The 241,499-nt window shown below is 38.2% G+C and overlaps 12 protein-coding genes and 1 long non-coding RNA gene across 30 annotated transcripts; 6 read left to right on the forward strand and 7 right to left on the reverse strand.

The window, feature by feature from the left end:
* Positions 1-26,163: 26,163 nt before the first annotated feature.
* Positions 26,164-38,796, forward strand: LOC108275177 (circadian-associated transcriptional repressor). The gene is made up of 6 exons (XM_017485805.3): positions 26,164-26,322; positions 28,622-29,069; positions 29,576-29,651; positions 32,236-32,314; positions 34,335-34,464; positions 37,194-38,796. The coding sequence occupies exons 2-6, from the start codon at positions 28,629-28,631 to the stop codon at positions 37,608-37,610; spliced, it is 1,143 nt and encodes a 380-aa protein (XP_017341294.1). The 5' UTR covers positions 26,164-26,322; positions 28,622-28,628; the 3' UTR covers positions 37,611-38,796.
* A 15,051-nt stretch (positions 38,797-53,847) lies between these two features.
* Positions 53,848-75,312, reverse strand: dapk2b (death-associated protein kinase 2b). 3 transcript variants are annotated; one of them, XM_017486078.3, is made up of 12 exons: positions 75,155-75,311; positions 72,776-72,940; positions 63,381-63,602; positions 62,306-62,444; positions 60,423-60,552; positions 60,177-60,225; positions 60,044-60,070; positions 59,532-59,684; positions 59,193-59,238; positions 55,940-56,029; positions 55,724-55,783; positions 53,848-55,415 (listed from the first exon to the last, which is right to left on the reverse strand). In XM_017486078.3, exons 2-12 carry the CDS (start codon positions 72,850-72,852, stop codon positions 55,302-55,304), a joined length of 1,107 nt encoding a protein of 368 aa, XP_017341567.1. In that variant the 5' UTR covers positions 72,853-72,940; positions 75,155-75,311; the 3' UTR covers positions 53,848-55,301. The 3 variants fall into 3 exon arrangements, with proteins under 3 accessions (XP_017341567.1, XP_017341565.1, XP_047016118.1); XM_017486076.2 differs by lacking the exons at positions 53,848-55,415; positions 55,724-55,783; positions 55,940-56,029 and adding an exon at positions 57,089-58,092 and having other exon boundaries at positions 75,155-75,312; XM_047160162.1 differs by lacking the exons at positions 53,848-55,415; positions 55,724-55,783; positions 55,940-56,029 and adding an exon at positions 57,089-58,143 and having other exon boundaries at positions 75,155-75,312.
* A 661-nt stretch (positions 75,313-75,973) lies between these two features.
* tbc1d2b (TBC1 domain family, member 2B) lies at positions 75,974-102,477 on the reverse strand. 2 transcript variants are annotated; one of them, XM_017485723.3, is made up of 14 exons: positions 101,961-102,477; positions 98,013-98,163; positions 97,153-97,306; positions 93,919-94,091; positions 93,481-93,707; positions 89,342-89,689; positions 87,822-87,932; positions 87,387-87,583; positions 86,038-86,532; positions 85,464-85,581; positions 82,706-82,891; positions 81,688-81,738; positions 79,464-79,585; positions 75,974-79,357 (listed from the first exon to the last, which is right to left on the reverse strand). In XM_017485723.3, the coding sequence occupies exons 1-14, from the start codon at positions 102,303-102,305 to the stop codon at positions 79,162-79,164; spliced, it is 2,874 nt and encodes a 957-aa protein (XP_017341212.1). In that variant the 5' UTR covers positions 102,306-102,477; the 3' UTR covers positions 75,974-79,161. The 2 variants fall into 2 exon arrangements, with proteins under 2 accessions (XP_017341212.1, XP_017341213.1); XM_017485724.3 differs by lacking the exon at positions 81,688-81,738 and having other exon boundaries at positions 101,961-102,476.
* sh2d7 (SH2 domain containing 7) lies at positions 101,546-111,561 on the forward strand. 5 transcript variants are annotated; one of them, XM_047160160.2, is made up of 11 exons: positions 101,941-102,077; positions 105,905-106,174; positions 106,872-106,978; positions 107,108-107,274; positions 107,630-107,766; positions 108,593-108,741; positions 109,221-109,310; positions 109,523-109,688; positions 109,849-110,010; positions 110,286-110,975; positions 111,253-111,561. In XM_047160160.2, the coding sequence occupies exons 4-11, from the start codon at positions 107,133-107,135 to the stop codon at positions 111,295-111,297; spliced, it is 1,581 nt and encodes a 526-aa protein (XP_047016116.1). In that variant the 5' UTR covers positions 101,941-102,077; positions 105,905-106,174; positions 106,872-106,978; positions 107,108-107,132; the 3' UTR covers positions 111,298-111,561. The 5 variants fall into 5 exon arrangements, with proteins under 5 accessions (XP_047016113.2, XP_047016114.1, XP_017341211.1 ...); XM_053685482.1 differs by having other exon boundaries at positions 107,205-107,274; XM_047160158.2 differs by lacking the exon at positions 105,905-106,174 and having other exon boundaries at positions 101,940-102,077.
* Positions 111,562-122,087: 10,526 nt separating this feature from the next.
* On the reverse strand, positions 122,088-145,670 carry cib2 (calcium and integrin binding family member 2). Its single transcript, XM_017485978.3, has 6 exons — positions 145,292-145,670; positions 142,383-142,417; positions 129,999-130,110; positions 126,527-126,674; positions 125,878-126,073; positions 122,088-123,114 (listed from the first exon to the last, which is right to left on the reverse strand). Exons 1-6 carry the CDS (start codon positions 145,340-145,342, stop codon positions 123,093-123,095), a joined length of 564 nt encoding a protein of 187 aa, XP_017341467.1. The 5' UTR covers positions 145,343-145,670; the 3' UTR covers positions 122,088-123,092.
* lrrc61 (leucine rich repeat containing 61) lies at positions 132,601-150,868 on the forward strand. Of its 7 annotated transcripts, none has more exons than XM_053685910.1 (10): positions 147,096-147,816; positions 147,908-148,304; positions 148,486-148,578; positions 148,692-148,838; positions 148,937-148,997; positions 149,085-149,170; positions 149,267-149,332; positions 149,438-149,506; positions 149,789-149,914; positions 150,093-150,868. In XM_053685910.1, the coding sequence occupies exons 2-10, from the start codon at positions 148,211-148,213 to the stop codon at positions 150,197-150,199; spliced, it is 849 nt and encodes a 282-aa protein (XP_053541885.1). In that variant the 5' UTR covers positions 147,096-147,816; positions 147,908-148,210; the 3' UTR covers positions 150,200-150,868. The 7 variants fall into 7 exon arrangements, with proteins under 7 accessions (XP_017341466.1, XP_017341463.1, XP_053541885.1 ...); XM_053685912.1 differs by lacking the exon at positions 147,908-148,304 and having other exon boundaries at positions 147,101-147,173; positions 147,272-147,430; XM_053685911.1 differs by having other exon boundaries at positions 147,105-147,173; positions 147,272-148,304.
* Positions 150,869-152,413: 1,545 nt separating this feature from the next.
* On the forward strand, positions 152,414-161,073 carry idh3a (isocitrate dehydrogenase (NAD(+)) 3 catalytic subunit alpha). Of its 2 annotated transcripts, none has more exon segments than NM_001200742.1 (11): positions 152,414-152,458; positions 156,482-156,541; positions 157,291-157,374; positions 157,633-157,747; positions 157,845-158,032; positions 159,177-159,310; positions 159,512-159,614; positions 159,856-159,920; positions 160,078-160,162; positions 160,298-160,450; positions 160,564-161,073. In NM_001200742.1, coding segments are annotated over 11 exon segments (1,098 nt in total). In that variant the 5' UTR covers positions 152,414-152,431; the 3' UTR covers positions 160,648-161,073.
* A 1,176-nt stretch (positions 161,074-162,249) lies between these two features.
* On the reverse strand, positions 162,250-167,952 carry acsbg1 (acyl-CoA synthetase bubblegum family member 1). The gene is given in 13 exon segments (XM_047160097.2): positions 162,250-163,079; positions 163,201-163,340; positions 163,472-163,689; positions 163,792-164,025; positions 164,133-164,302; positions 165,171-165,347; positions 166,398-166,507; positions 166,510-166,540; positions 166,625-166,705; positions 166,783-166,903; positions 166,984-167,072; positions 167,208-167,479; positions 167,671-167,952. Coding segments are annotated over 13 exon segments (2,088 nt in total). The 5' UTR covers positions 167,807-167,952; the 3' UTR covers positions 162,250-162,770.
* A 1,847-nt stretch (positions 167,953-169,799) lies between these two features.
* Positions 169,800-171,432, reverse strand: LOC108275109 (uncharacterized). Its single transcript, XR_001814630.2, has 2 exons — positions 171,291-171,432; positions 169,800-171,054 (listed from the first exon to the last, which is right to left on the reverse strand). It is a non-coding gene; the product is annotated as an uncharacterized LOC108275109 (long non-coding RNA).
* dnaja (DnaJ heat shock protein family (Hsp40) member A) lies at positions 171,413-174,916 on the forward strand. The gene is made up of 7 exons (XM_017485699.3): positions 171,413-171,547; positions 172,339-172,519; positions 172,726-172,830; positions 173,134-173,361; positions 173,554-173,784; positions 173,904-174,004; positions 174,129-174,916. The coding sequence occupies exons 1-7, from the start codon at positions 171,416-171,418 to the stop codon at positions 174,342-174,344; spliced, it is 1,194 nt and encodes a 397-aa protein (XP_017341188.1). The 5' UTR covers positions 171,413-171,415; the 3' UTR covers positions 174,345-174,916.
* A 149-nt stretch (positions 174,917-175,065) lies between these two features.
* Positions 175,066-176,931, reverse strand: rps27l (ribosomal protein S27 like). The gene is made up of 4 exons (XM_017485702.3): positions 176,765-176,931; positions 176,031-176,139; positions 175,400-175,510; positions 175,066-175,233 (listed from the first exon to the last, which is right to left on the reverse strand). The coding sequence occupies exons 1-4, from the start codon at positions 176,768-176,770 to the stop codon at positions 175,208-175,210; spliced, it is 252 nt and encodes an 83-aa protein (XP_017341191.1). The 5' UTR covers positions 176,771-176,931; the 3' UTR covers positions 175,066-175,207.
* A 2,763-nt stretch (positions 176,932-179,694) lies between these two features.
* Positions 179,695-190,296, forward strand: rab8b (RAB8B, member RAS oncogene family). 2 transcript variants are annotated; one of them, XM_017485701.3, is made up of 8 exons: positions 179,695-179,798; positions 180,978-181,256; positions 183,565-183,625; positions 186,741-186,801; positions 186,900-186,977; positions 187,318-187,407; positions 188,069-188,185; positions 188,304-190,296. In XM_017485701.3, exons 2-8 carry the CDS (start codon positions 181,133-181,135, stop codon positions 188,394-188,396), a joined length of 624 nt encoding a protein of 207 aa, XP_017341190.1. In that variant the 5' UTR covers positions 179,695-179,798; positions 180,978-181,132; the 3' UTR covers positions 188,397-190,296. The 2 variants fall into 2 exon arrangements, with proteins under 2 accessions (XP_017341190.1, XP_053541596.1); XM_053685621.1 differs by lacking the exon at positions 179,695-179,798 and having other exon boundaries at positions 180,949-181,256.
* On the reverse strand, positions 189,734-207,799 carry LOC108274564 (transient receptor potential cation channel subfamily M member 1). 3 transcript variants are annotated; one of them, XM_053685618.1, is made up of 25 exons: positions 207,666-207,799; positions 207,312-207,525; positions 207,113-207,237; positions 206,844-207,015; positions 205,719-205,887; positions 205,509-205,632; positions 201,434-201,506; positions 201,230-201,330; positions 200,964-201,128; positions 200,673-200,807; positions 200,443-200,493; positions 199,351-199,491; positions 199,242-199,271; positions 198,860-199,149; positions 197,836-198,064; positions 197,545-197,673; positions 196,478-196,609; positions 196,213-196,341; positions 194,922-195,173; positions 194,551-194,743; positions 193,432-193,452; positions 193,189-193,333; positions 192,867-193,069; positions 192,389-192,521; positions 189,734-192,221 (listed from the first exon to the last, which is right to left on the reverse strand). In XM_053685618.1, the coding sequence occupies exons 1-25, from the start codon at positions 207,666-207,668 to the stop codon at positions 191,027-191,029; spliced, it is 4,554 nt and encodes a 1,517-aa protein (XP_053541593.1). In that variant the 5' UTR covers positions 207,669-207,799; the 3' UTR covers positions 189,734-191,026. The 3 variants fall into 3 exon arrangements, with proteins under 3 accessions (XP_053541593.1, XP_053541594.1, XP_053541595.1); XM_053685619.1 differs by lacking the exons at positions 205,719-205,887; positions 206,844-207,015; positions 207,113-207,237; positions 207,312-207,525; positions 207,666-207,799 and adding an exon at positions 204,082-204,170 and having other exon boundaries at positions 205,509-205,628; XM_053685620.1 differs by lacking the exons at positions 189,734-192,221; positions 192,389-192,521; positions 192,867-193,069 and having other exon boundaries at positions 193,265-193,452; positions 205,719-205,893.
* Between the last annotated feature and the right edge of the window lie 33,700 nt (positions 207,800-241,499).

Consider the following 241,499-nt stretch of genomic DNA (forward strand, 5'->3'; position numbering starts at 1 on the left):
GGGTTTGGTCAAAATACCTACAATACTACAATCACAATGAAAATAAACAAGGGCTAGATATAAGTAATTCTGTCTTCGCAAATTGCATAGGAGTAATAAAACTTGCAGAGATGTGAACTGATCTACATTTCTACAGTGCCTCTTTTTAAAAAAATTATTGAGAGTATCACTATCAAGAATGCATTATACTAAGCCTGACCTTGGATCAACCCTGAATGTAGCAAAATGCATCACTCTCTAAAACCCATGCCATCAGAGTTATTTTAGTTCCTAGGACAGGTTAAAACTACTAGCCAAATTAAAGATACGTTTAAATGAATAACATATGGTCACAAGACAAACTAAAATTCCATAACCTTAACAACAGTTACTCAGTGTGTGTGTTTGCATTCTTTGCCTTTTATTTAAACTGTTTTGACAAGAACCTTATAAGTCCTTTCTTCTGTAGCCAATATCCTCAGGATGTTCTGTCAGTGGTGTGAGATCTGTTCCGTAGGGAATATTGTAGCTATGCAGAAGAGATGTGAGACTGAAATAAGAAAGGAATTAACATTTTTAAACTCTCTTGAAAAAAAAGGTAAACAAACATCATACATGTGATCTCAGTGGAAGGACACATCAGTAAGTGGTGATGTACAGTAATTCTGAAGGTTGTTGTTGAGCAATAGTTGGACTGTGATTTGGTTATGTAACAGTTGTTGGGAAATGCTTCAAGCAGCCACTGTGATACTCAGACACTTTGTATCCAGTGTTGTTGTAAAAGTTTAAACACTTTCTTGGATGCTTTTATTATTACTAAGAATTTCAAAGAACAATTGGATCATTACACTAAAGTTAATATACACTAAATTGCCTGAGCTCACAGCCAGATATTTATTTTGTTGTGCCAATTCACTTCTAGGAGTTACATAATCAACATTCTTTCATCATTCAACATTTTAAAAAATGTTTTAGTTTTTAGTTGAGAGAAATTACATGTTGACAGCCAGAGTGACAGTGATTCTCCAAACTGTCTCCTCATTGATTTCAGTACACGTGCTTCACTCATGACTTCACGTGAACCGTGTTTCAGGCATTTTTTGGTAGTTCTCCATGTTTTAATTCTACTTTATCTCAACATGCCTTCACTTTCCCAAAACAGTGAAAGTTAAAGTGACAGAGATAGCAGCCCTTGACCTTGAGATAGGAGACGATAGGGATGAATGATGGTGTGGTGGATCTTCTTTCACAATTTTATTACTGTTTCAATTTTTTTTCTGGATCTAGGGATAGCTAGAGCTTATGTGCATGTAGAACCTCATGGGAGTGTATTGTGTATAAAACTATTCATGGATAAGAATTATTAACAACTGGAGTATTTATAATTCATGATAGGAATTGTAAGGCCTCCATTATAGCTGTTTACTATTTAACTATTTAAAGATATTTAACCTAATTTTACCTTATTTGACTATTTAACCTTATATTTAACTAAAGATAGACTACAAGATAGCATTCTGACTTTAAATTCTCTAAGATTGTAGAAATGTACAGATTTCTCAGAAAGTCAGCATGTTAAATAGGGGATTTTAAAAGAACTTCTTAAAGCAAATTGCAAGTCACTAAGGTTTCTCCACTAGCAGAACTCTGAATTTCAGTTGGATAAACCTTTCTATTTTTCTGTAGTCCTTCTGAGTCCTTCGCATTTCACTGAATATATTCTTAACCACAGGCATGAGTATTTGCGTGTATCAACATGTGAGATTATGCACTTGGCTCCACCTCATATAGCCTTCCTGGTATCGAACTGGCATATGACTGAAAATGTGGGCGAGTCCTTGCTCCCTGAACATTTTTAGTATGTGATGTAAAGTTTCCATGTAGGCAAAGCATAGCACCACCCATACATTTTCTTAAGGGGTAACCACATGCATTCAAAATCTTCTTATTGCTTCTGTCCAGAGAAATGCTTCTGTTTTCATTTTATAGCTACAGCATTATAGCATCCATATGCAGCATGGATTCAATTCAGAAAACACCTCTCACAGTTTTTATATCTGGTAAGATAAATTGTGCATACAGAAAAGCTAATGAGTGAGTACATTTTATAAAGAGTGCACTACACAGCACACATTCTCATTTATATCTGCTTACAGACAACATACTGTGCATATATAAGTCTCCCCAGTCGTTTCTCTCTCTCTCTCAAAGGCAGCTGAGGTCACAAGCTGTTTTTTTCCAGAAATGTTGGCAGGAATTCATATTGTAGATAGCCTCACAGTCTGAGTTGAAGGGGTGTGTATGAGGCTGATTAATGTCATGTAGGAATCAATGCCCCCCCCCCCCCCCCCCATGCCCCCCCTTTTTTACACTCCTACAGCTATCTTCATTCTTCTGGCATCTCCCATGCCCTGAGCGTACTGCATATTTCACAAGGGCTTTCATTTATTCCAGTTTAGTGAGACACACAAACATGCCTTGGTTGTACCTGGGCACTATTCTGGATTAACAGTAATGTAGATGGGGTGTGTGTATGTGTTTGTGTTTAAGCTGACCTGAGGTAACCTTCACAGGACAGGTGAGAAGACAATATGTATACAGTCTTTACTGTTTGGTTGCAGAGAGATGATTTTGGAGTTATGCAGATTTTGATTTTGATAATGATTTCATTGGGGGGAAAACACTGAAAAAACACCATATCGTCATCGTGTATTTCAGAGTTCATGTTTCATCTAGTTCCTCTATTCTCAGTAGTATAATTTTGGAGTTATTAGAGGAATGTGTATGAAGTGTGGAGTGAAATTGTTTTCAGGGTTTTCAAATTACTCAAGGCTTCTATGAATCTCATATTTACTCAGTAATCTAACACTGTCATCTAATGCTGTTGTGCCAGTCGCAAACCCCCACTGACCGCCCACACCCCTCTGCTTTAGCTTTCGATTTCTTTTCTATTTAGGTATAACCACATTTCCTATAGGTGTTCTTGTGTACCTTTCAATTATTACCAAGTAATAATTACTTGTCAGTTTTAAACTCATTTATAGTAAACAAGCTGTACCAATATTCTAACTGTTTATTCTTACTGTGTAGAAAACTCATTTTCCTAGTTTTGTCTGTATGTCTTAAACTCCTGAATGTTCACTGTGTGAAATAGCACTACTGGCTCAGTGGTTATGCCCATCATTGCTCACTTTCAATGACTCATTTTCCACATCTGTGTCTTCATTTGAAAACCAAATCATGATGACACAAGCCTCAAGTTGATAGGAAATTATAAGCAATGTTATCAGTCTTAATCACTTGTTATGCAGTGTGCAGAAGAAATGCATACTGATTTAAATTCAAAGCCTGAGGTTGAGACAGGAGTTTGCTAGTGGAGCTGATAACCTTTTATATAAATTTCACTTTTGCTGCATATGCTTGCTATAGGCTTGCTCTAACTCAATATTAGATTTGTTTTTATGATACTCTCACCCATGTGATCATTTTTCTGTCTTCATATGGACTCTCAGATGATGTTATAGTTAGATCTCAGATAGTTATAAGAGAACATGAGAGAGCATAGAAAATAATAGTTTAACCAGAATAATACTACAAATGATAATACATTTGAATATATAATTAATCTTAGCTCTAAAATAAAATTTAAAAAATCAGTTTAATATACGAGAAAAAAAACAAGGGCTTTATAATATAAAACACATTTTAGCGTATCAAGTATATAATTATATATAGTTTGTGTAAACTATATTATTATTATTATTATTATTATTATTATTATTATTATACATTCTTTATCTGATGCATTTAAGGAAAGGTACATGCCGTAGTATCACAAATTACGCAACCGAACAAATAATCAATGTGTAGACTGGGAGCTCCTGATGACCTGCTTACATGTTGAGATTAAAGTTGTTAATGAGTTTGGTATGTGTGATTACATATCTGTCAGTTGTTAAGACCCGGTCTAGGTCGGGCCGCAATTTACAATAAAATAAAAAAAGAAAAGGGTTGGCGAGACCAAGATTGCATTTACTTTGTTTTATTCTCCAGACGGAGCACCTTTTATATATTTATATATATAAGTGGTTCACTCTTCAGAAGCCGGCCAGGCCAAAATAATAAACAAAAATACCCTCTACAAGAAAAGACAACAAAAATACACCGTCTTCCCTCACTCCTTAACTAACCCCAAACCAAATCAGGCATAGGGTCATACACAGGGGAAAATCACTTCTCCCTACACACAACGCAAAGGCAATGATCTGCCCTGGGATGGTGACTGACGAGGCTTAAGTACACTTCCGGAAACGTGCAGGCAACCAATCCTGTCGCACAAGGCCGGAGCAGGCGTGGACAAGACGTGATCATCCACTAGCAAGCCGGAACGTAACGCATGCAGCGGGCGGGGCCTTGAGAAGGGGGAGGAGACAAAAAGAAACCCATCCCACCACCGACAGACACACAAATAGCACATAGAACAAACAGGAATACATTGGATAATGTAGCACCCCCTCCCTTAAGAGTGAACGTCAGATTAACAACTGTCATTAAAATAACACCAAGATAGTGAGTCAGCCACAACATTTTCAGACCCTTTCTTATGCTGAATGGTTATGTTAAACCCTTGCACAATCAAGGACCACCGCATGAGCCGTTGGTTGCTGTTTGACATACGATATAAAAGCACTAGGCGGGTGTGGTCTGTAAAAACAGTAACAGGTCAGAGCTAGAAACAATATAAACTTAAAAATGTTGTAGCGCAAGCAAAAGGGCAAGGGCCTCCTTCTCAATAGTGCTGTAGTTCAACTAATGACGGTTAAACTTGAGAGAAAAGAAGCTAACTGGGTGATCTCATGCCCTGAGCATCTTCCTGAATCAAGACAGCACCGGCACCTGTACCACTGGCGTCTACTTCAAGTTTGAAGGGCTTCACAAAAGACGGAACAGAAAGAACAGGTGCACTAAATAACAACATCTTAACAGCCTCAAAAGCAGCCTTACAGCTAGAAGACCACACAAAAGAAACTTAGTTATGGAGGAGATTTGTGAGAGGCAACACAACATCCGAAAAATTCTTACAAAAAGTCCTATAGTACCCAGCCATCCCAAGAAAGCGTCGAAGATCTCTTTTTGTCTTAGGCGCAGGAAAAGTGGTAATGGACTCAACTTTAGCATCCAGTGCGAGAACAGTACCATATCCAACCTGTTTACCGAGGTAGGTTACGGTGGCATGACCAAACTCACATTTTGTGAGGTTCAGAGTAAGAGAAGCTGTCTGGAGACGAGCAAACACACGGGCTAACACACAAATATGACTATCCCAGGTGTCTGTAAAAACGACCACATCGTTGAGGTAGGCTTCATAGTTCTCTACATCTCCCAATACCTGTGCCATTAGCCACTGAAATGTAGCTGGAGCATTTTTCAGACCAAAAGCCATGACCGTATTTTGGAGGAACCTGTCTGGTGTAGCAAAAGCAGAAATCTCAGATGCACGTGGTGTGAGTGGAACCTGCCAGTAACCCTTTAGAAGGTCCAGTTTTGTGACAAATTTTGCATTTCTGATTCAGTCAACACAATCTTCCATTCTTGGGAGGGGAAACAAGTCTGCTTTGGTTAAAGCATTGACTTCTATAATCTGTGCAGAACCTATAGCTTTTGTCAGGCTTTGGAACTAGTAGGCAGGGCGAGCACCAGGGACTACAGCTAGGCACAGCAAGACCATTCTCAAGCAAGTAGTGAGTTTCTTCTGTCATAATGGCACGTTTAATGGGATTAACCCTATAAGATTTTTGTTTAACTGGCGCATTATTATTAACATCAATGTCATGTCTGAGGACCGTAGTACGAGAAGGGGTATCAGAAAAAAGCGATGGATATTTCTTTAAAAGACTTATTAAATCACTCTGGGCTGGCTCGGACATGTGTGCAAGTTTAGACTAGATATTTTCCATCCATTCAGAGTTTGGTAACTGAGCACAGGGAAAACATGCCCTACCTAAACTGAGACCATCCACCTCAGGAGAATACTCAGACGGTGGCACGCTCATAGAGGCAACAGCTACTGACATGACAACTGGAACTGAAGAGCCAACATCCATGGTAGCACGAGAGATATAAGGCTTGAGCATATTCACATGGCACACACGAGACTTTCGTGTCCAGTCAGGGGTTTTCACAACATAGTCTGTGTCACTCAACTTAGACTCAATAACATAAGGACCTGAGAACCTAGCCTGGAGAGCAGAGCCGGGTAATGGCAGTAAAACCAAAACTTTGTCACCCGCTTGGAATGTATGCACCACAGCCTTTTTTATCAAAACGAGCCTCCATACAGGCCTGAGAGGATGCCAGAGAACTTTTGGCTAACTCAAAAGCAGTATGTAGGTGCTCACGAAAGGAACTAACATAATCTAGGACATTCCTAGTTAGGGGTTTCACCGGACTTGGAGACAGGAACTCTTCCTGTAAAACCTTTAAAGGTCCACGAACAGAGTGCCCAAAGACTAACTCGGACGGACTGAAACCAAGTGACTCTTGTACAACATCACGGATAGCAAATAATAATGGGGAATCCCTTCCCTCTTCTCTTTTCTCTAAAAAGAGGAAACTCTGAGACAGAGCAGTTGGGTTGATGGGGGAAACAGATATTCAGAATCAAGGATACAGTCAAGGTAAATGTGCTATCTGATCCAAATGGTAATTTCAGAAGTCCACAGGGACAAGCTCATCCATACAGACTCTTTTTCCAGAGCGGGATGCAAAGAGAACATTATGGAGGATACAGAGCATGCAGAGTCATCGTAAGCCACATCTTGTATAAGTTAATAGACTTCTAAAATGTAATATTATCTAGAAAGGATTTGCAATTATATACCTTAGTAATAGATACATTTTTGTTCTGCTTTACTGGTGACAGATAGGTGTTTTGTGTACATGGTCAACTGTAGACTATTAAATGCTTTAAAAGTGGTTCAGTGGGTAGCGTGGCTACCTCACAGTTCCAGGATTACCAGTTCAGTCCTCAGCTCTGGTTACTGTGTGTGTGAAGTTTTTGCATCTTCTCATCATGCCTGCATAGGGTTCATTCAGGTTCTCTGGTTAGGCTACTCTTGTCCCCAGGTGTGAATGTATGCTCTGCGGTGGACTTGTGTTCCATCCATGGTGTATTTCCACCTTAAACCCAATATTTCTGGGATAGGCTCCAGATCCACCACAACCCTGACCAGGATAAAGCAGTTAGTGTTACTGAATAAAGCAATTAAACATAAAATAAAATAAACTGCACTGTAGGACATATACACTGAATCTTATTAAATGTACTGAATTTATTCAGTCAAATGAGTGAGTGAGGGATTTTCTCTTTGTGTTTTGTTGTTTGATTAACATTAATGACACAGACAGTCACTTTAAGACCTAATTCATAGATCCAATATACTGTATTGACACACCTCCTATTTTTTCCCAACTGTTTACATTCACTTAAGATATAGCCGACTGTGTTTGAATGCATACTCAGCCAGACCTGCATTTTAACATGGTGTGTGTGTAATTATTTGACTGTCCAAGCCACTTTAATAAGCCGCTAAAGAGAACTCAATTCATTACTTGCATGATGAGGCATGGAGACCTTAATTAATTTCTTATTATCTTAATTTTATGTTGTTATTTATTTTTTATCTTTCTTTTCATGTTACATATGGTGCGGACTCGACTGTACTCAGAAAAATTTCAGTGTCCAAAATTTCAGAGTCCGTTTCAAGTTTGAGTACAAAATTACCCAAGTACGTGACAAGTCTAAGTTCGTTCATAATTGGACTCGAGTTTGAGTCCGGGATCGAGTACCCCAGCTCTAAAAGCAGTTACTGAAAATGAATGTATGAATCCTTTGATTTGCATAAATTTGTTAATGTAATACATTGTTATCTATAATATGTTATTAGTATATTGTCTTATAATGATAATTTGGTTCTTTCGTAGACTGCTTACACTGTGTTTTTGTATTATCTGGTGTATCCCATATTTATATGTGTTGTACAGTCTTTATATCATATAAAACATATATTACATTTACACAGGTGTACACATTTTCTTCCCTCCTTGTGACTGTGTTATATCTTCTGGCAATTGTGCAGGTGCAGTGGGGGCTTTTAATGATGCACAGCAAGGCAGGTTTGAATCTGTTTGTACTTGCTGCTGATTATTGATCCTGTCAGTTTCCCACCCTAAGTCCAAGTTGTAGGCCAAGTCAGTAATCAGCAGGTCTGCCCGTCAAACACTTAATGGTGTAACACACTCTAATGCCAGTCTAGAAATTACTGTGAAAGCAGTGTTTTTGGCTGCAATGTTATTATTATTTTTTAATGTGAAGAACTTAATATACAACTTCTGGAAAAACCCTACTCGCATGTCCATAAGAGAATGACCGATAACAGATGCATTACATATGAATGAAGTCGATTTCGTTCCCATACTATCATTATCAAGGGCCTCAGAGAGGTATACACTCTGCTTTTGGTGAAACGTGTATCTCCTTAAAGAAGGATTGGCTCAAATTCTCAGTTGTTTATTTTTTAATCCTTTCATGGATACCCGAGACTCTACCCTCAGCTGATGTTATCCTCTCAAGTGAAGAAGACTGACTTTATAGGAGCAAGACATTAACTTGCCTGGCTCGCCTGGTCACATGGACCAGCTCTGAAGCGAGGATGTTTATGTGTGTGTGTGTGTGTGTGTGTGTGTGTGTGTGTGTGTGTGTGTGTGTGTGTATGTGAACATGAAGCTTTCCCAAGAACAGGGTAGCTGTGTTGTCTAGGGAGAGGTTGCCTGTCCACAAGAACACAACCTGCGTGCCAAAGTATCAGAGCAAGAACAGAAACAAAGAGTCACACAGAAAAACACACTCTCCTCCATCAATATAATGTGACACACTGGCAATTCAGCCTGTCTGTGATATGCACAGAACTAATGCGATGTGAATCTGGAGGACAAAATTATGTCTGTGAATGTCAGGCCACATTGAATGGTAAGAAATAGTAAGTTGACTGAAGACTTTATCATTCAGGGCTCCTAAGGATCATCCATAGAAAATTATTATGAGCTTTTTCTGCCAGCAATCACAGCTTCTGTCCTCCATTATCAGAAGCATCTGATGAACTGGAAGAGCTTAACAAGCTAAATATCATTATGGTGATTTAAAACTAGCTTTTCTATTTCATGTTATAGAGGAGCCTGAAAGATGTGATGATGTGCTGATCCTGGATCAGTCCAGGGCTCAGATGGTGGATATCTTAATCCCACTGCTGTCTGTGTCCTGCATAAGGAAGAGTGAAGGAATTCTTCCATCTCCTCCTTATCATTGCCAGGAACGTATTTTTTTTGCATCTCTAACAGTTTATATTGCCCTGTTAGATACTCTGTTAATATATATATATATATATATATATATATATATATATATATATATATATATATATATATATATATATATATATATAACAGGGAAATATTTTGTAAGGATTATACTAATATACACAAATATTTTGTAATATTTTCTTTTCATAATTAACATGAAATTAGAGCTGTCAAGCAGTACAATATTGACAGTATTAGAAAAGGGAAATTTCTAAGTGAAATCAGTTTATTTGAAAAAAAAAAAGTGTTATGAATGTGTCTCATCCTTGGGCTGTGTTGTGTGTGTGATAACTGATCATTTCAAATTTGATTTCCCAGCGGTTCTCCACTAACTTCCCCAGGGCACATGCAAAATGAGAGGCGAGTGTGTGGAGAAGCGGAGCTGTAGCTCTCCCGTGGGCCGGGGGACAGGTCTATTTGTGGCTCTGTTTCTCTCTTCTTTCTCTCTCTCTGTCTGTCACTGCATTTGTCACAGCTCATGCCAAGGCTTAGCTTCAAAAGCACACGAGAGGGACAGTAACTGGAGCAGTAACACAGAGAGAAGAATGAACACTTTTATAGTCCAGCTTTTTTTAAAGTCAATAACTGATTTTGTGAGCATTTCTGAAGAAAGACAGAAAATTCCAAGCATCACTTTGGCACTGAGATGTTTGCTCGGTGTCTGTCAGTTAAACAGAGCGTTTCAGTCACCTGTGGTGTTCCTGGGCAGCTGAGTTTTTCAGTCTGGGCTGGAAACAGGGTGGGTGGGGTAGTCTATGCACTCCATGACCGTTCCTCATCCTCGTCTGCACTCGTCTCAGACTAAAGGAAAGCAGAGAATATGAGAATACAATGTGGGAGGATGAGTAAAAGGCACACTTGACAGAGACAACACAAGCACAAGGGGGTTCCAATGTAATGATCATGAGAGCATTTTGGCACCATGCAGCTTCAAAAGGCTGGTCTCAGGACACTGAGTCAGAGATCACATGCGGACTTAGCATATAGTCACTCTATATGTGGTAAAGCCTAAGGATTTTTAATTCTTTTCTTTCCCCAGGCCCATATACAATCACCGTCTACATTATTAGGAACACCTGTACAACTGCACGTTTATGTGGTTATCTAATCAGCCACTCATGTGGCAGCAGTGCAATGTAAAAAATCATACAAGTACAGGTTAAGAGCTTCAGTTAATACTCACATCAACTATTGGAATGGGGAAAGTGTGATCTTTGTGAATTTAACGATGGCATGGATACTTGTACCAGATGGGCTGCTTTGAGTATTTCAAAAACTGCTGATCTCCTAAGATTTTCACACACAGCTGTCCAGTTTCAAGTGCCCACGATAGCCTCAGATTCCTGTTCTTGGCTGACAGGAGTGGAACCAGATGTGGTGTTCTGTTGCTGTAACTCATCCACCTCAAGGTTCGATGTTTTGTGCATGCTGAGATGCTTTTCTGCTCACCACGGTTGTACAGTATGATTATTTGAGTTACTATATCCTTCCTGGCAGCTTAAAAACATCTCTCGGAACTCTCTTATCAACAAGGCATTTTCAACGAAACTGTTACTTACTCAGTGTTTTTTGTTTCTCACACCATTCTATGTAAACACTAGACTGCTGTGTTAAAAGTCACAGATAAAACACTTTCTCTTCATTCTGATGTTTGATTGGACAATTAACTGACGCTCTTGAACTGTATCTGCATGATTTTTTTTATTGCGCTGCTGCCACATGATTGGCTGATTAGAGAACTACATGAATGTGCAGGCTGCTGATTAGCATTTCAATGTTAATAGTCATTTCTAGTGAAAAATTTGGAGATTTGAGTATCCAAGCATTACTCAAAGGAGACATGCAACAGAGGCAATGGTATGGAAATATAAAATGCATCAAATCTGTGTTTTAGTACAGCAGGTCAACACTCACTAAATGAAACCTCAAAAAACAAGCCATAATTTAAAGGGAGTCATACTACATTTAACTATTATTTATCTATCTATTTTAAAATAATAATAAATTAAATAATTATACTAGGATAAATCAGGTCGAGCAACATTTTAAAAAAATATTTGTGAAAAACAGTAGGAAGATCTGGTACTATAATTTGATGAAAATGTAAAGCATAGCCTGGGATAATAGTGATAATGTAATGTAATGATGATGTAATTTCACACAATTTCAGAATTGTAAAACATTGTAAATTCTGTAAATTAATTCTGCTTGTGCCATGTGTCTTAACTAGAAAGTAATTAAATAATTTAATGTCAATACCAAATCTGAAAAATAAATAATACTGAAATCTCTGTCTGGGCACTGAACTGTCATTAAATTATGATCTAAAGACAAAGAGATTTATTAAAGAGTTGTTCATATAATTACATATTGACATTGACAAGTATTCTATAATAACACAAATTGATTGACACTGCTCCCACATTATAGGCACTCATGAAAGAATAACATAATAATTATAATTCCCACCTTATAAATCCCTGAAGGTATGTTTCTCTGCTCTGTATGTGCAGTTATGTTACATAGTTACACAATGTTTAAGTGTAAATCATTTAACTAAAAATCAGTACTGGGTTTAACCGCTTCTTGCTGTGGATTGTTGCTGTGGTAAATGATTCAATACAAATGTGTAAATAATAATAAAAAAAATATCTTATTTATAATGTATTTTTTAAAGAAGTTATTACAAAACATCAGAGCCTGTTGTTTAAATGTGACCATGCTGCAATGTGATGTGTGGGAGAATGTGTGAGGTCTGGGCTCATGATGTCTGATCTCTCCTCATGTTGGGGGAAGGGTTGAGGCAGCACTCAGAAACTTGTTAAAATCAGCTGTAAGTGTGCTGTGAAGGATCCTGTGAGCCTTACAGGTTGTTTTAATAAATCATTTGTTAGTGAACAAATCTTTAAACTACAAGCACATGTAAAGAATACATCGCCTTTCAGTTGTAGACTCTTCACTAGATCCATAAGAGGGCTATAATGACAGGAAAGGAAATGATGAGACAGAGGAAGTGCATGGCTGACTTTATCACCATCTGACTAACACACCCACACAGACTGAGAGAGCTAGTGGACTGTGAAAACTTCGACCTTCCAATCGCCTCAGATCCTCAGTAATAACAGGTTCATCTGTGAGCCATTACCCAGAAGGCTGAATACTCTCTCAAAGGAGATGCTTTTATGGGTCAGGGACACATCTATGATTAAACTGTTTCTTGTTAGATCCTAGATAAAAGTGTCAAAAAGTACGGGCAGTTAGGTCAGTTGGAATTAAACTTGATATTAAAATGACTTTTTAGAATTATTTTTGGCACACAGAAAGGAGGTTAAGCACCTTGAAAATATTTTAAAGCTTGTTAGCATGAAGCCAGAGTGGAATACCTGAACCTAAGACAAATCTTTTCATTACACTGGACCTGCCAGCAGGACTGAGAGCTCTTGGCTAAGAACTGCAAGGTCTCTATGTAGTATGGGAATGTTCTTAATTACAAAGACTAAGCAAGACTGATATAAGGAGGGGAAAGAGAGGTGATGTGGACCTATCTAAACCAAAAGCATTATCTAACAAATATGGAACATTTTCTCTTAATCTCCCTCTGTTCAGAGCAGGTAAACTGATACTAAAATACCAATAGCATTGTTATTACTGATTATTAAAAAAAATATTTGTGACATTACCATCCTGAATGTAACTACACGTAGGAAGATTAAACAGAAGTTACTGTTAACATAAGGAGGAATAAAGAGAAAACAAAATGTTCTTGCATGTCAGAGCTTGAGCCTTGTATTGTGACCGTTGTCCCAAAAGAGTTTGTGTAGCATTTTCAGTTTAACTTTGTGATATTTGAATCATCTCATAGATTTGGTCCTAATTTCATAGTAGATGCAAATAATAATCATTTCAGTAAGCATTTTTGCCTCAATGTGTCTTTTTCGTACAGTCTATTTAGTTTAGTTAGTGATAGGAGGAACCATAACATAAGATTTTAAGATTTATTCAGTATTACATGGTTCATCTTGAATGCATCGGTCTTATAGTAAAGCAAATCATTCATTTTACCATATAATTATAGTCAGTGGATGCTTTTCTTTTTTTTCTGATGGGAACCATATAAAAACCATATATTCTTCACTGATTTGATACAGCAAAACAACACGTTGCACAACTGATCGGAAGGTCGAAAGTCTCAGCACTGTCAAGCTACCACTGCTGGGCCCTTCATCAATGCCCTTAACCCTCAACTGTACAGTTGTATAATTGAGATAAATGTAAGTCGCTCTGAATAAGGGCATCTGCCAAATGCAGTAAATGTAATGTAAATGTACTGTGTATGAGAGCAAACATTCTTGTGGATTTCTAGCATCTGAATACTGTGAGATTGTCTTTTGGTCAGGAAAACTGTTCTTTTACTGATTTACTTGTGCATAGCTACTCACTGCAATACTCTCTCAACACACACATGCACACATGCATGCATACACGCATACACACACACACGTGTGCTTTCGGCATGAATCCATTAACCTAACCCCCCCTAAAGGCATTTAGGCATTTCTTTACAGAGAAACATAATGTCTTTAGTTCTGGGACTTCCCCATACGAGGCCATAGACACTAGTGTAAACTCATTTGCCCTGCGAGACCAAAAACTCCTAATATCAACTTAAAACAGAAGCCACTACATGCCACCAGAAGAGCAATGCACAAAAGCATGAAGTCTGTTGTTGTTGTTTTGTTTTTTTTTTAGAGTAAACTTGTCCTAGAGGTTTCACAGGGTTTTGCAAGATTATGTAACACATAAATCTGTTTTTTGGCGGAAATGTTGCTCTATGAGTACAAAGACATTCACCAGATGTTTAAAAGATGTCTTTACTTATGTTGATGGGACATCTACTATTACCGATTTGTGCCAGGGTAAAATATTTAATATGTCATTTTAGATATTTAAAGGCCAAAATCAAATTAATTTGATCAGAATGGCCAAGTAACCAACTCTGGTCAGTTATTGACATATGCTACATTCTTACAAAATGCAGTATTTACTATAGGTCAACTAAATCAAGAAAGGTATGAAAATACATGAAGAAAAGAAAGAAAGAAAGAAAAAAGAAAGAAAAAACCATTGTATGACAGAAACGTTAAATGGTCATGATTTAGACAGAATGCTGTACATATATACATGCAAAGTGTTTTCAAGCTTTGTTAATGAGCATAAGCATAAAACTGCACAGCTGTAAAATCACATTCACATAATGCAGCACTCACAGGCCCAGCTCTGAGCAGGAGCAGAGACAGAGAGACAAAGAAGGAATGGAAAGAGTGAATAGATAATTATAATTGTGCAAATACAGTGGATCAGACACTTTGTATATTCATAGTAATCAAAACTGTCTTTATCTCAAAATTAACACAAATCTTACAAAATATATAGAAAAAAGTCATAAAGTTAGTCCATTTAAATGAGCACCTCTTTGCAGTACATTTCTTTAGATGACAAGCAGGGATATGTCAAGTTCTTTCTCTTCATTACACTGCAGTTGTATCTAGTTTTTAAATTGTAATAGCTGTTATTGTCCCATTTTATGGGACACATAGCTACTATCAGCATTAATTTTCTAAAGTACTCAACTTCCCGAATTCTGCTAAAATAAAGACTGCAAATAAATAAATAAATAATGTAATTAAAAAATACTAGTATAACCCTTAGATATAAAATAAGTGTGATATCAAAAATACAACATTACCACACAGCATGTACTGTGTTAGTAATGCTGCCATGGAAAATGCTGCTTCTGGAAATATCTGGTTAACACTGATGTGTTCTTCCTGTAGGAAATACATTACACACATGGATATGTATACAATAATCTGGAAATAGTTTCCATCAAGTAAAGAGTAAATATCTTACTATGTTTTTACATGTATCCTTTTCAGATACCAAATAATATGCATCAAGAAATGTGAAATAGCAATATTTCATTGGTCCTGAACAGAAAAATTAATTCTCTGCCCAGATGAATTTCCTACACACAGTGCTGACTTGTTTGAAGGGACTCTGGCACTCTGAAATGGTTGGCTAGGAGTGGTTGCTATGCCTGGCATGGATCTGTTAGCTCCAGGATGCACTCCTATGCTCAGGTGTTTGGCACACTGAACCCAATGACCCTACATGAGAGAAGGCCTCTCCAATAAAAGTGGCAAGTCCCACCATTTACTAGAGAGTGAGACAAAATGGCAAATTAAGTCAACTTCAGCTACAATGTGCAGCCATTTGACTTGGCCTTTTGACTTTTGCATCCATTATTACCATCTTATGCGAGCATCGTCTATAAATTCAGTCATCTGCACATTTTGATTTTTCAAAGAACATTACTAATGCAGCATTCAAATTATTCATATTTATTATTTACATTTGTGTAAATTTGTATATTTCTTATAATCAGATTAATCATTTGAATAATCCCCTTTCCACTGCCAGCTTTAATGTATGCTTTTTCTTGTAGCATGTCCTACCACTGAATTTACAAAATACTCATTTTACCTTGTTCTATTTTAATGGTTGATTTATTAAAACTCAATGCTGGAGCATGTGGGATGAAGAGAAGGGTGAGAGAGAGTGAAAGAGAGAGACAGAGAGAGAGAGCGAGAGAGAGAGAGAGAGAGAGAGAGAGAGAGAGAGAGAGAGATGAGGGTATCAGTAATGTGCCATAATTGAAAATGATTCAGACCTCACTAAGAACATGTTCCACTTGAAAGCAGGAAAGAACATGAGATTTCCGTGAAGATCATAGGCTCAAACAGGACCTATTTATTCTCATACATACTTTGTAAAAACTCTTCAGCCCCTCTGCACGTATGGTCATATTAAGGCTGGACAATTTTGCAGTCCATCTAAATGCCACCCAGTCATAATCTTTTCTGGAAATCCTAAACTCTGGAAATTATACATATATAACAAACATAACTAAAGCACCAGATATAAAATTGTGACATAAGACCAAAGACTGAAGCAGTTTGTAGTTTAACACACTAACCTCTAGTAAATCAAGCTTTCAGTCTGTGGGTAACTACAGTTGCAATCAAAATTATTCAATCCCCATTGCAAATCAGGTTTATTGTTAAGATTTGCAGACTTTCAGCTGTTTGCAATGAACAAATCAAACAAAAGCAATTGAAATAGTTCAACACAATGTATGCTTCAAGTGGTTTCCCCAAATTCAACGGAAAATGCCAGGATAAGGTTCCTGAGGAACCTTATCCCATTACTCATGAGAAATGGCCTCCAGTTCAGTAATATTCTTGGGTTTGCGTGCTGCAACCACCTTCTTCAATCCCACCAGTGTTGGTTGCCTCATTCAGTCCCAATCGTACAATTATCCTCACAAACACGTTTGCGTAAGTTCTTGAGCAGGGATTGTTGTAAACATAAATAAAAACCCAAGATTCTTCTGGTTTTTAAATAGGATCTGGAAATTTCCACAGGTAACACCGTCTCACAGCTTGTCCCAGTGTCTCTCCTCACATATAAACATGAAGTTGATTTGTGGAAGCATTTCTGTGTTGTTCCCAAAACAGTGGTGACCAATTCTAATGCATCCTAATGAATCCAAGAACAGACAGTTGCATATCACAAGGTGTGAATACCTGGAACAAAAGTTTACCTCTCACAGCCAGGACAGATTTTTAGCTGCTTTTTTATTTTAGGGTTTAATATTCAGTGTGTCTATTTCTTACATTGTATTACTGTATAAGAAAATAAGAATATGAATAGAAGATCAAAACTCATTTTAAAGTACAAATTGGTGACACTATACCGATAAAATCTAAAACTTTTCTAACTAATCTAATTTGGTGTCGCTAGCCAAGGAGAAGCTCAACTAAGCTATTATGGTATGGGTTTAGCTGTGGGTTTAACAGTGCCATACAAAGTACATTATCTGTCCTTAATGCTCTGCTCATATCATGTTCATGTAAACTGGAACTCATATAGACATTTACACACCTTGTTTTCCTGCTCGGCATCAGAGGATGTTACTGTTTCAGTTTCAACCCATTTACTGTTTAAAAAAAAATTCCCCACACTGTCTGACTGTGTGAGTGAGCTTTTAGTAGAATCAAGAGCTGTCAGCCAATAAGACACAAGTATTTCCATGTATTTTCCTGTAAACTCTGTCTGGTCGGTCTCACCTCTGTTCACTGAAGATATAAAATTACAACACCGCCGTCTTCTTTTACTGATGTTTAGTTACATAGTGACAAACTGCTCCAAGTGGAGAATTATTCAGGTCTAAACCAAAAATCTTCGGGTCTACAGCCCCAAATTCCCAGGCCAGGTTACGCCCCTGGCATCTGCCCAATGGTTTACATTTACATTTGCATTTATACATTTGCCAGACCCTTTTATCCAAAGTGAATTACAAATGAGAAAATACAAGCAAATTTATGTAAAAATGTATTTATTTATTTAGAAAATGCATTTTACTTAATATAATTTTCTTAACAATAATTTTGTAATGCAAGTTACATAATTTTATTGACATCAGTAACTGTAATCAAATTATATAAATTTTAAATGTTATACTGCGTGCATACTGTGATACTGCGTTATCAGAAAAAGCTATTAGAATTGAATAACGCATTAATTTGTAATGCATTATACACAACTCTGGTGGGAAGGATGGTGTAACTTTCTATTCACTGTTAGTAAGAGTGACACTAGCCAATCGTGGGCGTATGTAAGCTCATGTATGCATCAGAGGGCACTTTCCTCTGGGTGTGTTACGCTGCCCTGTGATGCAGCTCTAAAAACTGTTTTTTGAACAGTGATACAGTTTTTAAAAAATGCAATTGCCTGGCTTCATGTGTCTCAGAGGAAGCATGTCTTAGTCTTCACCCTTGGTTGATAGCTGTCGCATGATGGGGAGCGCTACCTAGTGCAGGGGTTCCCAAACTTTTCCTGGGCAAGGCCCCCCAAATGGCATTAACATTTGGCAAAACTGAATTGTATTTAGTTTATTTGAAGTTTATTTAGATATAGTTAATATATAATTAACTTTGAGATTTACAACAACTTCTTATAAGATATAAATGAAACAATGAGGAGTACAAATGATGGGATTTTTTTTGGAAATGTAGGTGTATAAGTATAAATTTTCAATTATATTTAAAGGACAATGCACAGATACTCTAAAATGATACTTAAATATAATAATGATATAATTCAAGATTTTGAAAATATGAGGTTCTATCTCTTGTGAGTTAATTTTATGAATATATTATATACATGTTATTTAATGCATTTACCTTTATGTTTACATTTATGTACACAGTATATGATTGAACATATTCCTAGCTGCAAAAGCAAAACTTACTCTCATTTCCGTTATATGGTCAGACATTTGAGTGTTTGCATGTGTGTACATGTGCATACATGCAGTCACATTAGTCACAGGAGGAAAGATAAGAAAGGAATAATATTAATTATGTGATGAGGAAGAGGAAGGAGTGTGATAGACAGGAAACAGAGAGCGAGAGTTAGGTGAGACAGAGAGAGATAAGCTCATAAACCTGCATGGCCGGCTGTGTATATAGTAGCATCAGTCCAAATTAGCAGGAGCAAGAGAGGCCCTCGGATCCTTCACATTCCCACCACATACAAGGTAGGCTCATGTAGCACTCCCACCTGTATCTCCTTCCTCTGCACCTTATCTAATCAGCACCACAGGAATCACAAAAATAGCCAGAGGTTAGACAAGTGTTTGTACCCAGATATCTTCACGCTACATTTGCATGCAGAATGATGTGAATATTCATGGCCTCAGTATGAGCTGCATATAAATTAAGAATGTCTGAGGTGTGAAGAGTCCTTAGGGCACCATAAAGGTTAAAGTACTATACTGCTTATAGAAGTGCCTGTACCATTCTTAAGCATTTGAAATTGTGTGTATCCAAGAAGCCTACTTGTTGGCCAGGAAGCCCCAGACTCTCAAGGCTATTCTGCAGAACTTCTGAAGAACAGGGTCAGAGCCAAACTGAACACTCGCAGCCCTAATGTGGGCTAAAATGTTACATAAGTGTATGAATGTAATGGCCTTACTAAGAAAAGCAGTTTAAAAAAACATATTGGAGATGGCAGTCCATCTGGGGCTTGTACTACCAATAGACATGACACTTTTTAGTCATTCATGACTCATAGTAGCTCATTTTTAGACTCATTCTAGAGAGGTCTGTGTGACTTTCTTGTCTTTCACTCTGTCATCAAATCAAATAAGCTCATACAAAGTGCGCTCTAAAAGCCTGATCTATGGTACACTGGGAACGTTCTTTAAGTAAGAAGAGATGCTAACTGCTTTCTGCCAGTCCTATGGGTCGACAGGTGGCCACTTGCTTTGTTATTTCTCACAAACACATGGTACAGTCCATGGTGCACAGGTCAATAGTGATTACAGCGTGACTGCCAAACTGACAGCTGATTAAACAGGATGCTTTTCTTTCGATCTTTCACCTGATATCCACCAACAAAAACATGAGTCTGTCCTTTCTTTGTGCTAAGAGATAATGAGATTTTGTATGAGTACTGAGACACCTACCTTGCATGATTTAGCTCAGGAAGTGTTGGATGGTTTATCATAAACCATTAATACCAGTATTCCGTATCTTCTTGATGACAGCAGGCACCAATTACTAATGTCATTTCACTTCAATGGTTAATGGGCCAGTCTGCTGGGGATGGTGTCTCTGTGATTGAATTAGATGATGCACTGTGGGGTGGCAGCTGATCCCTGTGTGGCACACTGATTCTAACTAATTCAGCTTTTCACCACTGAGACAGCAGGAGTCAAAGTGCAGTCAGGCACAAAATGCGCTAATTACCTCGGGCTCTGTTATAGGTTATACTTTTCACCCAGGGTCTCTTATTAAGATACTTCTGTTTGAAGGCAAAAAAAGCCTGACTGTAGATGTTATATGCATTTTTAATGTCTTTTTTAGTTTGAGAATCTGTCAAGGCATGATTGTCCCTCATTAAGGTTAAAAATTTAAACTTCCATGCTACAGAAAGCAAATGATTAGTCATAGTCAAAACCACAACACAATTAACTTAAGAGACAGAGAGGATAGCTCAATGCAAATGAATTTACATGTAGAATAAAATTTAGAATGCTTATGCAATGGGAGACTGAAGGGTGGTAAGAGAGTTCAGATTGCTCTGGGTCATATGGAGCTCTCCTCATGAGTGGAGCACAGGCGGGGCTAGTGCGCTTACATAATCCAGTTAAAATATGCCCTAGTCACATGGAGCATTCAGCTCTGGACAGTGAGAGATATCCCACTGCTGCTTGAGCTGTGTTGGCAGTCATTCACACACACACACACACACACAAACACACACATAGGCATGCACACACACGTGCACGCGCACACACACACACACACACACGCACACTGCCAAACTTTTGGTGCCATGCCTCCACGTGAACTGTCCATGGAAAAAGAAGGTTTCACAATTCACATGTAACTAATAGAAATCTTCACTCAGAAGGTTTATAGAACTCTCTCTCTCTCTCTCTCTCTCTCTCTCTCTCTCTGAGGGGTACAGGAAAAGAAGTGAACGTGGGCGAGCAAAGGGGAAAAATGCCCAGCCCCTCTAAGTCCCAGCACAAGTTTCCTGGAGGCCTGTTGGGTTTAATTTCTAGAGAGACTACATAACCTTTAACACACATTACCACGCATACACAAACACAGTCATTACTGCAACTGGCTTCCCACTGATGTCACAAGTTTTTTTTTTTCAGCTAAGTACTTGTGAAAGTTCAGCTAAAAGGTAGACATGGCTGGAACTCAATAAATGCACTCCATTTGCAGCCAGATCATGCAGAGCAGCAAAGACTGATCCCCTAAAAATGCTGAGTGAGCACCTGCTACATCTGGCTTTCATGCTCCAAGGAGAAGCAATCTGACCATCCGAATTTCAAACACCAGCTTGACATCTAGCTGCGGTCAGACATTTTACTGTATCAGGTTGCAGTGGTAATTCAGTAAGTGTTGATAATGTGGGCGTGTGAGTGGTAGAGTTTGGAGTCAGAGCTGAACATTTAAAAACCTTTTATGCACACATAACATACCTGGTTACATAATCTGTATCTACACTCCTCCCCTTGCCTCTCAGGGCAATGCCTCAATATATCAGCCTGCTTCTCAACAGTGACATAAAACACAGCAGAATGTGCAGTTGTGATAAAATCCTATGCATCTACAGCACTATTTCTCCTACACAAAGAAAAGACAGTGAGAAGCTTATTGGTTTAAACTGCTCAGAGCAGTGACCTATGTCTCTCTTTATCTTTCTGTGTGTGTTATGGAAAATATGTTATGTAAGAGCTTTTTCTTTGTAATGCTGTGCTCAACTATTCAGGTGTGACTCTTATTATTTTTCAGCCATATATAAAAGACATCACAAGGGCGAGATTAGTTGTACAGATGTACAGAGGCCCCCTCCTCCCTCTCTCTCTCTCTCTCTCTCTCTCTCTCTCTCTCTCTCTCTCTCTCTCTCTCTCTCTCTCTCTCTCTCTCTCTCTCTCTCTCTCTCTCTCTCTCTGTGCTTAATGTATTTATCACATTGCTGCTTGTTTGTATAATTCTCAGCTATTTGGGTGAGATTTATGTGTATTCACCCTCATATGGGTACACTGACATATATACACTCCTCCTCAGTACACTAAATAAATATGGCTTAGTGCAGATGGGGGCATTGTCGCTGAGTCAACTGAACCAATGAGGAGCCACATGCACCTCCCAAGCTGCAGATCCCACCCACTTCTCATCCATCACTCATTTCAGAAACTCTCTTCCAGGAAAGACACCAAAACCAAAGTGTTTCATTGCTAAGCTCATATATTGCTGCTGAGCCACAATCTTCGACTGATAATTCCCACTCACACTAGCTTTAACAACTGTCAGTATGCCACAAACAGGAAACCTAGATTTACTTTTTTTTTTAACCTGTGTCTTGTATAGTTATTCAATAAACTCAGTCAGAAATGTCATTGCATGTGTGTCTCTGTTAGCACAATACTCTTTTAAGTTGTTACCAAAATGGTAACGTCCTGTATGTGACGTACTGAATAGTTAAGCGTAATTGCACCTTTTTTAGGGGTTCAAACCTGGCATCTCTTTCACACTCTCATACACAGAAAGGGCACCTTTAATGTTCTGGACATCTAGGACATCTACAGTTTCTATGTCAGAAGAACAGATGAGCCTGGTCCAAAGTGTTCTCTGTGAATGAAAGTGAGAGGGAGAGCACAGCTGCAAGCCTCCTCTATTAGGCTTTGCATTACACAGTCTGTCTGACAGCACCTACAATTCACTGTGACTGCAATTCACTCTGACTCAGAGCCAATTCCTATCTCTGACTCAGACCTGACCCAAGGATCAACACCACTGTGAGTGTGTGTATGTCAGGAAGGTAGAGGAGGTGGAGCGCTGGAAAATGTCACATGCTCTGACCCCTGGTTTGTGAAAGAGTCATGACAGAGGTAAAAAAAAATTTGATTTATTAAGAGAAACTCAATTACAGGTTGTGTATTTGACTGAAATGAAGACCTACTGGAGGACCACGGTAGAGTGGGTAGGTATTAAGGCTATTAAAGTTCAATTCTCTGACCTGCTTTTTACAGTAAGGCTTGAATAAGAACCCTCATGTACATCTACAGTTAAATACACAGAGCCCATTATTATTGCAGAGCTTCACTGTAATCTTAAATATGGCATGATCTATTTTTTGCCTCTATACCTTTACACAAGAAATATAGTGTATATATACTATATAACATGATCTATAAAAAAAGTAATAATTGCACTGTAATTCTTTTCTGCAACTACTAGAAGGAGAAAAAAACAGAAATACTGTCAGGACATGGTTATGATGGTGATACAATCAGTTGTAAAGGTTTTAATGTCCTTATTGTTCTCTTCTTGTCAACTGGAAAACAATACCTAGCAAACACAATCCAGTTTGGATGCATTTTCTCACTAAGATATTTTTATATTGTTTATAATGTAAGACTGCAGAGTGCTTTGGACACTCACAGAGCATGTCCCAAACTCTATGCCAGTGTCTATGTCTCTGACAGACACAGGCAAACAGAGAAGTTAGCTTACTGGTTAGCACCCTTGGCTCGCACCTCCTAGGTTGGGGGTTTGATTCCTGCCTCCGCCCTGTGTCTGTGGAGTTTGCAAGTTCTCTCCGTGCTTTGGGGGTTTCCTGCAGCTACTCCAGTTTCCTCCCCAGTCCAAAGACATGCATTGTAGGCTGATTGGTATCTCTAAATTGTCCATATCGTGTGTGTGTGTGTGTGTGCAATTGTGCCCTGTGATGGGTTGGCACATTGTCTAGGGTGTCCCCCACCTTTTGCCCCAAGTCCCCTGGGATAGACTCCAAGTTCCCCATGACCTTGTGTAGGATAAGCGGTACAGAAAATGGATGGATGGCATAACAGATAGCAGAGGACCTGTGCATTACCAACTACATTAAAAGCCAGTTTACATCTAGTTTTATAACTACAAGGACTCATCAGTAAGACCAGACCCTTCAACCCTTTAGTCTCATTATAGATGTAGAATAACTGGTAGTACTTTCTAAATAATATATTAAAAAGGATAATAACTGATGACTTTAAGGGGTTAAACTGCCTAATGGTTTCTCTTTTTTCTTTTTCGTATCTTCAATTTTCCAGTATTTCATCAGTGTACGATAGTTGATGAAGTATGTGGGAGGGTGAGTGGAAGAAACATTTTGTCCTTCATTCTCTGTGACGATGGGCTGCTCTCTCTCCCACATGTTCAGCGTTCTCTACAAAAAAACGGTGACTCATGCCTCCAGGCCCTGTAGCTTCACCTGGTCTCTCATCAGATATCTCCTCTGAGGACACACACAGAGAGAGAGAGAGAGAGAGAGAGAGAGAGAGAGAGAGAGACAGAGACAGAGACAGAGAGACAGAGTGTGTGCACGTGTATATGAGTCACCAGTCACATTCTTTTGTCATAGTCATAGTTTACTTGAACTCGCCTTTTCTGATACAATAGCAATCAACCTTGAAATGCCCACGTGTTTTTTGGGGGTTTTTTTTTGTCACGTCATTCATTGTCAGATGGTGGCTGATGGAAGATCTGATGAGTGAGATACTTGTTAATGTTCCACTTCTCTGTCCATACAAAAACAGAAACATATACAGTGTCTGTCTGTCTCATTAGTGCACCATGAAGATTACTCAATAGCATTACGTAAGCATTATTAGGATTAATGTCAAATTAGGTGGGGAAAATAAATCCTCAGTGGTCAGTCTATCAGAATATAAAATTAATATATACTCTCTCACTCACTTTTAGTTTGTATATGTGTATGTAGTTAGTTAGTACTTATGTACCCCATCCATCAGTGAAAGGGACCAGCATAAAACCACCACCAACCATATCATTCACAGCCCAGCCTTGGTACAGACATGATTTGTGCGTGTGTGTGTGCGTGCGCGTGGCACTGGTACAAGTGCACAGAGTACAGTAGTATTACTAGAGTTTTAAAACAACACATTACTGCTGGGTTGAAAATAGCTCTACATGGAAGAGTGAAGCTATAAATAAAATCTCGGTAGTACGTGTACCTGATAACGTGGCCACTGAGTGAATATTTTCACGGTGTTCTGTGTTTTTTTCCCCATAAAAATGTTTAACTGATCATGTGGCATTTTATTATGTGTATAATAATTAGCATGTAAGCTGTTAAGTCACCACAAATGTACATTGCAATATTTAAAAGGCCATTCCCAGCAGTGAATGCCTATAAAATAATCATTAGATGACTTCAGGGGGTAGGCTGTATGCAGCACTGTTAGATGGCTTTCACACCCCGAGGCTGGTAATGATCTAGTGCAGGTTAAATATTGTTACGAAGTAGATGTATGTGCGTTTGGATAAGTGTGGCATGATCTGGTTTGGGGCGGTCCACCCCCACACACTGCAGTGTTTACGCTTTGACTGCGTAATGCGTCACGTGTTTAACCAAGAAGCCAAAAAAAAGAAAAGAGAAGAAAAGACATACACTGCGGTGCGTCACGTTCATCCTGTTTCATTCATTCATTCATTCCATCACTGCTAAAATCATTAACGTTAATTCGTTCGTTTACGAGAAGAGTCGCATGTGCACTTAACAACTTACAGGGAGGAGGAAGGGCGTGGCCAAAACCACCACGTGTGAAATCTATCTTGACGTGGTTCTGTATGTAAATATTTGCGGTCAGTATGCAATAGGGTGTCTATTTGCGGTTTTGAAATGAACAAACAATACGGATCAGAATGTAATTCCAGTGTGTCCTAGGACACAATGTGCTGTTATTTACGAGCACTAATGACATTTATAAACCTTCTATTTTGTTGTGGAGGTCGTTGAATGGACGGATTATATTCTATTTGAATACGGCGATCGGATAGCCGCTCTCTCATAGAGGCCATTCGTATCAGCCTCACTAATCTAATGAGGCTTAAATAAGTTTGCCACTGGGAGCAAACACAGAGCCGCCGAGTTGACAGTCCGTGCGGCTGTTGCTGGAGTGAAACCGATCCGCGTGTCCACGTGCTTTCTGCATTTCCATCTAATTTGCATATGCAAGCTCGGCTCGCCTATCGCCCACGGTCGCCTCTATACACGACTCTCATTGGTCAGCCCTGGATGCGGAGACGCGAATGGGAGAGCCCGGTGTGTTTGTGCCCGCCCACGCAGACACGTTGCCTGGTGAGCAGTTACACGGGCCGCACAGTTGCAGCTCCGCATCACGGAAAAGCACGAAGCTCGGCGACGCGCTGCCCATCGTGTCCTGGACTTACCTCTGAAACAAAGGAAAGCGCACCATTCCCTTATATCCTGAAAAAGGTACGAGCGCCTTCATAGTAATTAACCGAGTCTGCCTTGACATTTTTATCATCCCATTGGTTTTACCGCATGAATTTACACAATGCTTTATGTAAAGAGATGTAAAGAGAGTTTAGAGGAGTTGCCTCCAGATATGCAGTGAAACTGATTGTTGTTCAGATATGAAGTGTGTTAGTAGCTTAAACACAACCCATTCTGATTACTATATAGACCAAAACATGGCGCCTTTCTTTCTCTTTTTCTTTCCGAAACATCGATTATGAGCGCATATTTATTTATTTATTCTGGGGTTATAAGAAAGGCGGAACTATAGATACGTGAACGTTTATTCTGAACATCTTTTCTGTATAACCTGTGATTGACTCTCAGCCTATAATAACATGCTGTCTGGGCAGTTATATGAGTTCAGGCTGCGTTAAGGTGTTGTCTCCAGTGCCCCACCCTCTTTAATCCTACAGGTAATGAGCCATTGATGATGGATACATTTTGCGATTTTGTTTTATTTAAACACTTTAAAAAAAAAAAAAAACACTTTAGACGAGCTTCGACTGCTATGGCCACGTCCTACATCGCATTGTATAGGCTACTAAATAGTCTATGAAACTACTGGAGTATTATTCTGACCCAGGCTACTATTTAATACCATAGCATGCGGTTCTGGATGTAGATCTGAATGTTTATAATCTGAACTTTTCAAGTGTTTTTTTTTTTAGACTGTGTAGAAATGTTGATGTTAGAAGGGATTCATTTGTTCTGTTCAAGGCTAGTCTTTGTATCACTTCTGGGCTGTTCTCAGCATGATGGCGCCACTTTCCTGCTTTAAAAACGTTTGAAAGCTTAACAAAATTCACAAGATGGAAATGGTGCCATTAGTAATTCATCACCTTTCAGAGGCGCGTTTTTACCGTCGTGTCTCTGGCTCTCGGTTACATAACGTGCACTTTATTATTATTGGAGAGCACGTGTTCACAGAAAGAAAAAGAAAAAGTAGGCTAAACATATCCAGGTGTTAAGATACAAGTTGCACACGACCCAATTGTAATACTATAGATAAAGAGTGTTGTGCATGTTTTCTAGGTTATGTTTCCAGTTAAAATAAAATGGTTTTAGTTATAATTAGTTTTAGTGTATAAATAAACTAAAGCATGTTCTCTCTCTATTTTATTCAGGGATTTTGAAGTGAAATCCTTGTGTGAATTACTATGAAAAAGCTTTTCCCTGCTGACTTTATGCTTACTCTTTGTCCTCTGCTGTATAACCAGAAATAGTAACATTTTCAAATTCCAAATCAATCCCCCAATTAATTATTATGACTTCTGTAACATTCTCGTGAGTGAAAAGCTTGTTACGAATGCTGAAAGGCCTCAAGCTGGAAAAAAAGTGTCTTTTTCTGTCCTGGTACAACACCAGCGTTTGTGCTCATCAGCTCCAAATGCTTTTAAAATTCTGTTCCTAATTGGGACTCTCCTACTCATATTTTATGTTGTAAATGTCAGCGGTGCAGCTCCATTAAAATGGCTGTCGTCGAGGGACTATTGTTTCCATCTCATGGTGGCTGTCATGGCTGCTGTGATCCAGTCTTACTGAATGATCAGTTGAGGCTGTTCGTGTATGTTTTCAGCCACCTGGTTAGTCAAGGGGTCTTCATCCATGAAGGTTTCATAATGAGGAGAAAATACTTGCCAGTTATTTTTTCCTGCATAAATGCAGAAATCATCTATCCATAAGAAATTATTAATACACCCAAAATTGGTTGTACATATTCCTGCATGTAGATTGAAGATAGTTCTTGTTAGATTAGTACACCGCCTTAAGTACACAATGTATAGTCAGACTTCCAGGGAAGAATCAGTCACAGACAGCATGTTTAATTATTTAAAAGAATGGACTACATGGTGGATATTTCTGTGGTTGGGAAGTAGCTGTCAGTCTTCTATATGGACACTATTTATCCGCAGTGTGGAGACTCAGGTGTTGGGACTGGATGACTAATTGGTCTGTGCCTTACAGTGTTGGCACCTTACGCACATGCTTTGTCTGGCATCTTTCACTGTAAAGGCTTGCTTGGCTATTAATCTCTCTCTGATTGTGTCTGATAATTGACTGTGTTTAAAAGAATAAAAAGAAGGGAAAAAAATATATATCATATAAAATATTTTATTTATATATGGGAAGGAGAATGGTAAAGACTGTAATAAATAATGTTTTGTTCTCAATGTTCTGCCTGTACATGCCAAAATAAAGGGTTTTTCATTGTATTTATGTTGGACTTACAGTAACTCTCTTCCCTTCGCCACAGGCAAGTAATGAAGCGGCCGAGGATGTCGGCATCAGATTCGGACTGTTCCATCGACTGGCTGGCCAGTGATGATGATGAGGACAATGACAGTGAGCTGGAGACTGAATGTGATCGAGAGCAGGACACATTGCCCAATACGCCTGCAGCTCAGAACAGCTGTGGCCCTCAAACCTGCAGGAAAAGCAGTGACACCTCAGTGAAGGATAGGGAGGACAGGAGCTGCAGGAGCAGTCCCCCCTCCAGCCCAACCAGCTCTTTCAGCCCTGGAGACAGGGAGCCTTCACCATCGGGACAGGAAGACATGTCTGGCCACAGCTGCATCTCGGGAAGCCCTAAAGGCAAAAGCAGACAGGCGCAAAAGAGAGCACGGTGCCTGCCAGTGTCGGAGCAAAAAGAAAAGCAGCTCACAGCCAGCCCAACCGAGAAGGACAAGCTGTTTGCGTGCAAGGTAAGGCATGTTGTCTTTCAGGCACGTTCAGTGTAAGTGAAGTGGCAGTTTTACAGAGAAGGGCCTGTATCACCCACATGATCTAGATTCATACACAAGCAGTACAAATGTTAGAAATAAGCATAGTGGAACTATTTCTAAGAAAACTTTCTTCCTTCTATCTAGTTTTGTGACTCAACAGGTCTTCTTTCATTTGTAGGGCTACCATAAAACACCAGTACGGGTGTACAGTGGTCTATGAGGAAATATGAGGTCTATGAACACTATATGAATTTAATATATATATATATATATATATATATATATATATATATATGTATATATGTGTATGTTTAATAGAATTTTGAAAAAAAAATTAGATACAAGTTGCACACTGAAAATACATTCTTTTCAGAAACAAATCTATTTTGAAAACATCCTCAGAACACTTTCAACTGTACAGTTATTCTCTCAGATAATGACTAGAGTTAGAAAAGAGATGTTGAATGATGGTTTTTGTTCCACAGTGTGTGGAGTTGCAGTGCTATATTCACCCACTCTCCTCGATCCTGAATGGCCTCCGTTCTGGAAGATACAGAGAACGTGAGTAGCAGTTTCTCTAAAAAATTCTTCTTACATTGTTTACATTGTTCTCTAGCAAGGGTTTTCAGCTGCAGTCCTGGGCTTGCACAACCCTACACAGGGCTTTCCCTACTTCTCCTTACTACAGTCTCACCCGACTCCATGCCACCTTATTAGAGGTCTCCATCACCAAATTACTAACTCACCTCTGGTTCATTTAATTTCTCACCTGTAGCCCCTACTTCCATATTTACCTATAGCCTTTACACCCTGGTTTCCTTTAGCTGATTGTGAAGTCTTTCGTTCCCTTGGATAGCATTACTGAGTCTTATTTTTCTGGATGTGCGTGGTTTGTGCCTTGGATTGTTTTCTTGTCTTTGCCTTTTTGCCTAGCCTGTTGTATTTTTCTGACCTTTTCAATACAAGATATAGTCAATGAATTGGGAAAAATGTTTGTGAGCTTCTTAGGATCTCATTTATATAAATTATTCAGTTGTTTTTTATGATTGTCATTCGAGGGCCTCTCTTTGTGAAATCAGTCTGAAAGTGCACACTCACTCACTTATTCATTAAATACTATATAGACTGTTCTGTACAGAGCTCTGTATACAGTAGGGCAGCTGGAAGGGAGACAGTGGGCTGAATTAAAAGACTTACAAATTCACGAACACATCAAATATGTGTTACATAAATGTATAAAGAAGTGGACTGTCAACAAAAATCTTATGTTGACACAAGATGTCATAAAACAGTTTTACAAAGGTTTCTAACTGAAACCATGAAAATACCGGTAAATGTGTTTTTATGTAATAAATGTGCATATTAATTATATTATCCAGCTAACATTTTTAGGTTAGCAGAAAGTTTTCTGACTGACAATTCTAGGAGCCTTTTGGTTCTAAGAACATTCAATTTGTCATGTTTTCCGGGTGTCCTGAAAATATTTTACATAGTTTATAAATGCTCCTACAATTGATGACAACAATTTTAGTTGTCAAAACATTAGCAGTAATCTTTCCATAACTTCCCAATAAACCTTTCTGTTAAATGGGTAGCAACTGTCTGTCAGGGTTTAGTGGTTGTTAAATACTGTTATTGCTTGCATTTATATGCAAGGTTAGTCCACTGTTTCATGTAAAGTGATTTTTATGGATTGTGGTTTTTGTAAACAGTCCAGAATGACACTTGGAATAGTGCAGTATATGGTGAGTAGGGGATAAATTCATACACAGCTCCTTACTGCCCAGTCATATCTAGAAGACTGGCGTTTGAGACCGTTCCACTCATAAATAATTATTTATTATTATTTTGTGTGTTGGTAGTAAGGAAGATGCCAGATTCTTCAGAGAAATTCTGTTCTTTAGGAACCTCTTTTAAGCTAATTTGTGGATTTTATTGAAAGTATGACCATTTGATTGATAAGTGAATTTATTTCTTCAGTACAACAGACTAGGGCACATTTCCTAGGCATGACCTTTATTACCGAGGTCACTTCGATTGCTGCGATTACTGTTCTCAAAACTCTTTATTTTTATGGCTTGTCTTAATGTAATTGGCCAATTTTATGTAATAAAACATAGCGATCTGGAAATTCCTAAATAAATTCACATGTTAAAGGTGCATTTGAAGATTTCAGACGTACAGACGAGTGACAAGTTAAAGGAAAAACCAACAAAAGTGTTTTAGTAAGGTGTGTAGCCTTACTAAGCTGCAATTCTCATTGGCATATATTCTGTAAGTTTCTAGAACTATACTGGAGTGATGGACACTGTTCTGTCAAAGATATTGATTAGTATTTTGATTGTGGCGATGAAGAACTGTGTATCATTCAGTGAGCCCTCGTGCAATTGAATTGATGAAATTGTAATTGCACAAAATTGTTTTGCATGGTTTTTCACAGTGATTTGTTACAGTTTGTTGGTAAATGAGACCTTTTAGCTGTACATGTGTACAAAGCTGTATTTTGGCTGAATGTGCATTGTGATGTCACATGACACGTTCTGGCCCAAATCTGTAGTAATTTTGAAAAAATTGCAAGCTCCTCCAAATATTGCTTGATTTTTGTGTTAATTTGTGATCTGCAAACTGCAAAATCCTTTGTTTACTCCCATGAACATAAAAGGGCCACCGTTCTTTCTTTTAATTCGTCACATGTCTGTATGTAATGGTCTTTCTAAGGCTCACTAGGTGGAACAAAACACTTACTTGCAGTGTGTGTCTTTGCATATTAGCTGTGAAATTACATTGGACTGGATTAGGGTTAGGAGTGGTGAAACATAAACGAGTCAGACACACACACCACCACATGGGATTAAGCCCAATAGATGCTGAATGTTACATTTTGTTGGCTAGCTTTTAGCTCAGCATGGTTTGGTGGGCATGTAGGCAGGCTATGAGCCAGACGAGCATTCACGAGCAGTCGTACTGGGATCTCCGTCAAAGCCAGAGCTCCGCGTGACCCCAGACTTCCTGGCCACAGAGACAGAGAGTCTGCCCTCCCACTCACTTCACAATAACCCATCTGCTGTACAGGCACAGCCCAGCCTGTCAGAGACAAGGCTCTAAAACTGAGTGTTAAAAACAAAATAGTGGTTTCCTTTCACAGGGCTCAGCACTTTCCAGGAGAGTGTAGCCATGGATCGGATCCAGAGAATAATGGGGGTCCTTCAGAATCCTTGTATGGGGTAAGAGCTTTCCTCCTTGTCTTACATCCATCCATATATTCATTGATGGGTTTTCACCTATCTGTGTCAAAAGTGTCTATATATTTAGGGATATAACAAAATATGAATATATTATTTGGATTGAACAGATAATGTGTGTTAAACAAACACGCATACGAATAGCAAGTTCTCTGTTTTATTATTATTTTTAAACGTTTACCAGAATGCTTGAGACTAGATACCATGGGAATCTAGTAACAAAAATGTGATGTAGCTGAGAAACTGTCCAAGTTTAGGAGTTGAATAAAGTTATGTTCTGCAAATTATTATTTGTCAATATATTTTGTGAATGACTTCATTTTACATCATTAGAAAAAAAAAAAGTATAGACCATGCCCACTTCAATTTTAAAGTTTGTTTGTTTGTTTATCTATTTGTTTGTTTGCTTGCCCTGCACTTCCATTCTTGTGGATTCCCACAAACAACTGTTTATCAACATGTCTGAATGCTGTGAAGAGTAAGTCACATGATTTTTAGTTATTGCTCTGGAACTAGGGGGTTCCTGTTGGTGTTGTCGGTGTGTCCCAGCAGGCTTTGTTGTGTGCTGGAATCTAAAAGTGATACTGAATCAGGGAGAGCTGTGACACAGGCTATATGGCCACAACAGGAGAACCATTCAGCCCTGTTATGCCGGTCACTACGAGGTCCGTTCTGGAAATACCCTTACATCCAATCGATTAGCTGTCTTGTGGCGAGACCATGTAATGTTCTACAATGTAGCTGTCGGGAGGTGGAAAGTCTTTTGTTGCTTTATATGACATCCCAGTGTGAGTCAGAGCAGGCAATGGACACATCATTCTCAATTCTGAGAACAGTATTTGGCATAAAGCCTCTCTCTTTTCTTTGCTGCATTGTGCTGAACTGTAAAAAGACTATTCTTTTTGAATTGCATTTTAGTTCTTGGAATATCTTGAATGACAATGTAGTGTGGGTTAAGTCCAGTTATATTGCAGTGATCCAAATCACATGAAAAATTCTGATGAATTCGAATAAGAGAGGGGGATGTGGTTGGATTTAATAGATTTTTACACAAAGAAAGTGCAAAGATGAGGTAAGGTAATGTATAAGTGTAAACCCACCCTGACCCTAACATTGACCTTTTGTAACTTTTTTCCCCTTACTAATACAGATTTCACTTGAACTGATAAGAATTTGCAAGCTCCAGACCACGTTGCATGCAACCAACCCAATACATTGTTGGGACACTGCTGTCACTTGAAATGAATAGCCGGTGACTTTAAAGCACAGAACCCCCTGTTCTGTAGATCAGGGCATTGAGCCAACATGGCCCCAGCTGACCCAGCAGCTGCTAGAGAGAGAGACTAAACGGAAGAGAGGCCACCTCCCTGTGGGCACACGCAGAATGGGGTGGCAAAGAGAAGCCGTTGTTAACCCCTCCCTTGGGTTGAACAATTCTGCCAGCTGGCACGCACTCAGAGCAAGGCCTCGATGCTGGCAAGACGATCAAATTAACTTTCCTGGCAAGGGTCGTATTGGATAATGCATCATGTAAATTTAATAGGGCTAGGACCGGTAGAATCCGGTCCTATGATATACATTAATCTACCTTAAACATCTGCTGAATCCTGTTAGAAGTCAATGAACAGCAGCTTGTGTGTGGGTGGATATTGAAGTCTGTGTCACTTTTCCTCAGGGCAACTGTTCATCTTTGTATGCAGCGTGACTGCCAGTGTGTTGCTGTAGGCTTACACGCCTATTTTTAGAGGCGAGAGAAACGTTGTGCTCCGTGCCATGTGTAAGCATAAACATGTGCGAGCTGTATTTGCGGCAAGACATGTTTTTTCATCCAGTGCTACCAGTTAAGTTCAGCAAGAGAAACCAGAGTTTCACACTCACTCAGATCAGATAGTGTGTCTGTGTTGAATCAGATCATGCCTGTGGTCAGAACCCATGCCACATTCTTAATTCCAGTTATATGTGGGTCATCGTTGCTAAATTGAATTCATCCTGTGTCATGCAGTGAACGGTATATTGACATCATCCTGAAAATGGAGGAAATGTTGAAGACCTGGTTCCCTAACATAAAACCTAGCCACCAAACCACCACTGTGGAGCTGACACAAGAGACCACCCTGTTGAAAAAACCCAAGGTAATGTGTTTTGCTATTGCTGTTCTTGCGTGTACTGCATGTTTTGATACTGAACTCTTGGCAGAACATGCATATGTGGATTAATGTGTTAGATTAGGAGGGTGCCATGTGTAAAATGTGTGCATTTAGTGATTTAAGAGAGTGGGTGATGCACCAATGCCCAATTGAAACCAAAGGTAATTTCATTACAACATTCTTTACCAAAACAGGCTTGTAATGAACATGGCTAAGATAGACCAAGCACAGCCAGAAAAACACATTATTCTTTAATCATTGTCCTAGAGAAGAACAGGTCAGGCAGCTCGGGATTAAAACTTGTTTCTACAATTGTAAGGTACTATATGTATTTCTCATGTTGCCTAAGAAGAACAGCTGCACTCTACCCATAGACCTTACTTTTAAAAGGTGTAAAATATACACCTTTTTAAATGTAAGGTTTTTGTGTATTGGACCCGTTTTAATGTTTTTTGTTTGTTTGTTTGTTTGTTTTTTATTGTGTATTGGACCCGTTTTAAAATTTAAGTAATAATTTGAGCAGCTCTTTTAAATTAATCCCAGCTAAACTGTGCTATTGTCGACTAACACTACTAGATTATGTAACAATGTTGTGCTTCAGCCTTCCAAAGGTAAATTCAGTTGAACTAGTTTAATGTTCAAGGCTAATGGAATACAAAGGCACTGTGTCATGGTCCAAACCCTGGTCTCCTGATCGCAAGGAAATCACTTTACTACAACACTACTCAAGAACTAATACTTTTCATTTTCCATCAAAAATGAAAAAGGGAATTGTTGGCTTAGGTATACGTATTGTCCACTCTCTTTCTTTTTTTTTTTTTTTTTTTTTTTTTTTTTTTTTTTTTAAGTGAGTATTTTTTTGTTTTGTAGGCTCAAAGTTGTGTGTATTGGTTTGCTAGCTGCTTTCTAAAAAGATAATTGCTGAATTTTCAGTATAAATCAGTTGGTACGTTTGTGTCAGCAGGTATGATGGGGAATAAAATACTATTACTAATACTAATCGCAGGGTTGGCGGTTCGATTCCCGAAGTGTCCTTGGGCAAGACACTGAACCCAATGGCAGGCTAGTGCCTTACATGGCAACTCTGCTGTCATTGGTGTGTGAGTCTGTGTGTCAATGGATGAATGAGACACAGTATAAAGCCGCTAAGGTTAAAAGGTGCTATATAAGTGCAGACCATTTACCATAGGAGAGGTGTTATTTATTTTATTATTATTTTTGTTTGTTTGTTTTGGTCTTTTGCCACTAAATATTTTGGTTGACTTGACTCTGAGTGGATGCTACATTGTGCATTCAAATAGGATTTAAAAATGCATTTAGATAAATCCAGATTTTATTTTCATGAAAAAAATAAAAACTTTAACTTTGTTAAACTGTCTAATTTAAATAAATGTAACAAACCATAATTTTTATGAAGAATTTATGGTTTGTTTACCAATCATCCGTATCTATTATAAACATTTTCTAGAGCGTATACACACTTCTAATTCTCACTATTAGATTCTCAACCTTATAAAAGGTTGAGTATCAAATTTATCTCTTGAAGCTATGTCTAACTTCATTTATAATACAGCTTGGTTTTACCAAGAACATCCTTCATTTACTTTCTAATATTAAATACATTGATTTAAATGTTGGGGCAATGAGTTTTAAATTAGCACAGCTTTTGTAATATTCCAGGGCCTGACTGGGCACAGAGTTTATGAAATACTATCTGTAGAAGAGACTCCAGTCTCCTGTAATTCTTCAGAAAGAAATACAAGGTGGGGACCATAAACATACAATAGTGTGCCTCTAATGCAGGTGTATGCTCATACATCCTCATCTATTGTATATCCTTATGTCTTCTTTGTCCCTGGGGAGTAAATATGAGGTTGCATGCATATAAAATGCCTTTGTAATGTACAGAGTGTCCCAAAGGTCTCCATGCAGAGAGGAAATTAACACTTTCTAGCAAAAACTAACTTTATTTACAAAACATATTCTACATGATCACAAGTTCTTTGTAAACACACACAGTCATCTGTCCTGCTCATGATGAATTTGCGTGAACACATCTGGTGTTTTGCATGTAATTGCATGTCCTTCCCGATCCAGCCATGAGAATGATTTCAATACATTCTTTTGTCAAAGTCTTTCTTAAATGGAAATATATAGATATGATATAAAAGTATGAAAATTTTGGAAGACATTTTGCTAAAAAAAATTTTAGTTTCCCCTATGTATGGAGACTTTTGGGACACCCTGTATTGCTATTGGAAAAATCAAAGAACGTGCTACAAAAAGAGGCAGGTGGTTCTTGACCTGTACAAATCAAATAATGGATATTAAAATACATAAGAAGATATAATCGCAGTTTTATTAATAAGCGTGAACCATAACAAAGTTTCTGAAACAGCTGGATATTTGCCAGGAATTCTCTCCTGGCATCATTATTAATTATTATGGTGCAGATAATTTTGAAACAATGTTAGAAAAATGACACTGCTTGCAAATTATATATATATATATATATATATATATATATATATATATATATATATATATATATATATATATATATATATATATATATATATATATATATATAAAATGAAATTTTTACTCATATTCATTAAGGGTGGCAATAATTCCAGAGCACAGTGTATATATTTGAAATAGAGAAGTAAAATCCCCCTTTGTCGCCCCCTTCTTTCTTTGTATCTCTGTTACAGTTGTCCTCGGCTCCAGTCCCCAGTTCTGCCGGTCTCTTCAACTCTGGGACTGCTGGAGCTTCTCCTGTGGCTGCTAAGGCCATGCGGGTCAGTGACCTCATCCTTTCAGCACCTTACTCTGCCACCAATCTGAAATGGCTCCACACATCTCCTATCTGCTCGCCCACTGCTGAGCAGGGCCAGCGCACAGTCCGGAACTTGCTAACAGCACACAGGGACGAGGATGTGACACAGGACAACTCTGTTTCCTCCACTATCGACACCCCTGAACTGAACATGGACTATGTGCCTAGTCAGCCACCTCCAGGAAAGATCAGTGCCCCATGCCTGGAGAGACTACTGAAATCCACAGAGAGCATCATCAACCACAAAGCCTCCAGGGGGACGAGCAGTATGGGCACTGGCACCTTGTCCTAGTCCACAGAGACTGTGCTTTGGGTAATCAGAGCCTAAACAGCAGGCACTCCTATTATCTCATGCCAGTGCACTCAAGCGCACCCCAGCGCAAACCCCCTGCTCCATTTCAGCCTTCCGGGGGGACACAGAGCATAGCTATGGCCAAACCTAGCACCTAGATGGACAGATACACATGCATCAGCGTGTCACTGGTCTGGCAGTGCGTCCTCATCTAACTTGGGTTTGTTAGCTTTGAATCCTCTCGGGTGTATTACAGTTTGTCTCCCAGATATGCCTGGTGAGACAGAGGACTGGTGGCTTGATGTGTAGAGGCAGCATATTGGTATCTGTGAATAAAGGAAACCATTACTTCAGAAAGGGATGGGAAAAGCAGGAGTAATGCATTTCTAGGGAACACTTCAGATATTCCAATGTGTTGGTGATCTCCATTGTAGTTGTAGATAAAACATGTTGGATGAATGTGAATTTTGCTTCTTTTTTTTTTCTTTTCATCCGCTCCACTGGAGTCGGTTAATGTGACTGTTACTTCATAGGTATAAACCTTAAGCTTAGATTTTGGTACAACGGTTCTACCTCAATCTGACACCATGTCAATGGTTGTGTATGGAACGAATAAGAACTAACGTTCACTGATGTAGAATCAGAAAGAGGGAGCCTGTTAAGATCAAGGTGAGCCAGATTTGCCTGTAGCACCGGGGTCTTGGGAATGAGCTTTTTTTCTCTGCAAGGAGAAGCTCCACAGGCCTGACTGGTGCCAATGTATAGAATGTGAACTGCAAATTTCTTTTTTTGTGTGTGTGCTTGTGTTCTTTCTTTCAATGAGGGTCTCCAAGTTTGAGGGCATACAGTGCCTGTTTAATTTGATGTCAAGCTGTGCCTGTACACTGGTTTTGAAGTGAATGAGAACCACCTGGATACCTGCAGCCTCTGAAGGATGGACTAGAATGAATCAGACAGGAACCTTCATAACTCCTGGCATCAGATACTTAGCTTAAAAGTTTGCATACTCTGTGGCCAAGTGGGATGATCACGTTTCTGTTTGCTGCAGAGTAGATAATAGACTGAGAGATAGGTATTCAAAGTTTGTGTAAAAATTTGAAGCTGTTAATCTACCCTTGCAAAGTGGCCTTTATAGTGTGATTATTTTATACTTTAAAAATAAATGTGGTTATATTTGTTTGGCGTATTCCTGCTGCCTGTGTTCCATTTTTATTTCACGGCACTTATTTCTTGATCAAAATTTACTGCTATCCTAAGAGTGCACCTTTTCAAACTGAAGCATTGAAGTGGATCAATTATCACTTAGTCCTTGCATTTTACAATTAACCAAACTATCAAAGAAGTTTTGGTTAATTGTAAAATGCAAGTACTTATGACATCTGAATACAGCAATCACATCCATCCATCAATCAACATACACGTATGCATGAAACAATTCTAGTCAGCCTGAATAAGCTGACAAACCAAATAAAACCTAACAAGCCAGTCTGGCACATACCAGAGCCAAATACACCATGGAATAAAGCACAACTTGACCTTCAAAACTGATTTTAATATCAGCTTGAGGATATTGCACAGTACTGAAGTAGTGTCACGATGAACTGTCCTTGAATATCTGGCCTTTTTTTGTATAAATTTATATATTTTTTTATAAATATATTTATATAATATTTTATATTATCGCGTTTCCTATGTACTCAAGATCCTTTCCAACTTCGGCATTTGATAATACATCGATAATAAATAATGAACCTGTTAGTTTTGACTTGTAGCGCTACCATTGTCCTCAGCTCCGGCAAATGGTTTGGAACAGAATCATCACTGCACAGAGCGAGGATGGAGAGGAAGCGGCCAGGTGGAGCAGAGAGGGAAAGGGCATGTAAAAGGAAAGCCCTCTAAAAAAAATAAGCAAGCAAAATGTAACATAATTACTGACCAGTTCAGGGCTTCGAGTGCAGTTCAGTCTCATCTGTAAATTTTGTAGCTTTGTGTTCGCTAACTTAGCTAATCAAGTATTAACCACAGTTTCACTGCTAGCAAGTGTTAGCACTATTACTATCACCACTCAAAATATGATAAAGGGCAATGTTATCTACTGTATAGTTATAATACTAAGTAATTTAGCAGACAAATATCCCAATTTAATATTTTAAGTGTTGAAATTACACGTACAGCTAGAGCAAATAACAACACTTTTCCAAGGTATGAGTCATAAAAGAAAAAAGGTCATATTTTTCTTCAGTATTAGGATTTTTCTAAATAGATATTGTCATGATGTAGTAAGTATTGTAATAACAGATATTTAGGCAATTTAGAAAATTATGTCTGTTAACCTGGCAGTATCTCTGTGCAGTGCTCACACTTCAGTATCAACCTGAGATGACAGGTAGAGGTCAAATAAGAGATATTAAATGTGCTTTAATATATTTGTATGAAATATAGTATGATTAAACCTCCAGGTATTTTAAGTATTTTTAAGTCTAAAAAAAGCATTACCCTAATGTGATGCATTATTTATACTTCTTTTCTGTGTTCACAAATTACAGTGAGGTTAAACAGTTTTCATTTTCATGTGGAGACAGTTCTGTTCATAGCATACATGACAAATGGCAACAAAAAAAGTGTATTTTGTTTACTTCACTCCTGCATTTAATGTACTTTTGTGAGTGGAATTGAAACAAAGTGAAACAAATTAACAAAATTAGTAGTGTCTATCATGTCACTCTAAAAAGCTGCTAAGCTGCTAGCCAGCTAAATTTCACTGAAAAAGGTAGATACAGCTGACTAGACCTATAAATTAACAAATAACAACAAAAAATGCAAATAATCAAACAACGTTACACTTACAAAGTTTTGAAAATGTTATGGATTAGGCTACTGACCACTACCGCAGCTCTGAGCCAGACTGACACCAATATGTTTATGTCAGTTATGTTCATTACTGTGTCAGGTATTGGCAGTTGGTTATAATGTTCCGCCCCTTTGAGAGATCTCCCAGTCATCATATGGAGAAGCTGTGGGTCCAGGCAGGACAAGCGAAGTGTGACTATTCGTTGAGATAATTCATAGCATTCCCATCAGTGCACCTTCACCTGTGCAAGAGCCTTCACCTTCATGTTTAAAAACCAGTCGAGTTAATTTGGCTGTATGTTTGCGGTTGTTGAAATGTCTATCTTATCCCCAGGTTCACTTTCTTGGCAGATGATATCAAATTCTCCTCTAATATGTCCTGATACTTCCCTCCATTCATGTTTCCTTCGATGACGTAATGCCCCAGTGCCATTTGTGGAGAAGCAGCCCCATATCACAATGTTCCCTGCTCTGTATTTCACTGTGTGTATGGTGTTTTTTGGGATCGTACAGGCAACCCTTCTTTCTCTAAACCTGAGAAGCTGAATTATTGCCAAATAGTTCTATTTTTGTTTTGTCTTTTGTTCCAAAAGAATTCTGATTTGTCTAAATGTTTGTGTGCAGTACGATGCATATTGTTCTCTGTGTAACTGTTGTTGCTGCTGCTTTCAGGTCACCCTGCAATGTCTGAGTGACTGCTGGCTTTGCCCCTACCTCTCTTATCATTACTCTGAGAGCACATTGTAAAATCTTGCATGGCACACCCTGACAGGGACGATTAGTTGTGGTTCCATGAACTTTCCACCAGAATATTACCAAATCAGTTGTACTGACTGGTGATATTTAAAGTCTTTGCCATGGCTCTGTAGCTTTTTCCATTTGAGTGTTGTTTAATATTGTTGTCCCTGAGAACTTTATGAACCTAACGCACCATGATTGCTATTTTTTGCGTGAAATCTTCCCAACCAATGGCAACATCAATAGAACATTGTTTTGCAGCATTTATATCCAGAACTTTATTTTTTATGTAACTTTTACATATTTTTTTGCAAGTGTACAGATGCATTTTCCCCCTATCAATTCCTTTTTTAAAACATATCTTTGTTTATGATTATGAATACAAAGTACAAAGTCAAAAGACATTGTGTGTAAATATGAAGTGAATGTATGCAAAAACAAGTGGTCAAATACATATTTCCCGTCACAGGACTTAATTCCTTAATTAATTACTTATCTGTTTATGCTCACTTTATATTTCTAACACCCAAGCTTTACAAAGTACATAACACAAAGTAACACAAATTAAAAATAAATAAATAAATAAATTGGTAACTGGTCCAATAGGTACCATGTATATGATAAAAAGGAAGGGACCAAGAACTGAACCTAGTGGAAAACCATGAGTGACAGTTTCTGTTGGAAACATAATCATTCTAGTGTAATACCTGTTGATCTAACTACAATAAAACCCCTGTATCCACTGTTTCAGTTATTGCGGTCCAAAAAATTAAATAGAAATTTACAGAAATAGAGTAAACATTCATAAATTGTGCACTTTCAGAGTAACATGAAATCTTATGTCTTATTTTATCATCCCTTTGTCCATCGTAGAAGAAGAACGAAGAAGAAGAAAACATGGCAAAGCAACAACTTGCAATTTTTAATACTGTACAGAGTTTACATGAATTGGACGAAAAATGTGAAGAACATGCATTTTTGTCAACAAACACAAAACAATATTGTCCACTGGGTAAAAGACCCTACATTCATCTTATAGTGCAGAGTTGAAGGAGTTTGTCAGTAAACGCCCTCAAATATCACTTAATAGCTGTTATTCTAAATAAGGTAAGCTATTTTCTAAGGGCATTCATTCAGTGTCCTTCAGCTTCCTCTCTTTTATGTAGGAAACACATTGAAGCTGTTCCACACATCCCTCAAATCTGTTTGTGGTATTTCAAAATAAGATGTTTTTAATTAATTAAAGGCATTTTTCTTTTTTTCTTTTTATTAATGCTGTATGTTTGTAAAATTGAGCTCACCCAAGGACATGGTTAATGGTGGGCTAGAAGCCAGCATTTACAATATAGAAAGGCCAAACAGAAGACATTTCTGTTTACTTAAAGCGTGACAACAGGAAGCAAAAAGTAGAAATATGAGCTTTTGTGAAATGTACTGATGCTTGCCTATGTGAATCAATGGAATAATGACCCCCCCAACATAAATACAGCTATATGAGATTAATAAGAAATTAATTGCAGCCAGGCATACCATAACACAACATCAGCACTATATAAATACCACAAAAAGGTCTGTATAATCTTATATATAATATAAATGTACTATATCCTTTTATATGTCACTATACATATGTAGGGAAGGCAGCTAGAACACAAACAACAGTCCTTTCATTCTGAATGGCCTTTGATTTGTGCTCCTGCTGTGTCTGAAATGAGAATGCCACATGGCTGATTGAAAAGGAGGATTTTTTTTCTAAAGCTTTCTGCTTCTCTAAGCCATGGCCATGTCACTAGCTTTTAGCTATTCAGCCTGTTCGGTGGCTATAAATGCATTTATATCTAAATATAAGAAAATGAAAAGAAAAAAACTGAAATAAAGAGAAGCCCTTGGTTAAAACAAGATTTAATAGTTTATCCAAGTACAGTAATGTCAACATGATGCTAGGTGAAGCTTTAGAAATAAAAAAGTACATAGAGAAAGGTAAGGATTAGTTTTGTAAACACAGTATCCATTACTTAGTGAATACAGTGGCATAGCTAATGAAATAATGGCAGAAATTGGGTAATATAAATGTAAGTGATTGACAAGCACAGCAGCGTAAGCTGTTTATGACATGGGAACCTGTTTTTTAGACTATTCTTTCATTAGGCACACCTTCAGTGCTAGAACATTTATCCATCCATTTTCTGTACCGTTTATCCTACACAAGGTTGCTGCGGAGCCTGGAGTTTATCCGAGAGGACTCAGGGCACAGGGCGCTGGACACCCTGGATGGGGTGCACACATCGTACACACATTAACACACCCATTCATACATTATGGACAATTTCGAAATGCCTCTTAGCCTACAACACTTGTGGGGGTGGAAACTGGAGTACCCTGAGGAAGCCCCTAAAGCACAGGTGGGAGGTGGGAATTGAACTGCCATCCCCGAAAGTGCGAGTCAAACGTGCTAACCATTGTGCCTCCTCATTGCTAGAACACCTTCAGTTAAAACAAATTATTTTAGAACAGCACAATTAAACAAATTAAGCACTATTAAAAGCTCTTTGTGACTTTGGAATGTCTGCTGATGTGCTAATTGTGTGTGCTTGAACAGATGCGCTTCTATTTCAAATTCTTCAGTTGATGCTTCTAGTATCATACAACTCTATTTCAACCTCTGGTTGATTGAAACTGGAAAAACACGGCAGCAGATTTAGATAAATGTACATTATCATTAAAATGATAATGACGTCTTCACACCTCAACAAATAACATTAGACCGATATTGTTTGAACCAGTTTTCCCCAGCAAGATTTAATGTAATTTGCCCTCAGAGAAAGCACTCCACACAGAGCAATAACTCTTACTGTGATTTACAGTATACTTATGTGAAAGAAATGTCATATTTGATTTCAGTTCAACTGTGTAGAGATAACTTTCATGTTCCCAGAATTAGAAAATTGCTCATTACACTGTTAAACAGCATAATTCAACAGGCAATTCATTCAAACCATATGGAGACAACAATCTAATTTGTCGCAGAGGACCTCACACCTCTTACTGGTCGTCTTTTTATAGAAAAAAGTACCCAGGGAGCAAGTTATTATAATAATCACAGCTTTCCCATCAGCCAGACACACACAGGTCTGTTTTTGTCTGATTGGGTCCCTGCAGCTTAAAAGCCCTTGATGCAGACACAAAGGCTAAAAGAGAATCAGCAGAGGGGCGTTTAGCTTTATTGAACTAAGCAACTGCATGACTGGATATGAGGTTGAGCAAATGTAGAGCAGAGACCAAAGTCAGCCATTAACAAATGTGTCTTGGGGTGATATATTTTGTAGGTTAAAAGGATTAATTGTTTAAATACACTAATAGTTCAACATGATCTCATTTGTAATGTGTAATACCATGATTAGAGGCATAGACATGATTACATTATAGTTATCCCATCCTTTCTCTCTGGTGATGACCAATACGGACCATTGCAAGAGATTGCTAGACATGATATTTTGTAGGCACTGTGTGCCAGCCATAGTTTATCATCTGATGTGTACATTTCCTATTTGGAGTCCTTGTTTAAGTGACCAGTGTCTGGCATCTTCCCATAAAGCATATATAAAGAATAACTGAGTGCTCTGCCTGGTTTCAGTATTAGTAAATAGAGAGAATAGTCCATTGAAAAAAAAAAAAAGAGAGAGAGAGAGAGATCTAGTAAGGAGATCATCTCAGATCAAGTGTTTGCTGCAGGTGTCTCAATAACGAATAATGTGGTGAGTTTGGTGAACTTCATCAGTAGAGTTCCTCAATATGCAGTATACTTAAGAGCTAAACTACAGTAACTGCAGCCTATAGCTGTACACGCACTGTTCTATACATTTTGTGCGGTCTGCAAATTCTTATTGAGTTTTATTTTTGAGAAGTAATGTTTTAAGCAATACAATATATGTAGCATATAAAGAAATAGAACAGGAATAATGTCAGTGACAAAAAAGTAAAATATTAGTTGTAATTTATTATTATTATTATTTTTTATCAGAACCCCCAAATACATTTGGTAAATTTCTATAATGTTGTCATAACACCCCCACCTCTCCCCCTGCCCTAATATCTAATATCTGCCCTAATACCTCTAATATCCCCACCTCTAACAAAAACAAATATAAACATGAATAAATAGTACTCTTTTTTGTAAAGATATACACACACCACATATATTAACACAAATCATACTAAAGAGCCAGAACTGTTGTATCTTTTGTAAAATTCATATTTAAAGTATAAGACTTCTGTAAGACTATGCAAATGTCATTTGTAGCCATTTGCACAAATAATTAACCATATATGTACACACACACACACACACACACACACACACAGGGAGAGAGAGTGAGAGAGAGAGAGAGAGAGAGAGAGAGAGAGAGAAGATCAGAGACTAATTTAAGCAACTCATTTACATCAACTGGCTCAACCTACTGACATCAGCAAATCCCATGGTAACTACTGTTGTGTTGGGGCTTTGTGAAGCAATGCTTAAAATCGCACAGGATTTGAAAAAAACAACAACAACAAAAGAAAAACTGAGCTCCAATCCCCTCCATACAGCCATAGAGGACTAATATCTAGTTCCTGTTTCCTTCTCTTTTGAAGGAATTAGGCTGATGAAGCATGAGCTTCATGCTTTGTACAAATTGGATTTGTATTCACAGGTGGATTAGAAGTAAATAAGATAAACAACCATGCATGCGTGTGATCTTAGTATCAAGAGAATTTAATTCCAATTGTTCAGATACACAAACATATTGTTGTGATTACAGGGTCACTGATATTCAAACATCCTTCAGGTCATCCAGCTGTAGTTGTCTGACACCATGAGCACAACATGGGCCCAATCATTGGCACACTTATACTTTCAGTCGAATTTGGGGAAACCACTTGAAGCATTCGTTGTGTTGAACTATTTCAATTGCTTTTGTTTGATTTGTTCATTACAAACAGCTGAAAATCTGTGAATTTTGACAATAAACCTGATTTGCAAATGGGGTACAGTACTTTGGAAATGTTTTAGGCACCCTATTTTTCTTGCTGCCTCAGAGATTCACAGTCTCTGGGTTACTGTCTGTATGGAGATTTACAGGTGTACCTCATGTACACCAGGTTCTCCATTTTCCTCACACCTCCCAGAAACATGCAAGTAGGTGGATTGGCTATGTTAAACTGCCCTGTGGTAAGAATGAGTGTGCATGGTGTCCTGTGTTGGAATAGCATTCCATCTGGGGTGTCCTGTCTCATGACCAGGAATAGGGATTCCCATGACCCTGGCCCAGGATAAAGCAGTTACTGAAGATGAATGAATGAAAAGTCCTATATCTGTCAAAATTTACTGTAGGGATATTCCAATGGCAATGGGTTTTTAAAAAGACACCCAGTTGATTGTAAGAGTAGATCAGTGGTTGTGGATTTATAAGGACAGTTTCCTCACCTTTTAAGTAAAGCAATACCACCAGAGACTGGTATGTTTTAAGAAACTCTTAGCTCTAAACTTTTAGTGCCCTTGGAAGAACTCTTAATGGTGAATGAAGCCCTAGGTGTCAAAGGGCTCTGCATCTTCATTCAAAAATACCTGCATACCAACTCAGGTCTTCAACTTCTCAGAGCCTGGCATGTACGTTTAAGGCCTAAGCATGCTTATATTGGGCTATACATTGGGCTACTTAGTTGTCCTAACATTTTAGTAGTGGAATGATCCTCCATTCTGAATAGCCCTGTGTGTCTATTTCATAATGTCCTAAAGACCTTACTTTTCAGACAGTAACTTTCCCTCCACTTACTTTACATTGATTGATCATGTATTTGTATTAATTCTTGTTTTTTAAAGTATTGAGATTATTACCACCTACTACTCTTGCACTTGTACAAACTAGAATCTGAATATCTTTCAGGTTACAGATACTAGCTACATTGTATCAGTATGCCTTCAACTGTTTGCACGTTTTATAAGACCCTCTGGATAAGAACGTAAATGTAAATATTAATGTATTCCACAATTGAGAAAAGACTGACAAATACATGCAGTATAATAATATGATAACAAAAGCTATTGTAGACTGAACAATCATTCTCAGTCTTTCACTTGTATAGCAGTGCCTTCAACCCAGATAAAGAAGCTCAATAGCTCTCCAGAGACTTACTGCTCCACATATCTTCTCAAAAAATGTCTGACTGTCAAGGGCAATATAGATCGAGATCAACCACTAGAGGGTAGCAGAAATGGTGTAAACCTGTAGCATTCTCCATTTTAATCCCCCCACCCCCCCAGTGAAGTAATTCTGTGATTTGATCATTAGCCATAGCAGGCATATAAACACAACTTTGGCCAAGGCTTTATATAACAGAAGCTGTGCTGAGGTTGTATAGGATCCAGGTCAGAGTTATCCTTGTCCACAGATACTAGACCAGCTTTCCCTTTTCAGGGTAATAGTTGCATAAGGAAAACAAAAACCTTGCATAAGATAATCAGAGAAAAGCAGGTTACACCAAGACACATTTAGGCTCCCATAACACAGAATATGCAAAGCATTGTGAACAGACACTTCCATTAAGCAGCTTTTCTAAGAATAGGAGCACATGCTGCTCCTCTTCCAATGCATAATGAAGAAAGCCCTCCAGGATTTCATCTCCTCTCCATGATCATCAAGACCCAAATATAACCAGTGAGTTTCTTCCATGAATGATTAAGAGGCCTCCGTCCTCACTCACGTACATCAGAGTAAAATCATAATTTCCCCTGAGATCTGTGAACACATTACCAGCCAGTTTGCCTCAGGTACAGTATGTAATCTGTAGTAAAATATCTGCCAATATTTTCTAGCCAGATTGCATTTATGCAGTTGTAAAAATACAAGAAAGGTATTTGTTAATGTTGGCATCTGAATGATGGGGATTAGAAATAGTCCATACTATTCACACGCTGTTGATTGCCATGCTACCCACTCACTTATTAAGATGCCACTGTATTAATTTAAATGGTAGAGCTTGGCTCACATATATATAAAAAACAAACAAACAAACAAACAAAAAACACACACACACAACAAAAACCAGAATGTATCAGTAGTGGCCAAGGATTACATGAAATCAGTTCCAAAATACTATTACAAAATACCCTACACTTTTTTAATTGGGCAGTGTGACTTTTTTTAGATTCAGAAATTTTAGCCACCTGCCAAGAAAAAAGTAACTACTTAAAACCTTCAGTTATTCAGTATGAATTCCACTTAATCATTATCATATAATCATTATTCACTGAGCTCCAGTGGGGGCAGCATTGTTCTGTATTAGATCAGTGTATTAAAGCAAATTGACAAAGGGCCTGTGCATCTGTGCATGAATATAGCTGAATGAAAAACTCCATTGAGGACAGAAATGCTGGTTTAACTTAAACTATCCTAACTGCCAGGAATTGTATACAACAACTGAATAATGTGGATGCTAAGACATTCCCAAAGTGATGTATGAGAGGTCACTATAAATACTGCTGTCATACAACAATCAGCCCCCTTTTCCCTTCGCCTACATGCATGTCAGACTACAAACACAATATGAAGCTGTCCGTCATTCCTTTCAAATGCAATTGAAGTTAGAAACATGTATACCAACATGTACCTTTAGAGACGGTCCCTTAATTTGCGCATATCTGTGAATACCGAACGTCCAACATCAAGCCAACTTTATGCCAGTCCGCTAGGTTCATCTTCCTTGTGGCTTGTCTGCACAATCCCACCACTAGGGGGCCGGCCCAGAGTAAGATTTTACAATAGTATCGGCAATCCATTGCTCTTCCTGTGAGACCTGGATGTGAAGACTTGAATTTTAAGACCTGAATTTTTGTAGCCTGAATTTGTGAGGTTGAAAAATAATGTGTTGAAATATTACCTGACGAATAATGAAGATGGTATTTTAACAACTGAATATTTTGGAACTGTATTTTAGGAAGGTGAATATGTGTGCATTGAATTTAGAATGCTGGAATTTTGTTTTCAATCAAAATATACAAACTTAATGAGTTGCAGAGGAAACTATATAAGCATTGCTATTGCTGTTTTTTCCCCCCGATTTGTGTCAAATTGTTGGGCAGAAAAATTCAAGGACTGTCATTGCGATATGTTTTTATTCAATTTTTGTAATTCAACATGTCATTTTTCCTTGAGGACATTTGGCACTATTATAGTTCCATAGTTACGTGACCTTGCCTGTGGTACAAAGATATTATTTACTGTGTAATTCACTCAGTTGCTTCTTTTGTAAGTAAGTTGTTATACCTCATTCACCTTGCATGGTCAGTGGTGAGCTGAGCGATTTCCTGTGTAGTGAGCTGGATAATACTGATTATTTTTCCTGCCAAGGTGGTCCTTTATGTTTTTGTCCTTAAACAATTCCACATTCTTGGGATTGTGCTAGTGAACTGGCTACTGCTGAGTTTGCTATTCTTAGCTGGAATTCCTGCTAATTGACAAAAATCTTGGCTTCCAGGTTCATAGGTATTCCCTCCAGACAAACATCTGCTTTTCTACAACTGGGTTCGATTGTTCCATTGGCTTTATATAATGATGGGCATCAGCTGTGTTCTCACTGCCTTGGCATTAACCATCATGCTGAGGCTGACTGCATGGTAATGTCAGTGCTGATACAGTCATGCTGATACAAACATCTATGAAGAGGAAGATATTTTGTCACATATACATTACAGCACAATGAAATTCTTTTTTTTGCATATCCCAGCTTGTTAGGAAGCTGGGGTCTGAGTGCAGGGTCAGCCAAGATATGGCACCCCCTGGAGCACATAGGTCCAACAATGGCAGCTTGGTAGTGCTGGGGCTTGAATCCATGACCTTCTGATCGTATGGTCCAGTCAGCTCAGTCTATTGAAAACACTGTTTTCTTTGTAAATGCCCAGATCTGATGACAACTGATAAACAGCACAGGAAGCTCAGAAGACAGTCTGAGCTTCTCTGTACATTAACAAAAGACTTGGCAGCAGACAGTTCAGCTAAAATCAAAGATTCAGGAGTTAAGACCGTGTAACTCATGTTCACTGCATAGCTACTTTATAGTTCCAGGAGCTGAAGTAGTGTGACTCATACTCACAGTACTACTTCCTTATAGCTCAGTGACCAGTCATCCTGATGATCACCTATCATCTGAAACGCCACCATTCCATCAGTATTCGTAGGCCACAGCCACACCATCAGGCTTCTAATAAGAGTATGAGTACCCCAAATCTATCAAAGGGAGGGTCCAAAACAGTGGCCCCTGAGCATGTACCAGAAGGTTATGGGCTGGTAATGTGCCATACTTCCGGACAGGGACCCAAACCCATTTGTTTGGGTACAAAGTACTGCCCCCCAAAGTACACCCCTACATTTATCACACCTTCAAATCCATAAAATTAGAATCAGTTGTTGAAGATTGGATGCCAGTGATTAGATCCTGTTTAGGGAGTGCAGGTGGAAGCTGTCTTAGTTAAACCCCTCTCATATTTAGTGTCTGGTGTTCCCTTTATTATTGAGGTGTGTGGTGCCCTCATGCCAAGATCTAAAGAGTTCTGTAAGGCCTTCATAAAAAAGGTTGTGGATGCCTGTGAGTCTGGAAAGAGATTTAAATAGATCTCCAAACTATTTGAAATACATCATTCCACTGTAAGGAAAATTATCTATAAATTGCATAGATTTCAAACAACTGCCAATTAGTCCAGGACTGGACATGCCAGAAAATTCAACACAAGAGCAAACGGTCTGATGCAAAAAGTAGTCTCCAAGAACCCCAAAATTTCATGATACTACCACCACCAGGTTTCAAGGGTGGAATAAGGTTCTTATACTGGAATGCAGTGATTTCCTTTCTCCAAATATAACCCTTCTTATTTAAACCAAAAATTATTTGTCTCATCTATCCACAAAACATTTTTCCATTAGTCTTCTGGCTGTCCATGTGATCTTTACCAAACTGCAGACAGGAAGTAATGTTCTTTTTTGGAGAGCAGTGGTTTTCTCCTAGCAACCCTGCCATGCACACCATTGATGTTCAGTGTTCTCCTGATGGTGGACTCATGAACACTAACATTAGTCAATGTGATAGAGAACATTAGTTGCTTAGATGTTACCCTGTCTGCTTTGTGACCTCATGGACTATTACACGTCTTGCTCTTGGAGCAATCTCTGTTGGCTGATCACTCTTTGTGAGGGTAACAATGATCTTAAGTTTCCTCCATTTATACACAATCTGTCCGACTGTAGATTGGTGGAGTCCAAACTCTTTAGAGATGATTTGGTAACCTTTTACAACCTCATGAGCTTCAACAACTCTTTTTTTCTGAGGCCCTCAGAAATCTCCTGGCCATAATATACTTCCACAAACCTGTTGTGAAGATCAGACTTTGATAGATCCTTGTTCTTGAAATAAAACAGGACGCTCACTCACACCTGCTTGTGATCCCATTGATTGAAAACATCCGACTCTAATTCCACCTTCAAATTAAACTGATAATCCTAGAGGTTCACATACTTTTGCCACTCACAGATATGTAACACTGGATCATTTTCCTCAATAAATACATGATCAAGTATTTTGGTCTCATTTGTTCAATTGGGTTCTTTTAAAACTCTCAAACTTTCAAGCACCACTGTACCTATTTTTTCCACATGACCGTAAATCTATATTATAAACAATGTCAGAGACAGACATTTCCATTCAGAAGCAGATGATTCTTGAAAAAATGTGCAAAAAGGTTGTTTGCGGCATTGTGCGCTGTGTTGTGATTTCACACTCCGGTGAAAGCTAATGTTTGCTGGCATGAAAGATTACATAGTTCGTCAATTAGAAACGACCTAACAAAGGAACATTGTGCAATTTTTCATTTAGGCAGCAGAGGGCGACATTAACCATAGTTTCTCTATTCAAGGCCTTTCTATAAACATTTAATAACATTAGATGGTGTTAGCCTATAGATAGATATAAATGTGTAATCTAAAGTAGAATCCAATGTGTTTGACAGCAGCTATCGAATCATTCTTAATGTTGAGCTAGAATAGTTACTGTATGGAAAATACTGACTTTACCACTGATGTAAAATGAACACATGCTTGTGTGTGGTAGTTGTAATGGAAATCTGAAAGAACACCCCATTACCCTTTTATCTAATGACATTTTGAGCCCAGTTGTCCAAGGACAGGGGTTAATGATTTAAAAATCCCAACATTTGCATTGGTTTGTGGATTGAACACTTTTGAATATTAGTCATATCACACAAAATGGCTTTGTGCCTAAAATGACAAACGTGACAAAGCGAGAGCAACTCATGTACCACCGCAGCAGTAACAGATATCCTAACAGTGATCCACCCATCGTTTGAACTTTATCCTGTTCATCCAGTCTGCTCTTTGAGGTATGGTGAATCAGCTTCTGTCAGCAGCCATGGCCTCTCCTTCAATTTCAGTCAGTGTTTGTGCAACATCCCCAGACACTTGTTTTTACTGTTAAATGGCTGCAGGGTTTGTTAGAATAACTGACAAAATGTTAACTGAATGTAATGTAACCTTGTGAGCTGCAGATGATTAGAGGGTGATCATTAAGGCAGTTATTTCCTCTAACCACCATAAAGCATGATGTAGCTAATGATGTAAATACCCAAACGCAGTAGGGTGAAGAGATCAAGTCAAATGGCTTTTATAGTGTTTTATCGGCGATCAAACATTCCATCACACATACACTTAGCAAGCTTGCTGTTAAAAAAAATCTGAAATGATCTGCTCCCAGCTACATAGAGTAAGTGCTATTAGCGACTGGAATTAGACTCATAGTTACTACTGTACAGTAACTACAGGCAAACACACTGGCTTTGGATAAGCTGTAGTTTTATATTGATCTAGGTCCAGCTTTCTTAAACCAGTTCCTAAGAACATTTCATGAACCAGTTGAATTGGTTGAACAGTTCTGTGTAAATTCTGTCCAAGGTGCTATGCTAAGGTCTGATCCTTTCAGCAGATATGGCACACATTTTTACAACCCTCTCGAAGTTACTCTGTATTAGTTTAAATAATATTGAAGCCAATTAAATTACAAAGAAATATTTAGTTCATTATTCACAAGGAATGAAACTGAAAGATATTAAACACAATGCATTGTTTGCTCAGTGTGGGTCACTGTTATCTCATACTCTTTCTACTCAATTGGAAGCAACAGGTTGTCACCTGCAGTTACAGCTATCACAAAGCATTTTAAAAAGTCAGGATGTCCTTTTCACCTTTCATTTAACAAAATTACACCACTTTGGACATAAACAAAGGATAGAAATAAGAAATACAATTAATACAAACGGTTCTCCTTCCCACATTAGCTCACAGACGATAGTTTACTTGGTTCAGGTCAAGTGTAGTCCATAATTACTTTCAGCTTAAATGAGCCCAAAACAACACTGGTCTTGTGATAACTCATGATCTTCTGATCAGTGAGGCAAAAATCAGCCAAAAGAAAGAATCACTGACAATGCAAACAAAAGTATTGGCATCCCATATTACTAATCATCTACACAATCAGCTGCATTATTGTAAACTAAGGTTTGCCTGCTTATAGTGATAAATAACTAAATGAGGTGAACAAACAAGAAATGTAATAAATATATTACACATTTATTGGTCTCTTTTTTACAAAATAGTGGCATTTTAGATTGGGAAATAGTCCTAGACTAGTTTTTACTTTACACACACTACTTGCAAAATGAACTGGCATAGCTAAACCTAGAAACACACTGAAACAACCCCACCAGAATTTTAAACAGCTTAAGTTCAAAGAAATTAAATATGTTTGAGGCTTGACCATGTATGCTAAGAATATAACGGTCTTTAAAATGCAATCAGTTATGCTTGCCTAACACAGTGCAAAAACACAGCACCAATCCCAGGTCATATCAGGGAGATACTGTACTGATAAAGCAGTTTATGAGTTTGCTTGTTTTTGTTGAATGAAGACTGGAGGAACCTTCTCTTTCTTTAGATATTACACTTCATCAATGAAAACACAATATAGCACCTCATACCCAGAATATCAGCGTGTTTAAGCAACAAGCATTTATGCAGCATGTGTAATATACTTTATGGAAAAACAACAGGTGTTACAACAACAAAGATTACGTCAGTTCACCAGCTTTACTGCACTTGTAAAGGGTGGAGGCAACCTTTTTTCAGTACAACTAGATGATTGAAAGGCAGATTCAGAATTACCCTATAAGTCTATACCAGTGTGGCCATTTTTCCTCAAAGTGTGTTCTGAGGTAGCAAATTTTGCCCTGATTACAAAAGTATGGATAACATTTTCATTAAAGCAATTCAATATAAGACAATTCAAGTCTATATAAACTATTAAACATCACAAATCACGGCTGACAAATCTTGTTCATTGACCTTTAACTTTAAAATGTAATTTTAAAATGTATTAGAAAATATTCCCACTTGTAGCTGACTGTCACCTCACCAGCTTACATCAGGATTAATTTATATGTACATTCATACATACATGATACAAACATGTGCATTACATTTGTATACAAATAATTGGTATTAGAAATATTAATTAGCTTTACTACTAGGTTACAGGACAACAGCTGTGGCTTAAAACAGCACATATGCAAAATATCATGGCACATTAAGACAACAGGATCATGTAAAACAGGAGACTGGAAGGTTATAGCACTTAAAAAAGGGAAAATTTCAGAGAACTGAAGACCCTTTAAGAAATTTTCATGTTAATGTTGCACTCACAGGCTTTATAAGCACATGTAAAAATCTAACTTATCCCCTTACATTAATCAACTGATTGCACAGCTTTAAAAACACACTATTTTAATATCACAGTATTGGCACTCACTGAATCATTCTACATCAGTGTATGTTTTAATGTGTCCAAGGCATATGTACACTAACCATGGCTCAGTTCCTCTTTCTTTAAGGAAACGTAGACATCTGTAAAAGACACATCCTGGCCCTTTCACATCAGTGTGTATTTGAGACTGGTGCCTTATTGCCTACTGCAAATGTGTTGTTCTGTGCTGGAGGAACCTGTGGAGCTTCAGGAGGTGCTGCTCCTCATCCTGGTCCTGGGTCTCCTTTGTAATACTTCCTCCTCCTGGTCGCTCTCACAGTCCCTTACAAAAACCTCATCTTGGACCTGTTTTGGACTGTCCTGTTCACCACAACACAGATACCCAGAAACCAGACATCCATAACATTAAATATGGTTCTGAATAGGAGTCCATTAACACTAATGCTAACCGGGATCATTTCTGAAAAACTTCTATAAACAAAAATACCATGAATTTGGAAACCTAACACCAGCATTTACTGTAAACACCACACCTTGACCTGACTAAGGTAAAAAATTCTCATGCCTTTGATGATATTATACTCATCAACAACATGGTGGTGAATATTTTTCTGAGGAAAGTGATTTTTTTGCAGATATGATGAGTTGTAGGAGTATGAGCCACTTACACGTGGTTTCTTCATCATGCGTGTCAAATGGTTACACAGAGCTACAATCCTGAAGGAGAACTATCAGAGAGAATACAAATAAGCAGTTCAGATGTTTAAAAAAAGCTTGTAAATCTCAGTTATAGGTGACTACAAAAGATTTCTACAACATGTTATGCGTTATAAAGACATGGCCAATTCAGAACTATAGGATAGAGCAGGATTCAGAGTAAATACCTTCCACCTGCGGCGAGCGTACTGTTTTCTAAAATTCTCAATGTTGACCACAGACAGTCTGCGCACCAAAGCTTGTCTAGAGTCCTTAGGCTAGAGAAAAAAACATAAATGACAGAAACAGCTCATGAAATTATAGATGAACTGATTTGTTTTTATATCATGAAGGACTGGGATTAGACTCCATTTAACATTTAATAATAGTGTCAGCATAGAACATTTCACAGAATAGATCATCAACTGTACAAATGACACCAACACCAAATACTGGTATAACCTCCAACCATCCATCCATTTTCTGTACCGCTTATCCTCCACAGGATCGTGGGGAGCCTGGAGCCAGGCACAAGGTGGGGGACACCCTGGATGAGGTGCCAATCCATTGCAGGGCACAATCGCACACACACTCACATTCCTATTCACACACTATGGACAATTTAGAGATGACAATCAGCCTACAAGATGTGTCTTTGGACTGGGGGAGGAAACCGGAGTATCCAGCGGAAACCCCCAAAGCACGGGGAAAACATGCAAACTCATACACACAGGGCAGAGGCGGGTTTCAAACCCCCAACCCTGGAGGTGTGAAGCAGGCATGCTAACCACTAAGCCCCCTGGTATAACCTGCAGTATTCATATCATGTCATCACAGAATACAGTACACTACAGTAAAATTTTCTGAATTAAACCTGACGGAAATTAACTTTATTCCAATTCTTTAGTTGATATATAAATAAATACATGAGATATCTTAAAAGCATGTTCTTTAAAACGATCTGACACTAGGAATATCTGAACAAAAGAAAATTTCCAGTTGTTTAAAAGTATACGTGTACAAATGATAGATGATACTTTGGGTAACTATTAAAGTGGGGGAAACAATTTGGACAATAGGTGTAACATTCGGATTACTCATTACGAAAGAAATCAAAAAGATTGTAACACAAACAAAGTAAAGTAATATGATATTGGAATATTAATTTTCGGAGTAATATCTCCTCTCAGGAGTAGAAAAGCAAAAAGTGATCTGGGGCATAAAAAAGTTCAAAGCTGTGATTAATCACCTACCGATTTTATTTTCTTATTAACTGTATTAGTGATTTAAGAGAAATGGTAAAATAAAATATAAAATAATTTTTATACAATGTCAAGTAGCTTTTTAGACAGTTCTTTTATTATACAAGTGAATAAGTCTGTATTAAAGTCAGTTCAGTAGCATGGATATCAATACTGTATCAACAATAAAACTAGGGGATAAGTAAATCTTTAACACCTCTAAAAGAAATATTGCACAAACATGATTAGATTTAATGTAGATGTACATATATGTTAAAAATAAATAAATAAATAAAATAAAAGAAAGAAAAAAAAAGAAATTTACTTAATTACTTAAAACATACTATATGTGCAAAGGAAAGGTTATGCACTGCCCAATACATTATTCACATATTATGATGCTTCATCTGAATTTGAGGAAATGCCATAAGAAAATATATAATTGCAGCAAGAACATGTATTTAAAAGAATGACTCTGTGTTGTCTGTCTGGCTGCTGCAGTGTGATTCTTCTCCACAGGTTCTGCTCAACATCTCTTTTAGAGCCTTGTTCACTTGGTTGTTGAGATCAGGAGTGGAACAACGTCCTCCATTCTCCCCCTCTCCATTTAAGGAACTCATCAGCTCCTGAAGCCATCGCAGCTCTGTGTTCAGCTCCTCACTAAGACGGCTTAGCTGGGCCTGTCTTTCCAAGTAGCGGCTGCTGATAACATCCAGGCTGGCTTCTGTAGCCTTTATGTCCTCCTGAAGATCCTTCCTCCGAGCCTCTGCCTTACGGAACTCATAACGGAGCCTTGAGAGGCCCTGTCCCACACTCGAACTCTCTTCTTTGTACCAGGTCTCCTTTTCATTATAGATGGAGAGAAGAGCTTCAACATCCTCCTGAAGAGACTCTCGTTTCTGGGCCACTTCCTCCAGGCCGCTATCTATGACGGAGATGTCCTCCATCACACGGGCAAAGCGCTCAAAGTTTACGTATGTATTATTAGGTGGAATGCTGCAGTGGGAGTGGATGGTATACTCCTTTAGGCGTTTGGTCTTCAGCTGACATGGTCCACTTTGCCACTGAACTAAGTTGGTGTCTTCCACATGCTCATGGTTCTTCAGAAATAGGAACCAAAGGAAGACTGAGTGAGGGTGGGTCCTGTGCAGCTTTTTGGTCATTCACAGCAATCATTCACAGGTTGGGGAGTGGGACCAGGCACGTGATCAGAGAAGTTAGTGTCATGGGGTTACACAGATCCAATCAGACAGTAAGTTCTGTTAGTGTGGTTTTGTTGACCGAACTCTTCTATGATGCTAAATTATGCATGCAGGAAGTAGGCAATAGCAGGTAGTTGTGTAACAGGTAGTCTCAAACCAGACTTCTCAGCATTCACTAGAAAATCTGCTACATTTTGTCAGTCAATGTGACAGGTAACTGCATACTGTACTTTCACAAAAACTCACATGGCTGCTAAACAACTTGCAAGATTTACTAAGTGCTTCACAAATAAACCATTCAATAACTTTGAAAGACAGGATTCCAGAACTTCTTTTCAATCTTGTAAATATCTTGTTCTGAAATGGTCATTGTGCTATGTCTACAACGATATTTTCCCACTGAAAATCTACACACTGCAAACACAGGTAGCCTTTTCCTGGTTTGCTTTAGGTTTTGTAGTTTCCTCCCACCTCCAAAAACTTGCTGGTAAGTGGCTTGGCTACATTAAGTTACCACAGTGTGTGAATGTGTGTGCATGGTTCCTGCGATGGACTGGAATCCCAAACAATATAATTACTGAAGATGAACTAAAGATACAGATTCTGAACCTCGTGGCCAGAAAAGTATACAAAAGATATCAGATAATCTCTGGCTCATGGAGTGTCTGAGACAGGTAGTTCTCCAAGCGATATACACAATAATCAGGAATGGTCTCAACTGATGAATATGGTAAAGTTAGTATTCGTACTGCAAGTTAATTCGTGTTGCTTCAGCAACAACAGTAAAATTATTTAATGTTTATAAAAGGTATGGTGTATTTAGATATTTTTGACAGTCTTTTCAGTGTTTCCGCCATGCATCATTCCAAAATACATCAATTCACAGTACCTAACAGCAGTAGCCACACCTCATCTAGCTTAAAAATACCCATGAGTGCACTAAGATAAATCCATACAAACACAGAATTACATGCTGTCACATGCATCCAGATGCATACCTTAATCCATGGGTGGTTGAGAGCACCTTCTATGGTGAGCCTCTTTCTGTTGTTCAGTGACAAAAGAAAAACAGATTAATAAATACCAGAGTACCAGAGTAGAAAGGTAATGCCTGTACAGCTAGTGCAGCCTACTCATGTTAAACATATTTCCCAAGCCAAATGAAGCCACTACTCTTGAAGATGCAATACTAACACGCTTGAGCCTGTTCTCAAAATGGGCAGATGTGAACATGAACAAAATGTTAAAAGAACACTGCTGACAACAGGACGTTTAATGCTGATTCACAGACATATGACTGAGTTTTCTTTTTGCTCTGCCTTCCGTTGTGCTCTCACCTTGTGTCTTTAGTCAAAAGCTGTCTAATGAAGCTCTTAGCCAGCTCGCTAGTGCTGCTGAAGAATTCCTCATCAAATTCATAGCTCACAGCAGAAATGTTTGCCATTGTCTCTTGTTTAGACTCGCCCAGAAATGGGGAAGCACCGCTCAGTCTAAAGACGTGAAAGAAAGGTTTGAGGTGAGATGATCAATTCTAACACAACATTTAATGCACTCATCTTTCTGCACATAAAATTTCAGTTATATAAGAAAAAATGGTATGTTAGACAATTTTCTCACATTCGTGTTTGGAAGATCAGTGTTGCATGTGCTAAATATAGCTGATTAGGTTGTCTTATAGATATTATCTAGAACCAAGACTAATTCTGATAATTAATTACTGCCATTCAAACTAACTGTTTCACGAGAGGAGCACTTTTCAGTGTTTATTAGGAAGTACTTGGCTCAGTCACACAAGCCCACAGAAATAACACCTGAAATCGAGAATCCATAATCTTCATTTCACACTTACAAGATGTATGTGATGACACCGATACTCCTGTAAAGGAAGGAGAAGGCGTAAAAACGCATGTGAATAAGCCATGAAATCTTAGAGATGCCTGTTTTATCCAAACCCAAAGTACCACACAGTTAAGATCACTTACCACATGTCTGCTGGTAATCCCAGAGGCTCATAGTTGACTATTTCTGGAGCTGAAAATAGACCATAAGATATTTCTAAAGATATTTCAAATAACAAACATTGCAATGCAATGTGGCCAGAATGGTAGTGAATTTCAGCTGTTGCTGAAACAACAGTCTAACTGCTCAATTTAAATGAAGATGATTCACTTGAGATGCTTGGACAGTAAAGAGGTGATGATGTCTTACTCATCCACATTTTGACTTACCCACAAATTCTGGTGTCCCAAAAATATTTTTGAATTCGACCCCATCTTCAATTTTATGTGCCAAGCCAAAGTCAATAATTTTGATCCGTGGCAGTGGGACATTTTTGTCTAGCAGCATAATATTCTCAGGCTGAAATCCAAAGAAATATGCATAAATATAAAAATACGACAAAATGACACATGGTAAATGGTTTGCACTTATATATAGCACTTTTTTAACCTTAGCAGCAAAAACGCTTTACACTGTGTCTCATACAGCCATTCACACACACACCAATGGTAGCAGAGCTGCCATGCAAGGCATTAGCTTGCCATCAGGTGCAACTTGGGGTTCAGTGTCTTGCCCAAGGACACTTCGACATGTGGAGTCATGTGGGCCGGGAATCGACCTGCCAACCCTACGATTAGTGGACAACCCGCTCTACCACCTGAGCCACAACCGCAATCAAACAATGTGTGTAAAAGATACAGTCCCCTCCAAAAGGAAGGAACAGCAAGGCCAATTCTTTTGGGGTTTTTTTTTTTGCTTATATACTGAAGACATTTAGGTTTTGGATCAAAAGATGAACATGAGACGATAGATCAGAATTTCAGCTCATCTCTGTATTTCTTGCGTATTTGCATATTTTTATCTCAGACCCAAATGTGTTTAGTGTATAGCAAAAACAAAAGAATTGGTCTTGCTGTTCCAATATTTTCGAAGGGGGCTATATCTAATTAGTGTAATGACATAAAATGCAGACTATCACCAGAATGATCTTTCTACAACACTGAATAGAGTTCCCCTCTGAACACTGTAATGACCTAATAGGCATTTCACACTCAATTGTTTTTTTCTTCTTCTCAAAACTCAAATTTCCCTGATCATGCAGTATGCAATATCATGGTGTCAATATCAGCTATGAGAGTGTTTCATAGCCTGTGTGCGGGCTGGAGAGTGAGGAGATGCAGTGCTTAGAAAAACAGGATGGAGACTATCAGTAAGATCTGCATGCTTGGCATCCCTCATCAACGTGTGGCTCATAACCTTATGGTGTCTGAGTGCCTGGGCTTGGACCAGATGACACAATGCACTTGAGAGAAATTAAGTAATAAACAATAAACAATAATAAACAATTTCTTGAGATGACTGGACAAAAATTATAATGCCAGACACGTGTCCAAGGAAGTTTAAACTGAGTAATAAAAAATGAATAAGAAGTATAGGAATAATACAGGACTGGAAATGGTACTCCAACAGAAGTTTACGATTATACAGATAATACTCAGAAATGTTTTAAAATTCACAGTAAATTTCAAAAGAACCTACTGTATTTTTTGTGTGAAAGAATCATATTAGCATAAAATTTTGCATCTATTAAATTATCTCAACCAAATATTTTTCACATGCCCCAAACACAGGTGCAGGTTCCCTTTTGTAAGTTTCAGGTGTTGCTATGCAACAACGCTAAACAGGACAGACCCTCTATATAGGTCAACACAGAAATGGTCTGCTACCATGGCAACAATTCCATTTCCTATTTCTTCCATCTCCACATAGGTGTGCATAATACAGCATGATATGCATAGGCTGCTTTATAAGCATCACAGTGTAGCTGAGAGAAGAGTGTACTGCCCCAGCCTGTTTTAAGAGTAAGCTTGCATTTACAAAAGAGGGTTATTAAGGGACTCATATCCTACTAGAACCCATAGGATGTTATAGTGTAAAAAGAGTGGCTTTGACAACAGTATATATTTAAAATAAATAAATAAATAAATAAATACATACAGTACATACATAAGCTATTGTAGTGGAAGGTCCCTTTACCAGCAACTAAAGTACCTTAGACCAAGTTGTTTCTTAAATGTGCAGTTTAACATAAATTTTATGACAAAGCAGATACCTTTAAATCAAAATGTGCTATTTTCTTGGAGTGCAGGTAGTGGACCCCATCAAGAATCTGTTTAAGAAACTCAGTGGCCTCTTCCTCACTCAGGGATTCCTTTTGGGCCAGGAAGTCAAAGAGCTCTCCTCCAGATACCCTTACACACGCACATGCACACGCACACACACGCACGCACACACACGCACGCACACACACACAAACAAACACACGCACGCACGCACACACAATAGTGTTCTGCAGTTAGTACATAAACATTATAACACAATACACACAGACACGTTTGCATCTGATCTATGTTGTATATTATACTGATAATCCTGATTATGTAATATGTCGGCAATAACAAGAAGCTGTCAATCTGTTTAAACAAAAACTAGTGAAATCAATAATAATTTCGGAAATAAATTCTACATGTTCTCAGTAAATCTCAAATTTGGAGATTAAAAACATGTATTTCCTCTGCTTCCACAATATGAAACTGACTTTAACCACAGATCTTATCAGAACTATCTAAGCATATGTTCTTGTCATTTTCAGAAAATGTATTAATTTTCTCTGCACAGCAAATGAACACTGCGTTCACTCTCTGGGGACACCACATAGATGTTTATATACTGTATATATCGATCTGAGCAGCTGAATGGCTCCTGACAGCTTCTCACATTCCCCCACAGCATTGACTGAATTCAACCCACAATTAGTCCTAATTGGCTGGCCATGCACTCATGCACACATTAGAACATGAACAAACCCACACGGGGCCTCACAGGAATGCCAAAGAACTGATATTTAGTTCGGATTTGCCTGTGTAATATGCAAAATCACACAAAAATCACAGACACTGTATCATGGGAGCATCCTAAAGACATACACACTGACAGAGAGGCGTATGCACACTTGTATCTCTCTATTAACTAAAAACAGTTTAAAATGAGTCTAACTCATTAGGCACTAACATACAATGAGCTGTGTGTCATAATTTGTCCCGTCAGTCCCAGATCTCAAAACACATTCATTCCAGCATCACTGGTTGCTCCATATCACACAGGCTTTGTGTGTAAATGTAACTTACAGTTCCAGGATGAGCACCACGTCGGTGCGGTTCTCATAGACATCATGCAGTGAGATGATGTTGGGGTGCTGGAGTTGCTGTAGAATGTTCACCTCCCTTTCGATTTCTTCTCGCCGTACTCCTCTTCTGCTTGCTCTGCTTTGGCGCTTTTTGATGAACTTTGCTGCATACTCTACACCTGTACTCTTCTCTTTACATCGCTTTACTATAGCAAACTGCCCACTGTAAGACAAAGCCAAAGCTTGCTAGAAATTATTAGAACATTTAAGAGTTTATCTTTAATAACATCCAGGCATGATTTATGTGATATGCATAACAGAGCTAAAGTGTTCCATTTTTACAGTTATTTTTACCTGCTATAGAATACAATTGCCAGTATATTTTGGACAATAATGATATATCACAGTATACAGATTTTTATCAGAAAGTGATCTCTGTACAACAAAATGAAGAGTTTCAATCAATCCTTTTTCACATAGCTTGTTAGTGAAAAACAGGCACTTTGGCAATAATGTTGCAGGCTAGCGGTTAATTAGCAACAGTATCACAGAAAATGTTATAAATGCTTCAGCTCTGACCCATAAATCACACCTCTTGAGACACAGTGTGTGTGGCCTGTGGGAAATTTTTCGAGAAAAATGAGGCTTGTTGAAATTATTTCCCAAGATCTCTAAACACATTGTGAAACAGACTGCTAGCTAGTTGTAAAATTTAGATAGCCAATATAAAATACTTAAGTAACAACCAGTAGTATCAGCTAGATGTTTAGCTAGTTAACTACACACTAAACAAAAAGGTCTATCACCCAGACACTAAAAAATTTATACCAAGTTTGACAAAATAATTTTGTTGTTGCAGTTTATCAACACAAAACCATTGACTGTAGCATATGAAATGAGTGTAATAAAAAAAAAAGGTGGTTAGCACGTTCCCCTCACACCTCCAGGGTCGGGGGTTCGATTCACACTGTGGCCCTGTGTGTGCGGAGTTTGCATATTCTCCCCGTGCTGCGGGGGTTTCATCCCCCAGCCCAAAGACATGCATGGTAGGCTGACTGGCATGTCCGTAGTGTATGAATTTGTGTGTGAATGTGTAAGTGATTGTGGCATGCGATGGATTGGCACCCTGTCCAGGGTGTATCCCGCCTTGTGCCCGATGCTCCCTGGGATAGGAGCCAGGTTTCCCCGTGACCCTGAAAAGGATAAGCGGTATAGAAGATGGATGGATGGAATTTATATCCATCCATCAATTTTCTGCACCATTTATCCTACACAGGGTCACAGAGAGTCTGGAGCTTATCTCAGAGGACTCGGGGCACAATGCGGGGACAATCTGGTGTGGTACCAACCCATTGCAGGGCACAATCACACATACATTCACACAGCCATTCAGACACCACGTCTTTGGTCTGGGGGAGGAAACCCCTGATGCATGGGGAGAACATGCAACGGCAAACATGCTAACCACTATAATATATCTATCTATCTATCTATATATATAAAAATAATCAAGTAAAAAAAAACAACTGAAAGACAGTTTGCTAGAAAGTGTTAATTTCCCCAATGTATGGAGACTTTTCGGTCGTCCTGTATTCCTATAAAGCTGCATTGTGACAGTGTCCAATATTAAAAGCACTATACAAATAAGTAAACTGAATTGAAGTTGAATGGAATTGAATTATTTTAACCGGGCATATAATTTATGAGTTACTTAATAACAGACAAACGGGTAAGTGGTTTTAGACTGGTTATATTACACTATAGTGCCTGCTAGGGTTGTCAGGGTACCAATACCAGTAAAACTCCACGGTACTCTATACCAAAGCAAAACACAAAAGCATGCTAACTGAACAACACACAATTTTATTAATAAAAGTTAAAGATCAATATAAAATGTATTTTTAAAATGCCATTCTGTATATTTCAAGTAGCCTATATAATTAATATTAAAGCTACTAGAGTTATCCAGCCAGACATAAACAGTGGTAGCCACACATCTATTATTTTCTAACACATAAATTTCAGATATATAGGTCATCTGGTTTGTAAAATTAGTAAATCCCACCATGTCCTCCCATTTATTTCACTCCAATAAAAGTTAAAGCATTAAATGGTTAATAAGGACTCCTGACCGTATTAGCCATAACCGCGCGTATGCTAACCATTAAGTAAGCAAAAACCGCAGATGTTTTCATATATATACACACTCCAATTAAACTATGCTAAACTATTCATAATGCAACCGTTACCATAATTTTAAACTCACCTGCTTGAATAAATACTGCGGGTAAGCAGCCGCTCCTCCTGAAAGCACGGTTAATCTATCGCACATAAATTTTAGGGGCGTGGCTTTTACACATTTAGCGGTAATAGCACCGAAAGCGGAAAACGAGCGTCCGAGAGAAATACATGTATTTTGCATACTATACAGTAGGCAAGTATGCTGTTTCGGACGCAGCCATGGTAACCGGCGGAGCTGCTGCTGCTTTGGCTCCATTATCTTCTTTTTGCACGGTGCACCCATGAAAAGTTCCCGACTGACCACCTCTCAGGCAGTGCGTCAGTACCGGGTTGACCCGGTACTACCGGTACTTATGAAAATCTGGTACCGTCAACTTTTTTCTTTTTAGTACCGACTTGGTACCGAAGTACCAGTACTTTTGGCAACCCTAGTGCCTGCGTTGGAATTAATCACCCAATCTCACGACCAAAATGGGTAACAAAACATCTCCCACAAAGTGAGAATTTCTGAGGAACGCCGTCATCTGGCCAGAATTACATAGGACTTATGGAGTAGGAAGAATGCACACACAGAGAAGAAGAGAAATGCTTTTTTCCTACTCACTTTACTACAGTGTCAGGCATTCTCAGCTTGCTTCCTCCTGCATTCTTACAACACAGCTTCCTTGTATTCAACATAACTGACTAGGGCAGGGGAGGTCATCGATGTACGACTGAACAAAATTAATTTGAACGGAAGTGCAATCATTTTAAAAACGTCATTCTTGCATGATACATGTATCAAGTTGTGAAAACAGAAGCCTTTCCTGCTCATGAATAATCACATACATTGAGCAATTAAAAAAAAAAAATCAAGCATTCCTCTGGTACAGCAAAGAAGAAAGAACTAGTGGATATTGCTAATTTTCCACAACACACATTGTTATACATATCCTGCATATATGCCATATACAGTACATGCCAGAAATAATGAACACTTTAAAAAAAAAAAAAAAAAAAAGATGTAGGAAATGTCTTCCTGTGTCAGATTTAATCCCTGGATTTTTGCCAGAAGGCATCACCACAGCGGTGTGTGGAATGTATGAGTAGGAAGATGTATCAGAGTTGACTAAGTAGTGCCATGTTTGATTTTCAAGCACACTCATACACCTCTTGCCCTATCACTCTATCAGGCTGCACTGTTAAGTCCCATCAGTGCAGACTCCAGATGGCCGGCTTGAGAATGCAGATAGCGTGGAGGTGGAGAGCCAGGAGTGGGAACTGATTGAGACAGAGTGAAAGACGGAAGGCGCCTCCAGTCTGAAATATGCTAACAAATGTTGTCTCTATCACCGTCATCCTGAAGAAGGTCGGAGACTATAGACTGTGCCACACCTTAAAGATACTGCAGGATGTTTCTGTAGGATGCTTGTGACATGATGTTCATTTCTTTATTAAACACAACAGAGATTGTCTCAATATTCCATGTTAAAAGACGGTCACTTCTATTAAAATAAATTTCAGTGTCTAAGATCTTTGAAACACACTTTGACTATTCACAGTGGAATAACATGTAGGAAAGATAATAAGAAGATGACTATATTCAAGTTATTTCCTGTGTGTCACACTGGGGTCCCAGCAGAGAGGGGTTAACTTTATCAGGGTAGAAGAGTTCATTTGAACCCACTCACTTTCTCACTCCAGTTTTATCCCTTCTTTAGATGCTGTTGAGGTGAAGGTGAACGACAGAGGGGACTTTCACACTGGCAGTTTAGTCTGAAACCGAGCACAGTTTGCATGAACAATTGGTAATGTGAAAGCTGCCATGAGGACTGAGAAGCACATCATGGTACCGAACCCAGGAGTAGGAATGTAGAAGGTGGTCTGAGTTCGGTTGCACTGGAACTGTGCTGCGATTCCCGTGAATATGAACACAACTTGTACTCGGGTCTGCACTTGTTAAGGAAGTAAAGTAACCCGTACTGCCCCCATAGTTACTAATTCCCCAAATCTATGAAACTGAATTCATAATGGTGTTCAGCTGGACTAGACACAACCATGCCTGATTACTGCAAACCCTGTTCAATCAAATCAACACTTTAATAGAACTTTTTCAACAGCATGAAGTTGGTTAAAAGGTCTTACCCAGAAACACACTATGCCAAGGTTGAAAGAAATTCCAGAAATGATGAGGAAAAAGGTGATTGAAATACATCATTCTGGGAAGGGTTACAAAACTATTTCAAAGGATCTGAGACTCCAAAGAACCACAGTGAGAGTCATTATCTCCAAATGGAAAAACTCTGTACACTAGCGAACCTTCCCAAAAGTGGCTGACCTTCCAAAATTCCTCCAATCTCACATATATTCAGTGATGTAGCATATGATCATCCACATGACAAAACTGCCTCATGAAACAGACACTGATGCAACCTTGACTGTTAATATCTGCTATAACGTACAGGTACGATCATGTGTAGCTGATTTTCTACAACATTAAACATAACTACAAACATTTTTAAAACGTTGCCATTCTTTAATTATTTCAAATTCGAATAGTTGGCCAATTGTTGTGGTATACCCACCATGTCATTGATTACATTCCTATAATGCCACACCTCATTGTATTTGATTCCGTATGTTATGTTAATTATTACATCCCTGTGAACAAATACATTCACTTTCAGATCAGAGCAACAACAATGTAGAGGTCTCCACATGGAAATATAGGTGAGGCTTTTCCTGGTCCATATACTGCAGAGAGATAAAACACACCCACACATGTACACACACACTGTACAGCTAACCAAAACAAGCTGGGCGGGAATGTAAATCCTTATGGCTGGCCTTATTTAATAAAGACTTGGGGGAAACAAAACTTCGGGGTCTAAGTCACTGACCATCTCAAATGTTCATTGCATCTGTTCTATCTAGAGCATAACCACCACAGAGACTAGTGTCAAACATTCTGCTAGCTGATCTGGCTTAGAGCAACAACACAGGGGGAAAAATGGATCCTGCGTAACAAAAGGGGTATAATACAAAGGGTCTGAAACAGACTAATGTCTTTGTAAAGAGTGCAATAAAAAATATCACAAGCCTTTGCAGGCTTTTCTGAGAAATGTCTCAAAGGTCACGGAACCAGCTACGCACCGTCAATACCTCATAAAATCACACAATTTCAACTTGGAACACTTTGATGACACTGACATCAACACCTCCACCCTTCCGGGAGGACACCAAATCTAACAGAAGTATTTTGTTGGAGGTAATGTTCAGAGGGAGGCTGGCAGAAGAGTTTTTCCATTGCAAGCATGCCAGCTGACTTTGCTCTAAACCCGCCTGCAGCTCGCAGTCTCACTAGACTTTCCACTCCCAACAGCTGCTGCTAACTATGTCAAGGCTGTGTGTTTGAGTGAGTGGTGCCGTCCTAATATTTACCTACAATATTTAACTTTAACCCCACAGCCTGAGGGAACCCATGGCAGCAAAGTCATGACGATTAACTGAGGTATCCGCTAATTCATCAGGGAGACTGAAAGCATTTTAAGTTTAAGAAGTGGAACTACAGAGGGGTCCAAAGTTCTGAGACCACTAGTGAAAATGTTTCTATTTTGCTTTCTTTTCTAATTTAATACAAACAATTTTCACTACAAATTATATTATTGACAACAACTAGAGTGAAAAGTAGAATCTTTGAAATGTTTACATGAAGCTCAGAGTTTCTTAGCATTTAGTACGGCCCCTTTTTGCTTTAATGACAGCGTGCACTCGAACAAGTTTGTGCAAAACCTTATGAACCATTTTACGTCAAATCCATCGGTGTCGTCTGAACACATGCTTCAATCTGACCTTTAGTACAAAGCAATTAACACTGTCAATATCACACATTTGCTTACATTTAAACAGGGACCTAGAAATAGTGCAAAATCTTGAATATTAAATCTTCCAGATATTGAACATTTACTTTCTTTGTTTTAAATATTTCCAACATTCCAACACCTTCTGTTTATTTCTAGTTTTAAATGGGAAAAAAAAAATCCCAGATTTTCAATGTGGTCTCAGACTTTTGGAACACACTGTATATGACAACATGGGGACATAGCATATGACCTGCACAAAACTCTGCATGAATGATGACAACAGTTTTCTTCCTCCTATGCAATTATGAAGCAAAAATAACAAAGTGCTGTTATGTCAAGTTGAGAAAGTCATGCTTACACTTTACTTTGGCTGTCATCGCTGCTGAAACACTAATCTTTTCAGCAGGGGTCAAAAATCCCACACAGCTCATTATCCCACCCATGCAAATGTACTTCACTTCACTCAATGCTTTCTGCAGCTGCTTCATACCCTTTCCATTCTGTGTCCCTATTTCATCTCAGCACAGCTTGATGCTTTTACACATAAGAATAACATTTATAGGAAAAAAAACACAGTTCCCAGACTAACACTTGAAACAGTAAGTCCAAAACAAGTCAGAAGAAAATGTTCTGTACAAATCTAGTTAAATAATCACACTGGTACATACAACAAATTTACTGGAACAGTCTTCAACAGTAATAACATCTTTCAATTAGCTTTACAAATAGCAGGCATGGCACTGATTTATCATTAATTAATTCAAATTAAGTCATATTGAAATTGATTCACACTACAAATGTACCACAGTAACAGTAGAGGTTGATAATGCAAGAACATTTGGCACACAGATATGACAAAACTTCCTTTGAGCAAACCAGCAGCTCTGGGTATAATGTGTACGAAAAAACGAGAAACTAAACAACGCAGTATACCCTGATACTCTGTCTGAAGTTATGTAAGTCCAGAACTTTATACTGCGCTGTATAAGGAGTGCATCAATGCATATCTCTCGTTCATCCCACTTCCTCCTATGGCTTAACCATGTTCTTTAAGAGGTGTCATGTGTTGCATTTTACTGTCAGGAAACAACAAGATTATGCGTTCTAATATGCTTTTCTGCTCGCCATGGTTGTAAAGAATGGCTTTTTGGGTTACTGTAGATTTCCTGTCAGCTTAAACCAATCTGTCCATCCTCTGACCTCTCTCATCAGCTCTGCGTTTCTGCCTGCAGAACACATGCTTTTCACACTATTCTGTGTAAACTCTAGAGTCTGTTCTGAGATCAGCAGTTTCTGAAATACTCAAACCATCCATCTGGCACCAACAACCATGCCATGGTCACAGTCACTGAGATCACTTTTCCCCCATTTTTATTTCATTCACTTCACTGGTTTGAAGTGACTGTTTAATGAAGCTCTTGACCTGTATCTGCAGGACTGTATGCACTGCACTGCTGCCACATGATTGGCTGATTGGATAACTGCATGAATGAGCACGAATACAGGTGTTCCTATTAAAGTGGCCCACGAATGTGGGGTTGCTCATACAAAATGACTCATAGTATTCTAACAAGGTGACAACAACTGCCCTATGACAATATTTCACATTTTCTATTGGCCAATGCAGTGTTTTGTTCCACAAAGATGGTTTACCAATAGAGTGCAGCCCATCACTTTGTTTAAAGCCCCATGTACAGCTACGCATCAGCATCATGGAAGAGGTGTGTAAGGTCTCAGTTTTCTCCACAATGCACTGTTAAATGATGCATGAAGTGACGTGTTCAGTAACCACTGGAGCCCACATGGAACACAATGAAAGACTGGAAATGTATATGGTATGGCTAACAACTTTACATGTCTAGCTATTTTTTTTTATGCTCTTATTATAATTATTACACTTTTGTGTTTCTCTGACGCACTTCTCTTGCTTGCTCGACTGTAAAACAGCTGCTTGACTCTCACAGATCACAGAGCATTGCGTGAAACCACATACATGTGGTTTCCTCTTTCATTTTAAGTGTTGAGTTTTGGTGCACAGTAGAAGTTCTACTACACTTGACCATAAAACATCAGAATTTTACAGCATGCTTAAAATTCATGTACTTCTGAACACTATTCTCCATCTGTGCTATAGAAATCATTCCACAGATTGATGATTATTAAAACAGCCAACTTGAATTGATAATCACCAACTACCCTACTAACACTGGAAATGGAGAAAAAAAATAATTTTAAAAATTGTCTTTTCAGTGGGTGCTGCTCTGAAAACAGATTTATCTCCTAATTTGTTAAAGCTACAACTGCAGATGCTTATTCAGTTTCAGAGTTGCTGTACAGTCCATTCACATCCCCTTTCTCTTTGCCAGGATGTGTCACATAAATTGAAATGTAAATTGAGGGACAGAGCACTGAGTCAGCCAGATTCTTATATATTCCCAACAATAACACACATCTGTGTGGTATCCACTGGGCATGGCTCCTCAGCTTTCCTCTTCAAAAACAATGAAATTACCCTGATAATAGCAGTCGCTCCCATGTGAAAAGCTTAGACTATTTTCTTTATTACAATGTTTAATGATTCAGATTTAAATTGGTAGCCAGTCCTAGTCCTAAAGAAGGCTTAAGTGCAATTCATTCCACAGCCATCTTTTCACAGCCTCTTCATTCAGATGGTAGGGAGAAAGGACACCCAGTTGGGCGTAAAGCCACACCTTTCCTGAAAGCTAACAAGCAATTCAACACTATAACCCCACTTCCTTTCTGGACAGATTTATAGCTACCTGATGAAAAGATGCTACGAGCAATGTTTTCACAGTTGATATTCATAATTTGAGTGATGAGGGCTGGCCTTGCATGTTGGGGCAGATTTTTGGGGGTGTGTTCATTACAACAGAACAAAGAATACCAGGTAACAGAAGTGAAAAAGAAAATCGAGTCTTTCATGACTGTCTAATAAGCTGAGTATGACTGTGTTTCCTAAAGTTGTAATAACTCTAGTGAGAGCCACAACGAAGCTAAACTACAGTCATTTAAATATATGCTTTAATCTAGGGAAATGTCTAATAAAGTTTAATAACATTCCTGTTTGCTGCCAAAGTTCCCAACTTATTCCAGCTATGACTGCAAATCCCCCAGATGTTCCTTTCTCCAGCCTCAGCAAACATCTGTTAGCCAGGTCTTTTAAACACAGTCTTGAGGACCATAAAGCATGCAATCCATGCAATATGATGAATGCTCTTAACAGTAAAATATACACTTCACTTGAGTTAAAGCAGTTTTGGGTAATCCAACAATATTTTATCATATTACTTACCTTCCAAGCTCCTCTCCATTTTCATAAAAATCCTCCACTTTCTGTTGCTTGAACACAGCCATGCTCAGTGTCCTCATTGATGATGACTAAGTCTTCATAAAATTTGAGCACATAAACAGGCCTGCAGTCCAGTAAGTTCCCCCCGTCAGCGTAAGAACAGAGATGCTGTAAAAAATATATGTACATGTCTGTTTTGATGTGTGTCTGAAACAGGTAATAAGCACATACACTGATCAGCCATAACATTAAATCCACTAAAAGGTGAAGTGAATAACACTGTTTACTTCATTAGGCTCTGAGCGACTTTAATCGAGGGCCAAATTGTGATGGCTGGATGACTGGGTTAGGGCATCTCCAAAACAGCAGGTCTTGTGGGGTGTTCCTGGTATGCAGTGGTTAGTACCTACCAAAAGTGGTCCAAAGAAGGACAACTGGTGAACTGGCGACAGGGTCATGGGCACCCAAGACTCACTGATGAGTGTGGAGAGCGAAAGCTAGCCCGTCTGGTCCAATCCCACAGAAGAGCTAGTGTAGCAGATGAAAAAATTCATGCTGGCAATGATAGAAAGGTGTCAGGGCACACAGTGTATCATAGCCTAATGTGTATGGTGCTGTATATCCACAGACTGGTCAGAGTGTCCATGCTGACCCCTGTCCACTGGAAAAAGTACCTACAATGGGCATGTGAGCATCAGAACTGGACCATGGAGCAATGAAAGAAGGTGGCCTTGTCTGATGAACCACGTTTTCTTTACATCATGTGGATGCTGCGTGTGCATTGTTTACCTGGGAAAGAGATGACAATAGGATGCACTATGGGAAGAAGGCAAGCTGGTGGAGGAAGTGTGATGCTCTGAGCAGTGTTCTGCTGCGAAAACTTGGGTCCTGGCATTCATGTGGATGTTACTTTGACACGTACCACCTACATAAACATTGTTCCAGACCAATGACACCCCTACATGGCAAAGTTGTTCCCTATTCTCCCTTCCCTATTCCCTTCTTGACAGGTCAGAGCTGTTTTACTGCAGTGTTATCCCATTTCCTTTATATATGACCTGTATAGTCTTCTTCCATTCTACAAACCTAGAAGTGAACATGTCTGCACATATGACACACTCCACTATGAAACACCAGTGCACTTTATGGTGATGAAATTTAATGATCAGGCCACTTGAGCAGGATAATGAGTCCTGCCATACTGCAAAAACTGTATAGGAATGGGTTCATGAACATGACAATGACTTCAAGGTGTTGACTTGGCCTCCAAATTTCCCAGATCTCAATCTGATCGAGCATCTGTGGGTCCAATCCAGGAGGCCCCACATCACTACTTACAGGACTTAAAGGATCTGCTACTAAGGTCTTGGTACCAGATACAACAGCACACCTTCAGAGGTCTTGTGGATTTCATAACTCGACGAGTCAGAGCTGCTTCAGAGGCACAAGGGGAACCTACACAATATTAAGCAGCTGGTTTTAATGTTATGGCTGATCTGTGTATACCATATCCATATAACAAGCACTCGTTCCAGCATGTTACTTGCATTCCATCACATCAGAGAGGTGGGACCTCACATACCATGCTACCTGAAATCCCACTGCTTTTACTTTCCAAGTGCATTTGTCTTAGGTTCACTTTAAATGGTTAAAAGTAAAAGGAAATCACACAAAAGATTTTTTTATCAAGAGAACAGGACCCCCACCCCCCACACACACTTTTAAACAATGAACTGTATTAAAACATTTCTTCAACCTTCAGTCTACACGTTGTTCAATCTGTATTCTACACATCATGCACATGCTGAACACAGGGATAAAAATTTTCGTATTCAGTATTCAGTAAGCTCTGCTATTTTCCTCTTCATTTGTGTGCAAGTCAGATAGTACAGTATGTAAGTGATATTTGACTCGGCCAATACAACCAGTTGTAAGGTAGGGCTATATGACTCTTGAAGTTTATTAGGTGAGCACAAAATGTCAGGAAATAAATTATTCTAAAATAACAGTGTGATCTTTTGGCACTGTGGTGGTGATGGTGATGATGATGATAAAAAGATCTTATACAGTTTGGTGTGACATTATAAGCCAGCATTAATCAGTAGATCAGTATGACAGCGTGCTGGTAATGTAGTAAGTGTTTGCTTTTTAGGCAGTTACCACATAAGATATGTGGCACTTCCACAAACAGCACCATTAAGACGTATACCGTGTAATCCGTGTCATTAGGAGCACAGCTATAATGTTTGTGTCAGCTTGTATTATCATTAGAGGGTAACGTTAGACGGAAACAATGTCATGTCCTCACTCAGTCAGAAAAGTTCAAAAGCACTCAAACTTTTACAAAGACGTCCCCGTAAGTTCTCAAGACAGTTTTCTTACCTTTACTCGTCTGTGTAGTTTTCAGTGGTACTATACTAGACGCAGTTCTGCATGCACTTCGTTCCTGCTTGTACATGTGACGCGCCTCAGCACCGCTCGGACTTCTTCCCCGACTTCGCTTGAGTGCACGCGCTTGTGCTTGCAAGGCGCGCTCTGCGCATGCGCAGGCTGTAAATAGCGAGTTCTATTCTGTACCATAATACTGAGGTCAGTCGCTTTAGATAAGAACCGAGCTTTAATATCGATGGCATTATACGGTTTTGTATTACATGTATAATATACCACTGTAGTATTGTGAGGTAGCTACATGAATTTTTAAAATTTAAGAATCTAACAGTTTGTGGTAGCTGAAAAGAAAAGTAAAGAAACCCTTCCTAAAGCAACTTTCCCCCCTTATGAGTACTGTATAACTTTTTGTTGGCGGTTTGGTTTCTTGAAAATTAACACAATATCAAGACATTTCCGATTTTAATGAAGAGCTTGTCTTGTCTGTATTTAACTTCGCAACAGAAAATACTGCCACCTGCAGGAGGAGTCATTGGCTTGACAAAAACTCAGAATTATTATAATAATGAAAAAAAGAAGACATTTACAGAACACTGTGACTGCAGATGGAGTTCTCCTTGGACTTCTCCAGCAAGGACATGACAATCGTGAGGGTAATTGGCAGGAAGTAACTCGAGCTATTGTTTTGCTGCAGCGTTATCCTATTTTCAGTTTCCTTTATATATGTCCTGTATAGTCTTTCTTCCGTTCTACAAACCTTGGCCAGCAAAAGTGAACATGCCTGCACATATGACACACACTATGAAACACCAGTGCACTTTATGGTGAGGAAATTTATTGATCAGGCCACTTGAGTAGAATAAGACAAAAAACGATTACACTATGAAATACTTGATTCATTTAAATGCACAAAAGGATTTATTAATGGGTTTCATATATAGAAGTAATAGATATACATTTATGCAGATATAGCAGTGCAATGCATTGCTGAGTCATAACAATGCAAATGAGACATGCTAGCTTATTCAATTAAAGCAGTAGAAAAGGCTGGACTAGATAATATTAAAATGTATGTGCTTAAAAACAAGGCCTACATGTAATCCATATGGAAAATACTTAAAAGATAAGGAAAAACTAGGAAGGTTACGTTTTTGGCCAGATATCACGGGCAGTGGACAGCAAATGTCCTTAATGAAAAGTGAAATTACTATTAAGTAGGGAATACAGATATAAAAAAAGTAATTTAATCACTGATAAGTACACGATGGAACTTTTAGATCTGATCAAAATCCTACAAAAATGCCCAAAATATAAATGGCAATCATGAGAGACCAGCTCTCAATGAAAAAATTCACTCACAGCTTTGAATAAAGAGTCAATTAAGTTATTTTTTCTTATCAGAAGGAAATCAAATACACCGGGTTAAGTACTGATCTTTTTCTGATAAAACATAGGGGATGGGAGGGACAACCTGTAAGGTGTGAAACAACCTGTGAAAAAACACTGGCACATATCAAAGTAAAAAAGGGATATAATACTCCTCATACAAAGTATACATGTCATGTCACAAATGTAAATTAAATCAGAAGATAGAGATAATTAAAAAAGATAGAGAGAATAACAAAATATAGAAAATAAAGCATTATAAAAGGGCAATAAGCTAACATTCATTGTCCCTCATCACATAGACCCTTAACATGTAAATTCATTTTTAGATTTAACGAAAGACTAAAAATAAGCAATGCGTATGAGGAATGGAATGTGTATCAATGCTGCACATAATAACTGATTATTATTATTATTATTATTATTATTATTATTATTATTATGGTTATGATTGTTATTATTATTATTATTATTATAAAAAATAAAAAAAGACTAAATACTGCTCCCTGTGGTAGAAGGTGGTAAACCTCAGATCATTCAATTGGTACCAAAACACAGGCTTGTTTGTCGTGTTCATGTTTCTAACTTTATCAATACATGGGAAATTGTTTTCAGTTCTATAAACTTGTATTCACAATGCTGCATTAAAATTCAAGGCCATAACCGCCAATTATGAAAAGAACTAAAACTGCACTAGCAGTGCATATATGGCTGAATCTTGACAGATGAAGGTTCAAACTGGTCCAAACCCAGCTGACTGCTAACAAAGAAATGTCACTCAAGCAGAAATAAGCAGCATGGCTCTGACAGACTAAACGATATGCATTGTCTAAGGATTGTTTTCCAGCAGCTAAGTGTCATCACATGACTATAGACAGGAATTTACACTGAGCTTCTGCAGATACTTCATGCACACACAGGAGAGAATTCACTACTTCTCTGTTCAACCTACAGCATCTTCAGCTTCCCTGAACTAGCTGAATGTCCATAATTTAAAGTGATTTAAGTGCTTCATAAGTAAAGGAAAACAGCAACAGAAGTACCGAGAAAATTTACCACAATCAAAACCTGAAATACTGAATTTCACAAGCATAATAAGAATAATGGGTGGCATGGTGGCACCATGTCTGTGTTTGCATGTTCTCCCAGTGTTCCTGTGGATTTTCTCCGGTGTTACATCTCCCAAAAACATGCCATTTGGCTACTCTAGACTGCCTCTCTATGTGAGTCAGTGCGTTTACATGGACAACAATAATCCAATATTAATCTGATTAAGACAATACTCTGATTAAGAAACTACCATATAAACAGCAATTTTTAATTACCTTAATCCGATTACGGTCATACTCGAAGTAAACACTAATCGAATTAAGACATATGGAGTACTCCCGTTTTAGTCGCATTATGGACGTGTATTACAGACACGTACACACCTTAATCACATTATTAATGTCATGTGAGTGTTTTCACTGCATTTTGTGACAGGACACGTACACACACGGCAGTGCTCAAGACTTTACGGAGAGCACGGCTGCGTCCCCAACCGCGTACTTGCCTACTATAGGACTGTAGTAGACGAAATACATGTATCTCCGCTACTATATAGAAGGTAAGTACGCGGTTTGGGACGCAGCCCACGGCTTCAAGCAGTCGTCTATTTGCACGTACAGCATGACAAATAATTAACTGCACTTAAAGCGTTCATAACAATTTTAAATAAAAACACCCGAACTGTATACGGTACCATAACGAAGACGAACTGTATGTTGATATGTGAAATTCTGGAGGGACGTCGGACGGTGTAGCGCGGTGACAATGACGTGTGCTGTTAATCGCTCTATGTTCTATAACATGTAAAATGGGTACATGACAGGAGTATTCTAAAAGCGACTCATGTAAACACCTTAATCACATTATTGTCTTACTCAGAGTAAGGTCAATAATTAGATTACTGTTGTCCATGTAAACATAGTCACTGAGTGTGTGTGTGAGTGTGTGCACATGATGGCCTGTAATGGACAGCATATTCAGGGTGTATTCCAGTCTCATGCCAGTGTTTCCGGGATATTACCTGAATCCACAGTGATGCTAACCAGGAGTTACTGGAGATGAATGAATGAAATAACATGAACAGAGAATAATGCACAGTGCTAATAAGAGAATGATATAAAAAAGTAAACAAGTGACAGTCAATGCTAAATCAATAAACGCAAGTGTGAGACATGGAAGTCTGATCACGAGAACACTGGTGTATCTGCACTGCATGTCCAGCGCGACATACGCAAGTTAAACTTTTCTGAAGTAAAATTTTTGTCTAGTAAATACTATCTTGCTTATCAATGTGCGGACTGTTTATGGTGATATGTAAGAAAACTATAACAAAAGATCAACCATCACTGACAACTCTTGAAAAGGAAAAGGAAGGAAAGATACTGCTACACTTAAAATGGCTGCTTCATGTGGACCACAATGCAAGCACGTGAAGAGATCACTTATTATAAATATATGCCCCAAACACTACATCTCTATAAACAAAATGTTGGGTGCAACTAATAAAAAACGAGGCACGTCACTGTCTCACACCGCTGCACGTGTCTTTGCTGATTGGCAGGGATTCAGTTGTCCTCCTCATCATCACTGATAAGCGTGCGTCCATTTTGGGAGGTCTCTCTCTCACGTAGGAATGTCTGGCGAATGGCTTCCAGCTCCGTGAGCTCCAGTCGAACCTTCTCCAGATGAAAGGTGCGACGGTTTTGGATTTGCCTTAAGGGGAAAGGGTTCATGTCCACAAAAGCCATGTTCATCAGCTTTCTGCAAGAGAAAAATATATTTGAGTCTTCTTTAATCTAAACATCAGAGGTTTATGAATTTGATTGATTAAAATGTGTTGTTTGTTGGGGGCTCAGAAACACGTCACCTTGCATCTAGAATTGTCCGTGTGAAGTATCGAAGATACTTAAAGATGGCCATGTGGTCCTGCAACTTCAAAATCTCTTCCTCTTTGCACTTGAAAAGAGCAAGGGCAAAGCGGAAAATGATCTGTCAAAGTAAATAAAGAAAGTTAGATGTGGCTCTCTCTCATTTGTTCTTAAGAATCCTCCACACGCACACCCTGATAAGAATGAAAGATTTTTTTTTAAAAACAAACTTCATTAACAAGCTCTTGAAGGACATCCATTATTTCCTGTTTTAGCTGTCATAAATTTATTGGACACATTATTGACACATCCAGGGTCTCCAGTTTGATCCTGAGCTCAAGTTACTTGTTGCATGTTCTCCTCAGGTTCAGTAACAAAGCGACATCCCCTGTTAAGCAGAACATGAACTCTCTCCTTGATACAGATTACCACAAAGTACACAGAGGTCCTGGAGAGTGTCATGGGCATATTGTACCAGGGAGATGAAAAGAGGAAAATGAGGAGAGAAAAAGGAAGCGTTCAAAATACAAAACATACCACTACATCTGAAACAACACTGTGGGATTGTCATGAAATCCAACACTTGAACCACAATGAGATGCATTTCACTTAATGCCGACAACACAGACGGTACAAATCCCCAATAAAGAACAGGAACTGAAAATGATTTGATCACTTACCTGGTGGAACAGCACTTGAGAAAATACCTCATGTCTCTCACACACACGTACTTTTTAGTGACTGTTTACTGTTTTTTTGGAAACATAACTCAACAGTATGTTGGTTTGATCAGCATTATGATCATGTGTAACATGAGCCAACTGACTGACATGGTTAAAGTAATGAGGCCCTCAACCTAATTTTAAATACTCATATGTCTAAGAGATAAATGAATGAATGAATATTTGATTAACTTCTAGGTGAGGGGGAATAATAGCTTTAATGTTCTGCAATCCAGAATCATTTTTCCATGGCATTATGCTTCTCTTCTGTTGGTAGTGTGTTTACACTGGACAGATGTAAAATAGAGAAACAATGAACATAACTAATAAAAACAGACGATCAGCTTGAAACCTGAATGTCATCCTCAGTGAATGTCGGTAAGCCTTTAGCCCCACAGCAGCAGTGCACATCTGCCATCTGTTCAAACTGATGTGAATGAAGAGTACATGAATGCTCTATGCAAGAGAAGCGGCTGCATAAAATGAAAAGCACTGCTGAGTGGGTGAGACGTGTCTTGTGTTCTATCTGATATAAAATAGGTGTAATCTGCAAAGACTGAATGGTTTTCATTGTAATCTAAAGACATTTAAAGGAGCTGTACTAAACATTATTGGAAATTTCCACTTTATCCCCTCTCACCTGCATAAGAATAAATAACACCCACTCCTAAGGTTTTCACACCAAAGTAGCAAGACATTTATATTTTTCATTCGCTTTTCTTTTTCATACTTTATTGCTGACTTTATATGGACACAGGGCAGAATGAATACAAGAATGGTGATATGATATTCAAATACTGGTGCCTCAAACAGTTAACTGTGCACCCCTAACATATGGTCCTGAACAAAACTTAGTGAGGTGACAATGTTAACTGTGTAAGCTTGTTTAAACAAACAAACAAACAAACAAACAAACAAACAACAATAATAATAACAGGAATTCATTACTTACTGCAAGGTGAATTTGCTGAATTTTTTTTCTAAATGTGGCAAGTGCAATTGGGAGATGTTGGGATGAGATGCTGAGATGAAATGTTTGCAATGAAACAGCCATGTGGCCTTAGTTAAATAGTTCAGGACATAAAAACAAGTACAATCAGCTGATCTAAGCCTGTATCCTGGTACATCTATTGCGGCTCAAAACAATTTTGCAGAGAAATCCAATGTTTACTGCAGCGCACCATGTTAAACAACCTCATGGATCAGGCATTCTTAAAATAAACATCAGTTCTTTGGCATTTTGCCATTTTAATCCAAGTGCTTTTTAAGTATAGTCTGTGCATTAGTTTTCTGTTAACACTTTTCAAACAGAACAATTGATTCTTATCTACAGATCTTGTTTGGCAACTACCCATAGGAACACAGACACCTATGCTTATATACACGCACACGCACACACGCACAAAACACCAATATGAGTTTCTGCCAAAGAATTTTGGTACTGGCCAACGTGTCTGGGAATGATGACGTTTACCGGACAAACAGAAAAAGAACTGGTCACCTCGGTACTTATTTTGCGTCGTGTGGCGGTAGGGGCGTGGTCGAGCGGCATCTGTGGAGGGAGAGAAGGCGGGGCGAATCGGCTGGTAACACATGATTGGATTAGCCAGAGTGTACTTATGTGCGTCTGTTTGTGCTTTCAGTGTCATCCGTAACGAGTGAGCGAGAAAGAGAGAGAGAGAGAGAGAGAGAGAGACGACCAGCACAAAGACGTGTGTGCGCGTGTGTATGTGTGTGTGGTTGAATGATTTGGATAGTGTGAACATATCAGAGTACATGTTTCAGGAGAATGTGGAAACAAATATTTACGCAGACAGAGACATTTTGTATTTTTACAGTCAATCAGCCGGCGAACGGAAACTCTGATGTCTACACTAAGGGTGGCAGTAAGAAAAAGTCTAGGATAACCATACTGTTCAAGATCATGAGATTTTCATTCAAATATCATTAAAATATTCAAATTAAAAATCTCTAGTTAGGAAATCTGTTTTTAAAAGACTTGTAGATTTGGCTTGAAAAGTAAGTTTCCCCATTTTCAATAACATGTAGTGTAATATTTTTACATCACTACAGGGTGTTTCACATTTTTTAACCTACTCTAAAAAATATCAGTTTCATGGCATCACTGTATTAAATGACAATTTAAAACAAATTAGAGAATAAAATTATTACAAAATCTTACATTTTGCAAAAGTACAGAGAGAGTGATTGTGAAAAGAAAAAAAAAGTGAAATTCAGGATGCTACGCCAAACACAAAAGAGACGAGGACTACTATAAGGAACCTGATCGGGCAGAAGGTAATAGACGGAAATAAGATTGATTGGTATTTTGATAAACGTCAATCATGAGGTAACCAGTCTGATCACACAGTTTGACTAATGTACCCTAGTCAATATCTATACTGTTATAGCAGAATATTAATGTCATACACAACATGCTGCACGTATCATCACCTTGTCAGTGCTACACTCAGACGTGCTCCACATCAAAATGTGGATGTTCAGATAGTCATTCTTACCTTTGGTCCCTCGTAGAGAAAAGCATCCCATATCTTGAAGAGGATGTCACTGACGACACTGTCAACAAACACCACCAGGAACCAGTTGAAGGTGATCAGGGAGAAGTCCACTTTATGCTGCTCAAAGTGAGCATGAAGTCTCGGCAGCTTCTCATTCATCAGGTCCTTAAACACACGCTGGTCCACCTGCAGACCAAAAAATATACTGCGTTAATATACATGTATTTCATCATAAATCTAACGTATTGGTTATACTATAGTGTTCAAATAAGCACTAACTAATTAGTGATGCATCAGACTGGACCATGAGGTCATGGAATAAGGATGGGTTTTGGTGAATAAAACATTATTCAGAAACTCCAGGAATGCTAAATCCCCCTCCCACTAACAGATCCTGGGAGTTTTAGGGGTTAAATGATTTGAGGCACTTCACATCATTAACACCATTAAGGCTACACAAATACCATATACAAAATCTAATAGTAATAGATTAAAGCCAACCAAATCAATTGCTTTATTTTGTTCTGTCTAACTGACCATCTCTTTCTGAAGGAGAAAGCATAACACAAAATAGAATGAGATGTGCTTTATGAGACCCATCTGCAATCTCATTATTTAACCCTCTTAACCCATAAGGCCAAAAAACCGGCTTGCCCGTCTTTGATCTATTCCCGTAAGGACGATATACGGCTTGGTCGTCTATGCCAAATACCCGTAAGGCCGATATAGCGGCTTTACAGTGTAAACGTTATCCTCGTAAGGCCGGTGTACCAGCATTAGTCTGCTATGATTCCTTACTTATTTAATTATTATTTTTTAACCCGGAAGGTTGATGACGTCATGACGTCACAACGTGATTATGTTATTATGCCGGCATTACGATGAAGATCCGAGCGTGAGTATTGGTGTAATAATAGAAGTGAACTAAAAATGCCAAAGCGAAAAGCTAATCGTGTTCCAGCTAAAGTTACACCTAAAGTGAACACAGGTACATTTAAAACAGTGAAAAAAAAAGAAAATATACACAGTTACACAGGCGAGAGCGAGGATTCTAGATAGTGACAGCAGTGAAAGTTCAGGCGATGTTGAAACCGAAACTGATAGAGACGCAAACTCTCCTGATTCAGACCCTGATCTGTCTTCATCTTCACAATCAACCAGTGCGACTGACACTGCAGGGGTCTGGAGTCATAATGGGACCATTTCTGTGCATTCGTGAAAACACTACCTGCTGGTCTGATTATCACCAGAAACTTGACTTTTGGCACTAAAATGCATTTATTTATTTATTTATTTATTTATTATTTACTTGAATTTATTCAAAGGCATTGACCACGCTGATGCTCGTATGGTACTTCTAAAGGAGTAGAAGGATTTTAGCGAGCATTTTTCGTCATTTCTCTAGTTAAGAATTGTGCTCCAAGTGGAGTAAAAACACTGAACTGCTTCATTTTCAAAGTAATATTACACAAATACATTATTATAAGTTGTTTCAAGGCCTAAAAATGTTAAAATTAAAATGTTGATTTTGGGGCCAATTTTGGCCTGGGAACTCAGGGTTGGCGTGCTGTTTCTATGGGGAATATAGGGTTGTGGGACATAATACTGTGGGAACTAAGGGGTAAGAGGGTTAGCAGTCTTTCACATCTCACCTCACATTCAAAGCTAATGAACTGGATAATTTGTTTTGGTCAAGTAATGTAAATTGGGACAAGAAGTACACGACTCCTGGGGCATTTTCCTATGCACATCAGTCTGGTTAAGGTGTGATGATAATAGATGAATTGCACACATCCTGTATCACAAGCATCACAAACGAGTGCACACACATTTGAGAAATGACATTAATTAAAAAATAACGCATAATTGTCAGATAATAAGAGAGAAGGTGGGAGATAATGAAACTTTCTGTAAATAAGGAACAACTGGTTGAGAAACAGCTGTTGTGTTGAATGGAAATTCTTTTTTTTTTTTTTAGCTAATAAAATTATAATGAAACAATTTTTTTAGGTGGAACCACAACCTAATCATAGACCAGCTGATATTCAGTATAACAGTGCTGAACAGTGCAGTATTGCTTCAGTCACACTGCAGCAAATTGTTTCGTTCCTGGCAAAATCAACTGGTGAAAACATTTCCTCAAAAAACAGCATTATGCAGACAGTTTAGAATGCAAACTAATACCATGACTAAAACAAAAAAATATAAAATATTTCATACCACTTTGGATCATATTTCACATTTTAAATGAAGTCCTGAATTTTTCTAACTCAACCTTTATACCCTGTAGATAGTGATGACATTATGCTGTATATCAACACATCTCCTGGCCTTAGTTTTGATACACTGTGATGACTCACTGTTTCCCACAGACATTTCAGGGAATGTACTCCAACTTGCCTGAATTCTAACACACCATATCCAAGTAAAAAAACTCATACTAGGATTAAGAAAAGCTCCATGACATTGTGCTCATTCACCTAAGCAGGTTACACATACTAAATATCTTACATAATCATATGTAACAGGAAGTATTGCTGTGACACTGCATAACATACTATAGTGCAAAAGCATCCATAATAATGGGAATTACGCAGAACACATACAGAACTTATGAATGAAACACTTAATGAATCACAGTCATCTAAGTCACATGTTAATAACTCCAACTGATTCCAGGCAGTAGTTCTGGGATTTTTCCCCATAGTGAAAATAGGGGAAAAAAATTACCAGTGGGGGTGCAGGCTTTTAATAGTACCTGTGAACCGAGGAGCGTCTTGGTGTAATAGTCTCGTGGCATGAAAACTTCCACAATGGTGATGAGACACCAGAAAGCCTCCTCCTGCTCCAAATAGAGAAGAGCTATGGCTGCTAGCCTGAAAGGAGTTAAATGCAGGGGGAAAGGGAAAACAATGCAGAAATAGTTTAAAGAGTTATAGCCACTTATGAAGCCTTTACTGCCTCACTGTAGAAATATAAAAATGCTGATTTGCAATAATTTATCTGAAGCTCAACAATACACAAACAGCAGCTTTAAAAAATAGCATGCATTAGAAAATCTGTTGTTACTACTTCTAACCATAATTTATTTTTGCTTGTACTATGATACCTTTCTATATCATAGTAATATACACATTATTTCATATTGTTATTCCTTTTATTTTATTTGCTTATTTTCTTTTCCTGTTTGTGATACCCTGTTTATTTGAACATATAGCAAGAATTTTGGGCTACATTACCAGTGTATCAAGGATGTTATATACATAATGTTATAATGATCATTATTAACAACTATTTTGGAGGACAGCAGGCTTGTTTGCGAGTATGTTTACCTGTTGAGTCCTTGACAGTAGCCGATGTCTGGGTTCCTCCAGGAAAAGGCCAGCAGCACATTTCTGAGTTTCTGGATGCCATCAGCTGAAGGTGAAGCATAGTGCTTGTTATTTGGCAGCGTGCGCAGCAGGTCCAGCTCTATCTGTTTAGACGCTGGGTTAGGTTTGTCCCTCGCTGTGCACAACAGGCTCTCATAGTAATCTGGCTTCTGGCACTCTCGAAACTTCTTCACGTGGAGGTTAACACACCAGCTCCAGACTTTGGAGCGATGCACGTGAGGCACACCGCTCCGGATTAAAGCCTTCAGCTCTGGAGAGCGCACCATCTCCCTGTTCATGGTTCCAGCCAGGTAGTTTTCCCACTTCACCCCAACAGACACTTCCTGGTCAGTCAGAGAGAGAGACCTGAGCTCTAGAGCTCTAACTTTGGCTACCAGCTTCTCTTCCTCATCCTCCTCTTCTGGAACAGTTTTGAAGCCATATACATCGTACTCACTGAGAAGGAGAGAGGAATCACATCAGCACATTTTATTTCATTGACTTGAATTAAACTTTGCAGATGTGTACACAGATTCTTTTTAGCTTTGTTTTTAAATGTAGTTTTAATTTAAAGTTTTCGTCTGAAGCTCAATTTTAGAGATAGAATATATAGTTCTATATGTACTTATGTTTTTAAAAATGTGTTATGGGTCAATTTGACCCATTTCCACATTTGAGATGTCTGAAATACTGGTTAATCTCTTTTTTTCTCTATTAATTTTTTTTTACTTTCCTCATTTAGGGTCATGAACTTCTATGCAAATATTTCTTTGTATGGCTCATCTCGGACAAGCCATAATAAAGTTTTACTGTTTTAAGCTGTTCTTTGCTGTTTTTGTGTGTATTTAAAATGTGGAACAAAACAATGTTTTTTTCCCAACATAATAGGAGGGTTAAAATATTTGATTTTGTTATTTTAGTTTCTATTAAAATAATTTCAGTCCTCTGAATAAGCTAGTGGGTGACTGCTATGGTTTCCCCTTTAAATTTCATTCTCTTGCATTTGGAAGTAAGCATGTGCTTTTTTGTGTTAAATATAAAATATTCTCACAGTAAAACATTTTTTACAACAAATTTGTAACCCTGTTTTGTTTGATCATGTTTTTAAAAATGTTTTTGTAGTTTTAATTTGTATCAAGGTGTGACTTCAAGGATGTGAGACAAGAGGCATAATTTATACCGCGGTTTGAAACAAGAGTAGAAGTTACAGTTGAACATACAGTCACATTATCGTTTGACAATGTGACTTTAAAACCGGTATATATACAAAATATAAATATACCCCGACAACAAATTGGGAGTTGTTTTACCTGACGGGATGGGGCTTAAGAATCGTGTGCTCCTGCTGGTCAGAGCTCTCCACCTGCAGAGCATCCTCCAGCAGTCTAGATATGACATCACCGCTTGAGCTCTGCTCGGATAAGGAGCACACCGGAGTCTTCACCTCCTGCAGGAGCACCAGGTACTTACTCTCCACCTGGCACAGCTTGGCCTCCAGAGCACTGTACTGCATTGAGAATGAGAGAATGTGCAGATTAAAGATGGCAGAGATGTAGCCAGTATGGCAAAAATGACTAAACTATACAGATGCTTCCACTCCAAAACGGGAAGTGATACGATACTGAATCAACAAAACAAAAAGGCAAACTGGAGTCTAAAATATGCAAAAGGGGGCCAAGGTTTTCCCCCTGTAACTTTCTGTACTGGTAAAGACAACAACAATACACACATGCACCCTTACTTACCTTTGCCTCTAGGACCTTCTCTCTAGTTTCAGCATTCCTTCGTAACACTGTCAATTCAAGGATTTCTTTGTTCAGGAAATTATTCTGAGATTTGTATCCCTGAAGGCTGTCCTGAAACACAAGAACAACCAGGAATGTTTATGACATGATCATTCTACAGACTGGTCATTGCTTCTAGTGAAATCTGGACTCTCTCATAATCTTGTAGGACAAATTGGAAACTTAACTGCCTTGACCAAGCTATGCAGCACTGCTGAAAAATTTATAAATGTTTTATAAATATGCCTTTGGAAAAACCACTGACAGTTGTCAGATCAGATTAAATGCACCTTTGCACAGATTCTACTAATCTCTGGAACTTTACTGGATGGATGAACACCATTCTTCCAAAAGATATTCCCTCAACTGTTGTTATGATGATGGTGAGGGAGTCAAAGTCTCCCATCTGTACACCACCACAATGTATTTGAAATTAAGCAATCAAGAGTTGACAGAGTCCGTCCATTTTGTCAGGCTCAAAAGTAATCAGACAATTGACTGATAAGCAGAAGAGAAATGCCAGATCAGACTTTGCTTTTATAAAAAAAATAAATAAATAAAAAAAATAAAAAAAAACCCTGACCAATTCTGATGCAAGATTAACTTGTACCAGAATGATGGAAAGAGAAAAGTATGGAGAAGGAAAGGAAAGGATCATGTTCCAAAGCATACCACATCATCTGTCAAACATGTGGAGGATGTGTTACATCATGGGCATGTATGGCTGCCAAAGGAGCTGGGTCACTGGTGTTTATTGATGATGAGGCCGCTGATAGAAGTAGCAGGAAGAATACAGAAGCGTATAGAGCTGCAAAACTGATAGGATGCCGCTTCACAGTACAGATGGATAATGACCCAAAACGTACCGTGAAAGCAACCCAAGAGCTTCTTAAGGCAAAGAAATGAAATGTTCTTAAATGTCTGACGACGACTTCAAACCAATTGAGTATGCTTTGCACTTACTGAAGACAAAACTGAAAGCAGAAAGACCCACAAACAAGCAGCAACTGAAGGCAGCTGCAATAAAGGCCTGGCAAAGCATCTGAAGGGAGGAAACTCAGCATATGGTGCTGTCCATGGGTTCCAGACTACAGGCTTCCAGATGAAGTATTAAAAATAATCATAATATATATGATTGTTAGTTTGTCCAATTATTTTTGAGCCTGTGAAAATGGAGGGGCTCTGGAAAAAAATTCCTAAATGGTTAATGCAATATTTTTGTTAAACTCCTTGAATTAAAGCTGAAAGTCTACACTTCAATCATGTTTTCATTGCTTCATCTCAAATCCATTGTGCTGGTGTACAGTGGCAAAATTACAAAAATTGTGTCACTGTCTAAATACTTATGGACCTGACTATATTCTACCAGATACTTGCGCCTTATTTATGTGCGAGATGTACAGTACCATAATACATTTTGTATCAGCTACACAATGTCAATAATACTGTAATCTAATCTTAATATTAGCAGGTGTGCTTACCCTCAAATGGTAGAGCTCTTGCCTTTCCCGTAATAAAGGAGAGCTGCACTCGTCTGCCTCATTGCTCCCTTCCTGGCTCTGCTGTGACAACTTCATGATGACCTCATCTTTGGCCTGGATTGTTTCCATCAGCATTCCTAACTGATCATTAATCTCTCCCACTTTGATCTTTAGGCTCTTCAGCTCCTGCTGCAGGCTCTCTTTCTCCAGTGCCAGTCTCTCCATGTGACCACACAGCGCCTGGATCTGACCATCTCGCTCAGTCAATGCCCCGGCCATGTCCATCTCCCCTGGCCAGCGGTCACACTGAGCAGTCCTCAGTGTCTGCTGCAGGAGACGCACTAGCTCCTAGTGGAAGAGGAGAAATCTCTTCATCAGACTATTTGATCTGGCTATAGGCTCTGAGAGCACCCATCACACACTGAACTCACAATAAGTGAGAGTCGACCAAGACAACGCAGCGATTCCTCTGTGCTTACTGATCAAGATCTTCTGGAGTCAAAGGTCATGAGAATACACCAGTTAGTTGTAGATGTACTAACCATTTCAGTTACTATTGAATTCCAGTGGTCTCTGTGAACAATCTGTGCTGACTAAGAATGAAAAACACTTAAACTAGAAGGGTCAATGGTCATGTACAGTCTCATTATCAGGATCAGATCAACCATATACCACAACTTAGAAATTGTGTATGCGCTTCTCTCTCTCTCTCTCTCTATATATATATTTATTTATTTATGGGGGGGGTGGGGGGTGGGGGGGTAGATTCAGTCTAATTTCTGTAGACTGAATGTTTTATAATGATAATGAGTCTTTATTGGTCACATATAAAGTAGAGCACAGTGAAATTGTTTTCTTCGCATACCCCAGCCTGTCAGGAATCTGGGGTCAGGGCGCAGGTCAGCCATGATACGGCGCCCCTGGAGCAGAGTGGGTTAAGGGCCTTGCTCACGGCCCAACAGTGGCAGCGTGGCAGTGTTGGGGGCTTGAACCCCCGACCTTCCAATCAGTAACCCAGAGTCTTAACTGCTAAGCCACCAATGAAGAAATACATAAAGGGGCAATTATAATGACACACAAATATGGGAACAAAAGCCTTTAACATTTGATTAATCAAATGTAAAGGGTTAGTCAATCTAACCCTTGGTGCACAAAATGTAATTTAAATAAAAAGAAAATTAACTTAACCATCTCTTAGGCCTATTTTATCCCACCTTACATAATTTCCCAGTATAATACAGACATATGTCACATTCATTTGCAAAATAATCTGTTCGAATGAACTCTATCAAACTAGGCATTATCACCAATGAGCTACAAAGGACATGAACTAGAATAAATTTTTAAGAGCAAAGAATTGACTAAATATCTGTGGTGTGTCTGAAAAAGTCATCACACTCTAGTGTGGACCAAAATACCATTTGTGAAAAGTGGTTTAATTCCTCTTCTATGTTAACCCTAGCATGGTTCAACTGCAGAGAGAACACAATTCAACCCTGATTCACTTCCTATTTAGTGGAAGCACAAATGTTATGCTTTATGGGTTGCATAAAGGATTTTGTGACGCTGCTAAACTACCATAGAAATACAATTCTTGGCCAAATAACACAAAATAAGTACTGGATACATTTACCAAAATACTCATTCAGATCATTATTCATTTATATATTTATTATGAAACACTGCATAAAAAAACATTCTGGTTTTCTGTATTCAACAGACCTCCATGATATTTAAACATGCTCCCAATCAACTGCTCACACATTTTCCATCACCAAGTTTCTGACTAATGAAAAAAGTACGTTTTCTTTTATGCCATTCCCAACACTATCCAGAAAAAAATGCAATGTGTAGCCAAATCCAAAACAACAAAACAGGAAATGAACCAACATTTGCAATTTCACTCTGAACAAATCAAATCAAAATCATTCAGTCTTTCATCTTCATTCGTTTTATCTAGTTCAGGCTGGCAGTGGATTCGGAGACAATACCGGCAACACAAGGTGCAAGGCGGGACATAATTCACCTGGGATGGGACCCCAGTCCATTGAGGGGCACTATGCATACATATTACACACATCGAACCCATTCGCAATTTTAAGCAACCAATGCAAAAATGGGGAGAACATGCCAAACACCACTCAGACAGTAAACCACGCCCAGAATCAAACCTGGGATCTGATTAAATTCAAGATTGTCTGAAGTTGAGGTTAAATGTGTGATTATTTTTTCAGAGCATAATTGAAGAGCTTCAGTTTACTCTTCATAACTTCCCATCTCTAGCAGGTGATAGAGAATGTACTGCAAGTGATCGCTAACATACAGAGGAAATGGAGCATATATTCTGAATAATCAGATGCTCATGCTTTATTTTAATAATAGAGTTTAGACTATAAATAGAGTGATCATGTTGATTCACCCAAGGTCTCTCTCTCTTTCTCTCTAACACACACACACACACACACTCACAGGAATTCCCCATCTGGTCTCAGTAGTAAAACAAATAGGGAACTGACAGCAGGACTCAGAAGACAGTTTAACTAACAGACTTCTAGTTCAGAGTTCATTTCAGAATGGGCAAGAGAAGCCACTCATCAGTCACAGATCATACATTACTCAGTAGTGGGAACATTTACAGAGGGTGTGTGGAAACTACAACAGTAGATCTAGTTAGGTTTTTTTTTTAAGTTTGTAACTGCCAGTGGGCCCACATTTTATATTTAATATTGCTGAATTCACAATAAGTCAATGGCTGGACTGGGAACTGAATAAACAATCATATGTATATATACCTACATGTCCCCATGAGCCAGTATGGCTATATATCTCAAATTTCTATTAAAATCTTAATTTGACTATTAAAATAGCACTATATGGACAAAAGTATAGAAACACCTGACCAACACATCCATGTGTAGGCCTTCACCAAACTAATGCCACAAAGTTGGAAGCACACAATTGTCTAGAATGCCGTTGTATGATGTAGCTTTAAGATTTCCCTTCACTGGACCCCAAACCTGTCCCAGCATGACAATGCCCAATGCACAAAGAGAGGTCCATAAATACTCAGTGTGCAAAGGCAGGAGTAGAAGAACTTGAGTGGCCTGCACAGAGCCCTGACCTCAAGCACACAGAATACCCCAGGCCTCCTCACCCGACATCCGTGCCCGACCTCAGTAATTTGTGTCTGAACGGGCACAAATCGCCACAGCCACACTCAAAAATCTAGTGGAAAGCCTTCCCAGAAGAGTGAAGGTTATTATAACAGCAAAAAAGACAATCTGAAATTGGATGTTCAAAAAGCACATATGGGCGTAATGGTCAGCTGTCCACAAACTGCCCCTAACCCTAACCAATAAACGTAATGGTCAGCTGTCCACTAACCCTAAACCTAATCCTTTTGGCCGTATAGTGTAGGAGCATAACCATCAACAAAAAATAGTAAATAAATCCACTTTACATTAATGATCAAACAAATAAGTTTTATTCCACCTATACATCAGACACAAATAAACTGTTTTAACTGCAAATAAAATGAAAGTTGTTTTGAAGTCAATTGATCTTTTCATTACAATTGATTATGGTAGAATTAGAACTGATTATGGTAAGTTTAAGGACAAGTTAACCACATTAGCCCTTTGTGGGTTTAGTCTCTTAAGCCTATCATTATTACACTAACATCTTTATTTCAAAAGCCTTATACAGTGTATAGAGAATATAGTATATACTATATTCCTTGATCTTACCCATTGTTATGAATGACTAAGGGAATTTGGCCTATGTGTTACCTCATATTTATACCCCTATGAAACAGGAAGTCATGTTTGTACATGACTTGGTTTGTTACCAAGGGTGCCAATATTAGTAGAGGGCACTGTATAACAGAGGCTCAGAGATGAGGAACATAATACCACTGTGATAGAAGCAACCAATCAAAGGGTTTTTGTCGGCGAGCTCAGCGACTTGCAAATCGGGCTTAAAATCGTGTAGTGTGAACTAGGCTTAAGCCATTTTAAAACAAGGGATTATGTTTCAAAGGGAACTTTATTACAGTCACTCCTGTACTTGTACTGCATGACTTTGCAGTTTAGAGTTTCTAAATTTCCACCCTTCCACATTCAGCCATCTCCCTCCTTTACCTTCTGACTGCTGAGCTCCTCTTGTAAGCGGTTCTGCTCCTCCTGCAAGTGGCTCAACTCCTCCTGTTGGCTCTGGAGACGTAGTTGCAGCTCCACAGCCTTACTGTCGTTACACTCCACCGGTGATGTCTCCGTACTGCGGCCCGATTTAACCAAGCCTATCTGGAACTGGCGCTTAATGCGTGACGGGCTCCGGAAATCAAACGTGAACGCTGAGCCGATGGAGTCTGGGCCAAGCAACAAAATCTTACAAGTTTGCTTCAAACGTGCTTTTTACATTCATTCAAAAAGAAAAAAAACTATACTAAAAATGTGAAAGCATCACTACTATGACTGCATTGCTAGAGGTGATGAAAAAAAGAATATTATATATTAGATTCTATAAATATTGTTCAAGTTTGTCGGAAGCAACAGTAAATGGGAAAGACAGTTTCTCACGTCTGTGGAGGTGTGAAGGGCTCTCACGGCGCTGACTCTCAGCTGGAGGCTTGTGTTCTGGAGTGTCCTTAGTGGGGGGATCCACCATCTCCCACTCCTCATTGCTGCATGCATAAAACACACTGCGTCTGCCTTCTCCCCCTCGGCTGGGCCGCAATTGAGACATACTGTTCCTGATAGAAAAAGAGACAGAGAGACAGACATAGTGCGAGAGAGACGGGGGGGGGTTATATTTCCAGCTACAGCAAACTCATTTTTGATGGACAAGAACACTTTACATATCAACACTACTAAAAAATCAATACTGTGACACGTAACATCATAAAGTGCTACTGTGAGAAAATTTTGAGCATCTCTTTTGTTAAGTTGCCATTTTTTCTTCATCATTTTTTTATCAATGGAAACCATTCTTTAATCTGGTACAGCTGATTTTTTTTTCCTGCCATTTTTTTGTTAGCACATTTAAACTGTACATTGTGATACATATTGCATAACAAGAATCCTGATATGAACTGCCCTGTAATTACAACAGAAATACTGAGTTTGGTGGTAGTACTCTCTACACTGGAAGTTATTTACAATTTAGTACTCAGAACAGATACTAATGACTATCAATATTTCTGATATTATGCATGTAAAAGCTGGGTTGGACATATCCTCCTAACCAGTCACACATTGTACTGTAGTCCAGGAAAAAAAGAGAATTGTGCCTCATCTGTAGCTGAACACCGCTCTGAGCACCCTAATGTTACATATGTGTGTTTCATCCTATAAATTATTTGGGCATTATTTTTGAATGATTTAGAATAAAATTTTCCATACTATTATATTTAGTTTTCATTCATTTTGCAGACTTCCTGTCTATGGAATAAGTGCATTGATTCAGTAAGGAAGTGGCCATGAACTCATCACTATCTATGAAGATTGCATGGCATATGCCATGGTATTTACACTTCCATAACATCACATCTTTTCATCACTTTACTTTATCATGCTAATGTCGTTTTTAAATATTAGCTTACACTTGTAAGCATGTGCCTCAGTCTGAATAACGGCTCTGTCTACCATGTCCTGTGAATAAAATGAAAGGATTTCTTTCACAGAACCTTGATACTATTTTACACTTTATTTTTATTCTCACTTCCAAATGAGTGCTTTGCCTTGTTCAAAAATGGCTGAAAATACTGTCTACTTACCCAGTCTTCTTCTAAATACAGACATAATTTGTGATGGAAACCTTTTTTGGTGGTCTAACCCTTTTTTTGAACATAGAAAGGCAAAATGAGTAATCAGGGCAGATTTTTCTAGAAGCTTTACTTTGTGTTGACTGAGGTCACAGTGAATGTGTGCATGTAGAAGTTAACTACAAAGTTTCACTATGTTTTAAAACAGATACATAAGAGAGAAACACAATCATGTTTGCAAGACAGAAAATATGGTTAGAGGAACGATAATGCTAGAGCTGCAAGAGCCAATCGATAAAACTGATAATTAAAATAATCAACAACGAATTTCATTATGAATTAGTTGAGTCTGTCACTTCACAACAGTGGAAAAACGCATTTCTATGAATAAAACTAGAGATGCACCGATACTAAATTTCTCAGCCAAGACCGATAACCGATTATTCACAGTGATATCGGCTGATACCAATAGTTCTGCCTTTTATGCCTTCTTATAAATTAATAATGAATTAATTCCACAATTCTGAAGGAAATGTAAATAAATGTTTAAAGTGTTCCAGACATGTTTTCTTCATGTTACTGTGTTCAGATGAGTGAATGTTTGTGTTACTGCAGAACATTCAGGCTCTTACCAGTTAAAACTTAATTTGTGCTTTTGTTTTTCTTTTTTTTTAGCATTTTTAATATAGTGATTTAACTTCTGCTTTAAAGTTTGTGGACAATCAGTTGTTTTTTTGTTTTCAAAATATAATGTTAATATTTTTAAAATCCTTTGCACAATGTATAGCATAGCCCACATAGATACATTTAATACCTTTTTCCTAGCCTTCAGTTTGCACAATGTTTGAAGGACAACATCAGGCAGAATGTGAAATAATGTGTTTTTCAAAAAAAATACAGAAAATAAAAAATATCCTTTTAATCCAAATAATCGATTAATCGAACAAATAATCGACAGATTAATCGATTATCAAAACAATAGTTGGTTGCAGCCATAGATAATGCTCTAATAACATTAAAAAAATAAATCAGGTTAATGGGTTAAAGTCATGCAAATGTAATATGTTTCAGCCTCTCTCTGAGCCAAAAGGAAAATTCAGTATTTACACATGCATCTTCCAAATCTCCATCTGTCTACAAATAAGTTTAATCTTTCTTGTTCTGTCAGGTATAAATATTTAACCATATACACAGTTAGGAGTGGGATTGTATGGAAAATTCAGGGTATAATTGCTAGCTGACTAATATGTCAGTCATTCAATATTTCAAGTCTTAGCTGTCTCTAATGAGGACACACCCATTGCTAGTTATGGTTTATGTAAACAAAACCTAAATTACTTTTCAAGTTTAATACAGACTACAGTAACATTAGATGTGAAATAGATCTTAATCCGACAACTATATTTACATCATGATTTACAATTGTACAATATTAGCTCTCTAAATTAGATAGATAGATTTTTATAAGATCAACAATTTTTCGTTTGTGCATTCACTGTTCTGTCTCACACCAATCACAACACTGGACAAATGTTCACATTTGTGCAAAACTTTTAACAAATTGCGATGGAATTTAGGTATGAAAATACATTACTGGAAAAACAACAGTCTATTGACTACATATTTTAAAAAAAGAATTTACTGTTGGGAACCAATTGATAACGCAAGAGTCATGCAAATGCCTACGCTTATAATGATGAAAAGTCTGTGTAAATAAAAGAGAGAGAAGTTTTTAACATATGTACACATGTAGTACAAACAGCCCAATATCATGGTATATGCTAAGCTTGCATTTTTTAACAGAATCTGCAGCGGTAGGACATGTATTAACTTACTTACTTTATATATATATATTTGTCATTCTTGTGTTTTATCATAACAATGATTTTCTCTCATGTTTTACTGCTATCCTTGTTGTTTGACAAATCCTTGACAACACAATGTACCCAGAAATGACTGGTGTAAATTTCACAATTATAATTTAATTACAATTACATTTAGAGAACAAATACAAAGGCTACTCCACATATGATTTCTCACAGGTTCTCACCTCAGCTCAGAGCCCCAGTGTCGAAGGGAAAAATTATGTGTTGTTGGGTTCCTTGCAGTGTGGAGTCCAACTAAGCCATTAGCGTCTGCCTCCTCTGTGAAATCATTGCGCACACTCTCCATAGTTTCATTAGGCAGCTCAGGGGGCATGGCATCTGGAACACAATGCAGACAATTAGTGCTCCTGAAAAAAGGCTTACACTAGTCTCACTACTTTCACTAATAAGCCTTGTTGCACATGACAGCTAGTGCTAACTATGTTGCAAAAGCTTGTTTTGCACTGTGTATGACTGAGTAAACAGTGATAAGTAGAGGCTGTACTACCTCAAACCTCTAAAAGAAATATGAGACAGTATGGGGGGGGAAACAAACAAGAAAAACAAGCACAGGCACCACAAGAGGTAAAGTCTACATTGTCAACTTTCAACTTAACTGATAAGAGTAGCCAAAGGTAACTATGTAAAAAGAAAGAAAAACGTGTGAATGTATTTATAGCGCCATTTCATCATATGTTCACATGGAGTTTAACTCTGCTGTGTATTTATCAGAACCTGAATTCTTATTCAAGATAACCACATTGAGACAGAGAGAAGGATCTAGTGTGTTAAATATTAAGCCACTTGATGCAAGCACAAATGAGTCACTTCTCATGCTGACGACATCCAGTACAGCAGTAGTGAGCTGAGCAACAGCCTGAGACTTTCCCCACATCTTGCAACAGCACATCCTGGCAGTGAGGAACACTGTTTAGTAACACCAGAAAGCTGGAGCAATTCCACATGCTGTCATAGAGAGTATGTGTGTATGGGTTATTCGCAGTGAACAGTATATACAATCGGCCTACACGGCTCAGGCTCTTACCAGCATCTCTGGCCACCAGGCCTGTGTGAGGAAAAAGCGGGGTGGGGGAGCACAAGCTGTCTCGGTTGCCACATCCTCGTGTGTTACTGAACTCCCATCGTTTCTGCTGAAGCTGCTGAAGCCAGTATTGCATCACCTGCCTGCTGGGTGCCTGCACAGATAAAGAGACATTTGCTGCTACTGAACCAACAACATCTCAAGCTGAGGGAGCAGTTAAAATGATCATCACAGCCATCTTTGCTCAATATTGTAATCACAATTATTTATCAAGGTGGGACAGTTGTGCAGCAGGTAGTGTTGATTACCGACTGTCCAAGTTCTCCCCAAGAGTATATGCACATCCTCTGCTTTTTGGGGGGGTTTTTTTTCCGGTTTTCTCAAATCTCCCAAAAATATACTGGTAGGTGGACTGGCTATTCCCTTTTAGGGGCTAATTGCCCCTAGTTGTGAATGAGTGTCTTGCTTTGTACCCAGTGTTCCCAGGATAGGCTACAGATCCACCTCAAGCCTCACCAGGATAAAGTGGATACTGAAGATGAATTAAATAACAAATTACTGATTAACCAAAATTATTCAGCCAATTAGAAACCAAAATAGTTTTAATGCACCTTGCAATTTCATACTGTAAATTCAACTCTCTTATTTAACACCACTTGTAAACCTTACAGTGTACTGCTCCATAAATGGTACTATAAATCCAGTGTCTCTTTTAAATACAATTAAATACGTAATAATTAGCACTAAATATATAATAATTTATAAAATAATAGTTAAAATATGAATGGGACACTTGTGATTTGACCCATCCAAGTCAATGACCACGACATAATAAACAGCCAATTAATTAACAATTTCAAATTGTAATAACGACTGAAAAAAATAAAAACTGCACTGCCTAGATCTCATGCAATACATTCATTCAACATGTATTCAGAACTGGACCTCAGACACAGGCGGTCTTCTACTTTTGTTTTGATTGGTAAACTTCCTCCAGAGAAATGTTTTTTTGAACAAACGAACTGTGAAGCCCTTAAGATTTCTCTCTTTTCTTTTTTTTTTCTTTTTTTTTTTTTTAAACACAGATGTCAGCTGGTATACCAGTACGGTTGGAACAGTGCTCTGCTGTATCTACATTAGAGGAACATAGTCAGGTGTGAGCATGACTGAACCTGAACATGATGGTTTCAGTCTCGGTTCTAGTTTACACAGTGTTTACGTCATGAAGGTACTGGAAAACATAAAACAATTCCAAAGAATATTACTTTTATACTTCATTTATTAAACCTCCTTTAATTTCTAATACATAGTCTGTAAATTGTCCTCTATTCTCCTCTAGTTCTCGATCACTAAAAATACTTAGTGAGTCTGCATTAAACTGTCTTTATAAGTACTGATAGCAGCGTTAGTTACCATCTTAGCTTATAGCTCTTGAGGCTAAAATATCAATCTTATGGCCAGGTACTATCTCAATAAATCTCTTCTGATTGATAGCATGCAACCAAGATAGTGCTAGCTAGTACAGAAAGGATGCAACGTTTGATATGATACAACACGTGATATCTCGATATGATCTTGCACAGAGATTTTTATTTCCAATTCTGCTGTTAACTAGCCACTTTGATATTTTTAGGCCAAGACATGTTTTTGTATCTTCCCAATTGCCGTGGTGGTTTCTTTAGCCCAGACTGTATTGGCAACAAATGGCTGTCTTCATGCAGATGGTGTGTGTGTGGGTGGGTTTGTGTTTCCGTCTAATTTCACTAACCGTCTCTGCGCAGATGTATGAACATGTTTGCTGTATTAGAGCCAGTGTAAGTTTTTGGTCCATCACTCACTCACTGATCTTAAGCATACCAAGAAGCCAAAGTGCTCCCTTACATTGGACCTTAAGGATTTGGGAGAATCTTTCAGTTCCTGTTTGCTGCTTATTTCAGGCATTGCTGAGCTAATACACTAGTATGCCAGCATTACAAGGAAAAGCTTTTTTGGGGGGTTTGTTTTCAAATCCCTGAAGCCTATCCTGATTTAAAACAAAAAAGCCTACTTTTTCAGAAGTCCGAATGCAGGCTTGGTTAAGTTGAAATGTTTATAACACCTAACGTAATATAACCAGTATTTTATCATGAACAGACTACTTTCTTATGCACTCTATTGAATGTACTGCTCAAAACATTGAAGCACAAAGAATGCAGTTAAATAGTAGAGCAAGAATTACACTGAATGCACTCTCTACCAGTTAATATAAGTAGAAAAGGGAATAGTTGCTTAGTAAATATGAGAAATTCCAACAAAATATGCACCATTTCTAAACCTACATCAAAACCTACACCTGTGCAGTGGCTTAATATGAATGTGCATCTTCATTCATCTTCAGTAACCATTATATACAGTGCAGGGTGTTGGAGGATCCAGAGCTATCCCGGGGAACACTGGGTACGAGATGAGGACCCACCTGTAATGGGACACCAGTCCATCATAGGGTACTCTATGTCCATCATAGGGTATATGCACACACATTCACACCTCGAAGCAATTTAGAGTGCACCTACACACATGTTTTTGGGAGGTGGGAGGAAACTGGAGAACCTGGATAAAACCCACATGGACACAAAGAGAACGTGAGAAACTCCCACACAGACCACTATGAACTCAGTGGAGTTAAATTTTAATGTTAAACACCATTCACAGCTGTTGTTTCTCATAGCTGGACCCCATCCACCACAAAACCCTGCTTTGAGACACTTCAGCTGTAAATCAACTCGTGAGCTGAATCAAAAGCTGCAAAATGTCCCCGGAGAACCCGTACAACTACTCAAAGTTCTTAATGCAGTTTTTTTGGAAAATTTGTGTGGTAAATCAAAGCTGTTTCTGTGTACCCTTTTAAGTAGAAGCCAGCAGATGGGGTGACTAAGAGATTCCTTTGCGTGTGCTGAATCCGCTAGGATCTGATATGAACTCTTTTAGAGGTGTGTATGCACTTACAACATACAACATCCACCTCAAATTTATTCAGTAATGTATTTGGTAATTAGTCTGGAAAAATAAATAAATAAATAAATAAATAAGCATTTTCCTAATAAAAAAATATGTGAGTAAAATAAAGCAGTCAAATTTTATACAGTTGAGTGCAAAATGTTACCCTTAGGACAAAATGAGGACAAGGATTTGTTATTTATAACAAGGATTTAGTATGTCAGGTTTCACAGAGGCTCCTCCATAACACAAGTTCAAAAGTTTGCATCTCTCTTTTGAACCCTTTTTGGAAAAATCTGTTATGCGTGCCTTCTCATAGTCGAATTAGGTGTGGAGACAGAGGGTGAAGGCAAAGCTTATTTTAAAACCTGAAAAAGACAGTTTAGGCTGAACAGGTGGTAGATCACCTTTGAGAGGTGGCAAGTTATCATTCAGCTTCCTTATTACTTCTCTAACTTGTGTGTTATTTTCTTAAACAATGTAGCGATCATTCAGAAAAGGTTTCCTTTCCACCAGCAAGTTATAAAAATGTCAGCCTGGGTTTGAGCAGCTAGTAACTGGCCAGACCAAGCTGGATTTTTCAGTCAATCTTCATTTTTTGTTTGTTAGAAATGTTGTCTTGTCGCAGGACACACTCACATTTCAATGGAGTGTTACTTTTTGTAGATATATACCTAATTGGAAGGTTTCTCCCTGAAACCATGGGGAGCGAGCTGAACTGAACTGAACTGAACTGGCCGTGTGTTTATGTTTAGAGGGTGGGAATTGTACCTGAGGTAAGACAGGAACAAACCACTGGCACTTGGCATGAGGAACCATTTACTAACTTTTAATGCGTAATTGTGCAAAACATGATCATTTCGCACTTGACAACGCCTAATTTAGAAATTTAGCTCATTTAAAAATCAGTGAAACTCTCAGTGGGTTAGCACACACAGCTAACGGGCTTTGGCACGGAGTTGTTGGGAAGTTTACCTTGAGGAGGAACTCTTTGCCAGCGGTGCGGATCTCGAACTGACCCTCGTCTCCCTCCACTTCGTAGGTAAAAGAAGCGTCGGCGATTTCGATGTGGCCAAGAGGAAGAGCGTCCTGGTGAGTCTTGAAGTAATACAAGTAACACTTCCTCGGGTCGTAGACGAACCAGCGTGTTTTGAATCCCTTCAGGGGCCCTTTGCCTACCAGTTTGTTCAGGTATCCGCATAGTTTGGGCGCTTGATCCTTCGCGGCATCGCACTCGGCCACGTCTACGGACTTGGCCGCGATAACATGCGATCTCCTGGCCGGTTTGGCGGCGGTGTGGTCATCCTCCTCCTCCCGCATCTTTCTCCGACCTTTTCTCTTCGGCAGATGCACGGTTGTATTTTCATCCACATGACTTGTCGTCCATTCTTGTGGTGCAGCAAAGATTTGCGGGAAATGTAGTGCGGAAGAAAGGCAGAACTTGCAAAACTGCACACTACCTTACTAAATAGTATGCTTGCGCTATTTCCACATACTACTTGGTAGGGTAGTAGTCGTTGTGTTATGCGCATGCGCTATAGGGGTAAGCGGTTGCTGTGTGTGAGTGTGAGTTACGAGTTCAAATCCTAGCGCTGCCAAGCTACTAATTCGTGGTGCTTGCTATGCAGGCATCACTGCTGTTCTCTTGCATACTTATTATTATATATTTATTCTTCTTCTTTCACACAAAACTTCGGCGCGTAACCGTTTGCTAGAGACCAGTGGCTGAGGTGTCAGATCGACCGGTTTATTGAGGAGAGGTGTGCTATGACTTTTTAAGACATCGGAATTCCCGGTACAGAAGCTCAAAGTGGCCAAAAATTCCCATTGACTTGTATTAAAAATTTCTGACTGTTATAACTCCTTGAGTTTTCAAGCTACTTCCAAGAAACTCGGGACAGTCCTTCAGGCCGATCAGACTGGCCAGGCTCTGTTTTTCCAAACTGATCGGACTCCCGGTATTCCTGTTGCTGACGATGGAATTCCCCAAAACTCCCATTCACTTACACTGAGGGAATGTTCAGAGTCTGACTGCAACTGTCAGAACACACACACACACCCACGCACACACACTAAAAGGATCTGGCACCCTATCTATCTAGCTCTAAACGTATTGGCACCCTACCCGCGCAACTCAAAGTACTGGCACGCTACATGTCCAGCTTTAAATGTATTGACACCCTATCTTCCCAGCTCTAAACGTATTTGCAACCTATCTGTCCAGCTCTAAAAGTATTGACACCCTACGTGTCCAGCTTTAAAACGGTGACTTAGTGGTTAGCACGTTCGCCTCACAACGCTAGGGTGGGGGTTCGATTCCCGCGGCTCTGTGTGTACGGAGTTTGCATGTGCTGCAGGGGTTCCTCCCCAGTCCAAAGACATGCATAGTAGGCTGATTGTAGGCTGATTGGCGTGTCTAAAGTGTCCGTAGTGTGTGAATGTGTGTGTGATTATCTGCCCTGTGATGGACTGGCACCCTGTCCAGGGTGTACCCCGCCTTGTGCCCGATGCTCCCTGGGACAGGCTCCAGGTTCCCCCGCGACCCTGAAAAGGAGTAAGTGGTTGAAGATGGATGGATGGATATTCAATAGGGCCTCACACCATCGGTGCTCGGGCCCTAAATGTTGCTTTAATATGCCAAATGTGTCGACACCAGTAAAAGCAGCCATTTTTACCAGTAGGGGGCGCAAGAGAACCATCTAGCATCTCTGCCTCCAGGGCATCAGGCCAAGTAGACTGCTGTGTAATGTTTGAAACTGCCTTTATCAACTCCTTATTTCCTTTATTATTTATTAAGTGTAATAATAAGAAGAAGACCAACAACAACAGTTGTTGTTGTGGTTGTTGTTGTTGTTGTTGTAAGGTTACATTTATCCATCATTTCAATATTTCTATATATTTTTTAATGTCTTTTCTCAATAGAAATGTTACAAACTATATATATATATATATATATATATATATATATATATATATATATATATATATATATATATATATATATATATATATAAGCCATGATAACAATGTAAATAATACGTGTCATTTTATATATTTTAATAATTGCACTTTTCAAAAAATGGGATTTCATAAGCCTTGCTCCACCCCCCCCACTCCCCACCCCCCCACCCCCCTTCAGAAGAATACCTTCACAAGCTTATAAGCTATATCAGTAAAATGCAATAAATCTACAACTGATGCAGTAATTTCTGGATTCATGTTTGTATAGATTGATGTTAAGGGATCTCACAGAAATGATTGACAAGAGGGTATGAATTTCCCTCCTAGTGATCCATTAAAGTGTACATTGTTTTGATCAGTTAAACGTTGTGTTTCCAGCATGTCATGAGGTTTACCGTCAGTCTCTGGTTGCCATGTGCTGCTGCAGGAGTTGTTTATATCAGAGCCGAGACGTTTAGGAAGGGAAACACTTTGGTTTCCTGTTTCGCAGATGTCTCATTGTAAACCTAGAGTGTGACACCTGTTTGATGTCACTAATGCAACTGATGTTACATGTTACAATAAGAAATGTATGAAATATATACATATACACACACAAACAAGTTATCTAGATTGCTTAGAAACAGAAATGAACTGAGCATTTTCACTGAAAAACTAATGCTTAGAATCTTGTTGTTGTTTAGAATGAATCTCATGGAAACATATAAAATATTGAGATATATTATTTCCCCTCTGCACTCTTGTATGTTTGGTGTCTAGTTAAATTCTATCCTTTGCTGAGCCATTAAAACATAACAGCTTCGTTGTGCTATTATCTTCAGTCTCAAATGACATGTGACCTTTCAGAAATGTCAAGCACATCACACATGCAGGATTCTCAGATGAACTAACACCACCTGTCTGTCACTAATCTTTGGCATTCATTGAAAGGAAAACAAAGAAACTGTGACCTAATTTAATGACTAGTGTTCAACACATATACATTTAAATATACAGTACTGTGCATTAGTTTTAGGCACATGCAAAGAAATGCTGTAGAGCAAAGATGCTTTCAATATAATGAAATTAATTGTTTCTACATTAAAAAAATAACATAAAGAGTAATAAACAGTAGAAATGAAACAAAGTCAATATTTGGTGTGACAAAAATAAATAAATTAAAAAAATAGTAGTCTCCGGTACAATTAATGCAGTTTTATAAGTAAATGAGCTGTAAGTTTTATTGTGCATCTTGCAGGACCAGTCACAGTTCTTCTGGAGATTTTGACTGTCGCACTAACTTCTTATTTTTGCAGAAACACAGAGCAGCCTTCATTGTGTTTGTGTCTGAAAATTGTCTCTTATATAATATGCTGTTTTCTTTAATGACATACAAACATTTTTCATCCTGTCATTTTTGTGCTAGAAAACTAATGTTTGGGAGTCTAAAATGTGTTTTGTACTGACTTGATAATGGATGGATTGCTAATGTCATAAAATAAAAGAATCTATAACAAAGTATGTACCAAATAAATAGGGTGCTTAAAACTTTTGCACAGTGATGTACATATTAATTTTTAATTTAATATAATTCATTTTTAATTAATATATGTTTATTTTTAAATGACTGGTTTCTTCAAATTTGTTAATTTCGTAATGTTTAATCTTCTTGAATGATTAGGTTATAAAAATTACAGTGATATGATTTGATGTCCTGTATACATTACGTCACGCCCCATGTTGTGACTAGACTCAAATGGAAGGAAGAAATGTGTATTTTGTGTCAGTATAAGAAATGGTAAGGCTTAGGCATACATTACCATGATTCACTGAGCTTGTTTCCTTTGTGCTTTAAATGTCTTCCATGAACCATAGAATAGATGATTATTGTTGAGGTTGAATCTTAAACAGTAATAATGTTTAACAGCGTGCAAAACCTGTGGTGTCAGTCATTTACAGTCCTTTTCTGTACTTCCCAGATCTCTCCTGTTTAGCGGTGTTGTCCGATGGGAACCAGTGATTACCAATTACAGTATTACAGTGATTACCAATTGTGACTCATCAAAGAAATAAAAATGTAAAAGCCAACGTAAAGGAGTACCATAGACCCAGTTTGAGGGTGGGGTAAAATCTGCTGTAATTCCAGTCTACGGTCTGAATTGCTTGTATGTGGGCCTGACATGTGTCTTGGTTGAAACCTGTGACACAGCTCTGAAGAGTCTGTGTGTCCCACTCACAGAGAGGAAAAGGTAGGTCACGCTAACAGCTACAGTAACAGCAAGAGCACACACAGACTAACCATGATGTAGCACCTCTACATTACAGTAAACATTCTAATGGTAACTGTGTGTGTATCCATGAGAAATTTCATCAGTGGAACACACAGTGAGACAAAATTCACAAAGAAGATTTTTGTGGGGAAATTTTTTAAACATAAATCATATTTATACATTCCTTTTACATTTCTTTCTTTCTTAGAACACTGTAAACTTAAACTTTATTGAAATGTTTATGCAAATATAGTATAGAAAGTCAGTTATCTAGCCTGCTACCATCACTAATTTCTGTATAGGATCACTGTAGATATAGATACTGTAGAACTTTCTTCACTTGTGACTCATTTGCTGCTGTTGTAGTTAATCGCACATGGATGCCCTAAATAATTCCAGTGGCCAAAAGCATTTTATGCCAAAAAGTCACCCTTGATTCAGTGAATCACCTGTACAGTATATATTGTAGGTCTGTACCTGCTATGAACTGCTGCTGTATACATAAAGGCTGTCCTGTGCTTACCCCAGGACTCTTAGTCACAGTATGCGAATTGGTGAACATCTTTTCAATACATTTAGTACTGTTTGCCTTTACTCTTCTACACCTGTATATTGCAATGATGTATAATCCCTCTATCTACTGTAAAAAATTAATAACAGTCAGTTTATCCTACAGGAAATGACGGGTATCATCCACTGCTTGCAGCAGCTGTTAGTGAACACACGGAGACCGCAATTCTTTCCTCTGCCTGCTCAGTTCCATTTCTCTTCAGGAAACTTGAAGTTGGTGAAAACCCTCAGATCTATGTGTGCATGTGTGTGTGTGTGTGTGTGTGTGTGTGTATGTTTCCTTTTCGTACTCTCACTCAACCCAACATGAGCTGTTCATTTTTTTGCCCTTGAATTTTCCAGTCCCCATGGAAGGTCTCTAATGTAAATGTCAACACTGTGTATCAATAGTGTAACTGTCTGTACACCTTCAGAACGCCTTTTCTTTCCTGTGAAGCAGCTGAGGAGAACATCTGCCTTGCGCAACATGAGACTCAAATCACACCACATGCAGCAACACTCCCCAACAGGTACGTCTCCACTGTCCAGCAACCGCTGAGTTACTTAAGGTTATTTGCAATGATAAAGCTTTTGGATTTGGATGGCTTGTAATAATTTTTGGAATATGACTTTTTCTTTATTATTACTATTTATTTAATGCCAACACTCGAAGTATAGAAAACATTGGAATTATTTCATAATACTCATAAAAACATAATGTTTCTAATTTTCACAGTGTTGTGTATATATAAAATAATCTAATGCTTTTAAAATGGTCCTATACCTCTGAGTAGTTGCTAGTATCAAAGTAAATTTGTAAAATAAATAAATAAATAAATAATTTAAAAAAAAAAAGATTAATCTGGTAATGTTTGTGCTTATTAGCTATGTGGTGCATTCGACACTGCCTTGGACAGAATTGTTGCAAAACTCAGCCTAAACACATCACTGGTGAGCGCTCAATGGAGCAGAAGAGGCAGAAGCCACACAGGCTCCAGACCTGCCTGTTGTTTTGCATGAAGGTAAATGTTCAGTGCCTTATAACATATCGAGACTGAGTATGACTTAAAGTATAATGATTTATAAAATGTTTGACTGGTGTTTGATTTTATGTATAAAATAGGAAGATAATACAGCTAACATTTTGCATCAAGGTTCCCTTAATGAGTAAAGTATGTCTATAATGACCAACATAAATTAGGGCCATAATGAATGTGGTTAATTGTTAAGATGTATTAAAGTGAGGGTGAATGGTAGATTCCACTATTTCATCATCTTTTTGTCATGCATGAAAATTTAGGAGGACATTTCTATTTAGAGAAAAAATATGCATTTATTAACACTAGTGTGTTTAATTAAATGTATATTAATTACTACATTTGTTAACTTACATTTCTGGCTTTAAACACGGTGTGTTAATTCTGAAGTTAATTACTAAAGAAATAAGTAATGTTAGTTAAAAAACCCTTAATGTAAAGCATTCCCATAATACATTACTACACAAGTACTGTGTGTCAGTACATAAATCAGACCTAAATCATAATTATATTAATTATTTATATTTATATTTATATTGAAATTCATTTTTAGATTTATTACATTTTGTAAAACCCTTACCAGGGCCCAGATTTCCAAACTAGTGTAGTGTCACTATAGTGAAAGTAACCATTTTGTCTTGACCAGAACAGGCAAGATAAACAGGAACAAAGGCTGTTTTGACACTGCTGCAGGCCATTTTACAGCACCAGGCGGAAAGTAGGCAAATTAGGGCGCTAGATCCACTCTGCCGTTTACGGAACTATGTGTTCAGAGCCTGTGCTAAATCCTCTCCTCTGTGACCGTGTTCAGGGTCGAGTGAAGATGGAGCATATGCAGCCGGAGAGCACCAAGAGCAAACTGAGGGAGCTGGCACTCAAATGGTTCACCGAGACCCAGGCTCCTCTCATCCTCGACAAAGGCAACTTTCCTGCCTGGTTCCAGGGCTTCATCAGCAGAAAGTAAGAATCGCAGAGAGAAAATCTGAGATAATGAATTTGTGAAACAGTGCTCTTTTGTTGGTCAGAACATTAGAAATATCCTAATGTTAGAAAATAGTTTAGCATTACAAAAATCATATTAGATATATATTTGAAAGTGGAAATTTATTTGATTTTGAAATGGATATAATTTCTTCTAAAATGTAAACTCCTAACACATCCTTGACAACGTTCTGTAAATGATTTACTGTGCTGGTTAACTTGTAAAGTTAGTTTAAAGATTGGTTGGCTGTGCCACTATTATCAGTTGCAGCTCATTTCATTTGTATATTTGTATACCAAAGTGCTTGGTGTTAAATTTTTGCATCTCAGTCATTTGTTTAACAAACAAACTAACGAGTAAGGTTTTTAAATAAATAAATAAAAGATCTTCTGTGTAATATGTTATTATAAAAATTTTGTTTCCAAAGAATAATTTTCCATTGGTCTGTATTGCACAGGGATGCAGAAGATCATCTAAGAGATAAAGAACTGGGCTGTTTCCTTATTCGCCTCAGTGATAAAGCCATTGGATACATCCTGTCATATCGGTGAGTCTCACCATATCAAGTGATATCACGCATATCTGTGTAAAGGCATTAAATTTCATCTGACTCCTCCTCTTTTGGGGCTTTATAAAACATTCTGTATATGATTTGCATTTCTCATATGCAATGGAGTAAATTGTTCTAAAGGCCTCCGTTCACATAAAGGAACAGAATCTTAATAAGGAAAATCTTTTCAACCTGTTTTTGTTTTTCAGAGGACGTGACCGGTGCCGGCACTTTGTCATCAACCAGAATAAAGAGGGGCAGTTTATCGTGACAGGAGACACTGAAATGCACGATACACTCACGAGCCTGATTGAGTATTACAAGACCAGTCCTATTGAGCCATTTGGAGAATATTTAACAGTGTCTTGTTTTGAGGTAGTGTGCCTCACTTTCAAATGCTATAAACTAGTATTTATACAATAATAGAGCTGCTTTCTTCTGTAATACTTGTATAAATGTGTATGGGTGTAAATGTAAAATATTCTAGCGATTAAAAACCTCTGACTGAGTTATGGTGTCTTTAATTATCTTGCAGTTGCCTGCAAATGATCTCTACGATGTGGTGCAGTTTGAGCCGAAGGTGAAGCCAGGGGTGAGTGTGGAAGCAGTAAGGAAGATTTGGAACCAGCGAGTCGAACAGGCAGCTCAGTCTCAGCATGCTCCAGTCTTGCCACCTAAGAACACCAGAAACACCCAAGTATGTATAACAAACATAACAGATCATAAGTGGAGTTGTTTAATTGAAATCAGACTTTTTAAAGACAAATTTTCAAACATGTACTACATATAGTATATGCACAATATTAAATGTATTATCAATTTATTATACTAAACAATGAACTCTTAATATAGTGAAATAGTGACATAAATATCATTTTTGCATATTTTACATGTATGTACACTAATACACATATACGCATACATGCCACTTGTTATTAGTTTTGTCTCATTAGTTACAATTACTTTACATAGGCCATCCCTCCAGTTCCAAAAAGAAGTTCCCCAGTGAAGACAAACTCGCTGGAGGAAAAAAGCAGTTTAGACAATAAGGTACTACTATATGCCCAGCTGGATCAGGCCAGGCCCCTGGAAAGCAGAAATAGTGATGCTAGAGCTGCGTGGGCGAGACAAAGGGGAGCCATGCCAGTTTCTAGTCCACCAAAAGTCACAGCCCAGGACATGCCTGAACCAGGAAAGGGCACCATCTATTCAGAACTCAGCCTTTTGGACTGCAGGAGTAAATCACTCCCCCTACTGGACGATAACACAAGGGAAGAACATTCATACAACATAAACACCTTTACTGTAAACCCACCTCAGCTGTCCCCTAAACTCCAGAGAGACTACGCTAAGAAAACCAGCAGCCATGAGGTACCAAGCCACAGCCACAGTCTAGATAAGCTAAGTGATCATTCCTTCTATCAGCTGGCTGGCAAGTCTGCCAGTCAAAATGACAGGAAGCAGCAAGAAAAGAGTGATGCTACATATGCTGAAGTGCCTTGTGAACCCAGGCCAAACCATTTGCTCGTAGAGAACACTTATGAGCAAATTCCTGAATCAAGGTCCACTACAAACCCAAAAGAGAACTCTGTTCAGGGAAACACCTATGAGACACTAGAAGACTTCAAACCAAAGCCAAGCGAGTCAGCATGGGGATTTAAGGTGAGTACATAACTATGATATGCATATGTTACTGACTGATCTATGCATGCATACACACACATTTGTATTGTTAGGTTTATGGGTGCTTTCAATTGGACTTCAACAAAATATTGCTGTACTATGAAGGAAAAAAATAGCATTTATCAGCTATACTTTCAGCGCTAATCTATTTATTTAAACTCTTTGGATGTCTATGGCTTACAGTTTACATTTGCATGACCAGAGTCAATGAATAATAATTCCTTTAACACCGTGTAATAATTAACTCTTCCAACAGGGTGACAAATGGAAAAGGCTGCTACCTGAAAACTGGAAGAAATGACAGCATCTTCATCCACTAAATCAACTTTCACATATAAGCACACAAATCATGAGAGTTACACTAAAAACAAAAGCAGTCTGTTTATTTACCTTATTTATGTCAAGGCTATTCTAAATACATTCAAATGGTTAAAATGCTGATATGAGGTTCTGTTCTTGTGTCCTTAACAGATATTTTTATGTTTTTAATTGTGTAGAAATATTTAAATTTGTATGTTTTTCATTTGTATTTATTAACTTAATAAAAATCTAGTTATCCAGAAAACACTGGGCTTGCATTTAAAAGTTTTATTGGCATTTACTGGAAATATGGCATCAGGTTGACAGTACTTTGTATTAACTCGACACTTATTCATGACCTTGATTAAAAAGATGCTCCATTATAGCACTTCAGTTAGATCCATGGCTCACCAGATGTCATTTAAGATGCATTAGGCTATTGGACCTGGTAACATCATAGTCATGGAGAACTGGACTGGTGAGGATGGAAAGAAAGTCTGTTACATCTATAACATTTTAACTGACTTTGGGTGTCACCTCGATTCTCAAGCAGAGAAAAGATAAACAGTCTTTCTAGTCAACTTACACCTTATGCCCCTGTTCACTACTTTGCAATGTCAAATTAACCCAGACAATCATTCGATTTTACAGAAATAAAATAGATTTGAAAATAACCAATTCGCCATGTTTATCTAAATTTTAATCACTATAAACAAAATTTATGGACACAGAAAAGCCATTTCTGCTTTGAGATAGCAGATGGGGTGTGTGTGTGTGTGTGTGTGTGTGTGTGTGTGTGTGTGTGTGTGTGTGTGTGTGTGTGTGTGTGTCTTTGTAAACCTAGATGGAGGAAATTTTTAACACTTTGTCCTTATCACCTCTCAGGTCTGAATGACGTTATTAGTCTTTAATATAAATATGATATAAAACTTTTGTTTATAATATTGCTGGCCCAAAAGACCCCAGAGCTTGTGATGATCGAGACTGTCAGTAAGATTCATGTGGAGGTGGGGAAGAGCCCTGTGTGCAGATAGCTCCCTGCTTCACACTCTCATTAGCATGAGCACTGTTGCTGGTGAGTTTGCAGTGCACCATAAATCTCCTTATAGATGATACTATTAGTCAAGACCAATGAGTGTGGGCTGAGCATCATTCAACATGTGATCCTACACCAGTGAGCAATGTGTGCCTCATGTGTGAAACATAGGTCAGCCAGGCTTCTCCATTTGTGTCAGTGGATGTTAGAAAACAGTTCACATCTGAGGTTGTGTATCTTAAAAGTGTCCTGTTTCGAAACATCAGAAACATCTGTGAAAATAGAACACATGGAAACACTGATAGATCGAGAGCGGTATATATTGTGCAAGTGTCTGTTGAGGGAATAAGATAACAGATGTCATGTTACAGAATGTCGTGCAATGAGAAAAAAGGGGGAAAATATTCAGATATGTGCACACAGTCTTATGCATTTATGTTAAGACTCATACATTATTACAATGAAGAAGTTTGGTTCATAGCTTCACAGAGATACACATCCATGAAAATTGGAAGTTGAATGAATTCACAGACTTGTTAATGACCCTTAGTGCCAATCATAGCAGTCCTCAGAGTTTGCCATGAAATTCTTCACAAGCAACTAGTCAGTGTAGCCATCATCTATAGACATCTGGTTTAAAGGCATCAAGGTGGACTAATCAACAAAGTAACTGACGGTCTATTATAAGATTAATACTTTCTGTAAGATGGTGACTGAAGTAGTCTGATATGCCCCTCATTCAATTTGGAGGTAAATGTAGTTACAAGGATCTATGAATATAGATTTGCTCCCTGAAACTTGCATTTTATAACCTAAGTATTATAAGGTCCTATCTCCCAATCATTCTTAACTCAGATATAATACTTCAATTCAATTCAGTTCAATTCAATTTTATTTGTATAGCGCTTTTTACAATAGACATTGTCTCGAAGCAGCTTTACAGAAATATCAACACTGTATACAGATATTAAAAGTGCGAATTTATCCCACTGCTGAGGCCATAAGTAAATGTGGAATTTCAGCATCTGAGTCTTCATTTACACCATCATTTATTTTAACAGTAGACAAAATACATCATATCAAAATTGTTTGACATCGTATCTAAAAATGTTTGACTGCCTCATTATCCTATAACAACTGATATATCTGCTGTAATAGTTTTAGCCTATTGAGGTTATTTCCTAAATCCTAACCTGCAGTTTCTCAGAATCAGATATAAAAATGAAAGCAACTAATAATAATAATAATAATCTATTTAACCCTCTGAACCTGTGTTAGTGCTAACAAGTGAGTGTGTAGACTGTTGCCATAAACTAGGAAGCACACACTTGTATAAAATGTCTTTGTATGCTGTAGCATTACAGTTTCCCTTCATTGGAATTAAAGGGCCCAGACATGTTCCAGCATGACCATGCTCCACTTAGGTCCATGAAGACATGGTTTGCCAAGGTTGGAAGGTTGAAGTGTCTGCACAGAGACCTGACTTCAGCCCCACATAACACCTTTGCACTATGCACTAGGCCTTCTAGTCCAACATCAGTCCCTGACCTCCCCAATGCTATTGCAGCTAAATGAACACAAATCCCCACAGCCACATTCCAACATCCAATCCAATGGAAAGCCTTCCCAGAAGAGTGGAGGTTATTATAACAGCAAAAGAAGTCTGGAATTGGATGATCAAAAAGCACACATGGGTGTGGTGGCCAGGTGTCCATAATCTTTTGGCCGTATGGTGTATCTGAAGTAAGTTTAGGTTCCTGAAAGTGTATGCAAAACTTTGTCTGGTACTGTGTGTAATCTGAGGATCAGCCCATTGTCTTCATTATGTTCTGCCAGCACATGATCTCTCGTCATCAACCATGACAAGCTGCCAGCTTGATAATTTACAGTACAGTCTCAAGTCACCAATAAATGCACTCACAGTGACATGGCAATGAAACAGGCAATCTGTAGAACCAAACTCAATTATTTATATCTCTTCCAGTCTTTTCATGGGATGTACAACATAAAATGTTTTTAATACGTAAAATATCTTTATCAGATGGTCCTACATGCAATAAATGTAAAAGTGTCATTTAACCAAATTCTGAATATAAGAAACAGTATTTATAAGATTTATATACTGTTGTCTGGGCTTTAGTTTATACAGAAGAATAAACATTTCAGCACATCCTGGTTTCACAATCATGAAGTCCTGTGATCCCCTGTTTAGCTTCAAATGGACTATATTCAGAGATCAGCAACCAGTTAAACCCTAAAGAATTATGTTAGCATATCATTTGATTCAACCTTTGATCAAACTCTGATATACATTCACATTGTACCACATTGTACATGGTTATCATAAGAATTAATCAGATTAATATTGGCCATATCTTCAAATGTATTGCCTGGGATAACTTGTAGGGCTGATATGTGCATGATTTACATCATTTATGTGTCAAGAAATTTTATCATGACCGTTCTGTCTGCCTCAAATAGTAACATTATATCATTTTCAGTTAAGCACATGCATATTTAGCATAATAGCATTGGACAAGACCTTCATGTAAAGGGTCCATAAAGCTGTTAACAGTGACTGAAAATATATATATGTGGGAGGCAGGATTTCATTATAGCATTGAACATTTAAATAAGCAACCACTGTCTCCTAAAATATGGTAAGGAACTTGTGACATGCTAAAATTATTATTTAAATATTATTCAATTATTATTGAAGAAATAAGCCTTTACTATGGGGTTTTGGGGACATGCTCACTCAGGAGAATATTCTTTTTTAAAAATGTCACCAAAATATCTGTTTGCCATTTAGATATACACAATAAGGACTCTGATTCCAAATACATAACAACTGGATAAAATTTTAATTATTGACCATAATTTGCCACCAATTTATACTATAGCTGCAGTCTCTCTGAAAGTATTGTAACAACAAGGCCAATTTTTTTCTTTTTCGCTATACTTTAAAGATATAATTCAGTTAAATGAATTAAATGTAAATGTAATGTAGATATTTGGGGTTGAGATCAAAAGTTGAATATGAGATGATAGATCAGAATCTCAACTTTAATTTCCTCATATTTACAGTACATCTAGATGTGCTAACTTAAAACATTAGCACCTTTTGTTTGAAACCACCCATTTTTTCAAGTTATCAAAAATATTGGAACACGTGACTGATAGGTGTTTCTTGCTTCCCAGGTGTGTCCTGTTAAATTTATAGTTTAAATAATTAATAGCTCTGAACTTCTCCTTTTGGTTTGAGCACTAGGTTTTCACCTGTGAAGACTGCATTTGTTGTTTAAAAGGATTAAACAACATGAAGATCAGAGAGCTTTCTATGGGAGAAAAGCAACCCATTTTAAGCTGAGAAAAGAGGGGGAAACTATCAAAACCATTTCCTCAAACAATTATCCATCATCAAGAATGGTAGAGATAGTATAATGGCTTAGGCTTACATGGCTGCTTCTGGAACAGTCTCACTAATCTTTATTGATGATGTAACTCATGATGGTAATAGCAGTATGACTTCAGAAGTCTACAGAAACTATGTGTCTTCCAATTTACAGATAAATGCATCCAGTCTAATTGGGAGGAACTTCATCATGCAGCAAGACAATGACCCCAAAAGCACTGACAACACAACAAAGGACTTTATCATGAGGGAAAAGTGGAAGGTTTTAGACTGGCCAAGTCAATCACCAGACCTTAACATAGTTCAGCATGCATTTCACCTCCTGAAGAGGAGACTAAAGAAAGAATCCCCCAAAACAAACAACAACTGAAAGAAGCTGCAATACAAGCCTGGAAAAGAATCACCAAAGAAAAATGCAACAGACTGGTGATGTCAGTGTCACCAGCATGATGCAGTTATTGCAAGCAAGGGATATGCAACCAAATATTTAGTGTTATTTACTTTAATTTACTTCAAGACTATCTGTTTTTATACTTTTGCTTACCTAAAAATCGGGTGGTGTACCACCAAAGATGCCATGTTTTAAGTTGTTTAACATGTATATTTGTAAATATAAAGAAATAAAAGCTAAAATTCTGATCTATTTTCTCATATTCATCTTCTGATCTTAAACCTAAATGTCTTCAATGTATAGCAAAAACAACAGAATTGTCTTTGCTGTTCCAATACTTTCTGAGGAGACTGTAGGTATCTTCAGTCTTCTTCACACTTCAATCAAAGTTTCACTCAGCATATGATGTATTTTAAAAAGTTTTATTGTTTACCTTAGTACATCTTTAATCAACATCTTGTCACAACTCCAGCGGTTGTTGATGTTACTCTACTACTCTTGTTTTGCAGAGTGAGTAGCACGACCAAGACAATGCTGGACTACAGCAGCAGCAGCTTCCTTAGTGTCCTAGCATCCTAGCATTAGAGAAAATTTACTGTTCTGTACCTCAGCAAATTTCTCCAAATTCTAACTGCATTTAAAATTTATTTAAACAATGCAGCACCACGTGTTAATGAAATGTAATCACTGTCTAAACTCAGCAAACATTGTTGCAAGGTTTTTATTTTTTATTTTTCTGAAAATGAGATATGTGCACTGATAAGTTAACACTCTTCCCTCTCTGTTCCCTTGTTAACACTTTTTCCTCTTTGTTCCTTTGTTGACTCTTCCACCACTGCACGAAACCAGTTTCACCCAGGTATGGACGGATAAAGCCCCTTCCCATTTGTGCATTCCTTTGTCTCCCCGAATACAATTTGCGCGCATTTACACATCTTCACGAATACCATTTGCTCGCATTCCTATGACATCCTGAATACCATATATGGAATTGTTCCACTCTCTTACACTGATTTGCTTCCTGTTTTATGCAAATATGCCCTTCTGCCTAGCCAATCAGTAGTTACCCCATTGTCTCTGTAGTGTGTCAAGCACGATACATATACTCTTTTTTTCCTTTGAATAAAGAGAGATCTAAATTTAAATTTTGTGTGTCTGTGTGTCATTTGGCAGCTCTCTGAAGAGCTTGGTGCAGGAACTGTGTGGTGGGGCAAGGGCGCCTTCATTTCTCATGTACTTTTGCTTTCTATTTTCTTAATAATCGTAAACTGAAGATCACATTCCTTACAGCCACCAAAAAGATTGCAGAGTCATCGTGAGAGGCACATAAATGCCTAAAGACATTAGATGTCTCTCACAGAGGCAAGCATCAACACCCTGCAGTATTACAACCCCCAAAACACAGACAGACTTGCGTGTCATTTCAAACTAATTACTCAATCATGCACATCTGTTCCATAGAGGCCTGTGATTGGACACTGATTCTATAATGTTTTGGTACAATGCCTACTCTGTTGATCATAATACAGTATACTATGTCATATAGATATGAAATATGTTACGTATCATTTAGTTTTGTAATGTAACGGGGCACACAGTGGAATGCACTACAGATGAAAGCATTGGTTTGCAGAGTGGGTTGTAAACTCTGATACAGCATTTGACTAATTAAAAGCAAATCCATGAAAACAGTGAAGAAATGAAGATTTTGCTTTTCTTTTAGATGTTTTCTGTGAACATGTCACATGAGCACTGCACTTCAAATAGTTCCACTGTAACAACTGTATTGACTATCGCTCAGTGCTACACAAATTCCTCCATATAGGCTACATCTCAGCTCTGTGTGTATGTGTGCATTGTCTCTTTCTCTCTTTCAGTCAGAGAAAATAGAGAGTGCGTGATGACAGATTACAAATTTAAAAATCAAGAATTGGTAGTACGGTATGAAACAAAGAAGCAGGAGTATGAATAAAACTTGAATGTAAATATATGGGTCAGTGAGCAGGAAGATTGACATGGCAGTGGCTGAACAAACAAAAGAGCACTGTGCGTATTTCCTTATTTGTGCACCAGTCATGTACACTCATGTGAAAAAATAGGTACACCCCATGGACATTGTTGGCTTTTTTTGACATGTTTAGACAAGCAAATATTTGATCATCTTTGAAACAGTGTTTATTAATGAAGTTGATATACTTGAGCAAAACCACAAGGGAAATTAGATTTTTCAATCATTTATTCAACAGAAATATCAATAGATGTGATATTCTTCTGTGGAAAAAGTAAGTACACACTTGGCCTCAGAAGCTAGTATTGCCTCCTTTAGCAGAAATAACGTCTAGTAGTTTTACATAATTGCCCACAAGGCTTGCTGGAATTTTCTGACCACTCTTCCATGCAATATTCTTTCAGTTGCAAGAAGTTTGAGGGTTTTTTTTTTTGTTGCATGTACTGCCCATTTCAAATCCCCCTGCAACATTTCAACGGGATTCAAATCCTGACAGAGGACTTTTGGACAGATGGCCTCATATTATCTTCAAGCACTCTTTGATATGATGCAGAATTCATAGTTGAATCACTGAATGCAGGCTGTCCAGTCCCTGAGGCAGCGAAGCAATCCCAAACCATTACATTTCCACCACCATGCTTCACAGTTGGTATGAGGTACTTCTCCTGAAAAGCATGTCTGCTGTTACTGGGGCCAAAAAGCTCTATCTTTGATTCGTTTGTCCAGAGCACATTATTCCAGAAAGTCTGGTCTTTGCCTATATGCACACTGGCAAACTGTAGTCTTGCAAAGGCTTTTTCCTGGCACAGCACCCATGCAGGTCAAATTTGTGCAATCTCCTTCTGATTGTAGAAGCGTGCACTTTGACACCAACAATTGCAAGACTTACTAGCAGATTCTGTGATTAAATGCTGGGGTTCTTGGAGATTCATTTTTGCATCAGATGGCCTGCTCTTGGGCTGAATTTGCTGGGACGTCCAGTCCTGGACAAATTTGGAGTGGTGTGAAATCTGTGCCATTTGTAGATGATTTTTCTTACAGTGGAATGATGTATGTCAAATAATTTGGAGATCTTTTTAAATCCCTTTCCAGACTCATAGACATCCACAAGTGTTTTTTCTGAAAGCCTTAGAGAACTCTTTAAATCTTGGCATCATGACACCCCACACCTCAATAGCAAAGGAAACACCAGACACTAGATATGAGAGGGGTTTAAATAAGACAGGTTCCACTTGCACTCCCTAAACATCACTGGCACCCAATCTTGAACACCTGGTTCTAATTTTTTGGATTATATGGATTTGTATGTGACTGATCAGTTTTTTGTTCATTTAAATTGTGAAAATTACTACAAAAATGTCAATTTTATGTGTCACATCATAAAGTGTATCACCTTTATTAATAGGCACTATTTCAAAGGGGATCAAATGTTTGCTTTTCCAAATATGTTAAAAAAGCCAACAATGTTTTTCACAACAATGTAATTGCCAGGCAGAATATTTAGGTATTGAACTGCTTTCTTTTATGAGACTTTCACTGATTTCTGTCATAACCAAGAGAATAAAGAACAGGACACAAAAAAAATAATAATAATAATAATTTTTTAAAATTAAACACCAAAAGGTTTAGGGACCCACAAAGGGAAACTTTCACTGATTTCTGTCACAACCAAGAGAATAAAGAACAGGACACAAAAAATTTTTTTTTTTTTTTTTTTAACTAAACACCAAAAGGTTTAGGGACCCACAAAGGGAAACGGTGCCATTCTTGTTTTTCACAATGCTCAAATTGGATTAGAGGCTTGACAATACCAGCACATAGAGAACAGTGTGTGTATGAGAGAGACACTAATGCCCTGCTTTGCACTTCGGGCTGGTGAATCAATGAGCTTAATGGCTACTTTACAGTCCAGCAGTCTCAGTGACTGTATCAGACTCGAACAGAAGTCATCCTATTGGGGGATCTAAATCAGCAGCTGCTCCGGCTGAGGAGCGCAATTAATGAAGCCGCATCATCAGCACTTAGCTCCCCTCGCAGATTTTAACACAGGCGTCATAAAGGGAGCTGTAGGTGACTGCAGCAGGAATTAACTGCATATTAACACTGACTGCTTTCTTCTAGTATGTGTACATTGCTGCACTCTGACTCCAAACTGTTTCCATGTGGCACTGTTTTATCAGTGTGAACTTTGTTTGTTTTCCCCCTCATTATTCTTAATCAGCATCTTGTTTGTTAAGACTTAAATGCACTTATGTAACTGTTCTGGTTCCAACCAGCACCCTTGAGGATTCTTTGTTTCGTCTCTATGGCAAAAAGTGTTTCATGTAAATCCCTAGAAGTGCTTACCTTTCAGAAAATGTTTCGAGTAGAATCCATTTACAAACCTAGAACCATTAACCATCCACAGAACCTGAAAGGTGCCCTTCTCCTAAAGTACATTATAAACTATGTTATATACAATATATGGCTAATAATATGTGGACACCTGCCCATCACACCCATATGTGGTCCTTCCCCAAACTGTTGCCACAAAGTTGGAAGATCACAATTGTATAGGATGTCTTTGTATTCTGTACTGTAGCATTAAGATTAACTTTCACTTCAACTAAGATGCCCAAAATTGCACAATGTGAGATCCATGAAGACATAGTTTACCAAGGTTGGTGAGGAAGAGCTTGAGTGGGCTGCACAGAGCGCTAATCAGAACCCCACTGAATACCTTTGGGATGAATTGCAATGGCAGCTGAGCACCAGACCTCCTCGCTCGACATCAGTGCCTGACCTCCAAGATCTAGTGGAAGGCCTTCCCAGATGAGTGGAGGCTGTTATGGCAGAAAAGAGAGAACGACTCAACATTAAAGCCCATGAGTTTGGAATGGGATGTTCAATACTTAGGTGGCCATACACTTTGCCATATAATGCATTACAAATTAAGTTTCTATTAATAGCATGTGTTGTTGTTATTATACTGAATCCATTTTGGGTTCAATGAACTGTAGTCCGTCCAGGGTGTATTCTTGCCTCACACTCAGTTTTCCCAGTATAGGCTCTGAATCCACTGTGATCCTAACCAAGATAAAGTGGTAATGGAAGATGAGTGAATAAATGAATGAATGAACGAATGAATTAATTAACAAATTAATTACTCCATTTTGTTAACACATAGAACCATGCAGAACCATAACAGAATCTTGTGACATGATCCTAAACCCGATGAAAATCCCAGCAATGGCGCCACCTGGAGCACACACACACACTGCATGTTTAAACATACCACTATTCATCCTCTTGGTCACATTTTCATTTTCTTTTTTTTCCACAAATAAACATCCATTATAATGCTATTGTTCCCAAACCAAGTAAAAATGGTTTTCTTTTTAATCACATTCAGCTCTGTTCTTTCACCAGGGAGGAGCAAGTGGCTATAAATCAGTCTGGCTTATATAGCCATGGACAGTTACGTGTGCATCTCAGAGCTCAGATTTACCGCACTCCAGTGTGTGAGTATAATAATGCATCTGGGTGCTGAGGCAGCACTGCTCCTAACGATCTCATTCAACTTAAAAAGTCATTACAGGTTATACAACAGCAGATGCAGAGGAATAATAACTGTTCGCTACTGGGAATGCGGGCTGGTGTTAGGTGCAGGAGCTGGGGCTTTAGGCCTGCTAAATTCCAGAGAGAGAAATGCATGCAATAATCAGTAGCAATAAGATGTTTTCACTGTCGTTTGTGACAGTGGATTTAGTTGCTATAGTCAACTCTTATGCAGGTTAATGACACATGTATATTTAGTGATACATGAGGAGATTATTATAATAATAAGTCAATACTAAATTGTAAAGCTATAGAAATTCAGCGTACCAGTTGGCTGTATATCATTTTCATGTTCTTGGACAAAGTGTAAAAGAAATCAGCAGTATGAAACAGATGCACTCGGTCAACAAACAGCAGAAAACATTTTATTCAAAGTCAAATGCCCTCTATTACATTGAAAAAAGGGACATTAAGAGATTAAGAGGTGGTGCTAACACACATCAGGTTCAAACAGGAAAACGAGAACATGAGCGCACAATAAAAATGTATAGTTTCTGAATGGCTAAATGTAAGAAAAGATGACAGAGCCCTTGGTACAACTGGAGAACAGTTTGATATGATTGTCGTCATGCTCCAGTCCTATAAGCAATAAGACAACTAAGAAAATCTGATACAGCAAAAGCAATTTATAGCAGAGGGCAAAATTAATGCAATTCATGCATTTCATGGAGGAAGATTGCATAGCTGTATAAAAGATAAGACTGTCTTTTTGACTGTGATGCCAGTGCTGTGCTTTTAGCCCTCATTCTCTCTCTCTCTCTCTCTCTCTCTCTCTCTCTCGGTCTCTCCTGTCAGTCTCTACACTCTATCTTTCCTCTCTTCATTATTTTGTCCATCGCTCCACCATACCTTCCATAATTCTAAATGAGAGGAGACAACAGGAGGAGAGTGTCTGATGTCGATTCAGTGGTGCCATGGACATTGTATGACAAAGAAATAACACCATATGTCTATATTCCAGTGGAGTCTTTCTTAAACACCACGTGGTTATATGAGAAATGCCCATACAGATGTTCAACCTCCAGGTATTTTTAATTCCACTCTGACAATCTGAGCCAACTGCAGAATCTTTCCAGCAGGAAAAATAGTCATGAATTTTCTCAGTGTTCCTCGTTCTAAAGTGTGCTTCCTCAGAAAACAAACAAAAAAAATTAACAAAGCCAAAGAGATCCAAAATCCAGCTTCCCCAATAAGTGAGTGCATGTTCAAATAGGACCAAGAGAAAACTCTTCAGAGCTGTAGAGGACAGGCACTGCTATGCACTATATATGTGTCGACGGTTTTTCGAGAATGATTCAAGTTGTAATCTGGGACCCCAAAATATCTCTGTTGATGAAGTAGAAGCCCTCTCAGATTCGTATATGGAAGGTGCTGCATGAGAGAGAGAGAGAGAGAGTGAGAGAGAGAGAGAGAGAGAGAGAGAGAGAGAGAGAGAGAGAGAGAGATTAAGGGATTATACATCAAGATAAATGACTCCTATACAGAATTTCTTCGTGAAATTTGCTTAATGCCAAATAACTCAGAGAGCTCTGATATAACATTTAGTACCAAACCTATGACAGCATCCTGATTCGGAACAGTGATAACAGCACAAAACACTGGAATGAATTTGTGCTATTAGTGCTGACTCAGAAGATTCAAATTATCCAAATGTCTGACTACAATACATGGGATGATTTGTCAGTACTGTCAGTACGATGGGATAGACAGACAAATTGAAAAATAACTGGGAAGAGGAACAGATGGCTTTTGATTACATTTGCACTGAGAATGGCTTATTACATTCAAATGACCTGGGGTTTAAAAAAAGTAAAATAAGAGTACAGTACTGTGTGAAGCACTAAAGTGGTGTTGTTGCATAAGCTTTAGTGCTATTTTCCAGACAGAAAATGTGTATAGTTAATCTGTTCAGAGAAAAGAATATCATTGTTCGCTGTAATTTACTTTTATTTTATGCAATTTAATCTACTTTTGGTTGAGTTATTTTCTTAAAATAAAATTACTTTTCTACAATTATTTTTCATCATCATTACAAAGGAAGCCAATTAAAAGGCAGTATGTGCAAATTTTAAGTAATTCTGTTTCGAGGCCCAATCAAAATTAAGCAGTTTCCTGATGGACTTCAGGCTCCAAATGCTTAGCAGCAATGCCTGGTCTGGTATCTTCAGTTTTAAATGCTTCAAAAGAAAGAACATCATAATTATCTGCAAATGATGTGACCCAAAACCTGTGAAAATACTGGCAATTCACAACTACACCTCCAACCTGCTGAAACGTACAGGTAAGCCACTAGTTAGCTACAGTAAGTGAGCTGGACTGGATAGCCAGATCTTTTGATGTTTTACAGTATGGAATTCCTTGTCATCACTTCGATGTATGTTAGTGATTTCCTGGCACAGCTCATTTGGTCAGTTAACATAAGAACAGAATAGAAAATTCTCAGAGCATTTTTTAATGAGTTCTGTCAATTGTAGACATATGAAAACGTAATTTGTAAATTAATTAACATAATTAACAACAGATGACTTATTTAGTCTTAACTGAGTTTTTTTTTTTTCAACAGATTGTTTTTCTCGGGTGACTTACTACTACTGGAGCAGTACTTTTACTCAAGTCAGTAAATTATGTACTCTTTACACCACTGTGATTTACATATCAATCACTTGGAATAAATATCAAATAAATACAAGACCAGTTCGTTTTAACAACAGTTTAACTTCACAACAAGACTATAATTCTAAAATGGCTTGTTTCAAATGTCTGTAATGGATTTGTCTATGTCACCAGATTCTCTGAGAGCTTTTGTGAAAGCATATTCATGCAAAGTCTGAGTCATAATTCATAAGACATGGCTGATCTATTGGACAGAGCTTTTCCTGCAAGTGCATGCTGTTCTCTCTCTTCTAATTTGCAGCAGTATGATACTTGATTTGACATGCTCAGACTGACACATTCAAGAGTAAACTCCTATTCTGAAGCAGTTTGATGTTCCTGTGTATCAGAAGCAGAAGTATCCACTTTGCCTCAGTCTAAACTGCAGAACAATAAACTATACTAGACTTCTGCCACTCCCATTCCCTCTCTGGCAGTGCGACACAGCTGTGGAGCTTGTAAATGTCCAGCAGAGGAACGGCTGCCTCATAAAAAGCATTGGAACACATCAGAGCTGAATTACGTAAAGGGGCTTACAGGTCAGAGTGTTTAAGCACACTGTGCTTGATGCAAAGGTTCAACGCAGGCTTTGAAAACAGGATTAAACACAGGAATAAAAAGCAAGAAAGTCCTGTGTTACCATTAATGGATGTTATTCACATGTTGTTTATTGACATTTGAAGTAAACAAGAAAGAAGAAATTTGGTGTGGGTGAATTTCTTACAAATTCATACATTTGTTTTGGTTTGCTTTCTATCAGGTCATTAATATAAAATGGCTTTGTTTCACAAAGTTTCATTAAATTTGTGTAAGCAATTTAAATAAATAAGGAATTTAAAATTGTCAATGTAATCCATATAAAGATTTTCAGTAACCCATGCCAGTTATAATGTTTGAAGCCTATCAGTGGAAGTTTACATTAGTATGCCTCCTCATATGTAAATTTACACAAATGCAAAATTTCACATTTGTAAATGCTCCTATGAATGATTTACAAAAAAAAATTGCTAGGTAAATCAGGCCCAATGTGGCTAACAGCATATAAAAGCACTACAGGACCAGTTAGCTTGACTTTATTTAAACAATGATAAGTGGTGCCCACTAGTTAAATTTATTATACACCATTATAAATTTGACCATTTTTGAGTGAAGTATTACTTCAATGCCTGATATTGATATTGCCAGACAACGCCTCACACTGTAGAGAAAGTGTATCTGATGATAAATATCCACGGTGTAAGGAGAAGTTCTGGCAGTCTGTGGTAGTTAAGCACTTCAGTGTTGCAATAATGAGGACAGAGTGCCAATAAAGTGACAGACATCACTTGTAATCAGGCTAACATTCTGTGCACATCCACAGCACAGAGACACACAATAATGGAACTCAAACTTCAATGGATAGTAAGCTATAAGCAGTTCAAACTTTTGTTTGGTTAGCTTTCTATTTGAAAATCTTTTTCTCTCATGCACATAATTCTGTACCTTAAAAAGTCAGGAGCCCTGGAAATCATGTTTTCAAAGTCAGAGAAGGAGAGTTTACTGTCTCCATCCAGGTCAGCCTCCTCTATTGCCTTCTCACACACCAAATTCACCTCCTCGGGAGTCAGCTCCTCCTTCGTCAGCTTGTTCAGAGTCTTCTCAAGGTCCTCCTTGCAGATGTAATTATCTACATTGAAATCTGCAAATGATACACCATAGGGAATATTAAGTTGTGGCAGTGGGTAGTAGTGGTGGCGGCTCAGCGATTAAGGCTCTGGGTTACTGATCAGAAATTCAGGGGTTCAAGCCCCAAGCTGCCACTTTTGGGCCCTTGAGCAAGGTCCTTAACCCTCTCTGATCTAGGGTTGCTGTATCATTGCTGACCCTGTGCTCTAACCCCAGCTTCCTAACAGGGATATGTGAAGAATAGAATTTCACTGGGCTGTAATGTATATGTGACAAATAAAGGCTTCTTCTTCTAAGTTAATCATTGTATTTTGTTGGACTTTTATAAAGTCACAGTATCATTATGAAGAATGTGAAATACATTACAGATTATTAGACCCCCTAAAACCACAACCCTGGAGCACTTAAACTGTTGTAAGGAGACATTATGAAATTTATGTGTGCTAATGAAAGGAGGCTCTGTTACCATATATTTTAAAAGCATAAATGGCCTTTAGCTCTCGGGGGGCCATTTCACTCAGAACTGAGAACATATCGACAAAGTCGTTGAAGCTGAGGTTCCCCAAGCCGTCCTCTGAGAAGGACTCCACGATCCTGTCACGGAATGGATTTTCCTGTGCAACACAGATGGATTACATGAGTGCATTAAATGAAGCACAGAAAGGATAAAGTACAGGCAAGATGTAAGAGCACTGACATAAGACATTAGTCACTGCAGGATAGTGGATGCTAAACCTTGAGTCTTAAATGTTACAGTTACTGCATCTACCACTTGCACTGCATAAGTGTAGGCATAAGAGCCTGTTCTGCTGAGTGAGACACATGCAGAAAAGGAGAAAGGCTGACTCTCCATACTGGTGCCTATATATTTCTCACCCAGTGAACTTTCCAAGGGCTTCCAGGAATTTTTTATGCCCCTACAACCAGCTGACTCAACAGTGTTATGAGCACACCAAAGCGAGGCCAATGCTATAGTCTGAGTTCTGGCACAATGTTACAGAAAACTGTGTTTAAGTCTGTGCATGGCTAAGCACCCTGTGCTGTTCCAGCATTTAAAATGCCAGCCATTCATTTATCATGTCCTGTGATGTAAGATCAATAGGTGTGGCCCACATTCTCAACTAGGCATACGCTGATAAGTAAGGAATAAAACACAATTTGACCATGCTGTGATAGGAAAAAAATCATCAACAGGGTGATGTGATGGGAAGTAGATTATTTTCATATAACAGCTTTTCCTGATTTATTGTTTAATAGTTTCCTGCTTTATTCCTTTTATACCCACAGCAATTTTTCAATGGTAACATAAAAAAATTATTACAGAACATACTTTATATGCATTTATAGTTACATTTAATGTTGAGGAACGTCCATGAAACAAGTCACTTACGTTATAACAGCTATAAACATTCTGTTCCTCACCAGGCTCTCTTTTTTCTTTATTTTGAACTTGACAAAAAAAAAACCCACATCTTGTCCTGTTACCAAAAAAACACGAAATCCTCTATCCTAAATACTTTCCCTTGTTGGAAAACAAATAGTTAGAGCTTTACCTGTGACACTGACCGCTGAAGCGCTGACACTGGAGAATACTCCCAAGAATACTTAAGTAAATGTATCTTTACAGAAGGTTGTCATATTAAGTCTATCATACTAACAATTACACACTGGTTTTAAATTTTGCTTATGTGGAGCATTCACAGAAAAGAAACGTCCCTCTTTAAATTGTTGTTATAGAAACAGTAATGTATTAGGACGAGGGCATTAATATAAACCTCTAATTTACTTTTCAGTCAGCACAACTGTCAGAGCCATGCTGTTATGGAAAAACACCTTCTAAACAATCAGAATTCAATAGTACGTTCAAATGCATAATCAGTAATCAGTATTACAATGTACATTAATAACAAAACTTTTTTTTGGATGTTAAGGACGCTATTCATGTGTGCCATAGGGACACAGCTAATAATTTAATAATAATAATAATAATAATAATAATAATAATAATAATAATAATAATCAATAACTCTGTTCATCATATGAGATTTTAAAAGATATGCCAGACAAAAATGCTGTACCAACTGCTTAGACTGAGGAATACATTTATAAATCACAAGTCAGCTGCCATCTTTTGTGTTTGTAGATTGCCAGAAGCTGTTCTCATGGTTTCCTTTAGCAGGCTAATTCAACACAATCTGGCAAACACTTTATGTACCGTGTGAAAGCAGTCAGTTGTCTTGATATAAGCCTTTTGTTTCCTTTTGAATATTCAAGTAAAGATCTGATTAGAGGTTGTTGATTCTGGATCAGAGAAAGGCCAGTCTGTAAGGGGAACAACAGTGACGTAAAAAGCACTCAGACTCGGTGATGTGTAGTGATTCACATCACTTGAACATGAAAGGCTAATTAGCAGGCAGCCTTGGACTGAGTGTGGACAAAGATTTACGTTTATTAAGTCTAAGAAGTCTTTTGGAGGCTGTGCGCTGTCAGAGGCACATCAATTCCAGTTTGAACGGTCTCCTTCAGTATGGGCCACCTCTGTGAAGGGGTTTAAAGCCTCACTAACCACACGACATATTTACAGGAAGGAACAATTACATCACCAGCAAGGACACATTATGGTCATCCTGCCTGATCAGTTCACTAGAGAGTCAGAGATCACATTTGATGCAGGAAATGGTCATACATAATATTTTAGTCTAAGGCAGTTAATCCTAATACACTAGTGTTGACTCCATTGTTGCCTAATTAAACTAAAGACTCTTTGGCATTAATTGTCTAGTAAATAGCTAAAGGTTGATATAGACTGTACTCTTTACATTGTGTGTACATTGAGTATGACACAAAGCTAAATTCTGTCTAAGCTGGGACAAACAGCTATGCACTGTGCAACTTGTATTTTTAAATAGGTTTTTAAAGAGACTCAAGTTATATGTAAAGAATAAAACACAACAAGGTGTACCACTATAGACACTCAATTAATGGTTTGATGGTGGGATCTGTATTTTCCAATGACAGTCCATCCCAAAGTGTTTTATTCCTCTTATAACATATTTGTCAACAATTTTTATTTTATTATAAGAATGACACATCATACTATAGCTGTTAATACTTACATATTGAGTAATGTGTGCAAGACAAAGCTTTGACATGTCATAAATGTTAAATGTTGCTTGTATCTTTCTCATTTGTAAGTCACTTTGGATAAAAGCGTCTGCTAAGTGAATAAATGTAAAATGCAAATGTCAATGTTAAATCTCCTTACAGAAACCGTCACAAACAGCACATTTTCTAATCCATTTTTAGTATTAGGCTTACATTATGTAGATTGTTCTCCATATGAGTCCCCAATGAGTTGTTACTACAGAAACTATAACATATTAGAACAGGCACATTAATATAAACCTGTAAATTGAATTACAGCTGGAACTACTGCCAGAGCTGCTGTTATAGAAAATTGATTAACACCTTCTGACCAGAGTTGGCCTCTCTTGACACACATGAGCTGAACCATTAAATACTTATTTTATGACTTGGTATTGCTTAGTTTGCTAGGACAATCTACTCACAACATTTGCCAATAAAGAAGCTTTGCACTAAATTCTCAACCTCAAGATTAAGCATACAATATGCTTGTGTACAATCATGAAAATTCCAAAAGTGATACGTTAATATGCTGATACAGCAGCATTTCATGGAGTGTTAACTTTTATAAGCTCAGCGGTGCAAACTGCCCTTCCTCTCATATGCTGTGCAATATCATCAAAACAACAAAATCAGTGTTTCCATTAAGTCCAATTTCACACTATAAAATCAAGTGTCTGTTAGATTTGATATCAAATTTAAGGTGTAGTCTGGATCATTGAACAAATGTTTGGAGTAATACTCGAGTAATATTAATGCATCTTTGGATATTGTGCTATTAAAAGTAGCATTACCTTCAGCTCTGGCATGTTGACTATGAGGCTTAAAGGGACTTTAACATCAGGATCATTTGTGTAATCCATGGGAACTAAATGCGGAGCCAGTTCATGGTATCTTCCATGTAACCTGGAAAGCAGAGAGCAAGAAGTTACTACAATTTCATTGTTTCCATATAAATTACACTTTCTGCCATATGTTAAGCCTGGAATTGTAATAATGTATCATAATATATCTGCACACCAGGTTGACACAAATGCACAGGGCCATGTTTCTTGGCCAGTAATATTTTACAGGAACATGTCCTGGATGTTAATCAAACAAGTCTGATATATTGCAGCATCTTTTTAATAATTATGTGCATATAATTGTTTTGTTACAGCTGTAAAGTGCTCAGGAATGGCACAATCCATAGCAATATTCAGGACATCTATACAAATGATTGATCTTCTGATGCTGTATATACAGTATCAGCTATGATTTAGATTTAGAAGCAGACGTCTCATGGAAAGCTGTGAAAAATGCACTTCTCATACATTTGAGAAATTCAATTATCAATGACCCAAACTTAATGTAATATTTTACTGGCCGAGGGGGAATGTAATAATGTGATTGGCAAAAGAGGCAGATTTCACAAGGCTATTTTGTGCATTTGCTCACACATACAGACTTGGAGCATTTCCAGAGCGCTGTAGACTGATGACTCAATCTGAGCATGGCAACTAGCGAAAGAGAGAGAGGCTCCAACTTTAATGAGATGAGGAAAAATACATTGACACAAAGATGTTGCATAAAAATCAATATTGGAAAGATATGAGTGCAAGCAAGCATGCACGCACACATATACCTTAACATCGCATGCAAGAAACAAGAGATGAATACAAACATATAGTTAATCTAGGCTGATCTTCAAAAACCTCTGGTCTTTCAGGCCATACAATTTCATAACTATGTTATTGTCTGAAACAAACCAGTACTGTTACATCTGAATAAAGTTCATCATAATAAATTGTCTACCTAGAAAATAAAATCACTTCAGTGCTATGACCTTTAATCCTGTGAAATCAACTTACTGAAACTGATAAGACGTCATATATACAATATCGACATAGTTTTATTTTTACTTATAAATCTGAAAATTTGCTTTCATATCTAACACAAAATTCCAGTTACATTGGGATTATAAGTGAGAGAGAGAGAAAGAGGGAGAGAGAGAGAGAGAGGGAGCGAGAGAGAGAGAGAGAGAGAGAGAGAGAGAGAGAGAGAGAGAGAGAGAGAGAGAGAAAATGTGGCCTTAAAGACAACATTTGGACCCAAATCAGGTCACTGAAAAAGGCAACCTGTAATGACTGGTGATAACTGTTTCCTAACCCTGCATAATAGTGTCAGCACTGTGTTAGCGTGTCGGCCGGATGGGAAGAAGTGTGTGTTTTATGAAGGTCATAAAGTACTGGACTCCATTAGGTTGGGAGGTGATTGTCCATTTTGTTTCCTGTGCTCCACTGGCCCTGTGATCAAACCCAATCACAGTGTCACTGTAGAGGAATGATTCACCCAAATGAATCAAATGAGGCTTGTCTTTTCTTGCGTAAGAGCTAGGGGGATAAAAACTACTATAATAAATAGTAAAAGCTGAAAATGAACTTACTAAGGGATATTGATATTCAATATGTTGAGTTTTATCAGTTGGTTCTTTAGGATTAACTCCACAACAGCACACTACTGCACTATGGTATACAAAGAGAATCAAGTATTGGTGGTGTAAGACATTTCAATCACCTATTATTATGATGCCTACGATACATACTGAGTTTAAAAGCAGCTGTATGTTCAATATGAAAGCATGATGGAGCTGCACACAGTCCCCAAGAGTGGCTTGGTGCATGACAATATTCCTTTTGAATGGCTCCATGCGAGAAGTAGTGAAAGCAGCAGGTGATGCAGCACTCTGAAGACAGGAGATAAAAGCCGGTAATGGCTTAGTGCTGAAGAATAAGCTGATGCTTTAGTAGCCATTAGAAGCTAATATATTAAACATCTCATTACCCCTCATCCCTAGGAAATAAATGCTAGGTTTTTCTTACACAAGTAAGCACTTAGCTAGTATATCACACAGCACCCTTACTACTAATTCTAATAGCACATCCATTCTTTATCGAGCTTTATTCCCTTGGCAGGAGCAGCCCTCATTAAGATATGTATGTAATGATGTATGATTATGTTTGTGTTAATATAACTGATGGATCTATTTTATGCAGTGCTGTTGGTAGGTGTGGGTGTGTGTGCGCGTGCGTGCTGTTATGAGTTATTTGGGTAAGGACTATTTTAGTTTTTTGTTTTTTTAAATAGACTGATAATAAATTTCTGTAAAAAGGGCTTTACACTTTACTTAATGACACTCAGTGGTGATAACATCAACATGACACAAGTAAGTTTTAACAATCATTTCTCAGTGTTACGCCACAGCAAACTCGCGGCCACAATACTCAGAGGGCAGTACCGCTTACGGACATGGCGGACGGGGACTACACTTCCCAGCCATGCCCGCGCTCAAGTTCACCTGAGTATTGATCACCAACACCTGTGCGGCTGACGAAGTTATAAAAGGCCTCGTTAAGCGGCGCGCCCTCGCGAAGTAAACGCTTAGTTCTTGTGACTTAGTGGTATTACCAAGCCTTAGAGTTAATCTAGTTCTTTCCCGGTATTTAGACTTTCCTGCCTGTTATCTACGGATACGATTCCTCGCTTTATCCCAGTTGGATTGTTCGCTGATATACGTGTGTTTTCTGTTATTCATCTCACGTCGCTCCTGCACGCGCCGCCCTGCCCGTCTGCGCATGTCTCCAGCAGGTAGCGTGCCACTCAGATTCTTAAGTAAAGTGTCACATTTTTATTATTTGTAAGATTTGTATCAATATCTATGGCAAAAATAATGCGTTATATATATTTGACATTTACTATTTAATATTTTTTGACATATTGTATATTTGTATTTGATATTTACATGCTAAGTTCCCTGAGCTATGCCGTGACGTTGTAATGCAATTTAGCACAGAAAAAGTCATAACACAAACTTGTAGCAGCAAAATTCTATGTCACACTTTTACCTCAGTATTTGACTCAGTTAATGTAAATGTTATTACAGTTTGTGTACTATTTGAAAGCCACATTGGCTATTTACAGTCTATAGTCCGTTGCATTGGTTAAATGTGCATGTTTGCATCCATCATGTTTTTTGAATGGAAAGTAGAAAATGTTCCTATATTTTACAATTTAAAATTTGCAAATAAAATGGATTGCAATTCCAAAGAATTCATGGCCCAAAAAATTAAATGCGGGTGTGTCTCGAACCAGTCTTGAACCAGTCCAATACAATACAATTCTTTTTTCAATACAATATATTCTTTATATATATATATATATATATATATATATATATATATATATATATATATATATATATATATATATAAAGAATAACGTGATATTTTGACCTCAAACATACAGGGCCATTTTATAGTTTTCTTTAAGCATTTTTCAAACAAGCACAATATGATTGTCATGCACTGGTTTGAAAATTATAGGCATCCTTACTATTCATATGTTGTGATTGCCCTGGATATCACAATTGACATAATTAAAGCAGATACAGTGAGATAAGGTAGAGTGTACAGATTATGACAGCTCAAACCCATTGGAATAACCCTTTATGAATGTGTTATGTAGATTTGTCAATTGTTATGCAGGTGTCATGTAGCCATTTGAATGGTACCGTTTTCCCACAAAGTGTGGCACCATTTTAATTTGTGAGTGTTACTATGTGTCATCAGCATCTATTCCTGTATGCAATACATAATAGCTTTTATATCAAAAGTAAAACAAGATCTGTTTACCTGGTAAGAAGTGTTTGAAAAATACAGTTAATTAAATGGAATTAATGACCTATGTCAGTAAGGTGTGGCTATGTGTAATAAACAACATTGGTGATGTGTCACCACTGACTTGTTATGCTGTCCCTGATCCAAGCATGACTCGCACAGGAATTTTAGCATAATATGCTTAGTGACATCACATTATCTAAGATCTTCTGTTACAGGCAGAAACAAACGTCCAATCACACGCAAATACAGTATCAGCATCTGCAATGGTCCAGGGCTTCAGCTCTGCTGATCTGTTTGTCTGTGCCTGGGCGCTTTAAATACAGACGAGCTCCATATAACTGTCCATCACATTTCCAATTAAAGGCCTTGTAACTGCTACTGTGTGTGCAGTCCTTGCAAAATCTTGTGTGTGTGAGTCAATATTGCAACCTGGATCATATCCCATTGTGCTTCAGTGTTTACATGTGCATGCCTGGCTCACATGGCAGCTTCATGCTGACCTGTCAAAATCCACTCTCATATAGTTCTTGAAATGCCATCTTAGGCCAACTGATATGCTTGGTGTTATTGAACTAGAAGCGATGAAAATAAGTTAATACTTAGGAAATATGCTGACAAAGCAGGTTGAAATATAAAAGTGAATGTAAATGTGTAGAAACGTGAAGATCCATGTAAGAATAAAACTGAAGAACCGTGTGAGAAGAACATTAAAAAGAATGAATTTGTCTCTATTTCACACAAAGCATGATTGTTTTCTTTTTTTGAGTTTCTGTGCTTTTTTAAAATGTAGAATCAATCTTTAACTGTATGATTAGAAGAACTGAATTCCTAATTCCTACTGAGTAATAATGATTACAGCAAGAACACTTAACCACCTTGAACTGACAAAAAGATTTTTGTTAATGTCCAGACAGTAACTCAGACAAGGCAAAGCACCACAGTTCTAGCTCAGTAATTAGTTTATTTGACTGTAACCCTATACTCTACCTCATCCCCCAGTATCTGCTTTTAATTTCTTTGAGTAGTAACTCGATCTTTCAACAGCCCCGATTAACAGCACATCCTGAAATCTGAGAGCCATATGTCAATTACATTAGAAAATAACGGGAGCGATTTGTTGTATATGTCTTCTTGTTGCATCTAGAAGAGCCAGGAACAGAAACCGGCATTGCACTGTCCTATCTTTGCTGTTCAGGCATAAATGAATGAGGTTGGAGGTTGTAATTTTTATAGGTGACTAAAGGCCTCGTGTGGGGGATGAGGAGTTGGGTGGTTGGATGTAGGCCCATAATCAGAAGATTGGGTTCCAGGTCAGGTGCAAGGCTTGCAAAGTGATCCCTGCTTAGGTGAGAACATCAATGCAAAGGGCTGAAGGGTTTCAGCGAAAGCAGTGCTGCTTTCTCAGTATCATATTTATAAAAGCTTCTACAGTAGTGTAACACTCCTACTGAACCAGCTAATTTGATACATAGGGGGAATGGGAATATGTAGTCCACATAGTGAAGTGAATTATGTAGAGACTTACTACTGTAAACATGCTTAATATTTCAAACCATGTCTCAGATGGTGTCATATAATGTTTGTTGACAACTGACTAAAGCACCAGAAGGTATAACACTCAAAGGCTATATTTAATGAACGTCTTGTTTAAGGACGTGTAAAATATGGCCGGGTCAATAACTCTGACAAGAAATACTGTCGAGACAAAAAGGTAAGAAGCAGAGGTAAGAAGGTAAAAAGGCAAAGTTAACAATATCTTCATACAATCAATCAATCTAGGAACCCAAATTACCCAAAGGTTTTTGTTCTATCAGAAATTGTGTGCATAAAAAAATATATATATAGAATATATGGAAAATATTATAAATAGTAGCCAAGTATACTGGAATGGGTTTCATTGCAAAAAAAAAAGATATGAAGGTAAGACATAACCCTTTTTATTGTTTTTTATTTTATTTGTGATACTAGCAAAATTGAGCCCTAGTCACAAGTTAATTCCAGGAACTGCAGGTGTATGGGTTTGTTAAACAGAGTAAATGACTGTAATTTAAAAAAAAAAAAAAAACAGCCTAGAAAATCTACACATTTTGAAGTTCTCAGGTGAAATTACAACTCATCTGTATTTGCCGTCCCTCCCTTCACCTCTTTGCCATTTCTCCCCCATTTTCTTCCTTATTGGTCATTGGTCACCCTATGGACTGTTTATCATCGCCGGAGATTTCAACCATACGAAACTCAAGTCAGTGCTCCCTAAATTCCATCAACATGTGGACTTTGCAACGACAGGGGCAAACACGCTGGATCTTGTTACACAAACATCCCCGGCGTGTAAAGGGTGGACCCCCACCTCAGCTTCTCAGACCACATCTATTATGCTAATCCCAGCATACAGACCACTTGTCAGACGCTTTTGAAGCAGGAGAAAACCTGGCCAGCAGGAGCCATCTCTGCTCTTCAGGACTGTTTTGAGTACACTGACTGGGACATGTTCAGGGAGGCTGCAACTCCACCATCTTGGAGGAATACATGGCATCAGTGACCAGCTACATCAGCAAGTGCATTGGTTACATTACCGTCTCCAAGACAAGCAGTACATGCTCCAACCAAAAGCCATGGATGACTGCGAAGGTACATGCACTGCTGAGGACATGAGAGTCCGATTATAGGGTAGGTGACAAGGTGGCCCTAAGAACAGCGAAGGCCAAATTCTCCCGGGCTATCAGAGAGGCAAAGCGTGCACATGCTCAGAAAATCCAGTCACTTCATGGATAGCGGCGACATGCAGCACATGTGGCAGGGCATTCAGGCCATCAGCAACAACCGGACAGCGTCACCCACCTGTGACAGTGATGCCTCCCTTCCAAATGCGCTGAACAACTTCTACACTTGGTTTGAGGTGCAGAATGACGTGGTAGCGAGGAAGACCACCCCTCCTCCCAATGACCAGGTGCTGTGTCTAACCACGGCTGATGTGAGGAAATCTCTATGCAGAGTCAACCCACGGAAGGCTGCTGGTCCAGACAACATTCGTGGCAGAGTGCCCAGAGGATGTGCAGATCAGCTAGCAGATGTTTTCACTGACATCTTCAACATCCCACTGAGCAGCGACATCGTTCCAACGTGCTTCAAGGCTAGCACCATTGTATCAGTGCCTGAAGAAGTCTGTAGTGTCCTGCCTCAATCTCCTGCCCCACCCACCTGGGCAAGACGGACACCTACATTCAAATTCTGTTCATAGACTTCAGTTCAGCATTCAACATGATCATGCCTCAGCACCTGATTGGAAAGCTGAACCTACTGGGCCTGAACACCTCCATCTGCAACTGGATCCTGGACTTCCTGTCTTCCAGCATCACCACACTGAGCACGGGGGCCCCTCAGGGCTGTGTGCTCAGGCCATTGCTGTTCACTCTGCTGACTCACGACTATGCAGCAATGCACGACTCCAATCACATCAAGTTTGACAGACACGACCATGGTGGGTCTCATCAGCAAGAACGACGAGTCAGCATACAGAGAGGAGGTGCAGCGGTTAACGGACTGGTGTGGAGCCAACTGCACAAAACAAAAGTGTAGACAAAACAAAAGAGATGGTTGTTGACTTCAGGAGAGTATGGAGCAACCACTCTCTGCTGAACATTGATGGCTCCTCCATGGAGATCGTCAAGAGCATCAAATTCCTTGTTCACCTGACGGAGAAGCTCACCTGGTTCCTCAACACCCGCTCCGTTGCCAAGGAAGCCCAGCGGCGTCTCTACTTTCTGCGAAGGGTGAAAAAAGCCCATCTCCCATCCTCACCACATTGTACAGAGGAACTACTGAGAGCATCCTGAGCAGCTGCTTCGCTGTCTGGTTCGGAAATTGCACCTTATCGGATCGCAAGACCCTGCAGCGGATAGTGAGGAAAGCTGAGATCATTGGTGTCTCTCTTCCCTCCATCATAGACATTTACACCACACGATGCATCGGCAAACCCACCAGCATTGTGGATGACCCCAACACACCCCTCACACATACTTCACCCTCCTACCATCTGGAAAAAGGTACTGAAGCATTATGTGTAACATGGCCAGACTTTGTAACAGCTTCTTCCCATAAGCCTTCAGACTTCTCAATATTCAGAGACTGGACTGACACACAAATGCGCACACACGATGAACTGACCAAGATCCCACTCCCATTGCAATATTTGCACATTTCTGCATTGAATCTATTGACTTTTTGCTGCTAATGTATTTTAAAAAAATATCAATTTCTTGTCACTCTTACACACTTTACCAAGCTGCTACCGCAATAACTGCTAAGTCCATGTTTGGTATAAGCTAATCTGCCGAATACGAAGTCATAGCATGATGTGATACATTTATACCATATTTAAATTATATTGTTACTATTTGGCACCTATGTTATATCGGTCACTTCCAAACTAAAACTGAGTACTAGTCTGCGCTACACTGTCACTTACTGTGCCTATTGTCCTGTATTAGTAGTATTGTAGTCCTGTGTTAGCACACGTGCACTTTATGTAAAAATGTGTAGATCTTATCTATTTCTGTGTCGTCTCATGTGGTTAGTATGTTATATGCAGCACCATGGTCCTGGAGAAACGTTATCTTGTTTCACTGTGTACTGTACCAGCTGTAAATGGTTGAAATGACAATAAAGTGAACTTGAACCCATGATTGGCTAGTGTCACTGTTATTGTCAGAGGAGTGAGAATAATGCCATCCCTTCCACCCAGAGAGCAAGGCCTGTTTTGTTCCCTTGGCTCCTGGCCACAAAAGGCTGTGGCACAGTGATTCAAACTTGCAATCTCCTGACGATAGGGCAGGAGATGGGTGACAAATTAAAGGGGAAAAATGGTGCATGGTTCGTGTCCACACATCTCCTTAGAGAGAAGAGTCACTGGAAATCAATACAAAGTTATTCTGACTGATCACCTTTATCCTGTGATGAAACATTTCTATCCTGATGTGAGTGCTCGCTTCCACACTGACACCAACCACATCCACAGAGCATGAGGGCTCACTGAATGGTCTGATGAGGAAAATGATGTAAATCACATGCTATGGCCTTCAGTTACCAGATCTCAACCCAACAGAACACAGGAGATATTGGACTCATGTCCGACATTGTGCTGTACTGACATCATCAAAACATGAACTGGAATATCTTTTGAAAGAATGTTGTTCATTCCTCCAGGACAGTTCCAGAGGATTGTAGAATCTATATACATTGAAGCTGTTCTGATGGCCTGTGATGCCCTAACAATTTAATAAGACACTTTATGTTGCTTTTTCCCTTTAATTTGTAAGCTATCAAGCTACAAATTTGTGGTAGTTTAAAATTGTTCTCAGATTATCTGTTAATTCATCCATTAAAAGCTTGAATAGTTTCGATCAACAAAATGTCTTAACCACCCAACATCCATGATTAGAGATCAGTTACCTTTTCATCACCCACCTTCATCTCATAAATATAGGTTAAAATAATACACATGCTACTCAAAAATCACAATTTTGTAGCTGATTGTAATACATCTTCACCATGACAGCAAAATGCATACATCCCAACAGGGCTGACAGAGTAACTGAGTAAATAGGACAGTTCTTAATATAAAAGACATAGTTACACCTGGCGTTTGCCTAACACATCCAGGGTTGTGGGTTTGATTCAACCGTTGCCCTGTGGGTGCAGAGTTTGCATGTTCTCCCTGTTCTGCAGTCCAAAGACATTCATGGTAGGCTGACTGGCATGACCAAAGTGTCCGTAGTGTATGAATGTGTATGTATGTGATTGTGCCCTGTCCAGGATAGAAACCTGGGATAGGCTCCAGGTTGTTGACCCTGTAGGATAAGCGGTACTGAAAATTGATGGGTAGTTACACCTGAAGCGGTTATGTCTCAGGAGCACACCAAAAAACCCTGCGTTACACCTAGTCAGCAAAAAGAGGCATAAAGAGAGCTGTGCAGAGATACCAATGAAAGTTTGTGTATTTGCAGGGCTTGTAAAGCCGTTCAACCAATTACACGCTTTGCTGCCCAGCCTTCTGAGTGGAAGATTTTGATAGAGACACATGAAAAAAGAAAAAAAATAATCACACTCTTGCAGAGTGCAGTTATAAATTGTAGCTGGCTAGGTTGTAATCTCTCTGTCTCCCTTTACTAGGACACAGTTATTCCCAGTCTAAAAGAAAAAGTGCTCCTGGAGACTTTCGTGAGTGGTGCAGACAGCAGTGTTGCCATTTCAGTATATGAAATATGAACGTTTCGTTAACTCTTTGATCGACCAAATTCCAATTTATCTGTAGAAACTGAACTGAGGAAGCCTTTTTGACTATTGAATGTGAACACCTACATTGCAATGTACTCTTATTGTATGAAACTGAGGACGTCCACAATGTAGACAAAAAACACATGATCTGAATTCAGGCAAAAATCAATGATAAGAGCAGTTTATTTACAGCAGCCTTCAGGAAAGTATAACGAGTTTTGGGTTTTTGGATAAGAATCCATCAGAATCCAAGCACAGCTCAACAGTGCATGACATATTGATCTAATTTATTATATATTACATTTATGGCATTTGGCAGATGCCCTTATCCAAAGCAATTTACATTAATCTCATCAACTGAACAGTTGAGGGTTAAGGGCCTTGCTCAGGGGCCCAGCAATGTCAGGTTAGTAGTGCTGTGATTGGAACTCACAACCTTCTGATCAGCAGTCCCACCTCTTAACCACTGAGCTACCACTGTCTATTATACCAATAACACTTCTACTTTTAAGCAGAAACACTATTAGTGGACTTGATAAAAATCTGAATTAAAGATTTGGATACCAGAGAGTATGTACTGTACATACTGTATACAGGTCTGTTATTTCACTTAAGACCGAGCACTTCAGTCTAAATGAGCCCAAATAATAGGTGCACATTGTAAGTATACAATTACTGAAAGGGATCATTTATTGTTAAAATTCTGAGCTACTGTTAGGAAGGTTGTGAGCTCAAATCCCATGACCCTCAGAGAACCACATATGGGCCACTGAACAAGGCCCTTAGCGCACAGGTGCTCAGCTTAATTGTAAGTGACTTTGGATAAAAGCATCTCCTAAATGAATAAATGTAAATGCACTCCCCTCTATCCTATCCATCAGTGAAAAGCGATTACCACTAACAAGATATTATTTGGGTGGTGAATCATTCTCAGCACTGACACTAACGTAGTGTGTGTGACACTGATACAAGTGTAGCATAGCATTTTTTAAACACTTCACCATCATTAGCATCCCCCAGTGAAAAAATATATAGCGAACAGTGATGAAGGATTGATGAAGGGCTAGAAGACAATTAAATAAGAAATAAAGCATAACATGACATGCTGTCAGTGGGGGAAAAAAATCAATGAAGGGGCTGTAGATTTCTAACAGCATGCAGCAATATGTTTAAATCCTCTCAACACAGAAATCTTGATTTAGTAAAGAACAATGTCACACTTTTTATCCATTTATATTTACATTTAATATTGTGGAGCATCTGTTATTTCCTCTTATCACTTATGTTATAGCAGCAATAAACAGTCATTACCTCACCAGCCTCTCTCTATTTCTCTCTTTTGAAATGAATGACAAAAATGCAGCCTACCATGTTACTGAGAAACTGCAAAAATAAAAATTGTCAGGAAAATTAAAGGAAAATTTTTTCTACCTCTGACTATTACAAAGCACAGACAATGGAGACCTCTTTCAAAAATGCTAACTAACCCATTAAATAGACTCCATGCAGAAAACTTTGCAATATCAACAATTACGTTACGTTTTTTAAAATCAGTTTATGTGGAGTTTCTGCCTTACAAGTCTTTTATTAAGCTGGTACCATAGAAATTATAACGAGAGAACAAGCACATTTATATAAACCTGTGATTTGCCACGTAGTCAGTACTACTGTCCAAGCAGTGCTGTTATAGAAAATTAATCAACACCTTCTATTAGAATCGAGAATTCAACAGTGCTTTGGTACAACACAAATTATGCTGTATAAACAAACAATTAGCTATCTAATCTGACTGTGCACCTATAAGGCTTTCATAAAGGTATTTTAATAATGTGGTAACAGTGTACACAGGATTTAAAAATCACAGTAATCCTGCTGTGCCTGACAAAAGCTCATTTTAACACCACTCACACACACTTATCAGAGGTATTGCTGTGCTCAGAATGAACTGTGATCTGTGTGAGTTGTCCTATGCTGGTGACTTTACATAAATTGGACCTCAAGGACTGCAAAAATTGTGCATAGAAAAACACAACTACAGTTACTAACTGTTAAAGTACATATGCAGATACACAGTAGGAGACAGCAGCACCAAAACTTTCCATTGTACCGCATTGTAGCACTGTATTATAAACAAAATTGCTGGTCAGTATACATGTATAGTCACATAAAAAATAAACATTGGTAATAACAATATCCCCAATTCCAAACTTGTTCCATAAACACCTGCTGTAATTTCACATAACTTACCGAAGGATTTCCTTGCGTGTAAAAAAAGTGCAGTCCTGCAACGACAGAAGGAACATAAATCTTGTAAAATGAAACACTCTCAACAGATACAAGGCTTGACACTGAAATGTCCTGAACACAACCTTGACTGAGATGTAATTTATGTTAACTATATAGTTTGGGGCCATCTCTACCTCTGAGCATGTCGTCCCTAAACACAGCAGGGTTTAAGATTTCTCTCAGCTGATAATGTTGTATCTTAGAACTGCCATCGATCACGTCCATGTCACGTGAAACCCAGCAGTTCTAACATGGCTGTACGGTTGGATCTGTTTGTATGCCACAGACAACACACAGTATTGCTCTTACCAGCCCTGTGGCTCAATATAGCATCGCCTGCATATTGCCAATATAGTATGTACTGACTGTTTTATTAGCTAATGATTTATCTCTCCTTTATGATGTGTACCCTGTGTTTGCCTGCATACTTGGCTTATGCTAAAAAAAAAAAAACCCAAGCCAGAAATCACTCTAGATGCTTGTGAGAGTGCTTTAAAGATTTATCGCATTAGCCTTTAAATATTGTTAATTGCTCATTAATCTGAAATATTGGGACTTAGGTCTGTGCAATGTAAGGCAAGGCCACAGAGGCAAGAATTATTAGCACACTGGATAGATGTCCCGTGTGTAAATTATTACCAAAACACAGTCCGCATATCTAGTAATGATTACAGGCTGAGAGATGAAAATGGCTTCTTGGCCAACAGCATATCTTCTAATAATCAAAAAGGGTTTAGTCTTGCCTTGGGCTATGTAGGATTGGAAAGCCTTTTTCTTAATAAAGCTCATACCTTTATATAGGTATGTATATAGTAATAAGATTATGTATGTATGTGTTAGAAAAAAAATAAACTGTGATGAGGTGCACTGTTATAGGTAAATTATTACTCTTAGAGAAGCAACAACATAGTAGAAAAAGAACATTAATATAAACCTGCACTTAATCATGCTGTTGTTTAAAAAAAAAATCAATGAACACCTTCTGACCAATCAGATCTGAGAATTCAACAGCACTGTATTGTAAATAGTTATATATGTTAACTCAAAAAAATTGCCCATGCATAAAAAAAATTATCTGAATAGCTGGTTACTAAATATGGAACGAAAAAAGTTTGAATATCCCCAAACAGAAGTGGTAGAAACCTGCGTCATGCTGGAGTGACTAGTGGTGATGTGAGTATGACTTGGCTGATCATAGTAATCTTTCTTTCAGCCAAATGGTCATGCTCTACTAGTCCAAGAACTAGCTGGAGTTAATTACAGAGCATGAAGGATGTGAGTGTTCATTCTGGCTCTAGACTGTGTTTTATTTAAAAGTAGGTTATATGAAGAGAATATATGAAGAGAACATTTAAAAGGTGTATTATTTTTTAATACATGTTTTAAGAACTTCAGATAGGAGATGTCATTCAGTAATCATAGATGTCATCCAAGTATTTTCACATGTATGTCTCATGTATGAATTGAGTTGAATCATTTCCTCCCGCCATGTTCTTGATTGTCCTCTTTAAACCTTTATTTTTTCCAGTAACCAGTGGTGATAAATTTGCTGAAGTTACCAGTATGACTGTACAAGCTGAAAGACAATCCTCATAGATTAGCTTGGTATTAATTATTAACTGGATGTCTTCCAGGTTCATACAAGGAGAAGACAAACTAGATGGGTCACTAAAATTATGGCAATGTCCTAAAGTTTATGCTACCATATCAAATGGCAAACTACCATACACTCTTAAAAGAAAAAAAGATAAAAGTTTTGCACTGGGGAAATCATAAGGTTCTGTGTAGTGTGGAAAGTTTTAAAAATTGTATTTATTTATTTATTTATTTTTATATAAAGTAAGCATGTTTAATCATCCACAGCACCACTGAAGAACCCTTTCCAAAGTATACTGCATAGCATGTCACAGTACACCACCTGTTTAAAAGTATGTGGTTTGGGATATCTACATTTTCATAGTATGGTGCCATTCAGTGCTTGTAGGATTAACAGGATAAATAAATAAAACAAAAAAGCCAAACCCACATGTGAAATCCACCATGAACTAAAAACCCTCAAGAAGAGGCCACATGTAATTGTATTATGCTATGGCTAAGGTTATAAGGTAAGTGCATAAAAATTGATACCTTTTAGCTGGTTAAACATTTTCATTCAGTACAATCAGAGTGAGCATTAGAGTCATATGTTCCGGTAGTTACGTTTTCGGTTTGAAGCATTTTCCTGGATAACTCACATTTCAAAGCATCAAGCTTTAACCTTGGCCTTTTTTCAGTTCGCTGGATGCTTTGATCTAAGAATTAGCCTTACTGTTGGGCAAAAGGGTGTAATCCTATACTGCTCTCAATTGTTTGGAATTTAAAATTAAAGGGTGAGAGACAAAAACCTCCCAATCATTCAACTTATGATGATGAATATTAATATGTATTTTTCTATGCAGAATAAGGTTAATCTAGTATTTGTTTCTGATAGATTGAAAGGGCTTTTCACTAGCTATTCTTTGAGATTGCATTGCCAAGACATGGATAATGCTACATTCCAAAAGTAAAATAGCAATAGGCACAGGTTGGAAAAGAAATACATGTGGTGTAAGTTTTGTGTCTCCATTTTAAAGCAGCTCAGCATCCTGCAGTAGTACAGCAGCCTGTAGGCAATATCCTCACAGCACTAAAAAGTAAGAGGGATTTTAACCTTCTATAGCACTGTAATTAGTTTGTTTCCATTAATAGCCTACATAAGCTCTGTAACACATGCAAACTTGCTGCATGATTTCCTTGATTTTTGCAGTTGTCAGCAGTTCTGTAGGTTCTGAGGTCTGTCTTTAAGCTTAATTACTGATGGGAAGGGCTGAATATACCGAGAAGTCTCTTACCTGGTAGGCGTCTAGCTGTTCATCAGTAAATATCGTCTGCTTATTACCCATCCTAGTCGAGTGATTTTCCTGTCGTACAGATGCATCACATTGGGAGTTGGAGGAGTCCTGGTTTTCCTAGGCATTTATGGCATGTATACGATGTGGCCAGACGGAGAAAAGCGTGACCGCGCATAGAATTGCAGACCTCCGGCTTACTTATGGATGTTTGTAATGCCAATAGCACTCTCCATAAATACTTGAGTGCAAGGTGATCCGCGATCCTCCCCTACTCGAGTGTAGAGGTTCATGAATAGCAGAATAGCCTGTAGGATTACTCACACCCACTCCCGTTTCAGCACACACTGCTGTCCACAGCTGCTCACACTGCCAAAGCTCAGCGGAGAGCTACAGGACAGGAAAGGGGAAAATATTTACACTTACGTGACGCTAGGGGGCGTCTGTCACGAGGGCATGGAGGAAACCGAAATAAATAAACATAGAATTAAATGTATACATTATAACAAGATAATTAAATATAGGAGAGACATGTCAATATAAACATAAATATTTGCCAGAAATACATAATGTTGAAATTAATATTATACACTTCTGTGAAAAATGTCTTAGGCATCCTAATTTTTTAAATACAAAGTTTGTTACAGATGTGGCGTTTTATGACATCTGTATTATTAAGTCAGTACAAAAACATTACTTTTCCAACAAAAACAAGTTACATTTTACAGAAAAATGTGTATGGCATTAGGCGCATGGTGGCTTAGTGGTTAGTTGCGTTCGTCTCACACCTCCAGGGTTGGGGGTTCCCTGTGCTTGCATGTTCTCTGCGTGCTGCGGGGGCTTCCTCCGGGTAGTCTGGTTTCCTCCTCCAGTCCAAAGGCTTGCATGGTAGGCTGATTGGCATATCCAAAGTGTCCGTAGTGTATGAATGGGTGTGTGTATGTGATTGTGCCCTGTGATGGACTGGCACCCCGTCCAGGGTGTACCCTGCCTTGTGCCCCATGCTCCCTGGAATAGACTCCAGGTAGGATAAGTGGTATAGAAAATGGATGGATCGATGTGTATGACATTAAAGAAAGCAATATATTACATAATAATCACTTTTCAGACAAAAAAGAGAATTCTCCAAGATGCTTAGACCTACCAGCCAATTTCCTTATAAAACTGCACAAAATGTACCTGAGACTACTGATGTAAGGGTTGTAATAAAAAAATTAATAAAAAAAAAACAAACAAAAAAAAACAAATACTGATTGTGTTTAGTTTATTACTGTTTACTGCCCTCTATAGTATGTTTTTATAGCTACAAAACATATAATGTTGTTATTTTTGAAGGCATCTTTGCTTTACATCATTTCTTTGCATGTGCCTAAGACTTTTTCAGTGTACTATATATTATGAAGGACTTATACCACCTATATTTATTTGTTTGTGTGTTTGTCTAACTATCTTTGCTTACGTCGTAATTAAAAAGTTCCCATGCTAATTTAAAACAAAAGCAAACAAACCAAACATATTTGGCAACCGTTTATGTGGAACTGGTTTTCCACAGTTAAACTAGATGGTAACGAGGGAAATGATTCAAAATAATCTGAAGGAATTATCTCAAGGAAATTAAAACATAAAACGGATCCAATTAAAAATCTGAATAAATCATGCGTATATATCATGCGTACTGTAGCCTATAAAACGAGAATAATATCGTTGCGTACTATAATACCGTTTTAAAGTAGTATGCACTATTCTGCCCTGCAGTTTAGTATGGCAGTACACGGGATTTGACGTAGCTAGGGTCCTTGACATCACCGTAGTAACCAAGCAGTGTAGGTACACAGAAAAAAAGGACAGGAACTTCCGGGTGGCGTAAAAAAAAGGCAGTAGTAATGTAATTTGTGCGAATTATTAACCATTGAGCGATTTGTTTAGTCTTTACAGATCATGTGATTAGTGATGGGAATAATTATTTTTTAAATACAATGATAGAAAACCCGAACCAGCCTGACGCACAGCCGTACAGCGAATCAGACCCAAGCACCGCGTCAGAGCTCGCCACAGATAAGACAAAAGACCTCCAGCGGTTTTCTTCTCTAATGACTATATAAATTAGAGAAAATATGGAAGCTAAAAGGGACAAAGAGTATGGTAAGTAGATTACCAGCACTTTCAATGCATCTGTTAAACGTGTAAGCTAGGCAGCTGGGTTGTGATTTATTTAGCGCGTAGAAGTAGCTGTATATTCGCTGCGGTACTCAGTACTCTTTGAGAGATACTGTTTGTTTTGGTAAACTAAAATTAGTAGCTCGTCAGGAGGCTTCGCTCCTACAGGGTTGGGGGTTCAAATCCTGCCTCTGCTCTGTCTGCATGGAGCTTGCATGTTCTCCCCCTGCTTTGGGGATTTCCTCCCCCTGTCCAAAGACTTGCCTTGTAGGCTGACTGACATCTCTAAATTGTCCATGATGTGTGATTGGGCCCTGTGGTAGTGTCCCCTGCCTTGTTCCCTGGGATAGGCTCTGGGTGACCTGGGGTAGGTAAGTGGTACGAAAAGTTTTATATAAACTAGTTCCTTTGGCATTGCTTTATTGCAATATTATACACGTTCATACTTTCGTTCATCTTCAGTTACAGCTTTAACCTAGTCAGGGTCATGGTGGACCCGGAGTCTATACAAGAAACACTGGGTGCAAGGTGGGAGAATTCACACTGTACTGTATGGCTGCACACACAAACACATTCACACACTCATTCACACCAAAGGGTAATTTAGAGTAGACAATCCTCCTTTCAGTGTGTTTTTGGATAGTGGGAGGAAACTGGACAACCCAGGAAAAAAGGCCACACAACACAGGCAGCACAATGTGAAACTCCACCTAAGCACAGGATCAAACCAGGGAGCCTGGAGCTGTGAGGCATCACTACTACCCAATGTGCCACTGTGCTACCTATATACACATTCAGTTTAATCAAATTACACCTGCCCTCTTTTCCCCCTCCTTGGTAGCTGATGCCAGGGATGTCGGTAGGTGGATATTGCAAAGCTAAATATCAAATTATGTTTTCCATTTTATGTCACTGAATATACAGTAGTTTTGTGCAATATTGAAGATTTGTCGGTACTTCAGCAAGTCACAAGCTGGCATCTCTCCTTTACCACTTTACCACACACTCTTGAACTCGTTTAATCTTTGCTTGTTTTGCAGAAGAGTGTGCAAAGATCACTACTGGGCTCCTGAAGTCCCGAACTGGGGAATTTGATTTGGAGTCCATTTTATTTCTCAAGCTAAGGAGTCTAGGTAGTATTTTGTTGTTGTTTTTATTTTGAAGTATATGTAGTCTGTGGTCCCTGTAACAGACAGTTTGTGTATGTGGTTTTTTTTTTGTTTTTTTTTTAAATATATTTTTTTAGAAATATATGATCTTGGATGCATTGGAGAATGTATAAACCTGGAAAGGCTGGACCTCTCTGGGAATAATATTACAAATCTAGCACCTCTTGCATCACTCAGACTTCTGCTTGTGCTGAATCTGTCAGCTAACAGGATTTCCAACATAGGTAAGTGAATATAAGTAGTAGTCATAAGTATGATGTTGAAACAGTGATGATCTAGATATTGAATCTAATATGTATCATCATGTATTGTCATTATGGAGAACCCCTCTCTAGTTGTGAAAGTCTGCAGAGTCTGAATCTGGCAGGCAATCTTATATCCAGGTATTTTGCTTTGTAACCATTTTGTTTTATTGCCCAATTTTCCCCTTCTTTCGATATAAATTTATTCTTGTATTTTCTAACATACAGCATTGATGGCCTCCATGCTTTGAAGACTTTACGGAAATTAGAGAGTATTAGGCTGAAGGACAACACCTATAATCACACTAATCCAGGTTTGCTTTTCCATCTACTGGTAATGTGCTTTGAACTTTAATCTGGAGTTGTTTTCTTTTCCTCACGATTTAAACCATCCCACTCATTTCTCTCAGTTTGCAAGAACTCAGCATACAGAAACACAGTCCTCGAAATGTTCCAAAACCTCAAGGTGTTCGATGGTGAGGAAACATTTGCATTGGGACCCATAATAATACCAACAGTCTGAACAAAATGTAAGCAGCCAGCTAAATGAGCATGCAAATAATTGTTTTACATGGCTGTAGGGGAGCGGGTGGTTGGACGCGGAAGTGATCTGTACCAACTATGTAAAGACATTGATGACACAATAAAAGGTATTTCTAACTTCTATTTAGTTGTATTTGCATTTTACACCTGTGAGTGAACTGTAGTAATATCAGTTATATTTTTTCATGATATTAATTTAATAGATGTAGTTTCCAAAGGTTTTTGTTGTGCTGGTGCATGTGTAATACCAACTGTGCAAACAAGAGCTCTTGTTGTTTATACCTACAAATACAAATTAGGCAAAATATGACAATACCTGTAGTAATTGTGGTGTTAAATAATACTGGTTAATTCCAGTTGCTCTGATATTAATATTTTATCTTTTGTAGCAGGCATATATAAAAATGGCCAGTTGCCAGAAGTGCCAGAGTGTAAGCCATGGGTAGAAGATGGGTTTTGGGAGATAAGGAGATCAAATAATGCCATTGTTGAAGAAGCCTACAAACAATTTAATGGTAATACCTTTTATTTCATTTTTGATATTTCTGTTAGTGCTATGTTTTAAGTTCTACAGGCCATGTACTTTGTTAAGGCTATATGGACACATAGCAGTTACTAGTAATGCAAGGCCTTAGCGTAAAGATTGCTACTGATGCTTTTTTCTTTATTTTCTATCACCTTATTGTTTAACAGATGTTCTTCATGAATGCAGGCTGCTAAACAGAAGAGCAGCTCATGCCATCTCACAAACTGAGAGGACACTCGGCCTCAAAAACCCACCAAAGCAGTATTCTGTTTGAAATAACCACACATTGAAACCGTTTTTTAAACCGTTTTGAAACCGTGTTGATGGTATATATGTACACACACACAGGTGTATCTCAAAAAATTAGAATATTTTGTGGAAAAGTTAATTTTTTCCCGCAATTTAATTCAAAAAGTGGAATTTTCATATATTCTAGATTCGTTATGCATAAAGTGAAATATTTCAAGCCTTTTTTAAATCTTGACGATTATGGCTTACATGGAAATTAAAATTGATCATTTTCAATGCTTGTGCTATTTTCTTGTAGCCGCTTCCCATTTTGTGAAGCTCAACAACCTTTTGTCAACACATCACAGCTAAATTCCTTGGTCTTACCCATTATGAATGATTAAGGCAATTTTGCCTATGTCTTACCTCATATTTATACCCCTGTGAAACAGGAGGTCATGGTTGAACAATTCCACAATTCGTTCCACAATTCACCCAGGTGTTCTAAAAAATGTAAAATATCAATGGGAATATACTTCAAATATATTTTATCATATTAATTAATAGGGGTGCCAGTAGTTGTTGCACACCTATATTTAACCTTGTTTTTTTGATAAACCTGTGTTTTGTTTGCAATTGTTTGATATCCATGAGTGCAGAGGATGTTTGTGATTTTTTTTAACAAAATATTAAAAGTTTAAACAGTAAAGACAAATTTTCACAGCCTTCTTCGCTCATTTTTATCTTTTTAGCAAGAATGCCAATATTAGTGGAGGGCACTGTACACATGTGTGTATATAGGGCTGCAACTAACGATTATTTTCATAATCTGTTAGTTGGCCGATTATTTTTTCCGATTAATCACTTAATCGGGGGGGACTTTCAGTAATTTTTATTTTATTTAAAATAAGATCCACAAACTGAGTGTTACAAATATAAACTTAAGACTAAAACTTTACACAACTGTTTGTATATAATCAAATATTTACAAAAATGTGAGGGGTGTACTCACTTTGAGATACTGTGTATTATATAGACACCGTGTTCATTTCCCAATCTGCCTTATGCCCCTGCTTCTTAGGATGTTTCATAAAAAATACCCTTTAATACTCATAAAATCCATCAATGCGACATTTAACTATAGTTGTAGATGGTGCATGCATCCATTTATGCATTCGTTATATCCCTCCACTTTTCCTCACTTCACTTACAGTATTTGAAGTCTGCACCAATTAACCTGAATCATGTTCTGTAATTTGGGACATTTTGAAATTGAGTAAATTATAAAATGTACATTATTTGAACTAACGTTATTCTTATTTTGTTACAATCGTACATTTTATGTATATAGAGGCATCATAAATAGGTGAAATGAATTATTCATGACAACATTATAACATTAATGTGGGGGGGGGGCTGTTCAAAGCATGTCATTTTTCCTACCTCAAAATCTTTTGGGTCAGTTTCCTGTTTGATCCTGGCCACTGCAGGACCCTTATATGCTGTCACACAAATTAAATCTTGTTATTTTTAACAAGCACTTCCACTGCAAAGGCTCAATAACAAGTTTTGGCTTTCACTTATCAGGCAAGAAAATAAATGTTGCTAAGTGTAACTGTCCCAATCTACCTGATGTCCCACTATACCTGAATTCACCCTAATTCGAGCAAAAACTTATCAGTCTCATGGCAAATTAGGACATGTATACTTTCTATTGCACGGTGACATCCAGTCCAGTAGGGGATGTGGGTCCTGAATGTCTGCTACTATTTATTTCTCTACGTCCTGTCTGCTTGGAAATGGCTACCTGGTTGCCAGATTGATTAAATCCCGGTTACATTGCTGTAATTCTATATCCAGAATGTGTGTATTAACATGCATATCTTGGAGGTTCTTTACTTTTAAGCAAACGGGAAACTTGATTTAGTTGAGAACTGACCGCTTGTGATTCATATCAAGTGAAAAACAGTGCACTGCGGAAGGATGTCTGCGTGAAATCTTCATTTTCTGCTCGGAGACAGTGCATGAGCGTTGATGGAAAAGCACTGACATTTAAATCGCTCTTCGATTAAAATTAATTATTATTATGATGTTAATTATCCCATGCGTTTAACTATTACTGTACATTACGACGCAAATAGTAGTTTAAGACATCTATAAGAATGTAGATGTGCATGACATGGCAACCCATGAATCTCTCAATACTCACAGCTGAGGATGAAGAGCGCTGGCGTTAAGCTCAGACTCAGATTCAGACGCCTGAAGCTACTTGAGGGAGATGGCTGGGAACGCGTGGAGGTCAACGGTAAGGATTACATTATATAGCACTGAGGAAGCGTAAACTAGTGTAGGAAAACCAGTGGCTAAGCGTTACAGCTTTGGGTTTTGTGCGAAATATTAATAGAGATGTGATAGAAGGCAGAGTTTAATAGCTCTGTGATGTTAAGACAGAGGCCCAGTGTTCCTGTGCCCTTCATTCCGCTAACACAGGCTGATTATAGGGTGTAACGGCTTTAACTAGGCTTGGCCTCGAGGACTTTAGTCTGCCTTAATAAACATTAACCTGTCCTGAAGTAGTAAATGATTTTATTCCTCCTAGTTGGGTAGTTTTTTTGTTTTGTTTTTACGCTTCCATGTCTTGGCGGCTTCTCTGCCAAATAACTGCAGAATTAGCAAAGATGCTAACGCGTGTAGACCAGTGAAATTCTCCCCGCTTAGCAGGGATACCTCACTAAACTACTCGCCATCTAGCGCTTCTGCTCCAAGTATGAGATCGTCTGAGAATTGGAGCTTTGTGAAGTGCATTATACAGAGAGAATCCCGCTTGCTTCTTGCAGATGTATAAAGTGCTGGAGAGATGCGGTGTGTGGATCAGTGGGCAGAGAAAAGCGCAGGAGGTCAGAGCTTCAGCGCTGGGTTTAGCTTCCTGTCTGTGTGTCGTCTCATGTATGTCTCTTGTCTGTGTCTTGTCTCTTGTCTGTGTCCTGTCTGTGTGTCGTCTCATGTCTGTCTCGTGTCTTATGTCTGTCTCGTGTCTTATGTCTGTCTCGTGTCTTGTCTGTCTCGTGTCTATGTCTCATCTCATGTCTGTCTCGTGTCTATGTCTCATCTCATGTCTGTCTCGTGTCTATGTCTGTCTCCTGTCTCATGTCTGTGTCTCGTCTCATGTCTGTCTCCTCTGTGTCTTGTCTCATGTCTGTGTCTCATGGCACATCTGAAAGTGGACATTAGCTGGTCCGCTTCATTTAAATTAATGCTCTTGAAATTGAAGTTGGATAAGATCATATCCAGCTCAAGCCTAAAGTTGATTTCTGATAGTAACCAAATGGTGTAGTTATAATACACGTCTTTTTTAATTTTTTTTTATTGCTATTAACCATTATGTTTTTATAAAGAGCAAGTACTGTTGTGATAATTCTTTCATGATATGATTTTTTTCTTTTACTTTTAAGTACACCCTGTCTGTAAGTGAGACAGACAAATGAATGAATAAACCAGAGGTAGATTGATGAATAAATATTGATTAAAAGGTACACTAACCTTTTATTCAGTTTCTGCAAAAATATATATATATATTTAGTTTAGGGTTTTTTTTGTAGGAAAACTGCTTAAATGTGTACACATTAAAGACCTACATTCACTGGCCACTTTGTTAGGAACCCCTGCTCATTTGTGCAGTCTTCCAATAAGCCATTCATATGGCACAAGTGCAGTGCATGAACTTCAGAGATTCAGGTCAGCAAACATCAGAATTGGGGTGAAGATCATCTCTGTGACTTTGACTGTGGTAAGATTGTTGGAGCCAGTTTGAGTGTTTCAGAAACTGCTGATCTGGGATTTTCACACATAACCATCTCTATAGTGTAGTTTGCACAGACTGGTGCAAAAAACCCCAAAAACCTTCACCAATAGTTCTGCGGATGGAAACGCCTTGTTGGTAACTCAAATCACTCTTTATCAATGTGGTGAAGTGAAACACATTTAACCTTGAGGCAGATGCTCTACAGCAGCAGGAAACCACATCAGGTTTCTCTCCTGACAGCCAAGAACCGGAAACTAAGGCTACAGTGGGCACAGGCTCACCCAAACTGGACAGATGAAGTCCAGGTGATGTTTCTCAGATTTTAACCCTCCTATTATGTTATGGGTCAGTTTGATCCATTTCCACATTTGAGATGTCTGAAATATTGGTTAATCTCTCTCTTTCTCTTTGAAATCTTTTGACTTTCTTCATTTAGGGTCATGAATTTTATGTGCAAATATTTCTTCTTATGGATTGTCGTAACAAGAGGTATTACAACACGTAATAAAGGTTTACTGTTTTAAACTGCTGTTTGTTGTTTTTATGTGTGTTTAAACTGTGGAAGTCATTTTGAACTATAAAATAATCGATGTAACTCCCCCCACCAAATATAATAGGAGGGCTAAATGTCCAGTTTGAGTTAGGTTGATTGGACAATTGCATGAATGAGAGGGCATATAGGTGTTCCTAATCAAGTGGTTAGTGAGTGTAAATCTGTTTTCATTTTAAATATACTGTACACCATTCTTGTTTAATAATTGGGAAAAACATCGGTAAAGAAGGTGAATCTTGCATTCACAATTTTATTGATTTCCTTAAACAAAGGTAAAACAAAAAATTGTGAACATTTTGGCATAGGCCTAGAGTGCATGACCACGTACCCAAATGATGCCCATGGGTGATCACTCCATTATTTATTCATAAAATATTTACTTATTTGATTTGTTTTATTTTGTTAAATATCTCCAAAATTAACAATTCTTAAACCGTAAAATATTTTGTACAAACTGTCAATCAAGTGCACCACATTCTGAAGCTAATGCTCTGACTTTGATATTGTTTGCTAGTTCATGGTCATATTTTCATGTAATGAGTAACAGGAACAATAAATATTTAGTTGCATGCATAAATCTCTATCAACAGCATGATGTATTGCTTTCCTCTTATATTCAGTTGTAAGCTCATGATAACAGTGGTGTATTACACGGCCTGCACTTGTACTCAAGACACATGTTATAGTTTGTTCTTCCAGTGCTCTGGCTTTCCCTCGCAGATTTGCTCATAGCTTTGCTGATTTGGCTTAGATATATTTGTGCTTATTAGTTTAGCATTTTAAAAAATATTATAGGTCTTATCGGTGTAATGAGACTTTAGACTGAACTTATTTGTCAGTTCTTGCTGTGAGATGTTATTCCACTCTTCCACTAAGGCATTTGCAAGTTCTCCAAGTCTGTGGGGGGACACATCTTTACATGTAATTTTCCACTGCAAGGACGATCAGCTGTCCTTCATGTCTCCCTGTAGCACTGTCTTAGGCGTCTTACATTACAGACATTGCAGTTTATTGCTCTGGCCACATCTGCAGTCCTCATGCCTCCCTGCAGCAGGCCTATAGCATGTTCATGCAGGTTAGCAGGAATCCTAGGCATCTTTCTTCTGGTGTTTTTCAGAGTCAGTAGAAAGGTCTCTAGTGTCCTAAGTTATTGTAACTGTGACCTTAATTGCCTACTGTCTATAAACTGTTAGTGTCTTAAGGACTGTTCCACAGGTGCATGTGCAATAATTGTTTATGGTTCATTGAACAAGCATGAAAAACATTGTTTAACCCCTTTCCAATAAAGATCTGTAAAGCTTATTTGGATTTTACAAAATTATCTTTAAAATGCAGTCTTCTGAAAAAGGGACTTTTTTTTTTTTTTGCTGAGTTTATATTTGTCATGGAATAACTTGATTTTCCTGTTTGAGTGACTTAGATAGTTGACACAACCTTGTTTTAAAAGCTACTGCTGCTTCTATACTTGAATCAGATGTTAAAGAAAAGCTTGATATGTTTTACAGTTAGCCCCTTCGATACCCCCGTTCTACAACATGGTGTTCTCCATATGTACCAGGGTGTGTTTGTACTTGTCTCATTCCTATAAGTAACTTCTGCCTTTCTGTAAGTGTCTTATCACTCTCTAAGATGTTAGTCACAACACACTAAAATAGTACACATAAACAGAAGTAACTATTATTACTGGTTAATGGGCAATTCCAAGACGATACAAATACTAGTGAAAATTCTTCTACCTCTCATTGATTAAGACAAGGGTATATTTGATGATAAACAGCAGCGGCACTTGCTTGCATAGACATGCACTACCCGTATCCTGTCTAAACTTTGCCACTGTGGATTGCAAGACATGTCTGTGCCTTATAAATCATTCTCTTAATACATTTGTTTTTTATCAGTCTCAGTATCATAAGCTGACAATGTCATGTAAGTGCTTGACTTGCCCCTGAAGCTCTTGGATTCTTTTTCCTCAGGTGTCCCGTGTCTTGGGTGCACTGACAAGTCAAACACAGCCCAGAACTTTTTCCAGAGGAGTAAGTATTAAAACAAAATTTTGTATTATTCCTTGACTCTCATGACCCCTTAACAGCACTGCTGAATTCACTTAAGATGTAATGTAATGAAAGTCTCCGGAAGGCTTTTTGAGGTAACAAACTAATATTACTATAGTTTCCCACCAAATGTGCACCGTTTGTTCTGAGTAGTGTTGCCATGGAAACTGTCTGCTTTGTATCTTGTACAGTTTTTTGGGTATTCTTCACAAGGACTGCGCAAATTGTTGTATAATTTATAATGACACGTATGGAAACTGCTTTGGTAGGCTTACCAGACTAGTGATGGGTCATTAAATTTGCAAGGTGACAACATTTACGATCTAGCCATAGCGTTTATGATTTTTGACCCATTACTGCACTTTTCTGCTTTTTCAGCTAAATGTGCATCAAATTTACCCAGCAGAAAAGACCATCTCTGTCTAAAAAACATACAATACATGAAATGCATTTGTTTCTGGTTGTACTCGCTTTAGCATCATGTCAACTTTATTTAGGTGAATCAGCTATGGATTCCCAAATCGCGAAGACGGAACTGTGGTCTCTTTGGTTGGTTTAAAAATAAATAAATAAAATAAAAATTTAGAGTGGAGAAGCTAGAAGCTGGTGTGTATCCACTAAGTGTATCCATTAAGCTGTGATTCATAAATGATTGCAATGTTTTATTTATTCTAGTGGCACCCAACCTGTTGTTTGTTTGTTTATTTGTTTTTCGTCTCTTTGATTTCCAGCTGCATACCGTAACACTAATTCCAGGAGATGGAATTGGTCCTGAGATCTCCACAGCTGTAGCAAAGATATTTGAAGCAGCTAAAGTAAGAGACAAACATATGTCTGTAATTCGTCCTCCTTTTCCATGATTAATGGAAAGTTTGCCTGTCACTACATTTAACTGGACCGTACTGCATTAATCTACCATATTACCAGTTCTGTTCTACACTAATCATTTCCACTGTATATTCTCACCCCTGAATTGTGACTTTCTCGTTTTAAAGGGATGTGGTGGAAATAAATTCTCCCTTCAGCAAGTGGCCACTATCTTTTTTTTCTTTTCTTTTTTTTTTGACCTGCAGGTTCCCATTCAATGGGAGGAGAGGAACGTGACTGCTATCAAAGGACCTGGAGGAAAATGGATGATCCCTCCTGAAGCCAAAGAGTCGATGGACAGAAGCAAAATCGGCTTGAAGGGTACATCTACATACATATCTTACTTTGTAATTGTTTGTGTTTTTGTTTTTTTTTGTTGTTGTTTTTTTAAAAAAATTATCTGGTTGCTGATGTTTAGGGCCTCTGAAGACCCCTATTGCTGCCGGCCATCCTTCCATGAACCTGCTGCTTAGAAAGACATTTGACCTGTATGCCAATGTGCGCCCCTGTGTGTCCATTGAAGGCTATAACACTCCTTACACAGATGTTGACCTGGTCACCATCAGAGAAAACACTGAGGGCGAATACAGTGGAATTGAACATGTGGTATGTAATTGTAAATTTCCATGCTTAACAGATTAACCTCACAGGTTTCAGACTGTTGTATTAGGCATTGTCCATTCATTTATAATCAAATCTCTTGTTTATTTAATGTACAATAAACTATAACCTGAAGAAAAGCAAAATCAGTGGGAATATTAACAGTAGAGAATATGATCATATTAGACCAGTCCATCAATCCACTGGCTGTTTCTTTAGCTAATATTTTATTACTAGTTTTTTATCTAATGTTCTAGCATAATTGTACATCTAATGCTAGCCTTTTATTTTATTATACTTTATTTTACTTTTATTTGAGTTACTTTTACTGTCATGTTTATTTTAAATTACTTTTGTATTATTGTATTTTAATTGTATTTTGCACATTTGTTTGTTTTTTTTTGTTTGAACTTATTTTTCCCCTCTCAATGTTTTGTTGCATTTTTATTTGCCTATTTTATTTCTGATTACTGTTTTTATGAAAGGTGCTATATAATTAGAGTATTATTAACATCACTAACTATACTATAACTGTAAATGCACCATTTTTACTGTAGGTAGCATGGCACTTCTCTTAAATCCCCGTTTTCTGGACACTGAAGTACAGTTCACACTTCATCAACACCCGTACCAAGCAGCTTTGTTAACCTCTTCACTTCAGTTAGAACTCGAGGCTCGTCTACGCTCTACACTTGGGCTGTCTGTCTAATGTTCTCTGGATCAGTTTCTACACGGTGCTAGCTGGATTTCAATGAACACGCACAACTTTCCTCTTCACCTCTCAATAGGTGTAATAAATCTGCGTTAGATTTATTCTGAACTCCCCACCCCCCGCCACTGTATATTATTGGAACATTATGGAAAATCTCCTTATCATTTTCCATCTGTCCACCTCTCCTTTGACTTCATGTTTAAGGACAGTGTGTGTATCCTGTGTATAGAGCTGCACACAGACTGGTCCATATAAAAACCGCTGTGTTAAACACTGAGTCTTGAGTAAGACAGCTCTCATCTCTGCATCCTAGTTCATGTCCTACTTTTAGAAAATAACCCACTGTGCCAGAAGTTTCTAGAAGAGTAGATCTGTGATTTTCAGGGCTAGGCATCTCTATAGCTGTTTGGTTAATGCTTTCATTTTGCTTCGTGGCAGATTGTAGATGGGGTCGTGCAGAGTATTAAGCTGATCACAGAAAAGGCCAGCCATCGCATTGCTGAGTACGCCTTTGAGTATGCCAGGAATAACCAGAGAACCAGTGTAACAGCAGTTCACAAGGCCAACATCATGTGAGTCTGTTTTCTGTTTGCAGGCATTTGATTCTGAATAAACTCATTTTCAAGTATATATTCAGGAAGAAAGCAAATTAATTTTTACATCTAAGTGGAAGTACGAAATGCTTATGGCACCTGATATTTAATCACAGCTGACATCTACTTGTAAATCATTCAACGTTGTTGTTTTAAGTTTGCTTATTGTCTGTTCCTCAGGCGCATGTCTGATGGTCTCTTTCTGAGGAAGTGCAGAGAGGTGGCTGAGAACTACAAGGATGTCAAATTCACTGAAATGTACCTGGATACAGTGTGTCTGAATGTATGTATTTTTTAATTCAAGTAATAAATAATGACAGAGGTGTCAACATCTATGGTTTAGGCACAGTGTTTCTGATTTTCCACCTCTTGCTATGGTGATGCAGCATAACATTTTTTTAGGAACTGCAGTCCATTTTGCCCAATTTATGCACATGTCAACAAGAGTGCTAATTTGGAGTCATGATAGTGACTTCAATTCTAGTGCATCACTCTCTCGTATCTTCTGGTGGTGGTCTTTTTAGATGGTGCAGGATCCTACTCAGTTTGACGTGCTTGTTATGCCCAACCTGTATGGTGATATATTGAGGTGGGTTCAAATATAATAATGATTATTATAATATATGTATAATTAGAATTTCTGAAAGAGAAAAGCATCAAGGCAAAAATAAGTAATTTTCTCATTACACTAGATAGCAGTGTTTACTGACCAGCATAGTGTAATTCTGGTATGTGATTTATTTCAGTGATCTTTGTGCTGGATTAATTGGAGGTCTAGGAGTGACTCCTAGTGGCAACATTGGCGCTAATGGTGTTGCCATATTTGAATCGGTATGTGAGGGTTTCTGTTATTCAGAATAGCTACACGTTAAGTCATTACTGAAGCATTTATGTCTACAAGTTCTTCTTGTCAAGTTTGGTCATCATGCATATTTTCATTAATATGATATTTTGTTTGTCTCACAGGTACATGGAACTGCACCTGATATTGCTGGTAAGGACCTGGCCAACCCTACTGCTCTGCTCCTGAGTGCTGTGATGATGCTGCGGCATATGGGACTGCACGGCCATGCCAAGAAAATCGAGACCGCCTGCTATGACACCATCCGAGACAAAAAGGTACAAAATGGATTGTATTGACAAAATGGCATCAGTTTATGCAAACATTCATTGCAAAGCAAAAACATTTATTCTCTAATATGTTTCCATGTATTTGTGTGTTGTGATTCTAGGTTTTGACCAAAGACCTTGGTGGAAATTCCAAGTGTTCAGAGTTCACAGCTGAGATTTGCCAACGAGTACAGGACATGGACTGAGACATGGCACTCAATAACGTCACCGGTTATCTGTGATCGGGTTCCTGCCCCCAAAAGGCGCACAAAAAATTATTTGCCTTCGTATCATTCTATCTATATATGCGCACAATTATACTATAAACATACATGCGGTCTATTGAGACAAAATGATGAATGTTGACCTAAAAAATATTTTTGTTTATTTCACCTCCAAAACACAAAGAACTGTTAACATTTGTCAGTGGTATAGCTGTGTAAAACGTGGCTTTTTTTTCTCTCACTCTCTGTCAGATGAACTGCATAACCCAAGATATCCTTTATTTATTGACCAGCAGTGTTGTCTGGTCCCTCACGTTTTAACATTACCATTTTGTAACTGGGTTAATGGCAGGCATAAATGTGGTCTATTCAAGAGATCATGTACATTAAAGTTGCTCATATTTTGAATGTAAGTTTCACTGGTCTTTATTTTCTAGATATATAGAATGGTAAGTTTAAGCAGGGTATAATTGATCGTTATATATTATATTAGACCTCCTATGAATGATTTCCATGCCTGTCACAGCTACAAATCTCATCATGATTCACCAGGATTTAAACAGCTGTTCCTGACTGTCCAAAGCAGAAATTGTTTCCATTTCGATGCAAATATATCTAACTCATGGCCAGTATTACACTGCACATGGTTTCCTGTGTAGGACAACCATGTTATCACATGCGGACATGACCAGAAATAGCATGTAGCCCACAAAATTGCCTATTCACTCAACATAATTTACCCAAGGACAGTCGAAATGTATTCTTATTGATTAAGGTAGTGGTTTTCAACCCGGGGGGCATGGAGAGATTGGGAGGGGGGTGCCAATTGTTTTCAAGAAAAAAACAGACGGCATCATTTGGATACTTGCTGTATTTTATCGGTTTGCACATAGAATGTGCATAAATGGAAAAACCTCGCGTTCCCTCTGTATTTTCTATTTGCTGGCGAGAGGCTGAGTTTAGCCTGCCTTTTATCTAGCTGTCAGTGCAGACCAGTGTTGCCAACTGAGCGACTTTTCAGACCCCTTTAGCGACTTTTTGGACAAACCTTAGCAACTTTCCGAATGTGGTCAGTATTGTCCTGCAAGCTCGAGGTCTTGCTTTCCCGCTGCACTCACACCTCTCTCTGCATCTGCTCTGTTCAGTGAGGGACTGAGAGCCGGAGATTTAACAATGTCGTAGATGACGAGACACGCACTTCGTCCCAATTTACATCATTCGTATGCGAATGTTTTTAGAACGCAAGACAAATGTAATACATGTTTTTACATGTAAAATAGTACACATTATTACAGCCTAGTTCTCTTGTTCAGAGTAGTTCTAGTGTTCCGAAACATTTTTGATAATTCATGTTCCATACCTGTCTGCTATATAGTTTTATAAAAGTCATAAAATGTAGTTATGAAAAGTAATATAAAAAGTACAAAAGCAAAAAAAAAACAGACAGATTAGGGGTGTGTGTGTGTGTGTGTGTGTATATATATATATATATATATATATATATATATATATATATATATATATATATATATATATATATATATATATATATATATATATATATATATGCATATTTATTGTGTGTGTGTTTATAAGAATAGAATAGATCATCATTATATCTGGTCTCCTCCAAATGGGGGGAGGGCATGCCACATGATAATGGGGGCTTTAGTTACAAAAGCTTGAGAACGTCTGGATTAGAGCATTATTCTTCCAAATAATTTAATTATCTCTAACAAATATCAACTGACTCTAAAAGATAAGGTTTCATTAAGGAAGACTGTTTGACTGGAATGATTTTAAATACACCTTCTAGATTCTGTGTGTCAGACTCCGGTCACAGGTGTGATGTAGATATGTGCAGACATTTGTGTTCTCCCCTTTGTAACAGACCAAATTCAGCTTAGAAAGTCCTTGGTAAGTAGCTGATGAACTAACTGAATTGGGTGTGATCAGTGAGGTGAATCCTACTGACTCCCCTATTCTAGTCTGGTTCGCTGTAGTTATTTTTTCATTCTCTGTAGAAATTTTCTATTTCGTTGTGGTACATCTTCAGGACAAACGGTCGTCGCAGTTTCATTGTTGGGCCTAAAAATGACAAATTATTAGTTATAAGTGCTGCTGAATTCAATGAACCAATTAATCCAAGTTTGAAGGTGGTACTCGCCTAGCTCTCCTCCACAGACTGAGAAGTCTTTCCCTATAATTGTCCATTTCTGAATACGCTGGGCATTGGAGCTGGCCTTCGCATTGACCCGGTCAATGCCCTCCTGAATGACCTGGTTCACTACTTCATCTTTCCGTCCAATTACATCTGAAACCTTTGTTGCCTGGATGCCACGTTGCTGAAAGTATTCCACAGTGTCATAGCTAAGGTCATCGGTGGGCTCCATGGTTTCAGCACTGGTGACACACTGATTGGGAGGCAAATAATTGAAATCTTCAGTTATTTTCAAATAGATGGTCCAGTTTTTTCTGAACTGGGATAAATTGGTGTACAGGTACTTAAGATTTCAAAGTAAAATTCCTCATTACCTTAAGTGTGAGCAACATTGAGAGAAACTTCCTCTTGTCCCCAATTAGCATGGCATTACTGATTATAGGCAGCTCCTTTTTCACAGCATCCTCTATAGGAAGTGGAGGGACATTCTCTCCACCAGCAGTTATTATCAACTCTAAACAGAAATGCATGCACTTTTACATTGTTTAACATGAAAATTATAGCCATAACATACAACTATAGAATATCCAACATATAAAAGTGAAAATATGCCTTTAGTTAGTTATTAAACAATGACCTAAATACCTTTTATCCTTCCAGCAATGTAAAGGAAATCTTCTTCATCTGTTTTGCCCAAGTCTCCAGAATGCAGCCAGCCATCCTCATTCAAGGTTTCCTTGGTTTTGTCCTCCATGTTGAGGTACCCCATAAAGACATTCCGACCCCAAAAGCACACCTCCCCAATACCATCAGAATCTATGTTCACTAATTTATATCTGCAGCCAGGAACCACCTTGCCACAACTACAAGTTAAAAGAGAATATTATTGGTGTTGAATGTGAAATCTAGTAAAATTCGATTACCTATACTGGAAGGATCATTCATGTTTATCTAATAAAACTCACCTTGACTGCTTGTAAACATTTGGACCAGACATAAAATGAGGTCCACTACTTTCACTCATGCCATAAGCCTCATATAACCTAATGTTGAGGCCGAGGAAGAACTTGACAGTATCACTTCCGAGAGGAGCTGCACCAGAGAAGAACTTCTCACAACAAGAGAAACCCAGATTGGCACGAAGTTTTTCCAGGACCAGCACATCTGCTAAGGTGAAGAGAACTGACTTCTCCTCAACCCTGTTATGAAAACATATTTGTAGAAACAATTTTTTATTTTGTAATTGCAATACAACCGACTCGATGTGTAAAATCACACTAAGTTGAGTAATCATTTCACTATGAACCTTTGATTAGCCTCCATACCAACAGACATGGCCCAGGTCAGCAGTTTCTTTTTTATATATGCACAGTGTGTGACTGTTGCCTTTATTTTCTCCATTATTTTTTCCCAAACACGAGGGACTCCCATATGGGATGAAGGGTTGATCTCTTTCAAAGTCTCGATCAAGCTGCCCTGGAATAGAAACACATCATATAAACAGAAAACACTCTTGTTTTATGAGCTAATGTTACTTTTCCTATTACCTTGCATAGTACGAGTATAAAACACATTGAATGTAACCAGGGTATATTTAGTAGCATGTTATAAACAACAAAAAAAGAAACACCCTGTCACATTCACTGCTTTCATTTCCAGCAAATTTCTTATTAAATTTTGTGCTTATTAGTTTAGCATTTTAAAAAATATTATAGGTCTTATAGGTGTAATGAGACTTTAGACTGAACTTATTTGTCAGTTCTTGCTGTGAGATGTTACTCCACTCTTCCACCAAGGCATTTGCAAATTCTCCATCAAGTCTGTGGGGGGACACATCTTTACACGTAATTTTCCACTGCAAGGACGATCAGCTGTCCTTCCTGTCTCCCTGTAGCACTGTCTTAGGCATCTTACATTATAGACATTGCAGTTTATTGATCGGGACACATCTGCAGTCCTCATGCCTCCCTGCAGCAGGTCTATGGCATGTTCACACAGGTGAGCAGGAACCCTAGACATCTTTCTTCTGGTGTTTTTCAGAGTCAGTAGAAAGGTCTCTTTAGTGTCCTAAGTTATTGTAACTGTGACCTTAATTGCCTACCGCCTGTAAACTGTTAGTGTCTTAAGGACTGTTCCACAGGTGCATGTGCAATAATTGTTTATGGTTCATTGAACACGCATAAAAAAACATTGTTTAAACCCTTTCCAATAAAGCTTATAAGCTGTAAAGCTTATTTTTATTTTACAAAATTATCTTTAAAATAAAGTCTCCTGTTAAAAGGGACTTTCTTTTTTTGCTGAGTTTGTATTAATAATGTATATAATGCATTCTGTTTTTGTGTACCTTCAAAGCATCAGGCTGTGCAAAATAGACCATCTCGCCCCACTGAATCCCTGTCCACAGGTCATAGATCTGAGCAGCAATATGGCTGAGGGGGAGGTAGCTCACTATGGATTCTTGTTTTATCTCAGCAGGCTGCATGTCTCCAGCCCTGCTCGCATGGTGAGACATCCATGTGATCTACCAAATTCCACAATACAAATGCTTGTTTAACTACAAGAATACACGTAAATACGATTAAACCAAGGCCTTGATTTATTATAGCACAAGTAAAAACATCAAGTGCAAATTTCACACCCTCAAAAAACATCCACGCAAATTTAGTAGTTAATTTATGTCTTTCCAAATTAGCAAAATACCACAGCTTGTCCATTTTGTGCATTTCCCTTGGGGTAGTTTTTACCTATAAGTGCGAAATACAGGGTGGTATATATGTATAACAATGTTAAATACGACCAAAAGGCAGGTATTAAACTTGCACAAACCCATTTCTGCCATTTGAAGACAAAATAAAATGATTACATATCTAAGTATCTAAAAATGATGAAAAATATTCTCAAAATCATGACTTCTTATTACTACAGTAAATTTGGTTCGACATATTCTCACCTCTGAAGCCTCCATTCATTCATTCAGAATTCTTACATGTGACAAGTTTACAATTCACTACTGAGCACAATAAAAATGTCCTTCCCCAACTCTATAAAGATTTTAGATAGTAGTCAGTAATATATTACTGTATAGTAAATCAGGGCTTAATGTCTAATGGCCAAAATTTGTGTTATTCTACAAAAATGCCTGTATTAGTTGGGGGGAGATTCTGCAGGGACTTAAATGTACTCCTTCACCTAATGGCACAAGCAGCATTTAGTAAACACAACATAACATAGCCATGAGCTCTGAAAATTTATTTTATTAATCGACTTCATTAGCTACGATGTGAACAGGTAAGTCCATATTTTTCAATAAGTAGCAGTTCAGTCGTGAACTTGAGAAAAGAAGTTTCTGTGATAATTTATGTATGTGGAAACCAGATATACCTGCTCTGTAGTAAATATGAAACAGATGCATAGTTTACATCTGTGCTAGACAACAAATAATAAATGTTATAACTGAAAATAATCAAGTAATTTTTAATAAACAAATATGGAGGAAGCACAAGCCATCCATAATATTAATACTTCACTTAGGTTACTCTTTTGAGTGAAGCCTTAATTCATATACACCTACATTGTCATGGCTGAGCATCACTCCCTTCGGCATGCCTGTGGTTCCTGATGTGTAGATAAGCACACAACATTGATTGGCTTTCTGACTACTGATGATGTCATCAAGGGTTTAATCTCCAGGCCCAGACTCATGAACTCCTCCCACTGCCAAAAATACACACTCGTAACTTCTTTCAGGTATCGTCACCATGTACATACAGTTTATGAAGGTTTTATCTTTTAACTTACTGAATACAGATTGGACAGTTTCTCCAGCAAGGGTCCAGAATATTGCACAATGGCTTTCAAATGTGGCAGTTTATCTTTTATCTGTGAATAAAATTAGGCATTAGTGTAAAAGGCTTATATGGGCTTACAAGGTGTAAAGGATAGTATAATCATATTACCTGCGAAATTTTATCCAGCTGAGTTTGATTTTCCACTACAATAATATTTGCTCTTGAGTTACTTGCCACATAATGACAAGCTTCTGGAGAATTTGTGGCATAGATCCCTGTCATTATACCCCTGATGGAATTGCACATCATAAATAAATACATACATACATTTATATGAAGTAATTTTTAAGGAGCATTTGTGTCTCTCACCCTGCAAAAACAGCTCCTACGGCAGAAAAGAACCACTCTGCTGAATTGAATCCCAAAATGGCCACACTGTGGAAACGTTCCAGCCCTAACTAAAGAATGCATGAAATAATCACCAGTTGTATTATCAGCTGGACTCAAAATTCAAATTCACCTGATGTTGATCATAAAGTCACAAACAGTTTAAAAATATCAATGTATAATTCAAACTTTATCATACAGATCACCTTCAGAAAGCTCTTAGCAGCCATCCGACAGCACTGGTAATAGTCAGAGAATGTAATCTTTTCCCATTTGCCATTTCTTTTAGTTGCCAAGGCAAACAAATTGGCATATTTCTGAACTGAGTTCATAAACATCTGATGCACAGTGATTGGCTCCTGTGGACAGAGGTCATCTATTCTCAGCTGCACTGATCCACTAGCCTCTGAGGTCCAAAGGCACTGGGCTGGAGCCAGAGTTTCCCATGCTAAAACCTCTTCCACACAACTTTTCTGTGCTGAAATAGGGCACAATTAACTTTTAGATGTTATATTATTTCTTAAATGAAAAAAATAAATCAATATACTGTAACAACACTGATGTAAAATTGTGATGGTAACTCGACCACAAATATATACTCAAAATCTGCCTAGAATTACCCATAATGGTTGCACCAACCCAAGATGGCTTACTGGTTTACTTCCTTACCTGTAGCCTGTTCTTCTCCCTTTTTGTTGGAGTCTGTCATGAGCCCCAGAGGTAATTTCTCTGAGCTGAAAAACCGAGAGGACACTAACCTGTGAGAGGAAATAGTGCGCTGGGGCACTGGGGCATCACATGACATCAACTAAGCATTGTAAACTCACACAATGTCAGGCTTTAGTTAATGAGTGCCAAAATCCCTGCAGCTTTGTTAAAATGCAGAGCACACATAACACATTTTACCTTAATTCCTGTGTGGTATAAAACATCTTTTCACAGAAAGAAACATTAAAATGCTTCTAAATTAGTCTCCCTCCAGAAATTTTTTGGCATGTTGCTTTCTCTTTTATGGAGGACCACTGAGCCTGGAACTTTTTTAAATTATTTTCATTTACACTACTCATTTTGATTCAGGTTGTTTGGCATTATTGCTGGTGTCAGAAGGACTGGTTTTAGTGTTTCAGAAATTTCTGTTCTCTTTGGCATTTCACACACAACAGTCTCTAGAGTTTACACAGAATGGTGTGAAAACCAAAAAACATCCCGTGAGCAGAGGATCTGCAGGCTGAAACACCTTGTTAATGAGGAAGATCAGAGGAGAATGACCAGACTGGTTTGAGCTGTTAGGAAGTCTATAATAACTCAAATAAGCACTCTACAATCATGGTGAGCAGAAAAGATCTCACAATGCACAACACATCAAACCTTGCGGTGGATGGGCTACAACAACAGAAGACTACTCTATTGGATTCAGATTTGGTGACTATGAAGGCCACTGAAGAACAATTAACTCACTGTCATGTTCAAGAAACCAGTTTAAGACAACTTTTGCTTTGTGACATGGTGCATTATCATGCTGGAAGTAACCATTAGAAGATGGGTAAATTGTGACCATGAAGGGATGCATATGGTCAGCAACAACACTCAAATAGGCTGTGGCATTCAAGCAACGATTGATTGGTATTAACAAGTATATAAGAGTGCAAAGAAAACATTCCCCACACCATCACACCACCTCCATCAGCCTGGACTGTTGACACAAGGCAGGCTGGGCCCATGGATTCATGCTGTTGGTGCCAAATTCTGACCCAACCAGCTGTGTGCCTCCGTAGAAATCGAGATTGATCAGACCAGGCTACGTTTTTCCAGTCTTCATCTGTCAAGGTTTGGTTAGCCTGTGCCCACTGTGGCCTCGGCTTTCCGTTCTTGACTGACAGAAGTGGAACTTGATGTAGTCTTCTGCTGTTGTAGCCCATCCACCTCATGGTTCCACATGTTCAAAGTCAAAATGCTTTTCTGCTCACTACAATTGTACAGAGTGGTTATCTGTAGTACTGTAACCTTTCTGTCAGCTTGAACCAGTCTGGCCATTCTCTGTTGACCTCTCTCATCAACAAGACATTTAAGTTTGCAGAACTGCCGCTCATTGGATGTTTTTTCTTTTATTGTAACATTCTGAGTACTAGAGGCTGTTGTTTGTGGAAAATCCCAGGAGATCAGCAGTTATAGAAATATCCAAACCAACCCTTCTGGCACCAAATATCATGTCACAGTCAAAATCACTGAGATCGCATTTTTTCCACATTCTGATGGTTGATGTGAACATTACCCGAAGCTGCTGGCACATATAGCGTATAGATCAGGTTATTTTTCCATCCATTCATCCATTTTCTATACTGATTATCCTACAGGGCTACAGGGAACCTTGAGTCTATCCCAGGGAGCATGGGGCACAAAACGGGATACATCCTGGAGAGGGGTGCCAATCCATCACAGGGCACACTCACGTACACATTCATTCATACACTACAGACACTTTGGACATGCCAATCAGCCTACCATGCATGTCTTTGGACTGGGGGAGGAAACTGGAGTACCTGGAGGAAACCCCCACAGCACAGGGAGAACATGCAAGCTCCACACACACAGGGCCGTGGCAGGAATTGAACCCCTAACCCTGGAGATGTGATGCAAACGTGCTAACCACTAGGCCACTATGCGCCCCCGGTCATTTTTGAAAAGATTAATAAAGCCTCCAAAATGTTAGTTTTGTTAATGTTAAACAGGTTAATGCATATATAGTTATTAAATATAACAGAGTGTGTTGTTATAGGAAAATAATCAATAACAGGGTGTGTGATGTGGCCCAACACCAACTGAAATGTTTTATTACTTTTAAACCACAGTTTCAATTAACAATATCTTTTACCAGTAAATAAATATATTTAATGTTGTAAAATGTTTGCAAAACAAGGACCTGTTATCACTTACATTATAGCAGCTATAAGAGTCATCTCCTCACCACACTCACATTTTCTCTCTCACATTTCACACATCTCACTTTTTTTTTTTTAAGTTAATGCAATGCGCTTTTCAAATGAATTAAATGAATAGTTTCAGTGACAGGGACATCTGTTGCAGCCCAACACCAAGAGGGATTACTGTTACTACACCGAAGTTGATTATTATCCTACAGTATGCACCGACATGTTTTATTCCATTTATACCACAGCAATTTGCAAATGCTAACAATTTATTTATTACAGAATGACATCATACATTTTAATGTGTTTATAGTTAAATTTACTCTTGTGGAACATAGGTGCAACAAGTCAGTTCCCGGCATCACTTTCATTCCCTCACCAGACTCTCTCTTTTCTTCTCTCTTGACGTTAATGAGAAATCAGAAAGCACAAAGTCTGCTGTCCTGAAGACTCTCCCATTATGGTCTCCTTATTACAGAACTCTTCACCACATCAGTAATTATAAGCCTTTACTTGTTAAATAACATTTTTAAAAATGTGTTTATTAGTTTTAGATTATGTGGTGCATCGGCCACAGAAGTGCCTGTGAATTAGCTGTTACTATAGTAATGATAAGGTAATTGTGTATTAGGATAAACCTGTGATTTGCCTAGCAGTCAGAACTGTCCAAGATGTTCTGTTATGGAAAATTAATCAATATCTGACCAATCAAGAACTGATTTAAACATGAATACTAATCAGTAATTAAGAGCAAAATATGCATGTGTGAGGTTAGCCACAGATATCAATATTCTACTTTTCTAACTGTAAATAATATCGTTTATTTTGACACTGAGACGCTACCAGTTAAATTCAATTAAACGGGGGTATTTGGTTTATTTTTCTGAATACATGACTGTAACATTATTTCGCAAGGGGTAAGGTTATTGTACAGCAAACACACACACATACAGACACACAGAGGCTCGCCAGCTCCCTCTAACAGCAGCTCGGGGTTTGTGGACTAAAAAGAAGGCTGTAGAAATATCTTGTTCCTCAAAGCTCCAGAAAGTTCTGCAGCTCCTCCGCTTATATATAAAGGCGCAGCGGCCATCTTCATTCAGTCACAGCACATCCAACCGGCAAGCTGCAACAACACAGGGAGCAAGGCAGTTTCATAAGGAATTAACGAATATTGTAAGTAGTTTGTCGGTTTATTCTGATAATATCATGATACCAGCATACTTTAGGGCGTTAATACTTCTTATCTAGCATTACCACTTGCACATGGACTGTGTAGGAAACATTTTGAGATTGGAAAGCATTACCAGCTCAGCTATAAACATTATCAACGTAATTTTTTTTTTTTTAAATCTTACCTACCTTTGCATGTTTGCTAGTCAGAATAGTGTCATGTACGTAGGTCACATAAGCGATATCTTGCTGATGCTCTAGCTCAGTGTCTACAGCCGGTTAATCTTTGGTCCTGTTCTGTAGCTTTGCCAAAAATGGTGCGAGAGACCGGCTACTACGATATTCTTGGAGTAAATCCGAAATCCTCTGCGGATGAAATCAAGAAAGCATATCGAAAACTGGCCCTGAAATACCACCCTGATAAAAATCCCAACGAAGGCGAAAAAGTAAGTTGGTGTGTTGGATGTCTGTGTCTATTTTCATCAGCATGGGGCACCTGAAGCAGCTGACAGCGACAGAAACGTGTGGAACTTTCTGGAACTGCCTCGAGCTCTACCGTTAGCTAAGCTAAGCTAACATACAGCTACATACAGGAGTAGCCTAATACAATCTCTCGTTCTTCTGTAATGCAACAATACTTACTTACTAAATGTAATAAAGTAGTTTTATTTAACAGTTTGTGTCTAACCTATATTTTCTAAAATGCAAGCGTTGAGGTGAATTTGCTGGCCTGACAATAGTAATGGTCTTACCAGCTGATAAAGCTCAGGTAGAACATATTCGCAAGCTGTCAAGTTATTTTCCAGCTTCCTATAGAGCAATAAATCTTTCTAACTGCCCTACTAAAAAAAACAAGAAGTGTCTAAAATTGACCTGCTGGCAAAAAAAGTGTTCTACCAGTTCAGGCTGTGTGCTGGTACCTGGTCAGCCTGAATTGGATTCCTGAGCAGGGAATGCAGTCTGGTCCTTTTGAGGACCTCAGTCCGAATTTTTTTTTTTCTTACCCCCCTTTCTAATTGTGATCCTTGTATTGATGGTGATTAACTCAGTGGTTAAGACATTGGACTTTTGATCAGAAATTCATGAATTCAGGTCACAGCACCACCAAGCTGCCACTGCTGGGCCCTTGAGCAAGCCCTTAACCCTCAACTGCTTAGTTGTATAAATGAGATAAATGTAAGTTGCTCTGGTATAGGGCATCTGCCATAAATGTAATATTATTGATCTTGCCTTACAGTTCAAACTCATTTCACAAGCCTATGAAGTCTTGTCAGATCCTAAAAAGCGAGACTTGTATGACCAAGGAGGTGAACAGGCCATCAAAGAAGGGGGCATGGGTGGAGGAGATTTCTCCTCTCCTATGGACATCTTCAACATGTTCTTTGGTGGTGGAGGAAGGACACAGAGAGAAAGGAAAGGTAACTTATTCTCACAATGCATTATGCTCACAAAGCTACTGAATCGGTAAGATTTGTCATAAATGAAAGAGAGCCCAATTATTGCAGAGTGTGTTTTAAAATGTGCAATAATTAGTTATGGCATTACCGTTACTACTAACCTCATTAGTGGCAGTGTTTTTAAATTGTTTCAATTTAGCTCATTTCCCCTCTTTTATTTACATTAGGGAAAAATGTGGTCCACCAACTTAGTGTCACACTTGAAGAAATGTACAGTGGTTCAACCAGGAAACTTGGTCTCCAGAAGAATGTGATTTGTGAGAAATGTGACGGTAAGCTAGAATTTGCATTGAAGCTCAAACTGATTTTGTTTATCCAGTGTTCTTGAGCTGCTACAGCCAAATGCAGATGCTCCATTAAAAATGGACAAAAAGTTATGCAGGTACTAGCAAGTAATAGTACTCCACATGTAGTGCGTCTCTGCTGGTGAACTGTTTTTGAATTGCTATTTAGTACAATAGAATGTGTGTGGTGTATTACAGTTTTCAGATGACTAAGGGAGAACAAAATGTCTTAGACATTTTTGCTAAAACATTTTGAGTGTCAAATGTAATACCACGTTCATTGTCCCCCAGGTTATGGAGGAAAGAAGGGGGCTCTTGAGAAATGCTCAAATTGCAAAGGCAGAGGAGTTCAAATCCAGGTGCAGCAAATTGGACCAGGAATGATTCAGCAGATTCAGAGCATGTGCTCTGAATGCCAGGGACAAGGCGAGAGGTTCAGTACCAAGGACCGATGTAAGAACTGCAATGGGCGCAAAGTGGAGCGCAAAAAGAAGATTCTTGAGGTCCACATTGACAAAGGTATATGTGCCAGTGATTAATGAGGGAGACTAACTAGTTTACAGAGACACTTTGGATTTCTAAAATTCTGCGTAGCTGTACACTTGTGTTCCTTGATTAATTGCTGAAACAGTAAACTATTGTAAAGCTATTCACTATCTATCTATCTATCTATCTATCTATCTATCTATTTATTTATTTATTTATTTGCAGGTATGAAAGATGGCCAAAAGATTACATTCCACGGAGAGGGTGATCAGGAACCAGGCCTGGAACCTGGTGATGTCATCATTGTCCTGGACCAAAAGGACCACCCTGTATATCAGAGGCAGGAAAACAACCTAATTATGAAGATGCAGATAAAGCTAGTTGAGGCCCTCTGTGGGTTCAAGAAAACAATAAACACACTAGACAACCGAACCCTAATCATCAACTCACCTCCAGGTGCATACCACTTTGGTTTATAGGCCAAATCTGATCACTTACATTTTTTTGTTGTTGTTATTTATTATTATTATTATTATTATTATTATTATTATTATTATTATTCCTCTTCTTACAAGGGCGAGTAATAAAACACAGTGACTTAAAGTGTATTCAGAATGAGGGCATGCCTGTGTACAGAGATCCATGTGACAAAGGACTGCTCATCATTCAGTTTGAGGTGAGTTTGTAACACTTGTCAGTATGTAATTTCAAGTTTTCATTTTGGGGTCTGCATATCATTTGATTGCTTAGACCAGGAATTATTTTTTTTTTTTATGTAATGTTGTGTATTTCCCCTCCAGGTCGAGTTCCCTGAGAATTACTGGCTTCCAGAGAACATGTTTTCCCATCTGGAACGACTGCTTCCCAAGCGAGATGAGGTCATGCTGACTGATGATATGGAAGAGGTGGAACTCTGTGAGGTGGACCATGAATCCCAGAGGAAGAAGTACAGTGGAGAAGCATATGAAGAAGATGAGGGTCCAAGAAGCCATGGAGTACAGTGCCAGACTCAGTGAAACTCCTATTCAGTGCATCTATTAATGCAGCTCCTTTTCTGTGTAAATTTGATAACAGAATTGTTAAATTTGTGAGTGCACCCCCAATTTGACTTTTCACTGGGTAGTCTGTGATCAAGGCATAATTTGCTGGGATCAAAACTCTGGCTCTCAAAGTGCTTTAGCAACCCAGAGATTTCCCTTCTATTGAAACCTGTTGAAGTGTAAAGGGCAGGTACTGACCTGGTAAAACACCTCAGAGGATTACTACTGATGTGTGTTCACGCAGGCCAACATGGTGGAAAACTACTTTATAATAAGTATGTTGCTTTATTTGCCTAGTAAGTCTTTTTCTTTGATTGTACTACTTAAAGTTCTGCATGTACCTTTTGAATATGTGGGTGGGGGTGTCCATTCTGTTCACTTTTATGAGCCCTCTTATTTGTAACTAATTTGTTTTTCACATCTCTCCCACATGGAAAAAGCTCAATACCGAAGAAGGGTAGCTGTATGCTTTCTATGAAGGTAACACCCCTCACAATTCACCTGTACCAATGAAAAACATGTTTTCTCAAATAAAACATTTAATTCTGTTTTTTGCAGGGCTGTGAAATTTTTGCCAGCTTTAAAGAATGAGTTAGCCCCTAAATATTAATAGTGTTCAAAACCTAATAATTAGTATGTTTTAGCATTTATAATTTGTGATAGCCAGTTGGGATTAAATAAAGAATGGACTAAGAGATGCACTGCTCAGACTTTATTCAGAAAAGTGATACAGTAGAAATAGTCTTCCACATAATAATCACTGTAGTGGCATTTCACTCATTGCAATCAATGAAAAGAGAACAATTTCTTTTTATTCAAAAGATCCAATTTAATTGTCATCAGTGCTTTCTGCGGAAAGAACAACCTGTTGAAATACAAGAAGTGAATGTTATATTTGTGCTAAATTCCTATAGCACCACAAGTGGGTTTTGGGGTCCTGCATGGCAATACAGCATCAAATTTAAGTAATCTAAAAATGCTTAATTTACATAAAGATCATTTAAATGACTGTGTGTAACTGACATACTCACCTTCAGTTAACCTGGCCTTTCCTCCTGTGGGCTGGCAGAGCACTGTGGCACACCCAACACACAACACCACTGTCTGGGCATGGCTGAACACTGTTGTGATTTTATAGCAACCTGCATACATATAATAAATTAGCACAAGCCTTGTATTTTTTTTTCCAGATACAGCAAAGAAATCCTAACATTGTTTGGTCAGTTCATCATGACTTTTTTTTTTTTTTTTAATTATTTTATTTTTTATAAACACTCAAATTAAACTTGACCTTGACTTGAACTGTTTCAGAAGACGTGAGTAGATGAAATCTCCACAAAATGTGACTGTTAAGAACTTTATTGCCCACTACTGAACTCTGCACTTATTGCTCAGTATGACCGTATTTATAATCTGTAGCATTATTAGAATTATTCATTCAGTCCTACTTTGGCTTAGGCATTTGGTTAAGAAGTTTTGTTTTGTCACAGCTGATGCACAATTACAATTATTCATCTGACTGATGTTTTGCTATACCTGTTAAATGTCCCTCGAGTTGCCTTATCAAGTCTTGTGTAGTAAGTATGTTTAATGAATAAAGAAATTCATTTCAGTCATGACATCTGCCATGCCAAGTAGGGGTGTTTCTAAGGTGCAGTATACCTGTGCATTTCACATCCATGAAGTAAGAATTTGGATTCTGTACCAGTCTCTTCTTCTTATGTTGCCTCCTCTCAAAGTCGAGAGTTGGGTGGAGTAAGTCTTTAGCCAACTGTTACACACACACACACACACACACACACACACACACCAAACCAAACAGTAATGAAAAAAAAGGCTCTCAATCAAAATTATATACAAATATTCAACAGCACAGGTTAAAATAAGTATATAAAAAGTAAGCTAAGCTTAAACGTCATAGGAATTGTACAAGCGTTATAAAACGTTCACCTGCTCATTACGTCACATCTGAAAAACGGGTGGCATTGAAGAAATAAATGAAAGTATAGCCAAAACAAAACGACGGAAATGTAATTTCAATTAGTATTAACATGACACAGATAAACTACTAAAATTAGATCATTCTATTTTTTAATATTTAATTTACCCATGTTTACATTTTACAAACGTTGCCAGAATTATTGGTAGGACTGGCAGGGAAGGTAAAGTTATTAAAAGTATCAAAAAATAATATTAAAAAGTCTAACATAATGCGCACGTGAAAACGAGCAGCAGGCCACAAATCTCTTCTTAAAGACGCCATGTGAACCCACAGTAAAAGTTTCACAAACACCAATTCTACACTAGTCGTAGTTTAATACAGTGAAATACAGCCGTAGGTATTGGATGATGCCGCTGTCAGTACCGTATGTTTACAAAAAAACGTGGATACTTACAGGCATTTTCTTTAGCAAGCGTTTTTCCTTTCACGTACACAGCTCGGTGTTTGATTTCTGAAATGAAGCAGCTGTCTGGTTGCCATGTGCTTTTATTGAATCCCCTCGACCGGGACGTTCTATTGTATTCATGTATTCAATGTACGGACATGTCTAGGCATGCCACGATAACTAACCCACTGGAATAAAGTTTGACGTTGGACATTCGATATTCGCGGATATGCGGAAATTAAGGGACCGTCTCTAAAGTTACATACGACATTGTTAAACACGTTTCTAACTTCAATAGCATTTGAAGGGAATGACTTACAGTCATATAACCAACTGTACAGTGTTCATCTGGGTGTTAGGTATGAAGCACACCTTTTAGATTTTTGATATTTAACCCTACAATGCATGAACCAAAAAAACCTTCACAAATGCATAAAGGGGGTCAAAATGACCCGTACTGGATTGAATGGTTTTCTTCAAAAAAATAGATGTCCTATTAATGAATTTATTTACTTATTTATTATAGAGCTTTAAATAATAGTATATTTTGTGTATGGGCCCATTCTGCAGTGAAATTAATATCTAATTTACATATGATTTAATAGCTTATTTGGATAAATATAAAAAATCTAAAAGGTGTGCATCATACCTGACACCTACTGATGAACACTTTCCAGTTGTTTGTTTGACTGTAAATCATTCCCTTCAAATGCTACAGAGCTTGAAATTATGGTATATTTTGTGTATGAGCCCACGCAGTAATAAAATACAAGACAATATGTATATATGATTTAATAGTTTATTTGTTTAAGTATCAAAAATGTAAAAGGTGTGCATATATCTGACACCTAGATGAACACTTTCCAGTTGGTTATGTGACTGTACATCATTCCCTTCAAATGCTATTGAAGTTAGAAACGTGTATAACAATGTCGTATCGTATGTAACTTTAGAGACGGTCCCTTAACTTCCGCATTTCCGCGAATATCGTAAGTCCAACGTCAAACAAACTTTATTCCAGTGACTAACCCCGTCTTCATAAAGGGTAATTGTCACATCATCTGAGATTTAATGCTATTTTATTGGTCTATTAGTCAGAGCAGCATGATAAGTAAGGAATAAAACATGACAGTTGTGCTGTTATAGGAAAATAATCCACAGTCTGTCCTGAAGACTCTTGCATGGTGGAAAACTTTCTGGCCTGACACTACAGAGTCCTTCCATGAAAGTTAAATAAACATCTCCTAACATAAAACTTCACCATATTAACAATTATATGTTTTTCTTTGTTAATAATACATTTAGTATACTATTGCGGCGTGCGATGGGTTGGTACCCCGCCCAGGGTGTCCACTGCTTCTGCCCCGAGTCCACTGAGACAGACTCCAGGCTCCCTGAGACCCTGTGTAGAATAAGAGGTACAGAAAATGTATGGATGGATGGAATAACAGATTTGAATCTGTTTATTATTTGCCTTAGATTATGTAGATCATGCGCACAGCACCATCATTTTTGTTAAGCGGAATAACACGCCCATAATTTTTTACTATTAGCGTGTAGACTGATATGGTATTTTGCACTGTAAAATCATCCTGCCTGTTTATTTTATATCAATAGGACAATCTGATGAGGTATTTTTCACTGTAAAATCATCCAGCCATTTCCTAATCTTCAGCAAAGTTACACTGAATTATTTTACGTAGTCACAGATGCGAAGCAGAAACCCGCAGTAGGGTTTTTCGATGTGGAAGGATGGCTCGATAGATATAGCTATAATTTTGCGCTATGGTAGGAAAATCTGACAGGGTTGGTCAAATCGCCAGGACACTGGCCCCGACAGAGCTGCTATTACAGAAAATTAATCAACACCTTCTGACTAATCAGAATCGAGACATCAGCAATGCTGTTGTAGCTATATTTTAGCATAGAGAGGTACATAAAGCAGCGAAATGTACTTAACATTCTTTAGTGTCACTCAAAGATCTAGATATTCTCCCTAATAGGAATCTAACCATAATATTTATATATAACCATCATTTAAAACATTCAAATAATATTTATGAAAGGATTAACATTTCCAGTGACGTTCAATACAATTCCAGTGAAGTAGTGATATTATTATAACTGGCAACTTCGGGCACTATCACTTCCTCATGCACACGGATCCACGTGAAAATAAAAATAATCAGCCATCATAGTAAAGATAAAACCATATATTTGAACATAGCTGTAAACAAATACATAAATACACAATGAAATAAAAAGCAAATAAAGCAAAATTTGTGACACTTTGAAGATGAAGGTGAAAAAGTTAGTTTTTAAATAATTACGGCCCCTTATTCATCAAGACGCATTCATACCCTGTTCAACACCGTAGGTTATGCACAATATAAATATTTGCATAGGCCTATTTGAAATGTTATTTCACCTCATTCCACAACGGCTTTCACACCAGATGTATAACAAAAGTGTACATTATCTTATGTATGGAGGGGGAAAAAAACGGCAAAAAAACAATAAATAATAATATAATTAAATACACCAATAAATAAATTGATATATAAATCCACATATTCCTTCATAACTAGGCTAATATAGGCTATATAAATAATTAAATGTGCGAGGAAAAACAAATAATGAAAATATATAAAAATGAACGATTGGGGAAATGCAAAAATGTTAAAGGAAATGCTAAACTGAAAGTTAACTTATTCCCCCTTAATTGTTCATTTATTTCTGAATGTAGTTCTGTATTTATTTTCCTTAGCACAATATGCTAATGAGAGGAGGGACTGCACCTGTGACTGTATTCAATGCAGTACCTACTGCACTGCCGTTGAAACAGTACGTACTAATCAGTATGCGAGTGTAGTATGAATACAATCCCGGGCATACTACAGCCGCCATGTTGGCATTGTCATGTGACTTTCGACGTCATCATAAACACGAAAATCTGGACCACCAGAGTAAAGCAACTGCAAAATGCACATCAGGAAAGTGAACTGGATTTGTAATGTAATGTGGACGGGGTTAGCAGGCTGAGGTAAATTCGTTACCTTTAGCTTGGCCGGTTAATGCATGATCACAAAAAAAGTTTCAAACGCTGTGATAACTGTTTTCTTAACAATTTATTCGTGTATTGTTAAAGTACTGTTTAACCAAGGTTTAATACTTAAAACGAGCCGACATGAAATGTCACTAACCTTTATGCATTCTGCAAAAGCAGTTGGATTACTTTTAGCGAAAATAGTATCAACTGCCACACATACAACGCTACTTATGGTACTACCATATTGATGATACTACCGTTTAAAAATTACAGTGGCATCGGCTATATTTTGAAGCTTTAGTATAATACTACGTAGCACCGGTATATCGTGCAACCCTAAGTTCCAAGAGTGCTCATATTTAGTATAACAGCACTGAGATATTTTCACTTTATTACTGTATCACAGTATCACAAAACACTCAGCAGATACAAGAACTGGACAATTTGTTTAAGTGGCTTCTGTTGGAATTATTTTCACAGACAGAGCAAAATTAAACTAAAATATTTGGCAATATCTTGTCTAAAATGTCAGTTACTTGATCGATAAATTCTTGTTTATAGATCTGTTGTATAAAAGCAATATTACATAGGCCCATGTAATTAACATGGCACATTTGTTTTATAAGATCTTCCCAGTTAAAAGCTTTTGGTTCCCATAACATTCTGACATTTGTTTTCGCTTCCAGAAAGATCACAAGGAGCTTTTTTTTCTTTCTTTTGTTTTTCCAGGAAAGTGTTCTTTGCGTAAATATAATGTTCCTGTAACGTTTGTGTTGCATATTTATGCATATATTAACATTCCTAGAACATTAGCTTTTGTTCACAAAAACAACAGTTTTATGAGAAGATGAAAGAACATTACTAAAATGTTCCCCCTAAGGTTAGCTTGTAGTTATCTGAATAAAAATAAAAATAGTATCTGAATCTTTGGCAGAAATCCCTTGTTTATTTGCAATACAACCACGATTGAATGTTTTAAAATTCCCTGCTGATTTTATATTCTTGAAACCTTATGAAATAGTTCCCAAAAATTAACGAAAGGGGAACCAAATGCTAATGTTAGGGAAATGTTCTTTGTTTGCTGGGTCCATAATATTCAAAAAAAAAAAAAAAAAAAAGATTATTGTGTAGAATGAGAGTCTAACATTTCTACAGCGACTTTTTTTCCTTTAGTTTTCTACTGCGACTATCCGCGCGCCATAGAAGGCCATTGACGTCAGATAGCGAAGCCCCGCCCCCTCATCCTGTCCTGTATGAATTAGTGTCAGTGGTATGGCCAAGACGCACACAGCGATCAGACATTCACAATAGGAGCTCCGGCGTAGCAAATGGCTAAAACCTACGATTACCTCTTCAAGCTCTTGCTCATAGGAGACAGCGGAGTTGGAAAGACGTGTCTTCTGTTCCGCTTCAGCGAGGACGCGTTCAACACCACCTTCATCTCTACAATCGGTCAGTTCACCGGCTCGTAACGGCTGGGAGGTGCACTATGGGGCTCGTTTAGCTTCTCACTTAGGGCGTTTCTTTATTAAATCCAACATATGAACAAGGGGTTGTTTTTTTTTTTGGTATTATAATGTTTATTCTTATCTGCAGCTCATTTGAGCTTATGAGGAAACCGTTATTGTTAATCAGGGTAAACAGGAAGCTGGTTTATTCTATGTTAGAAAGGCCTCTAGATTCGTCTATTTTTTATTTTATTTTATTATTATTATTTTGGAAAAGCAGACATGCTGGCATCTTCTGAAACATCTTGAGCAAGGAATGTAAACTATGGAAATTCATTGAAAGAATCCAAATGATGCACTTGTGCAAACGATGAAACCTCCTTAAAAGGAGACCTATTTCTTTCTTTTTGACAGCAGTTATGTGGCATGTTTTATAAATGAGAAGTAAGATGCTGGTTATGTTATTTACCTGCCAGCCTATTTGTTTTAATTCAGTGTGAGATCAACATACGCTTGAAATAATTACTGGGTATCAAGTAGAGCAATTGAGAATGATAGTAATATTTCAGTGCAGCTACAGCCCTGATCAGCATCCAGACAGAGCAGAAACTGAGTATTCAAACCTAAAAGACATGTTTTTATACAGGTTTTATTTTAAGATTAAATATGTTTTTTTGTTTTAAGAATGTATGCACAATACCATATATTATGCTCATAGGTCAGAGTTAACAACAATAGACTGCACATTTCATGGTAATGCATTGGTCATTCCAAGGCCTGTTGTGCTGGGAAAGGCCTTCTGTCCCACAGAATCAGGCCTGTCCTGGAACACAGACCACACTGTTAAAGCCACCTCTGGGCCTTGTGACATTCAGCTTGTTCACGCCTTCATTGTACAGACAATGCAGTAGGCAGAGGCGTGATGGGCAGCTACTTCCATGTGCCAGGAGGTGGTTGACCCCAGCTTTGGCCACACTGCAGGCTTCCCTGCTAAATCCCTCCAGAGCACAGGAGATATCCACCAGTGCTTCCTCTGACTCGCTTGGTCTGTTTAGACTTTGCTTATCTTGTACAGGTTATTTAAAATCCGATTGTAGCATATTTATGTTCATATATGTCTGAAATTATTATCTAAATGCAGTACGATTTTCCAACAGTCAGATGCATAAATGTAACCAGCAAATGTACACTTCTTCATTTCTGTCAGCTAGTTTATCCAGTTAGTCGCTTTAGACTTCTCATAATAATAAACACACAGCACTACTCATCTGCATGCCCGCTGTTTTCCGGTAAAAGGAAAGCCAGATAGAGCATTACCTAGCAAGCTACTTCCTCTGGGTGTCTCTTTTGTCAGAGTTTTGTTCTCAATCAACTTATCATTTAAAAAAAAAAATTTTACAGACTGTTTGTTCATTGTATCACCTAAAACAGTCTTTGGCTGTTGCACTGTTATGTGAACTGTCTTTTCAAATCTTTTTATTGTAAAATAAATAAATACATGAATTATATTGAATTTTCCTGACAGTTATATGAGTGACTTTTTCAGTGGGCTATATTAAGTCTGTTGCCTGTGATAAAGCTCGATTTAGCAGAGAGCTATAAGGGATTAAGACATGGTCGGGGTTCATGTCTGATGTTTTCAGGAAACTGTGGTTTAAAACAGGGTCTGGTAACCACCTTCTCTACTCCTACAACAGAAAGTTTCTATGAGTTGTTTGGTAAGAAAATCATCATAGTTGGAGATTCTGATTTGATCATAGACTCACATCTGAACAGCCTGGACTTTCCCACTCATCGAATGAGTCATTAAATAGGGTGTTATAGTACATGCGTGCACCTCAGGAAATGGCGTTGCCTCTTGACTTAACTGTTTATGGAAAGCAGCTTTTTTTCTTTTTTTTTTTTACCACGCTGAAAATGTGAGCTGTTTCATATACAGAAAGTATCTGTTTATATGTTTGTATATTTGTATGGGTTTTTTTTTTTTGTTGTTCAACTTGAAAAAAATTGACAAAGTGGAAAATAGAGTTTCTTTTCAGTTGTTCTGAGCCAACATTGCATTGTTGCGGATGTTCATCATGCAGATAAGACAAAACATGAAGCTTCCTTGTGTATCCATCCGTACGTTTCAGTTTGGCTTATCTTCAGAGAGCTTTACATTTGACTTTGTTAAGGTCACACATTAATTTTTCAGTATGACTATAAAAGCAAACATAGTTGGACACAGAAAATTTATTGTATGTCAATCATGAAAACTCCATTTAGTGTTTTTACCATGCAGTGTATAAGTATTTCTTTTATTCTCATTTTAGGAATTGACTTCAAAATCAGGACTATAGAGTTAAATGGAAAGAAAATCAAACTCCAGATATGGTAAGCACTGAGGCTTTCACAAGTACACTTTTTATTAGCTGATTTTTTGTTTGTTACTTTGAACTGCATCTTGAAGACATTTTGTTACATTGCAGTCTGCAAATCAGCCCAACACACCTGGTCCAAGTGTATGTCCATATGAGCTTATTGTAGACAATAGTCTTCATGTAAAATATGAGTCTTCATATACAACAAGTTCTGCCTACACTGCTTCTAATGCCCTTTGTACACTGAGCTGACCACAAGCTTCAGAATCATGAAGGTTGATGCACACATCCATACGGCAGTTTTGAAAATTTTTGAACTCAAAGGGCTTTTTGGAACAAATCAAGGTTACTGAAATAACAACCTCCACATCATTATGTCTGTAAAAGTTCTTAATTAAGTCTTTAAACACTGGTAAGTGAAAGAAGTTGTTGACCACATTTAGTGATGAAAATTACCAGACTCTCTAGTGATTGGTAATGGCTTTAAAGAATACTTCCCAGTAGTTCCTGGGGGTCATACACTTGCAATCAAAATTATTCAACCCCATTGCAAATCAGGTTTATTGTAAAAAAAAAAAAAAAAAAACAGATGTTCAGCTGTTTGCAATGAACAAATAAAACAAAAGCAATTGAAATAGTTCAACATTACAAATGCTTCAAGTGGTTTCCCCAAATTCAACTGATAATGCAATTTATAATGACTTCTCCAGTCTCAAAATTATTCAACCATGTTTAGTACTTATTTAGTAGAGCACCCTTTTGCTGTTATGACCACCTGCAAACAAGATACATAGCTTCTGGAAGCGTTCCTGTGGAATCTTAGTCCATTCCTCATGAGCAGTGGCCTCCAGTTCAGTAATATTCTTGGGTTTGTGTGCTGCAACCGCCTTCTTTGAATCCCACCAGAGATTTTCTATGGGGTTCAAGTCAGGTGACTGTGATGGCCCTGTAGAATCTTCTAGGACTTCTTCTGCAACCAAGCATTGGTGGAATTTGAGGTGTGCTTGGGATCATTGTCCAGTTGGAAGGTGAAATGACGCCCTAGCTTCAGCTTCCTCAGAGACGGCATGATGTTTTCTCCTAGGATTTCCTGATACTTCAATGAATCCATATTGCCTTCCACATGCTGCAGGTTTCCAGTGCCGGAGGATGCAAAGCAGCCCCAGGGCAACACCGAGCCACCACCATGCTTGACTGTGGACAGTGTTCTTTCTTCATTATTGTTCCTCAAGACATACTGTTGATCCATCGTGCCAAAAAGTTCCAGTTTTGTTTCATCACTCCACAGAACAGAATCACAAAACTTCTATGGCTTATTTATATGATTTTGAGGCGACTTTTCTTGTGCTTTTGGGTCAGTAGTGGTGTACATCTTGGAGTTCTGGCATGGAAACCTTCTGCATTTAGTATGAGCCTTACTGTGCTCACTGAAACCTCAGTGCCTGTTGCCCCCAGGTGTTGATGCAGGTCTTTTGCAGTCACTCGAGGGTTTTTCACAACTTGCCTTCTCAGAAATCTGGTTGCAGCCATTGATAGCTTCCTTTTTCTGCCCCGTCCAGGTATTTAATTCATTTTCTGCCCCTAGCCAGTTCAGGTATTTCATGTGTTCCAGCTCAAGCACACCTGGTGCGACTAATGAAGCCCTTGATTAGTTGCATCATGTGTGCTTCAGACAACACCTGTTTTGTATATTTGTGCTGTTGTGAGGGATTCTATTCAGGGGGTTGAATAATTTTGAAACTGGAGAAGTCATTGTAAATTGCATTTTCAGTTGAATTTGGGGGAACCAATTGAAGCATTTGTTTAAGTATTTCAATTGTTTTTGTTTGATTTGTTTATTGCAAACAGCTGAAAGTCTGTAGATTTTGACAGTAAACCTGATTTGCAGTGGGGGTGGAATAATTTTGATGGCAAACTGTCTGTTTCTACCACAGTGTTGGTGAATAGATTCTGATTGGTCATAAGGTGTTGATTTAATTTTCTATAATAGCAGCTTTGACTGTAGTTCCAGCTGCAAGGCTTATTCTACTATGCAATGTCAACATAACAACCTGCACAGGAACAAATATAGCAGACACTCCACATAACCAGATTAAAAACGTGGGTAATTGTTGATATGGTGATGTTTTTTGTAAGGTGAAGTTTAGTTAGTATTTTTAGGAGTCTTCAGTGTGATCACTTTGTAACAGTCAGAGGTCCAGCTAATACAGGAGTGTCTTCACCACAGAGGACTTTGTGCTTTTTTGACAAGCTGCATTTTTGTCGTATTAACCTCAAGAGAAAAAAGGCGAGTGTTTATAGCTGCTGTAATGTAGGTGATAAGAGGAACTACCTTGTCTTGCAGATGTTCCACAACATTAAACATAACTATAATTGAATAAAAACCAAGTATGAGGTGTCATTCTTTAATTAATAAGAATGGTATAAGAGGGATAAAACACTTCAGGACATGCATTTTATGTAAGGAATAAAGATATGACAGGCCATGCTGTAACAGGAAAATCTACCTATAACAGCATGGCCCAAAGTATGTTATTCCTCTTATACTACAATGATTTTCAACCTTTATTCATTTATTAATACATGATAATATAGTTATTATAGTTTATATAATTTTTATGGTTACTTTTACATAGTTACAAATCAACTTAGCACCTGTTACCACTTACATTTGAACAGCTAAAGACAGCCTTTCCCTCACCAGCCTCTTAATTAATAAGACAACAGAATGCAACTTGTCATGTAACACTACAGGTAGCTTATATCATAAATCTACCATAAAGTCAACAACAAAAAACACTTCATTCATTAATCAGAATGACTGTATATACATGACAAGAAGTCATCAACCAAAATTTCATAATGGTGTCAGCAGCCTGCCAGAGAAATGATGTCAGGAAACAGGCTGGTCTTCCTGTTGGGGGTCACAGTGCTTATAAGCCTGGCCCAGATCTTCACTGACTAATGTGAAGGATATGCACACAATAGTGCAGTGAATAGTGTGTCTGATCTGTTTACAGGATGTGTATATTGGAAACAGTAGGATTGGGAAGGGTGGGCCTCTCTCAAAAAAATGTCTGGTCCATGATGTACTGATTTGAAATGTATGCACTGTGTTCTGGTTATAGGGACACAGCAGGACAGGAGAGATTTAGGACCATCACTACGGCATATTACAGAGGAGCAATGGTGAGTCCATACTTTCATTCCCATCACACCGTTAAAATACAGATATGTAAATATGAAGTGTAAATCTGTCCTATTTTTTGTCTCTGTCTCTCTGCCAGGGCATTATGTTAGTATATGATATCACTAGTGAAAAGTCCTTTGAAAACATCAAGAACTGGATTCGCAATATTGAGGAGGTGAGTTTTGGGAGCCCCCATGACATAAAGCAAGGTTGCAACAAGATGTATGTGTATGTATGTCTATGTATATGTGTGTGTGTGTGTGTGTGTGTGTGTATATATGTATATGTATGTGTGTATATATGTATATGTATGTGTGTGTATATATATATATATATATATATATATATATATATATATATATATATATATATATATATATATATATATATATATATTATCTGATATTTTTTACATTAATGACTACAATCAAGTTATGAACAGGACAATATTGTCTCAGTATTTTCATGATCTGTGAGTTGAATTTGTTGTGCTACACACTTAATGCTCTCTCTAGCATGCATCATCAGATGTAGAGCGGATGATCCTTGGAAATAAATGTGACATGAACGACAAGAGACAGGTCTCTAAGGAGAGAGGGGAGAAGGTACAGCTTTTCATGCTTGTTATTACATTTTATTCTTGTTCACTGAAAAAGGCTATAATGACTAGATAACGTGGATGGAGCGTCTTATTATGCACTGATTTTTCATTTACAGCAATTTTTCCATTTTTGATATGATATCAATATCAGAGCTCTGAGACTATCTATATTACTCAAGAGATTTATTTGAATATTTCAGGATACAGCACAGCCAACAAGGCTATGTCTTAAACCACATACTATCATTCTGAGTAAAAATCTGCTTCACTACTTGAAGCCATTAGCAAGCCCAACACTGACTAAAAATGGCAAGTAAAAATAAGCCATCACAGCTGCAAAGTGGCAATAACACTCCTTTCATTTGTTTCCCAAAGACAAAAAAAGATCATAATAGGGGTTAAAGTTCATTTTCAGCAATCCTGTAACTGCTTTGCCTAAAAAAGTAGTTTTGCCTGATCTAATCTGATAGTGATCCAGTATTTCAGGCAGAAATTTGGCTCTGATAATGATATCTTTTCCTTAATATTAATATCACAAAATCACAATTTACGGTTTTCTTGTGTGCTTTAATCTTTTTTTTCACAAATGGGTAAATGCTCTTATTTCTTATGTGCTATGCTTTCCATGCTTACAACATTGTATTGTTGTTTATGTTGTCTTCTAGTTGGCAATAGATTATGGAATCAAGTTTTTAGAAACCAGTGCAAAAACTAGCATCAATGTGGAAGAGGCGTTTTTCACTCTAGCGAGAGACATTATGGCCAGACTCAACAGAAAAATGGTGAGCCATGCCATGAACTACACAGCTGTAACTTTGAGCATAAAACTACAGTACATTACTGACTTATTAGCATTGTCATTCTTATAGAGTGATCCCTTCTCTTCATGTCTTTTACTAGAATGATGGCAGCAATACAGATGGTGGAGCACCAATTAAGATCACAGAGAAACGTTCCAAGAAGCACAGCTTATTCAGATGCACACTCATATAATGGACTCCTGTGAGTGGAATGCATCTATGGACTTAATCTCTCTAGCTGCAGAATCAGCTGGTATGGAAGGTCATGTGAGCCTCTACTGAGAAGTGTGCACTCAAGTTCTTAATGAACAAGGAGATTCCTGTTCATATAGACCAACCATTGAGTTGGCAAAAAGGATACTGGAGGGGTTCGAAGTACCTAGTTTGTGAAATGTCTTGTTATTTCTTTTGGCCTTTTTGTGATAATCACAGCACATGTTTGGGTTTGACTGTCTTTTTTTGTAATATCAAAGCTTGAATGATTCTTTTTATAGAGCTTTTATTCATATTTTATAAAGCTTTTATAAGCATAACATAACAGTGTTATACTGCCATTACACATTACATTTATGAGCAGATGATTATCTCTAAAATCTATAGTATAACTAAATTGTGTATAATTTAAAGGGCACATTTTAAAGATTTAAATGGATTTGGAATTGGAACAGATTTTATATATAATGGAAAATGTCTCTGGGTTTGTCTCACAGGCACATAACCATGTATAGCACTGACAGAGATCCTGCACACCCCAGAGTGTGGAGACTCAAATATAGAACATGACAGCTGAAGAGCATGATGGGTAAAGGTACACGTGTACAGTCTGTCCATGTGTCTGTAAAGCAGCAGCAGCAAATCAAATCCGAGACATGACGTATATAGCACACGTTAGGCCAGGGGTCCTAGCTGTGGTAATGTCTATTTGAAAGTCCAACACAGCTAGCTGATTTTCTTGTTGAAAGACACCTAATTGAACTTATCAGTCAATGGACAGGTTTAGTCAGTGTGTGAAAGGGGTGAAATTACTAAACTGTGCTGCACTTTGGTCCTACATGGTAGGAAGGGTGGCATTATTTAAATGTATCTCTGGTTAATTAATTCATCTTTAAAAAAAAATAGCTTGTGTGACTGATTTGGCGAAGGTTTGCATGTTTGATATTGACCTCTGAGGAATTATTTAAAATATCTGTATATGAATGTATAGGACAGCCACTAATGCATGCTTTTATTGTTGTATGTATAATGTGCTATTAATTTTACATGTTGGCATTCTTGCTGCTATGTATATTAACAACATACCATCTATTCTTATTGCTGTTTGTTAAAAGCCCAAAGTACTTTTGGTTTACATATGCCATAACCTGTGATCTCTATTACTAGTAGCTCTTTGAAGGAAAGTACAATTATCAAATAGACAGTTATGTGTTGCAGTGTGTGCTGTGTGTCTATTTGTGTTTGGGTGAATTCATGTCAGTATCTATGTGTTCTGTACCCAGTTACATGGCATAAGTAGCATTTATTTCACTGGTGCCACTGCTCTTAATGTAGTTGAAATTTGAGGGTGAATGTCTGCAAATAGAATTGAAGTGTTTCAGTTGCACTAATGTTTCAGAAGATGGAAAGTTTCCAGAATAGTCTGACCGATTGAGTCAGCAATAAAAAGTTCTTGCTAAGATTTTTGTTTCCTCTTTCCAGCTCAAGAATTGAGGCCTTGAAAATGTCTGTAAATCAGTCAGTGTTTTACTCTCTCAGAAACTGCAGTAGCGACTCTGCTTTAGCGCTTACCATCAAATACAAGCAAATGTAGCATAATTATTCCAGTATTGGTGTTCAGATGGGACCATTGTAATCAGTCTCATCATAGGCCATACATATTTGCAGCTGTCTTCTAAATCGGTTTTTGTGATTGTTCACAATGTACTACCATCTATCAGTTCAGAAAGGAAATGTTTCTTAAACAGGCTGTTCATCCGGTAGGCAAATGATTGTTTAAAAAAAGAGAGTGTATCCTCTAATTTCTAGTGTGATTTTTAGTCAGTATGAAACTTTTTGTACCACGCATAACCAAAGTAAATTTGCATTGCATTATGGTGCATGTGTGCTTTTTGTTCCCTGATCTAACATGCAACTAGAACTATGTTCCTGTAATACACGTACTCGACACTAGAGAGCGCTGTCATACTTTTTGAGATCAGCTGTACAAAAGCTCTTTTGTCCACCACACCATGTTCAGGAAGATGAGTATTAAAACTTTGAATGTTCTGAAATTTTGCACAAATATACATGAATCATGTAGTTCCATAACTTTAAATGTAAAGGGACAATAAGAACAGTTTTCCATAATAACAACATTAATATTAACATTATCAAATATTTATTGCACTGAATAATATGAATGTCTGTTAACAAATCTGTGGTTGTTAAACAACATATTAAAATAATATTTAAGGCGAGTATAAATTGTTTTTACTTGTAATATATAAAGCCTAATTGTTATAACATTATGTAGTATACATACACTATACAGAACTGTACAGTGGAATTTATTAATCACATAATCACACACTTACATCTACAAAACACCAAATATCTCTTACCTAGGAAGTAGATATGAAACTGCAGCTGTTTTATTGTTACACAAAGTTCTTGATGCCATCTCATCCAGGGTGTATTCCTACCTTGAACTCAGTTTCCCAGGATAACTCTGAGTAGGATACTGACGATAATGAATTTACATTTTAATTGTTCACAAAGATCAATCTCTTATCATCGTTGCTGCTAATTAGCAGTCTCATCTGCTGACCTCAGATCTATCTTTTACTTTCATTCCTCCTTCCCTGACACTTTCCCAAATTTTTCCCCAGACCTCTCAAGGGAACTTCCACATGCAAGGCTACTCTCACTGCTGGAGCCTCGAGGCTTGTCTGCACTTGCCCTCAAGGTTTTGCGACATTTTGTGTTCCAGCTCTTGGATCTTCCTGGTGGAAACATTCTCTCTTCAGGTACCAGAAGATGAAAAGAGTCAGGAATATCTCCATGCACGTTCATCCTTCTATCTTCAACTGCGTTTCTCCATATTTCGTCTGTCTCTGTTGGGTCTCTTTCTCTTACTTCTGTATTACCCTTCATATTTAGACTTTCCTCTGAGCCATTCTCTTTTCTGTCCACTTGTGTAATATCACTCCTTCCTCTCTGGCCTTCTTTTTCTTCTTCTTGAGTTCTTATCTCTGTGCTGAGAATGTTTGGAATTTGTGGTCTCAGATGACGCTCAGATTTATTTGCTTCTTTTTTCTCTGTCAGTTTGATAATGTGGATGTCTAGAGGTGGCTGGCCAGTAAGATTAGGCTGCACTTTATACTCAGAGCCAGCACTCCACCGCCTCATAGTTGCAGATCTGACAATCCCTTCTTGAAGAGAATTAGGCTCTTTGGCTCTATGTATTAAATCTTCTCTGGCAGTTGCACTGAACAAGCTGGTGCTTCTAGACCTTTGGACTAAAGATGGTGAAGCTTCAAATGCTGTTTTGGCCTCTTCAACCTGATCTATAGATTCAGCTGTCTTCTCACAAGGTGGGATCCAGGTGTTCTCACATGAATTTGAACTGACCCTTACTACTGGAACACCCACCTCCAAATTCAGTCCATAATCATTTGGATTGAGAGTTGTGGTGTTCGGTGGCTTCTTTACATTTGCCACTATTAGTTGACTTGACTTGGCCCAATTCTTCTCATCAGAAGCTGGACAGTCATCCATATAGAAGCAATAAGGGTTGTATCCATCATTGCTGTTAATGCTGCCAGTGCGGAGAAGAGATGAGAAACCACTAACAGTGGATGTCCGTGAGTGTGTCCTCTTCAGTTCACTGTGGTCAATTCCTGCCAGTTTCTCCAAAGCCTTCATCATGCGAGAATAGATGTCCTCCAGCTGGGCCAGCCTCAGATCCACCGTCTGCAAAGAAGCTTTCATATTGTTCTCTCTCTCATTGACCTCCTCCAGGTGCATGGACATGTTTTCCACCCTGTCATGAAATAAAATTGTTTAAAAAGTATTGTGATTCATTGCCATTTCAATGCCATGTAACTATCATTTAAACCTTTATATTTGTTACATCTGATAAAGCCTCTCAGATTTTAGACAGTTAATTAACCTGGATGATTAAAATGCACAGCATTTGTTTTTCATTACCTTTCAGATGTCACCCTTATTCTTTCATTATTTGAGGACTGCTGCTCATCTTCTTTCTCTCTGAAGTACTCTTCCACACACTGCTCCTCAAATTCATACAGGCACCTCAGCTCCTCAGAATTCAGGATAAGCTCTTAGAGGGAAAGGAGATATTGTGATTAGTCAGTCAGACAGGTACTTGAAAACGTAATTTTGTATGATCGATAGTTTATCCATAAATCAATGCAAATATTAGACAAGTGTCCTTTATAAATGTATAACAATCAATTCGAATTAGTATTCTTCAGCAGTTCTAGGAGCCTGAAATATAGTTAATGAATATGGTAGTGTGCTCTGTAACAGTCTTATTCATTGAAAAATGATGTTCATTGACTTTATTGCACCAGCAATGACTGACTCTGAAAGCACAGAAGTCTTACAATTAGCTTATTTTATTCTAGTCATAAAAATGTGACATCATTTGTTCAACTGAACTCACTCAGTCCTTTGTCCTTCTCGTCCAGCTCTCCCTCTTTTTTCTTGCAACAGCAGCAGCAGATTTGTCTGATGATGATGTAAATGTGGCTGAAGATGATGAGAGGAGGAGGAAGCACTGGCCTATCATGGAAAGTCATGATCAGCTGATACCGCTGGAACTTCCACACCTGGTTTGAGATGGACTTCACCTCAAAGAAGGTGTTACTGTTTGGGATACAAACATGAAGGATCATTTCTAATTGTGTTATAAGTTAAAATCCATTTAGTCATATTTGCTTTGTCACATTGAGAAATATATTATCTACATTGATTTGTACACTTACTTGAAGACAGCAATAAGCAAGTTGACAAGAAGGATGTTAGCCACTAGCAAATAACAGGCCATGATAGCTGGAGTGAGCCAGGCACCAGGAATACAGGGGGGGAGTTTCTTTCCATCCTCATCATACTTGTTATCTCCACAGGGGGCTGAGGGAAGACCTCAAATCTCAGTCCAGAATAGCAGTGCTAACTTCATTTCCATTTTGAAACAGTATTAAAAATGGTGGAATATAAAATTTACATACGGTTGATTTCCATGGCATAAACTGCAGAGCATTCCAGAGATGAAAATTCATGGAGATAGAGGGGGAAAAGCAAGCAAACATTTACTTTCAATTACATAAAAATTAAGAAAACTAACTGAAGATAATAGCATGAGTTCTTTCTCTCTCTCTCTCTCTCTCTCTCTCTCTCTCTCTGTATGTGTATATATATATATATATATAATGTATATGTATATGTATATGTGTGTGTGTATGTATCTTCCAATGCTTCTGCATCTATACTGTTGCATTGTTTAAGATGCTGAATAATCCCAAACTTATCCTCATTCTTATTCTTATCTTTAGCCCTTAAACCTAAACTGCTCAGTTCACGAGATATATGTAAGTTTCTCTGTATAAAGGCATCTGCAAAATGCTATAAATTTCATATTTGTAGCTTATAATAACATCTAGATCATAGTAGAACATTACAGGGTGTCGTAAAAGTCTCCATTTAACACTTTTTAGCAAAATGTCTTCCAAAACATTTCTCATATATATGTATGTATACATGTGTGTGTGTGTGTGTGTGTGTGTGTATATATATATATATATATATATATATATATATATATATATATATATATATATATATATTTCAGATAGCCTTTAAGAATGCCTTTGACAAAAGAAGAACGTATAGAAATCATTTTCATGGCTGGATCAGGAAGCTGTCACAAGGTTGCAATGGACTTTAACAGGAAACATGGCAAGCACATCACACACGACACTGTTGCCAAAGTTATTAACAAATCCAAAAAGACTGGAAGTGTTGCAGACCAACCAAGAAGTGGACATCCACGAACATCCACTCAACAAGACACAACCAATGTGGTGCTGGCAAACATAGTCCCCTATGAATGGACACTTTTGAGACACCCTGTATTTACACCACAAACCCAAAGTACTAAAACGTTCTTAAAAACTTAAAAAACAAACCTGTCCAGATTTTATCTACAATTTAAACAGAACAACATTAAATCAATTAGTAAGGACTACTGTATGTGCAAATGTGACACTACAATACTCCAACTTAGTAATAAAGAGGAAAGCACAGATAAGACTGAATATCTACCCTGGAGGCATGAAAAAGAATCTTACTATCAATTCTAGTCTTACGGTCTATTGAGTCCGCAAACACTTCTCCATAGATCATCCAGTAGGGCATGTAGAAAATATTTCGGGCTAATCGCCAGGTGGGCTCTTCATCTGGGTGGAGGATGGCTTGCCGTGCTACCCCAAAGCTCATGAGGACCACCAACATGATCACCACAAAGTACAACATGTCGATCATCTAAAAAAAATAAAACCCACAACAATAATGTCACAACATTCAAGATTTTTTTTTTTAAAAAAAAAACCTAAACATAAAGCTTCTTAAATGGTCTAAAGTTTCAAACATTTTCAAAACTAAATTCAGTCTGTAACAACTTGTTGAGGATATCTATAAAACCAGATCTACTGTTACTTACCATCTTGCCGATCATCATGACATAAGGTCCGAGGTACTTGTTGACCCCAAAAATATCCAAAACACGGATGTACCAGAAGATGATGTCCACACAGTATATTACCCGGCCGTAGCCCATGTAAGGTTCAGGCTGTAGTCTGAGGAGGAGACCCAGCAGGAATATAGAGATGGCCACCAGGTCTGTGATGTTCCAGTACTCTTCCAACCACACGTTAATCTTCTGCTTGAGTTTACCAGGTTCTGACATCAGAATCTAACACAAACAAAAACATTTCTATTTTATATTTCCTCTATTTACATCATTTTTAAACTCTTACACAACATATCCATTTTAACATGAGACAGATGGCAGTACGTTGCTCAGACTGCAAAATAAAAGTGGAGTGTCCTACACAGCATAGATTTTCAGAGCTTGGAAGAGCTTTCTCATTTAAAACAGTCAACAAAAATATGCAGGCCCAAACTGCTTCAAAACCCAGTTTATATGAGGGTTATTTTAACACCAATCATTGGACCAGATTCGACCCCCCCGTGTCACTGTGACATTTCTAGTTCACCATGACATTTAATGGATTTGCTTGTTGTACAAATCTGTCCAGAGCCAACAGATGAAATTCAGCCCTAATCTGATTCTGGCACACATAATACTTTATCATTGTCCCTGTCACCTAAATATATAAGTAAAGTGCATAATCAAAAGGACACCCTATAAATAGTAGCACTAACCCTCTCATCCATTCCTCCTTATAGAGGCGTATCTATATGATCAGTGTTTTATTCGTATTTCATATGATTTTTTTTCATGTTATATTTAGTGCTTTACAACTACACCCTTGAAAAATAGTTCCTCAAGGGCTCTTATACTCATGGATTCTGGGAACTTTCTAAAGGAGCCTTTCTTCTGCATTTGTGATCACCCGAAAAATATGCAAAGATGCATTTCTCCATGTTATTCCCTGAAATTGCACATGCAATTAAACATGTGACATCATCATGATATCATGTGACATCGTAAAGAACGTGATTATGTGAAAAATGAAACTACAGGCCCTACATGTGAAAATAAACACATGAGAAAATTACAGATGAAAATGAATGAATCATGTGAAAAAAATTATCATATGAAAATAAAAACACATGGAATACCTTTGAAAAGTCCATTACATGTGAAAAATGTATGAAGCCATAGTGTAAAGGTTCTAGAAATGTGTAAATTATATATGAAATTCATGAGACATTTCGCTAAGGGAACTACACTGCAATTGTTGTGCTAAAGAAAATTTAAACCTCACCTGTCTTACTTTCTCTAGGCCAAGTGTCAGTATGTAGGAAATGACCAACCACTCTTGCACTGATGGCCAACGTTCCATCTTCACCAGGACAATGTAATTGTACAGCATAAGATAGCCAAGGTATGATATCTGTCCCAAACATATCAGACAATATCAGAGATACAAAATAATGCAACATCAGTAACATTATATTAATATGAAATTATTATTGCTACGAAATGACAATACTTGATATGCTAATAAATGGCAGTTGTTTAATGCTTACCGTATTAAACCAAAACTTAGTGAATGGAGCATTGTAGAATTCATATATCTTCCTTCCAATGGGTACATGTCTCAGCTTCTTACTGCCATCTTCTTCATCACCTTTCTTTGAATGTGCCTCTGTAGTGGCATCCTAGAAGAACATTGGTCATGTTGTTGGGAAGATTACAATATTTAGAATTTGAAGTGATAATGCAGAAATATCATGATGTGTGTTAACATTTTGTGCTAAGTATTGAGAAATTCTCTGTGGAATGTTTATTCATTTATGAAGTGAACAACAAAATAGTATTAAATAGTATTTAAGTTGATATTCTGCCTATCAAACAAGCACTTGCAACTTTGCGATGTAACTGAATATGAATACACGATTCAGAATAAACAGATAATCTGTCTAAACAGATATACACGCAAATAATTTTTAGAAAGCTTGAAAGGAAGACGTGCATTAGGACTGGGCACCTGTGGGATGCAACAAAAAATGAGCAAGTGGGAGGTTTTAACTTTTATGTAGGTGCAAGAGCGTGGTCAGAGATGAAGCTTACAGAACAAAGAAAGAGCATGCTCATCTGATGCATTTACAGCAAACAATCATTCCTCCTTAGTAACTGCCTGGTTAGGGTTGCTGTGATTCAAATTAGTGATTCAAATCTAATAATTTGTTTATATTTTGGGAAACAACTAAATTCAGTACAAAATATCATATTCATGTACAAACAGAAATAAAAACTATCTGAGTAGGATTAAAAAACAGTCCCATAATATATCAATGAGGAATTGGAGTGATGTAGCTGAGGTTGAGGAACTGTCAGAGCCAGAATTCACAGACCATGCTAACATTTCTACTTCTGGGTTTTCTCTCCAGTTTTTTTTTTTACAGTGTTTCTGGGGACACAGTGGCAGGGTTCCTACTTAATAAAACAAACTTCTTGTTTAGGTCATCCCCACTTCAAGTTTATATCTGAATATAAATACTGCATTGCATTACACACTGCATTGCATTGCACACCAACAGCACATAGACATTACTAATTAAGGTGGTTTAGACAGGAAAAGTGCTGTAGTTACCCTGCTGGATTTGTTGTCATCGTCCTTGTCCTTGGCACATTTGCTGTCATCAGAGCCTTGGTAGGTGTCATCACCCACACGGAAACCCAGGAGAAGGATTGAAGGAGGAAGGATGATGCCGGCAATCACCTGGAGAGATGCAGTTTTGAGAATCAGAAACAAACAACTGCCTAGTATCTAAATTATTGTATAATGATATATGGTCTTCCACATAAAATATTTAAGGGAGGGGGAAACCAAGGAAGTGAAATATGATTCCAACAAACATTATGCCATTATATAAATAATCACCTTGAGGCCAGGGTTTTTTCCAACCCTCAGGCAACCCATCCACATGTCAGTAAGGAGCATCTGGCTGCATGTGTGGGCAATGAAGTCTCTGTGCTTGGCAGCCACAGCTAGTTTCAGACAGGTGGAGTTACTCCAGTTCTTAAGCTCATAGGTCAGCAGCTTCATGGCTACCTGTTCATCATGTTTGTATGCCTGATCCAGAAGCTCATAGGCCAAAGTTCCAAACTCCCTGAAAGTGAAATATGATGCTGAATATGATGTTTAACTGACAGCATGATTGTATGATGAAATCTTTTTAAAGTAAGCAAACAAAAACAAACCTACATCTTCTTCAGTTTTATTGTTCCACAACACTTGTTTATTGCTCAACAACATTTATATGTGCTCCTTCAGTAAAACAAGGCTTCCATAGGACACCAAACTACACCCAGTTTTAAGTATAATCTTGCAAAACCAAAAGCGTAAACACAGTTCAATTACTTCATGACCCCATGTTTTAGTAGGATTTTTTAAAAATAAAAGTGTTAATATAAGAGAAAACGTTATGAACATTATGCCTAATAATGTCATAATCTGTCCATTAGACCAGAAATCAAATGTTTGACCCAAAACACTTTTTTTTTTCTGAAATAGCCCAAGAAAGTTTCTTTTTCTAGTTTGGTTATTTTTCAATCATTATTTCATCTTCAGTAATCAATTTATCCTGATCAGGATCACTCGGAGTAAGGTGGGAATACACTCTGGTTTGGATGCCAGTCCTTAGTAGGGCACCATGCATTTACTAGGCAATTTAGAGCAGTCAATCCGACTACCGCCATGTTTTTGGGAGGTGGGAGCCAGAGGAAATCTACATAGACACTCAGACAACATGTCAAATGCACAGTTCAGGATCAACCCAAGCTCCCTGGAGTTCTGAGATAGCAACACTACCCACTCTACATTTTGGTTATTTTCTTAATAAAAAATAAGATCAGTGACTGTGTCAGCTTACTCCAGGTCTTTTTACCACATGCATTATACTCACTTGGAGTTGTTATCTAGATCTTGAAATATGTCATCCACCAACTCACTGACAGAGGATTCATGGGCCATGGCTTTATAAAGCTTACAGGCCACCAAGGCCTTAGCCATGGCCTCCTCTCCCCTCTGCCACAGGAACAGAGCCATCTTCTGCCTTCTCGTCAGCACGGCCCAAACTATCAGCTCGTGGAATGGGTATTGGAAACGACTGACTTCAGGGTCGTCCACATCAATGTCCACTTCCTCCTCTTTCTTCTTCTTTTTCTTCTTTCCTTTCAGATTTGGTTCATCATCCTAGAAATTTCATTGATAAATTGATGATAAACTGTTGCACATTCAGTACAGAAGAGGAACATGTACAGCAAACAACTAAATATTAATCATACCTCCATCCCAAGAAGTTTTAGAGCCTTTGGCTGCAAATATAATAATGAAGACATGTTAGATTCTTGTGTGTTGAGACTATACATATAAACACCGGCTGCTCCCACTTACCCTTTTAAGACCATAAAGGTTGTTGTAGAGAGAGCGGAAACTTTTTCTTGTGTAGTTACAGCGATAGGCCCCGCCCATAAGGTACTCCATCACCAGGCCAATGTCAATTAGTGTAATTTGATAGTCTGGTGGAAGGTTACCCTAAAATATCAAAGGTCTGGTGTGATTAAATTGACATACATGGTGATTAGAGACCAAACAACCAAAACAGGAACTTTAGAAAAGGAAAGAGTGATGACTTTGGCATACAGTTCCCTAGTTAGGGGTATGATAGCCTTGTAACTCAAAATTATTTCGTTTAAAAATCTTTTTTTTTTCGTTTAGTACTGCCCTTCAGACGCTAAATAAGATAGTTACATGTCTCCCAGAAGACAAAATAATAACAATTTAGTCCGTTCATCCTGTTCAAAGGTTTACATCCCAGTGGTTCTTAATGTGTTGTGTTGCCTTCGTGAGCATCAGTGAATGTTTGCACCTTATGTAATAGTTGTGTATGAGTCCCTCAGTTGTCCTCAGTGTGAAAATATGGATCTCAACATCATATAGCCACTGTTGGAAAGGGGTCAAATATGCAGAATATGCTGGAAAAAGCAAATAATGTGCTGGACCTGGAGGATTTTTCTGAAGAACAGTGGGCCGTTTAACTGCTCAGGACAAACAAGGCACTCATAAACAACTATCACAAAACATAAACACAGTCGTGGATCATCCAGGTAACAACACACAGTATTAAGAATCAAGGGTATGTAAACTTTTGAACGGGGTAATATTTATAAATTCATCTATTATCTTGTCTTGTGGACTAAATGTAAACATCTGTTATGTGAAATAGCTTATTCAGGACAGTACTAAATAAAAAAACAACATGGGATTTTTATGATCCTCTTATTTTGTTAAGAGTATTAAGATTTAGCAAATTCTGCAAGGGGTATGCAAACTTTTGGGCACAACTGTAAATAGAAAGGACTGCCACTAATTTTTACTCTTTCCAGTATGTACAAATTTTCAAAATAGCCTCTAGGAATGCATCCTCTTTTTTCGTCTTTAAATGAACAGGTCTTATTATCTGTGAGACCAAAATCCATAACTTACTTTTTTAACATCTCGGACTACAGCATTCAATGTGTTGACAGGTCCCAGTTTCTAAACATAAAAATTATTTAACATAACAACTAAGAAGTTGTATGCAAAGACTTGCAAAAAAAATGAAGAAAATGGTGAATAAATAAGCACATGTGGCATCAGGGCGGGTGAATATTTTTTCTGAGGATTAAAAATGTCCATTTCATAGATTCTTGTGCAGCTTTTTCAGTGGCGCTTACCGTGTTATATAACTCCTCTAGCCGTGGGATGGTGAGGAAATGGTGAATGTTGACCCCATTTTCAATCAACAGCTTAACGAAATCTACTCGGTCCAGCACCAGTGCATCCATCATTGCCTGCTCCAGTGAGCTCACCTGCAGAGAGCACCAGTAAACATGTCACATGTTAAAGCATGGCTGTCTAAATATTTATTATTATTAGCTGCTATTGTACAATTCTGAGTCTCTTGATTTATCATAAAAACATAATGAGATGGTATTGTTCAGTATAGAATGATCCATTATGTATACCCAGTTGAGTAATTCTAGCTTCCTAGGATCCATTTCCTCTTGAACATCTGCCTTGGCCTTCCCCCCTTTGCCCCACTTGCCTCTGCACTTAGCCATGCCCTGTGAGGCTGCAGGGGAGCTCTTGGCTTTCACGATGGATGTGGCACTAGCTACTGCACTTGCAGGCTATAAAACCAAACAAGTGTTTAAAGACCACTGATTTTGGAGCACAATAAATGTATTTATTTTTCAACATATCCGAATGGTGAGTTAAAAATGTGGCTAACTGGCAGGTTGTGTCCATAAACAAAGATTTGGTTGCGTGCTATATCCACCCGATTCCAGGCAAGAGCCAAGCTCAATTGATCTGAGGCTGAGGCATTTGTACCTAAGAGGGCAGAGAACACAGACATAGGCGATTTAGGATTGACCCATGTTATCTAATTATAAGATGAATTTGGAAGCTGTTTTGTCTGAAATCTGGAGAGTACCTTTCAGTAAAGCCGTTAAAATGGCCATCTCAATGTCCTGCTGTCCTTCTGAACCCAGTCGAAAGACTGTTATCTGTAGTAGGAGTATTGATTAAAATTGATTTAAAATGCAATAGATCATGTAGAGGCGTTTTTATGAATGTAAATATATTTCTCTCACATACAGCTTAGCCCAATATAGCTATTTAATGACACGTAACAAAGCAAGAATCCTGGCTAATTCTCTTACTTAATGGCAAAATAGAGCTTTCCTTGTTTGAGAAGGCTTGTATCAAATACCACTGCCTTGGAGATGTAGTCACATGAGCAGAAATGTTAAGTGTGATTAAGCTGGTATGAATATGTGACATGGTGCCAAAGAGTCCAGAGTTCTAGTGTGCACTGTTAACCCTCATCTTAATAATAATTCAGGTCTTTTTTTTTTTATATGTACTAAAATGATTATAACATATATTGTTAAGCAAGTACCTAGTATGTCTTATCTACATCTTAATTAATTTATTAGAAGAAAATATTTGCATATATTATTCAGATTTGTGTGTAATTGGTAATTGATGTAATGGGAATGGGACTAAAATGTTTACATACAGTGCCCTCCATTAAACCCTTTTTAAATATGAACAAAGAAGGCTGTGAAAAATTGTCTATATTGTTTAACCTTTTAAATTTTGTTCAAAAAAATTGACAGAAATATCTGCTGCTATATATATCAAACAATTGCAAATATAACACAGGTTTTCCAAAAAAACATCTTTGTAAAATATAGGTGTGCAACAATTATTGGCACCCCTATGAATTCATATTATAATACACCTGAAGGACTAGGAACAGGAAATTTTTCAACCATGACTTCCTGTTTCACAGGGGTATAAATATGAGGTAACACATGGGCCAAATTCCCTTAGTCATTCATAACAATGGGTAAGACCAAGGAATATAGTTGTGTGGCAAAAGGTTTTTGAGCTTTACAAAATGGGAAGCAGCTATAAGAAAATAGCAGAAAATGCCCATTTCCACCATCAAGGCAATAATTAAGAAGTTCCAGTCAACTGGAAATGTTATGAATCAACCTGGAATTGGATGTGTGTCTATATTGTTTCAACGCACTGTGAAAAATCTCCAAGGATCACAGCTGGAGAATTGCAGAAGTTAGTAAGTCTCCATAACTACAATATGAAGTCACTGATATCACCACAAGTTGTTTGGAAGGGTTTCAAGAAAAAATCCTCTACTCTCATCAAAATACACACTCAGATGTCTTCAGTTTGCCAGACACTACTGGAACTTCAAATGGGATCGGGTTCTATGGTCAGATGAAACCAAAATAGAGCTTATTGGCAATAAACACCAGAGGTGGTTTTGGTGCACAAAGATAGGTGCCCATGGTTAAATATGGTGATTACTCATTAATGTTTTGGGGCTGTTTTTCTGCCAGAGGACATGGACATTTTGTTAGGATACATGGCATCATGGACTCTATCAAATATCAACAGATATTAAATGAAAACCTGACTGCCTCTGCCAGAAAGCTTAAAATGGGCCGTGGTTGGATCTTCCAGCAGGACAATGATCCAAAACATACATCAAAATCAAAACAAAAATGGTTTACTGACCACAAAATCAAGGTCCTGCCATGGCCATCCCAGTCCCCTGACTTGAAACCATAGAAAACCTGTGGAGTGAACTGAAGAGGAGAGTCCACCAGAGTGGACGTCCAAATTTGAAGGATCTGGAGAAAATCTGTATGGAGGAATGGTCTCAGATCCCTTGCCATGTATTCTCCAACCTCATCAGGCATTATAGGAGAAGACTCAGAGCTGTTATCTTGACAAAGGGAGGTAGCACAAAGTATTGACTAATAGGGTGCCAATAATTGTTGCACACCTATATTTAACAAATATATTTTTTGATAAACCTGTGTTTTGTTTGCAATTGTTTGATATCCATGAGAGCAGAGTATTTTTGTGAATTTTTTGAACAAACAATGAAAACAATTTTTCACAGCCTTCTTTGCTCATATTTACCAAGGGTGCCAATATTAGTGAAGGGCTGTATGTATTTAACTATATATCTGTAAAGTGTGTTTCATGTTGGAAAATTGAATTGACTATGTTTTTTATGGAGTTTATCATATATTTTATTATTTTAAAATGGCCATTTGACCCAACGTGGATATCAGTTTTAAAGGCAAAGTCTGTTCACTGCAATCAGACCTTAGTGCTTATGGTATTATACTGGTGGCAAACCTCAGGGTCTACTCTACCTTATGTATTCAGGATTACCGACAAACAATACCATGGTGTTCTTTTGTTTACTTAATTCTTTTAAATTATTTTAAAACATATTAAAATTCCTATTACCTGCTTCTAATACTTGATCCCAGTCAAAAGGCCTAAACATGCATCGCATCAACAGGCATAATTGAACATACTGTATATTGTGGGTTTTAAGCACTTAATTTATATAACCCAGTGGAATTTAGCATGTATGAAAATAAAGTATTCAAGTGGAGGATGTAGATGGAGCCTTTCTTTCATGTTTTGTTGAGGAACAGAAGGAATGAACATGGGGAAAACAGGGGGTGCTGCACTCATAATTGTTATTTTCTGTCCTGATGGATATTAGAAACTACTTATTACATCACTTACCATCTGCCAAATCTGCTGCAGGAGTGTAAATGCTGTTGCCATTGACTGTCCACACCACAGAGGAGTACAAGTATTTTTTCTTTACTAGTCTACCAGGAATTTAAAAAGAAATAGTTACCTAGTTGTCTTTTGCATAGTTAAAGTAACACTGATTCAGGCTGTTTTATTATAGCAGTTACTGTAGATGCTGATAAACAACAGCAAAGAATACAATAAACTACACTTTACTTAACTGTCACACACAGGCTATAAGCTACATTTCCATCTTCAATACTTTTTACACTACAATATAAAGGACAAAAATAAATAAATAATGCAATAAATGTGCAAAATATACAAAATAATATTGATTCTAGAACAATTTTTTTTATAAACCTGTGCTATATTATGTACAGTTGTTTGATATCTATGAGAACAGAGTATTTTTTGTGAATTTAATGAACAAAATGTCAGAAGGTAAACAATAAAGACGATTTTTCACAGCCTTCTTTGCTCACATTTACCAAGGGTGCCAATATTAGTGGAGGGCACTGTAACAGCTATATATGAGCTATAATTACACATGAAAAATGTAAGAATTAATATAATGCAGCACACACAGTTTGGGAAAAGACTTAGGGAAGTAGACTTTATTTGCAAATGTTCACATGGAGATGACTTTTTTCTTTTTACAAGCACAAATGATTGCATGGAAAGTGCACAAATGAAAATGCAGGACAGTGAAAATCATGGCAGTGTTTATTTATGAAAAGCTGCATGAAATACAAACAAATATCATAATAACGATTTTTAAGATAATAAAACATTTAGTGGAACAGTTCATGAATCACAACAAAATGCAACTGTTTGATTACAAAGCAATTATACCAGGCATATACTATAGTAAGATAACTACATTATGTCTACATACAATATATATGGAGTTAAGAAATAACTAATGTTTAGGAGTAAGACTCAGCCTGAAGCTCTACTATCTTGCTAGTTAACTTCCTATAAATTCCCATCTCTCCTCTAGTGATGAGGTTTCCAAGGACTCCAACCCAAAGTCTTCCTACTTTTTATAGTTCTACACTCACTCTTTGTCATTTAGTTGAAGGTGTGGTCTGCACTTGCAAATCAACTATTAGCATTTTAAAGTTATGTATAGAATATCTATACTTACACTACATTCTCAACTTTAATTAGAAAAAGGTACAAATACTTGACCTTATGGTTACCTTAAATGATGTCATGTGTCCTTTTAGTTAGAGGAACATCATCGTACATCAATAAGGAATTTAAATATTTTTTAAGGAACATTGTTGTAAAAAAAATACATATTGTATAATATCTTTTTAATGTACTTACTTATTCTTTAAAATACTATTTATTTATACTAGAAAATTTTGGACTTTTTCCTGCTTTAGTTGTATCATACATGTACTCACCAGCTCCCTTCTCTTCATGCACTCCATTATCATGAGGAAGATTTGCTGTGACTGATTCTTGCTGTAGTTAAAGGTCTTCTGAATGCTGACCAGCAGCTGGTCTCGGGCATCATCACTTATTGTCCTGGAAATACAAATGCATGTTTTAGTCTACTGACTAATTATTTACAACTATCAACCCTTACTACATTGATTAAACACTACTCTTACCCTTCATTCTCTGTGTGTTTGTGGGCAAAGGAGAGGATGTCTGAGGCTCGGCCACTGCCATCACACACCACTACAGGCACAGGCGGTTCCTCGCGCAAGCTCTCCAGCACCACAGTGATCATGTTTGGGCCTCCTTCTACGATCAGGCATACTAGTGGCACTCCCTGACCTAAACCTCAGCAACAACAACAAAAAGTAACTTTAAGATTACGAGTAACTTTAACGACCGACGCTTAGTAGTACCTACTCAGTGCGGCTCAAGGTCCCTTTCAAGAACATTCAAACTAACTGTTCCGCAGTGGTGGAATGAACTTCCAACCTCAATCAGGACCGCAGAATCTCTCACCATCTTCAAAAAACAGCTAACGACCCACCTCTTCCGTGAACACCTAACCAACCCATAAAATAAATAAATAAATAAATAAATAAATAAATAAAAATTACTCTGGCACTTACACCTCTACTCTGCACACTTTGCTTCTTCTGGAACTCAGTTAACAAATCTTGTATGGTAGCACTACTTGTATTGTTCTCTGCTTGATATATCGCTTTGCTTGTATTTTCTCATTTGTAAGTCGCTTTGGATAAAAGTCTCTGCTAAATGAATAAATGTAAATGTAAATGTAAGATTAAGATAGTGAGGTTGATGAGAAAAGACAAGAGTACAGTATTTATTAACTGCAAATGTTAAAACCCTTTCAAGCTTAAAGTAATAGCTTGAAAAGAAGCCCATGTCACAGATGAAGCACACTTGGGACTTCCCAGAGCTTACTTTCTATCAGATGAAAGAAACAGAGATCTAATTAGTCAGTGTAGAATAGTGCTTTACTGTCTCTTGAACTGGTTAGCATGTGATGTAAGTGGTGACAGCTGAGCATCCCTTTGCTGTCCCTGCCTTATTCCAAACCCCAGGCATAGGATGACAAAGGGAAACCCACAGGTCACAGACAAGAGCCTTTCAGTCCATACAGCATGATTTGAGATATAATATCTGCCGGCAACCTCTATCAATGCTGACACAATTTATAAGCTATAAAATTGTATCCATAACAGACATTTCAGTTGAGAAGCTCAGTGGTGCATTAGAAGCAAATGGCACAGCATTACAGGACCGGACATGCTTACGGGTGTTAATCTTCTGCAGAGAGATGTGCTTCTCCAGCTGTCTACGCAGTTTAACCTCTGCCCCATACTTCCCAAATGTGCCATTATCACATAGGATGAAATGAGAGTGGCTGCTGTTGAGAACAGCCAGCTTGCTCAGTGGGTTGGACATTGTCTGGTAAGGTCTGGTCACCTGAAAACAACAGTAACACATTAATGAAGAAGTAAATAGAACTCAGCAACCAGTAAATGAGTGAGAATACTAATCTATACATGGTGCACAGTCTCACATCTCTTCCAATGAGATCCTCCTTGCTCTCCAGGATTCCCCATGGTGCAATCCCAATGGCACAGACCTTCCCTCTGGATTTAGAGCAATGGTCTTTCAACGCATCTCCAACATGGCGGATCACACCTGAATGTTAATATAACAAATTATGTAAAGTGTCATATGTAGAGTAAAGCATGTGACTGGTAAATCTGGCCCACCTGTGTTAATTCCTGCAGTGAGGATCCATGCTCCAGTGGTCACTGCAGCTTTAATTAGGCCTTTGCCAAAGACCTGCTTTAGTCTGGGCTGCAGGTCGAAATTCTGGAGGCCTCCATGAACAGAAATGAGGAGTGTGGGCAGCTCTAGATGCCAATCTTTCACCATTAGGTGCAACAAGTTGTCTGGTTTGGTGTCATAAGATAGTCTGATGTACTGAAAGACAGATTTTGATATTTTAATGGAGGATTTTCATCAATGGTCACTGTTTAAATTCAGGAATAGAGTTAGTCTATGGTCATCAGCCTGATATTACAAGTAAACGTACATTAAGAAGTATAAAGAAATATCTGTACCATGGCCTTGTTGACAAATCCTCCTCCTTGAAACTCAATGGTGCCATAAGCATCAGTAGAGGAAACCTGTGTGTGTTTAAGTACAGTCCACTTCTCCTGAGGGGGGTTCACCTGCACTAGCAGGTCCTCCCTTTTTTCAGTTTGGATGGCCCCATGCTGGGTGACCAAATGACCACAGGCACACCTTAGGGGAAACATAATTATCAGTGAAGAGTTTTTCATTGTGTGTATATAAAGTTAAAAAAAACTTTACATACAGCTTCCCAATCTCCCCTGCTTTAACTGTTGATTGTTATAACTTGTTTTAACCTGTTTGTATGGCACAGAAAAAAATCTGGTTCTCTATTTCAGCCATCTGGGTTTAAGCAGCACTCTTTAATAAATGTTTCCATGTGCAAAATGGCTGTTTGCTTTGACAGCTCTCCACCTTCCTGGCCATGGGTGGTGAGTGGAGCAGTCTATAGCCCCTTTTAGCCCATCATGCACAGCTGCAAAGCAGCCAGTTTCCCTATATAAGTTTACCAGTATGATCATATTTTCAGAAGCCACTCTTACTCCCATAAAATCAGTCAAAATGTTCTAACAAGCTGAATATCAGTCAAATTTGTGTGCAGCATGACTCATTAATTTTCTTCTTTAATTAGGAGAATTTGAACTACACTTCTACCTTTCGCATCTGCGATATTGTTTATCATTTCCAAAGTTGATGAAATTTCTAATGATTTTTAGTAATTTTTAGACTAGTGCTTCATTTAGGCAAAAAAGTTTACCGAGTTGTATCCTTAGATGGAATGATATGAATGCATTCTCTTTTTTGAAATGTCCTCTCAATCCAAGATTTCCACCCCTGCAAAAGAAAAGTGAAAGTTTGAAAAATGTATGTAATATTTTTTTGTATCAAATTTATATATTTATTTTAAAATGATGTCACATTGTTACAGTAATTTACATTTACTTTTTGTTTTGTATGATTATATGCATTAAATCCTCTTATTCTACTAATGTTGAATGAAGCGTAAGTAGTACAGTACATGCTGGTATATTATGTATATTATGATACATAAGTGCATAAATGCATATGCTAAAAATGGTAAGAGATTAAAAAGCTGCAGTCATTGCCTGATGCTTTAACTGTGGTATATGTATTTATTTATTCAATTACTGAAAATTGTTTTCAGATATGATATGTATAAGAAAAGTCATACTTTATATCTATATACAAAGAAAAAGTCAGCAAGCCATATTGGTGTTGAGCGAGATATAGAAATAAAATTAAGAATGTGGGAAAGAAAGGCAGCGGGAGCTGCAACCACATCCAGGCCATATTTGGTTTGACCTGAAATTATTAGTGCATAGCAAATTAGACCTTGGATCTGCTCTGCACACTGTCATTGCTCTCTTTTCAATTTCTAAAAAAAACAAAAAAAACACCCTAAGTAGCTTTTTAAAATTTTTGGACCATGCTACAGTAACTCAATCAAAATAACCTTCTTTTTGCCCAGGCCTTTCTTGTCAGTTCAGTCCTAATTAATATGAAAGCCTTTGAAGCAAATCTCTCCAGGATGTTTAACTGGAGAGAACTGGAAAAGCAAGTGAGAAAGAGCTAGTTATAAACCCAAGTAACCATGACTTACCCCCTGCTGTTCTTTTGTTCAAAGTCATCATCCATAGACAAAAAATAAGTCTGGACTAATCTTTTTAGTGTTTTTTTTTTTAGGTTTAAAATATCATGTATTACTCTTCAGAAATTTTTCTACTGAGAATGATTTACTAGCACTTCACCATTCTCTACCTTACATGAAAGTAATTTACCAAAATATATATTATTCATTTGATTATGTAAAAGTTATTTGACATTAGCACATAAAGTGTATAATTTCAGCTTGGTGGCTGACACTAAAGTTATAAATAAGTTATGAAATGCAATTCAATTATGATAAATACAATTAATCCACAAGTTCTTTTCATAACTTGAAGCTGTATTTGTAAATACCAATATAGCAGTTTGGCATGCTTTCTTACATTACCATATACGTCTGCAAAAAGTACACAAGCACATTCAATATAATGTGTTACATGTAAACCACCATGTAAATTAGTCCATAATCCCACCATAAATTACCACAGTAAGCATTCACTCAAAACATTACTACGGAACCATTTCCTCAGTTTCAGCAACAAATCCTACCTGTGCAGCCTATCATGTTAAAGTGAGAGAGAGGAAGAAAGCGAAGTTCTCAGCTTTCAGCATCAGTGTCCTTTTTCCTGTTCCTCTGGTCAGGGCAGCTCTCTCTCAGTGTGTCAGCGCCCACTGAATCCTACTGGACATGAAACTTCACCACTTTATGAGGGGCTGTTCATATGATGAGCATGTGAGCAGGCTCTTTGTTCACAGAAAGTCTCATGATTCCAGTTCAAGGTAATCCTTTTGGGAGTCCCATGACCCCTCTCCTTGTGCCTACAGGGTATTTTCATCCCTTGCTAGAACAAGGAGAGCAGAAAATCTGCTTTGATAGCCTCAACCCCTCCTCCCTGCCTTAATCTTCCAATTCCTGTGACTCCTTTTTCTGGATTTTCATCTTAGCCAAGCAGCTCAAAGCCAGAGTCTGTGATGGGGTAACTGCTACAAGAGAGTTGTTGTTGTACCAAAACAAAGTGGGGAAGGGAAAAATCAAGAGAAATAGCTATGGATCCTATCGTGAGAAGAGCCTTCTGACTTGTCACCATCCTCAACTACTTTCACTTCAACACCCATTTGCATAATTGAGAAAATTGGGCCAGACATCCTCATACAAGAAAAATCTTCTTGTTAAGAAATGACTGGACTCCAGCTGGAGATAAGGTCATCTGTTGCTAATTGCAGTTAAGCACATTTCTCTATGAACAATGTTATGGTGGAGTAAAACTGACAGAGCGCAGTCTTGACTAGACATATTTCTGACTTTTTTTTTAGGTAAATCATCTCTGAATAACAGCATGCAGTATATACACACACTATACTATTTTTAGTATGAAAATGATCTGACAATAAATGAGTATGAATGAATATGAAAATAAATCACATGCTACGACCTTCACAGTCAACCCAATTGAACACCTATGGGAGATATTGGAGTGACATGTTAAACAGTGCTGTTTACAACCTTTATTAAAACACTAATGGAATATCTTTTGGGAAAATGTTGTTTATCCTTCTGGTAAAGCTCCAGAGACTTGTAGAATGTCGTGCATTTAAGCTGTCCTAGTGACTTTCTTCATGCTGAATTTATATACTACAAAGCAATGAACATTGAGGGAAAAATATACATTGATACAGTGCTGTGAAAAAGTATTTTCCCTCATCTGATTTCTTCTGTTTTTGTGTATATCTCATACTAAATTATTTCAGAAATTAAAACAAAAGTTAAGATGAAACCAAGGCAACCTAAACACAAAGTACAGTTTTTTAAATGATAATTTTATTTACAGAAGCAAAAAAGTTATCCAAATACCAACTGGACCTTTGTGAAAATGTATTTGCTCCTATAGTTACTAATTCCACAAATCTATGAAACTGCATTCATAATGGGGTTCGGCTGGACTAGACATAACCAGGCCTGATTACTGCAAACCCTGTTCAACCAAATCAACACTTAAATAGAACTTTTTCAACAGCATGAATTTGGTTAAAAGGTCTTACCCAGTAGCACATTATGCCAAAGTTGAAAGAAATTCCAGAAATAATGAAGAAGAAGGTGATTGAAATACATCAGTCTGGGAAGGGTTACAAAGCTATTATAAAAATAAAAAAAAAACTATTTAAAAGGCTCTGGGACTCCAAAGGACTAAAGTGAGAGCCATTATCTCCAAATGGAAAAGCTCTGCACAGTAGTGAACCTTTCCAGAAGTGGCGTACATTCCAAATTTCCTCCAAGAGCACCGCAACTACTCATCCACGATGTCACAAAAGAGCCAAGGACAACAGCGAAGGACCTACATGCCTCTCTTACATCAATAAAGGTCACTGTCCATGACTCCACTATCAGAAAGACACTGAGCAAAAATGGCATCCATGGAAGTGAGGCGAGGTGAAAATCACTGCTATCCCAGAAGAAGATTAAGGCTCTGAATTTTACCAAAACACACCTTGATGATCCTCAAACCTTTTGGGAGAATGTTCTGTTGATTGATGAGTCGAAAGTGGAACTGTTTGGAAGACGGGTCCCGTTACACCTACGTAAACCAAACACAGATTTCCACAAAAAGAACAACGTCATACCTGACACACTGGAAGTGTGATGATGTGGGGATGCTTTGCTGCTTCAGGGCTTGGGCAACTTGCAATAAATGAGGGAAACATGAATTCTGTTCTCTACCTGAAAATCCTAAAGGAGAATATCTGGTCTTCAGTCTGTAATTTGAAACTCAAGCACAACTGGATTATGCAAGAATGATCCAAAGTATAGGAGTAAGTCCACCTCTGAATGGCTCAAAAAAAAAGCATAATTAAAGTTTTGGAGTGGCCTAGACAATGTCCTGAATTGAACCAATTAAGATGCAGTAGCAGGACCTTCAATGGGCAGTTCATGCGTGCAAACCCTCCAGTGTGGCTTCTGTAAAGAAGAGTGCTGTGATAGACTGTTTTATTTTGTATTTCCTTTGAAAATCTGAGCAAAATATGGAAAATGTTTGTTTTCTGGAGTGACAAGATAATGTGTATTTCCTCATACACTTTATGTTTGCTACATTAAATAATTATGAATTACTTCACATGTATCCTACGTGTCCTACACATTCCCTTCATTAGCATTCTGCATTTAAGTATTGTGCGCTGACTAACGCAGAATTGTTTAGGCTTTCAGTGGTTTGCATGAAAGGATTTCTATTAAATTGGTTTACTTTAGTATTTTGCTTATGTGGGGTTGTTTTTGTCCAGACATTAAAAATACTGCCATTCTTTGTGATTTTTCTTTTATGTACCACAGAGAGGAGTTTTTACTACAGTGTCTGATGACAGTCAGGGGCCACTAGCAAACACACCATGTGGACAGCACGGTGTTAGTGCTGTGGTAAAAATCTGTTAATTATGTTTGAAGAAAAACAAAGGACGCTAGCTTGTGCTGCTGTTCAGCCATAAGTGACGCACTTACTTAAGCTTACTTACCCTCATTATCAGCATCAATTAAAACCCAAATCCTATCAAAACTCATGGCCTTGTTACTTTTCTGAGAAAATGCACAAAACCCCTGGAAAGGAAGGAACAAATTCTAGTGGGGGATCGGATTTTGCTTATAACAAACCTGGCAACAATCAACAGTATTCAGTTATTTCATAAGCCATAAGTAGAAGCTGTTGCTCAAAACAAAAGATCATTTATACATGATTAGGAATGGCTCTAAGATTTCTGAAAACTTATTATGAATGCCTTTAAAGGTTTTTTGAAAAGTTACAAAAATAAAGAAAGGTATTCGGATGTAATTTTAAGCATTCCCTCACATTCAGCTTTGTAACTCAATAAGAAATAATATTATTTCTAGAACCTAGTTGGTTTGGGGTTCTTAATCACATATCTTAATGTTGCATTATTTTAATCTTAATCCTAAAATTCCTCTGCATAAGTCTTTGAGAGTATATGAATTCAAATACTGAAGTTTAATTCAAGCAGAATAGATTGGTACTAATAGGTGAGAGGAATCTAAGATGAGGAAAGTGTAAAAATAAAAGCAATTAACTACATATCTATGTATTTAACCTTAAAATCAACCAACACCTGAAAAGCTTGTATTCATATGAAAACTCAATAGTGAATGGTTCACTACATTCACTACATATTAAAATATAATAAACATATATAAATATCTGATTATTTTATACACACACACACACACACACACACACACACACACACACACACACACACACACACACACACATATATATATATATATATATATATATATATATATGTTTATTATATTTTAATATGTATTGGACGCTCAGAAGCAGGAGTTGTCTGGAGCGGGAATTTCTGTGATTGCAGCTTTATTTCTTATTCATCCTGTATGCATGAAGTCACACAGCTGCCATTGAGTGTGTGGTGCACAAGGCAAGTTTGACTTAATTTGCTTTAACTCACTAAAATGTGGCTCTCTATCTGTCTCTAAAAAGACCCATTGTGTCTATCCCCTTAACCAGCATCACATGGGCACGACATGCCACTGTTTAACCTTGGAGTCACAAGATGCATTTCATCAAGTCTCTATTTTTTTGGTTGACATATTATAAATGTTCTTACAGTTAAGACATGATGTAGTACTTTCTTAATATTGATACTGTAAAATCTACAGGGATGAGAATTAAATTCACTTGGAGATTAAATTTAATCTATTGCATGTGTGCATATATAAATGTCTGCATTCTTTAAATGTTTTTTTAAAGTCTATGACTATTCCTCAAACAATTAACCTAAGGAAAATAAAATGTGTAATAATCATAGTTTTACAACACTACAAGTTACATTATCAGTATGGTATAACACCATATATAGCAGTTTGGAAGGTGGTATTTTTAATGGCTCAGACATTAGAAAGCAAAGGACTTAATCTGGCCCAGCTGCGCGTGCTCATACTCAGCCATTATAGAAGATTAGAGATGGGGATGGATCAGACAGCCTCTTTGTACTGGTATTGAGAATGGTTTGAAGGTTTCCGATAGGGTTAAGAAGGTCAAGTTAAAGGTTTCAATGGGAAAACAAGCACCAAAGGGCAACTTTCACACAAACCAGTTCCAGTTCCTCCTGTTGCTTTTGCTCTTGTAATAGTGTGGTGGTAGATCACATGCTCTAACTCTATCTAGCTCTGTCTAATTGCTGCTCTCACACTAGCACAAAACAGCTACCTTCACACTTTTATTCAAGTAAAGTCAAGTCAAATTTATTTATAAAGCACATTTAAAGACAACAGCAGTTGATCCAAAGTGCTGTACAAACATTCAAATTCATCTCATTAAATAACATTATAACACAAAGAATAAAAATAAATTGAATGAATAAATTTTAAGAGAAGATTTAAAAATAGCTAAAGATGGAGCGGACCTCACGTGAGAAGGGAGACTCTTCCAAAGTTTGGGACCAACCACAGAAAAGACTCAATCATTTTGTCTTAGTATAGCAACAAGGGGCAGATAAAAGAAGCTGATTACGTGATCTCAATACTCTAGTTTGAGAGTAAAGGTGAAGAAGGTCAGTGATGTACTGTGGAGCAGAACCAGAAAGAGCTTTGTATACATAAATTTGAATTTTAAAATCAATTCTAAACTTGACAGGAAGCCAGGAAATATGATCCCTCTTTTCTGTTAAAAATCTAGCTGCTGCATTTTGCACAAGTTGCAGACGAGATAAGGCAGTGTGTAAGAGTGAGAAAGTCCAACATACAAACAATTACAGGAGTCCAACCATGATTTAACAAGAGCATGAATCACGGTTTATAGGTCTTTTCTAGAGAGAAACTGTTTTAACTTTGCAAACTGTTTTAACTTTGCAAACTTTGCAGAAGTTTGAGTCAAAAAACTCAAGATTTGTGACTTATTTGTTAAGAGAGAGAGGACCTAAATGGGCCTCAAGAGCAGAAGGAAGAGTAGGGGAGCCCCAAATAATGACTTCAGTTTTGCTTTCATTTAACTGCAGACAATTGTTAGCCATCCAACATTTAATGTCCTCAAGACATTTAAAAAGGGACCCAAAAGGACTGATGCCATTTGACCTAACTGGCAAATATAATTGGGTATCATCACCATAGCAGTGAAAGGAAATATCATATTTCTGAAAAATAGAAGGACCCAATATGGAGCCCTGAGTAACACCACATGATAGGGGGGGCCAATGAAGAAGAGAAATTCCCTATGTTTACTGCGAAAGTCCTATCTTTCATATAAGATGCAAACCACTGCAAAACCAGACTGTTGATACCAACCACAGACTCTAAGTGATTTAAAAGAATATTATGAAAAATAATATCAAAGGCAGCACTAAGATCCAATAAGACAAACACAGCACAATTACCAGATTCAAGTGACATTAAAATATTATTAGTAACCTTTAACAGGGCAGATTCAGTGCTGTGTAAAGATCTAAACCTGACTGGAACTTGTCTAAAATATTTGAAAAATTCAAATGAGAATATAACTGTGCACAATCAACCTTTTCCAGCAACTTTGAGATAACAGGCAATTTGTAAATAGGCCTATAGTTGTTGTGTAAAGTTGGATCAAGATAACGTTTTTTAAGCAAAGGCTGCGCTCTTGCATGTTTGAGGCTGGCTGGTACAACTCCGGTAGCTAAAGAGCTATTATTAATGTTTGAAACAACTGGACTGACAGGACTGACTTTTAGGCTCAGCCATTACTTCCCAGTAGTAAAGAGAACTGGAATTACCCTTATTTCACAAGGATGTAATGGAAACTATGCTGTGTGTCAATTACAGAGCTAAAATTGCTGCGTTTTTAGACAAGCCACTGTTGCCTAACACAAGACAAAAATACTTAAGACTCAGAATCCAATCTCGGACATGGATTCAGATTTTCCATAATTCTGGATCATCTCTGTATGTTGGTTAAATTTAAATATTTAAATATATGAATGCATTAAAAACAAAAATCAGGTAAAATATATATTTTTAAATTAAACAAAATATTCTCCAGATTTAAATGGACTACATTGTCTAAAAAAAAATTCAAACTAAAAAATATATTATTAATCTTGGTAATAATAGTCTAGCATGTATATTTAAAGCCACTTGAAGGTTTAGTTAGAAGAAGAATTGAATTCTATCATTTACTTTAAAGGCACTATGTGAAAATGGGCCAAGAGAAAAGGAATTCACTGAAATGTATTAGAAAAACTGTTGTCTTGCAAATTGCATTCCTGTTTGTATACATTGCACTAATTTGTTCAAGAGGTGGAAAAAAAATAAAGCAATTAAATTTCCCCAAATAATCCTGTTTCCTTTAAACATTTACGTAAACGTTTCTCATACCTCTGTGCATATACCTCTGAGATTGTCTGGTTTATATTGTGAACATACCTCTGAACTTTCCAGATCTGGCCATCCCCTATCACTGGCATCTGTTAAATACCAGCTCACCCCCAAATCAACGTCAGATGAACATGTTTATGACTCTAGCAGCAAACTCTTACCTTCTGGGAGCCAGAACCGGTGCGACTGATAGAGGCCTTTCTGAACGACCCACTTGGTTTTCTTGCTCCTCTCTCCATGAGTCTTTCATACAGTCATGCCTGTCCTGCACATGCCAAGGAGCCCACGCCCTCACAGAACCACAGAGTACCTCTATCAAAACTAAAGCAACTATCTCTCACAGCATTGTCTCCCTTTTTCTCTCAGCCCAATGCTTCTAACTGACAAGATAGACGGCAACAAGGGATAAAAATCGTTTGCTGACAAGCTCAACACATAGACCCCAATTCCTCCGCCTGGCACACTATAATCAGGCTTAATGCACCAAGCTCTTGGAAGCGTCTGACTTTAATGGATGGAGTTTTCATAAATGGTTATAGAACAGAAACCTATTTTAGGATGCCATGGCCCTGAAAAAATTACTTGGAAACATTCAGAGGGTTTGAAAAGGAAAGACAGATGGGTTATATAAAAATAAAAGGGAAAGTGAGACAGATGTCAAATGTTAGGCAGAATGTGTTCCTGATTTTACACCTGATTATTCTGCATAAGCCTCCAGTGGCTTAGGTAGGCAATTGTGTACATGCACAAACACAGTAACACTGATTACAGATTTCTGGAAGATGAGCAACACTTTAGCCTTTTTAAATTTAAATTAAGCTCACACATACGGAGAATCTATATCCATAAAGCTCATGGCCACTGAGTTGTCATTTGTTTGGGGGAACCTTTTTTTTAAATACCTTTTTATGTGAGCATTATCATGTATTCAGGGCAGAGGAATGTTTAAAGCAGGGGTGTCCAAAGTGCAGCCCCAGGTCCAAAGTTGGCTTGCAAACTCCTCTCAGTATGTATGAAAGGTGTCTGGCAGCCAAGAGGTTGCAATTTCTCCTTTCACCTGATGGTGGCAGCAGACTGGGTAAACACACTTGGCTACATTGCAAGAATCATTTTTTTTCTCTCTCTCTGACTACAACTTCAAATTAATTTACTGAATAGTGAATTACATTATGGTTACAGACAAAATGTGCAAAAGATAATAGTGACATGGGGCAACTCCTAAAGAGCTGGAAACGAGAATACTTTTCATCAAGAGCCATAGCTAATGCCTCATATGTCAAGACACTGTTGAGGATAACTAAAGAATGCAATATCATTACAATCAGCCAGAAGCGATCCTGGTAGAAGCAACTTTTTATCAAAGCAAACATGGCACTGAACATTACTAGAGCTGATAAGTGGCTATGATTCCAACTAAGCATGGATTTTTTGTGAGATCTTGAAAGAGTCCTTAACTAAAGTAGATTTGATTTTCAAGTACTGAAAATAGCAAATTTTTAATATTTGTCCAATTAATTTTGGTCCGTTTGGGTGCTGTAATACACTGTTCACCCAATTTGCATGTAAATACCCTCAAATTAAAGTTGAAAATATTTTGCATATGTCATGTCATGTCATGGGAAACTCACGACTCCATTTCCCAGAATGCACCGCAAACTACAAACAAGGCCAACGACTACAATTCCCAAAACTACACACAGACACGTGGCCTTCTCTAAGCACTAATCAGAGACACCTGTTCCCAATTACACTCACAATCACACCACACATAAAAGAGACTCTCGTATTACTCAGCGCGTATTACTTCGCGAAGTAATACGCGCAGTCGATCGGTTCTCTGGCGCGCGAGCCTTAATCTAGTGTTTGTCAGCCTGGACTATTTATTTATTTATTTATTTATTTATTTATTTATCTATCTATTTATTTATTTATTTATTTATTTATTTATTGACTTTGTTTACTCCTTTGGCCCTGGTTTCTGCCTTTCCTGCTCTATCCTTTTTGCCTGATCGCCTTTCTTTGTTTGTCTTTTGCCTTGCCCTCTGGATATCATAATCGTCATTAAAGCTCTTAACTGCAATTGCATCTGTCCTAATCGCCATTACGTGACAGCATAATTCATAAATAATGTTTGGTGACCCTCCGGTATTTTGATGTGGTCTGATTTTGAAAAAAGTTTGGACGCCTCTAGTTAAAAGGAATAAGTTCACCCTCTTCTGGCCATTATAGTAACTACAATGAAAAGGTGTACATAGTGGTGTACATAATATTTATGTTAAGTCTAGAGTTACTCCTATTTGTCATATTTAGTTACTTTGTAAAATAGGATATTGTATTGGGCCCTGCTGAGTTTTAATACCAAGAATGTAGCAGAGATAACTAACCAGCTACGATGTGTAAACATTGTAGACAAGGACGCTGCAGTCACCAAGTATGTGTACATCATCTCATCTCACACTAAGAGGATCAATCATAAGGTAATCCATCTGAAGGAAAGATCTACACAGATGCACACACACATATACGGTATATATGTACTGTATGTGTGTATGTATGTGTATATATATATATGTATATACATGTGTGTGTGTGTGTATGTATGTATGTATATGTGTGTGTGTGTGTGTATATATATATATATATATATATGAATCCACTTGTCTAAACAATTAAATATAAGACAAAAGAGAACAATACACCATACCTCTAAAAGCTTACAAAGCTGGATAACAATCACATGCATAACATGATGTTCACAGAAGTCTTGAAAATCTTAGCTTGTGTTTTAAAACTATGTCTGTGTCATTCAATGAATTCAATATATAGCTTCACATGCATTACACTAATATCTCAATAGTGTAGCCAATTTAAAGCAAATGCTCAAGTCTTACTTGTGTTGAAAATCACATATCCACACAGAAGATGTACTTGTGATTTTTTTTCCACATTTCTGTTCTCCATATCTCTTTATGGTTGTTCCTGCATTTTACCTTTACCTAAAGATAATGCATAATTTCTCTATGTAAGAAGACACAAACGAGCTTGATGAGCTGTAGATCACTCCCCCTTAATCAGTCACTGACTCTAATGCCACACATGGTCATGCTCAGCAGAGGTGAAGACATCACACAGCACGCAATGTGTCCACCAATTTCGCCCATTCATCTAGTGTACAAAAACCTCCTAAGGTGCAGAATACAATACAAACACTGGCTTTCTTATTTGAAATAGGCTGTGTTTGTGTAATAAATATCAGCTTCAAACACCAATTTTCAACCCTAATTATCATTCACATATCTCTGAATATGATACATGGTGCATGATTTCAGGCGTGAATGTGCAACGGTTCTCTGGATCTGTACTTTAGATTATGGGATGCTTTTGTGGTTTCTACTGGTTCATAACAACAAAGTCACAACAACAGGAACATCATTGTAGGTACTAAGAAGGCTATATGTGCTCTTGTAGTAACATTTCTGTCTGTGTTCAAGCCAGTCATCTAACCATAAAACCATTCTGAAATGTTTAGAATGCAGGGATAGATTCAAGGGGCACTTAAAACAAAAAGAAGAAGAACAAGACAGCAAAGGAACAAAAATGAAAGTTTGGTACCTTTATTTCTAAGAGTTGGAGTGCAAGAGCATATCATGCCATCTCTCTCATAAAATATGCTTAAACAAACAAACAAAACTGTAAAATCCTTGCAAACCTTCAGAAATTTTCAAAGCAAACCCTACAACAAGATCTGTTACATGCCTAAAAACTGTAACATTAGCAGGCTAACTAACAGGTTCATGTGTTGTTTTCTGTGAATGCTAATATTGGTTTTAGCTTTCTTCTCCTTATTAAATGAACTTTATGGCATTTCTAAATCATTTTAACTATAGTTAGGAAGAGCCTGTTAACTATGCTAGTAAATAACTAGTGAAATTGTGTGAATTTTGGGAGTGTTTTTGTCGTGTCGTCATTATTATTATCAACATCCACCAGAGGGCGCGCGAGAGGTGCATTTGCTCAGTTGATCATCCCCACAGAGAAGCTATAGCATGACCTCATTGTCCTTCTTGTCCTTTGTCTGAACGATTTGTATGTATAAAATAATTTGTTCAAATGACACAAGACAACGATGGTTTATCGAGTCCATGTTAAATTGAACTTTACTTTCATTTTCTTTTCTTAACGTTGTTTTATTTTTAAACTCTTATACCACACTTCAGGCAAAACAAGAATGTGCTTCATTCGAGTAAGGCCACAGCAGGTGAAGAGGCTGGCCTGGGCTGCTCGTTAGAGGTCAAGGTTCAGGGTTTAGTGTCAGGGTAATTAATGGCACTCATCAGTGAGTACTAGAAGTGGTAGTCAAAGTCTCCCTGCCCACCACCCCCTTTCTCTAGTTGTATCTCTCTCTTTCTCTTCCAAATTAAGAGCTTGCTGTCATGAACAAGTGTGTTAATTACAACGCTCAGAGCCTTTTCATTGCCTTTTCTATTCCTGGTTTCAATAGTTAGGGGTTCATTGTAGCAGAATTTTTATTTGCTCCAGAGAGGAAAAGTCCTGACAAGCACTAACTTGTGCACAGAGGGTTATGTTGTTTTCCACGTAGCCCATCCTGCACCTCACATGCTTGTATTGTTGTGATTTCTACTTGTTAATTTGCAAATGTTTTTCTCTTCATGACATGTCTCATTGTTGAGGGTGGGGAAGGGAGAAAATAGGGAACAGCTGTTACGCAGGTTGAAACCAAAAATTGGCTCCATATGTTATAAACTATGGAAAAACAGCATGCGAAAGGGGCCTAATTTAGACCTTTTCAGTGGCCTGATGTCCCAAGATGAAGCAGACAAAGGACAAGAGGAGGGATACTGTTATTTGATCAGATTACATGTGGCTGTGGGCCTGCATGGTTAGTCAATAATACAGCAGGTGTCTGCCTTACCTGTGAGAGCCGACAGATCCACCTGGTTGGTATGGAGACAGACTACAGGCCCTTCAGGGACAATGAGTGCATAGTGAGTTCAGTCCCTTAATTGTCTGTGTGTGTGAGAGAGCGAGCATGTGAATGTGTCATACATTAATTTTGAACCTGCTAAAGTCTGTAATATTCTTGACAGGAAAACAAAAACATCTTTCGGCTTTGGTTTCAGTAATGTCAGAGTGAGGGTAATGAGTACGTGGTAAAAGATAAGCTTTACTCTGTTTGGGTTTCGCTTTACGGTTATTGTATGTCAAGCAGTGATTCCAGTCTGACAGACTCCAAAGGGGAAAAGAGGGTTTAGCATGGAAAGGATACTTGGGCATGTTAGGACACATCACGCAGCCAGTGTTTGCAAAGATTTCTCTGTGTCTGGAAAGTGGAGTGCTGGACATGAACCTGTGCCCAAAATGCAAATCAGCAATTCAGTTTAATATTTCAATTAAAATGACAGAAAAACATACAAAATTATTATTTTTTTAAATTATGATTTTTGTAAATGTAGTACTGATAAGACCGGTTTTCAAGGGTCATATCTCTGTTAATACCAAACCAATAACAGTTTCATATACTTATTTAAACATGAGTTGTGCATGACATAATGGTGACATCAATTGTGTCTATAATGGTAAAGGTATCAAATTTCTGTTTTTCAGGCAATATTGTACAATAGTGCCCTTTGTGGACCTTAGAGCCATCCAGGGACATTACTGCATAATCATCGGTATGTATAATTATGTCTTATCATACAGTGCATGTGTGCCTAGGTAAAAGCAAAAGAAGGTGTACACACCATGTCTCTATATATCTGTATCACAGTATCAGTACCATACACAATTCCCTCAAGCTCAGTCCAGTGTCTACACACTCACTGGCATTTATTTGTTCTTGTGAAGGCATACCTTTTTTTTTTTCCTTACTTTTTTTTTTTTTTTACACCATACTGTTTGTGTAATGGGCCATGAGTGTATAGTCATGATAATTTTTTGTGTTTACCTCTGCAAACATTTCCTTTTGCTTTCCTGGCAACAATGAGGCCACAACATTTGGCAATGTTTTCCTGTTGTCAAGGAACTGTCTAGAACTAACTACGCAAAAGACACTTATGAGCTGATAAAAACATAGTGATTAATGCTACCTCACATCATTTTCGTGTCAAAAATGCATTCAAAATAACTGGCATAGAGGCTTAAGAACAAATTAACAAACAAATTAAGAAGAACATTAAAGAACAAATTAAAAGCTTGGAACTCAGAGATTTACTGAAATAACAATCAAAGACATAGGAGATAAAAATTATTTATTTGAAGGTCATGCCAACATTGACGCTTTCTTAGATTAAAAAAAACCAAACAAACAAAAAAAAACAAATGCTGCTCAAGCTACATTTGTTTTTGCACTTGTAATAATGAGTAGGGAGGACCCCATGTTTTCAGGATGAGGATCTTCAGCAGCTGGTTTTGTTGAGTTGCTGCCATTGAGCAAGCCCCAATAAAGTAGTAAATATGAGGAAAACCTGATGAGGAAGACTGTTTCCTGTGAGGACTGATCAGGGCACAGAGGACAAAAGGGAGAAAGAGGGACATAAAGAAAGGCATTATATCATTCTATGTATGTAAAGACAATTAAACCTGCAATAATTTGCAACTTGCCAGGGGGTTTGAACCAACTGAATCATGCAGGTGTTCTCCATGATGTGAAACTCCTCCTGCGGTGGCGTGTATATCTTTATAGCTTCAAAGGTGTCAGGCTCTGCCCCCGTTGCATGTTTTAGAGAGAGATGGGGTGGTTTGGAGCCGGGAAAATTGGAGAAGGAATAGAGCAACAGAGAGGAGGTGCTTGAGGCTCACAAAAGGAGGAGTGGCTCTGGAAACCTGCAGATGGATGAAAAACAGGCCACCTGTGGCTGGATTAAAGTTTGACTTAGGGCTATGGATGAAGCTTAGCCTTGTCATATAACCACTCTAAATATAATAGAAAGGTAGCCTAATTTCCTAGCATTAATGGATTTTGGGATAAGTGCATTATAGTCATATACAGGTTGCTTAATACAAAATACAATGAACACAATATTATGCAATACTGTTTTGATGAAGTTGCATTTAAACAAAATTTCCCAAACCAGCGAACACTATAGATGATACACTTTTAAACCAGTATTAGTGAAAGATATTTTGGATATAGCCCACAGTTATGGCTCTGGCTCTCTGGCTATCTCTCCTTTTCTCTTTTCCTCTTTCCCAGGAATTGCCAATTAGGAGCAAAGTAAACAGCTCTTAGAAACTTATTCCAGCAAGGACATCCCTCTGAATGATTTTCATCTTTTCTCATACCTGACCCTGTTTAGAAGTTCATAAAATCATTTGACAAGCTTCCATGTACAAACCTCAGTATGATTTGTTGTAATAGAATCTGCAAACTACTCAAAAATATGGAGCAATTTTCACCAGTAGAAAGAATTGAGGGCATGTGGCTCAGACATCCACAGGCTATAAATCCAGTAGCTTACTGTGACCTTTCACCTATCTCTATTCTATTTAGCTGGATGTCACAATTTATCCACAACAAGGAAGCCCTTCTCCCTATGGTGTCTCAGACCCTCTTAGATTTCAGTAAACTAAGTCCTCTTTGGTCTAACCCTATTTCAAGATTCAGTTGGAGAAGATTTGCCTCACAGTCTGTGGAGAAGCGAGAACTTCAAGGCCTTTAGTGCTTGTGTCAGCTGTGTAAACTTCCAGTATCAAACCACAATCCACAGTCCCCAAAGCCAGATGGTGGACCTGAGAGGCATGGATTAAGTGCATTATTTCCACTACTTTGTCCCTCATTGTGTTGTTCCTCCAGAGGCCCTTAGGAAAGGGCACCGGTGGAAACAGCCATTGAAACTTTTGCAAACAGTGCTTAGTTATCTTTTGCTGTAGACACCACAGATTTCAGTGTATTGCCTGGATATTTATGTCATCAGTGAACTACTGAGAGGAACAATGGTCATTTCCATGTCTGCAAGACAAAATAACCCTAGAGTTGAAATGTGCTGTTGTTGAGTATTGGGACTTTTGATTCTTACACTGGTTTTAAACCCCTTAGTTCCCCTACATATGAAAAGAAGAAGAAGAAGAAGAAGAAGAAAAAACAAACCTGCATTTAGGTCAGCATAGAAAGCTGACTTTTTCCAATACTGAGTATCACTATTCATACTAGTGAACTGGATAGCAACCAAAAGCTACTAAGGATATAAAAGACAATGGAACCAGTTATAAAGTTGAAGCTGGACATGTGTATAATTAGAGAATATTTCTATCACATTCAAAAAGGGGATGCAAACTTAAAAATTTTCCCCACTACTAACACCATTGCATATATTTAATAATTTTTACTTGTATTAATGAAGATTTCACATTTGAAGATTTCACATTTGTGCAATCTAACCCACTAAATGGCTTGTTCCTATAAATTATAGTTTTGTCTTCATTTTCCATACAAATGTTCATACAAGTGTATAGAAACTTTTGCACTCTGTTGTACTTCATATTCAAAAACTCTTTTTGATTGTTACTCTGCTTTAATAAATGTTAATGAATGGCAACATTAAATGTAATCTCATAAAATCAATATAATATTTCTGTGACAGTTTGATTAACCTGACAGACTCAATCAGGATATATCATGATCACAGGGTTTTATAGAAGGTCACTGATTCCTCTTAGCCTAATTACATCAAGATATATAGTCTTTATACTGTATCATGTCATGCAAAATGAGTTCCTTTTTATAATAAAGTTCTCTAAAGCACAGTTATGGGCAAAATAGAAATGTTGTTGAAAAACCTGGAAACAAATCTGGAAGGTTCTGCTGAATTCAAAGATTAGTTATAGCAACAGGTAGTAATATATACGCTGAGTTATCAGTTCCTAATATTAATTCCCAGATATACTATTTACTAGATATTATCATTTGTTCATTCTGTAACTGCTTTATCCCTGCAGGGTTGCAGTAGATCAGGAGCTTATCCCAGTAACACTGGGTTCGGGGTAGCGAAATACCCTGAATGGGACACCAGGTCATCACAGAGCCCACACATTCACACACTCATTCATACCTGGGGTAATTTAGCATAGCCAATTCACCTACTGGTATGTTTTTGGGCGATCGAAAGAAGCATGCAGTTACTGATATAGGTATACCTAATAAACTGGTGATCATATGCTATATTTGGACATACCTAACTGTATACAATTAGTACCAGTTTATTATAAATACTGATCTAGTAGCTAATAAACCAGTAAATCAGTGGTAAAGCATATTATAGCTGAAAGGAATTTAAATACATTTTGTATTAGTGACATTGCAATATACAATATCCTTAGTCTATAATGCATGGTACATTCACCATACTGAAACTGACTTTGTTCCAAGATGTTCTGACATGGGCATAATCTTTTATTCAGCTTTAAAACATGAATACACTTGAAATGTGAAGCATGTAATTGTGGGTGCACTGTGGGGCTTACGACAAGGACCAATATGTCTGTGATCATGCAGGCAGGTTATTATCTAGCTTAGAGACGAACAGTGCAGAAACATTTGGGTGGAGATAGGGCCAAAGACAATTGCTGTTTATCAGAGGAGCAAGCACTCTTGACTCATTTGGTTGCAGGCCACAGTTAAGATGCAAGGATAAGAGGCAAAGGGAATAACTATAAAAAAAATTTTAACAAAAACATTCACACACAAAAGGCACAGACCTTAGTATGACACAAAGTTTACAGAGATAAACGCTTTCTGCACAAGATTTCAGAAGAAAAAGAGAACTAATACAGCACTGAGACTTTGTTTGCTCGTGTTTATAAAAGCGGTACTCAGCACAAACTCAGTATTTTTGTCAGCACAAACAGTTTTTTTTTCCAGGGCATGGATTAGTCAAGATGTTTTGAACCTTGAGAAAGTCCCTCTCAGAGACAGTTTATTAGCATCTGTCTAATCTTGCTGATGATAGCTGTCTTGCCCTGTATTTATTGAGCCTTATATGCCTTATTAATTGGAATTGAGCTGGGTGATCTGAGCTACAGATGGAGCTGAGACGCCCAGCTAATCAGGATGAGTTGAGATAATTGGCTATGGTCTAGGTGAGTGCACTACCTGCTCAAACAGGCTTCGGATCACACACGAGCAGCTTACTGGTTGCTATTCTGAACAAAGATGTCATTAGGAAGTTGCTGATCTTGTATGATGGTAGTGGAAAATAAAGACATCTATAGGTCTGAAAACTGCCATTTCACCGAACTGAAGAGGTGGTAGGTAATATAGTACCTGTGGAAAGTTTGTAAATCCAGCTTTACACTGCAAATTTAGGCCCAATTTTGCTGTCGCAGACAAAAATGGTATGTCTTAAAAATATTTGGGGATCATGAGTTGAGAATGGAAGTCTTAGGACACACAATGTGATGTGTTTACCTGCAGCTGATTTAGTGTCACTATGATTACTAAAAAAGCATATGACTTTGTAAGAAAATTTATTAATTTCTGCTCGTGACTGCTGCTATGACGCTCATCTAAAAGCGACTGATCAAAGGACCGCATAGGTGTCACGAATCGTGACGGAGCAGAGATAGGACGGATGCAAGTGCAGGATGAACAGTTGTTTATTTGAAAGACAGACAGACAAATCCAAAACGTGATCCAAAACGTAATCCATAAACATGCAAGAGGTCAGGCGATTGGCAAACAGGCATACACGGGGCAAGGCAGGAATCTAGGTCGTGGTCACGGAAAACAGGGTCGATAAACAAAACAAGAAACGAACTATGACGAGGGACTGGAAGCGGATAATCCGGCGCGAACTAACTCTAAACATGGACCGTGACTATGACTATGATACGAGCTAAACTAACTCTAAACATTTACTCTTCCGCGTTGTGTGCTGGGAGGCACGCCGTATATATGCGGACATAATCAGCGTCTAAACCGCTAGCAGCTGAGAGCAATTCAGACCCACGTGAAATCCCAGCCAATGACAGAACAGGGAGGTGACAGAAACATAAACAAAACACACGTGTCCAGATGTCATTACAGTCAACAATGGAAAAGCAGGTGCTCGCACATTCGCGCTTAGAGCACGCTGCTTCAAGGGGGAATCGTGACAGAACCACCCCCCCCGAAAGGCACTCCTCCCGGAGTGCCATGAGTCATCCCACTTCATTGGCGGCCCCGGCCCCCTGGGCTGAATGTCCCAAGCAGAGCCAGTAAACGGCCCGGTGTTCTTGGCGGCGTAGGGAAGCGGAGCGACGACCCTGGCTGAACAGGGAGGCTGAGCGACGTCCTCGTCGGAGCATGAAAGCAGAGCGACGTCCACGGCGGAGCAGGGAAACAGAGCACTGTACTCAGCAGAGCAGGGAAGCAGGGCGACGTCCTCGTCGGAGCATGAAGGCAGAGTGACGTCCTTGGCGGAGCAGGGAAACAGAGCACTGTACTCAGCAGAGCAGAGAAGCAGGGCGACGTCCTCGGCGGAGCATGTAGGTAGAACGACGTCCCCAGTAAGGCCAGGGAGAGGAGCGTGGGTCTCCTCGCGGCCAGGGAGAGGAGCGTGGGTCTCCTCGCGGCCAGGGAGAGGAGCGTGGGTCTCCTCGAAGCAGAAGGGGGGAACGATGTTTGCCATGGAGCAGGAAGGCTGAGCGACGTCCACAGCTGAACAGGGAGGCTGAGCGATGCCCACAGCTGAACAGGGAGGCTGAGCGACGCCCACAGCTGAACAGGGAGGCTGAGCGACGCCCACAGCTGAACAGGGAGGCTGAGCGACGCCCACAGCTGAACAGGGGGGCTGAGGCTCTGAGGTCACCAGGTGAACCTTGGGCATGGGTGGAGCTTGGGTGGCCATGTCAGCAGACTGTGGCGTGAGCAGAGCTTGGCGGGGCGTGTCAGCAGACTGTGGCATGAGCAGAGCTTGGCGGGGCGTGTCAGCAGACTGTGGCGTGAGCAGAGCTTGGTCAACTGGATCAGCAGGCTTGAACGTGAGCTCAGGGCCGTGAGACTTGGCTTGGACCTCAGGGACGAGAGGCCTGGCTTGGACCTCAGGGACGAGAGGCCTGGCTTGGACCTCAGGGACCGGAGGCCTGGCTTGGACCTCAGGGACCGGAGGCCTGGCTTGGACCTCAGGGACCGGAGGCCTGGCTTGGACCTCAGAGCCTGGAGGCTTGGCTTGGACGTCAGAGCCTGGAGGCTTGGCTTGGACGTCAGAGCCTGGAGGCTTGGCTTGGACTTGGATTTCAGGGACTTGAGACTTGGCTTGGACCTCAGAGACTGGAGGCTTGACTTGGACCTCAGGGACCGGAGGCTTGACTTGGACCTCAGGGACTGGAGGCTTGACTTGGACCTCAGGGACTGGAGGCTTGGCTTGGATCTCAGGGACTGGAGGCTTGGCTTGGACGTCAGAGCCTGGAGGCTTGGCTTGGACGTCAGAGCCTGGAGGCTTGGCTTGGACGTCAGAGCCTGGAGGCTTGGCTTGGATTTCAGGGACTTGAGACTTGGCTTGGACTTGGATTTCAGGGACTTGAGACTTGGCTTGGATTTCAGGGACTGGAGGCTTGACTTGGATCTCAGGGACTGGAGGCTTGACTTGGATCTCAGGGACTGGAGGCTTGACTTGGATCTCAGGGACTGGAGGCTTGACTTGGATTTCAGAGTTGAGCTCTACATGAAGTTGCCTGTAGTAGTAGGTAAACAGCAGGGCAGGTTCGCCTGCCAGACTTACCCCCCTGAGAAGTTGCTCTAGCTCGTCCTTTGCCTCCGGACTCCCGAATCGCACCATGAATTCCCCCACAAACTGTTTTACACCGTCCAGGTTCCTACAGTGCTTATCCAGTTTTAGCTGCACCCATTGACGGGCCGGTCCAAAGAACCGGGACCACATGAATCGGAGCCATTGCTTCTCCTCTGGCTTAGGGTCTAACAGGCTGGCGAAATAGTATTGACAGTCTACCAGAAAATACTCAGGGGCACCGAAAAATCCATCAAATGGATCAGGAAGCTCCATAAATGTCCATTGTGGGAAGTGGACGGAGTCCATAGCGGGGACGGTTGGCGTCGACTTCCGGGTTCTGCGTCTCCTCCGTTCTCCTGCTGCATCCATGTTTTGGTGGAAGATTCTGTCACGAATCGTGACGGAGCAGAGATAGGACGGATGCAAGTGCAGGATGAACAGTTGTTTATTTGAAAGACAGACAGGCAGACAAATCCAAAACGTGATCCAAAACGTAATCCATAAACATGCAAGAGGTCAGGCGATTGGCAAACAGGCATACACGGGGCAAGGCAGGAATCTAGGTCGTGGTCACGGAAAACAGGGTCGATAAACAAAACAAGAAACGAACTATGACGAGGGACTGGAAGCGGATAATCCAGCGCGAACTAACTCTAAACATGGACCGTGACTATGATACGAGCTAAACTAACTCTAAACATTTAATCTTCCGCGTTGTGTGCTGGGAGGCGCGCCGTATATATGCGGACATAATCAGCGTCTAAACCGCTAGCAGCTGAGAGCAATTCAGACCCACGTGAAATCCCAGCCAATGACAGAACAGGGAGGAGACAGCAACATAAACAAAACACACGTGTCCAGATGTCATTACAGTCAACAACGGAAAAGCAGGTGCTCGCGCATTCGCGCTTAGAGCACGCTGCTTCAAGGGGGAATCGTGACAATAGGATGATACGAATTCACAGAACAGCTGCAAATAATATAGTGGCAATGTCAAAATGTAAACAAAACATGCCAATGGAGAGAAGAAACTTTGAAGAATGTTTGTATACAGTGTCCTCCACTCATATTGGCACCTTTTGGTAAATTGCAAACACAACACAGGTTTATCAAAAAAAATATTGTTAAATATAATTGTGCAACAATTATTGGTCACCACATGAATTAATAGAAGAAAAATATATTTGAAGTAAATTCCCATTGATCTTTTAAATTTTTTAGTACACATGGGTGACTAGGAACAGGAAATTGTTCAACCATGACTTCCTGTTTCACAGGGGTATAAATGTGAGGTAACACATAGGTCAAATTCCCTTAGTCATTCAAAACAATGGGTAAGACCAAGGAATATAACTGTGATGTGCAGCAAAAGGTTGTTGAGCTTCACAAAATGGGAAGTAGCTATAAGAAAATAGCACAAGCATTGAAAATTTCCACCATCAGGGCAATAAATAAGATGTTCTAGTCAACTGGAAATGTAAGGAATCAACCTAGAGGACGTGTATTTTTATTGTCTCAATCGCTGTGAGCAGGATGGTTTGAGTGGCCAAAAAAATATCCAAGGATCACAGCTGGAGAATTGCAGACGGTAGTTGCATCTTGGGGTCAGAAAGTCTCCAAAACTACAATCCGAAGTCACCTACAACACCACAAGTTGTTTGGAAAGGTTTCATGAAAAAAGCCTCTAATCTCATCCAAAAACAAATTCAAGCATCTTCAGTTTGCCAGACACTACTGGAACTTCAAATGGGATTGGGTCCTATGGTCAGATGAAACCAAAATTGAATGTTTTGGCAATAAACACCAGAGGTGGTTTTGGCGCACACCGAGAGAACCCATAGAAAACCTGTGGGGTGAACTTAAGAGGAGAGTCCACCAGCATGGACCTCAAAATTGGAAGGATCTGGAGAGATTCTGTATGGAGGAATGATCTCAGATCCCTTGCCATATATTCTCCAACCTCAGCAGGCATTATAGGAGAAAACTCAGAGCTGTTACCTTGCCAAAGGGAGGTAGCACAGAGTATTGACTAGAAGGGTGCCAATAATTGTTGCACCCCTATATTTAACACACACACACACACACACGCGCACACACACACATATAATAAACCTGTTTTGTTTGCAATTGTTTGATATCCATGAGAGCAAAGTATTTTTGTGCATTTTTTAAAAAAAAGGTTAAACAAGGTCAAAAGGTTAAACAATAAAGAAAATTTTTCACAGACTTCTTTGCTCATATTTACCAAGGATGCCAATATTAAGTGGAGGGCACTGTATGTAACCCAATTTTGTGCACAAGCCTAGGTCCTGCTGATTGATGACTTGCACATCATTTTCTTTAATCTATTCTTAGACTCTTCAGTGTATAATTTGACATGGAGATCACATGTTATCACACAGTCTTATAGAATTTGGCCAAGATTTTATGGGATTAGCTCATACAGTGTGACGAATAATAATCGTAATAGACTGCTGTAATTGCACAGACCATGTTGATGCAAAAAGACACCATTTGATATGTAATACAGTAAATCGTTTATTTACTGATTACTGAACACATGCTCATGTTTTTATTAGAACAACTTTTGAATTCTTGGCACCAAAAGTCGCCCAAAAAATTTCTAGAGCAACCACTCCTCTTTTCACTTAATTTTTAGATTCATTTCTCTGTTGGATGCGGATGAGCACTGAGCAACCTATTAGGATTTACCCTTTTTTTTTTTTTTTTTTTTTAGATACAGGAACTCCTAAGGCAAGGCAGGATTGTGCAATCGTGTATGCAAAATGGCCAATGAAGCTGCTGGTTTTTATCCTCATGATAACCACAAATAATTGCTGGCATAATTAGCTACTGCATTAGCTATTACACAATACAATAACAACAATAGGTGGTTAGCTTGCTAGCAATCTTGACTACTAGTTTACACAATATAATAGTTGGTCTGGCTTGCTAGTGCTCATTTTTATTCATGATATCACACTTGGACTAACATTAGATTTTTTTTTTCTTTACCAAGCTTGACAATTAAAGTCAAATAGCTACAGCTGAAGAAGCAACATTAGCTAAGTGAACAACTTAGCTAGCACTATTAGCAGAGTCTGTTGGAGTGGTGTGTTGCTGGTTAGCTTAATGCTGCTAAATTAGGACAAGCCATTTCTGTTAGGCACTCACAGTACTGTTTATTTGCTTCTTCTTATTTTTTTCTTCTTCTTCACTTTTAGGAGTGCAAATAGGTGTACTGTCTCCCCAGGAACAAAACACTGCTAACCAAAATCTTATTAGGATTGAGGAAACCTAAATTATGTTTCTTGATATGTTAAATGCACAATATTGTCTAGCACCAATCGTCCCTGGTTAAAAATTTCCCCAGTTGACTCAATGCACTCAAAGGGATAATTAGAGTCAGCTGACTGAAAGCAGCCAGACTTGATTGCAGTGCTGCTCAATATAAACCTCATGTATTTGAGGTTAAGTTGCCAGTTCTAAGCCTCAACAACCCATTATGCCATGATAAATGAAAATGAACTGAAATTAAACTGAACGAAATTTCTCTATAGTCAGAGCTGCTGTTTGAAAATTAATCAACACATCCTGATCAGTTTTCAGATTTCAATAGGGCTGTGAATTAAGCAGTAATAGGGGAAATATAGGAAGGGGCAAGCACTGGTTAATTTTCAAGGCATGTTTTAAACTACTGCTTGACAAATTGATAAGCAGCTTTTGATTAATCAGATTATCAGTTTAGTATCTATGGTGAAATGAGGTCATATGCTTAGTGTGTAATTATTTTCTTAGATACTAAGAAACAACTTCTGAAAGTAATCATGTACCATTCATAAAACCATAGCCATAAACCAAGAGTGTACTGTTTACCTTTTATCACTTTAATACACTATATACACCCAGATTGTTCTTAGGAAACTACTATAATGTGCATCTTTTTATGTATTTATTTATTGTGGGCATTTACTGATTTACTTGCGAACAGTATAACCTTGATAAGACCTTGACATTCAGTGTGAGCATGTGGGGTTGGAAAAAAAGAAAAAACACATCAGTTTTTTGTTGACAGTGCAGTATGTACCTGTGCAAAGATAATAATAAAAAACAAAGAAATAAAAAGTGAGACACGTGCACCTCATGACACTTCAAGGCTCGGTACACACAGTTGTCATTCCAGTTCTTCCATGTGCCTCTGTCTGGTAAAGAGACAGAGCACTCGCCTTCAATAGGGGTTCATGTCTCACTCATAATTGTCAGTGGGCGTGTTCGGAGTTGCACTATAATTTGCATGGTGCCTTTCGTCTGGGTGAGGCTGTGCTGAGCCGTGGAGCACTGATGTGGGTACGCTAAGGCCTGTAAATTGCTGGTTTGATAAACTACGCAGAACTGAGAGGTATACAGATATACCGTAGAGGATATTCTTCTCCTTCAATGATGCTGACAACTTTTAGCTTTTCACTAGATGGCACAGCATGATTCTTGTGCAATTTTACTATGAATCTAGTATTACATAAGGTCACTGGTACATGACATTGAACCTTAAGAGGAAGTGGTTAGGCGTGCGTCAACACCTACTCTTTGTTCCCTCTTACTAAAAATCAAGTGGTGTACAGATGTACTTGCAGGGAAAATACACTTCCACAGTATGATAAGTCTGGTTATTAATCAAACAACCGGCCAATAAAGAAATTTGCATTGATATTGTTGGCCTGGATTCGGTGTAGCAAGCTCGGCCAAGTTTCAAATCAAACCCCCACTCTGCAAAACATTGAGGCTAGCAACTGAGAGAATTAACTCCCTCTGTCTGCCTATCTCATTCACTCCCTTCCTCCCCTTTCCACTATCCTCCCCTTTTCCCAGGGGCTGGGCCAAGCTCCCACTGCAACTCAGCTTTAAGATCTACTATGAAGCCTGTGAATGGGGGAAGGGATGAGGTCCTCATCAGTTACGATGCTTTGTTGGACAGCATAAGCCGAAATTGTTAACAAAGAAAAAAATAAAGCTTATTATTTGATATTAAATCAACTGTTTCGATGTTTATCGTTCAATTGTTTAACATATTTACTAATAAATCAAATGTTTGCTAATTGTGTAATATGTTAACCTCAGGATATATTTTCTCACAGGCTACTTGTGAAATAAAGGGTGTGATGTGATGCCACAGTTTCCAGTCAGCTAAAATTCGTCGTTGCTTTTGAAAGTAACAGCCTTGTAGTAATACTCTCACAAGTCTTGTATAGAAAAGGGTGTTGAGTTTAGACACTTAATATTAGCAGTCCTCTCCTGAAGGTCATATTACATTACCTAAGTTGTTCATGTTCATGAGTTGCAGAAATGTAGAAATCTTGTGTGGCATTCTGACATGTTCTACCTAAAGTCACATGGCTGTTAAGTAATTGTGCTGACATGCAGCTACCCTTTGACTCTTACACAAAGATGGCAGGATTACATTTATGTATACATGCAAGGGCCTAGAGATACAGCCAACTGCTGACTAAGGCAAGCTGGTTTATCTTTAAACCCCACCAGCAGTTTAGCTCAGTTTTGGATGAACTCCATTGTCAAATGTCTGTAATCATCATTCACAAGGAAATTTTTAAGTAGTGACTTGTGCATATTGGTGGCTATTTTGACTGGTATATATTCTAAGATAAGAATGGAACCACAAGTTGTGAATTAGTTATTAAGCAGAAATAATGAGATATCACATCATAATAATGACCTAGTACATGCAGTTCAGGGATTCCATACCAGATCCACATACGCATAATTTTAAAGATAACACTCACTGGAGATATTTTTTGAAGACAGCCTTAGATAGAAGTTGTTATATTTCACTTTGTAATTTCAGAATTTCGTTTAGGCTAGTTGTAAAATTAATTTTCAACTATGCACAAATATATGAATCTCCCTATGAGCTACGCGTTCGCATCTGAGGGTAGAGTTAGGGCTTCGAGCAGTTAGAGGTGCATTTTGGTGCACGCTGCTGCTGCTGACTTTGTGTTTCGTAACTGTGTATGTGGCTGCGGGCACGCGCGCGCGTGCTGAGTCCCATCGCGTGTCTAGCGCGGCACTCATAGCACAATCCTGTGACGCAGAGGGAGCTATTAATATCACAGGAACGGGATGTTCTCGGCAGCGCCGGGTTCACCAGAGGACAAACGCTGAACGACGTTCAGGGATTGTTGCGCATTGGTTCTTGCAGGGCTGTGTGGGTAAAATGACGTCTGTAAATCATGTGTTTTGGTCTGCTCGGTCGCTGCTGGTATGAGTCGCGGGGCAGACGGAGCAAAGCCATGATGAGACAAGAGGCGAGCGCAAGACACAGTGGCCGCGTTAGCACAGTGGAAGCCTTACAGCCCCGCCTACTTTTGAACCCTTTGACTTGTTGCTCTCCGATCAAAACAACCATTCGAGAACGCGCGCGCGCGCTTGTGTGTGTTTGGGTGTGAGCTGCACACGAGAGCGTGCTTTCCCGCGGAACACATTTTTTTCAAACACTTGCCCGAGCTACTGCAAGCACTTAAGGGCATGTAAAAGGTCATGTATACACGCGCGCACACATACACGCGCGCGCACGCACACACCTGTACAAAATTGTTAGTAATCTTAAAGAGAATAGAATTTGGCCGAATGATTGACAACGGCAAAGAATACCTAAAAGTAAAAAAATAAAATAACGTGTGAAATGCATATTAAACATCATGGGGGGGGGGGCTTCCAACACAAAAGAGACTGGTGGCCGTGTTTCTGCATGAGTCAGGCAATGGAAAATGGAATATGGCACTTTCTATTAGAGATTGAATTAATGACTGTATATGGTCAAGAAATTGATAAAAATTTATTTGATATTGTATTGTGCATTTTTAAAACAGTTAACTAACTGTTTTATCCTGGTCAGGGAAGTGTTGGATCCGGAGTCTATTTTCCAGGAACACTGGGCATGGGGCAGGAATGCACCCAGGATAGGACACCAGTTCCACACTCATTCACACCTCGGACCTTTTTGGTAGGTGGAAGGAAAACCACGGAACCCGGACGAAACCCAAACAGGCATGTGTTGATAATATGCTGAAAAACGCACACAGACAGTACCCGAGATCAGGATCGAACCGGAGACCCCAGCACTGTGAGGTGGCAACACTACCCACTGCACCCCTGCCCATATAGTATTTTTAATATATTGTATATTTTTAAATAACAGAGTATCAATAATCCATAAAAATACAACTTTTATCTAATGAGGTTTCCTCATTTTCATGAAGATGCCAGTTATTCTGGAGTTTACTGTGTAATTTACTTGTACACAAGCAAAGGAGTGTAAAAGTAATATAAATAAATGTCTAGTCTGTGCTCATGTTTATGACCCATTTTTAAATTGCTTTTTTGAATCCATCTCAATGACATGCATGTCTTGTAAAAATGTAGCAATTATCTTTGTGGCTTTTACATACACAATGAAGTCCAGGTTTAAATGCAGAGAGCACTCTGCCTGCTCCTAATTACAGCTAATGAATTATTTACTGAGCCCATAAGAAATGCTACCATGAATTAGAAGAAAACTAAAGTGATATCTTCATTTGCTCATGTACAAATTTAATTACCAAAATCCCAGAGCTGCATTTCTATAGTTGTGTTTTAGATTATACATCCAAAATGTTCTATAAATTATTTCCAAAATTAAGAAGGAGAAAATGTCATTATTCCACAATGGAATAACACAGTTAGTTAGAAGCAAACCAACAGGTGCTGCATTACTGAGAGAAGGCCATTTTTTCACATTCAGACATCCTTAAAAATAACAACAACACACCCCCAGAATTATTAAAACCACAGTACTGCAGTTATCCTGTGCAGTGTATCAGGCCTACTAGGGTTTTTCACATGCACCAGTTAACAATTAACACTAATCCTAATACTGATTTAGTGTTAAGGGAAATAATAATAGAATGGCTTTCCCATATGTGGTCCCGCATACAATGTGCCTGAGCAGCCATAAAATTCCCAACTGACAAACGTGTTAGCAGCTGCAATGCGCATTTTAGTTTTGTTCAGGCGTCAATGTCAATGACGATATTTTAAATCAGACAACACTTTTTTTTTAACGTTTCATTTGGTTTAAAGAAATACAGAATAGGCAGAGTGTAGGCTGTATATACAGGTTGTAGGCTAGTGCAATAACTAGTCAGTATTTCCTGTTTATTAAGTTTTACTTCTGCATGTTGGATTCTTTTGGTGTTTGGTCATTTATTTCAGCCTACATTGCTTCCTGCATTACTTCTCTATAGAGACAACGTTATTACAATAGTATTATAAAAGGAGTTTATTCTAAATAATACAATGCAGATCATTAAAAAAAATTATTTGAAAACCTGAATTATAATATTTGACAGCTTTGTTTTCTTTGTCTTTCAATTGTGTATTCACTATAGAAACACAGTATAGGCAAAAAGTTAAATCTAAAACCCTTAAGGGTTCTACAGTAGTACTGTTGAGAAATCCATAAGGGTCTATATACTGTAAACCTCTACAACAGAGTTTCCTGATTAAAGATCAAAGATATCCTAATAGAACTCATAACCATCTAAATAACCATTGAAGTAGCTTTGAAGTGTTCTTTTTTCTAGGAATGTCCAGTATATCTAATTTTAATCTGACTTTGTTTTCCAGGAGCATCCAGAAATTAGTGTGTTAATATAATCATGATCTAAATGATGTGACAAAAGTAATTAAAAAAAAGTCACTGATGATTTGCTTTCCGAGTGCTTCTACTGACCCACATCAACTGTTGAAGTATGCAAGTTATAGAATAAGGCTGTTAACCTTAACCAATATAGCACATTGTTGTCACATGCCTAGAGATCAGACTAGGTAAGGCTGTGATTTGAATAACGAGAGCAAAGAAGGCTTTTATCTATTGTGTCACTGGAGTGTGTAAATGTAGCTTATAGGGGTAGCATGGTATAGCGTGAGTGGAGAGGAAGAGAAATACAGATGTCTCATTACAATCCAACAAGACCCAACAAGACCCATCCCACATTCCCACTTGCCCCAGTTCACTTCTGAATGCTCTCTATAGAAACATTTCACATAGGTCAGAATACAAATTTGAAAAAAGTTATAATTTGTCCTATTCTTTTCAGTGGTATTGTATGAGATAGGTAATGTTTTCTGCAACACTGTGATCAAGTGCATTATTATTAACCACAGCTGACACAAATTTACCATATTACTATATTATGCCTCTGTTTTTATCTGAATTAAGACATTTACTTAAGATCAATGTGGTAAATGTGTTCACATTCATTTCATCCACTTTAACAATCATTAACTAAGAAGGTCACAGGGATATTAGAGACTTTATGGGGTGGATGTGCATCTGAGCTCCATGCCTTTCTTATCTCATGCGTGCCATATTTTGATTTCTCTTAGTATTGCTAGGTAACAGTCTCAACTTGTTTGTCTTTTACTATGACACAGTCTGACGTGGCTTTATTTGACTCACAGACCTTACCTTGAGCAGAGGGCTGTTAAAACCTGACTAATTGGAGAGTTCCACCCCCACTAAGAAACACAAAAACACGACATTAAAAATGGCTTTCTATTGTTATATTTCCTTTGGTGAACAAAGTACATCATGTAATATTGAATGGGGGATGTATGACATGCTGGTCTGTGCTAAAAACTTGTTTTCTTCCCACTCATCACTTTAAAAGTAATCTTTATATTCACCACAGGTTACCTGTGAGACAACAGTAGATTTTCCACTTCTTTCCTTTAATGTTGTTAGTCATGCCTGAACACTATTACTTGTAGAATAATTTGTATATTTGTTGCTTCAGCATTTTGCTCTTCCAGAAGTGGTCTTCATTTTTTGAACAACAAAATAACACTTCAGGTGTTAACCAATGTAAAAAGCAACAAGTAGGATGGGGAGTACATTGTTGTACCAGCTTCTGAAACACTGGGACATGTATGCTATGTCAGTTGAGTGTGCTGGTTAGCCAAGGGACAACAGATACAAGACTGCTATCCACTTCAGCCATCCAAAGAGGTGATGGGAAAAGATCAGCATGTGTAATGATTGACCAGTAAAAGGGGGTTGCTAATAAGAGGCCCTCTGAACATCCGTGACAAATGCACTGAGATGGTTATGCTCATGATGACAAATACACCCTGGGGGAGGGGCTGTTGATAGAGTGAAAGTACTAGTGCGTGTGTACATATGTGTTATGTGGGCACTCCTTTTTCTGTTTAAATGCCGCACAAAGCCTTTCACACAAGAAGCTATCTCTTCCGTCGTCTACAGTTCTGAAAGCAGTCTTGCTGTTTCTTGCACAATAGTTTTGTCTTAGACACAGCCAAGGCATCGTGATCTTAGATCAGTGCAAAACACAGACAGTTATGAGCAGGAAGAGAGTATTTGCACCCATGATGGGAAACGAGACATTTCCCAACAATGACAGAACAAAGCTAAACCACAAGAAGTAAACAACCTCTGGGTCTCATGTAAGTCAAGAGCTGTGCATTGACATTTAAACGCTACATTCTTTTATTCAGCACATAAACAAGACGTCCATTAACTGAGAAGACTAAACTCAAAAACATAATTTAAAAAAGCTATGCTTGTAGTCAGTGTTAGGACATAGCAAGAGCACTACCCTTCTGCAGAAAAATGATTACGCTAGTTAAAGTAACATTGCTTTATAACCTTCAGCCATCTGACTTCTGATTTGCTAGTCAGCTCATCAAGGCATGTTCTAGGAAAGAGTGCAGTCTATGAACGATTACGATAAACACCTGAAGTGCTGTTTATTCCAAGAGCTTTTCCCATAACAAATTGGAAGGAAAATCTGAGCACAATGAACATAAAATTTTACCATTAGTGCTACTGAGTTCAGTCAGCTTTATGCCATGATTCTATGTGATGTACGAAACATGATTCTGCTGTTTCTCACACACTATAGTGATTGCATCCTTGTTGTTGACAGGAGATGAACCCCACACTGCACAAAGCTAAGGCACCAGTTTTGGACAGTTTAACCCGGTGGTGCACATGGTCAGACCTAGTATAAAAACCTAGTGTAAAAGATACATTTAGTTTTACTAACATAACAGCAGACAAGATAAGGCATATACTAAAATAAGTAAGCCACTCAGTTTGTTGTGAACTCAAAATGAAAACTAGTTTCTAAAACTCTATGAATCAGTACAACTATTAAAATAGCAGAATGAGACAAACCCTTTCACTGCAGGGGACATACAGTGGGAGAGATCACACCTACCATCTAAATTTTTGGTATTGTGTGAGCTCAGATCATCAGTAAAAAGCCACACAGTGTGTTGTGTGTGGGTGAAGTGAGAGGCATTCAGGATTTCTTACTGTACTTCTTGTACAGTATTTGGGTAATTTCACATTATCCCGATAACATTATAATAATAATGTTTGCACTGCAGTACACATACAGTTCTCCATTATTATCTGTGAAGTCATTGCTACACTACTGTGCCCACATGCCTGGAGAAGTACTAACACATTCTTTAGTATTGTAAAGAAAATTTACATTTATAATAATAAAAAAAAAACATAGATAAAAATATCTGTCTGTATTTTTTTTTTTTTAAGTAGACATGCAGTAACAAGTAACCTGGTATTGTCTTTTCACCCATTTCTCCTGCTTATCTGACTGACAGACAAGCACCCCCCCCCCCCCCCCCCACCCCCCCCACCCCGTTCATTCTGAGGCAGCCATCTTGTGAAAGAGGAACTGGCCCCTTGTTGTTCTGCTGTCATGGAGTGCGCCTCTGAAGAACCACATGAAATGCAAGAACACCCAGTCGTGGTGGTGAAAGAATATGTAAAGTAATACAGACAGATGGCCTTCTGAATTTAGGAACTTTCCAGAGCCTTTTGTGAACAGAACTGAGAGAGTACACACTTTCCCACAGGAGAGATGCACAGCACTTGTGTTCGAGGGCGCACGAATGCATCCTTGCTTTTATTCTCATGTTTCCCCCAAAATCACATGATTTAAAAATCAGAAAATATTCCGAAACATTATTCTGCTTCTGGCTTCTTTCTGCTTCTCTGG

Source organism: Ictalurus punctatus, chromosome 14 (genome assembly GCF_001660625.3).
Source record: "Ictalurus punctatus breed USDA103 chromosome 14, Coco_2.0, whole genome shotgun sequence".
Taxonomy (NCBI): domain Eukaryota; kingdom Metazoa; phylum Chordata; class Actinopteri; order Siluriformes; family Ictaluridae; genus Ictalurus; species Ictalurus punctatus.

Coding starts and splice junctions, on each gene's coding strand:
- tbc1d2b (XM_017485723.3), bottom strand. CDS start 102,305: ATGCGGGAGGAGGAGGATGACCACACCGCCGCCAAACCGGCCAGGAGA. Junction 94,092..97,152: donor CACTGGGGCTCTGAGCTGAG/GTGAGAACCTGT, acceptor TTTTTCTATCAG/GAACAGTATGTCTCAATTGC. Junction 87,584..87,821: donor AGAAGGTCCTAGAGGCAAAG/GTAAGTAAGGGT, acceptor TTCTCAATGCAG/TACAGTGCTCTGGAGGCCAA.
- sh2d7 (XM_047160158.2), top strand. CDS start 107,133: ATGTCAACACTGTGTATCAATAGTGTAACTGTCTGTACACCTTCAGAA. Junction 107,767..108,592: donor GCCTGTTGTTTTGCATGAAG/GTAAATGTTCAG, acceptor GACCGTGTTCAG/GGTCGAGTGAAGATGGAGCA. Junction 110,976..111,252: donor AGTCAGCATGGGGATTTAAG/GTGAGTACATAA, acceptor CTCTTCCAACAG/GGTGACAAATGGAAAAGGCT.
- rab8b (XM_017485701.3), top strand. CDS start 181,133: ATGGCTAAAACCTACGATTACCTCTTCAAGCTCTTGCTCATAGGAGAC. Junction 181,257..183,564: donor CACCTTCATCTCTACAATCG/GTCAGTTCACCG, acceptor TTCTCATTTTAG/GAATTGACTTCAAAATCAGG. Junction 187,408..188,068: donor CTAAGGAGAGAGGGGAGAAG/GTACAGCTTTTC, acceptor GTTGTCTTCTAG/TTGGCAATAGATTATGGAAT.
- LOC108274564 (XM_053685618.1), bottom strand. Junction 196,610..197,544: donor ATGACAACAAATCCAGCAGG/GTAACTACAGCA, acceptor ATGTTCTTCTAG/GATGCCACTACAGAGGCACA. Junction 193,070..193,188: donor TTGCTTATTGCTGTCTTCAA/GTAAGTGTACAA, acceptor TATCCCAAACAG/TAACACCTTCTTTGAGGTGA.
- dnaja (XM_017485699.3), top strand. CDS start 171,416: ATGGTGCGAGAGACCGGCTACTACGATATTCTTGGAGTAAATCCGAAA. Junction 171,548..172,338: donor ATCCCAACGAAGGCGAAAAA/GTAAGTTGGTGT, acceptor CTTGCCTTACAG/TTCAAACTCATTTCACAAGC. Junction 174,005..174,128: donor TGCTCATCATTCAGTTTGAG/GTGAGTTTGTAA, acceptor TTTCCCCTCCAG/GTCGAGTTCCCTGAGAATTA.
- lrrc61 (XM_017485973.3), top strand. CDS start 148,211: ATGTGCCACTGTGCTACCTATATACACATTCAGTTTAATCAAATTACA. Junction 148,305..148,485: donor AGCTGATGCCAGGGATGTCG/GTAGGTGGATAT, acceptor CTTGTTTTGCAG/AAGAGTGTGCAAAGATCACT. Junction 148,998..149,084: donor GCAGGCAATCTTATATCCAG/GTATTTTGCTTT, acceptor TCTAACATACAG/CATTGATGGCCTCCATGCTT.
- rps27l (XM_017485702.3), bottom strand. Junction 175,511..176,030: donor CATGGATGTGAAATGCACAG/GTATACTGCACC, acceptor ATATGTATGCAG/GTTGCTATAAAATCACAACA. Junction 175,234..175,399: donor AAAGGCCAGGTTAACTGAAG/GTGAGTATGTCA, acceptor GTATTTCAACAG/GTTGTTCTTTCCGCAGAAAG.
- LOC108275177 (XM_017485805.3), top strand. CDS start 28,629: ATGAAGCGGCCGAGGATGTCGGCATCAGATTCGGACTGTTCCATCGAC. Junction 29,070..29,575: donor ACAAGCTGTTTGCGTGCAAG/GTAAGGCATGTT, acceptor TTTGTTCCACAG/TGTGTGGAGTTGCAGTGCTA. Junction 29,652..32,235: donor TTCTGGAAGATACAGAGAAC/GTGAGTAGCAGT, acceptor TTCCTTTCACAG/GGCTCAGCACTTTCCAGGAG.
- idh3a (XM_017484534.1), top strand. CDS start 152,991: ATGTATAAAGTGCTGGAGAGATGCGGTGTGTGGATCAGTGGGCAGAGA. Junction 153,051..156,481: donor GGCAGAGAAAAGCGCAGGAG/GTCAGAGCTTCA, acceptor CTTTTTCCTCAG/GTGTCCCGTGTCTTGGGTGC. Junction 159,615..159,855: donor TGGATACAGTGTGTCTGAAT/GTATGTATTTTT, acceptor TGGTCTTTTTAG/ATGGTGCAGGATCCTACTCA.
- dapk2b (XM_047160162.1), bottom strand. CDS start 72,852: ATGAGGACACTGAGCATGGCTGTGTTCAAGCAACAGAAAGTGGAGGAT. Junction 60,071..60,176: donor GGATTACCAGCAGACATGTG/GTAAGTGATCTT, acceptor CTTCCTTTACAG/GAGTATCGGTGTCATCACAT. Junction 59,239..59,531: donor CTTTTGACTAAAGACACAAG/GTGAGAGCACAA, acceptor ACTGAACAACAG/AAAGAGGCTCACCATAGAAG.
- cib2 (XM_017485978.3), bottom strand. CDS start 145,342: ATGGGTAATAAGCAGACGATATTTACTGATGAACAGCTAGACGCCTAC. Junction 130,111..142,382: donor ACACGCAAGGAAATCCTTCG/GTAAGTTATGTG, acceptor TCTGCTTTCCAG/GTTACATGGAAGATACCATG. Junction 123,115..125,877: donor AGGGCTCCTGACTTTTTAAG/GTACAGAATTAT, acceptor TCTCTCATGCAG/CACCTTCCATATACGAATCT.